This window comes from Microcebus murinus, chromosome 22 (genome assembly GCF_040939455.1).
Source record: "Microcebus murinus isolate Inina chromosome 22, M.murinus_Inina_mat1.0, whole genome shotgun sequence".
Taxonomy (NCBI): domain Eukaryota; kingdom Metazoa; phylum Chordata; class Mammalia; order Primates; family Cheirogaleidae; genus Microcebus; species Microcebus murinus.
In genome coordinates this window covers 25,186,968-25,391,419 of record NC_134125.1, presented here as the reverse complement: position 1 = coordinate 25,391,419, position 204,452 = coordinate 25,186,968, and the positions used below count along the sequence as shown (strand labels likewise).

At 51.4% G+C, this 204,452-nt stretch overlaps 8 protein-coding genes and 2 pseudogenes across 13 annotated transcripts; 5 read left to right on the top strand and 5 right to left on the bottom strand.

Moving 5' to 3' along the window:
• Positions 1 to 28,698: 28,698 nt before the first annotated feature.
• Positions 28,699 to 34,172, bottom strand: LOC105877787 (RIMS-binding protein 3C). The gene has a single exon (XM_012776691.3). The coding sequence runs from the start codon at positions 34,086 to 34,088 to the stop codon at positions 29,160 to 29,162; it is 4,929 nt and encodes a 1,642-aa protein (XP_012632145.2). The 5' UTR covers positions 34,089 to 34,172; the 3' UTR covers positions 28,699 to 29,159.
• Positions 34,173 to 42,754: 8,582 nt separating this feature from the next.
• UBE2L3 (ubiquitin conjugating enzyme E2 L3) lies at positions 42,755 to 87,677 on the top strand. The gene is made up of 4 exons (XM_012776692.3): positions 42,755 to 42,860; positions 60,141 to 60,236; positions 77,323 to 77,509; positions 85,152 to 87,677. The coding sequence occupies exons 1-4, from the start codon at positions 42,834 to 42,836 to the stop codon at positions 85,304 to 85,306; spliced, it is 465 nt and encodes a 154-aa protein (XP_012632146.1). The 5' UTR covers positions 42,755 to 42,833; the 3' UTR covers positions 85,307 to 87,677.
• A 3,210-nt stretch (positions 87,678 to 90,887) lies between these two features.
• YDJC (YdjC chitooligosaccharide deacetylase homolog) lies at positions 90,888 to 92,803 on the bottom strand. Of its 4 annotated transcripts, none has more exons than XM_012776694.2 (5): positions 92,574 to 92,801; positions 92,330 to 92,489; positions 92,033 to 92,132; positions 91,754 to 91,931; positions 90,888 to 91,581 (listed from the first exon to the last, which is right to left on the bottom strand). In XM_012776694.2, the coding sequence occupies exons 1-5, from the start codon at positions 92,735 to 92,737 to the stop codon at positions 91,212 to 91,214; spliced, it is 972 nt and encodes a 323-aa protein (XP_012632148.2). In that variant the 5' UTR covers positions 92,738 to 92,801; the 3' UTR covers positions 90,888 to 91,211. The 4 variants fall into 4 exon arrangements, with proteins under 4 accessions (XP_012632148.2, XP_075852872.1, XP_012632149.2 ...); XM_012776696.2 differs by having other exon boundaries at positions 91,266 to 91,581; positions 92,033 to 92,217; positions 92,574 to 92,802; XM_075996757.1 differs by lacking the exon at positions 91,754 to 91,931 and having other exon boundaries at positions 92,574 to 92,803.
• A 1,851-nt stretch (positions 92,804 to 94,654) lies between these two features.
• CCDC116 (coiled-coil domain containing 116) lies at positions 94,655 to 99,349 on the top strand. The gene is made up of 5 exons (XM_075996755.1): positions 94,655 to 94,737; positions 95,030 to 95,171; positions 95,889 to 96,443; positions 96,556 to 97,143; positions 98,288 to 99,349. Exons 2-5 carry the CDS (start codon positions 95,100 to 95,102, stop codon positions 99,164 to 99,166), a joined length of 2,094 nt encoding a protein of 697 aa, XP_075852870.1. The 5' UTR covers positions 94,655 to 94,737; positions 95,030 to 95,099; the 3' UTR covers positions 99,167 to 99,349.
• Positions 99,350 to 103,947: 4,598 nt separating this feature from the next.
• On the top strand, positions 103,948 to 106,006 carry SDF2L1 (stromal cell derived factor 2 like 1). Of its 2 annotated transcripts, none has more exons than XM_012776698.2 (3): positions 103,948 to 104,221; positions 104,543 to 104,739; positions 105,601 to 106,006. In XM_012776698.2, exons 1-3 carry the CDS (start codon positions 104,014 to 104,016, stop codon positions 105,880 to 105,882), a joined length of 687 nt encoding a protein of 228 aa, XP_012632152.1. In that variant the 5' UTR covers positions 103,948 to 104,013; the 3' UTR covers positions 105,883 to 106,006. The 2 variants fall into 2 exon arrangements, with proteins under 2 accessions (XP_012632152.1, XP_012632154.1); XM_012776700.2 differs by having other exon boundaries at positions 103,950 to 104,200.
• A 6,147-nt stretch (positions 106,007 to 112,153) lies between these two features.
• LOC105877793 (uncharacterized) lies at positions 112,154 to 127,094 on the top strand. The gene is made up of 9 exons (XM_075996826.1): positions 112,154 to 112,228; positions 114,514 to 114,788; positions 114,925 to 115,177; positions 115,419 to 115,542; positions 117,343 to 117,494; positions 118,312 to 118,563; positions 119,337 to 119,407; positions 119,667 to 119,771; positions 126,863 to 127,094. Exons 1-9 carry the CDS (start codon positions 112,154 to 112,156, stop codon positions 127,035 to 127,037), a joined length of 1,482 nt encoding a protein of 493 aa, XP_075852941.1. The 3' UTR covers positions 127,038 to 127,094.
• A 1,802-nt stretch (positions 127,095 to 128,896) lies between these two features.
• PPIL2 (peptidylprolyl isomerase like 2) lies at positions 128,897 to 150,515 on the top strand. The gene is made up of 20 exons (XM_012776701.3): positions 128,897 to 129,046; positions 130,745 to 130,794; positions 131,323 to 131,368; positions 132,780 to 132,842; positions 134,822 to 134,873; positions 137,889 to 137,940; positions 140,014 to 140,105; positions 141,378 to 141,467; positions 142,512 to 142,587; positions 143,649 to 143,809; positions 145,167 to 145,242; positions 145,763 to 145,869; positions 146,214 to 146,303; positions 146,625 to 146,658; positions 147,165 to 147,282; positions 148,919 to 148,975; positions 149,534 to 149,606; positions 149,704 to 149,766; positions 149,873 to 150,009; positions 150,315 to 150,515. The coding sequence occupies exons 1-20, from the start codon at positions 129,015 to 129,017 to the stop codon at positions 150,409 to 150,411; spliced, it is 1,566 nt and encodes a 521-aa protein (XP_012632155.1). The 5' UTR covers positions 128,897 to 129,014; the 3' UTR covers positions 150,412 to 150,515.
• Positions 150,516 to 155,277: 4,762 nt separating this feature from the next.
• Positions 155,278 to 172,337, bottom strand: YPEL1 (yippee like 1). Of its 2 annotated transcripts, XM_012776704.3 has the most exons (6): positions 172,113 to 172,337; positions 171,595 to 171,756; positions 160,911 to 161,193; positions 156,999 to 157,042; positions 156,499 to 156,607; positions 155,278 to 155,385 (listed from the first exon to the last, which is right to left on the bottom strand). In XM_012776704.3, exons 2-6 carry the CDS (start codon positions 171,621 to 171,623, stop codon positions 155,296 to 155,298), a joined length of 555 nt encoding a protein of 184 aa, XP_012632158.1. In that variant the 5' UTR covers positions 171,624 to 171,756; positions 172,113 to 172,337; the 3' UTR covers positions 155,278 to 155,295. The 2 variants fall into 2 exon arrangements, with proteins under 2 accessions (XP_012632158.1, XP_012632159.1); XM_012776705.3 differs by lacking the exon at positions 171,595 to 171,756.
• Positions 172,338 to 178,834: 6,497 nt separating this feature from the next.
• On the bottom strand, positions 178,835 to 178,944 carry LOC142863817 (uncharacterized; annotated as a pseudogene).
• A 5,430-nt stretch (positions 178,945 to 184,374) lies between these two features.
• On the bottom strand, positions 184,375 to 186,169 carry LOC105877795 (14-3-3 protein zeta/delta pseudogene; annotated as a pseudogene).
• Positions 186,170 to 204,452: the final 18,283 nt, after the last annotated feature.

Below are 204,452 nucleotides of genomic sequence, written 5' to 3'. Positions count from 1 at the left end.
CACGCCTGCCTGTAATCCTAGCACTCTGGGAGGCCGAGGCAGGCGGATTGCTCAAGGTCAGGAGTTTGAAACCAGCCTGAGCAAGAGCAAGACCCCGTCTCTACTATAAATAGAAATAAATTAATTGGCCAACTAATATATATAGAAAAAATTAGCCGGGCATGGTGGCGCATGCTTGTAGTCCCAGCTACTCAGGAGGCTGAAGCAGAAGGATTGCTTGAGCCCCGGAATTTGAGGTTGATGTGAGCTAGGCTGATGCCACGGCACTCTAGCTGGGGCAACAGACTGAGACTTTGTCTCAAAAAAAAAAAAAAAAAAAAAGATAGGTTTGAGAAGGGTGCTATTGTTGTTTTGTAACTAAATCTCTTTTAATGTCTGGCTTAATAAGAAGTAGCTGGATTCTCATATCTGCTTTCTGTATTCAGTCTGTTAGGATATATGGTTTGATTAAAGCCTATAAAGAACTTTGGCCTTACAAAGAAAGAAGGAAGGAATATTGTAACCACCTTTTCTGATATTATACTAAAGCTCAAGGAGTGATAGTTTCTTTCTTTTCTTTCTCTTTTTTTTTTTTTTTTGAGACAGTATCGCACTCTGTAGTCCCAACTAGAGTGCAGTGGCATCGTCACAGCTCACAGAACCTCAAACTTCTGGGCTTGAGTGATCCTCCCGCCTCAGCCTCCCGAGTAGCTGGAACTACAGGTGCGCACCACCATGATCAGCTAATTTTTCTGTTTTGTGTAGAAATGGGGTCTCGCTTTTGCTCAGGCTGGTCTCAAACTCCTGATCTCAAGTGATTCTCCTGCCTCAGCCTCCCAAAGACTGAGATTACAGGCGTGAGCCATCTCCCCCCGTCATGTAATATTAACAGTTTCCTAAAGGTTGCAATGTAGAATCTGAACTTGTATCAGTGACTATTTCATATTTGGTTACACCAAAATCCATTAGTCTACCTTACATCCATATTCACTCAGGATTCTGTAACATCAGCACTAATCATTTGGAAATTAGTGGTCCACTGAGTTAACTGATTCTTCCAAATGCTGTCACATTTCATCATAAAACACCAACAAATCCCGTTACTATCACTACTGATTTTATCAGAAAAGTCTAAGTGCAGGAAACTACGGGGCTTACAGTTTTCCAAAATTTTAATTTTCTTTTTTCTTTTTTTTTTTTTTTGAAACAGAGTCTCACTCTATTGCCCGGACTAGAGTGCCGTGGCATCAGCCTAGCTCACAGCAACCTCAAACTCCTGGGTTCAAGCGATCCTCCTGCCTCAGCCTCCCGAGTAGCTGGGACTACAGGCATGCACCACCATGCCCGGCTAATTTTTTTTTCCTATATATTTTTAGTTGGCCAATTAATTTATTTCTATTTTTAGTAGAGACAGGGTCTTGCTCTTGCTCAGGCTGGTCTCAAACTCCTGACCTTGAGTGATCCTCCCGCCTGGACCTCCCAGAGTGCTAGGATTACAGGCGTGAGCCGCCACGCCCAGCCCAAAATTATAATTTTCCCTGGAAAGCTTGATATTATTAGCAACAAAGAGTCAATTTTCCTTAAAGTGGCAGGTTCACTTTGTTCCTTTTCAAGACAATGTCTGACAAATTCTCCAAATCTGGATAAGCAAACTTTTGTCTGTCAGTAGTTCTTTCAAGTAAAAATAATGTTCTGGGAGAAAAAGCAAGTCCGGCCCCAGCTCACGCAGCACGCAGCGCCTTTCCCGGACAGTCCACCATCCCTGTGTGCAGCAGAAGGGGTCTGCGCATCTCCCCCATTTCATCACACAGAAAACTAAAAAGACATGTAATTAAGGGTCCAGATTTAACACTCGGTCATCTGTATTGCCTTGCCTGGACACATGTGACACTGGCAGGGCTCAGCCCCGAGCGCTAAGCTCAGGCATTGTGTGCCACAGCAGCGCAGTCCACCTCAGTTTTGCACCATAAGTGCCAACACATGGGAAAGGATGGTAACGAATTTTTTTAATTTTAGTTTTTGTAGAGATAGGGTCTCGCTATGTTGCCCAGGTTGGTCTCAAATGATCTGCCTCAGCCTCCCAAAGTGCTAGGATTACAGGTGTGAGCCACCTCAACCGGCTCCTACTAACTTCTAAATATTATAAAAGGGTCTTGTGGGGACTCCCCCAGGGGGTTGCAAACAACTCTAAGAATGGCTGGCAAGCACCATCTCAAATATTCCTAACAACTCATTTTACAGGCAAGGGGAACGAACCCCAGAAAGGTTAAGGACTGGCACACAGAGAAACAGGCTTGACACCAGAGTCCTCTTTCCATGAAACCACAGTTGCTCACCAAACACCAAAATCCTAGACAGACGGCCTCGTGCCAAACCTCAGAGTAACAATTTTTAATAAATAAAAGGACTGTCATTTGAAATGGCATCCACAAATGCTCTGAGAGGCAAGCAGGCAGAGACAATTAATGGACCTCCGGAGGCCTAATTCAGAGCCCCATGTGCCCTGCCTCTGCAGATGTGGGACCATGGCTGGGCCATGTGCACCTGGAGGCAGAGGTGGTCGGTGGGGGAGGGGGTGTGCATGCAGGAAGCAGGATGTGCATGCTGCCTGCTGGGGGCATGAAGTCAAAGTCCCCTCTAGCCCAAAGCAGCTAAGCCAGCCCAGCTACCCTTATCAGCATCAACATATGCATGGAATGTGGGACTTTGGCAACAAACCTCTCCCAGCAGCCTGCACTGGGGCTGGCGCCTGGTCCTTTGGGGCTCAGGTTCACCTACCACAACTAAAGGATGACCACCTTTTGGCACCTAGAAGGCCAAGACTAGGTCCCTCCGCCTCCTCACTAGGATCAGCTGGCCCCCCCAAGCCCATCTACCAAGGGACAGCCTCACGTTGCCAAGAGCAAGGCCACCCTGCCTTCGTCGTGGACACCACCACCAGCAGTGTTTGTAGAACTCTCATCTGCCCACGCTGAGGAGGAGAGGAAAGGGAACTCAGCTCTGAATTCCCCACAATGTTCAGACCACCCCACATGCCTCCTCTCCTGAGGTGTCCAGCAAAGGCACAAGCTTGCAGGGGGCAGAAAACCCAACATGCCAGAAGTGACGGAGCTGTGACTGGTGGATAAGGTTTGCACACAGAGTCCTCTCTGGTCCCTGGTTCTGTGGGGGAGGGGATTTGCAAGGGACCACCCTCGAGCTCTGGGGGCCCAACTGCCTGGCTTCAGTCCAGGGCAGGCACCCCACTACCGCACTCAAAATGAAAACCTCGGCTGTCCCCAGCCCAAGCACTGCTTAGAGCAAGGAGCCCTCGCTGGCACGCTCAAGGCCTTCGCACATGCCACTCTCAGAGCCTCTACGCACTTCCCAGCTATGTACAATGGGAACTGATAAAATGATCGGGAGGTTTTAAGGATTAAGTTCGGGTGTAAAACACCTACAAGGCCGAGCACAGGTAAGAGCGAACTCTGCTGGACCCATCCTCCTCCCAGGTTTCCAGCAAAGTTCCCACAGCACCTGCCACCAGCTGCCTTTCCCAAAAGGGAAGGGATGTGAGGTCCTGGGGAGGGCAGGGGTGAAAGGGCAAAAGAGTCAAGGCAGGAACCCATCCCAGACCACCTGCCCCCAAGACGGGTCCCTATGGGCCCCTACAAAAAAGTGCACAGGAGACAACACCAAGTGGAGAGGAGGGCCACCCTTCCTCCAGGGTCCTCCCATCTCCTCCACTGGCCTAAACGACAGGACTGCCACTGTCCAGGACCACACCATACCCAGGGTCTTCCTATGTCCTCTTTCCCTCTTTTTTCATGAGACAGAGTCTCACACTGTGCCCTGGCGTCAGCCTAGCTCACAAAAACCTTGAACTCCTAGGCTCAAGTGATTCTCCTGACTCAGCCTCCCGAGGAGCTGGGACTACAGGTGCTCGCCACCACCCCTGGCTAGTTTTTCTATTTTTAGTAGTGACAGGTCTTGCTCTTGCTCAGGCTGGTCTCGAACTCGTGAGCTCAAACCGTACTCCCACTTCGGCCTCCCAGAGTGCTAGGATTACAGGCGTGAGCCACCATGCCCAGCCTCTGTCCTCTCTCCCTAAGGATAAAATAAAACTAAACCCAAAGACAACCCATGGTCTGTCCCAGCAAAGCGGGCAGGCCAAGCCAGGTGCTACCTGAAGCCTGCCTCACAGGTCCCTTGCCAGCCCCTCGACCTCTCCTTTGTCTGCCCCAATTAGTGGCCTCCCACACCTTGCCCAGGTAAGGCAGCCCAGGAAACCAACCTTCCCTCTCCCACGGACATGGAGGTCAAAGAGAAAGAGAGGGGAGGTCCTAGGGGCCCCAGCTGTCCAGTCACACCTCAGCTGTAGCCACAGTGGACTTGTCTTGTCAGGGTGACCAAGGAACCCAAACTTGACTGTGTGGCCCTACCAGGCTACACAGAAGCCGACAGGAGCCCAAGAATGAAGCCAAGTAACCAGGCCAGGCAGACTCTAGAAGCCCAGGCTACAGGGCCAGCAGGACCTGGGTCTGAAGGCAGTAGGTGGTTTCCCAGAGGACCTCTAAGGAGAAGCCACTGAGGGAGCAAGGGCCTAGCTTGCTCCTGCTGCTCACTCTGGTGCCCAGGAACTGACGGAATCAGCCCGACTAATTCTGTCAACTAGTTCCCTGGGTAACTGGGGGTTCCACTGGGCCCTCCAAGAGGCAGTGTGTGATCACCCCAGGTAACAGCACTTACTGCTTCTTAGATTCTGTTATCCGCAGGGATGGACCACCTGCCAGAGCAGCCTTTCTCACTCTGCTGCTCACCAGTCACTGCAAAAGCTTTAGGAAACACAGGTGCCTGGGCCCACACCAGACACAGGCGAGGCGCCGGGTGAGAACCGGGGCACCGGCAGGCAGGCTTCTGCCTGGAAGGACGGCACAACACGTGCTGGGTGATGTGTCTTTACTCGTCACCCAGAAAAGCCCCACTGAGTCCACACAAGGACAGGGACGGATACTAAGGTTCCCGGCCCCCTCTCCCTTTCTCACCACCTTCCAAGGCACAGGTGAGGGAGCCACAAAGGCCATAACACAGGCCCTGCCCTTTAATAAGGCTCCAGCCCCAGTGTGGTGACCAGAAGAGCAGCCCCTTCCGCACACTTGCCAAAGAGAACACACCCACTCGCCCACCCAGAGGTGTTGCTGGGAATGAAGCTCGAGGCCCCAGCCCAAAACCTCGGGGACCAGTGGGCACAGCAGCCACACCTCTGCCAGAGTCAACAGCCCGGCCATCTCAACAGCCAGCTCCCGGCTGGATGCACCCACCTGGCCAAGCCCAATCGCTGCCTTCCCTTAGTCACCCTGGAAATTGCCACGGGATGGACAGGGAGCTCACGTGCTCCCTCCTCACCCACATCCTGTGTACAGTGTGCTCAGGTCACTCAAGAGAAAGAAAATAAGCACCTACTATGTGCTGCCCATGTTACAAGCAGCAGCAAGGCCCTCTGGCCTAGAAAAAGTAGAGGCAGAAGTCCCAGGGGCCCCCAGTTGTCCAGTCACACCTCAGATGTGGCCACAGTGGGCTTGACCTGTCACCTCTCACCAGTAGAAAGACCTCAAGTCCCCTATTCTAACCTCAGGGCCACACTCCCCCTCCCTTCCACCCACTATTATTACCATGAAAACCACAAAAATTGAACAGTCAGAAGGAGGGGCTCCCCTAAGCTGGTGGCATTCCTGCATTCCCAAAGGACCCAGGCAGTTTCTTAGGGTCACCCTCCCCACTCAGTCCTGCCCCCTGAACTGTGGCAGAGCTGGAAGGAACCAGCTCCCAGCCTTCCCACCCTTATCCAGTTCACTGGAGGCCCACACACAACCCCCACCCCACCCGCTTTTCTTGCTTTGCCACTCCCAGCTAAAACTCGGCTCAAGGCAAGCCTGCAGTCCCTCCTCAGAGCCCTCCCCCAGCCCAGGTCTCTAACCCTTAGGGCAAAGCTCCTCCCAGCAGGAAGCAAACCCTGGCGGTGCCAGGCAGAGTTAAACTGGACGGGCTTGTTCAGAAGCGCCTAACTGGGGGAGTGGGGCTCTCTGTCCCACCCTCCCCATGAGATCCCAGATCTCTCCAGACACCACACTCTATGAGCTTCACAGACTCTAGAGTCAAAGACATTTACCCTCCAGCTCCAGCAAGCTATTTAACCTCGTTTAGGTGGCTGTAAAAGGAGACTACCCTGCATGCTGAACTGGAAGGATTCAGAGAAAACCCACAAGTACCTCTATCATCTCGCCTTAAAGGCACTGGTATGAGCACCAGAAAGCAGAGGCCAGCACGATTTAGTCTAGCCACAGGGGCCAGGCACTGAGTTTGTGCACAAGAATGTGGCAGAATTAGGGTCAGGTGGTGGCTCACACCTGTAATCCTAGCACTCTGGGAGGCTGAGGTGGGAGGATCACTAAAGGTCAGGAGTTTGAACTAGCCTGAGCAAGAGCAAGACCCCGTCTCTACTAAAAATAGAAAGAAATTAATTGGCCAACTAAAAATATATAGAAAAAAAATTTAGGCAGGCATGGTGGTGCATGCCTGTAGTCCCAGCTACTCGGGAGGCTGAGGCAGGAGGATCGCTTGAGCCCAGGAGTTTGAGGTTGCTGTAAGCTAGGCTGATGCCACAGCACTCCAACCCAGGCAACAGAGTGAGACTCTGTCTCAAAAAAAAAAAAAAGAATGTGGCAGAATTAATAAAAAAAAAACTTGAAAAAGCGCCTCACATGTGGCTGGCAGGCAGTGGGAGCACCTGAGTGGGCCTGCCACACACAGCGCCTGGGGGTCCACACACAGCGCCTGGGGGTCCACACTCTCACTGCTCTCCCGCAGGCTCCACACTGCCACCCTCCACACTGCCTTTCAAAACCCCACAGCAGTCTCGCCTTTGTCAAAACCCCTCCTCTTGCAATCAGAATGACTCAAGCCTGGTCAGCAGAGAGTGAAAAAAATAAAATAAAATTTAATAAATTTAAATTGAAAAAAAAAAAAGAACCCTCCTCTCCGGGCCATCCTCAATCAGGGCATCCAGGGCTCTCCCCCACCACAAGCCACTGTGCCCTCTGCGCTCCACTAGGTGCCAGCCCTTACCACCCCATCGTACAATCACTTGTTCGTGTCTGTCTTCCCCAGGCTGAGCTCTGGAGAACAGCCATTCGTGAATGTAAAGTCTAATTCTGTTCCCATTTTGGAAACAGGGACACTAAAGTGTGGAGAGTCGATCACTGTCCAAGGTCACATCGAGAGTAAACGGCACAGCCAGCATAGCACTCCAGACTTTGTGACTGACCAACTCCAGTCCCCTCTCACTGCCCTACAGGGATCCCTCCTCAGCCAGGCTCTAAGGAGCCAGGAGGGGAGGGACCTGACTTGTATTTCTTCCCCATGGTGAAAGCTGCCTCCCAGGCCAGTGGAAGCAGCCCTGAAGAGCCCCACCTTTTAACAGATCAGTTGTTGGGGGGCTCTCAGCCCCAGTGGGCAAGACAAGGTACAGGGTAGGGCTGACTGCTCAAGGCCAACAAGCCAAGCAAAACGGGCAGAGCCACAGGTCCCCTGGATAAACTGAACTTTTATTCCTTCCTCACTCCTCTGACTCTCCAGAACTGCCCAGCCAGCCCTTCTCAGGGGCTAGCTGCTGATTAAAAGGCAATACCCCACCCTACCCCTCAGATCTGACCTCAGCAGACAATAAGGACTCAAAGGCAGCAGGCTGTCAGCTCAATAATGCAAAACCCTGTTGCTCCTAGTCCACAACAGCTGACTTCAAGTGGACGGGAGGCTGTGCTTATCAACAAAAAGAGAAATCTGATCTACGGAAAGAAACACTACGTGAGGGTTAATCCATGACTGCAGCTTGTGGAGAAGACTGGGCTGCTGGCAAGGCCAGGAAGCAAGGACGGGATCCTGCCTACCTGTCCGCAAAGCAGGTACCACACAGGACAGAACTCATCATTGCCTCTGCCCCACCTGCGCCTCTTCTCCTTCCAGCAATTGCAGCAATCATTTCGGTTTTGCTTTAATTAAAGGCCTGACTCCCTCGGGCTGCTTCTTCCTCTATGCAGAGCCAACAACCAGAAGGAGACTTCTTTTCAGGAATTGGTAGTAAAAGCTCAGTGACTAATCTACAAGTCCCAACAACTGGCAGGAAAACACTGCAGGGAGAATCTGGGCACACACCAGTCAAACGGCAAGAGAAGCTTGCACACACCAGTCAAATGACAAGAGAAGCTGGGCAACAGGCACTCTGCATCGCCCCAGAACTGGCCTGCCAAAGGCCAGAAGGCAAAGGAAAGCATACCAACCTATGAGCTGTGACCCTCCCCCCCAAGATAGGCAGGCAGAGTGCCTCTTCCTAGTCTTCCAAGTCTACTGCTGTCCTGTGGGACCTAGAGATCTTCATAATAAACTGCAAACTGAATGTTCACTCCCAGGGTGACTGACTCCTTGGAAAAAGCCTGGGCCAAAGGACTCAGTTCAATCCCAAGTGTCAGCTTCCCAGTCCCCTTCCTGGTGTTAAGAGCCCGCTAAACCAGCAATCTCACCACACAGCTTTGTCTCTAGAGGCCAGCCCATCTGCTTTTTTTCAGACCACTCCAGCAACCCTGCTCCACTGAGCATACACTCTCTCCTTACACCAGGGCTACTGACTGGCCACATGGCCTGTGCTCTTGAAAATGTCTGCCCAGGGAGTCCAGACACTGGCAGATGGGAAGAAGCATAGCCAGCAGCCAGGAAGCAATAAATGCTAGATTCTGAAAGGTCTTGGTTTGGGTGACCCAGCTACATACCTCTATCCAGGGTCCTGGGAGGACAGCCCCAACCAAGTTCAGCCTAGGAGCTCCCAAGGCCCCTCCACTAGGAGGTCCCCATTCCTCCAGCGCAAGAGGCACAGCAATCCCCGCATCAGTCAACAAGCCACTGCCAAAGGATTCCTACGGGCACCGCTCTGCCCCTCCCCCATCACATATGTCAGAGGGGTGGCCTCCCTGGGTTACACCCCTCCTGCTGTTGGGGGGTGGGGTTCGGGAACACAGCTTTCCAGATGTGCTTGGCAACTCCTACTAGAAAAGACACTGAGGGTGGAAGGGGTAGGAGAAGACATGGATAAATAACTCCGACACCGCTCCAGCCCAAGGGATCAGCACTGGGCTCCCTTCCCCAGGCAGTCCCAAGCTGTCTGGGTGGGGCCGCTGGGAGCATTATCTGGCCTCCTTCCCTCCTCTGCAAAAGTCACTGGCCTCCCCAGGGAGAGGCATCCCCCCACCACACACACACCCAGCCCTGTGTGAATACGAACCATCTTGGAAGATAAACACAGAGTGACAAGCTGGGGCCCTCAGCCCCTCCCTCAGCCGGCAGTCGCATGCCCCTGCCAACCGACCCCCTCCCCCAAGCCCATCTCTCTTCCTGCCAAGCGGCTGCCTACAGCAGAGTCTGGGGGCAGGGCAGCGAGCCCACCAGGCGCAGGGGCTGGCCCCGGGGCGCAGCCCCTCCAGGCCCGCCGCTGTCCCTGCCTGGCCGGTCATCCCGAGGGAAGCGGGCAAGGGAAGGGGACCGCAGACCGGCAAATCGCAAAATGCTCCGGCGAGGGGGCGGCCACGGGCGCAGGACCGTTTGCATAATGGGAGCCCGCCCGCCTGTCAGGCAGCGCAGCTCGCCCGACGCCGCCCGGATTAGATCGCCAATGAAAAGGCACAAAGAGCCGGCGCCCGCTCGCCCGCCCGCCGACCCCCGCTCCGCAGACCCGCGCCCGGGCCCGGCGCGGCCCCGGGGGCTTTGTGCCCAGCGTCCCCGCCGCCCGCGTCCCGCCGGGTACCCAGCCCACAAAGCCCGGGCCGGCCAGGGGGTCCCTCGCGCGCCCCCGCCCAGACCCGCGGACCCGCGCCCGCCCTCCCACGCGCGCAGCCCACGTCGCCCGGGGCGCGCGCGCCCACGCCCCTCTCCCCGGGGGCGCGCCCGGCCCGCAGCCCTACCCGCGACCCCGCGGCCGCCTCCTACCTCTGGTGCATCGGCGGCAGCGCTCCGCCCGCCGGCCGGCCGGCCCTGCCCACGGCCTCTCGTCCTCGGCGCCCGGCCCGCGCCGCCCGCGCTCGCCCCGTCCGCCCGCCGCCGGCCCGGCTTCCCGCCCAGCGCGCCCCGAGCGCCGCTCACAGCCGCCCGCCCGGCGCCATCTTGGAAGCTTGTGACGTCGGCGCCGCCCGGTCACCCCTGACCCACATCTGAATGGGCGAGCGGCGGGGCGGGGCCAGGGCCGGCGAGGGGCGGGGCGGGGCCGGGGGCGGGGCCGGCGAGCGGTCCGAGCCCGGGGCGGGGCGGGGCGGGGCGGGGCGGGGCGGGGCGGGCGGCCGCTGTCCGGCGCCGTGGGGGAGGGGCGCGCGGGCGGAGCCGGGGACCGGGACCCTCAAGGCCCCAGCGGACCCCGACCCCAGGGGCCAGGGCGGGACCATGACCTCACCCCAGAGACATCAGGACCGCACAGTGGCTCTGCACAGGGACTCTGGTCCCCCCAGGCCGACGCCGAGCCCCCAAACTCAGCTCGCCCCCTTTGAGCCTGGCCCTGACCCCGCGCAGCCCGGAATCAGGGGCCCGTGGAGGCCTGCGCCCCACCTCCCTGGGCCCCTTTGTGCCCCAGCTCCGCGCCCCCTGCAGCGGCCCAGCCTCCAGGGCGCGGCCCCTGGGACTGCAGGACTGCAGGCCTGGCGGTCCTGGTCCCGGCCGGGCTGTTGGGCCTCAAGGAGGGACCCGGCGCCCCGCGGGGCCCCGCGCCCGCACGCCGCGCCCAGCCCTACCTGCGCGGAGGTCCCACGCACGCCTCGCTCAGCCAGCCCCTTCCGGTGCCCGCAGCCCCTCGCAGGCCCCAGGGGTCGGGCGGAGCGTGCAGGCCGGCCCGAAGGCACCCAGGCTGCTGGCGGCCACTTCGGTGGCCTTCCGAGGGGCCGGGGCTGGCCGTGAGCCATGGCCACTTCCCTAGGGAGTGACTTAATGCACCTCTGTCTACTTTGAACGCCAAACAAAGGAACCGACCACTGTTGGGGTCGGACAAGGCCAAGAGGAGCCCAGACCTGCCTTGCAGGGACGGTGTGCCCAGCTCGAGTCAGGATTAAAACCCAGTAACCCCACAACTGTATCAACTCAAAAAAAAAAGAAAGAAAGAAAAGTAAAAATTATTAAAAGAAAAGAAAAGAAAAAACAACCAATAATCCTTCAGGGAAGCTGATTCTCTCCTAGTCAATGTACAGGTTTAACGTAATCTTAACAGGACATTTATTACCCTTACCAGAATTCTAAGTTCACATGGAAGAATAAATAGCCAAAACCAGCTATCGTTCTCTCCCCTTGGAAACAAAAAAAGGAATGAGGGTAGACTTGCCCTAACAGATATTATAACAAATGACAAAGCTATTGCAGTCAATGCAGTGGGGCACAGACCAAGAAATAGAATTGAAAGCCACAGAAAGCCTAGCAACCCCCTAGAAATGGCAAGAACACAATAGATGAAAAAGGAAATATCAAACATCTGTGGAAAAGGAGGTATCAAAGGCCTGTAATCCTAGCACTCTGGGAGGCCGAGGCGATTGCTCGAGTTCAGGAGTTCGAAACCAGCCTGAGCAAGAGCGAGATCCCGTCTCTACTATAAATGGAAACAAATTAATTGGCCAACTAAAAATATATACAAAAAATTAGCCGGGCATGGTGGTGCATGCCTGTAGTCCCAGCTACTCAGGAGGCTGAGGCAGGAGGATTGCTTGAGCCCAGGAATCTGAGGTTGCTGTGAGCTAGGCTGACCCCACGGCACTGGCTCTAGCCTGGGCAACAAAGCGAGACTCTGTCTCAAAAAAAAAAAAGGCTTGTGAAGAAAAGAAATATTCCACAAATAGACCTCTGTACAGGATTCACTATTTGAAGTAACCTACTGAAAAAAATCTCAACCACTCTGCTAACCAAAAGACATACAAATTAAAACTAACAAGAGGCTGGTCTTTTGCCAAATTAAAAAATCAGTGTCAAATGCTAACCTTCAAACATAGGCAGGGTCTGGTGGGTAATCACTGTTGTACACTGTTGGAAACACATAAAGTAACTCAAAATTCCTAGATATGATCTTTTATTTATTTATTTATTTATTTTGAGACACTCTCGCCTTGTTGTCCAGGCTAGAGTGAGTGCCGTGGCGTCAGCCTAGCTCACAGCAACCTCAAACTCCTGGGCTCAAGTGATCCTCCTGCCTCAGCCTCCCAAGTACCTGGGACTACAGGCATGCGCCACCATGCCCACCTAATTTTTTTCTATATGTATTAGTTGGCCAATTAATTTCTTTCTACTTATAGTAGAGATGGGGTCTCACTCTTGCTCGGGCTGGTTTGGAACTCCTGACCTTGAGCAATCCGCCTGCCTTGGCCTCCCAGAGTGCTAGGATTACAGGCGTGAGCCACCAGCACCTGGCCTGGATATGATCTTTTAAAATGATCAGACCTCCTTGGAACAGTATTCTGGAATTCTGTTGTAGGGAAAGTAACCACACCCTGATTAGCTGTTTCTCTAACCAGACTGTAAACTTGGAACCCCAGTGTCTGAGACACAATAGGCATTCAATAGTCATTTGTGAGGCACAAAAACAACTTTTCGGCTGGGCGTGGTGGCTCACACCTGTAATTCTAGCACTCTGGGAGCCCGAGGCAGGAGGTTCACTTGAGCCTGGGAGTCTGAGGTTGCAGTGAGCTATGATGACGCTACCAAATTCTACCCAGGGCAATAGAGTGAGATTTTGTCTCAAAACAACAGCAACAACAAAATTAGTCCTTTGTGTCTGAAAATTAATGTATCACAATATTTCTTAAGTGCCATTTAAAATAATGAAAGAAAGTGTATACAAAGTAAATGTCTGACAAGGTTAAATAGTCCACATGATGGAATATGGAGGATGATCATTTAGCAGACACTAAAATGGTGCTTTTTTAAGGACATTTATTATCTAGAAATGTGCAAATGATATTTAAGCAAAATACAAAATCATATTTTTCAGATGCATACAACATATTGATACATGGAGAAGCAACTGAAGAAAATACACAAAAATATTTACAGAGCTTCTCTCTGGAGGTTGGAATATTTTTTCATGCATGTGTATAGTTTAATGTGTATGTTTTCTTACAAAGTATTATATTAATGTTATTACTTATTTGAACAATTCTAGCTATATTGAGGTACATTACATTTTTTTTTTATTTTAGATGGAGTCTCCGTCTGTCACCTGGGCTATAGTGCCCAGCCATAGCTCACAGCAACCTGAAACTCCTGGAGACAAGCAATCCTCCTGCCTCAGCCTCCTGACTAGTTGGGACTATAGGCATGAGCCACCATGCCTGGCTAATTTTTTTCCTATTTTTAGTAGAAATGGGGTCTGGCTCTTGCTCAGGCTAGTCTCAAACTCCTGACCTCAAGCAATTCTCCCACCTTGGCCTCCCAGAGCTAGGATTATAGGTGTGAGCCACCGCGCCCAGCCAAAAAGTTATTTTTAAAGATATCCTTAGATATATATCTTTACATACTCCTGCCTTTTACTTATGTAGAATAGTTTGTTTTTTGTTTTTTGGGGGTTTTTTTGAGACAGAGTCTCACTTTGTTGCCCAGGCTAGAGTGAGTGCCATGGCGTCAGCCTAGCTCACAGCAACCTCAAACTCCTGGGCTAAAGCAATCCTCCTGCCTCAGCCTCCCGAGTAGCTGGGACTACAGGCATGTGCCACCATGCCCGGCTAATTTTTTCTATATATATATTAGTTGACCAATTAATTTCTTTCTATTTATAGTAAAGACGAGGTCTCCCTCTTGCTCAGGTTGGTTTCGAACTCCTGACCTCGAGCAATCCGCCCACCTCAGCCTCCCAGAGAGCTAGGATCACAGGCAATAGTTTTCCAGAAGTAGAATCCATGTTAAATGATGTGTGGGCATTTTTAATTTGAATAGGTCTTACCAGATATACTTTTCCAAAATTACAGCAGTTTATATTCTGAGGGTGAGGGGTTTTTTTTTCCTATGTTTCTTTCACTTTTTTGAACATTCCAAGTTTTCCATACTTAGGACATAGTCCTTTTAAACTCAGGGGGAGGCCGGGCGCGGGTGGCTCACGCCTGTAATCCTAGCACTCTGGGAGGCCGAGGACAGAGGATTGCTCAAGGTCAGGACTTCAAAACCAGCCAGAGGCCGGGCGCTGTGGCTCACGCCTGTAATCCTAGCTCTTGGGAGGCCGAGGCGGGCGGATTGCTCAAGGTCAGGAGTTCAAAACCAGCCTGAGCAAGAGCGAGACCCCGTCTCTACTATAAATAGAAACAAATTAATTGGCCAACTGATATATATATAAAAAATTAGCCGGGCATGGTGGCGCATGCCTGTAGTCCCAGCTACTCGGGAGGCTGAGGCAGGAGGATCGCTTGAGCTCAGGAGTTTGAGGTTGCTGTGAGCTAGGCTGACGCCACGGCACTCACTCTAGCCTGGACAACAAAGTGAGACTCTGTCTCAAAAAAAAAAAAAAAAAACAAACAAAAAAAAAAAAACCAGCCAGAGCAAGAGGGAAACCCTGTCTCTACTAAAAATAGAAAGAAATTAATCGGCCAAGTAAAAATATATAGAAAAAATTAGCCGGGCATGGTGGCGCATGCCTGTAGTCCCAGCTACTTGGGAGGCTGAGGCAGGAGGATTGCTTGAGCCCAGGAGTTTGAGGTTGCTGTGAGCTAGGCTGATGCCATGGCACTCTAGCCTGGGCAACAGAGTGAGACTCTGTCTCAAAATAAAATAAAATAAAATCAGTGGGAAACGAACCAAGGGGAAGAAAAAAAAGTCTCTAAATCACAATGAGCTAGACTCTGAATATCCCTCTCCTGGTCACTTGGGGACTTGCCGCATCTCCCCACAAGACGTCCCCACCTCCAACCCCATTTCCTGCCAAGGAAATCTATAAAACCCACCCATACTTGCTCTTTTTCTAGTGCAGTATTTTTGAGTTTAGCATTTAAACTCAAGAACTTGGGGAAAGTGTTTGATAGAATAGTAAATGAAAATAGCAGATTTCAGGCCGGGCATGGTGGCTCACGCCTGTAATCCTAGCACTCTGAGAGGTGGGTGGATTGCTCAAGGTCAGGAGTTCGAAACCAGCCTGAGCAAGAGCGAGACCCCCTCTCTACTAAAAATAGAAAGAAATTAATTGGCCAACTAATATATATAGAAAAAATTAGCGGGGCATGGTGACACATGCCTGTAGTCCCAGCTACTCAGGAGGCTGAGGCAGGAGGGTCGCTTGAGCCCAGGAGTTTGAGGTTGCTGTGAGCTAGGCTGACACCACAGCACTCTAGCCCGGGCAACTCTGTCTCAAAAAGAAAAGAAAAGAAAAGAAAAGAAAAGAAAAGAAAAGAAAAGAAAAGAAAAGAAAAGAAAAGAAAAGAAAAGAAAAGAAAAGAAAAGAAAAGAAAAGAAAAGAGAAAAGAAAAGAAAAATACACAATATCGCCAAAGGGCACATGTCAACTTCTCAACAAGCCAGCTGGATTTAGCAAATAAAGACAGCATGCCCAGTTAAATTTGAATTTCAGATAAACCAAAAAAAATTATAGTATAAGTATGTCCTATACAGAGCCAGGTGTGGTGGCGCATGCCTGTAGTCCCAGCTACTCAGGAGGCTGAGGCAGGAGGGTCACTTGAGCCCAGGAGTTCAAGGCTGCAGCGAGCTATGATCATGCCACTGCACTCCAGCCTGGCTGACAGAGCAAGACTCCATTCCTAAAACAAACAAATAAAAAACCCAGATACTGACACCACGATGAAGTGGGCACCAGGCTTGTGAACACCACCAATGTGGTCCTTGGCCCTGGAAGCCCACAGTTGAGGGGGAAGATGACAGAATGTTCACAGGGGCAAGGGCTGGGCAAGAAAAGGTGTAGGTTGCCTTGTGGGGATGTGACAGAGGAACGGACTAGCCTGGTCTGGGGAGCCAGGGATGAGGCTTTGCTCTCTCGCTGTGCCACCCACCTGGCATGCCTGCCTTCAGCTCCAGTGGCACTCCTGGCACAGTTTCTACTGGCTGCTCTTTCTGAAGCAGCTGCCCTTCACTCTGCATGCTGGCTCCACGTCCATCCCAGTCCTTACACTATTAGCCATGCCCTACCTTACTGAAGTATGTGCTTCCTTGCTCACTATAACATGAGCTCTGTGCAAATCAGCATTATTGTCTGTTCGCTCACAGCTGCAGCCTGGTGCCTGCGACAGTGCCTGGCACCCATGAAGAGGTCCATAAGGATTTGATGCATGGGTGAGACCCAAAGGACAAACCTGAGTGGAAGGCGGGAGGGTACTAGGCAGAGGAGCAGCTTGCTCAGAGTTGTGAAGGGAGAGAGGACTTCCGGAGTCACACGCAGAGGATGTTGGCCATGTAGCACTGAGCACGTGTGACACCTGGGGTTTGCTGAGAGCCCAGAGGTGAGCAGCATTGTCTGCCCAGGCCAGCCTCTGAGGTCTTTGTCCCAAGGGCCATGGAGAGCTGCTGAAGGGGTCTAAGCAGGCAGGGCATAGACAGTTTTCCCGGGAGGTTTATGGAGAAGGGAGTCCACCCGTGACCCAGCAGGGAAGGCTAGACAGCCCTAAAAGCCCAGCTGAACACGGGGTCACAATCCCAGGCAGACAGGCCAAGATGGGCAAAAAGCTTTATTGCTAAAGTTGGTCAAGACATTCTGTAAGACAGAAGCAAGATGCGCAGCAATATACATGATATAATCACATTTGTGGTTATAGAAATTATATAAGCATTTCCATTTGTAAATATGCTTCTCTCTCCTTTTTTTTTTTTTTTTTTTGGTGAGACAAGGTCTTGCTCTGTCACTCAGACTGGAATGCACCAGTGTGATCACAGCTCTCTGCAACCTCCAACTCCCGGGCTCAAGCAATCCTCCTGCCTCAGCCTCTTCAGTAGCTGGGACTACAGGTCCCGGATATTTTTTAAAAACTTTTGTAGGCCTGGTGCAGTGGTTCATACCTGTAATCCTAGCACTCTGGAAGGCCGAGGCAGGCGGATTGTTTGAGCTCAGGAGTACGAGACCAGCCTGAGCAAGAGCGAGACCCCATTTCTACTAAAAATAGAAAAATTAGCCAAGCACAGTGGCTGCACCTGTAGTCCCAGCTATTCAGGGCAACAGAGTAAGACTCTGTCTCAAAAAATAAATAAATAAAAATTTTTTATTTTTTGTAGCAATAGAATCTTGCTGTGTTTCCCAGGCTGGTCTTAAACTCCTGGCCTCAAGCCAATCTTGCCTTGGCCTCCGAAAGTGCTGGGATTACAGGTGTGAGCTACTGTGCTCAGCCCATATACTTCTATTTATGCATAAATTACTAAAGATAAAGAAAGCCAGGGCAGCAGACTCACTGGAGAAGAGAAGATGGAGCAGGTAGCGTGATGGGTGAAGAGGGGCTTTTCACATTTAACTCAATGTATTATTGAAATTGTTATGTCTGTATATTAGTTTTTGTGGGGTTTTTTTGAGACACAGTCTCACACTGTTGCCCGGGCTACGGTGCCGTGGCATCAGCCTAGCTCACAGCAACCTCAAACTCCTGGGCTCAAGCAATCCTCCTGCCTCAGCCTCCTCAGTAGCTGGGACTACAGGCATGCGCCACCATGCCCAGCTAATTTTTTTTTTTTTTTTTTTTTTTTGAGACAGAGTCTCGCTTTGTTGTCCAGGCTAGAGTGAGTGCCGTGGTGTCAGCCTAGCTCACAGCAACCTCAAACTCCTGGGCTCGAGCGATCCTTCTGCCTCAGCCTCCCGAGTAGCTGGGACTACAGGCATGTGGCACCATGCCCGGCTAATTTTTTATATATATATATCAGTTGGCCAATTAATTTGTTTCTATTTATAGTAGAGACGGGGTCTCGCTCTTGCTCAGGCTGGTTTTGAACTCCTGACCTTGAGCAATCCGCCCGCCTCGGCCTCCCAAGAGCTAGGATTACAGGCGTGAGCCACCGCGCCCGGCCTAATTTTTTCTATATATTTTTAGTTGGCCAATTAAATTTTTTCTATGTTTAGTAGAGACAGGGGTCTCGCTCTTGCTCAGGCTGGTTTTGAACTCCTGACCTGGAGCAATGCACCTGCCTCAGTCTCCCAGAGTGCTAGGATTACAAGCGTGAGCCACCGCGCCTGGCCTGTATATTATTATTTTTTTCTTTTGAGACAGAGTCTCTGTTGCCTAGGCTAGAGTGCAGTGGGGTCACCATAGCTCACTGCAACCTCAAACTCCTCGGCTCAAGGGATCCTCCTGCCTCAGCCTCCCCAGTATCTGGGACTATGAGTGTGTACCACCATGCCCAGCTAATTTTTTTCTATTTTTAGTAGAGACAGGGTCTCACTGTTGCTCAGGCTGGTCTCGAACTCCTGACCTGAAGCGATCCTCCTGCTTTGGCCTCCCAGAGTGCTACAATGACAGGCATGAGCCACTGAGCCTGGCCTTATGTATTACTTTTGTTATTTTTTAGAAAAATAATTATAAAATAGAGAAAAATTAAAATCTCAGAGAGGCCTGACTTTCTTGGGGAGCTTTGCCTGCCCCTTGCTTGGTCCAAACTCCCTGCTCTGTCTTCCCTACACCCTGAATCTCCTGCTCCTGATCAATCTCCCACTTGCCATTTGATCTCAGGGTCATCTCCACCATTAGACCGGCAGAGCCTGTTCTGGGGTCTGTCTGCAGGCCACTGTGGCCCCTGCACCTGGCCAGCACAGCCTGAGTGAATGGATAGGGACCCAGCTGTCCCTGTACAATGGGAAGGGTGAAGATCAGGGCTGACAGGCCTGAGTTTCTGGGGGAAGCCCTTAGAGATACATCCAAACCAGGAACTACCCCTGGCTGTGCCACTGACCAGCCAGCTGCCCTGGAACTGACTTCTATGGGCTTCAGTTTTCCCACTTGTAAAATGGGACTCCTAGCCACATCTGCGTCACTGGCTTGCATGAGTCTGACGTAATTACAGGATGGGGGAGGCAGAAGCTCAGCAAAGTCGCAGTAGATAGAGGAGAGGGGAAGTGGGCAGAAAGGTACCCCAGGGCAAAAGGTGGGACCACTTCCCTACTGAGGTTCCTCTCTAGAAGTTGGAGGGCAGGGCAGGAGTGGAGGAAACAGACCACTCCTCAATCCGGGCTGAACGACAAGGTTCTGGGGCACCAAGGACCTCCTGGGGACACTGTCTGGGCTCCTGTAGTCAGAGGAATGAGAGTGGACAAAACCCGCATGGGGGAGGGCATGGAATTTCTGAATTCCAGCTTTCCAGTTTTCCTTGGGGGAGCTTCTGCCATCACCAGGGCCCAGTGGGGCCTCATCTGGTGGGGGGGGGCATCTCCCTCACGGCCAGGACACCAGGAAGCCCTGGGCTGGAACAGCTGCCTCTGGTCACAGTCATGAGGTAGGAGGCTGGGTGCAGCAGCCCTTATCTTGTGTGACCTTGTGAAGGCTGACCACTCCCTCCTTCTGGAAAATGTGCCCCCTGCCCTCTCCAGGGCCTCTTCCTCCTTTCCTTCCCAAGGTCCTGGGGTGGGGCCTCAGCACCCAGTGCTACCCCTTGGCCCACCACCCTGGGGTGCTTTTGCTGGCCCCAGCGACAGCCATCTGTGGGATGCCTCCCCCACCAGTCCCTCGGGCATCTCTGACTAGACAGGTCCCTGCCTGCCGCAGCTGCAGCACCCCCCACCCCCACACCCCACCGTGTGACTCTGCAGAGCGCCCAGTTGCCCAAGCCCCAGTGCAGTCCCGCCCAGCACTCGCCCTCCCCCTCTGCCAGCACCACCAATTTGAATTCCTGACTATCTCTCCCTCTGGCCTCCTCCCTAGACCCAGGCCCTGCCCTCAGGGTGGGGGAAGGGATCCTCCAGATAAGGGCACAGGCAAAGAGCCTCGCTTGGGTCCAGACATGACCCCAGCTCTGCCACCAACTTGCTAAAACGACCTTGACAAATGACCTCCCGTCTCTGAGCCTGAGTTTCTCCATGCACAAAAGGGGAAAATGATTAAACTGTCTGGGCAGGGCTGCGCCGAGCAGTGCGTGAGCTAAAGTACACAGTGAGGGTTTGGAAAATGTCAGTTCTCAGGGGCAGGCAGGGCCACCCAGAGCCCCGGGCCACCACTTTCTTGGGACAGTCGCATCCATGAGCTGGTTGGTACCCTTCCTGAGTTGGGAATGGGTTGGTCCGCAAACCCGCTCCGTGTTACGTCCAGGTTCCTGCGCTGAGACTGCAACTAGGAGTGAGACAGACGCAGTGTGAGGGGAAAGGCTGCGGGTAATGAGTAATTTGGGAGTTATGCCCTGGGGTTCTCCAAGCGTGTGGGCGGGTGGGGAAAGCTGCCCACAGGAGGAGGGGGGCACTTTTGACAGACACCTGGGAGTGAGCTGGCTAAAGGTTCATGGCAGCTGGGGGCCACTTTTAGGGAAGAGGAAATTGAAACTGAGAGTCAAAAAGCAGAGTTGAGGCCGGGCGTGGTGGCTCACGCCTGTAATCCTAGCACTCTGGGAGGCCGAGGCGGGTGGATGGTTTGAGCTCAGGAGTTCGAGACCAGCCTGAGCAAGAAGAAGACACCGTCTCTACTAAAAATAGAAAGAAATTAATTGGCCAACTAAAAACATATAGAAAAAAAATTAGCCAGGCAGGGTGGCACGTGCCTGTAGTCCCAGCTACTCGGGAGGCTGAGGCAGGAGGATGGCTTGAGCCCAGGAGTTGGAGGTTGCTGTGAGCTAGGCTGACACCACGGCACTCTAGCCTGGGCAACAGAGTGAGACTCTGTCTCAAAAAAAAATAAATAAATAAATAAAAAATCAAAGTTGAGACCCTGAGATCTCTCAACTGAGAACTGAGCTGGGATTCAGCCCCCACCCTATTCTTGGGCTAAGCAGAAGGTGCCTACCCCCAAGAGGGCACCTTCTACCCAAGCCACCCTGACCAAGGGGGTGTGGCCAGGGGGGCGCCCTGAGACTGAGGTCCGTATCCCACCAGCCAGGTGGTCAGTTACATGAGGATCACCTGGGGTTCCAGGGACTCCTTGACAGGCAAATTGGGTCACACAAGCCTATAGCCAGATATCAGGAGCCAGGGCTTTCTGGGGAGGGTGGATGGGCTCTGTAGGCAGTGGACTTTTAGGGGGTCCTCCACCAAACATACAGCATTTCAGCCCTGGGGGGAAACAGATCCACTGTAGACCCCACCTACCACCTGGGACAGGAACAGGTGGGGCTGAGCCTGGAGGCTGGCAGGACCTGTGGGGCCAGCTGGGGTGTCAGCAGTGCCCCCACAGCCTCAGGAACCCTTTGTGCCTGGGGCCAACTCCACCTGGCAGTGTGCTTGGTTTCACAAGACCCCAGTTGGCCCAGCATGTTCTGCCTTCCACGGAACACCTGACCTTCTGCGTGCCCCACCCAGCCTCCGAATCTGGCTGCCTTGGGAGTGAGACAGGGAGAGCAGGGTGTGACCAAAAGGTGGAATGCACTTAAAATGGGCTTTTTAAATTGTGTCCTTCACGTTGTGTTTGTCTTCTTGTGAAATCTTTTCCAGATTTCATACAATGATCTTTAATTGATCAGTTAGCCTTATGCTTTGAAAATGCGCAGGGGCAGAGGGCGAGAGGGGGCAGGTCAGGGGAGGGGGAAGGGGCAGATGGGCCAGAGGTGCCTGGGCAGGGGTGGACAGGGTTGGGACAGGCTCAGTGACCCTTGCACCAGAACTCTGCCCACTCCATAGGTTCCTCTGCCCTCTGGCCAGCTGGGCTGCACACCTCCTCCTGGGCAGGTCTGGACTAGACAGGCTTTGGGTCCCCGGGTTGTACTGTCAGTCAGGGAAGGGGCCTGGAACAGGCCACAGCCAGGCACCCACCTCCTTCCCAGCCCGCTCTGGTCCCGTGGCAGCCTGCCCACCTCACTAGACCCTGGCTTTCCCCGGCTGGAAGTCTCCAGGTTCTCCGGGCTCTCGGGGCAGCAGCAGTGGGCCCAGAACCATGTTCCCCTGCCCCCACCCACGGCTTGTGCACTCCTCAGCTTTCTTGGCCTTTCTTTGGGTCCTGACCCTGAGCCAAGTGCTCTGCACACATGACCTGCTCAAAACAAACCCAATTCTGTCACAGATGAAGAAACTGAGGATCAGAGAGGCCTCTGGGGCGTAGCCCAGCACTCCGGACACAGTGACTGGGCTCTGGAGCCCGCTGCTTCCAGGCTCTGTGGCTCTGCTTCTCTCAGCCTGTACTTCTGTATTTATTTATTATTTTTTAAATTTTTGAGTCAAAGTCTCACTCTGTTGCCCAGACTAAAGTGCCATGGCATCAGCCTAGCTCACAGCAACCTCCAACTCCTGGGCTCAAGCGATCTTCCTGCCTCAGCCTCCCGAGTAGCTGGGACTACAGGCATGCGCCACCATGCCCGGCTAATTTTTTCTATATATATATTAGTTGGCCAATTAATTTCTTTCTATTTTTAGTAGAGATGGGGTCTTGCTCTTGCTCAGGCTGGTTTTGAACTCCTAACCTTGAGCAATCCACCCGCCTCGGCCTCCCAGAGTCCTAGGATTGCAGGCGTGAGCCACCGTGCCCGGCCCAGCCTGTGCTTCTTTAAAACTTCCTGTGGCCTCTGAGATTTAGAGTCTAGGGGAGTAGGGCTGTGGGGAGGGTGAGGAGGGAGCCTGGGTGTCAGACTGGCCAGCCCTGGCACTGGTCCCTGGTTCCCTGGAAGGATGGCCCCGTGGGTACCTGGGGGCTCCTCAGGGTGCTCTGGGGAGAGGGGAGGGAGAGCATGGGGCCAGGTGGGGCCTGGAGTCCAGGCCTGCAAGGTCAAAAAGAAACGGTATTTCCTGCTCACCCTGACGCTAGGCCTAGGCGGGCAGCTGTGGCCCAGGCAGCGCTGCTAGGTGTGCAGTCCCAGGGGGTCGGCGCTGCGGTGCACCTGGGCTGCCCTCTGGTGGCGTCATGAGGAAGCTCCTGGGACCGGTATCCCTTCCAGGAGAAGAGGTCCACGCCAGTTGGTGGGTGGGCACCTACCTGTCCCCAGTCCGTTCTCCTTTCCCATGACACTGCTCCCAGAGTCTCCCCAAACACGCAGTGGCTCGTGTGTCTCATGCCTCTGGGCCTTTGCTTCTGCTGTCCCTGCTAGCCTGGGATGTCCTCCCTCTCCCTGGTCTGGCTGGCCACATCCTCACCCCATGGGGAATGTCTTCCTCCTTACGGGCACCTGCCACAGACCCTGCGGTGAGAACTAGCAAACCCTTCCTCTGCTGTCCAGGGCCCATGTTTGCTCTGCACTGGGGAGAGTAGCCCTGTGCGTGTTGTGAACACCTGGGGCATGGCTGGTGTCTGAGCCCAGCACAGGGGCCACCTAGAGACAGTAAGGTGAAACAGTGTGTTCCTTCATTCAACACCATTTTATTGAGGACTTACTATGTCCTCAATAGGGCAGTGAATGAGCCAAAAAGGGCCCTTCCTTTGTGGAGCTTACTTTCTGGTGGGGAGATGATTGGGAACACAGACAGCAGACAAACCCAAGTGACATGCTGGGGGGCAGTGAGGAGGACCCTGAGGGAAAATAAAACAAGTGGGGGCGGGAGTGAGGGGCGGGGGTGCCCCTTCATATCTGGCACGACTGCTCTGCAGCTGTCAGAGAAAGGGTGAGTGATGTGGGGCGACGGTGAGGGGAAGTTGTGAAATTAATTAGAAGTGATGGAGCCACTTCAGCAGTATGACCCTTTTTTATTTTTTGAGACAGAGTCTCACTCTGTTGCCTGGGCTAGAGTGCCGTGGTGTCAGCCTCGCTCACAGCAACCTCAAACTCCTGGGCTCAAGCGATCCTCCTGCCTCAGCCTCCCGAGTAGCTGGGACTACAGGCATGTGCCACCATGCCCGGCTAATTTTTTCCCTATATTTTTAGTTGGCCAATTAATTTCTTTCTACTTTTAGTAGAGATGGGGTCTCGCTCTTCAGTATGACCCTTATTGGGCTGAATTTGTGGTTCTTATGCAATGAGAGTCCTTGTCCTTAATTCTGAAAGTGTGTGAATTAAAGTTTCAGGCCGGGCGCGGTGGCTCACGTCTGTAATCCTAGCACTCTAGGAGGCTGAGGCAGGAGGATCTTTTGAGCTCAGGAGTTCAAGACCAGCCTGAGCAGGAGTGAGACCCCATCTCTACTAAAAACATAGAAAGAAATTAGCTGGACAACTAAAAATATATAGAAAAAATTAGCCGGGCATGGTGGTGCATGCCTATAGTCCCAGCTACTTGGGAGGCTGAGGCAGGAGGATCGCTTGAGCCCAGGAGTTGGAGGTTGCTGTGAGCTAGGCTGACACCACAGCACTCTAGCCCAAGCAACAGAGTGAGACTCTGTCTCAAAAAATAATAATAATAAGTTCCTATTCTCTTACTAGCCTGTCATTGCTCTTGCAGGATGTGGGGGCCACACCTGTCCGCACTCCTTAACCAATGAGCACCCTCCCAAACCCCCAACACGGCACGCGTGAGCTGAGGGCACGGCTGTCCTCTCCTGCGGACACGGTTCTCTTGTGGCTCCATTCTAGGTTCCCCAGGGATCTACTGGCTTGAAAAAAGCATGAAGAAGAGATATTTGTGCACCCATGTTCCTAGAGGTGTCATTCACGGCAGCTAAAAGGCACCTTGAGTGTCCATTGACAGATAAGCCACCAAACAAAACGTGGTAGATCCATACAATGGAACATTACTCTCCCTTAAAAAGGAAGAGAATTCCGTCACATGCTACAACCTGGATGAACCTTGAGGACATTCTGCTCAGGGAAATAAACCAGACACTAAAAGACAAAAATTGAGCTGGGCATGGTGGCTAATGCCTATAACCCCAACAACTCAGGAAGCTGCGGCAGGAGGATTGCTTGAAGCCAAGAGTTCGAGACCAGACTGGGCAACATAGCCAGACCCCATATCTACAAAAAAAAAATTAAAAATTAGTCAGGCATGGTGGCGGGCACCTGTAGTCCTAGCTACTCATGAGGCTGAGGTGGGAAGATTGCTTGAGCCCAGGAGTTCAAGGCTGTAGTGAACCATGGCTGTGGTATTGCTCTCCAGCCTAAGGACAGAGCAAGATTCTGTCTCCAAAATAAAATAAAAAAAAGACAATTACTAGTGACAAGCCATGGTCCGGGGCCGAGGAGGGCTCTGGAGAGTGTATAAGGATGAGCAATCACCGGGTGTGGCACAGACAGCCGCAATTGCGGGGTCCAGGCTCTCCAGAGCGGCTGGAAGCCCTGGTGAAGGCCAAGGCAGTAGTCTTCCTCAGGGGGTGCCAGCGCAGCCCCAGTGCGCCTTCAGCAACACGCTCGCATTGGCACAGGGCTGCGGCTGCACAGAGTCTGTGACTGAGTCCTCCCATGTGCTGGATGACGCCAACCTCTGGGAAGGCAGTAAAGACTGTCCCAGCTGGCCCACTGACCTGCGAGTGTACTTCAAGGCAGGTTCGTGACGGGCTGTGACATTTTTCTGCAGATGCACCACAATGGGGACCAGTGGAATAATTGTAAGAGCTGGGAATCTGCCCCACCCTTTTAGATGAAAAGAAATACCAAGAGTCAAAGTGAGGGTGTCTGGGCCCTCACTGAACATAGATGCAGTCATTCATGTCAGGACTCACAGCCAGAAGAGCCTTACTGATTTCGGTTTTCACTTCTTTTTTCTTTAGGGATGGGGTCTCACTATGTTGCCTAGGCTTCTGGGCTGAAGCAATTGATCATCCTGCCCCAGGCTCCCAAAGTGCTGGGATCACAGGTGTGAGCCACCATGCCAGCTTTTTTTTTTTTTTTTTTTTTAAGACAGTGTCTTACTCTGTTGTCCAGGCTGGAGTGCAGTGGTGTGCTCATAGCTCACAGCAACCTTAAACTCCTGGACTCAAGTGATCCTCCTGCCTCAGCCTTCTGAGTAGATGGAATTATAGGCATGTGCCATTATGCCCAGCTAATTATTATTACTATCATTATATTATTATTTTGTAGCAATAGGGTCTCGATATTATTCAGGCTTCTGGCCTCAAGCCATCCTCCTGCCTCAGGCTCCCAAAGTGCTGGGATCTTACTCTGTTGTCCAGGCTGGAGTGCAGTGGTGTGCTCATAGCTCACAGCAACCTTAAACTCCTGGACTCAAGCCATCCTTCTCCCTCAGCCTTCTGAGTAGCTGGAACTATAGGCATGTGCCACTATGCCCAGCTAATTATTATTATTTTTTTATTATTATTATTATTTTGTAGCAATAAGGTCTCGATGTGTCGCTCAGGCTGGCCTCAAACTCCTGGCCTCAAGTGATCCTCCTGCCTCAGCCTCCCTAAGTGCTGGGATCACAGGCAGGAGCCTTGGTGCCCAGCTTATTTTTCACTACTAAGACAACTGCTTGCACTGATTATTCCAGTTTTTAAGCAGTCAGTGATTTTAGTTTGCCTGGTGTTCAGGCCAAGAAAGTTTTATGGTGAACATAATTACCACTGGACTGTAATAATTCATTGTTTATGATATTGCTGTATTTTTAAATATAATATATAATTTTAATATTTTTATTTTTCTTTATTTTTTTCAGCCATGTGATTAGGGTATCCTTAGAGTTTTTTTATTTTTTAAATATAATATATAATTTTTTGATATTGCAGTAAGGAAAATCTGTTCTTATATTGTCATTTATTCTTCACCTGATTCAGGAGTTAGACTAGGAGCTTTTGAATCATTATTATTCATGACTCATTCTATAATAATAATATGTCCCTCCAATTTTTTTGTAATTTCTTCTGTTAAGAAAAATATGAACAGGCCGGGCGCTGTGGCTCACGCCTGTAATCCTAGCTCTTGGGAGGCCGAGGCGGGCGGATTGCTCAAGGTCAGGAGTTCAAAACCAGCCTGAGCAAGAGCGAGACCCCGTCTCTACTATAAATAGAAAGAAATTAATTGGCCAACTGATATATATATAAAAAATTAGCCGGGCATGGTGGCGCATGCCTGTAGTCCCAGCTACTCGGGAGGCTGAGGCAGAAGGATCACTGGAGCCCAGGAGTTTGAGGTTGCTGTGAGCTAGGCTCACGCCACGGCACTCACTCTAGCCTGGACAACAAAGTGAGACTCTGTCGCAAAAAAAAAAAAAAAAAAAAAAAAAAAAAAAAAAAAAAGAAAAATATGAACAAAGAAGAAACTGATAAACTGGGGTGGTGATTTTTAAAATAAACTGTTATCTCTGTCTTCCAGGTGAAAAAAAAAAGAAAGAATAAAAAAATAAATTGCTAACACAGGGGGGAAAAAGAGAAGTACTGTACTATTCCATTTGTATGAGGCACCTAGAAGAGTCAAGTTCGCATAGACGAGATATAGCAGTGTCTGCCAAGGACTGGGGGGGGGGAGGTGGGGCTACTGATTGATTAATGGACACAGAGTTCCAGTTTTCCGGAATGAAACAAGTTCTGGGATCTGCTGCACAACGATGTGAATACACTAACACTGCCGAGCTGCACAGATAAGAAAGGTTGCCGTTACAATAGTAGATTTTATATTTTACCATAATGTCACAATTTCTTTTTGGAGATAGGGGCTCACTGTTGCCCAGTGTGGAGTGCAGTGGTGTGATCATAGTTCACCATAACCTCGAATTCCTGGGCTTGAGTGATCCTCCCACCTCAGCCTCCCGGAGTCCTGGGATGACAGGTGTGAGCCACCGTGCCCAGCCTATTTTACCAGTTTTGGGAACTGGCTGTGAAAGCTGATGCTCTCAGCTGTGGCCAACACTGGGCCTGAACATCATTGGCCCGGAAGGAATGGAGGTGGTGGCTGCCAGCAAGGGTTGAAGGTGGAGTCCAGCAGAGCCTTTCTCACTGTCATTGTGAGCCTGAGAGGGGACCATGGTGGCCCTTGATTGATGAGGAATGAGGTGGACTTCCTCCCCTTACTGCGGCCTGCAGCCTTCAGCTCGTGCGCAGCAAGTGTGCGTGTGTACCCCGCAGCCGCCCCTGCGGCTCGTGTGTTCTCTGAGGATCAGGCGGCTGTAAATGTGTCAGGTGGAGACAGCCCTCGGGCCTGCCCCTTCTTTGTCCCCACCTTCAGCCCCAGGGACAGCATGGTGGAAACCTCTGGCCCCAATTCGGCAACTTGCCATGAAACCAGCCGGTGGCTCCAATCTTTCTGCCCTGGGGTGCTTCTGGTCCTTTCTAGTTTCACCTGGGCAGGCAGCGTCCTCGCTCAGGCAGCGGTGTTGGACGTGGGGAGTTGGAGGGGCCTCAAACAGAAGCAGAGAAGGATTGAGAGTATCCCTTGTCCCCACCCTGGAGAGGGAGCCTGGGAAGGCCATGGAAGAGATGGCTCTGAGCCTCAGCTGACTCTGCAAAATGGGACCAATAAGGAAATGTCCTCCCAGGGAGAAGCCTTACAAAGTGCCTCAGGAAAGTGGGACCCCCAGCTGGGAGACACTGACCCTACCCACCCCTCACACTGGGCTCCTCGGTAACACAGCCTGGGTGCAGGGGATGCCCTCAGGAGACGTCTGGCCAGCCAAGCCCTTGGGCCCCTGTTTCTCAGTGCTGGCTCTTGGCCGTGCCCTGTGCAGCCACCCTAGCAGACCCTGAGCGTAATCTAAAGAGTAAGGGCCGCCCTCCGTCCCCGGCCAGCTCCTGCAGACCCACTGGACAGAAGAGAGAGGAAGAGGCATGCTCGTGTTTCCCTTGCTTGTGCTTTAACTTCTAAAATATTATTTTTTCTATGAACATTTTAATGAGGGGTTGAACATAGGATAGAAAAATAACATTCTGATTGCTTTTTTTTGTTTTAAATGCAGAATTTTCTTGAGACTTTCACAGAAGGCAATGGCTGAATAACATTTAACTCCTAAAGAAAACACACACTGGCCACAGAAAAAGGCACGTCTCCGATGCCTAATATAGTTATCGACAACTCTGACACAGGCTGTCAAACTCTCAGGGACTGGCTTTTGGAAACGACTCAACTCACATTTAGGCGGTGCTCCTTTCAGAGGCTAGGGAACGCTTGGGGACTGCCATTGGTTTAACACAGCACTTGCAGCAAATGCTGCTTATGGTGGGCAGGAGGGGTGCTGGTGTGAGGGTCCACACGCTTGCTTCTCTGGCGGGGTGTGGGCAGCCAGAGGCCACCACACATGCCAGGAGCCTTGTTCACTCTCCATGAAGGAACATGTGATCCAGCAAGTGGGCTGGGACCAGGCCACTGTGGCCACCTGACTCTCCATAGTAGAATCCCTTGTCATCCACAGGCCCGTAGACTGTGACCACATCCCCCGCCCTCAGCGCCAGTTTGCCCTTTGCCCGGCTGCCTGCTCGCCCGGCCCGGGGATCATAGTCCAGAGCTGCCATCATGGTCTTTGGAGTCCACAGTGGGGGTCTGCTGGAGTTCCCTTGGGGACTGGGAGAGGAGCGCTGGGGGCTGTTGAGCAGCCCCCCAGTGTTCCCAAGGTGGGCCACAGAGGGCAGGTGCCCTTGTGTCCACAAATGCCACCTCCCATCAGTCCACTCCATGCCCAGTTCTGCCTCGGCCACCAGGTGCCCAGGGATGGTGCCCACTCGCCCATTGCACTCGCCGCGGTAGAAGCCGTGGGGGTCCCGAGAGCCCCACACTTTCAGCAACTGCCCTTTCTGGAAGGCCAGCTCCTCCTCTGCAGCCTCAGAGGTGGCAGACATCGCTGGGGGATTATAATCAAAGAGGGCCACAAAGACCCTGGCTGGAGTGTTGGTCCCTGTCCCCGGCGGTGGGGGGCCACCCCTGGACATTTTACCGGCTTTGCTAGAGGGAGCTGGACACCGCACTGAGCTGGGCTCATGGAGCTGGCACTCTCGCTTGTCCCCCAGAGCCTGTCCTCGCCTGCACTGGGGCCCAAGCTCCTTTCTCTGCCCTCGCTGCTCTGTGCCCTGCGCATCCAACGACACTGCCTCCCCCTCCTCCAGAATGTCACGGAGGTCAGGTGCACGTCGCTGGCTGCCATCCAGCTGCGGAGGCGTGAACACCTGCACGTCTGGCTTTTGCCTGAGGGCCTTCTCAAGGGCAGCCTTCTTCTGACATGGCTCTTTCCTGGGCCTGCACTCATGGGACAGACGGAGAAATCCCGAAGCAAGGCTTTTGCTGGTGCCCATATGCCTGCAGCAGTTTTCTCTGACCCCAGGCTGGCCACTGAGCAAAAGTGGCCTGTGGTTTTGGGGACTCTTCTGAAAGAGCAGGTCCTTTCTCCAGCCCTCCTGGGCCTCTGTGAGCCGCTGGGCTTGGCTGCCAGCCCCTGAACTTGGACATTCTCCTTCTGAGCATAGGTTGGACATTAGAGACCGCCTCCTCAGAGGTTCTTCCGGCAATGCTTCTAGGAACTTGGCCTGGGGCTCCCCGCAGCTTCCAGGGGCATGGGGGCTGGCCTTGGCACTCAGAGGAGCCAGTGCCAGCTTCTGAGGGCAGACGGGGAAGGTGATTGTGCAGGTGGATGGGTCGCCGCAAGTATAGCGAAAGGGAGGAGTCTCTGGCAATTGGTGGCATGGGAAGCAGTCCTCAGGGACCTGAGCTGGCACTGAATCCAGAGACTCACCACAGAGTGACATGGTTCTCACTGAGACCTTCTGGCATGTTAGAGGCACTTGCAGCTGAGAAAATTCCAACAGAGTGCTCCCGGCAGTGGCATCGGTGACCTCCGAAACTTTTAACCCATCAGCATATACAGCGTAGCCAGTGACCTGGACTCCATTGGAGGACCCCGCAGAGTCAATGGTCACAGGGAGCCAGCTGACCACCAGGAGGCCTGGCAAGGTGTGGCGCTCCACCAGCACGTCCAGAGGAGGGTGGGGCGGTCCTGCCAAAGGTGTGTTGAACGTGAGAGTGGAGGACATTGTTTCCCGGTGCACCTGCAGCAGGTCCCCCGGCAGCCGCACCTCCACGCGTGTCTGGTATTTTGTGCCAGGATGTAGGCCATGGAAGGTGTAGCAGCTCACACCTGCTGGGGTCAGGGCGTGCTTTTGCTCACCGAGGTACACCACGTGGGAGTGGCTGCTGCTGTGGTAGGTCCAGGTGATCTTGGCCGATGTGGCTGTGACACTGTGCAGGTGTAGTTGCGTAGGAGCCACACAGAACACCCCATTGGGCCCTCGAAGGGGTCTGGAGAAGCTCTGCTCCCCCACGCTCTGCGGCGAGCCCGGCTGCTGGGCTTCTGTCTTCGAATGCAAGATGTCTATTGGTACTTCTGCCTTGGGGCCCACCCTTCCTAACTGGCACAGCCCCCTGTCCACTGCTCCCGGGGCTTCCCCAGGTAATAAACTGTCTTCCTTCGAAGCTTTGCCCTGCCCATCTGGGAGGTGGGTGTGGCCAAGGTCAGGGGACTTGGGGGGCAGGCAACCCGGGATGTTGCTGTCTGGAACCTGCTCCACCAAGTTGGAGGGCACCAGTCCCCGCCTGCCATCCTCAAGCTCTCCCTCATAGAAGCCATCTTCGTCCATGTCCCCAAAGACATACACATAGTCCCCAGCTGTGAGGGGTAGCTCACCCTCAGGGTGCTCGTTGGGCCCCTCAAATGGGTTGTAGCTATATTGAGCCAGGAAAACCTTGAGCTTGGGGGCGGCAGGAGCCTCTGAGCCTCCCACTTCCAGGGGTGGGGACACACTGTCAGGCTCCAGATCATCCACCTCACTGGCCGTGTCCATGTCCAGAGTAGGGCAGGAGGGCACAGTGGCCCACACGGACTCAACCTCAGAGGAGGAGCTCGACTGGGAGCTGGTTTTCTTGGCCTGAGGCCTGGAGTCTGGAGGCGGGCTGGCAAGGACTCTGTCTGGCACGTGAGGGACACTGGCTGGCTCCCCAAGGGCAACTGGGCTCACATCCAGGATGGCCTCCCTTCTCTCCTGTTTGTCTCTGCTGGGCTGTGACTGTGTGCGATCTTCAGCCCTTGGCTGGGACTTGAGCCTTCTGTTACTCCTGGTTTGGGATTCCGGGGCTTGAGTGGCCTCCCAGGGCTGTTCTGGAGGGTGGCCAGGCTGACACTGCAGCGCCTGTATCTCCTTCCGGGCAGCTTGGAGGTCGCACAGAGCCTTCTGCAGGTCGTGCTGCAGCTGCTGCTGCCTGTCCTGCCCACTGGCCGCCTGCTGCAGCAGCTGCTCGGCCAGCAGGCCTGCAGCGTCGCGCTCCTGACACGCGCGGCCCAACTGCCCGCGCACGTCGCTGTTCTCAGCCGCCACCTTCTGCACCCAGTCGGCCTGTGCCTGCAGCCGCCCGTTCTCCTCCGCCAGCCAGGCGCCCTTGCGCAGCGCCGCCTGCAGCTGCACCTCTGCTTCCTCGCCACGCCGCCGCGCCGCCGCCGCCTGGGCGCCCAGCTCCTCGCACTCGCGGCACCGCGCTCCCAGCTCGCGCTCCAGCGCCTGCACCTGGCGTCGCGCCTCCTTGCAGGGGCCGCTCTGGCCTCCCGCCTCTGCCTGGGCGCCACCCTGGCCCTGCTGCAGCGTTAGCTGCCTCTGCAGGCGCAGCACTTCCCGCTGGGACTCGCGGTGCAGCCGGTCTAAGTCGCTGGCGTTGAGCCACTGGGCACTGTCTCCAGGATGCGCGTCACTGCCGAGGCCTGAGGCGACACGCGCCTGCAGCAGGTAGCACTCCTGCCGCAGCTCTTCGATCTGCTTGTCCTTGGCTAGCAGCGCGCTCGCCTGCTCAGACAAGTCCTGGGCGCGCTGACGCGCAAAGGCCTGGCACAGCTCCAGGTTGGTGCGACTCTCGCAGGGCACAGGCGCGCTAACTGCCCGCAGGTTGGTCTCCTGCAGCAGGCGGGCCCGGTCCTCCAGGCGGCGCGCGAGACCAGCCAGCTCCGCGTGCTTCACCTTGAGCCGCTTCACCTTCTCGTCGGCCCCGTCGGAGACGCCGGCGCGCCGCAGCTGCAGGTTCTCCTCGCGCAGGTCGGAGCAGCGGCGCGCCAGCACCTGCAGCGCCTCGGCCAGCTCCGAGTTCTGCTTCGCCAGCTCGCGGCAGTCCAGGCCCGGGGCCGAGGGGGTCGAGGCGTCGCAGGGCTTGCTCTCGGAGCCGTCTTCTCCCCGCGGGTCGCTCGGTGACCTGCGTGCCGATGGTGGCGGGAGCGGGGGCGGCGGCGGGGAGGGGCTCGGGGAGCCCGGGGCGGAGGTGTCTGAAGAGGAGGCCCGCTCCTTGCGGACAGAGGCCTTGGGGCGACTCAGGGTGCTGTCGAGCGAGCGGGAACGCTCTGGTGCCAAGGAATCGAGGGAGCTGGCACGCGTGGAGAGCAGCCCGCTTGGGGAGCTGGAGCGCGCGGAGGACACCAGGTCGAGGGAGCGGGAACGGACGCGGACGCCGGCGCTCAGGCTGTCAAGAGAGTCAAGTCGACAGGCTGACTTCGCGGCGTGAAGCTCGCCGCCTGAGATCTCGAGGAGCGGCTCTTCCGAGGAGTGCGTGGCCCGAGGGCCTGGGGGTGCGGGCAAAACGGGGTGCCAGCGAAAGTGCTCCAGGATGTACTTGAGGAAGAGCTGGCGCTCCACGTCCCGAGCCGCCTGCAGGTGGCGGATGCGCGCGGCCTGCTCGCCGTCGGTTTCCCAGCGAAGCTGCGCCAGCACGTCCTGCAGGCGACAGCGACACTGCGCCGCGGAGCCCGCGGGCGCCCCCGCGCGGCAGCAGTAGCCGCGGTTCACCAGCTCCTCGGCCAGCTGGCGCTGCAGCTCCCGCGCCTGGCGCACCACGCCGTCGCGCTCGCGGTGCAGCAGCTGCTGCAGCTGCCGCATCTCGGCCTCCTTCCAGCGCAGCAGCTGCCGGATCTCGGCCTCGCGCTCCCGCTGCACCTCCTCCTGCAGCTGCCGCAGCTCCCGGCCGCGCTGCGCCTCCCACTTGGAGCGCAGATGGTCGGCCAGCTGCTGCCGCTCTCGCTCGGCCGCCTCCCGCAGCTGGCGCGCCTGGGCCGCGAAGTGTCGCCGTTCGGCCCGCCCGCGCGCCCGCTCCGCCTCCAGCTCGGCCCGCAGCTTCTCCAGCTCCCGCCTCTGCTCCTCCAGCACCGCCGCTGCCGGGCCGGGGCCGCCCGATTTCTTGGGCAACGCGCGGCCACCGCCCGACGGGCTGGGCGAATCCTTGGTCATTGTGGCCGCGGCCCGGCCAGACGCCTGACCTCGCCTGGCAGGCCGCAGTTCGCCAACGGCCGCCGCCCAGGCCGCGGCCAACCGCCCGGCGGCGCGCGCCCCTTCCGGCGCCTGGGGGGGGTGTCTCCGCGCGCCCCTTCCGCCTCTGGGCATGGTCCTTCACCTCCTGCTGCGGGTGTCTGCCCACGCGCTTCTCAGGCTGGCTAGGCCAGGGCTGGGCTTACCATACCCCTGCTCAAACTGGCCCATGACTCTCCTGGGATGCCTGGATCTCTTTCTGCTCCACACCTTTCTTGTTCCTGGCAGGGTACCATGCCCCTTGTGACCCACCCCAGGCACCGTCCCAGTCGCTGTGCAATTCCTGCAGGCCAAGGTGCCCCAGGAGAGCCAGGGCTGCTGCTCCTAATGCCGGAGAAAGGGCTAGGTGTGTGGTTTTGGCCACAGGTGGGGCGCGGGCAGACCTGGCCAGGCTTTGCCTTGGGTTCAGGTGGTGCGTTTAGCTTAGATGGCTGAGGAACACAGCAGGAGATGCCTGCACTTGGCTGGACCTGGGCTCCCCAGGATCCTACAGCCCCATAACAGCCCTAATCACCCCCACTTGTCCTCCCAGTCCTTTGGGGGAAAGGGTGTGTCTGATACGCATTTGTGTCGCTGCCTAGAGTGGGCTCAGAGAAGGTGTAAGTGAAAAGTCCCTCCCCAGCAAGGTGGCATAGGGCCCTAGAGTGGGGCAGGTAGGAAGGGTGCAAGGGGGAATGCCTAACTGGGCCACCTGGACTGCTTACCTCCCATGTCTAGGTACCACCTGGCAGCAAAGGCTGGAGCCCCAGGGTCTGGGCTCACTGGGGCCTTGGGTGGAGACCTCAGGCTGGGCCAGGAGTGAGGGTCAGGCCACAGCAGAAATGTCATCAGAGTCCCAAGCTGCAGAACACACAAACACACACACACATACACATGCCCACACACACAGCCTCTCTCTGATTGGCCACCTGTGTGGCTTCGGAGCCCAGGAACCCTGTTTTAAACTGGCTTCTCTCTTCCCTTTCTGCCCCTGGCACCAAGTGGCTTGTGGGAGATGGACGGACATGTGGCATCTGCATCCAGATGAGTTAGAGGCCACAGACATCACCCCTGTGATGTCTGCTTGGCCTGGGAAGCATCTGGACCTCTCACAGCTGCTGTGTTCACTCAGCATGTGGCTCTCTGGCTCCACCCTTTCCACTATGCTCAAGTTTTTCAAACCAGGTTCCCCTAAATGCACAGGAAATGCCTTTGGGAAGGGGTGTGTAGCAAGAACACAGGGGGTTATGGCTCCAGATGTTCTTTTTACCTATTATTATTTAGTTTAGAGACGGGAGTCTCACTACTTTGCCCAGGCTGGATTTGAACTTCTGGGCTCAAGCAGTCTTCCTGCCTCAGCCTCCTGAGTATCTGGGACAGTAGGTGCATGCCACTGTGCCTGGCTCAGATGTTCTTTTTGAGAGGTGAGGTGGATGTGCTGGGGGGATGAGATGTGGGAATGGCCGTAAGCCCTGAACCGGGGCTGGGCTCCTTGATGTACTACCGTGTTTCCCTGAAAATAAGACCTACCCATAAAATAAGCCCTCGCAGGATTTCTAAGCCTCTGCGCAATAGAAGCCCCACCCCCAAAATGAGACCCAGTGATGGGCGTGGCTACGCATCGTACCCTTATCCGCACAACCCATGCATTTCGTCACGGAGAGGGAAAGAAGACGAGCAGCCCTTCTCATCTGCCCCATCCGGACAGCTACTGTCCCAGAGGTGACCGGAAAGGTGCAGGCAGCCCCACCAACAAGGTTGGCTCCCCCTGTCAGGTCCTGGCCATCCTGTGCGTGCTGCAAGCTGAGGCTTTGAGGGGAAAATAACACATCTCCTGAAAATAAGCCCTAGGGTGTCTTCTTGAGGAAAAATAAATATAAGACCCTGTCTTATTTTCGGGTAAACATGGTAGCTACAGGGAGGGCTGTCTTCATGGAATTCTCATCACAGTCCTGTCTTCCAGAGGCGTGGCAGGAACAGGTGGCCTGCCAGAGTACTGGGGTAGCTGGGTCAGATCGGGGTTGTCACTTCCGAGTGATGGGTGGGGCTCCTCAGCCTGAATGCCTTGCTGCAGGCTCAAGTGGGCCCCAAAACTATCAGGTCAGGAGGGCAGGCTGCCACCAAGGAGGAGGACACTGGGCTGAGTCTCTAGGAACCCCACAAGTCACCATCCAGCAACTGCCTGTGCTGGTGCCCCCCATGGCATGCCCAAGGCGTTCTGGAAGATGGCTGAGTGGTTGAGCAAAGCAGGGCTTCCCCAGGCCTAGGCTTCTGCCATCTCTGCTTTCACAATGTTGTGTAGTGATTGTCCAGTGACCTGTCTGTCACCCCCAGTGACTCTGAGCTGAGGGAGATGTGTCCAAGGGGACATATCTTCCTGGGTCCCCACTGTGTCCCTGCATGTAAGCTGGCACATTGCTGGTGCCCAAGACTTATAGGAAGGAGTTGCAGACTGGGGCAAGATCCTGGCATTAGCTCACCACGTGCTACCTTCTGCAGGTCCTGCTTTCTCACCTATAAAATGAAAAGGATGGATTACATGGATGGATTTCAGACTGGAATCCTTAGGGCTCCAGGGTTCCTTGGAAATACTGTAGCACAGGGCTATGGGATATGCTGGAAGCTGAAAGGGAGACACTGCCCTTACCTGCTTCCATGGGAAGATCTACTCATTAGTGTCATTTATCAGGTTTTAAGGAGGACTTTGATTTAATAAGGAGTTCTGCTCCTGGAAACAAGTGTGAAAGCCTGTGGGTCAGTGGCCCTGCTGTCTGTTATGTGCATATACACATACACCCTCCACCAAACACTCCACCACTCCACTGACCCTGACAGATGGCAACGTGTCCCCCATCTCAGTTGGCCTCACATGGCCAGTCCTGTATTCCATGTTGCCTCTCCCGAGAGCCCCAGTCTATGACCTTTGGAGCCATGGGTTTGGGATCCCGGGTGACCTGGTTCACATCCTTACCATGCCATCTCTGTGCTGCCATTAAAGCCTCAAGCTTTGCAGAACTCGCCTGGCCATGGGGAGAGGCACGGGCTCCACCGTAAGGGCCCGCAGGAGAGGTTTAAGCATCACACCCCTGTAGCTCCAGTAGCTCCAGCTTTACATTTTGAGGCCCTTCTTTTTGTGTCAATGTGTTTTCTGTTTGTTCTCTGCTGTCTCCGTGTCTAGAACAGTACCTGGCACAGGATAGGTACCCAATAAATACATGACTGAAGAAGACAGAGGCAGACAGGCCAGATGTGGCCGCTGCCCTCACAGGGTTGGCAGACTAAGGGAGGACACAAAGGCTAAATACAAAATCCCAAAGGAACATGGTAAAATTGCAGCTTGGGCAGGGGCTGTGGGTGAGGAGTGTGGTGCCGGGGGAGAAGAGCCCATCAGAGCAGGCTTCCTGGAAGCAAGGAAATGAGCTGAGAGCTGAACGGGAGGGAGTGAGGGCCACTCAGAGGAACTGAGAGGGGATTGTGGGCAGAAGGATGGAGAGCTGTCTGCACCAGCTCTGGCCCATGCCCGCCTCTCCCAGGGCAGACCCCCATCTGCTCTGGCGTTGATACTTGACAATCCTGTCATGTCCTCATTTGGAGGCACTGGGAGGGCTGAAGCTCAGAGGGGGAGGGTAACCCAGCTGGCTCCCAACAGGGTGAGTTCCTTCCACCCCCAGCACTGACCTCTCCTGGTTGGGGCTGGATACCTGGAGAGGGACTAGGCTGCTCTCTGCCCCCACTTCATGGGCCCTGCAGCCTGGGCCCTGGCTGGTCCATGTCCTCCCAGGCAGGAAGTGGCAGCATGTATGCCAGCTTCCAGCACTCTGGCTGGCGCCCCCGGCCTGCTGGGCTGGCCTGTCACCCTGGCCTAGCTCCCTGGCACGTGTGCCTCTGCGTGTGGCCAGTCACTTCCCCAACTGCCCTTTACACACCTGGTCCCTGAATCCTCACCACAGCCAAGGGGCTGGCACTAGTCTCTCCAGATGGGAAAACTGCCCAGTGTCACACAGGGACTTGTGTCCAACCCTGTGTGATCAAAGTTTGGGCTCTGAACTGGCACTTGCAGAGCCTTCACCTGGTGGCTCTGGCAGCCTGAGTGGCACTGCAATCCTCAAGCCCTTGGGCAAGTAGCTACTGCTTTCCAAGGATCTCACTTCGGCAGCATCACTGTTCCCCACACCTCCACTGTCAGGACAGACCTGTCTTCCACCTTTGGGCATCTCTATTTTTCTCCCCTTTGGCTGTATTCCAATCACCCTCCTTCTGCAGCCTGAACACAAGGCCTCGCCCACCTGCCAAACAGCACCAGTGGTGATGGCCATTTGTTCTGTCACTTGGTCATAGCTCTAGGTCAGGGGACAGTCCTTCATCAAATGTTTCTTGGGCATCCAACCTGACCAGGACATGGTGGGGACCAGGCACTATGTTGTGTTAATTTCTTCATTCACCAAGCACAGACCACGGAGTGAGGGAGGGCAGGAGGAAGAGAGAAAGGGAGGGAGGGAGAAGGAAAGAAGAGAGGAAGGAGGATAGAAGGGTAGAAGGGAAGGATAGGAAGATAGAAGGGAAGGTGTGGTTGCATGTGCCTGTAGTCCCAGCTACTTGGGAGGCTGAGGCAGGAGGACCACTTGGGGCCAGGAGTTCAAGGCTGCAGTGAGCTATGACCATGCCACTGCACTCCAGCCTGGGCAACAAAGCAAGACCCTGTTGCTAAAAAAATTTTTTTAAATTAAAAAAAGGAAGAGGGGAGGTGAGAGGGAAGAAGGAGGGAAAGAAGGAGTCTTTTAAATCACCTGAGCACTCCCAGACCTTGATTTGGCCCTTGAAGTTCAAGAGCAGGCTTGGGCTTGAGCCTCTGACCAGCCAGATGGCTAAGAAGTTGGTTAACAGCTTGAGCCTCAGTTTTAGCATCTGTAAATAGAGCTTATAACAGTTCTGACCTCAAATGAGATGTTGTGTGCTGCCCTTGCACTCTAGGGGGCCTGGCGTGCAGCAGGCTGTCAGGTTATCCGAGTGAACGTGGTAAGTTGAGTCCTTGAGGATGAATAGCACTTGCCAGAGGGACATGGTGGGTGTTGGAGGAAGAGAATGACAAAAGCATCACAGGCAAAGGGAACAGCTTGGGCACAGGCAGGGGACACAGTGTGGCTGGAGTACTGGTGGTGGAGATGGAGGGGTATGGGAAGTGAGGCTTTGGGTGGGCACAGGGAGGTTGAGGCAGAGCTTCACCAGTATGCACTAGATGGAGGTCCAATTCCTGGTGCCCCGCTTCCTAACCAAGTAATGCAGGGCAAGCTGCTTCTCTCAGGGCCTCAGTTTCCTCTCTTGTCAAATAGAACATCTGAGCACTGCTCTCTGGTGCCAGTGAACTCAGTGGTGGGTGTACATGTTCAGCGCCCAGTTGGCCACGTCGCGTGTGAATGCCCATTGCCCATTTCCTGCCTCAGCAGAGGCACTTTCTTTTTTTTTCTTTTGAGACAGAGTCTCACTCTGTCTCCTGGGCTAGAGTGCCGTGGCGTCAGCCTAGCTCACAGCAACTTCAAACTCCTGGGCTCAAGCGATCCTCCTGCCTCAGCCTCCTGAGTAGCTGGGACTAAAGGCATGCACCACCATGTCTGGCTAATTTTTTCTATTTTTGGTAGAGACGGGGTCTTGCTCTTGCTCAGGCTGGTCTCAAACTCCTGAGCTCAAAGGATCTGCCCACCTTGGCCTCCCAGAGTGCTAGGATTGCAGGCGCTAGTTATCGGGCCGGTTTTCTTTTCCCTCTCCTCTTGCTTACTGGGGAACTCTTGCCACTCTGAGCCCCTCCCCCAGTCTCTGCCAGGCCCCACCTCAGAGCCCCCACACCTCACCGAACCCTCGCCACCCTCTGGCCTTCTCCTTGATGCCTCCCCAGGATGCTGTGAGCTCCTTGGGAGCAGGTGCCACCTGCATATCTCCCTCTCTGGACCTGGGCCAGAGGCTTAGTAGGTGAGCACCTGGGCCCCCATGCGGACTGCAGTAAGGAACAGCATGTGGTAAGTGTGAGCAGGGAGCCTGGGGCCAAGGAGGAGGATGCCACTTCTGATGAGGTGGTTGTGGAGGTGTCACAGAAAAGCCAGGTCTGTATGAATAGGGTTTGGCTAAGTGGAGGGGAGACGGTGTGACCAGAAGCCAGGCTTGGCCGGGCGTGGTGGCTCACGCCTGTAATCCTAGCACTCTGGGAGGCCGAGGCCGGATTGCTCAAGGTCAGGAGTTCGAAACCAGCCTGAGCAAGAGCAAGACCCTGTCTCTACTATAAATAGAAAGACATTAATTGGCCAACTAATATATATAGAAAAAATTAGCCGGGCATGGTGCCACATGCCTGTAGTCCCAGCTACTTGGGAGGCTGAGGCAGGAGGATTACTTAAGCCCAGGAGTCTGAGGTTGCTGTGAGCTAGGCTGACGCCATGACACTCACTCTAGCCTGGGCAACAGAGTGAGACTCTGTCTCAAAAAAAAAAAAAGAAGAAGCCAGGCTTGCTACAGGGAACATTAAAGGTTTTGGAGCAGGAGGGTGGCCCCAAGGGCCAGGCAGCTTCTCCTCCAGGCCTGGGTACACTTCCTGTGTGCTTGTATAGCAGACGCACTCTGGAGCTCAGAGCCTCAGCACCACACCTGCAAAGTGGGGACTGGGGCCATCTCGTAGGGCAGTGGTGAAGATGCAGGGGGACACCTCGGCAAAGGTGAGTCCTCAACATTCAGCCTCTCCTGATCTCACCCTTTATTCCCAGCTTAGTACATCAAGGTCAAAGGTATGAATTATACTTCCTCAACTGGCTTGGAATTTCTCCGGGCATGGGTCCCTTTCCCTCTGTGGCCCTCCACAAACAGAAGCAGTTTCCAATAAAGCCGTGTTCCTTCTTTGAGCTGGACCCACTAAGGGCAAGCCATGTGCACACAGCAGGATCACACACAGAGTCAGTCTCCAGACTTCCAAGCCTTCCACGACTTTGAAGAGCTGGTGGAGTCCCTCATACACGTGCCAAATGCTCATTGAACACCCCGTGTGCTGGCCCTGGGAGAGGCAAGAGGAAGGCAGGGTCCCTGATCGCATGGGGCTTGTCATCTAGTTTCTCCCTCCTTCCCTGTGTCAAGCCTGTACCTGCAAGATGCTGTGTGGGAGGTCAGCCTTATTCCAGGCTATATTCTCTTCACTGCCCTTTCCTTCTCTCCTTTCAAGGGAAACCAGTGTACTGAGAAATGGAGAAAAACTCCTTAACAAGGCCTAGATACATTATGAGCTATGCCCTTCTCTCTGCTCTGCCTCCTGAGGTGCAAACCACCAGCACCTCTTCACCTGGATGACTCCAACAGGCTTCCAAGTGCCCCCTTCTTGGCTTCTTGTCCCCCTACTCACCTCCGTTCCCCATTCTCTGGAAAGAGTAATCTTCAAAACATATATCTGGCTATGCAGTCGATATTCACGTCGATCAGAGGCCTCTCACAATACATGGAATAAAAGCCAACCCTTCCAGTTTCTACAGGGCCCTCCGTGGTCTGTCTCCTGCCGCCCTCCCTCCCTGTAATCTCTCTTACTCCACCTGGCCACCCAAATGGCCTCATGATCCTCGTCAGCGCTATTTCCTCTGCTTAACATGCTCTCCTCCAGCCTTCCCATTCTACAGCCCAGCATTAGCCGAGGAGCCAGCAGCCCAGCCTAGAGCAGCAGCCTGGCTGGCTGTGTGACCTTGGCCAAGTCACTGCTTCTGTTTCCTACAAAATGACGATGTCAATGGTAACCATCTTATAGGGCAGTTTCGAGGAGTAAAGAAAATTAAGCATTATACTACAGACACAGAGCTTTGTTAGGGAAAAAAAAATAAAAAAGAAATAAAAGAAAAAAAGTAAAAAAGAAAAAAAAAGAAAAAGAAAAGAAAACATGAAAGAGGGTCTTACACTTAGTAGGTGCCAGTGTGCTATTATTATTATTTTTTTTTGAGACAGAGTCTTGCTTTGTTGCCCAGGCTACAGTGAATTCTGTGGCGTCAGCCTAGCTCACAGCAACCTCAAACTCCTGGGCTCAAGCGATCCTCCTGCCTCAGCCTCCCGAGTAGCTGGGACTACAGGCATGCGCCACCATGCCCGGCTAATTTTTTCTATATATATTAGTTGGCCAATTAATTTCTTTCTATTTATAGTAGAGACGGGGTCTCGCTCTTGCTCAGGCTGGTTTTGAACTCCTGACCTTGAGCGATCCGTCCGCCTCGGCCTCCCAGAGTGCTAGGATTACAGGCGTGAGCCACCGCATCCAACCCTGCTATCATTATTTATATCATGCCTTCAATGAGGCCTCCCAGATCTACCAATGAAAAGTAGGTCCCCACAGTCATTTTCCCATCACCGTTTTCTTTTCTTCATAGCGCTTAGCAGTGCCTGAAATAATCTTGGTTATTTAACTATTTTAAGCAATCCATATTTATAGTGCACCTACTATGTGCCAGGCACTGATGGTAAGTGCCACCGGATTGGACTCTCCGTAAAGGCTGGGTCTCTGCCGGCCCGGTTCACTTTTCACCCAGGCCTCCTTAGCACTGTGACAGGCACACAGTAGGCGCTTCGCAAGGCCCGTGCCCCCGCCCCTTCGCCCCGCCCCCGCGCCAGGAAGTGCGGGGGCTCCAGCCGCCAGGCCGCCGCAATGCATTCTGGGAAGGCAGCAGCACCAGATCCAAGATGGCGGCCAGCAGGAGGCTGATGAAGGTAAAAGCCATTCTCCGGCGCCGGCCTGGCGGGGGGCGGCGTCCCTGGCCCCGGGCCACGGCGGCGGGCCGGGGCTCCTCGGGGCGACGTCGCCTGGCCTCCCGCCCTGCGTAGCCTCGCCGCCCGCACGGGCCGCGCGGGAGCTGAGGGAGCTAACGGGGCCGCCTAGGCCGCAGCCTGGGCGGGAGCGCCAGGCCGCGCTGAGAGCCGCCGCCGGCCTCCCCGCCCGGCCCGGGGCGTTCACTCCGCCCGGAGCCCGGCCGCATCCCTCCCTTGCGGCCGCCGTGCCCCGGGCCGAGGGCGCCGGTGATGTGGGGGCTCGGCCTGGAGGCCCCCAAACTGGGCGCCTGCGGGAAAGGCCCGAGCGCCGGAGCCCCGGACGGGAGCCCGCGCCGTGGAGCCGCCCCGCCCTGGGCCGCGGCGCGCCGGGCTTGGAGCTCGGCTCTGCCACTCCGCAGCTCGGAAGGCTGGGAGGCTCGGGCTAAGAAAGGAACGAGGAGGCCGGGCGACCAAAGTTAGGTTAGTTTGTTCGTGGGTCGTTTGAAATTTCTCTGGGTCCTAGCAAACTGTCGCCTGTGACTGCAGAGTCACACAGGGGGCAGGTTCCAACTCCAGGAAGACGTGGGTTCGGCCCCAATCGCGGTTCTTCTTCCCTGTCCACCACTTAGTCGTCCAGATCTCCTTTCCGTGATGAAGCAAAGAGCTATTTTTTTGAGGGGGTGGGGGTTGGCTTCAGTCGTTCGAGTCAAAACTGGCCAAAGTTTATAAAAATAACTTGGTACTTTGGATCTTGAATGCAGCACGGTGCTTTCTCGCTAATTGGCTCCTTTGGTGAGGAACAAAGATGCTAAATTGGCTTAAGTTTTTCGCCAGTGGATTTGCCAACGTCCTCCGGAGTCGACTCTGTCTCCGTTTTGAGTCGGTGGCCGGGTAGTGCTACCGGGGTGCACCGGGCCGGAAATAAAAAAGGTCCAGGAGCTGGTTTCCTCCGGGGAGATAAAGAGCGGAGGTTCGTCCCGGACAGCGCAGTGCTTGCTAGAATTAGACATTGGACTTGAAGTCACAGCCTCTGGGCCCTCCCTCTCCTGGAATGTTTCCTTTCTTTTGTTCACTAAGGGCTAGAGAGGACATTTAACTTTACGAAACTGGAATGGAGATGGGTACAAATGAACAGTCAGCAGATGCCAGAACTCTCTTCATCTCTTCTGCCAGTGATACCACCATTCATCCAGTGACTCAAATGAGAGGGCTTTTAATCACTTATTTCCTTACTCTCCAGATGCAGTTGTCTGTTAAGCCTTGCAGATTGAACTTTAGAAAGATTTCTTTAGTGCATGCCTTGCTTTCTAATCTTACTGAAATTACTTGAATCCACACCCTTATCTCTCAGGGCCCTCATGAGTGCTCTCCTTTCCTGACTTCCATTTATGGACACCAGAGTTGTTCTAAAGCAGATATTTAATTTTTTCACTCCTGTTAAAAACCTCTATGGTTTTATTGTCCTCAACAGTTCATCTTAACCTCTTATTGGCATGCAAGACCTTTTTTAGACTGGCTGAAAACAATCTGTTCAGCCTTACCCTTTACCCTTTGGTTTCCCACTATTCTTGGCACCTAATCGCAGAAGCTACCATTTTTCCAGCTTTTACTCTCTGCAACTCTGCACTTCATATTCATGATCATATTTAATCCCTGTTAATTAGGCATTATTCCCATTTTGTAGATGAGGAAAGGGAATGCAGAGAGATTTGTTGGCTTGCCCTGGGTTATCTAACTAGGGAGAGAGAGAGCTGTGATTTAACAAAGTTCTGTCTTGACTCCAGAGCAAAGCCTCCTGCTTACTTGCTATGTGGTGTCCCTTTTCATGTGCTGTTTATTCTACCTGAGAAAGGCTGCCTTTTCCTCACTTCTCCATTCCAGGGAAGTCCTGGTTCAACTCCAATGCCCACTACTCTGTGGACGCTGGCACACCCCACCACCCCAGTCGCCCTTCAGAATGAGTTGTTTCCTCCTTTGTGTGACCACAGCACTTTCCTTATATTTCTCTTTGAGCACTTGTCACAATCTGATTTGTGTTACACACTTGTTTTTCCTACACTGGTTCTGAGATCCTGAAGGGCAGGGATCTTGACCTAATTCATCCTATTATCCCCCTAGCCTCACCAAGTTGACCCAGTTTGGAATCCCCAGGCTCTCAGGGGTCTGAGAGGGAACTTACTGTGGGTTTTTTTTTTTTTTTTTTTTGAGACAGAGTCTTGCTTTGTTCCCCATGCTAGAGTGAGTGCTGTGGTGTCAGCCTAGCTCACAGCAACCTCAAACTCCTGGGGTCAAGCAATCCTCCTGCCTAAGCCTCCCAAGTAGCTGGGACTACAAGCATGCACCACCATGCCCAGCTAATTTTTTTCTATATATATTAGTTGAACAATTAATTTCTTTGTATTTATAGTAGAGACGGGGTCTTGCTCTTGCTCAGGCTGGTTTCGAACTCCTGACCTTGAGCGATCCGCCTGCCTTAGCCTCCCAGAGTGCTAGGATTACAGGCGTGAGCCACCTCGCCCGGCCTTGGTTTTTAAATTATTTTTGTGTTTTCAAAAAATTGGAGCTCAGAAAAAAATATGTAACATTAAGTACTTGTAAGATGCTAGGTTATTTGCATAAGCTCTTATCTTTTCAACACTCAAAGTTAGTGGATTATTGTCTTTATTTTTTACAAATGAGGAAATTGTGAGGTTTAGGTAGGTTAAGAGAGTTATTAAGGTGGAATAGTAGACCATGGTGGAGAAAGATAAGATGATAAACCCCCCTGGCTCCAAATCTCAAAGTCCATGCCTCTTGTCACCCTACCTTCATTTCTTACTCCAAGACTACCATCATTTCAGACTCCAAGGAGTGTGTTCAGTTTCTTAAGTTGTGGGAGGAAATTCTTTTAATTCAGTAGGGGAATGCTGATTATATGGTGTTGATCATTGGCTCTGAGAGTCAATGTTTAAGCCTCGTTAGTTTAAAAAAAAAGGAAGAAAATTATTGATGCAGGTTGATCAACAGAGTCTTTCAAAACAGGAAATAATAAGTGATTTTTGATGGTGAAAAATTGGGACTTAATGCCTGGAACAGTGTGTCTTAGGCAGAGCAAGCAAACAGAATGATCAAACAGTTGAATGATCAAATTAATTACATCTTAAAGAATTTTAGATTTCCTTTAAAAATCTTTTTCTGGGACACTTGGCAGCAAAGATTCTTGGTTAACAATAGACTGTCTGCAGATAGTGTAAAATACTATTATTAAAGTAGAGTGATTTGCATATACCAGGCAAACTGAGTATGATAAAATCATTGATTTCAAAAAATTTGCCAGAGTGATTAATCTTTTTCAGAATCCTGTTTAGGAAATACAATGTTAATAAAACATTAAATACATTTCAATTTGTAAGCAGTTAATTCAGCCTTGATGGCAACAACCAGATTGTATCCATTGCTTCAATTAGGATGGGAAATTTTGCTACAAAAGCCAAAAGTGAAACCTGTAAGTGTGGCTTCAGGGAAACTGATTGCACCCTGATTTTTTCTCTGCATCCCACACTGCACACATCTCCCTCAGGGGCCCTTCTGTTGAGTATTTTCCCAGAAGGGCTTTTCTCAGAGGGGAAATTTGTGGATTTAGAGGGTGTACATGTGGACATTTTATTAGTTATTTTGGCACAACTGTTGAGATAAGGAATTGAGATTTGTAGCTTCCTTTTAATGCTATTTAAATGATGGGCTCTCAGAACCCCATATTGGTGTACTGTATCTCAGTCCATAATCACATGTGAGCAAGCAGGAGAGGTCATGAAGTAACAGTTCATTCCTTGGAATTCATTGTACTAAGCAATGAACTAGTTTGCTGTTTAGTATATAGGTTAAGATTCTCTGGCCGGGCGCGGTGGCTCACGCCTGTAATCCTAGCACTTTGGGAGGCCGAGGCGGGCGGATTGCTCAAGGTCAGGAGTTCGAAACCAGCCTGAGCGAGACCCCGTCTCTACCAAAAATAGAAATAAATTAATTGACCAACTAAAAATATATATACAAAAAATTAGCCGGGCATGGTGGCGCATGCCTGTAGTCCCAGCTACTCGGGAGGCTGAGGCAGTAGGATCGCTGAGCCCCGGAGATTGAGGTTGCTGTGAGCCAGGCTGACGCCACGGCACTCACTCTAGCCTGGGCAACAAAGTGAGACTCTGTCTCAAAAAAAAAAAAAAAGATTCTGTGAGGTTGGGTAATTAACATGATAAAGCAGTGACTGTGTCTGGTGGTGGTGCATGTGTGAGGGAGGCGAGGGGGTTTTGTACATGATGTTACGCCAGTGTAAATGTCCTGACTCCACTGGGGTTTGCAAATTGAGAATAGCATTGCATCTTTTATCCAAAATTCATGCATTACAGTAAGTTGGGACTGTTTCAGCCTCCCTTAATGATGTTCTTTGTAAACGTTTCTCTATTACAATAAAAGAGAATTGGGACAGGCATTGGGAAAGAGAGTATACTCAATTATTCCAACATTTGGGACCTTTTAAGATATATGCTAGAACAGAAACACTTGTCTCAGGGTACTGGGGCCTTTTCTAATCTTGTTAAAACTCTATTAGGAAGTTGTTGATTTAGTGTTTTACTATACCAGGTCACTTGAAAGTATTCTCATTCTATTGGGACATTTATTACCAAATGTTCAAGAGACATTTTGCATTTTCTCTGCCACATAGTAAGTTAGGAATTAAAGCATAGAGAACCACAGGGAAATCCCTTCTGAGCCTGGACTCGACCGGTAGTCATGTAAGTCTAGGTTCATCCTATGACTCTGTCTGTCTGTGTCTCTGTCTGTCTGTCTGTCTGTCTGTCTCTCTCTCTCTCTCTCTCGCCCTCTCTCGCCCCACACTTCTCTTACTCCTGTCTTTCTTGCTTAGTTAATGGTCCACTTTTTTACTCAGACTCCCAAGGAAAAACCTGGGATGGGGGGATACCGCTCAACCCTTCCACCTGCCAGGTTCTGCTGAACCACACCTTCGATCTTTGGTTTCTTTCTTCCATCTCCACTGCCACTGCCTTAGTTGAGGCCATTGCCATCTGTGGGGGACACCTGCTTTGGATTCCTCAAGGGTTTGTTTGTGCTCCCTACAGTCAGTCTGCCTTCTGTTCCACACGATTCCTAACCAGCAGTGCATCAGAGTAGTGTGTGGTATGTGGAGCTTTAGAGAAATGCACATGGCCAGGCCCTGCTCTCAGAGATTGGAACTGTGATCAATTGGGTGAGAATGAGGCTGGGACTCCAGGTTAAATAGTCCAGATTCCTTAGCATGTTCCTTTAAGGTCTGGTCTTGCCAGCAGGGTCTCTCCTCACTTGCCTGTGGAATCCCCTAAACACAGCATGCCTTGCACACTCTTGATTTCTTGATTGGCGTCCCTGTCTCTTCTCTGTACCAGGGTAACTTCATATCCCTTGAGACTCAGCTCGCCTGGGCTCTGCCCTTGAGGAGTTCATAGAGGGGGACATCCACTGTGTGCTGGATGTATGCCAACTGAATAGTGGCATGGAGGGGAGGGAAAGACCCCTTGACATTGAGGAGGAAGTGGAACTTATCCTGGCACTTTAAGAATGAGTAGGGTTTCAGCAATTGAAGAAGAAAGGGGCCTGGTGGCCAGGGAGGTTGAATCTCTTTCCTCCTCTAGAATGGCTGTGGGCAGTGGCTATGAGAGATGCCCTGAGGAGCCCCAAAGCTAATCTACCTACTCCTTTGTACCAGCTGCCTGCTTCTGACCTTGTGTTGTCCCTGCTGTGGGTTTTAGTTAGGCCAGCCCCTGAGGTGCTTTTCAGAAGCACTGGGAAGCTGGCCTGGTTTTACCCTATTTTGGCATGTCCAGTGCACCTGGTTCCTCCAGAACTAGGAGCCCTCCCTCTGCAGGGCCGGCCTTGGCAGGGCAGGTTCTCCTGCCAGCTGCGGGAAGAGCTGCCTCTCTGTGAAGGGATGTCAGTAAGGGCAATGCTGATGGACTTAAGGACAGGTGGCAGAGAGATGCCATAGCCTTTAGGTTGAGGGTCAAATATATATACATATGTGTCCTTAACTATAGCATCCAGGAGAAATGACACTCCACTTGTGGGAGGTTTTGCCTGCACGTGTCTGTGACCAGCTTTATCCTCTGTGTGCTTGTAGGACATCCAGGGGTCCTCAAACTTTTTAAACGGGGGGCCAGTTCACTGTCCTTCAGACTGTTGGAGAGTGTGCACTGTGGGCCCGGGATGAGTCAGCTGCTAAGCAGGACAGGCAGTGGTGGCAAAAACACCCGGGGGGCTGGATAAATGTGCTAGACTGCCTGTATGTGGCCATTGGGCCGTTTGAGGACTCTTAACATAGACAAACCTAACTCGCCCCCACCAATAAAAAAGGGAGATGAGAGGGGCTTTCGCATAGAGCAGAACTACTGAGAGGGAGACTATAGCATAGTGGTGAGTGCTCAGGTTCTGGAGCTTGCATCCTGGGCCTGCCATGTCTTGGCTGGGTGATCCTGGGCAAGTTACTTAACCTCTCTGTGCCTTAGTTACTTCATCTGTTTGTGAAGGTTAAATGAATTAATATCTACAAAGTGTTTAGAAGAGTGCTTGGCATATACTGTGTGCTACTTGTAGATGTTATTGGGATTGAGCAAGACATGATCTGGGGTAGTGAGGCCACCACCAGCCTGGCAGGAGATCGTGCTGCAGAGGTGGGTTGGGGCCAGCTAGGGGTAGGCCTGCCTGGACATGGCCTTACCACTGAGGCAGAGCCCCTTGTCACCTGTGGTGCTGTCCTACCTCCAGGTAACCTGTTTTGTAGGGTTGGTGAAAGGGTTACTTAGCTGTGCGAACATTTCTTTGTTTAAAAATATTTATTCTTCCTAACAAAATTGAACAGCTCTTGAACTCAAAATTTGTCTCGGAATCTCACCCTGTGTATTTTGTCTTCCTGTCCTGTGTAGACATCCAATGCAGTGACAGTCAGTGTGTCCAAAGATGCGCACAGGTGCTTTGGAAGGCTATGACAGGTGCCAAGCAGTGGGTGGGGGTTTGAAGGCAACTCTCTAACATGTAGTTGCAGTCTCAGAAATAATACCATTGCTTCTTGTCTTCTCTTTCAGCCTTGAAGCAGAAAGCTAAGAAAATTGCTTCTGGTGGCCATTCAGTTTCTCCTGCTGGCCCTTGCCACACACAGTCTCTTTAGAATTGCAGTCTCGAGGGGCCTTGGAGGGCAGATGCCAGTGGCCTCACTTTACGGGTGAGGAGGCCGAGGCCAGTAGCAGAGCCGAGCCCACCGCCCAGGTCTTCTGCTCTCTGGCCCTGCTCCTGCTTTTTCCAGGGCTGCTTTGGGTTTTGAGGGAGGGCTGGGGTGGAAAGGACGATTCATTTCAGGTTAGGGGGTTGTTTGCATTTTGTTTGTTCTGGTTTCTGACAGTTCCAAGTCTGAGTTGATTATAGTTTTCTGTACTTCATTTTCTTGTTCAATTCTGCCTCCACCTTCATAGCATAATTCAGCAGGGGGTGAGATTCTATTTTGATAGCCCCTAGTGTAGCTGGCATGTTTGCAACCACAAGCAGTCACTGGTGTCAAAGTTGGGACTCATGGTGGTGCTCTGTGTCTTTCTGAGAGGGGCCACAGCCTGACTCTGTCGTGGGTAGGGAAGAGAGTATAACTCAGAAGTTTAACAACCTTTGAGCCCTTTTTCCTTTTTTTTTTTTTCCGTTTTAAGAGATAGTCCTGACTGGGCGTGGTGGCTCACGCCTGTAATCCTAGTTCTCTGGGAAGCCGAGGCGGGTGGATCGCTCGAGGTCAGGAGTTCAAAACCAGCCTGAGCAAGAGTGAGACCCCCCGTCTCTACTATAAATAGAAAGAAATTAATTGGCCAACTGATATATATATATATAAAAAAATTAGCCGGGCATGGTGGCACATGCCTGTAGTCCCAGCTACTCGGGAGGCTGAGGCAGTAGGATCACTTGAGCCCAGGAGTTTGCTAGGCTGACACCAAGGCACTCACTCTAGCCTGGGCAACAAAGTGAGACTCTGTCTCAAAAAAAAAAAAAAAAAAAGACAGTCTTGCCTTGTCACTCAGGCTGGAGTGCAGTGGCCTTATTGTAGCTCACTGCAGCCTCAAACTCCTGGGTTCGAGTGATCCTCCAGCCTCAGCCTTCTAAGTAGCTGGAACTACAGGTGTGTGCCACCATGCCTGGCTAATTTTTCTGTAGAGACAAGGTCTTACTTTGTTGCCCAGGCTGGTCTCGATCTCCTGGCCTTAAGCAGTCCTGCTTCAGCCTCCTGAAGCTCGGAAATTACAGATGTGGGCCACTGTGTGTGTTCTGAGGTGGTTTGCAAAATGCTTCTTACCAGTGGACCTCTTGTTAAGAAAACTCAGCACAGCTCACGCCTGTAATCCTAGCTCTCTGGGAGGCTGAGGCGGGTGGATTGCTCAAGGTCAGGAGTTAGAAACCAGCCTGAGCAAGAGCGAGACCCTGCCTCTACTATAAATAGAAAGAAATTAATTGGCCAACTAATATATATAGAAAAAATTAGCCGGGCATGGTGGCACATGCCTGTAATCCCAGCTACTCGGGAGGCCGAGGCAGGAGGATTGCTTGGGCCCAGGAGTTTGAGGTTGCTGTGAGCTAGGCTGACGCCATGGCACTCACTCTAGCCTGGGCAACAAAGCGAGACTCTGTCTCAAAAAAAAAAAAAAAAAGAAAACTCAGCACACAGAAACCTAAGCTTCCAGAAGGATCCTCCATGTGTTTTACACAGGCAGTTCCCATTGTGCCCCCTTGTCCTGTGTCAGGCTTTGTGTCATTTTGTGTGTTGTGGAAAGACTTGAAGAGGTTGGTGGCCCAGCCTTGGAGGAGCTCTGAGATTGGTGGGGGCTGCTGGACACTGGAGTGTGTAATGTAGGTCAGGAATGCCAGGCCCACCCATGTTCGGAGGGAGATGGAAACACATTCCGGGAGCGAGGCCCGATGGCCAGGCTCTGCCTATGTGAAAGCCTGCTTAGCTGAGGCCTTGACCACGCTCCACCAGCTCCCGGGGAGCTGTGGGCAGTATGTTCCTTGAAGCCTGTGTTCGAGTGCTCTCTTCAGTCATGTCCTCTTAGAATGACCTCCTGAGAAGGGACCCACCTGTGTAGAGGTGGCGTGCTGCAATGGAGTAACAGGGATCTGAGTTCAGATGTTGATTTCTGCCTTCGACTTGTTCATGTTGTCTGTTTGAGCCTCAGTATTGTACAAAGAGGAAAATGAAACGATTTCATAGAATTATGAAACAGCTGAGTGTATTAGTTGTGATAAATACTGCTGACCTGTGGAAGGGGTGGTGTGTTGGCATGGGGCACGTCCCATTTCCTGGATATTGAAATAAGAGAATGACATTCAAGGGCTCTGAAGCCTTATGTTTAGATTTGCAGTGTGTTGAATTATATTCAAAGTCAGGATTTAGTGTCATTACTGGCAGTTGCCTTGTGCAAACTTGGAAAGTTTACATTTGTGTTAGAATTAGCCATTTTGATAGAGTTACACAAAAGCAGGGGGTAGCTGTTTCAAGTTACTAATGTCCTACCAGTTGTGTAGCTGGTATTTGATAGATTTAAGGCAGGTTTGTGTAACTTTGCTCAGATATCCAGGTCCATCTGCCAGGTTTTGTTTTGCCTGGACAGGAGGAGTCTAGAAACATTCTTTTCATGGTGCAGACACTTGCTGGCTGTGAAGGGCTGGGGAAAATACCGTATATGTTCATGCTTTTGTTGTTGCAAATATTGGGAAGTGCTATTCCAGAGCAAGCTGAGCCTCCTAAGGTCCCAGCTGCTCAACCTGTTTTTGATGGAAGTGTTATCCACTCTGACCCACTGCTTTGGGTAGCTGAGATGTTTACAATAGTGTGGTTCCAGCTCTGGTTCTAGTACTGGGCCTGCGCTCTACAAGTTCTGTGACTTGGGCCTCTCTGAGCCTTGGCTTTACCATCTGTAAAATGGGTCTAATATGCCTGACTGGCCCATCTCAGGGGTGTGGTGAAGCTCTGATTATGCCCCAGGTGCTGGGAATTGTAAACAGTGCAGAATGCTGTGAATGGCTACTTCGCATGCCAGGACTGCCTCTTCCCTAGCATCTCTCTGTTTCTTTTCTTTGTTTGAATTTCAAAGGTGATGACACTCCAAACTCTGATGCCTTTGAGAAGAGTGTGGTGGTGATGTGCATGCTGCTAGCAAGACTTCAGGTCATTTGTGAAAACACTGTGCTAACGACCATGAACATAATTCATTTCTAATTTAAGACCCTGTGAGTTCTGGTCATAGGCTGTCAACACTATATCATATCCAAGTCATGTTATGTAGAATAGAGAATGTATGTTGGTGCCTTGACACTGTCTTGGATTTTAAGAAATGTGATGCAATCATGGAAGGGAATGAAATTAACACTAATTGAATACCTACTAGGTATCCGAAGTATTAAGCGCTATATACAATTTCAAGTAATTCTCAGTAGAGCCTTGTGAAGTGGGCTTCTCACCATTTTTCAGGTGAGACAGTAGACTTGGGCTTTCTGGTGTGAAGGGCAGGGCGGGTTTTGAGCCCAAGCCTGTCTGGCTCCATAAGCTCTTTTTAGTCCATTGGCGATTTGGCAACCATTGAAAGCAACCACCTGCTAAATCAAAACATCATTGTTATGTATGTCACATAAAATTAATGTTGAAGAAAATGGTTGGGAATGGGAATATTCTGATTTTATTGCCTATAGGAATCTTCAGAATAGATAACAGTAAAATAAGCAGTATAAGCTACAGTAAGCATTCACTTTTTAGGTATTTTGTTTTTTAGAGATGGAGTCTTTCTATGTTGCCCAGGCTGGACTCGAATTCCCAGGCTCAAGCAGTCCTCTTGCCTTAGCCTCCTGAACAGCTGGGACTACAGACAGGTGACACCACACCTGGCTCAAGCATTCACTTTTTTCCCCCCCCCCAAGATGCAGTTTCACTTTGTTGCCCAGGCTAGAGTGAGTGGTGGCGTCAGCCTAGCTCATAGCAACCTCAAACTCCTGGGCTCAAGCAATCCTCCTGCCTCAGCCTCCCGAGTAGCTGAGACTACAGGCATGCGCCACCATGCCCAGCTAATTTTATATATATATATATATTAGTTGGCCAATTAATTTCTTTGTATTTATAGTAGAGACGGGGTCTTGCTCTTGCTCAGGCTGGTTTTGAACTCCTGACCTCGAGCCATCCGCCCGCCTCGGCCTCCCAGAGAGCTAGGATTACAGGCATGAGCCATCTTGCCTGGCCTGCATTCACTTTTTTTTTTTTTTTTTTGAGACAGAGTCTCACTTTGTTGCCCAGGCTAGAGTGAGTGCCGTGGCGTCAGCCTAGCTCACAGCAACCTCAAACTCCTGGGCTCAAGCGATCCTCCTGCCTCAGCCTCCCGAGTAGCTGGGACTACAGGCATGCACCACCACGCCCGGCTAATTTTTTTGTATATATATTAGTTGGCCAATTAATTTGTTTCTATTTATAGTAGAGACGGGGTCTCGCTCTTGCTCAGGTTGGTTTCGAACTCCTGAACTCAAAGGATCCGCCCGCCTCGGCCTCCCAGAGAGCTAGGATTACAGGCGTGAGCCACCGCGCCCGGCCTGCATTCACTTTTTAAAAAAAGTTTCAGAACAACTTCTGGGTTTCTGCGACCTTTGACTTTTTGCGATCACAGAGATAGATTTCTTCCATTGCTTCCATGTGCCTAGCTCAGTGGGAGGTTTTAGCCCTTTCAGGAGCTTGTTTCTAGCTGTGGAAATGACATCCCGTAATCAGGGCCTCGATTTTTTTTCCTTGCTAAAAGGACTGGGTGACACGAATGTGGTGGTTCTTCTTTTTTTTTTTTTTTTTTTTTTGAGACAGAGTCTCACTTTGTTGCCCAGGCTAGAGTGAGTGCCGTGGCGTCAGCCTGGCTCACAGCAACCTCAATCTCTGGGGCTCAGTGATCTTCCTGCCTCAGCCTCCCGAGTAGCTGGGACTACAGGCATGCACCACCATGCCCGGCTAATTTTTTGTATATAAATTTTTAGTTGGTCAATTAATTTATTTCTATTTTTGGTAGAGTTGAGGTCTTGCTCAGGCTGGTTTCGAACTCCTGACCTTGAGCAATCCGCTCGCCTCGGCCTCCCAAAGTGCTAGGATTACAGGCGTGAGCCACCGCACCCGGCCTTCTCCCTAACTCTTGATCCAGCCTCTACTTAACCTATCTTGTCCAGAAATATCATAGTGGCTGTTGAGAGAAAGGAGCATCACGTTAACCAGGGCTCTGGGGGTTTCTTAGAAGAAGAGGCATTTGAGAGAGGCTTTGAAAGATGAGCAGGTTTGGAACATGGGGCTGGGGATAGGCCAGCCAATTGTGGCCATCCTTCAGGAGACATCCTGGAAAAAGATACAGAGGGAAGAAATTGCCAGGCCGACCTGGGATTGTGCATACTGTCCATTTGGGCTGCACCAAGGGATATTAGTTGGGCTCATTGAGGGGGGTTTGCTATATGTTTTTTTTTGGAGGGGGAGGAGAGTTTTCTAGTTCTTCTGGATTTCTTAAAGAGGACTGTGACCACAAATTAGTGGTTCCTGAGGGGTTCTCAAACCTAGCCTTGTGTGAGGATTACCTGGGGAGATTTTGAACAGTTTTCTAGGCCTCATCGTAGACTCCCCCCAAAAGAAAGAGAGACTCTGTTAAATACTTTGCCAAAACTCAAGTGCATACACCTGTGCTGGGTGGTGGCGTGCTGGCAGTGTGCAGCAGTCTCCTGCTCTCCGCCTCTTCTCAGGACTTGGAGCAGTGGCCTCCTGCTGGGGCCCGGGAATCATCACTCTTATGAGTGCCTGCCAAGCTCTTGGGTAGTAGTCCCTTTCTGCCACCACTCCACAGTTTGCCCTAGAGTGGGCATCAAGCTCTCTGGGCTGGAATTTGGGGAATTGGCATTTTCCTTTTTCAAGAGCTGGACAGCACCTTGGAGTTCTTTCATGTTCCCTCTATACTCTGAAATCCACTTCCGAGCTTAGCAGTGGACCTCATTCTGAGAAGTGTTGTGCTCTTTCTCCTGGGCCACCTGCCCTGGCTAGGAAGCCTGCTGTCCCTGCCAGGGGAAGGAACGTGTGGGTTGGCTGGTTCTGCTTTCTCTCGAACTCTTGTCTCTTGGTTTGTTAGTATTGCACCATCAGCCCTGAGCTGCTGACTCAGGCCACTTCTTGCTCAGAGTACAACTGAAACAAACTTTTGTGGGGGCATGTTTTGTAAGCTCCTGTCGTTCTAAGCTTTGGTCTTCCTGACTCTGTTCTTCTAGAGCTGGGCCAGTTTTTCTGTGTCAGGGTCCTTTCTTCTATCACTTGTAGTACCCTTTTGAATTCAAACTCTTTGCATTTACATTAGTTTCTTTAAATTCTTCTTTATCAGGACCATTCTCAGCTACAGGAGCACTGTTTTGCTTGAGGGTTTGCTGTCCTGAGTCATTTTGCCTTTTTGAGTCTCAGATCTTCAGATAAAACCTATCTTCGGGCTGGCATGGCTCACGCCTGTAATCCTAGCACTCTGGGAGGCCGAGGCATGAAGATCGCTCAAGGTCAGGAGTTTGAGACCAGCCTGAGCAAGAGTGAGACCGTGGCTTGACTAAAAATAGAAAGAAATTAATTGGCCAATTAAAAAAATATATAGAAAAAATTAGCCAGGCATGATGGCACATGCCTATAGACCCAGCTACTGAGGAGGCTGAGGCAGAAGGATTGCTTGAGCCCAGGAGTTTGAGTTGCTGTGAGCTAGGCTGACACCATGGCACTCTAGCCCGGGCAACAGAGACAGACTCTGTCTCAAAAAGAAAAAAACAAATCTTACCTTTTCTCTGAATGATTTGAATCCATCTTCTTGAAGTTATTTTCCTCAGTAGAGGCATGATTGGCATTTTGGGCTAAACATTTCTTGTCCACAGGGCTGTCTTGTGCAATGCGGGACATTTAGTATCCTGGCCACTGATAGTGCTAGTGGTTCTCAGCTGGGGCTCCAGGATGTTGGGAAATGGAGGTGGGACAGTGTCACAACGCCTGGCATCTATCTCGTGGGAAGGGCTCAGGATGCTCAGGTGCAGAGTCCTGCCTGGATGCTGGCAACACTCTGTTGAGAAACCCTCTGCTACAGGGTGCTCAGCATTCCCTAATGATGACATGGCGTGTTTATCTCAGTTTCTCTCACTTCTGCCTTATAATCAGTTCTTCCTTATTGGTTAGAATTACACAAAGGCGGGTGTCTCTTCTGTCTTTGGAGAGCTTAATTTAACAGTGAAGTAAGTTAAAGTTTACCTGGTAACCCTGCTTTCGGTTCTCTGAGCCTCCCAACTCTGCTGTCATTAGCGTCATCAGTGTGCCCATTCTTCCATCTGGCCAGGAGGTGTGTGGTTTACTCCAAGGGCAGGAGTGCTGTTATCTTGATATCATGAATCTCCTTGATACCACAGCACTGATAGTGCCCTCCCTGCACCCCTGCCCATAGTGCTCACTGCTTCCTTTCCTCATTCTGAGTGAGACACAGTTTTTCACTGCCATGTTGCACTTGAGTCCCATCTTGCCCTATTTTTGTAATTGAAAATTTACCTTCTTGGATTTATCACCCATACTTCATATTGTTAGTATGTAGATTTACAGATTATTTTAACATTTGCTTTTCTCCCATGACTATTGGACATTGTCTCTGACATTATTCTTTTTTTTTTTTTTTTTGAGACAGAGTCTCACTTTGTTGCCCAGGCTAGAGTGAGTGCAGTGGTGTCAGCCTAGCTCACAGCAACCTCAATCTCCTGGGTTCAAGTGATCCTACTGCCTCGGCCTCCCGAGTAGCTGGGACTACAGGCATGCGCCACCATGCCCGGCTAATTTTTTTTTTTGTATATACATTTTTAGTTGGTCAATTAATTTCTTTCTATTTTTTTTTTTTTAGTAGAGACGGGGTCTTGCTCAGGCTGGTTTTGAACTCCTGACCTTGAGCAATCCGCCTGCCTCGGCCTCCTAGAGTGCTAGGATTACAGGCATGAGCAACAAGGCCCGGCCCTTTTTTAGTTGTCTGGTTTCAGGTTCTATCTGGAATGTTTTTTCTTGGCTGTATTTGGTTTGAAGCATTTTGTTTGATAGGACTCAGGCTTTAAGGAACATGCATGATATCTTCTGTCCCTAGCCAAATATCTTACTTGAATAACTTGAGCCAAGGACCAGAAAGTCAAAATATAGCATTGGTACTATGTTTGTGGACAATCTTTCCATCACAGGTCCTTTTCTCCTTCCAAAGCCTTAGCTTCCCTTGCATTCACTGACCTGGTCATTAAGCAAATGTTGGAGCACCACTATGAGCCAGGCCTGGCAGTGCTGGGGCTCCCTGACCCCTGCCCTTGTCAAGCTTTGTTCAGTTTGGGGAGTGGATGGAGTGTAGTATGGGCATGGGACCTTTTCTGCTTCCTGAGTCTACCCAGGCTGCATAGTCCCCAGGGAGGTGTTTCTGATGAGTTCTGGGTTAGGAGGACCAGAGGACAGGTTGGAGTGGTCCCTCAGGTTCCATGCTTTCTCTCCTATAGGTCAGGAAGAGGGGCCAGGCCACCCCATTCCTCAGCAAGGGGGTCTCAACCCTGGCCGCTAGCTCCTTGTTCACAGCACTTTTGGGCCTTTTTTGGAAATGGATTCATCCCCCAGCACTGCAGTGCATCTCCTCTCGCTGCACAGCTGCTTAAAATTCCCATGTTCGAGCTCCATCCACACTTGCTGGACCAGAACTTCTGGGGCTGGGCCCAGGTCCAGGTGGCTGTGGTGGGCAGATAGGGTTGACAACCAGCTCGTGGGAAGAAACTTGTGCTTGTTGCCTGCCATGAGGCGCCATCGTGTCCCAACTGCCTCTTCTGTGTTGGTTCATTTAATGCACTCCTTCTCTGACTACTCTGGGCCAGGCACCCTATTCATCCTCCAACTCTGTGACAGTAGCTCATTTCCCTCTTCAGTGCCTGTGTAGCCCCAGTGTACCTTATAAACTGCTGCTGTGTGATGGGAGTGTAGGGTGCAGAGGCTCTTTTGGGCTTGATATGGGGGCTGATAGGAGCCTCTCTGCTTTTGTGAGCCGTGACACCCCACAAAGAGGCCTTCCCAGTTTTAGAGGGTATGTGGGCTAGGCCAGAGGAAGCAGCCTGACAGAGGAGGCAGGGCTCAGCTGGGTGCTGCTTGTGCTACTGGAGAGAGGGCGCCTGAGAGGTGTGGAGGAGGCTGTTGTGCCAGAGACCAGCCTGAGGTGGTGGGGTGGAGTGGCACTGCAGGGGTCTGAGAGCAGAAGATTGTTGGCAAGGCTGGTGTGCTGGTGAGAGGATGCACACTGGGCGGCTTGGGTTATAACACCTGCCAGACGTTCACTTGAGGTGTTGGGAGGCAACAGGAGATGTCAGGGTGGTGCACAGTTGAAAATCAAGTGACAGACAATTCTGAAGACATCTCAGGCACGTCCTGACGCCGTGAAATTGCGCTTTGTGGATGAAGTGGCATTTGCTGCATTGACTGTTTATGTAATAATCACCCCTTGTTATTTGCAAGGGGTCCTGTGGCTTGCAGCATGACTTCCCCTTCATTTTCTGCAGCTCTAGGTCTTATTACCCCTATTTTCTAGTTAAGGAAACCGAGGTTCAGTGAGGTTTCCTGTCCTCTTCCCCATCCCAGCCTGGATAGTTCTTTTTGCTGCATGCCCACGTTGAGGTGGAGTTCTGAGATCAGGCTGGGTAGAGAGCTTTGTGGGTGTGCATCTGCCTCTGGTTTGCTCCTCATCCCAGTGTTTCTCCTCTTTGTGTTCTCGGCATCTGATGCGTAGTCGGTGCTTAGTAAGTCTTGCCTGGAAGAAGTCAGGTCGGTAGCACCTCATGTAGCTCCTGCTGCGTGTCTGCGGGTGCAGGGTGCTGGGGGTATTTAAACAGGCAGGTGAGCAATCTAGAGAGTAGGTAGTGCATCTGCAGAAGCACGTTTCCCTCATCATGTCCAAGGGATACACTGAAGTGGGGGCACGGGTAGAGGCAGCGACCTTATGGAGGGGACCACCATGGCTCCATGCCTCCTTAACTATGCCAGACACGGTCTGTCCCTCACTGCCAAATTATGTCATCGGTGATGTCACTTGGTTTAATTTGAGGGAGTCAGGAGGGATCTTAATATGTGGTGCTTTTCCCTATTTGACCCCCCCTTTATGCTTTGTTAATCAACAGGAGCTTGAAGAAATCCGCAAATGTGGAATGAAAAACTTCCGTAACATCCAGGTTGATGAAGCTAATTTATTGACTTGGCAAGGGCTTATTGTTCCTGTGAGTATTGAACACTTCCACTTCTTATCAGATTGTTCTTTAAGGTGATGTGTGTGCTGTTGGACTTATCTCTTTGCTCCTAAGTAGGCTCTTAGTCTAGGCAGCCAGCAGAGGCGCAGAAGAGGGCTGTCACTCTAGGGTGATAAGGTAGGGAGTGTAGCCTTGGGTTCCTGAGGAGAATCACATCTTTGCACTGGTTTTGTAAAATTCTGGGGTCCTGAGCTTTCCAGATCTATGGTTATTGACACAGGGAAACCGAGTATGTATCTCTGCTCTCGTTCTTTTCTGGCTTCCTGGCTCCTGTGTGCCTGGCCTTACCTGTCAGGAGGAGACCTCCTTTGACCTCTTTTGGGAGAAGGCAGCATTCCCATCTAGAGCTTCTGCTTTTCGCCTTGGTTTTGCATCTGTCTCTCTACCCTCTGGACACCTGTGGGGCTTTACACCCTCCAACACGTGTCTCCCACGTGTGTCAAATCCCTTCCTAATTGCCCACATGTTCCCCTCACCCCATGTCTTTTCTGGGGCTTGTGCCCCCAGTGTCTGCCCCTGCAGCCCAGCTCCCCCTGTCTCTCAGACTCCTGCCTTCTGACAGGTTCAAGGTCGTCTTAACAGTGGCTGCCCTGGGCCTTCGTACCCATGATGTCATGTCTGCTCTTTTCTCCATCCTTTGATCTCCTCACCTCTCAGAGACTTGTCCTGCACTTAACTCTAGCTTGCAGTCCCCATTTCTCTCGCCTCCCTGAAACTGCTTCACTCCAAGCCCACAGGCTCCCTCTGTTGTCACACCTCTGGCTCGGCAGCCCTAGGTCAGAGGCTCTAGCTTGCCTCCTGAACCTTTGGAGCCCCGGCAGTATCCCAGCCCCAAGTCCTGAAGCCAGCATGACACTCACTTCTGTCCTGCTGCTGCTTCCTCCTCACTTTCAAACATGGGCCTCCCTAGTCTCCTTCCTTCCTTTCTGTCTGTTTTGTCTCTGGGGCCCCTGTGTTAGGTTACTGTACTGGGCGGGAAGAATTCCATGCCTCTGTCTCCATTCCTGCTTTTTTTCCTGGACCTGTACCGTCTGTCCACCAGGTGGCCTTACTTGGACACTGGGTAGCCTTCCAGCCACCCTGGCTCCCAACCTTGACCTCTGCGTGAGTGTACCTCATCTTTCCTGGTCTTCTACATCTACCCACCTTCTCTCTTCCTTTTCTTCCCTGCTTTGCCCACAGAGCCTCAGGCCCTTCTCTGTGTCTGATGTAGTCCTGCCTTTGTATATAATCTTTTCTTATGGGCAGATTGGCTACTTTGCCAAGGCAGAACATAGAACATGCTTGTAAAGATGCTTTCTTCTTGATGCTGATTATGAGATCATGCCTTTTTTAAAGAGTCCTTGGAACTTTATCAGTAAATACTGGATTTATAGTTTATTTTGGTAGTTATTTGGATAACAAAGGAAAGATATGCTTTGTAATGGTTTAGTACATGCTCAGAATGTTTTTGTTTTGTTTTTTTTTTTTGGAGACAGAGTCTCGCTTGTTGCCCAGGCTAGAGTGAGTGCTGTGGCATCAGCCTAGCTCACAGCAACCTCAAACTCCTGGGCTCAAGCAATCCTTCTGCCTCAGCCTCCCAAGTAGCTGGGACTACAGGCATGCGCCACCATGCCCGGCTAATTTTACATATAAATATATATTAGTTGGCCAATTAATTTCTTTCTATTTATAGTAGAGACGGGGTCTTGCTCTTGCTCAGGCTGGTTTCGAACTCCTGACCTCGAGCAATCCACCCGCCTTGGCCTCCCAGAGTGCTAGGATTACAGGCTTGAGCCACCGCGCCCGGCCCATACTCAGAATGTTTAAACCTAGGAATTTCCCATCTGCTTTTAAGATAAGTCCTTTAGATTTTAGGCTTGAAGGTTGGTGGGGCTTGGAGCACAAGGTGTGAGGTGCCAGCCTGTGACTCAAGCTCTTAAGTGTGGTAGGGACCTGAGGATGGCCAGGACCATCAGACCACTTGTCCCTTTTCTAATTGAGACTTTGTATTCTCCTGATACAAGAAACAAGCAGTTAATCTGTGGCTCTTTGGAAAATGATAAGAAGGAATGAGTGGTTTTAAGCAGTAAGGTGGTGCAGTCTCACCCTATAAACTCAGTGGCCTGAGAGCCTGCAAGCCGGCCCTGAGGGTGGCTTGCTGGCGGCCGGCTCTGCCCTAGCTCATGCCAAGGCCTCCCCAGTTTCATGTTGGCAGAGCCTGTGGAACAGTGGGCCAAAGTCTCACTAAGCCAAAGGTGGAGGCTGGCTGGTGGCATCCCAGGGTGCTTGGGCTGAGGCTCTGGGAATTGTCCAGGCCACACCCTCGCCTTCCTTTTGAGGAAGCTGGGCCTGGAGACAGTAAGCCACCGCCAGGGCTGCTCTCATCCCTGTGCACACTGCCCTCTTCTCAGTCCCATCTGTTACCTTCTTCCAGGCCCCTTGGGTTGAGATGAAAAGCATTTCAAGGAAGCATTTCTTTCTTCCCTAGTTAAGGCATTCTTGGCAACTGACCTCCCTAGGGTCCCTACTTGTACCCCATACCTGGACCTCAGATCTTCCTACATTGGAGAGATTGGGCTAGCATGGGAACCTTCAACCCAGACTCTCCTAAGGTCTACCCAGTTGGGGTGAAAGCAGAGCCAGGTTGATAAAGACATGGCAGCCTAGCTCCAGGCCTGGACAGCAGGGTGCTGGTTCTTAGGAGCTGCCCAGTACATGCCCTGGCTGCAGTACAGAGAGGGGAGGGTGGATGGGAAGTGAACACTTCCTAGAGACTGCGTTGTTACCATAGTAGCTCAGCTTTGTTCCCTTTAAACGTTTGTTTTTCTTTTCTTTTTTTTTTTGACACGGAGTCTCACTCTATTGCCCAGACTAGAGTGCCATGGCATCAGCCTAGCTCACAGCAACCTCAAACTCCTGGGCTCAGGGGATCCTCCTGCCTCAGCCTCCCGAGTAGCTGGGACTACAGGCATGCGCCACCATGCCTGGCTAATTTTTTCTATATATTTTCAGTTGGCCAATTAATTTCTTTCTATTTTTAGTAGAGATGGGGTCTCGCTCTAGCTCAGGCTGGTCTCCTACTCCTGACCTTGAGTGATCCGCCCACGTCACATCGACCTCCCAGAGTGCTAGCATTACAGGCATGAGCCACCACTCCTAGGCTGGTAATTTCTTTCTATTTATAGTAGAGACAGGATCTCACTCCTTGCTCAGGCTGGTCTTGAACTCCTGAGCTCAAGCAATCCTCCCGCCTCGGCCTCCCAGAGTGCTAGGATTACAGGCCTGAGCCACCACGCCCGGCCAAACAGTTGTTTTTCTATAAAATTTTTTTGACTGAAATTCTGGGGTGAAGTCTGAGGAAGAAAGTATTACCCATAATCCACTCATTAAGACATTCAGTTCAGGCCGGGCGCTGTGGCTCACGCCTGTAATCCTAGCTCTTGGGAGGCCAAGGCGGGCAGATTGCTCAAGGTCAGGAGTTCAAAACCAGCCTGAACAAGAGCGAGACCCCATCTCTACTATAAATCGAAAGAAATTAATTGGCCAACTGATATATATATAAAAAATTAGCCGGGCATGGTGGTGCATGCCTGTAGTCCCAGCTACTCGGGAGGCTGAGGCAGGAGGATCGCTTGAGCCCAGGAGATTGAGGTTGCTGTGAGCGAGGCTGACACCACGGCACTCACTCTAGCCTGGACAACAAAGCGAGACTCTGTCTCAAAAAAAAAAAAAAGACATTCAGTTCATCAGCGGGATGTAGTGACGTGTACCTGTTGTCCTAGCTACTCAGGAGGCCAAGGCAGGAGGATTGCTTGAGCCCCCCAGGAGTTTAAGGCTGCTGTAAGCAGTGGTGAGCCTGGGTGACAGAGTGAGACCCTGTCTCAAAAATTTTTTTTTTAATTGATTCCAAGTCAATGTCCAAGTTAAAAAAAAAAAAATTTTTTTTTTAATTGAATTCAGTAAGTTTTGGGGTGTTGCCTTTTATAAACTAGGGGTATGGCGGTGAACCTTCTAGAAGGTTAAGAGCATTCACTCTTAACCTTTAGCATAGTTCCTCCTAGCCTTTTTTCATGCAGTTTTAATAAACCATTTCATAATTATTTTGTACTTTCATAATTATTTAGTCATTGCCTTGAAACTCTTTATGAATATAATGTTTAATAATTATACTGTATCTTAATATTTGTTTGATCATTTGTTTATTTTGATCTTTGCTTATTCTTTATTTTATTTTATTTATTTTTTTGAGACAGAGTCTCGCTTTGTTGCCCAGGCTAGTGGCATCAGCCTAGCTCACAGCAACCTCCAACTCCTGGGCTCAAGCGATCCTACTGCCTCAGCCTCCCGAGTAGCTGGGACTACAGGCATGTGCCACTATGCCCGACTAATTTTTTCTCTGTATATTCGTTGGCAAATTAATTTCTATTTATAGTAGAGATGGGGTCTCGGTCTTACTCAGGTTGGTTTCGAACTCCTGACCTTGAGCAATCCGCCCACCTCGGCCTCCCAGAATGCCAGGATTACAGGCGTGAGTCACCGTGCTCAGCCTATTCTTTATTTTAGATTCTGGTTTAAAATAGAGTATTCTGACCATTAGGATTGGAGTCATACATAAGGAGTGGACCATCTGTAGGGTTCTATGTATATATTGTTTTTTTTTTCTTTTTTGTTCTTTGGTTTTTTTTTTTTTTTTTTTTGAGACAGTCTCACTTTGTTGCCCAGGCTAAAGTGAGTGCGGTGGCATCAGCCTAGCTCACAGCAACATCAATCTCTTGGGCTCAAGCGATCCTCCTGCCTCAGCCTCCCAAGTAGCTGGGACTACAGGCATGTGCCACCGTGCCCGGCTAATTTTTTTTATATATATTTTTAGTTGGTCAATTAATTTCTTTCTATTTTTAATAGAGACAGGGTCCAGCTCAGGCTGGTTTTGAACTCCTGACCTCGAGCAATCCACCCGCCTTGGTCTCCCACAGTGCTAGGATTACAGGCGTGAGCCACCACACCTGGCCAATATATTGTTAATTTTTTTTCTTTTATGAGACAGGGTCTCACTTTGTTGCCCAGGCTAGAGTGAGTGCCGTGGCGTCAGCCTAGGTCACAGCAACCTCAGATTCCTGGGCTAAAGTGATCCTACTGCTTCAGCCTCCCGAGTAGCTGGGACTACAGGCATGTGCCACTATGCCTGGCTAATTTTTTATATATATATTTTTAGTTGGTCAATTAATTTCTTTCTGTTTTTAGTAGAGACAGGGTCTCGTTCAGGCTGGTTTTGAACTTCTGACTTCGAGCAATCCGCTCGCCTCGACCTCCCAGAGTGCTAGGATTATGGGTGTGAGCCACCATGCCCGGCCAATATATTTTTAATTTTTTTTTTTTTTCTTTTTTGAGACAGAGTCTTGCTCTGTTGCCCAGGCTACAGGGCCATGATGTCAGCTCAGCTCATAGTAACCTTAAGCTCCTGGGCTCAATCAATCTTCCTATCTCAGCCTCCCACCTAGCTGGGACTACAGGTGTGTACCACCATGCCCAGCTAATTCTGTCTATTTTTATGAGAGACAGAGTCTTGCTGTTGCTCAGCCTGGTCTCAAACTCAAACCATCTTCCTGCCTCGGCCTTCAGGTGCTAGGATTCCAGGTGTGAGCCACTATGCCCAGCTTTATACTGTTAAATTATTTCCCAGCAAGGTTGTACCAATTTGTACTTCTATGAACATTGCATAAATGCCCATTCATATCCTTGCTGTTATTTATGTTGCTGGGCAATTTTTTTTTTTTTTTTTTTGATATAGAGTCTCACTTTGCTGCCCAGGGTAGAGTGAGTGCCGTGGCGTCAGCCTAGGTCATAGCAACCTCAAACTCCTGGGCTCAAGTGATCCTTCTGCCTCAGCCTCCCAAGTAGCTGGGACTACAGGCATGTGCCACCATGCCCGGCTAATTTTATATATATATATATATATATATATATATATATATATATATATATATATATATGTTGGCCAATTAATTTCTTTCTATTTATAGTAGAGATGGGGGTCTCGCTCTTGCTCAGGCTGGTTTCAAACTCCTGACCTTGAGCAATCCGCCTGTCTCGGCCTCCCAGAGTGCTAGGATTACAGGCGTGAGCCACTGCCCCTGGCCTATTGCTGGGCATTTTTAAAGGGGGCTCTATGGCAAGTTAAATAAGTGCACGTTGAACTCCTTGTTCTACTACTTTCCCCCCTCCTCACTACTGCACTTGACTAGTCTTAAAAAAAAAGTAAAAAAAAAAAAGTGCGCGTGTGTGAAGTGCTTGGCTTTGTTGGCATGATGGTCTTCTTATTAAAGGCAATAATTAAGGCTTCTGTGGGGGCTACTCAGGAAAACTATTGGTCAGTATGCGACAAAGACCCTATGAAACAAACATACAGAAATAAATCATGGCTGCCAATTTGATTTGCATATTTAATTTTGTTATTGCGGTTGACTTTTTTTTTTTTCAGGCAGAGTCTCACTTTGTTGCCCAGGCTACAGTGAGTGCCGTGGTGTCAGCCTAGCTCACAGCAACCTCCAACTCCTGGGCTCAAGCGATTATCCTGCCTCAGCCTCCTGCGTAGCTGGGACTACAGGCATGCGCCACCATGCCCGGCTAATTTTTTATATATATATTAGTTGGCCAATGAATTTCTTTCTATTTATAGTAGAGACGGGGTCTCGCTCTTGCTCAGGCTGGTTTCGAACTTCTGAACTCAAACGATCTGCCCGCCTTGGCCTCTCAGAGAGCGAGGATTACAGGCGTGAGCCACCGTGCCCGGCCACGGTTGACTTTTTTGACTGTTTATATTTCTGCAATCTGTTATTAGGGTTTTAAGTATGTTTTTTTGTTGAATTGTAGGAATTCTGTATATCTGTGGTCCCCACCACCCTGGGCCACCAACCCAGTCTGTAGCCTCTTGGGAACTGGGGCTGCACAGCAGGTGAGGGCCAGGGAGCAAAGCGTCATCTGTATTTACAGCCTCTCCCAATTGCCCCCATCACTGCCTGAGATCCCCCTCCTCAGGCGGTAATCGCAGTGCTACAGAGCGGCTACAAATACAGACTGTTATGATTAGCAGAGAGATTTGACTACACATAATTGTAACATGCTTGAATCATCCTGAAGCCATCTCCCCGTCCTTGCCCCATCCCCTGCTCAGTCTGTGGAAAAACCGTCTTCCATGAAACTGGTCATCCCTAGTGTGGGGACCACTGCTGTATATTAATCCTTTGTGTTTGGGGGAATATTTATCAGCCTACTGTTTTCTTTTTAATTTGGTTTATTTAAAGATTCCTAATTTAGGCCGGGCGCGGTGGCTCACGCCTGTAATCCTAGCTCTCTGGGAGGCCGAGGCGGGCGGATTGCTCGAGGTCAGGAGTTCGAAACCAGCCTGAGCAAGAGCGAGACCCCGTCTCTACTATAAATAGAAAGAAACTAATTGGCCAACTAATATATATAGAAAAAATTAGCCGGGCATGGTGGCGTATGCCTGTAGTCCCAGCTACTTGGGAGGCTGAGACAGAAGGATCGCTTGAGCCCAGGAATTTGAGGTTGCTGTGAGCTAGGCTGACGCCACGGCACTCACTCTAGCCTGGGCAACAAAGCCAGACTCTGTCTCAAAAAAAAAAAAAAAGATTCCTAATTTGAAAGTTTCTCCTTTTTTAAAAAAATTTATTTTTGCTTTAATTTTTTTATTTTGGTAAAATATATATAACATAAAATCTGCCATTTTAGTCATTTTTAAGTGTGCAATTCATTGACTTTAATTACATTTGTAGTGTTGTGCAACCATCACCATTATCTGTTTCCAAAATTTTTCATCACCCAAACAGAAACTTTGTACCCATTAAACAACTCTTATTCCCCATTCCCAGCCCCTGGTAACCTCTAATCTACTATCTGCCCCTGTGACTTTGCCTATTGTAGATATTTCATATAAATGACATAGAATATTTGGCCTTTTATGTCTGGTTTAGTTCACTTAGCACAATGTTTTCAACGTTCATTCATGTTGTAGCAAGTATCAGGACATTAGTCCTTTTTAGGATGACTAATTATCACGTGCATATACCATATTGTGTTTATTTATTCATCTTTGATGGCCACTGGTTGTTTCTACCTTTTAGCTATTGTGAATGATGCTCCTGTGAATGTTGGCATACAGGTATCTGCTCGAGTCTTCAAGTCCTTGTTTTTAATTCTTTGGGATGTGTATGTAGGAGTAAAATTGCTGGATCATATGGTAATTCTATGTTGAACATTCTCAGGAACTGTCAAATTGATTTTCACAGTAGCTGCAACATCCTACATTCCCACTAGCAGCATACAGGATTCCAATTTTTCCACATCCTTGCCAACACTAGTTATTTTCCTTGTTTTTTTTTTCTTTTAAGTTATAGCTATCCTAGTTGATGTGAAGTAGTAACTCATTATGGTTTTGGTTTCCATTTTCCTCATGCTAAGGATGTTGAGCTTGTTTTTGTGTGCTTAAATTATGTGCGTATCTTTGGAAAAATGTCTATTTAAAGTCTTGTGCCCATTTTTAATTGGCTGTTTGTCTCTTGATTGTTGAGTTGTAGAAGTTCTGTATATTTTCTGGATATTAAACCCTTATCAGGGCTGGACGTGGTGGTTCAGGCCTGTAATCCTGGCACTCTGGGAGGTCGAGTTGGGAGGATTGCTTGAGGTCAGGAGTTCCAGACCAGCCTGAGCAAGGGTGAGACCCTGTCTCTATTAAAAAGTAGAAAGAAATTTGGCTGAGCAACTAAAAATATTTTTTAAAAAATTAGCTGGGCGTAGTGGTACACGCCTGTAGTCTCAGCTACTTGGGAGGCTGAGGCAGGAGGATCCCTTGAACCCAGGAGTTTGAAGTTGCTATAGGCTAAGCTGACACCAAGGCACCCTACCAGGCAACAGAGCAAGACTCTGTCTCAAAAGAAAATAAATAAATAAATAAATCCTTCTCAGGTGCATGGTTTGTGGGACTATAGGTGCTCAGCTCACTACCATGCTTGGCTAAGTTTCTTGTTTTTTGCGAAGATGGGTCTCAATGGGTTGCTCATAGTGATTTTGAATTCCTGGCCTCCAGTGATCTTGTGGCCTCCCAGAGTGCTTGGATTACAGATGTGAGCCACCATGCCCAGCCCCCACTGTCTTTTTTTTTTTTTGGAGACAGAGTCTTACTCTGTTGCCCTGGCTAGAGTGCCATGGTGTCTTTTCCTTTTTTTTTTTTTTTTTAATTTCAGCATACTATAGGGGTACAAATGTTTAGTTACATATATTGCCTTAGCCCCACCCTAGTCAGAGCTTCAGGTGTGTGTATACCCATCCCCTTTTCCACTCCCCTGGCCCACCCCGTATGCCATGTTTTATTTTCATTTGTCTCAAGGTATTTTCTAATTTCCCTTGTGGTATCTTCTTTGACTCATTGGTTATTCAAGAATATGTTTAATTTCCACATAATTGTGAGTTTTTCAGTTCTGTTTTGATTTCTAGTTGCATTCTTTTATGGTCTGAAAAGATACTTAGTATGATTTTGATCTTTTTAAGTGTGTTAAGACTTGTGGACCAGGCTTGGTGGCTCACACCTATAATCCTAGCATTGTGGGAGGCTGAGGCGGGCGGATCGCTCAAGGTCAGGAGTTCGAAACTAGGCTGAGCAAGAGCGAGACCCCATGTCTACTAAAAAAAAAGTAGAAATTAATTGACCAACTGAAAATATATAGAAAATTAGTCGGGCATGGTGGCGCATGCCTGTAGTCCCAGCTACTCAGGAGGCTGAGGCAGAAGGATTGCTTGAACTCAGGAGTTGGAGGTTGCTGTGAGCTAGGCTGACGCCATGGCACTCTAGCCTGGGCAACAGAGTGAGACTCTGTCTCAAAAAAAAAAAAAGTCCAACTGCACTACTTCTATTAAAAAAAAAAAAAAAGAAGACTTGTGGTCTGTTGTGAACAGTGTTTATGTGCTTGTGAGAAGAATTTATATTTTGCTGCTTTGATAGTGAGGTATTGAAGTCTTTATTATTTTAGTACTGTTTCAGACAATACTATTTCTCCTTCAATTCTGTCAATTTTTGCTTCATCTGTTTTGGGGCTCTGTTGTTAGTTGTGTGTGTTTATAATTGTTAGATCTTCTTGATGGGTTGAACCTTTTATCCATATATAATGTACTTTATCTCTTGTAATCTTTTTGGAATTAAAATCTATTTTGTCAGATAACAATATAGCCACTGCAGCTCTCTTTTGGTTACTACTTGCATGGAGTTTACTTTACCATCCTTTTACTTCTAACTTCTTTGTGGCTTTGTATATAAAGTGAGTCTCTTGTAGACAGCATATAGGTGGCCCCTGTTTTTAAATTTATTCTTGCAACCTCTCTTTCTTTTTTTCAATACATCATGATGTTCAATGGCATCCTCTCTTAAGTGAAGACTTTATTTCATTCACATTTTAAGTAATGTTAAAAAAGACTTATTTCTGCCATTTAGCTATTTGTTTGCTGGATGTCTTATATGCTTTTTCCCCTCAGATTCCTCCATTACTGCCTTTTTAAAATATTTAGTTGATTTTTCATAATGCACCTTTTGGATTCCCTTCTTTCCTCTGTGTTTATAGAGTTATCTTAGGGATTTCAGTTGACTTCTTTAACTTATAACAGCCTAGTTTGGATAATACCAACTTAATGTCAAGGGTGTCCAAACATCTTCCTCTACATCTCTGTTCCCCCACTTTTTATGATGTGAGCCACTGTGTCCGGCCAACACGTTTCGTCTTGGAAGAGTTGCGTTTCCAGTACGCACTAGCCAGGTATTAGATGGTACAGGTTTAGACTAGGCAAGATTTACAGTCCCTGACTGGGGTCACAAGGAAGGATTAGTGCACACACAAAACTGGAGTTTTGGCCAGTGTGACACAGGGGGTTGACTTTTGGCTGGGTGGCTTGTTGGTGTCTGCTATGGTCCACCCCTTTGGTTCACCAGTGCCACTGTGCCACCTTTATTTGTGCACTCCTCAGCACTTGCCTTTTGCTTTATAACTTGTGGTGTAGGTGTCTAGCCTATTGGGTTTCCATTTAGGCAGAGGGCTCTGTTTGTCTTTTTCCCTCCTATTTCCCGTCCCCAGAACTATGTGTTATATGTAATAGGCACCCTACAGTTTGACAGTTGTAGTTGCATTTCTTAGAGGAGTGTTTCTCAGTGAGAGTGCATTGCAGACTGCCTTTTGGTTTGTGCGTGTGGATTATTTGTGTGGGATTGTCCCTGTCTCATGTCCACTAGATGCCAGCAGCCACCCTTGTCCTTACTGTGCCCGGCTGTCCTTGTTGAAGTTTAATGGAAATTATGACTTTAAATTTATTTTATTTTATTTTATTTATTTATTTTTAAGGGATGGGGTAAGGCATGGTGGGTCATGCCTATAATCTTAGCACTCCGGGAGGCCAAGGAAGGAGAATTCCTTGAAGTCAGGAGTTTTAGAGTAGCCTGAGCAAGAGAGAGACCCCATCTCTACAAAAAAAAAAAGAAAAAATTAGCACACCTATAGCCCCAGGTATTCTGAGGGCTGAGGCAGGAGGATCGCTTGAGCCCAAGTAACTGGGACTACCGGCACACACCACTATACTATGCCTGGCTAATTTTTAAAATTTTTGTAGAGGCCGGGCGCGGTGGCTCACGCCTGTAATCCTAACACTCTGGGAAGCTGAGGTGGGCGGATTGCTCAAGGTCAGGAGTTCGAAACCAGCCTGAGCAAGAGCAAGACCCCTATAGTCTCTACTATAAATAGAAAGAAATTCATTGGCCAACTAATATATATAGAAAAAATTAGCTGGGCATGGTGGCGCATGCCTGTAGTCCCACTTACTTGGGAGGCTGAGGCAACAGGATTGCTTGAGCCCATGAGTTTGAGGTTGCTGTGAGCTAGGCTGACGCCATGGCACTCACTCTTGCCTAGGCAAAAAAGCGAGACTATCTAAAAAAAAAAAAATTTTTTTTTTTTTGTAGAGGTGTCTTACTATGTTGCCCAGGGTGGTCTAGAACCCCTGGCATCAAGCAGTCCTCTTCCCTCTGCCTCCCAGAGTGAAGGGATTACAGGCATGAGCCACTGCATGTGGCCTGATTTTAAATTTAGATATAGCTCAGAAGGTAGTTTAGTTTGAAAGATTGGAAAACCAGTCTTATTTTGAAGGGAATGTGATTGAACTCTTTAATGTTGAAGTCGTCGTTGCCAAAGAACTATATACTGTGACTGCTTCTTGGCCTTTTGGCTAAGATCAAGTGAAGTATACTATGAAAAGTCCCACAGATCAAATTGTTGAAAACAGCACAGTTATTTTAAGAAACCAAAATTAGCATAAGATAAATCTGCTGATTGAGCAGATTTTGTGATTCAAATAACCAGAAAGCTTGTTTTCAAAATAGATGGGAAAGAATAAACGCTTAATGACAGTTTGCAAAGGGTAAGGACATAGTCCATGTTCCGAAGACCCATGAACTAGGCCAGGGGTACGTGTGGCTCACACCTGTAATCCTAGCTCTTTGAGAGGCCGAGGCAGGAGGATCACTTGAGGCCAGGAGTTTTAGACCAGCTTGAGCAACATAGCAAGACCCCTATCTCTACAAAAAAAAATTTTTTTTTTTAAATTAGACATGTAAAAAAAATCCATGAACTTATCTTTTGACAAAATTATAGAGCAGATGACAGAGGTTTAAGAGCATAGAAACCATCCTGGAGCACTCAGCAGGGCAGGCTGCCCTCCTTATTCCCCTGTAACAAAGTGACTGAACTGTGGAGCACAGGGGAGCCAGTGCGCCAGTCTGAGCTAGGCATCCTCAGGGCAGGAGAGCTTGGGCTTTGGTAACCTGCTGGGTGAAAAAGGCTTAGGAAAAGGTTGCTGTGGAAGGGTTGCTGCTAAACTGGGCAGAAGTTGTATCAGTGCATGAGCCTTCAGTCTCTGTGACGCCTACAGTGAAGAAAGGACAGTATGTTCATTAGAGCCAAACCAGGATCATACTGTTTGAGTCAAGTCAGTTCTGAGTCCTGCATGTGAGGTCAGGCAGTCAAGTCAGGCAGCTGGAAGATTGCCCTGACATTCTCTGTGGCTGCTAGAGAGTTATGTGGTGGTGCTTCACAGTGGTGACACGAAACTGACTTCTGTGGGTTGGTTGAAGGGTTCTTTACTCAGAGAGCACTTGGAGAGCAGAAGACATGAAGTGGAATGGGGCTTTTGGCGTCTTGAAGGGTTGCTGTGGGAAAGAGGGATTAGATTCGATGATAGGGTTAGGACTAGAACATGTGGGTGAAAGAGCCCAGCTCGTGTAGTGCCACATGACAAAGCTTCCTCTTGAATTTAGTTGCCACAGAGTGGCTTTGTGCATTAGGAGGTGTCAAGAACTGTGAAGGAGCTGACATGTCTACCTTACTTGCAAGCAGCAAGGTAGCCTGCTAGTTTATTGGATGCTGGCAGAAGAGGTGAGAGCTCGTGGACAGAGACAAAGGACAGTTCATTACTCACGGTGCGTCAGGCGGGATGAGCGTCAGCATATTTGCATCAGTTCCCCTTGTGCCCAAGTCCCGCAGTGGTGACAAGGGTGGATATGGTGGGTTGTGCTACAGGAAGCCTGATTTTAGGGATCTCAAGCCAATTGCTCAACCTCCACCTCAGTCACCACATTTCCGAATGTGGGTGACAGCAGTACATGCCTCTGAGGGTTGCTGCCAGGGGCCGATGAGCAGCGGATGGGACAGAAAAGCACCCAGCATGTAAGTGCTTGATAAACTTTGGTCAAATCTTATTTACAGGTATACATATAATGACTAGAAGCAAATGCAGGAAAATGTGGGGTTTTTTAGGGCAAAGGCGTACAGAGTGTTTTCTTTCTTTTTGGTGTTTCTTAACCATACTGTTTATAAAATAATAAAATCTACTTTAAGACCAGTCACTTTCTATATAAAGGGAAAGTGGATGAAGAGTGTCCTGGAATTTAGACAATGGATTGAATGAGATTTTAAAAATATATGTTTGGTTAATCACCTATAGCACCTTTAGGAAAGAGATAAGTGAAATTTATAGTTTGTGAACTAATTTAGAGCATGTAAAATTATCAGAAGAAACTTTTAGATCTTAAAAAGATTTGTTGGCACAGCAATATGAGCTTAAGGGAGTATAGGGCAGTCAGATAACAGAAAAGCACAGGTCAGCCCGGGCGCGTGGTGGCTCACGCCTGTAATCCTAGCACTCTGGGAGGCCGAGGCGGGCGGATCGCTCAAGGTCAGGAGTTGGAAACCAGCCTGAGCAAGAGTGAGACCCCGTCTCTACTAAAAATAGAAAGAAATTAATTGGCCAACTAAAAGTATATAGAAAAAATTATCTTGGCATGGTGGCGCATGCCTGTAGTCCCAGCTACTCGGGAGGCCAAGACAGAAGGATCGCTTGAGCCCAGGAGTTTGAGGTTGCTGTGAGCTAGGCTGACGCCACAGCACTCTAGCCTGGGCAATTGAGTGAGACTCTGTCTCAAAAAAAGAAAAGAAAAACACAGGTCAGATCATGTGAGGGCAATGCTGAAATCTTTGTCGGCTTGATACTGAAGTGTTGCAGCTTAAATTTGAGACAAATTCCTGAAAAGTTGTATAATTTTCTACAACAAAGCCATGTTTTCTCAATAGCATCCCTTATTATTTCTGAGCCACCTTCCCTCAGGAGAAGTTTAGCTCTAGAAAGTAGAAATTCACTGTAGAGCTTTAGGCCTTTACCCAACAGTTTATCCTCTGCTGTAGTTTTTGCATACCTCTTTCATCATGATGCTTACTTAGCCCCTCCTCTGCCCCCAAATTTAATTTTCCCCTTAAAAACTAAAGCAGTATTTCTTAGTTGCCCCACTAACTCGTTAGTAACAAGAGAGTGTAACCCTGCTGAGTGGAGCGGCTTATGATGAGGCCTGGAGGGTCTGCCATGTAACCTTCTGGAAAGTGGTTTAGAGAACCTTGTGTTTCCTAAAGAAGGCATTAGGGAAGGTAATGTTTTTGTGCATGTGTGTGCTTAATTGAGAGACAGTCTCGCTCTGTCACCAGGCTGTAGTGCACTTTCGATATCAGAGCTCACTATAGCCTCTAACTCCTAGGCTCAGGCAGTTCTCCTGCCTCAGCTTCCCAATAGCGGGGACTACAGATGTGCACCACCATGCCCAGCTGCTTTTTCTATTTTCTGTAGAGATGGGGTCTCGTTTGTTGCCCAGGCTGGTCTCAAACTCCTGCCCTCAAGCATTCCTTCCGTCTTGGCCTCCCAAAGTGCTAGGGTTACAGACATGAGCCACTGCTCCTGGCCAAAGAAGATTGTATTGGTATAAAAATCCTGTCTTAACCTTTCCTAGGTGTGTGGAAGTTCTCCCTGTACACGGCCTGGTCTGTCCACAGTGCCTGGATTCTTCCTGGCACCCAGTCTCCACCTTCCTGATAAGGCTCTCCACAGGTTAATCTTCCAACAATGGCTTCAGCTGCTAAAGGTGGTGGTTCAGGCCTTGAGGTTTGGCCTTAGCAGGCCTGTGGCCACACTGCCTACCCACAGCCTCCCATTGTGCCTTGTGCTATGCCTTCCAGCCCCTGCCATCGTAGGCTTTAGTCCTCTCTGCCTGAAGGCCTCGCCTACCCCTCAGCCATACCTAATCTTACCCATCCTTTAAGGCCCCTGCTCGATGCCTCCCTTCCCTGGGCAGGGCTACAACATGGGAGAGTGTACAGGCCTGGTATGTGCCAGTCCTGCTTTCCAGCAAGGGGGCTCTGCTTACTGGGAGTGCCCACGTAGGCCAGGGCTTGAGGATGTGGGGCTGTAATGTGGGAGCTGCTGAGAGTGTTCTCGGCCCTCTGCAAAGCTTGGCTTTCTTTGGGTCGGGTGTGCCATGGCAGGCCAGGGTGGGAATTCCAGGAGAGCAGGGTACAGGGGAATGCAGACCAGTGTAAAGGGAGGGCTACCTCAGCTCTGGAGATGGGCAGGGTTGGGGAGAGGCCTGAAGGCTCTTTCCTGGGTCATCTTTCAGCGCATCCTTCGTTCATCAGAACGTACAGGCCCCAAGGGCTACGTCAGCTGTTCAGTGCAGAAAAGAAATGAGCAGTCAAGTTACACGAAGACACGGAGGAACCTTGGACACATACTAAGTGAGAGAAGCCACCCTGGAAAGGCTGACTAGTCCGTGGGCCTGCATTACAGAATACCGTTAAACTATGTATCTTTTGTCTGTCCAGTTCAGACTTAGTAAAAAAATAAAATAATATAAACAAAAAAGACAAAAACTGGGTAGCCTCTGAACAACAGAAATTTATTTCTCACAGTTGTAGAGGCTGGGAAGTCCAAGATCAAGATGCCAGCAGATTTGGTGGCAGGCAGGGGCCTGCTTCCTGGATCATAGGTGGTGCCATTTTCACCATTATGAAACGGGCAGGGCAGTTTTCTGGGGCCTCTTCCTGTGGGCACTGATACTGTTGTGACTTGAGCAGTTCCCAACAGCCCCACCTCCTACCACCATCACATTAGTGATTAGGTTTCAACACAGGAATTCTGGGGAGACTTTCAGACCATAGCTACATACTTTATGATTCCAACTGTCATGTCAGATGACTACACAAAACCCTTAGAACATGCAACATCCAGTGAGAACTGTAATGCAGACAAGGGATTCTGAGTGGTAAGGGTATGTCAATGTATGTTCATCAGTTGTAGCAAACTTACCCCTCTGGCAAAGGGATGTTTGTTGGTGGTGGGGGTTGTGGGGGTACATGGGAACTTCTGTACTATCTTCTCATTGCTAGAAGCCAAAAGTTGCTCTAAAAAGTAAAGTCTTCTTATAAAAAGGTATAAAGAGACCAGGACATCAATCTCAGACCTTTCCATGGTTTAGCAGATACCATGCTCTATAAATACTAATTGATTGCTAGGTTGTCCTAAAGGTGACAAGGGTTCAATTGTTAGGTCACTTGAAATAAGTTAATTTTTCAGGTGAACAACAGAACATTTCTCTTTTGGCTATGAAGGTTTGTAAACTGTGGTGTGTTCATTTTGATCTCTTTCTTTCCAGGACAACCCTCCATATGATAAGGGGGCCTTCAGAATTGAAATCAATTTTCCAGCAGAGTACCCATTCAAACCACCGAAGATCACGTTTAAAACAAAGATCTATCACCCGAACATTGATGAAAAGGGGCAGGTCTGTCTGCCAGTAATTAGTGCTGAAAACTGGAAGCCAGCAACCAAAACCGACCAAGGTAAGGCCTGTTCCTATGTCTTCCCAGGACAGGGCTCTTGTGGGGATGCCATGAGGCAGGGGCTCAGGGTCCCTTCCAATGCCATGTCAGACAGAGTCCAGAGAACTCCTACTGGACCAGCTCATATGCACGCAAAAGTACTGCTGAGATCCCACCAGTCTTCGTGGGGATGGCTGGTCTCAGTTGAACTGTTGACCTGTACAAGAATAGAGGAGGCACTTCCTGTGCTCAGCAGTAGGTGGCCTGCAGCCCAGTGGGGACACATGGACAAGCCCAGCAGTTTGCTGCCTGTGCAGTGAGGGGATGTGGGCACAGGTCCCTGGAAGGGGAAGGTAGAGTGGGGTTTAGGTGGCTTTGTGTAGCAGTTAGCACAGAACTTACTTTAAGGAAGAAGGAGGTTGGAGAGAGCCTTCCAGGCTAAAAGAAGGGCATGAGCCCACCTGTGGCTCAGAGGGGACAGTGTTGGGGGAGGAGGCAGGGTCAGACTTGAGGATGATATTCCCAGATGGAAGCACACAGTTGGCTTTAGTGGGCCCAGGACTCCTGGAATTGGATGTCGCTCTGTGTTTTCGTGTGTCTGGGTGTGCCTATGTGAATATACACGTGCTTATTTTTCTGAGAAAATTATTTGATTCAGCATTGTGGTTATCCTCCCTCTTGTCCCCTGGAAGTAACTAGATTTTGTTATGGACTGTGTCTAGTTTTTATTTAATTTTACACTTTATTTTGAAGTCCTAATCTGATCCTTTTTGTTGGCTTTGTTAAAAGTAAATACCTAGGCCGGGCGCGGTGGCTCACGCCTGTAATCCTAGCTCTTGGGAGGCCGAGGCGGGCGGATTGCTCAAGGTCAGGAGTTCAAAACCAGCCTGAGCAAGAGCGAGACCCCGTCTCTACTATAAATAGAAAGAAATTAATTGGCCAACTGATATATATATAAAAAATAAATTAGCCGGGCATGGTGGCGCATGCCTGTAGTCCCAGCTACTCGGGAGGCTGAGGCAGAAGGATCGCTCGAGCCCAGGAGTTTGAGGTTGCTATGAGCTAGGCTGACGCCACGGCACTCACTCTAGCCTGGGCAACAAACCGAGACTCTGTCTCAAAAAAAACAAAAAACAAAAAAAAGTAAATACCTAAACCAATGTAAATTCTGCTTAAAGAGAGTGGATGCAGCTGGCCTTTGAGAGGCTGCGGGTGGAGTGCTTTTGACTGAGAGACACCTGGGAAGGTGGAGTTGAAAGCCTTTCATAAGAAAAGTGGAGCCTCATTCGTTGGAAGTAACAGCCGTGGAAAGCACCCATTGGGCTCGCACACTGAGTGTAGAAAGGAGTGGGTGCCGAACGTCCAGTCAGGGCAGAGCTCTCCACCGAGCTTGGCACTGGGCTGTGCACAAGTTGATGTTTATAAAACTAACCAGGGTGCTCCTCAGCGTACATGGCCTGATTTCTTTCCTGCTAGCTCTGTGTTGAAGCTGCATTTCTTCCAGAGTGTCTTGTCAGCCCTCACACAACTCCTGGGCTCCTTGCTGAGGTGTGTCTCTATTAAACCATCGTGACTGGGGAGGGGAGTCCTACCAGGCCAGGCTGCCTAGGAGAGCCCTGCACTTCACTCTCCATCCACAAAGAGTTCAGGGGCAGCATCTCAGGAGATGGGTATAAGTGTTTGCCACTTCTCATGGGGGCTGGGGGGAGTACTGCAGAGAGAGCTACGGCAGGATTGTTCCAATTTGTAGCTTCATATCTAGCTGCATAGTCAGAATGCTCTGCTTTTTCAGATTGTGGCTGTTGGTTTTTTGTTTGTTTTGTCAAAGAGCCAGATATCTTAGGGGTGGCTTTTCATTCTTTTGTAAAGTGTACTATATTGACTTATGATTTTTAAGGTAAAAATTTTGGTGCAGGTGGTATTCTGTGTGTAGTGACAGGCAGAATTAGAATTGTTATTTTGCGATTTGAGACAGTTAAGGTTCCTTCCTAGAAAATTATCCTGTAGATTCTCCATAGCATGGCCTTGATCCCATCCTCATGTACGTTAAGAATATTTTCCCTTTCTTGGCCGGGTGCAGTGGCTCACGCCTGTAATCTTAGCACTCTGGGAGGCCGAGGCAAGAGGATCCCTCAAGGTCAGGAGTTTGAAACCAGCCTGAGCAAGAGCGAGACCCAGTCTCTACTAAAAAATAGAAAGAAATTAATTGGCCAACTAAAAATATATAGAAAAAATTAGCTAGGCATGGTGGCACATGCCTATAGTTCCAGCTACCTGGGAGGCTGAGGCAGGAGGATTGCTTAAGCCCAGGAGTTTGAGGTTACTGTGAACTAGGCTGATGCCATGGCCTCTAGCCCGGGCAACAGAGTGAGACTCTGTCTCAAAAAAAAAGGATATTTTCCCTTTCTTTTATCTCTTGGTTAAAAAGAAGAAGAATGGTGCCTATTATCTATTACTACCTACAACCCCCCTCAGAACTTAGTGGCTTAAAGTAACAACAATTTATTATTTTTTATTTTGTAGGATGGCCAGGCTCAGCTGGGTGGTTTTATAGCTGGTTGTTTCTGAGGTCACTCATGCAGCCATAATGAGCTGGATACTCAACTGGGGCTAGGATGTGCCAGTGGGCGTCATTGGCATGTATGACAGTTAGTACTAGCTAAGGGACCTTGGTTCTCTTTGGGGCCTTTTATTCTCCACGAGGCTAGTTTGGACCTCTTCATAGCACGGTGGTCTCAAAGGTCCAGGGTGAAAGCAGAAGCTACTAGGCTACTTACGGCTTAGGTGGAGAACTGGTAGTGTCACTTTTATTGCATTCTATTGGTCAAACAAATCCAGATTTAGCGAGAGAGGAAGTAGACTTCTCTTGACCAGAGAAGTGGGAACTCAGCAGAGGAGTGTGTAGGACAAGAGAGATGTTGCAGAAGCAGAACAGATGGGCAAGGAGACTGGGCCCCCTCGCTGGCTCCTCAGGCTACTTGGGCCCGCTTGTCCCAAATGGTAGCTCTCCTGGACATGCCACTGCTTCTCTCACTCTCCAGATTCCATATATGTTGGGTGTCTGTTTTTCTGACCCTATTTCTCTTTCTTTCTTTTCTTTTTTCCTTCTTTCCTTTCTTGTTTTTTGTTTTTGTTTTTGTTTTTTGAGACAGTCTTACTCTGTTGTCTTGAGTAGAGTGTCATGGCGTCAGCCTAACTCACAACAACCTCAAACTCCTGGGCTCAAGTGATCCTATGGGCCTGCATGACAATGCCCAGCTAATTTTTCTATTTTTAGTAGAGATGGGGTTTTGCTCTTACTTGGGCTAGTCTTGAACTCCTGAGCTCAAGGGATCCTCCCACCTCGGCCTCCCAGAGTGCTAGGATTACAGACGTGAGCCACTGCACCCAGCTGTGACCCTATATCTTGACCACTGTTCAACCATCACCATCTTACAAAGCCTGCCTTTTTAAATGCTTTGCCATTCCTTTATTCAGTCCCTAAACACAGGAAGTACAGATGCCATTTGTGCCACCTTCTTGCTTTAATCTTCCTCTAGTACTCTTTCTCTGTCCTCAGAGCATCTGTTCATGATTTTTGTCTCCTGCTCTTGTCCTTAGAAACTTGAACATTCCTATTGATGACTCCTCGAAGAGCCAACCTGGACATTCTTTGACCTCCTCAACTCACAACCTCTAGCTCACTTTAGCCATCCATAACCTTTCATTGATCCTTAGACCAGCTACATTTCCAGTTCAGGGTCATCCTCTTTAGAGAGTCCCAAAATAGTGTTTTTATTAGTAGATACAGAAAATTACAGATGTTAAGATTGTTAACAATAGAGTTAAAATGTGCAAGATCCAGCCATATATGGAAGGCAGCTGTGCTCACCACTACACCACCACCGCCGCTCAGGATCCAGCCATACATGGGATGATCACGATAGGTGGGTCCCTAGAAACAAAGTAGATTAGTGTGTGGGGGTCTGAGAGAAGTGGGAGAATAGGAGATGACTGGAGTGGGAGAATAGGAGATGACTGCTAATGAGAGTGGATTTTCTTTTAAAGAGTTTATTTTTTGGTATGTGAAATATATATATATATATATATATATATATATATATATATATATATATATATTTTTTTTTTTTTTTTTTTTTTTTTTGAGACAGAATCTCACACTGTTGCCCAGGCTAGAGTGCCGTGGCGTCAGCCTAGCTCACAGCAACCTCAAACTCCTGGGCTCAGGCGATCCTCCTGCCTCAGCCTCCCGAGTAGCTGGGACTATAAGCATGCACCATCATGCCCGGCTAATTTTTTCTATATATTTTTAGTTGGCCAATTAATTTCTTTCTATTTTTTTTTTTTTTTAGTAGAGACAGGGTCTTGCTCTTGCTCAGAGCTGGTTTCGAACTCCTGACCTTGAGCTATCTTCCCACTTTGGCCTCCCAGAGTGCTAGGATTACAAGGTGTGAGCCACCTCTTCCGGCCTATATATATATATATATATATATATATATATATATTTTTTTTTTTTTTTTTTTTTTTTTTTTTTTTTTTGAGACAGAGTCTCGCTTTGTTGCCCAGGCTACAGTGAGTGCCATGGCGTCAGCCTAGCTCACAGCAACCTCAAACTCCTGGGCTCAAGCGATCCTCCTGCCTTAGCCTCCCGAGTAGCTGGGACTACAGGCATGCGCCACCATGCCCGGCTAATTTTTTCTATATATATTAGTTGGCCAATTAATTTCTTTTTATTTTTTATAGTAGAGATGGGGTCTTGCTCAGGCTGGTTTTGAACTCCTGACCTTCAGCAATCCGCCCGCCTCAGCCTCCCAGAGTGCTAGGATTACAGACATGAGCCACCGTGCCCGGCCGGCCTATATATTTTTTTAAAGACAGTAAAAGAGGCATTGAAAATTGAGCAAAAATAGCATGAGAAAAGTCAAGAAATAAAGCAAAACCATATCAAATAGAAAAGATAGTACCAGAGGAAAGAATGTAAAAACAGTTTTGTTCAGCAGTGTTTGGTTCTAATAGATTGCTTAGTAATAAAACAAGGGCTTAGTTTGGTAGTTCAATAGTTTGCCATATAAAATACAATTAATAGTAATGTCAGCATAATACTGAATCTGTAGGTAGCAAACAGTATAGCAGCAAAATTATATGAAGAGAAAAATTGAATGCTTCAATCCCCCATATACCACCTTATACCAAACCAAGAAGATATGATTTAGAAAAGACTCAAGCAATATAATTACCAGGATAAGATTAATTTATATTTTTTAGCACATTCCTTGGAAGGCTTCAATATATCTTCTGCGGCAAAAAAAGGTACCATTGACATTTTATTCTGGAAGAATGGAGTTCCCTGGATCTCCATAAAAAGGAGGGAAAAGTACAGATATTGTTTATATTCTATATTGCAGAGAAACTGTCAGAACAAAAAAGAGGAAATTTTATAGGCTTTTTTCTCTTGATAATACAACGAGAGTAGTATCTTTTAAAAAACAGGTCGTCTTAATTGCCACCCACTGCTTCACCTGAGTAGCCCTAAATATATATAATTATTAATTAATAATTAGTTAGTAATTAAAATAATTAATACAAATGATAATTAACAAATGTTTTACACTAATACATTTGGTACCACCATGATCACAGTGAGAAGTAGAGAGCCTGAGTGTCCGTGACAGAGGGTGAGCAGAAAAGTCTTGCACTCATGAGTGTCCCTTACAAAGCACTCATCCTGCCCTTAGCCCAGTGAGGTTCTGAAAATGCTAAGCAGGTGGTAATTCTCCTGTTACAGAACCATCTCCCATCACGGGGAAAGATAGGGACCACCGGTTTGTGCTCTCAGGCGAGCATGGTTGTTTCCAAGCCTGATGGTGAGAACATCAAAGGCAAAGGTTGCAGCCTCACAGCTGTGTGTGGGGTGGAGAAGCTAGCTTGCCCTGCAGCACCCCGTGGCCAGCAGGCTGAGGGCAGGGTTTTAGAGAAGCCATGGAAGTACCCTTTGGAAGAATGTGTCCCATTGTGGTCGCTCCCGTGCTTGGACGGGAGGGGAGGGAATCTTGGGTGCTTGTTTTAATGTTTATTAATAACGCCTGCCTTCTCTTTATGGCAAATGGAAGTGACTTTCCATTTTAGCAACTAACATTTCCTTTTAAAAATACTTTATTAAAAAGTGAGGTGATTTAAAGAAACAAGAAATTAATAATTTAGGCTCTGTGTGGATAAGTGGCACACAGTGGAGTGCCAGTGGTTGAAGTTGGGGAAATAGAAGCAGAATAGTTTTGCCATCATTCCCACTCAGTTAGGCAAGAATAAAATACAGAAGAGATGACTATGGAAATAAGGAGACAAACATGCCTCCAGGGCCCGCCGCCCCTAGAGGTGATAGAGCCTGCCCTTGAGCGGGTGTGGAGATGGAGCCAGAGACCTCCCTGGCCTGCAGAGCGCCTCTCTGGCCTCCCGCCCTGCTTGCTGTTCTCAGTGTACCCTCCTTGCCCAGCCGCTCCCCTCCTTGCTGAGGCTGCACCCTGTCATTCCTGCATGTGCCATCCCCTCCTCACCCCACCGTGGTCACAGGAGCCCTCGTTGCCTTCTTCTCACTGGTGGCAATAACAGGCAGAGGAGGGGCAGATGTTCTCTGGACGCCTGGCCAGGAGTACTTGTGCCGTGACCCTTGCTCAGTGTGGTGCTATTGACTGGTTGTGTCTTCGCATCAGCATTTTAGTCCATTCCTTACAATGCTGGTAAAAAGCATGGGCCTCCAGTAAAGGAATTTGTGGCATCAGCAATTCGGAGAGGAGAGGCACCTTTCTGCTGCGAACGTGGCAGTGGGACGGAAGACAGGACTCTGTGGGTGCTGGTCCTGATGGGGGTTGGGTGCATGTGAGAAAGAACGTGAAGAGGCGTGTGCGGTGGGACCCTGTTTCTGATCCCCCACCATCCTACTGCCCCAGGGCTTGCATTCTAGGATGCCTGGAATTTACTGCACCTTGGCGGAGCATTGTGGCACCTACCTGAGCCATCAGTGTGACTTATGCCTGTGAGATTGACAGTCCTGTGCTGCTAGTGGTTGTCAGCCTCCCAGTGGCTGGACAGGGTGCTCCAGTGAACCCCAAGGGTTCATTGCTCCTATAGGTCTTCCAGGGTTTGATCATTATGCATTGACGGGTGTGGCCCTGTCACATGTCCTTCTTTCTCGTGCCCCATTGGTCACTTTGACCGAAACTGCCCTGAGCCAAGTGCACTGCTAGGTGCTGGGCCAGTGTGGGGACATGGCACCCAGTCCTGCCCCTGAGAAAGTGACTGTGCATGTGAGAGTGAGGTGGTAGTACTGCTAGGCCTGCTGTCTCCAGAGCACATGAGAGGGCTGGGCATGACTTGGGGCTGGGACATCCCTGGGTGTCAGGTCCTGGAGGCAGGAGCATCACTCTGAACAATTACCTGCTGTGATACTGGCTGTTTGGTGACCATCAATTTTTCTTAATTACAGATCAAAGATGGGTTGAGTTCTGGTGGTCAGAATTTTGGATAAATAGGAGGCTGCTTTGTCTTAAAAGCACATTAGTTGTAAATCAATGGTGAAGGCAGAGTTTTATTCCTGGGACTAGCTGCCTCTTCCCGGGCCCTTTCTGAGAGTATTCTAACCCCCGATGCTTTGTCCTTCTCTTGGCAGTAATCCAGTCCCTCATAGCACTGGTGAACGACCCCCAGCCCGAGCACCCACTCCGGGCTGACCTAGCTGAAGAATACTCTAAGGACCGTAAAAAATTCTGTAAGAATGCTGAAGAGTTTACAAAGAAATATGGGGAAAAGCGACCTGTGGACTAAAATCTGCCGTGACCGATTCCAGCGAGTGTGAGCGGAGCCCCCGAGCAGTGCATCCAGACATCCCGCAAAGCAGGACTCTGTGGAAAATTGACACGTGCCACCGCCTGGCGTTCGCTTGTGGCAGTTACTAACTTTCTACAGTTTTCTTAATCAAAAGTGGTTTAGGTAACCTGTAAAGAAAGGATTAAAAATTTAAGATGTTCTAGTTCTGCTTTCTTTGTTTTAAAAATCACTGCTTCAATCTACTTCAAAAGATTGGTGTTTCTTTTCTTGTCCAAATTTATCCAAAATTTTCAAGTCACATTTAGCCCATAAGGTTAAAAAAAAAAAAAAAGGTTGTGGTTCCCCTTCTTTTTCTCTTCCCTTGTAACTCCCATGTTCTTGCATTCAGTTTATTCCTCATTTATTCACTTCCCCAGACCCAGGCCCATCTCCTCTGCACAGGAGAAGAGACAGCTCCGGGGTTTCTGGTGGCTTTTCTTCTCCATTGTTGGACTTCCCATAATGGGAGTTGGTTTAAATTCTCCTGACTCATCTATAACATCCTTTAAAAAATTTTAAAAACAAACTAACAACTACACCCCTCCTGACCACCCCCACCAAAAAAAAAAAAAGCCATTTAAAGGGAGGCTTAGCTCTTGTGGAAAAGTCAGGCTTGTATTAACCACGGTAACATCGATTAAATGGGCAAACCCCGACATCAGTGTGCGTGACTGAACTGCGACTCAGCCAGCCTGCGCAGGGAAACCCTTCAATAACAAGTCTGTGGTGACCCCGAAGGGAGGGCCTGCCAGCCAGAGGACGCTGTGCATGCTGTGTGTGGTGAAATCTCGCACCAGAAAGGCTCCTGAGGCCAAAGGGTGGCACCCCTCCCTGCAGCCATTTTAGAAGATCTGCTGGTCCCTGCACGCCATGCTAAAGCCAGAACATCCATTTGAAATTCCAAGCTCATCTGTCACCAAGCTCCATCTGAATGTGCCATGGAGCTCGTGCTCCACCTCCTCAGTGCAGCAGCCCCACCACAGCCCTCCCGAGGTACAGTTTGATCCTTCGCGGCAATGGCGGGACTCGGCTATTGAACTGGCACCAGTCTGGGGTCACTGGGACCCCCACTGGCCCCTTTGGAGCAGCCGGCGGCCCAGCCAGGAACAAGATGGCCTTCCCTCTCCCTTGGGACTCACAGCCTTTGCAGAGTCAAGCTCCACTTGAAGCGCACTCAGTAATATCCTTTAAATGTGTTTTATATTGTTTTGACTGCCTTTTTTGTAGAAATAAAAATCGACCTTAGAATTTATCATCAGATGAACTTGTAAGGATTTGAATGTTAATGTCTTTTCAAGGCAAATGGGACTGTCCCTGAATGAGTAGAGAATACATGTCACTCTGACATCCAGAGGAAGCCAGTGTCACCAACTCCATGTCTTTCACTGGTAGCTTTCCTTCTTGGCTCTTGGGGGACTAGATCCTGTGGAGAAGATGACTTAAACTTTGCTTTCTGTTTTAATTTTAGTTCTACAACTTGAGATCTTTCAGGGGCCTACAGACGTATAAGACAGCTTGGTCTCACCTGTGCAGAAGTGGGAAGTGATGGGCAGGTTAGGCAGTGTGACACTGTTTGGTTGTCCAGGCTCGTGGCCTTGTAGTGTGATAACGAACTCAGCTTCTCTAGTTCTAGGCACGCTAGGGGCAGGTTTCTGGAGACTCCCGTGCCCAGGATGGCAGGATGTGCCTGGCTAGCGCTTCCACAGCTCTCTTCATTAACAGTAAGGTGGTGGTGAATCTTATTTCACTCATACTCAGATTTGTAATAAAATGCCAAATTCTGTCAGAAACTATCCAAACAAGCTACCATTTGTTCTCGTTGCTTCTCTGAATCCAGAAATGTGGCCATTCTTGGAAACTGTCCCATTGCTTCGTATTTCTGCCAACGTAGCTCTGCCTGCCTGTCACCCTGTCACTGCACTCTGCTCACCACGGGAGGATACCTATGTGCCAGCAGCCCCTCAGGGACTCTCAGCCCTGGCACCCCACAGTTTGCCCTGGCAGCAGAGGCTGGCTCTCGAGTCAGTGGGTGTCCCTCTCTCGGGCCTGGGCAGCTTGCTCCTTCCAGCTGTGCCCTCGGGGCAGGCTTCGAGCAGTCTGGTGGGCAGCCCTCGTGCCCCCAAACCAAAAAGCTGGGTCCTCTGGAGGGAGAGCTGTGGAGCAGCCACCCAGCGCCGGCCCCAGCTCACTCAGGAATTCACACCCCCCAGGTTCCTTGAAGTGTGGGGTCCTCCCCTCTGCCCTGCTCCCCACCCCACGGCGGAGAATAGGCTTTCTAAGATGCTGCGGTCCGTTCTGCTGCCCTTAATAAAAATGCTCTCAGACACTGGTTTGGTTGTGTGGGTTTCTTCCTTACTGGGGGTGGGCAGTGCCAGGGGCCTGTGCTCTTGGAGAGTTGGGGGGTGGCCGGGGCCTCTGATCTCTCCATTCCCATCCTTTCCAAAAGGGGTGCACAGAGGTGTTCCTGACTCCCCAGAGGGAAGGGATAAGGTATAATCAACACAGGAGAAGCCAAGAGTCCAGTCGATTGGGGCCTGTGGAAACACTCGTGGGTATCTCTCGAGGGGACAGTGACTTCCATGCATGGGCATGTCACTTTCTTCATCCTGTAGCCCCAACACAGTGATGTTATGCTGTGTGTTTAGCAGAGGTGAAAACTGGAGCCTTGAGAGGTCACAAAGTTAATGAGGGAGTGCCTGAGGGGGGAACTAGGGCCTTTCCCTGAAAGGTGCCAGCCAGAAACCTGCCTCAGTTCCTGACAGCCACTGCCACATGCAGGCGCTGTGACAAGCTGACTCAGCACAGGGCCCAGCTAAGCCCTGGACATCTTTTTGTGGTTGGGCATAGCTGGGATTTGACACCAGCTGAGGCCAGGCCTGCGCTGTCAGCTGGGCCTGCAGCTCATAAGAGGGAGCTTCCTGGGGTGTCGTTTCACTAGGAAGCTGGGAGAACGGTAGGTGCTCTTTCATGTGTCTAGCGCTTCTGTGTGCGTCTCAGGACAGCTTGTGGGCACCTTCATCCGTGCCTTTACACAGGAGCCCGCGCAGGCTCTGAGTGATGGCCATGGGCACCTGGCCTGTGTTTTTACACAGTCTGACTCTAGAGCCTGTTGCTTTACCACTCGGCACAGTCTTCCACAGGGTCCCTTTCAGTTGGCGCTCCCCAGAGCTAGAGGCCTGTACGACCCTCTCTCAACTTCCTGTCCTCTGAAGCCACCATTTCCTGGCCGTCCTCACTCCACTATTAATTGTTCAGCTTCAAATAAACATCAACTTCAACACTCATGTGCCTACTGCAGCCTGGCAGCCTGGCTTCTGTCCTCTCCTGCTGCCTGCGGCTCCTCTGGCCAAGGGCCCCAGGACTTCCTCACTGCCACATCCATAGGTGGGCAACCTCTCAGCTCTGCTTCTACTTCCTTCCATTCAGCAGTGCGTACCATCCAGCCCAGTCCCAGGAGAAGCCAGAGCTGGCCTGTTCTTGCTGTCCTGGGCTGCACTGGCTCTCCCTCCCTGCTTCCCTTGTGGCCCGGAGGCAGGGCACCAGCCTTAGATGGAATGGAGCGGAGGCCAGGCCCACTCCCAGCACAGCACAGTGCCTGACAAATGGCCGCTTCCCAGGTAACAGGAACGTGTCCTTGCTCCAAGACGAGGCTTCTGGGGAAGGCTGGAGGCCTCCCTCAGAGGATCAGCATAGAAAGGACTGCCCAGCACAGTGCGGAGCCTGTAACTGAGGCCCAGGGAAGGAAGTCACTTCTGGAGAGCATTCCCCAAACTGCTGGCCAGGTTAGAAACTCTCCTTTGGCCCCACACATTCTGTGGGTTTCTTGCCCCCAGGCCCTATGGCTTGATCGCACTGACTGTCCCTGTGTCTGTACCAGACTGGGAGCTCCTTGCAGGCCAGGCTATGTCCCAGCACCAGCCCTGGCCTGGCAGAGCAGACCCTCCATACATGAGTGCTGAGTGGGTGGATAACAGTAAACCACTTGCCTAAGCCACCCAGTGTGCAGTGGGTTTGGCATAAGAAATACCCCTGCCATGTCCTGCCCCTGTGGGCCACCTGTGACCGCTCCCAGGACAGGTCCTTATCACTTTCCCTTCCTGTGAGGTGGGCCTCTGTCACCCGATTATCCTACCTCTGGCCATGCCCCCTCACTTCTCTCCGCTCTCAAATGCTCCTCGGGCCCATCTCAGTCCTCATCTCTGCTCATCCCACCTCTCTTCCCTGGGTAGCCATCCCACCTAGCATCTGTGCAGACCCCCAAGTCTCTCCTGCCCACCCACACCTGTCTCCTGAGCCTCAGAGCTGCACAACCAGCTGCCTCCTCTTCTCAGAACACTTCCACAGCAGAACCCTCCTGAAGAGGCTGCCCTCCTACCAGCCCCAGTCAGCAGCTTGCAGGAGTGGCTAGACCTCAGTGAGCTGAAGTAAGAAGGTAAGGCAGCAAGAGGGAGGCACAAGTGAAAGGAAGCAGGAAAAGTTCTCTGGATGGAAGAATCAAGGTCAAGGTAAGGTTAAGTTGGAAGATGAGCATGGAGCCAGAAAAGAGGGGGCTGAAGCCACAGATGGGGCATGGGTGGGTGAGGCAGGGAGGAGGAGTGAGATCCCATGCTTACCCCTTCAGAAAGCTGCATGTCCCTCTGGCCTTTGTAGGCCAGGTGAGAGCTCTCTTGGCACCTGACTCCATGATTGGTACAGGCCAGGGCCTCTTGCACGTCAAATGAGTGAGTAGGTTCAAAGCCTTGTCTGCCACTCCCACCTCTGTCTGTAAAATGGGGACACACAAATTGGTGCCTGCTTCATAGTCACTTACATGAAATTAAATGTGACAAGAAGGACCACATGGTGTTCCATCTGCCTTTCCATCCTCCAGAGTGAAGCAGGACTCTGTGCTCCTGAGAACTCCCCACTGCCTTCCCCATATGCTCCCTGCAGCTCAGGAGCCTTTATCCACACCACACAGGGCCAGTCCACGGGGCACCCATCCATCACTGGGCCCAATTAGGATTTCCACAGAACACTGCCCCTCCTGGAAAAGTTTACATGCACCCCCATGAGCTTGCAGGACCTCCTCAGGCCTAGCCTCTAGAATGGCTGGCTCAATTACAACAGGTGACTGACCTCCTTTTAAATCAAAATTGAGACTATAATGTGCCTCTCAAAAAGCAGCCTGGTTAGACAATCTTTTCCAACCTCTACCCTACCCCCACAAAATAAAGGGGCAGGTGTGGTGGCTCCCTCCTGGAATCGCAGCACTTTAGGAGGCTGAGATGGGAGGATTGCTTGAGGCCAGGAGTTTGAGATTACGCTGAGCTATGATTGAGCCAGTGTACTCTAGACTGGGTGACACAGTGAGACCCTGTCTCTCTAAAAAAAAAAAGAATAAAGAAAACCTAAGCATGAACAAAACTTGAATGTGGGGAATGTTTTGCTATCTTTTCTGGAATATTGAGTTGGTTTGAGCCAAGAGGGAGTTGTTCTGTGTCCATTCTTGTTTCTGTGAAGGTTCTCTGGGCACACTATAAACCACCCAAGTGTGAAAGAAAATTTATTTTTTATTATTGTAGCAATCTCTTCCCCACTCCCCCTTAAACAATGAAAGTGTTTACACTGCAACATGAAAGGGCACCAAATGCTCTGCAGGTCCTGGGCCCTGATGTCACAGGCTGGCCCCCCTCTAGTCAAGAAGGGCTGCCCAAGCTGTGGATGCCATTCTGAGCCCTGAGAACCTGGGCACAAAAGTGGCAGTGTCCCACCCAGGGTAGTTACAGACCGTGCTCAAGAGCCTAGTTCAGGGCTGTGCCCGTGCTTAATCCTGGCCCCTTCCTCAGCACCAAAAGGCATTAGTGCTTGGCTGTCTGTAGGGTCAGGATGGGGAGGGCTCCAGGAAGGGTTCCAGAGTGGCCTCACAGGGGACTCCCTCCCCAGGTCTCTTGTAGTCCAGGTCATCGAGGGCGCAGAGTTGCACGCCTTCCTGGGCAAGCCGGGTCCGCAGCGTGGGCGCGGTGAGAACACGCAGCTCATGTAGTCGCTCCCAAGAGCAGGAGAATGCGTCAGGGCCTTCACCACAACCCCCAGCAGGAGGCACACTGGGGTATCCAGGGTGTGCCATCAGCTCGGCTGTCAGGGCATGGCCCGCCGGGATACCTTCCAGGACCCGCGCCAGCGCCCCCGACACGCGATGAGCAGACATGTGCCGGCCGCAAGTGCTCATCCCCACGAAGGCGTCTGTCCACCTGTGGGTTCCGGGCATCAGTGGCGGGGGTTGGGCAGCGGGCGGGGCTAGGTTGGGGGTGGGGCGCTTCCTGGTTGAGAAGCGGGAACAAATGGCCAGGAGGATGCCCAGACAGACGCCTTGGGACCTGTGCGGGACAGGGGGTGGAGGCGGGGTGGGGCGAGGGGCCTCACCGCAGGCCGTGGCGGGAGAAAGAGCCCACGGCGGCCCGGGCGTCGCGCTCCACGGCGCAGGCGAAGGCGCGCGCTGGGGCCTCCAGCCACGCGCAGCCGCCCACGCCGCGCTCCAGCGGCAGCCGTGTGAAGCGCACCCCGTAGGCCTGCAGCGCCTCGGCGAACACCTGGCACACGCCTGCGGGCGAGCGGGCTCAGGGAGGAGCATGTCCCCTCCCCTGGGAGCATCAGCCTCCCCCAGCCTCCACCCACCCGGCCTGGGAGCCCCCGTCCGCGCACCTGGGAGCACATGCACGTGCTGGTGCCCGTCCACGTGTGTGGGGGCCCTGCCCAGCAACTCCCGGAAGCAGTTTAGTTGGGCCTCTAGCTCCTCCCGAACCTGGGGGGAGAGGACGATTGGCACCTTGAGGGTCCCGGAGCAGCTCCCGAGGAAGACCCCTCCTCGAGCCTGCGCGTGCTCCAGGCTGTGAATGAGGAGACCACTCAGCGCCAGCTCCTGCCCTAAACCTCCACGGCACCCGCCGGGCAGAATTCTGGGGTCACAGCGCGCATCCTGCTGCAGCGGCGCCTCCGCACCTGGGGCAGAGCCACGTCGCCGGCCGCCACCGCCTCCCGGAATCCCATCTTGCCGAGGAAGAAGCCTTCGGGGCTGAGCAGCGTCGAGGCGCCGTGGCGGGCAGGGCCCACTGGGAGGCCCTCGGACAGATTGGCGTGGAGGCCCGTGGGGATGCCGTGCCTGCGGGCGGAGCGGACGGGAGCACGGGCGGCCGCGGGCGGGGGCGCCCCCAGCCCGCCCGGACCCCGCAGGGCCGCCCCTCACCTGCGGGCCAGCTCCGCCGCGCTCTCCGCGGCCGCGCCGTTGACCAGCAGGGACACGCTGGTCACCGCCCCGGCCAGGAAGGCCTCCACGATGCCCTCATCGCGCCGCGGGCAGTAGCCAAAGTCGTCGGCGGTGACCACCAGGCGCACGCGAGGCCGAGCCATGGCAGCCGCGACCCGCCCGGGCGCTGCCCGAGGTCCCGCCCCGACGCACGCGCCCCGCTGCGGCTGCGCCGCGCCGCGCCTTTGTCCGCGCCACCCAGCGGCGACACGTGCTTCTACACCGCTTGCATCAACGCGGAGCTTTCCTTTGCAAGAGTGGTATTTTAGTATGAAAACCACCAAAAAAAGGAGAGAAAACAATCTCTCATACCCTCTCCCGTAGATCACCACTGTTAACTTTCTGGGTTGTGTCCTTCCAGTGTTTTCTCTAAGCAAATAAACATACCCAATTCCTCTTTTCCCCAACCCAGATGTGTTTTGTGTTGTCTTGGGAAGATAAAGATGATCACATCAATATTATCTTACTCTTTGTAGTTTCTTTTTTTTTTATAGCAGTGCCTATGAACTGTTTCATATCATTAGTTATTTTTATTCTTTTCCAAATTGCTTTTTGGCATTTTGCTGATTTTTTTAAGGGGCAGCCTTTTCTTGATTTGTTAATTTTTTCCCCCTTGAGCTCTAGACAATAAGAAAAAATGAAAGAAAACATATACACCAATGGCTTCATTTGAGAAAGCATTAGTCCCTTTTCCATTTCGAGCTGTGTGCCAGGCTACAACTTTTACATTCATAGCTTCACTTTTTTCTCTTTGGTCCACAAAAGCGTTCCTTACCCATGAGTATACATATAGTCAACATGTTGACAGCCAGAATTTTCATTCTGGCTGTCTTGATTTCATGTGGCTATGGAAAGTGTGGTGTTTTTGTCCAGCCTATGAGATTGGCAATGTCATGTCTGTTTTGCAGATAAGGAAACTGGAGCTCAGAGAGAGGAAGTGTGGCTCTCAGGAGTAGCAGAGCTGGGACTGAACCTTCAGCTCCAGGCCTGCACCCAGGCCTGCTGTGGTTTTCTGGACTTTGGCTGCCCCCTAGTTTAGGGGCAGAGAGGGCAGAGCAGAGCTTGGGAATAACAAGTACCTTATGGGGCATTGTAAGGATTGGAGGCTTCATAGAGCCCTTCAGCCATGCTCTTGGCAGGACTGTCATGTTCAATCACTGTGATTGTTGAATTGCCAGACCTCAACCATTCTCCACTGGGAAGCTGATCTTGGAAAGGCTAGAGGCCTCGAGGGTCTGCAGATTGGAAGGAGGAAACTGACATTTATTGAGCACCTACTGGATGCCAGCCATTGGCAATACTAGCGATTAAGGGCGACTGCCTCAGTGCCTGCCCCGAAGAAGCGACATCTGCTAGACAACTAAGCAACAACATGGTGTGGCAGAGTCTGGGATGGAGTCTACTACGGATTCTCTTGAGGGTGGGAGGGTTTCTGGGAAGGCTTCTCCAAGGAGGTGATCACGTGGTAGGACGTTGTGTTGCATGATGAGGTTTTTTGGGCGGAGGGGAAAGTGGGGAGAGGAGGTACCTATTGGGGTACCAACTGTGTTGTATGAAAATTTTAATCCCCATACGCCCACGTGGAAGGACACTCAAACCCATTTGCAGATGAGGAGACAAGCTCGGAGGGGTTGAGTGACACCGGCAGGAAATAGCAGAGCTAGGAACTGAAGCTAGGTCTGTGACTTGGGAGGCGCCAGCGGCAAGAGGTTTCAAGACGGACCGTGGGTACCGAGGAAGGTGCTTGTATCTCTGGTAGAGGCCGTGCCTTTGGCTTTCAGGCTCCTGCTCCCCAGGGCAGGTGCGGGGCACACACCCCGGCCGCCGCCTGCGGCTGCTCCTGGCGGGGCGGAGCCTGGCGGGCCGCGTCCCCAGCCCCGGAGCCCGGCCAATGTGGGTGCCGGGGGCGGAGCCCACCGGGGTGGGGGAGGAGCCAACGCGGGCCCCGCCCCGAGCCATTGTGTCGGAGAAGCGAGTGGGCGAGCGGTCTGGAGCGAACCAATGACGACACAGTATGCAAATGAGCAAGCTCGTCGCTCGCCCGCGGTTCCAGCCCACTGTGCCGCCGCCCTCGCGCGGGCGCACACGGCGCGGGCGGGCGCTGGTGAGCAGGGCGGAGGCCGGGGCGCCCTGGGTGTGGGAGGAGGGAGAGTTGGACACGCCCAGACCCAGACACTGTGGGAGAAGGCATGCAGGCGTCCCCAGCGACCCCACCCCGCCGTCTCTGGAATCCCGTGGTCTGCAATTGCCTGGGGGGCTCCCCGCAGAGCAAGGGCGGGGTGCATAAAGGACGCCGGGGGAGGGGCGCCAGGGACCCGTGGGCCCCGGGGGCACTGACACACATGGACCCATGGAGGCCTGGACAGACCCTCACCCCGTCTCCCCACCCTGTGCAGAGAGGAGTCTGCGGCTGTGCAGTGGAATTGAAGAGAGAGGAGGTGGGCCGCGGGCCGGGACCCCGGCACGATGGCCGGCTGCCGCCACCACTCGGGTTACTTGGCCGACGACGAGGCCGGCCACTCCACGTATGTGGCACGGGTAAGTGTGCTCAGCAGGGCTCTGACCCTGGAACCCCCAACGAGTTCCCCACCAATCCTGGCGCCCCAGACCACAGCCTCCCTTTTCATTTCCCAGTGACCTCTTCACTGGGCCTCTCAGTGAAGTCCTCATCGCCTTGGCCTTTCCTGTGACCCCCTGCTGGGCCCTGAGCACTCTCAGTTTCATTCCCTGTGTCCCCCTGACTTCCAGCGACCCTGCAGGTGCTTGGGCAGTTGGGAACCCAGAGTAGCAGCATGGAGCCGGCTAAAGGCCTATGGCTCAAGTCCTAGAAGCAGCCATGGGTAGCGCAGGGCTCCGGACCTCAGGTGCTCTCTCCAGCCCAGCAGTGGAGACAGGGCTGGCCCTGCTGCATGGACAGATGAGGAACTGGAGAGACTCAAGGAGCTTTCATGCTTGCCAACTCATGCCATGTGTGAGGGCAGAAATGGGCTTTCAGACTCCCTATCCATGGTGTCAGGGAAGCTTCAGGGTGACCCTAAATAGATCCCCACTTGTGACGGGGAAATTAGACCTCAGGAAGGGCCATTGTGCACACTGCCACACAGCCCGAAGGTGGCAAACCCAGGGATGCCTGACTCCAAAATGCAACTCCTTCTACTGTTCACTCCACATCCAGCTCCTAGTGGCATCTAGGGTACCTCAGGGCACCTCTACCTGCAGGGCATCCCTGTCCACTGAGATTGTCTGTCTGCTCAGGTGCAGCCACCCAAGAAGCCACTGTTCCCGGAAATGGGGCCAAGCGCCAAGCTGGGCCGTGAGCCACACCCACCATCCATGTATGGCAGGTCAGTGCTCCGGTGCCACCGCCAAAGCAGAAGAGGCCCTCAGCCCTTTGGCAGCTTCCTGGATTTCCTGACCGAGGGCCAGGTGCTGGAAAGCCTGCAGACGGTGGTGGAGGAGGCGACTGAGCGTATGACTGCTGTGAAGACAGAGGCTGGGGTGCCGCTGGTGGAGGTACAGGACCCAGTGGAGATGCCAAGTGACAGGCGGCGGGCACGTGCCCGGCCCAGCCTCAGAACTGTGCACCGGCACCGTGCTCAGCCCAGCCTGTGCGTGGGACGCCCCAACAACTACCCATCCTGCTCAAGTTCCATGTCCGACTCCCATAGCAGCCGCACAGCTGGCCGGCTGGGCTCCCACAGCTGGCACAGTGGCCTGGGAGCTCGCGGCTTAGGTTCACTGCCACCTGTGAGCGAGGAGCTCCTGCTAGAGAAGAACCTCAAGCGGCTGCTGCGGCTGGAGAACAAAGGGGTGAGATTTGGAGCCAAGGCTGGGGCTGGGTAGGATGGACTCCTGTCCGGGCCAGGGCCAGGCCTGGCTTGGCTGCTCCTGGACACTTCTCAGAGTGGCCCTCTCTTTGCAGAAAGGCCTGAGTCAGTCCTGCTCCCAGAAGGACTCCCTGCTGTGGGACTCACTGGGCAGCCAGACCAGCAGCCAGTGGACCCAGGAGCAGCCCCTGTCCTGGTTCTCAGGGCTGCTGGACCCAAGTTCAGGCACACCAGAAGCGGCAGAGCTGGGGCCTGGGGAGCTGTTCCTCAAGCAGGACTTCAACAAGGAGATGCAGTCGCTGCTGAGCCAGCCGGCACCCTTCAACCTGCCTGGCTACTGTTCACTCCGTGAGCCCCATCGCACCCTGGACTTCCTGGCCGAGCACCACCTCTTCCCTGCCCTGCAGGGCGTGGTCAGCCAGGCTGTGGACAAGCTCAGTGGCGCCTGCCGCCGTGACGGCTGCCCTCTCTTCCCTGCCAACTTGGAGTCCACTTCAGGGCTGCCGGTTAACTTCGACCTGCTGTTGCCAGGCTCCAAGTTCACCGCACCCGACAGGGAGGAGCCCTGTGACTCCCTCCCCACGACAGACTCCAGCTCCGGGATGTTTTGCAGAAAAATCGACAGCAGACAGGGCTCCCCCTCCACGCCTATTGCCCAGATGGCCACCAAATTAAGGCTCCAGGTGACACCCACAGAAAAGCCCAGTGTCCCCAGCGCCCCCTTTCATTCCAGGCAGGAGGCACCTGACCCAGCTCCCAAGTTAAAGACATCACCTGTGTCCCTGAGCTCCAGCCAGAGGGCCCGGCCCTGGCGGGGCCTGCACCTCACCTTGCCCACCCCTGGGGTTGTGGTGGAGGTGGCCTCCAGCCAGGGCCACCTCAGGGGCCCAGTGGCACCTCCACATGCCTCCACCCGCCACCCGCCATGCTCGTACCTCCTCCCCAAGCTCTCCCCGTTCACCTCCTTCGTAAGAAGCTTCTCCTCGTCCCCCAACTCATCGTGTCCAGAGGTGACAACCTCGAGAGTGGGGCTCGGTGTCACTGGCATGAGTTCACGGAAGTGCTTCACTCACCACTCCTAGCAGCCACTGTCCCCAGCAAATGCCCAAGGCCCAGGTCTCTTTCCCTGCACTGTGGAAACCTCTTGGTCAGGAGACAAGCCAATGAGGGACCAGGAATCCTGGCTACTACCAGGTGTTGTCAAAGATGAATAAAGGCTATTTTTTATCCTGGGTATTTTTTTTAACATTTGTATGTGAATCTCAGAGGCTCTCCCACACGGGGAGGATCCTGTCCATCATGGACAGCAGCCTTAGCCCAGCATGGGGCCCCACATCCTAGGCACAGCTCCCTGTGTCCAGCCGCCTAGGGCAGGACTCTCCAGTCCCGTTACCTGCCTAGGAAGCTGACCGGAGAGGATACATAGAAGATGCAGGTGGCCTCACCCTGGCAGGTCTCTGGCAGTCCCCATCTTTTCCCTCCCCCAGCAAGGCCCAGGCATGTGTCCCTCTGAGCACAGGCCTGGGCAGGAGCCCAGGTGGTCAAGGCTCAAGTTAGGTGACTGAGGTCCCCCACCTTATCCCTAGCCTGACAGGTGTAGCAGGTGTGAGGAGGTGAGTGTGAGGGTTGGCTGTTGAGTGTGACAGCATAGCATATGTGGCAAGACTGTGCCAGTGTGACAAGCTGGCAACCGTGTTTGTGACCCCAGGGCTGGCAGGGCCACCAAGGAAGGTGCCACGGGTGTGAGGGGCATCACAGGGCGGGAGGAGGTATAGAGCCAATTAGGTGTGTGACATGTGTCCTTTTCCCTCCCAGGCTGTCACACAGAACCCCGGCAGCAAGTTCTTGAAGAAGGAGCCTCTGCCCTCCATCCCGTCCAAGTCCAACGTGTCTCACTTCAGCAACCCCTGGTACGAGGAACTGGTCAACTTCCTGACCCAGCAGGCAGTCTCCCTGCTCATCTGCAAGTACAAGTTCGAGAACAACCTTAATAAGCAGCTGGGTTTCATCTCCTTCCCCATCACTGAGATGCTCATGGACCTTCTCCTGGGCTTCAAGAAGGTGAAGGGCTCTCACATCCACCTGTCCTCAAAGATCGACTGGGCCTGCCTGCGGCACAAGCTGGAGAAAGCTGAGAGGGCCTGGCAGGCCTCCCGGCGCAGCCCCGAGCCCCCTTCCACGCGGCCCCCGTCCACGCAGCCCCCCTCCGCGAAGCTCCTCTCCACTCGGCCCCCGTCCATGCAGCCCCTCTCCGTGAAGCTCCTCTCCATGCAGCCCCCCTCCACGTGGCCCTCCTCCACGCGGCCCCCCTCCACGCAGCCCCCCTCCACACAGCCCCCCTCCACGCAGCCCCCCGACACCGACCAGGACCAGCTCCAGGCCACGGAGTCCTGCCACATGCTCTATGCTGACTTGCCAGCCAGCCAGCTGCTCAGCTCTCAGAAGCCAGTGGCAGCCGCAGACCCGACACTCAGGAGCCTGTTGGAGCCCAAGCTCTCAGTGTCCTCTGGCACTGGTGTGGGCTCTAGTCCCCCCAAGTCCAAGGAAACACCGACCGCCGAAGACAGCGAGTGCAGTGACGGGGTTGAGGTCGAGGAGGAGCTGTCAGCCTCCAAGGCTGAAAGTGGGTCCCAGAGCCTCCCTCAGCCTAGTGCGGAGGCCTTGGTCAGCCACTCTGTGGATGTGGGCCACAGTGACCCCCCGTGAGGTCCCTGCAAGCCACACTGAGCACTTGATCCCCCACTCCTCCTCCTGCTCCATCACAGAGTTACTGCCCACTCGGCAGCCCTGCCCTGAGCAGAGCTTGGGAGTGAACACCCACAGCCAGCTTTGCTGAGACCCTCAGGGAAGCCAATGTATGAAATAGAAATAAAGCCTGTGTTGACAGAGCGCGGTTTTCATGGCCTGAGAGTTCAGCCTCCCTTTCTGTGCACCTGCACACTTGCCCTTGGGTAGCACCTTTAGTGGGGCCAGCAGGCCGCAGCCAGCCTTCCTGGTGGCTGCCAGTGCTCTGCCTCGTGGCTGCTCCTCTTGGGAGACCAGCCCCCTTGCCACGCGCCGCCACTTTGCTGTGTGGCTCTTCCCAACTGCAGTCTGCAGCTCCAGTCTGCAACTTCGAGCCTCTGAGGACTGCTCGTCACCCCTCATTCATGGCCCCTGTTCTTGCTTCTGGGGAGCTCTTTCTCTGCCTGGGGTGGCTCCCTTCTCGCTTCAACATGCCACATCTTCACCTGCTGCAGGAGCTGCACGCCCACCCTCTCCTGGTGCGCCCCCTGTCTTCCTCATTTGTGTTCCCAGCTCCAGCTGTGAGAATCTGGAGTCTCCGTGCCAGGCCATGTGGTGGCTGCTGGTGGGTTAGGCTGTGGGTTGGCTGCCCGAGCTGGCTCCGAGACTGACTTCCCAGCAGCAGCTCTGGGCAGGGCAGCTCTCTCTAGAAGGGTCTGTGGACACGGCTTGTGCTGTGATTGGCAGGTCTCTAGGGGCTTGTGGCCATCCTGTGCCAATAGCACAGTGCCCCCCTTCCCTCTGTCTTCCGAGGGCAGCCAGTCTGTTGTCACCCTGGCACCTTTGCTGAGAGAGCAGCTCAGCCTCTCCCCCTCTGCCTCTGTGGCCCGGTCTCAGTGGAGGACAAGAAAGCATGCGAAGGCGCTCCAACCTTGCCTTCCTGCTGCAGGCTGCCTTGTGGAGAGCCTGGGGGTCTCTCTCAATCCTTGGATGCTAGCCTGATGCCCAGAAGCCAGGCCTGCTCGTGCACGCTTGACTCTAAGTAACTGACAGGTGGCTGTGACCAGTGGCCCACGTGTGAGGACACAGCAACTGTAGTCTCTGGAGCCAGAGCCACACCTGCGATTCAAGGGGGAGGAGCATTTGCTCATCTGCCACTCAGAGGGACCAGAGTCCTAAGGTGGGCACACGAGGAACCTCTTTCTCCAAAGACCTCTTGTGCCGAAGATCTTTTAGGGCACACACCCAACTTGATTCCCATTCCCTGAGGCCACCTGCTACTGCCACCACCACAGTGTGAGGCCATAATAGCTCCATTTTTGTACCTTATTGTCATACCACTTGGCCACAGTTGATTGGCCACATTGGCACATCCCTATTCCAAGCTAGGCCACTCAGCTCTTTACCAGGAGCCTGCAATCGGCACGGACTGAGAGATGCTGGTGGTTTGCACTGATTGCTGGAGATCCACGTGGATGGTGCGGGGCGGCATTGTCCACCCCTGTCCAGAGAAGCAGGATATCCTGTCGGCAGAATGGAGTCAAGAGGAGATAGCACCCGCCATGATCCCACCTGTTTCCCAGGTCCTGCTGCCAAGTCATCGAGAGAAATGGGAACGTATCCCCACCCAGCCTCAGAGGAACACATCCGTGGGGTGGGAATAGCCCCTTTGGAGACCACTGGTATTATGCTAGAAACACTGTCCTTATTTGCTGTTTCAGACATCTATCGCTGTGTACAAGCCACTCCAATACCTAAGTGACTTCAAACAAAATATTTATCATGACACGGGGTTGACAGGCTCAACTGGGCATGTGACTGCTTTCAGCTGGGAGCTTGGGTGTGGCTGGAATATTCCAGATGGCCTTTTGCCCTCCAGGGTCCCTCTCCCTGTGCCCTCTCACCATGCAATGGGCTGGCCTGTGCACCATTACTGCATGGTGCCTCCACTAGCCTCCTAGGGGCTAGGAGGACCCTTCTGAGTTCCTATGGCTGGTACTCAGAAGTCCCTCAAAGCACTTACTTCTTGCACCTTGAGCAGTCCTTGCACCCAAGTTGAGCTGACCATACTCTCCCTTGAGAATCTAAACCTGAAGATTCTGGTTGGAGATGCCATAATCCGCCCACAGGGTGAGCCAGAGAAGGTGGTCTGCAGGGGGAGGCAGGAACCATTATGAGAGGCTACCAAGCCCCATGAGAGTCAAGAGAGAGCCACATTGACTACCCCCACTCTGGTTCCAGGAGCTCAGCCTACTTAGAATCTTGCCTGTCAGGGAGATTGCCTGCCTTGTCCTCACCATCTTCTGGTCCTAACTGCAACTGGCAAACTGTTGGGGCTTTTGCCATGCGACTGGCATGATCTAATTTGTGCTTTTGCCACTTCCCTGTGTGGAGAATGCCTTGGAGAAGCCAGTGGAAGCAGGAGACCCTTCAGGAGGAGGCAGTGGCAGATATCTGGATGGGAGATGGAGGGGCATGGGTCAGGGTGGTGACAAGGGACTCAGGAGGGATGCCTCGTAATCCATTTTGGACTCAGAGCCATCAAAACCTGTTGAATTAGATGTAAGAATCAAGGTAAAGCAAAATCAAAGAAGAATCCTGAGTTTTGGGCCTGAGCAACTGGTGAATGGAGGTGCCATTTACTGTGACTCGGAAGCGTGGAGAAGGAGCAATTTGAGGGTAAAGACCACGAATTCTGCTTTGGACGTGTTAAGTTTGAGACGCCTTCGGACATGTCCAAGAGACATCTCCATTGTACTCTCTGATTGTACTCTGGCCCCTCTACCCTGGACTAGAGGCCCCTCAAGGTCGGGGACTGCCAAATCCACGGCACACCGTTAACCATTTAGACACCCTAAGTGCTGAAAAGATCAAAGTGCCTTATTCCATATGTAATTCAAAACAAAAACAATATAAACATGAAAACCCAAAATAACATGTTGCTTTAATTAAGATGGCTTAACTCTGGATTTTCTGAATGCAAAATTATGGATGATTTAATTAAATATAAACTTTTCTCCCTGCTTTGCTAGTGCTTCAAGTACATGCTTAGTCAGCCTCTTGGATAATATAGCGCAGAGCTAGTTCCTCTGTAATATGCCCCCAGCCGGGGACCTGGAGTGAAGTCACTGTAAAAATGTTCCATGGGTCCGGCGTGGTGGCTCACACCTGTAATCCTAGCACTCTGGGAGGCCAAGGCAGGTGGATTGCTCAAGGTCAGGAGTTCGAAACCAGCCTGAGCAAGAGCGAGACCCTTTCTCTACTATAAATAGAAAGAAATTAATTGGCCAACTAATATATATATATATATATATATATATATATACAAAAAAAATTATCCGGGCATGGTGGAGCATGCCTGTAGCCCCAGATACTCGGGAGGCTAAGGCAGGAGGATTGCTTGAGCCCAGGAGTGTGAGGTTGCTGTGAGCTAGGCTGACGCCACGGCACTCACTCTAGCCTAGGCAACAAAGTGAGACTCTGTCTCAAAAAAAAAAAAAAAAAAAAGAACGTTCCATGAATTAGTAAGTAAACATTGGTGTAAGTTTTCCTCCCTTGAAGACTGAGATGACAAAACTCTGGGCTTCGTCAAACTGCTCATGGCCAGGAGGCCTGGGACACACAGTCACCCAGGCTTGGTTCCCACTGTCCCTTGGTCTCCTTGCTCTGTGGTTTCTAAGACAGCTTTGGGGCTTTCTGGTGAGAACCTGTGATAATCAGACACCACAGCTCCTTGTTGCCCCCTGCTGCCTGATGACCCAGTGACCATGAAATTCAGCCTTGGCATGAGTCAAATGTGTGAGTGCTTATAAGATGTCCTTATGGTTTATTTTTAAAAAAGGAAAACGAATTTTAAAAAAAAATGTCTGAGTGCCAAGGGAATTCAGAAACCCAGGGTCTTGGGACTGAGATGTCAGAGAGGGGGCTATGAACACATGACTGGGTGATTAATTAATCTTGGGGTCTGGGGACTGAAGGAACAAGAGATTCAGTAACTTTGGGATCCGTCAACTTTGTGACCACAAAATCCAGTGATCCAGCAACCTCAAGACCCTGCAGCTGCGGCCTGGGGCTCAGGGGAAAGGACCCATAATTGAGGGTCCAGGGGCCCATCCAGGATCAAGAAACCTCGTGAGGCCCGACACGGTGGCTGATGCCTGTAATCCTAGCACTCTGGGAGGCTGAGGCGGGAGGGTCACTGAAGGTCAGTAGTTCGAAACCAGCCTGAGCAAAAGCGAAACCCATCTCTACTATAAATAGAAAGAAATTAATTGGCCAACTAATATATATAGAAAAAATTAGCCGGGCATGGTGGTGCATACCTGTAGTCCCAGCTACTCGGGAGGCTGAGGCAGGAGGATCGCTTGAGCCCAGGAGTTTGAGGTTGCTGTGAGCGAGGCTGACGCCAGGGCACTCTAGGCCGGGCAACAGAGTGAGACTCTGTCTCAAAAAGAAAAAAGAAACTTCGTGAACAGGTTCCCCAGGGGCCCCTGGGCCGGCGTCCAGCAGCGCAGCGGCGGCCGAGCTCACCGGCAGGTGCTGCTTTGAGCGCGCCAGGCTCGGCGCCCCGGCCGCCCTCCCTCGACCCTCGTTGGCGAGTCCTGGAAAGCGTGGGTCAATCAGAACCCCTCTCGCGTCTCTAGTCCCCGCCCACCCGCCGCTTCCGAAAGCCAGGGGCGGGTCCCCGCTACGCCGACCCAGTGGCGGTGCAGGCGGATCGGCGCGCGGGCTGACGATTGGCTGCCACGCGCCGGCGCTGTCAGAGCCTGATTGGCTCGCCGCGGGACGGAAGCGGCCCGGGCCCGAGCGGCTGGAGCGGGTCGGGGGCGATGTGGAGCGCGGGCTGCGGCGGGGCTGCCCGGCCCGCGCTGCTGGGGCTGGTGCTGGCGCTCTTGGTGCCGGGCGGTGGCGCCGCCAAGACCGGCACCGGGCTGGTGACCTGCGGGTCCGTGCTGAAACTATTCAACACGCAGCACAGGGTGCGGCTGCACTCGCACGACATCAAATACGGATCCGGTGCGCAGGACGGGCCGGGAGGTCTGCGGGGGCCCGGCTCGGGCTGGGAATTCGGAGGCGGGTGGTCGCGGGGGCGGGGCTGGAGCCGTCTGCGAGCCGGGCGGCTGGGGAGCCGGGGTCCCTGGGGACCAAGGGACAGGACCCGGGCTCTGAGGGTGTCGTCTGGGTGTCGAGGACCGGGAGAATCTTCGGGAAACTGGGCCAGAGCACTTGGGGGTGAGCTGGGGGCCGGGGCTGCGGGCCGAGCGGCAGCCGTTGGGATCCCAGGCTTGCGGTCGTGGGGGAAATGTTATGGTGTCCGGAGAGCGTTCCGCGAGTGACTGAGGTGGTGTCACTCCGCAGGGAGTGGCCAGCAGTCGGTGACCGGCGTGGAGGCGTCGGATGACGCCAACAGCTACTGGCGGATCCGCGGCGGCTCGGAGGGCGGGTGCCCGCGCGGGCTCCCGGTGCGCTGCGGGCAGGCGGTGCGGCTCACACACGTGCTCACCGGCAAGAACCTGCACACGCACCACTTCTCGTCCCCGTTGTCCAACAACCAGGTGAGCGCCCACCCCACCCCCGAAAGGCCCTGGCAGTGTGTGTGAAGGGCCGGGGTTCCAATCTGAGCCTCAGCTGCTTCTGTGAAATGGAGATTTCCATTCAGAAATGTTCTTCTTGGTGTGTCATCTTCTGAAGAAAAGAAATTTAAAATTAAAAATTAATAAAAATATAAAGTAAAAAACTTTTAAAAAAAACAAAACAAAACAAAAAAAAAAAGAAATGTTTACCGAGCGCCCCCTCTGGAGACACAGGTTCCTCTGCCGGGGTCCTGCCCCTAGGTGCCCAGCAGGGAGGCCTATGGGAAGAGAGATCCGTGGGGATAGCTCCCCTTCTGGGGGCAAGTGGGACCCGGGAGGGGGATCTTGACAGTGGGGAGCAGGAACTCCGCGGGGGAGGAGGAACTTGGGCTGGGACTAGAAGGGTGAGTCCGAGTCCTCCAGGCCACAGAGGGGACCAGAGGGGCTTTCTAGGCCTGTGGAAGAGTTGTGCCAAGGCAAAGAGGTCATTGGAACTTGGGTTGACATGGGACAGGGAGTCGGTGGAAGAAAAAGTTTGAGATGGATAGAGATCTTGACCGTCAGCCTGAGAGGTTGAACCTCTGGCTGAAGGCAGTGTGAGGGGTTAGGACTGGGAGAACCATGAGAAGAGGGCTTGGCTCTGGGGGCCAGTGCTCACTGCACAGACAGCTGGAACAAGGAGTGTTTGCTTCTGAAGAGCCAGGGCGCTGCGTGTGGGAGGGTTGTGGCCTTGACTTTTGCAGCGGTGGGAGCTGAGGCTCAGGGAAGTGCAGGGAAGCACTAGAGGGCCAGTGCCACCACTGCCACTGTGGTGGCACTGTCCTTCTGTCCCCTGCACTGTAGGAGGTGAGCGCCTTTGGGGAAGATGGTGAAGGTGACGACCTGGACCTGTGGACAGTGCGCTGTTCCGGGAAGCACTGGGAGCGCGAGGCTGCGGTGCGCTTCCAGCACGTGGGCACCTCTGTGTTCCTGTCTGTGACGGGTGAACAGTATGGGAGCCCCATCCGTGGGCAGCATGAGGTGCACGGCATGACCAGCGCCAACACGCACAATATGTGGAAGGCCATGGAAGGCATCTTTATCAAGCCCAGTGTGGAGGCCTCTGCAGGTCACGATGAACTCTGAATACCTGGATGGATAGACAGACAGAGGGTGGCAGAGTGGGGCACCTGCAGGGCCACTCTTGTGAAGATTTGGGGTTTGTAGGGGTCCTCAAGTGCCTTTGTCATTAAAGAATGTTGGTTTGCAATTGTTTTGCTGTGAGCCTGGGGGTGACCAGTAGGTTCCAGCCATCCCAAGCCTCTACCTCTAGTCTTTAGCCCAGCCTGACTGCGGAACCTGCCCTCACCTTTCTGATACTCTTCCATGGACTTCAATACTGCCCTGGGCAAGCACAGCCCCCCCCCCCCATCCACCCAGAGGTGGTCTATGGCAAGTGACCCCAGTTCCCCAGGCAGGATGAGCCAGAGCCCCACTCCCTGCCAGCTGGGATGGGGCATAAGCTTTCCAGCCTCCTTATCCCTTGATAGGAGGATCCAACTCTCCTGTTAGCTGTATGACAGTCTTTTTTTTTTTTTTTTTTTTTTTTTTGAGACAGAGTCTCACTTTGTTGCCCAGGCTAGAGTGAGTGCCGTGGCGTCAGCCTAGCTCACAGCAACCTCAAACTCCTGGGCTCGAGTGATCCTTCTGCCTCAGCCTCCCGGGTAGCTGGGACTACAGGCATGCGCCACCATGCCCGGCTAATTTTTTATATATATATCAGTTGGCCAATTAATTTCTTTCTATTTATAGTAGAGACGGGGTCTCGCTCTTGCTCAGGCTGGTTTTGAACTCCTGACCTTGAGCAATCCGCCCGCCTCGGCCTCCCAAGAGCTAGGATTACAGGCGTGAGCCACAGCGCCCGGCCTGTATGACAGTCTTGATACCTGATTTTTTTTTTTTTTTTTTTTTTTTTTGAGACAGTCTTGTTATGTTGTCTGGCCTAGAGTGCCGTGGTGTCATCATAGCTCACGGCAACCTCAATCTCATGGGCTCAAGCAATCCTCCTGTCTCAGCCTCCCAAGTAGCTGGGTCCACAGGCCTGCACCACCATGCCCAGCTAGTTTTTCTTATTTTTAGTAGAGACAGGGTCTTGCTCTTGCTCAGGCTGGTCTCGAACTCCTAAGCTCAAGGAATCCTCCCACCTTGGCCTCCTAGAGTGCTAGGATTACAGGCGTGAGCCATTGGCCCCAGCCTTCAAACCTGTTTCAGACCAAGGGCCAGGCAAAGACTCTGCCCATTGGCTGGAAATTAGCATCATGGTTTCCTCACTCTTGGTGCAAGTGGCACCCAGCCTGCTTAGGCGTGTGGCATCTCAGACCTCCACCACGAGCTTCTAAGGTCCCAAAGAGATCACAGAATTTTAAACTATATCACAAGGGAAGGCAACCACAAAAGAAATCTGCTGGCTGGGCATGGTGGCTCACGCCTGTAATCCTAGCACTCTGGGAGGCCAAAGCGGGTGGATTGCTTGGGGTCAGGAGTTTGAAACCAGCCTGAGCAAGAGCGAGACCCCGTCTCTACTATAAATAGAAACAAATTAATTGGCCAACTAATATATATAGAAAAAATTAGCCAGGCATGGTGGCACATGCCCGTAGTCCCAGCTACTCGGGTGGCTGAGGCAGTAGGATTGCTTGAGCCCAGGAGTTTGAGGTTGCTGTGAGCTAGGCTGATGCCATGGCACTCACTCTGGCCTGGGCAACAAAGTGAGACTCTGTCTCAAAAAAAAAAAAAAAAAGGGGGCCGGGTGCGGTGGCTCACGCCTGTAATCCTAGCACTCTGAGAGGCCGAGGTGGGCAGATGGCTCGAGGTCAGGAGTTCAAAACCAGCCTGAGCAAGACCCCGTCTCTACTAAAAAAAAAAAAAAATAGAAAGAAATTAATTGGACAACTAAAAATATATATACAAAAACTTAGCCGGGCATGGTGGCACATGCCTGTAGTCCCAGCTACTTGGGAGGCTGAGACAGGAGGATCGCCTGAGCCCAGGAGTTTGAGGTTGCTGTGAGCTAGGCTGATGCCACGACACTCACTCTAGCCTGGGCAACAAAGTGAGACTCTGTCTCAAAAAAAAAAAAAAAGAAAAGAAAAAAAGAGACCTGCTACTTGCAGACTCTGAGAATGCTTCCCAGAAGAGGAGGCCCAGTGTGGGGCAGGCAGAGTGTTGCAACTTAAAGGCAGGTGCAGAATGGGATGGGCCCTTGGCGGGGCGCGCCTCCTAGCACTCTGGGAGGCCAACGTGGGTGGATCACTCAAGGTCAGGAGTTTGAGACCAGCCTGAGCAAGAGTGAGACCCTGTCTCTACTAAAAAAAATAGAAATTAATTGACCAATTAAAAATATATATACAAAAAATTAGCCGGGCATGGTGGCGCATGCCTGTAATCCCAGCTACTCAGGAAGCTGAGGCAGGAGGATCAATTGAGCCCAGGAGTTGGAGGTTGCTGTGAGCTAGAATGGGATGGGCCCTAATAAAGGAAGATAACAGTCAGCTTTGCTGGTGCGTGGGCGGCCTCTAGAGGTGATGGCAGTGATTACAGGCTTCTGGATTTGCTCAATCAGCTGAGGTAGAGCTGTCTAGGACAGAGGAGTTTAAGGGAGCTCCTAGGGGTATCAGTGCTGCTTCCCGGAAGGAGAACAAAGAGCCCCAGGAGAGGCTGGGGGTGGTAACTGGCCAGAAGGGGCTTAGAGTAGTGTGGGCATTTGAGAATTCAGTTGACATTAAAGGTCTGGGGGAGTGGGGGAGAGAAAAGCTCTAGCTAGGCCGGGCGCGGTGGCTCACGCCTGTAATCCTAGCTCTTGGGAGGCCGAGGCGGGCGGATTGCTCAAGGTCAGGAGTTCAAAACCAGCCTGAGCAAGAGCGAGACCCCGTCTCTACTATAAATAGAAAGAAACTAATTGGCCAACTGATATATATAGAAAAAATTAGCCGGGCATGGTGGCTCATGCCTGTAGTCCCAGCTACTCGGGAGGCTGAGGCAGAAGGATTGCTTGAGCCCAGGAGTTTGAGGTTGCTGTGAGCTAGGCTGATGCCATGGCACTCACTCTAGCCTGGACAACAAAGCGAGACTCTGTCTCAAAAAAAAAAAAAAAAAAAAAAAAAAAAAAAAAAAAAAAGAAAAGCTCTAGCTAATTGTGAGTTATGAGGGGAGGGGGTTCATGTGTAGGCCCTGGGCCCATTGCTCCCCTTCCCTCCTCCATGAGGCCCCTCCACTGTCAAAGGCTACACTCTTCCTATCGCTCACCTGACCTGAGAGTATTTGAATGGAAGTAGACCGTCAGGAGGTGATTCCAGAAAACACTGAGACAGAGAAGTGGGGCTGTGAGAGGGGAGAGGAAAGAAACCAGAGAAGGGTGCATTACCGAGCAAGCCATCCCTGTGCACAGCTGGAGCTCAGTCTCACTGGAGGGCTCTGGGACCCAGTACAGAACACACATCCCACCTGAGGGGCAAGGAACAAGGGGTAGGGGGGATACTTACCCAACAAAGTACCTTCCTTTTTTCTTTTTGAGACAGAGCCTTGCTCTGTTGCCCAGGCTAGAGTGCCATGGCATCACCTAGCTCACAGCAACCTCAAACTCCTGGGCTCAAGCAATCCTTCTCCAGTAGCTGGGACTACAGGCATGCGCCATCATGCCCAGCTAATTTCTCTCTATTTTTAGTAGAGATGGGGTCTTGCACTCCTGACCTCAAGTGATCCTCCACCTCTGCCTCCCAGAGTGCTAGGATTACAAGCGTGAGCCACCATGCTTGGCCAGTATCTTCCTTTATTGGCCGAAAGCTGCAGGGTGGGTGGGGAGAATGACTCTAGCACCTCCCATTTGCCCTGTACTTTGGGCAAGGGGCTCCTGGAGCCAGAATAAGACCTCCAGGCAGAGCTGCAGGTGCTGGCAATGAGCATCCGCTCTAGAGGTGAGGGTCAAGGGGATGTGTGTGAGGGGCACCAACAGTGTAGACTACACCCTGTAAATCCAAGGGGCACTCCTGGGCTTTAAGTGTTCACTCCTGCCTTTGGCTATTATCCACCTACCACCACACACAGGTAAGCAGTGGGGTGGGTGTGTTGATTAAGAGCAGAACCCAACAGTGTAGGAATTCTTGGGCAACCAAAGCCCTAGGTGTGGGAGTAGGTCAGATGACTCTAGGTAGAATGCAGGACAAGAACGAAAATAAAAAGTGCAGCAGCTGCAGAACTGAGCATTTACTAAGTGCAAGGTGTCAGGCCAATGATTTACACAGTATCTCGTTTGCTCCTGGCAACAACTCTATGAAGCTGGTTAGATTATCATCTCGGTTTTGTAAAGAAGGCAACAGAGGTTCATAAAGATTTGAACCCAGCTCTGCCTGTCTCAAAACATTTGCTTCCGTCCATAGGACTGAGAGTAAAACAGGAGTGGGAGCAGACACACAGCTGCCCCAAAGAACTGTGCTAAAGGCAGGCAACGAATACCCTTCCTGGTCGTCAGCCAGGCAGGGCAGGCGCTCTATGAATGCTCGCCCACAAGGTGGATCGCAGTCACGAAGAGACCCAAGCCGACACCTCCTTCCCAGCGTCTCCCACGGATCCGCAAGGCTCCGCGGGCCCCAGGACCGGGCCTCCGCAGCCCAGCCTGCTCAGGTCCTGCCGACGATGCGGTGGGGTTGGGTGGGGGAGGCTACCCGGAGGCGCAGGGAGCAATCTCTGCATGCAAAACAAAGCAGTCCGCAGCTGCCTTCGACCGCGAGCTCGGTTAGCGGTCCGGGCGTTTCCCGAGGGTCGCAGTCCCTCCCTGGGGGGCTCGGCCGCACGCCCGGCGCCCCCCACCGGGCTTCCTGGCGATCGGGTGGGTGCTGCTAGAAAACTTGCAGAGGCTGGAGCTGAGAAAAGGCGGGCAAAGTTCCTTTTGATAAGTTATGAATGGGGAGAAAGTGTTTGTACAACTCATTGTTAAAACCTTCGGGCTCCAGCCTCGCCCGGCGCCGGGCCAATGGGAGCCGGGAGGCTCTTTTGAAATCGCTCCAGCCTCGGCCAATCGGCGTGCGGGGACGCAGCGCCGCGCCGCGCCGGCCAATGAGCGCGGCGCTATGCTAAGGAGCCCGGGCCGGCCGCCCGACTGTCAGCGGGTTAAAGATGGAGCCGCGGGCGGGGGGCGCCACGAGGCGCGGGGCCGTCCGGACGGCGACCACGGGGCGGACGGCGGCCAGGGCTCCGTCCCCTGACCGGGCGTGTCCTGCCCGGGCCTGGGCGGAAGGGCGTCGGTCTGCGTGAGTAGCCGGGTCTGGGGAGGGGGCGTGGGCAGGACGGCCCTACCCGGCGGGACGAGCGGAGGGGCGCTGCCGGGACCCCGGAGCGCTCTCAGGGCAGGGCACTCCACAAGGGCGGGGAGCCCTCCATTCCTCTGTTTCGCTCTGGGTATCGGGACAGAGGAATCTGTTAGGCAGAACGCGACGCCCATGTAGGGGGCAAGGGGCCAGGGATGGGGCCCTGAGCTGGAAGGGGCCCATCGTCCTAGGGTGGGGCCACCCTTCTCCCCGAGCCGCTGGCTGAGTCGGGGCGCAGGATCGTCGGGCTGTACCCACCTGGCTCCGGGCGCCAGCGGGCTTTGGACTGCCGAGCGCGGGCCCTCTCCTTTGTGTCTGCGCCCTCTGCCCCATCTGGCCCGCCAGCTCCCGCTACGGGCAATCCGGAGCGTGCCAGGGAAGGCCTGGGTGCTGTGAGGTTCTGAGGACCTCGAGGACTGCAGTTCTGCTGGGATCCCCTTCCCTGCCCCGATGGACTAGACAGGAGCTCTGGCCCCACCCACGCAGCTGCGGTTGAGCTTCCCAGCTGTGTGCGTAGTGGGGACGGTGGGGTCCCCCCTGCTGGCCGCAGGTGCTCTGACGAGGTTGCACTACTGTGCTCTGAGAAGCAGTGCAATGATATTGTCAAAGCATCTGAGACCAGCCTTGGGGACCTCCCTCCCCGCAACCCTCACCTCCTCCTCCCCAGGGGGAGGCCAGGCCCCTTGGACCTAGGGACCATCCCCTCCCCCTGCCCAATTCACTCCCTTCTCCATGGAAACTTGAGATTCTAGCCAGGCCTGGGCCTCTGGGGTCAGAGGGCATCCTTCCCCCGGACAGAGGCCCCTTCCAAGCATGCCTGCATTCCAGGTCTCAGATCCCCACAGGCCACCAAGGGGGAGGCACTGGCAGGCCTGCCCGACACTCTTTCCCTGTTGCACTACTGTGGGCCACTGGGAAGCAGTGCAATGATGAAAGGGCATCGGTCAGGCCCACTGGGAGGGGGGTGAGGGGGAAGAGGGTTTGCTGCCTCACTCTACCTCCTGGCTGAGAAAGTGGAGGTGCCCAGAGGGTAAGTGTGGGACCAGTTAGGCACCATGCAGAGCTGGACTGGACCCTCCAACAGAGGATCAGGGGGTGCAGAGGTGAGGGATCATCCTGGTCATGGCTGGGTAAGGTCAGGGGCAGAGCCCCTAGATTCAGAAAAGCTCTGGTTTGAAGGTCTTTCCACATTGGCCCCCTGGGGTAAGACTGTGGACTTCAGGCCTGGTCAGGGCCTTGTGGGGAAATGGAGGCCCACAGTTTTTACACGTGTGGGGGGGGTGTCTTTCCAGGCCTGGCTTGGACTGGGCCCTCCCTGAAGGCTTAAAGAGGGCTAGGCTCTGGGAAGAATGTTCCTCTGGGTGGGGCTTGGAGACACGGGTAAGGCAGGCCTTCCAGGATGCAGCCTTCACACGAGGCCATCAGTCACCTCCGTGCTCAGCAGGAGCAGTACTCACTGGGATGGATGGGTGGGCTTGGGACATGAAGCTTGCAGGCAGTGCCCACCAAACATGCCAGCTTGTTCTTTTACAGAAAGGTATGCCTGAAACCTACAGGAGCAGTTGTGAGGTATCTGGCTTGCCTGCCCTGCCAGCTGGAACTGGGGGGAGGTGGGAGGGGCTGGTTGGAGCAAAACTTCCAAGGAGCCGGACCCCATCATACTTGCAGGGCAACCTCTACCATTAGGACTTGACACAATGCAAAAGGTGTTTATGTGCCCAGTGATAGTCATTCAAACCTGTCACCTTGACAGGTGGCCTGGATTTCCAGATGGGCTTTTAGGAGTATCCCTCACCCTGGCTGGGTACATTGGGACACTGCCTCACTCTCACCCTGGAAGTAAAGGCCCTGGCACCCATGGGGGAGCTGAGGGGCAATGACATATGCTTCTCTGTTTCCTAGTCCTGACCCCTTGGGGTTCCTTGATCCCAGGGTCACCTGGCTCAGGCCCATCCTCCCTTTCCTTGGACTCTAGGCTGGAGTCCTCCTCACTCCTGTGCAGATTCTGTGCCCACTGGCCCCAGTCCCCCATGCATCTGTCACCTGCTTTTGCTGGGGGGAGGCATGTGAACTCAGGCCTCTGCTCAACTGTGCCCTCCTGGGGGAAGCCTTCCCTGGGCTCCACTGCATGGCATGTTCCTCCAGCAGAGTTTGTTAGATCAAAACTGCTCAACATGTGGCAGAGGTCCCCCTGAGATTGAGAGCCCAAGGGCAGAGACCACTGTCATTTTTCCTTTGTCATCAGTGCCTAGAAACAGGACAGGTACAGTACACTCCCCCAAACCTGCTGAAGATGTACCAGTATACTTTATAAAAATACAAATAAAAGTATAAAGTGTGAGGCATAGTTATTAACATAACATGATTGGAGGATAATTTGGGATCTGCTTGACTCTCAAAGAGTGCTTGTCCTATTTGAAAAAAGGTACATACTCCAAATTTTAAAGTTTCATTTTGCAAGTCACATGGGGCAGGAAGCGGAATGGAGATGTGATCCCAGGTGAATCGGACTGAGTCTGCCTGCACTTCCAGGCAAGATGCACAGAACAGACCCCTTGGCGGTCCCCACCTTGCTCTGTGACCTCCACTCAGGAGGAAGTGGATGCCCCTTCCTGTGTTGGGGAGAGCTGAGTCTAGACGGCTGCTGTTTGGTTGTAGGAGGTGAAAAACCTGGTCAGACTTTTCAGGTAACCTCCATGGGTCTCCGGAGGGGACAACAGGGAAGCAGTCTAGGGTGCAACCCCTCATTAGTGGCTGGGGTGGATGGTGGGGAAAAAAGCAGCATTCAGGGGGAAGAAGCTGTGTGCGAATCTAGATGTGTTTCAGGATGAGATGTCCCCAAATCATCCCCAATAGACACTTGGACGTGAGTCTTGAGTTCAAGGGAGGTCTGAGCCTGAGACACAGGTTTGAGTTTGTTCAGTCAGTTGTGGGTTCTCATCGGGACCAAGGAGTGGGTAGGGCCGTCCCAGACTGTACGGTGACCGTGAGACCTTAAACACATCCGAGGGGCAGGAGGCAAAGGACACTGAGAAGGGGCCAGAGATGGGGGTGAAGAGGCAGTGACGAGTGGAGAGCACAGGCGTGGAGGTGTACAGAGGAGAGAGGAGCTGAGGAGAAAGAGGGTGCAGCTCCGGCTGAATGGGAAGCGTGGCTTGAGGCTGGGGAGGCTACAGACCCTGGGGAGGGGCGGTGTGGGAGGGGTGGGGGCCTTAAAAGAAGTTGGAAGCTCAGGAAAGATTTCAGAATTAAAGGGGGGAAAAAAAAGAAGTCCAGAACCTGTAGCTGCACACACAAACAAAAGATTAATAAATAAATAAATAAATAAATAAATAAATAAAAAGTTGTAAGCTATGATCGCGCCACTGCACTCCAGCCTGGGTGACAGAACAGTTCCCTGTCTCAAAAATCGAAGCACATAAACAAAAAGCAGCGTGAACAGTTCGGGCGCTGGCCTTGCCCTCCGCGTGCCGCGGCCCCACCGGGACCAAAGGCCGCGTGGCGCCGCAGGAACCGGCGCAGCCACGTCCGCCCCCTCGAAGTCCCCAGTGCGCACGCGCAGAGCGAGTGCATTGTCACGTGCGGCCGGCGCGCGGGGGTGGCCCCGCCCCCGGCCCGGGAGCGGATTGGCTGCGGCGCGCGGCGGCCGGCGAGGGAGCGCGCGTGTGCACGCGGCCGCGGGGAGCAGTGGTGCGTCCCGCCCGCCGCCGTGGTCGACCCCAGCCCTGGCTCTCGAGTGCAGCCCCGTCCCCCGGGCCCCGGGCGGGTGGGGGTCGGTGCCCGCGGGCCCTGGCGAGCCCCGCGCCCACGGCCGCTCCGCTCGCAGGCAGCCCGGGCGCGCCGGCAGCCCCGCTCGGATGGAGGTCCTGGACGAGTTCGACAGCGAGTTCCCCCAGAGCGTGACCTTCTGCCAGCTCATCTCCGAGGAGGACTTCGAGAGGCAGGCGGCGACCTACACCGAGCGCGCCCTGCGCCGCCTCTTCCGCAGCCTCGACCGCAACCCGGCGCTGGCGGAGAGGGTGGTGCGCAAGGGCAAGCAGGCCGAGCTGGAACAGCGCGGGCTCGCCTCCTTCCTCTGGGTGCGGCCGCGGGCTCGCGGACGGGAGGGCGGGAGCTGTCCCCACCGCGCTTGCTGTCCCCGGGGCGGGAGCTCTGACGTTTGGAGATTTGGGGGCTGGGTTGGGGGAGGGCGCCGGGCCTAGCAGGGACTGGCAGATGGGGTCTTCCAGAAGCCTGGGGTGCCCAGCCTGGGGAGTGGGGTGAGCGGGCGTCTTACTCCTTGGGCTTCCTCCTGCCCGGTGTCTCCCGCTGTTGTCGCAGGCAAAGTTCTTCAGTGCCGTCCAGGGGGACCTGAACCACTGCAACAGCATGGGCGCCCTAGAGATGCACCAGCGCCTCGAGCAGCTGAAGCGGAGCATCCACCGCGTGCACGTCTACTCCCGAGGTGAGGCTGACCCTGCCCTTGGTGGTCTGAGCCCAGGGTGTCCAGGCCGAAGGCCGTGTGACCGGCTCAGGTCCACTTCAGGTGTCCACACCCCCCTCTTCCTCACAGTCGGGTTTGTCTTCTCAGATTAGGTTCATCCAGAGCAAGACATAGAGTCAGGGCAGGCCAGGACCAGGGAGGAGAGGCGCTGCTCCTAGCTGGATCAGCTGGCTAGGAGATGGGCTTCTGCGCTGTTTCTTCCTGGCTGTGTGGTCCCGAGCAAGGCGGCTCACCTTTCTGAGCCACCCAGCTCTTTACAGCTAACCTTGCAGGGTGATTCGGAGTGGGGGTGAGGAGCTGCAGGCAGTGCCTGGCTCAGGGCCCGCTTGTCTCTGACCCTGTACTTGGCACTTTTTGTAAAAAAAGTTTTTTTTTTTTTTTTGAGACAGTCTCACTCTGTTGCCTGGGCTAGAGCGCTGTGGCATCAGCCTAGCTCACAGCAACCTCAAACTCCTGGGCTCAGGCCATTTCTGCCTCAACCTCCCAAGTAGCTGGGACTACAGGCATGCGCCACCATGCCTGGCTAATTTTTCTCTACATATTTCTAGTTGGCCAATTAATTTCTTTCTATTTATAGTAGAGACGGGGTCTCGCTCTTGCTTGGGATGGTTTCGAATTCCTGACTTTGAGCGACCCTCCTGCCTCAGCCTCCCAGAGTGCTAGGATTACAGGTGTGAGCCACCGCGCCCAGCCAAGAAAAGTTTTTATTATGAAGATAAGCATACACACAAAACTAGTGATGACAGTGAACACCAAAGTACCTGTCATCAGCCTCAGGAACATACCTGTGTTGCCTTGTGTGTTTCACTCTCCATTCCTCCCCCCACCTTTTTCTGGAGTATTTAAAGGGAAATCTCAGACATCATTGTACTTCTGAATAGTGTGTATCATAATTAAAAAAAAAAAAAGATTTTTTGACATAATCACAATGTTATTGTTACACTTGACATAATTAACAATTCCTTAATATTAGCTGAGCCATAGTTGGTCCATAGTCACTGCTTTCTGGTGGTCCACACAAGTCTTTACTTGGTCTGTCACATGAGGACCCAGTGAGGCCCACGTATTGTGTTTGGGTGTTAGGCCTCTTAGGTTCATTTTGCCTAGGGTGCTTGTGAAAATGGAATGCAAGAGAGCTGAGTATGTGACCACACAGGGACAGCAGGTGTGAATTGGGATGGCCCTGGGCAAAGGAGGATCCATGCCACTTCTCTTTTTTTTTTTTTTTTTTTGAGACAGAGTCTCACTTTGTTGCCCAGGCTAGAGTGAGTGCCATGGCATCAGCCTGGCTCACAGCAACCTCTAACTCCTGGGCTCAAGCCATCCTTCTGCCTCAGCCTCCCGAGTAGCTGGGACTACAGGCATGCACCTCAATGCCTGGCTAATTTTTTCTATATTAGTTGGCCAATGAATTTGTTTCTATTTATAGTAGAGACGGGGGTCTCGCTCTTGCTCAGGCTGGTTTCGAACTCCTGACCTCGAGCAATCCGCCGGCCTCGGCCTCCCAGAGTGCTAGGATTACAGGTGTGAGCCACTGTGCCCGGCCTATGCCACTTCTCTTGAAGTCCCCTTTGAGGTGGGATGAGCCCCTGCCACTGCTTTGGAGAACTGTGTCATCCTCAGGGTGCCCAGCATCATGGGGTTCTTCCTGTCATTGCAGTCTGCTGTGGTGGTTGCTTCACCCCCATGCGTGTATTTCTTGGACAGTTCTAAAGCCTTGATTGGATTCAGGCTCGGTGCCTTTGGTATGTTTGTGTTTAGTGACACCTGTGCTGGTGGGGGGCGACTTCCTTCTGCCACACATTGGGAAGCCCAGCCTGCCCGGGGACCCAACCCCTGTGGTGCAGCGTGTGAGCCCTCCACATCACCACTTCATCTGCTTGTTGCACCAACAGCACCTGTCGCCCCCTGAGGTAGCTTCAGTATTATTTATCTGTTTTGCAGAAGAGGAAATAGAGTCACTAGGAGGTTAGTCAACATGCACAAAGTCACATAGTGAGTAGCGGAGGCTGGATGTGGACTCCAGTCTGCGTTGCTCCGGAGCACAGGGTCAGCCTCCAGGCCAGTGCTGCATGGTGGTTATTATTGAGGAGCCTTTGGGATGGGCTGTACAAGTTGCTTGTTAACACCTGCTTGGCTGGCGGTCTCCACCTTAGAACAGTAGAAATAGCCAGACCTGTTGAAACAGGTGAGGGGGTGGCCCCAGGGTCTTGTTCCTCAAAGGTTCCTTGCCCGAGCCCACCTCTGTAAGACCCCCTCACCGTGGGCTTCCTTGTGGAGGAAGTGTCCTGTTGCATGCCCCCTGGGGGTAGTTGGTGGGCTCACTGTCTTGGGCCTGGACACCCCATGCTGGTGTTGGCAGACTGGGCAGCTTTTCACAGTGCTTGGGGGGATGGCAGCAGGCTGACCTGCCCAGGCTAAGCCCAGCCCTCCTTGGCTGTGACATCCCATCGCTTCCCACAAAATTCTGCTCTTAAAGTCAGACAGCCAGATATGGATCCTGCCTATGCCTTGTACAGCCAGAGCCTCTGTTTCCACCGTAAGATGGACACAGGAGTAACCTCTCTGCGTGGGGTTGGCGAGATGGTGCACGCTGGCCCCACCAGCAGTGGCCCTCGGTGTTGTTCGTGGTGCTCCTGCGGAGCCTCCTGCCCTTCCTCGTTGGAGGAACCCTGCGAAGAGCCCCGCACTGCTGTGCTTGGCCCCCACTCTACCCTCTTCTGCCTGCAGAGTAGGCAGTCACTGGCGCCTCTCATCACAGATGCCAAGAAGAGGAGAAGGAAGCTAAAACTGAAGAAACCAGAGCCCATCCTCCTACGGGACCGGTCGACCTCCCCGTGCCTGCCACCAACCCTGCTGCCACCTCCACCGCTGCTGCCACCACCACCTGCCACCACCAAGGCGTCTCTGGGGGCTCCATCACCCCCTGTCTACACCATGCCCAGGGTCTTTGGCCCCTTCCCTCCGCTGCCCAGCAAGTCGGTCAGTGGGAGCGTCCCCTGCTCCAGGCAGTCCCGGGAGCGGCAGCCTCTGTCCCCATGCTCTGAATAATCCCAGTGGCTCTCTTGGGCCCACAGCCACGGTTCTCAGACCTCCGCTTGAGCAGTGGAACACTCTTTGCAGACAGTCTTGGTGGGAAGGAAGTGGATAGAGCAGATAAGAGGGGTTTGGAGCAGGTGTAGTGGCTGTTGCCTGTAGTCCCAGCTGCTTGAGAGGCTCAGGCAGGAGGCTGCTGGGATCTGTGATTGTGTCTCTGTGCTCCAGCCTGGCTAGGGGAACAGAGTGAGACCTCATCTCTTGAAAATAATAATAATAATGAAAAGGGGGGGCTGTCTACTGTGGTTGAAGGGCTGGGTGAGAGTCAAAGGTGGAGAGCCCTACCTTCATGGCCTCAAGCGAACAAGGCAGCCCCAGGTGTGCTGGGCAGAATCCTGGGGTCCCCAGAGGACAGGTGGGAAACCAGGGGCCCCTCCCACATTCTCAACCCCACCCCTGCCCCTCCTCGTGGGTGCCGTTCCCCACTCAGCCTGTCTCCTCCAGGCAGGCCCCCATGCCCGGGCTGGGTTAGGGCTGCCACAGTCAGATCCCAGCCCCTATCCCATCTTCTGTACCCCGAACACCATGCTCAAGGTGGGCGCGGGCCAGGCCAGACGTCCCTGCTGGATGGGTGGAAGTCACATGGTTCTCATGGTTCTGAGAACCATGAGACCGTGAGGTCCCCAGACTTGTCCTGAGATTTCCTTTGTTTCTTGCAGGTGGAGAATGTGGACATTGCAAGGTCTGAAGCGAAATTAAACTGGAATGGCCTGTCGCCGAACCCCAAGAGGTGGAAGGAATTTACTCTGGGCTCGAGGGGAATGGCAAAGGAGCACTTTGGGGAGCGTCCTCTGTGCCCGGCACAGTCACCATGTCCTCCCACCGCTCGGTCGGTGCTCAGGGCAGTCCTGAGTGGTGGTTATCACTTTACAGGGAGGAGTCTGGGCTCAGGCCTGCTGTGTGTGCGAGTCCTTGCCCCGACGTCACGGAACTGCACGTGAGGCTGCGGAGGGCCCAGGCTGACGTCCCCTCTCTGCCCTGTCTTGCAGCTGCATGGTCGACCTGACCCCCTTGGTTCTCAACCCTGGAGGCTTCCATTTCTCGTACTTGGCTGGGAACAGCTCACACAAGCTCCATTGCCCCACCTTCCCCTGGTAAGAGTGCCTCTGTGGCAGCACCGTCCTGCCTCTGCCCCTCCCTGCCTCTGCGGCACCATGGTGGTGTGCACAGGGCTGGAAAAATCTTTGTTGTAAAGCCCCTTCCGCTTCCTGGAATGACCCTAAGGACGTAATGAGGGGTGCAGGGAAAGTAGCGCTCCCTCCCTAGCATTTGTAACCCTGAGAAATCAGAAACAAGCCACCCGAAGGCCCGTGAGGAACGGAATGATGCACCACCTGCGGAGCCGCCCCGTGACTGCAACACGCGTGTGTTTTGCAAAGCAGGGGTTTACTGAACGTGGGTTTTTTAATCCTTGCTTTTTCCATTTGAAATGTTAAGTGTTTCCCCTGTCATTGAATGATTTTAAAGTATGATTTAGACTGGCTGCTTCATTGCATTGTATTGGATGAATGTTTAGAGTTTTAGGTTCACGGCAAAGTTGAACAGAAAGTACAGAGAGACCCCATATATCTCCCCCCGACACACAGCCTCCCCCACTGTCAACATGCCACACCACAGGGGACACGTGTTGCATTTGATGAACCTACATTGGTACATCATAATACTCAGAGTCCATAGTTCACATTAGGGTTCACTCTTGGTCTTGCACATACCGTGGGTTTGGACAAATGTATAATAGCGTGTATCCACCACTGTAGAACCATGCAGAGTAGTGTCGCTGCCCTAAAATCCTCTGTGCTCTGCCTGTTCATCCCTCCTAAACCTTAACCCCTAACTCCTGAGAACCCCTGATCCTTTTACTGTCTCCATACTTTTGCCTTTTCCAAAATTTTATTGGAATCATATAGTATGTCACCTTTTCAGATTGGCTTCTTCCACTTAGTAATATGCATTTAAGTTTCCTCCATGTCTTTTCATGCCTTGATAGCTCATTTCTTCTTAGCCCTGAATAATCCTGAGTGCACAACAGTTTATCCATTCACCTACTGAGGGACATCTTGGTTGCTTCCAAGTTTTGGCCATCATGAATAAAAGCTACTATCAACATCCTTGTGCAGGTTTTTGTGTAGACATAAGTTTTCATCTCATTTGGGTAAACACCAAGGAGCATGTTTGCTGGATCACTGGTAAGTGTATGTTTAGTGTTGGAAGAACCTGCCAAACTGGCTTCCAAAGTGGCTGCATCATTTTGCATCTAGCAATGAATGAGAGTTCAGATGACTTTTTATGTGAGAAACTCACATGGTTCTTTAAAGATGATTCTAAATTCCCAGGTGAGAGAAAGTTTACCTAAGAGGACATCCAAAGCGTAAGGAAACCTTTAAAAAATGGTTTTGGCTCCTTTAATAAGGAGAGATGTACACACTTGAGACTGCCAGGATGAGCGTCACAGGTCCAAGGTAAAGGGAGTCCTGTTCCGCGAAGGCTTTAGGCAGAGACGCGTTTTAGCTATGAAATTATCACCAAGTTGGCTTTGTCCTTTTTTAACCCTTTTATTGAGATAACTCACACAGCATACAACTCACCTATTTAAAGTGAACAATTGCGTGGATTTTTGTATATTCATAGTTGTGCAGCCATTACCACAATTGAATTTTAGAACGTTTTCATCACCTCAAAAAGAAGAGAGTGAAAAGCAGCCTCCAGTGGGAGAAAACATTTAAAAATTGACTCAGCAACAAAAAAGCAACCCCATTCTGGGAGGCTGAGGCGGGCGGATTGCTCGAGGTCAGGAGTTCAAAACCAGCCTGAGCAAGAGCGAGACCCCGTCTCTACTATAAATAGAAAGAAATTAATTGGCCAACTAATATATATAGAAAAAATTAGCTGGGCATGGTGGCGCATGCCTGTAGTCCCAGCTACTCGGGAGGCTGAGGCAGGAGGATTGCTTGAGCCCAGGAGTTTGAGGTTGCTGTGAGCTAGGCTGACGCCACGGCACTCACTCTAGCCTGGGCAACAAAGTGAGACTCTGTCTCAAAAAAAAAAAAAAAAAAAGCAACCCCTTAAGACTTGGATAGCCATTTCTTCAAAGAAGGTATACAAATGGCCAATAAATAGCAAAAGATGCTCCATATCATTAGTTGTTAGGAAGATGCTAATGAGAATCACGATACCACTTCATGTCGGCTAGGATGGCTTTAATTTAAAAAAGAGGGACAATGAATGACAAGGGTTGATGAAAATGTGGAGAAATTGGAGCACTCGTCGGTGGCTATGGGAATATAAAATGGTGCAGCTGTTGTGAAAATCAGTTCTGTGGTTCCTCAAATGTTAAACGTAGAGTTACCCTGTGACCCAGCAATTCCACTCCTATGTGTATACCCAAAAGACTTGAAAGCAGGTACTTGTACGTGAATGTTCATACACCATTATTCACAGTAACTCCAGGATGGAAACAACCCAAGTGTATCCAAAGTGAATAAACAGGCCAAGCGTGGTGGCTCACGCCTGTAATCCTAGCACTCTAGGAGGCCAAGGCGGGAGGATTGCTCGAGGTCAGGAGTTTGAGACCAGCCTCAGCAAGAGTCAGACCCCGTCACTACTAAAAAAAAAGAAAGAAATTAATTGGCCAACTAAAAATATATAAAAAATTAGCCGGGCATGGTGGCGCATGCCTGTAGTCCCAGCTACTCGGGAGGCTGAGGCAGGAGGATCGCTTGAGCCCAGGAGTTTGAGGTTGCTGTGAGCTAGGCTGACACCACGGCACTCACTCTAGCCTGGGCAACAAAGTGAGACTCTGTCTCAAAAAATAAATAAATAAATAAATAAAATGCGATGTATTCATAGAAATAGTATTCAACCATAAAAAGGAGTGAAGTTCTGACACATGCTGTAATACACAAACCTGGAACACATGCTAAATGAGATGAGCCAGACACATAAGGACAAATACTGCATGATTCTACTTGCATGAAGTATCTAGAATAGACACATTCATAGAGACAGGAAGTAGATTAGTGGTTACCAAGGGCTAGCAGGGAGAGGCAGATGAGGAATTATTACTTAATGGGTACAGAGTTTTGGTTCTGGGTGATGAAAAAGTTTTGGAAATAGGTACATATCAACATTGTGGATGTACCTAATGCCACTGAGTTGCATACTTAAAAACGGTTAAAATGATAAATTTTATGTATATTTTGCTACAATAAAAAGAGAAACCTCGGCCAGGTGCCATGGCTCATGCCTGTAATCCTAGCACTCTGGGAGGCCGAGGCGGGAGGATTGCTCAAGGTCACGAGTTCGACACCAGCCTGAGCAAGAGCGAGACCCCATCTCTACTAAAAATAGAAAGAAATTAATTGGCCAACTAAAAATATATAGAAAAAATTAGCCGGGCATGGTGGGCGATGCCTGTAGTCCCAGCTACTTGGGAGACTGAGGCAGAAGGATCGCTTGAGCCCAGGAGTTTGAGGTTGCTGTGAGCTAGGCTGACACCATGGCACTCTACCCCAGGCAACAGAGTGAGACTCTGACTCAAAAAAATAGAAACCTCAGCACCCTTTATCTGTCACCTCCTGTTCCTCCATCTCCCAGCCCCTGGCAACTGCTAACCTACTCTCTGTCTTTCTAGCTTTGCCTATTTTGGACATTTCATGTAAATGGAATCAATCATATAATGTATAGTCTTTTGTATCTGACTTGCTTGCATTTAGCATAATGTTGTCAAGTTTCATCCGTGTTGTAGCATGTGTAAGTACTTCATTGCTTTCTATGGTTGAACAATATTCTCTTTGTGTTATTTCATTGTATTCCATGTATTGGATAACATTCCATTGTATTATTAGTTATCAATTCATTAGTTGATTGGTATTTGGGTTGTTTTCATTTTTGGCTAATATGAATACTTAGGAGCTGCCAAACTGTTTTCCAAATGGCTGCATCATTTTACATTACCACTAGCAATGTAGGAAGGTTCCAGTTTCTCCACATCCTCAACACTTGCTATTGTCGGTATTTTTTATTAGAGCCATCCTGGTGGATTTGAAGTATGTCTCATTGTGGTTTTGCATTTCTCTGATAGCTAATAATGTTGAGTATGTTTTCATGTGCCTTGTGATCATTTGTAAATCTTTGGAGAAATGTCTATTCATATCCTTTGTCCATTTCTAAAAATTTAGTTTATCATTGTTGACTCATAATAATAATTATCCTTTGTACATTTCTAAAAAATGGGGTTTTTTATGGTAGATACAGATCTGTTACCAGACATGATTTGCAAATATTTTTCCTATTCTGTGAGTTGTCTTTTCACTTTCTTGTTGGTGTCTTTGAAGCACAAAAGTTTTATTTTTTTGAGGCAAGGTCTCACTCTGTTGCCCAGGCTGGAGTACAGTGGCATGATCATAGCAATCATAGCTCACTGCAGCCTTGAACACCTGAGCTCAAGGGATTCTCATGCCTCAGCCCACACCCAAGTAGCCACTACACCTGGATAACTTTTTTAGTTTTCGTAAAAACAGAATTTGGCTGTGTCGCCCAGGCTGATCTTGAACTCCTGAGCTCAAGTTATCCCTCCCACCTCAAGCCTCTTGAGTAGCTGGAATTACAGGTACCTGCCTCTGTGCCCGGCTTAAGCACAAAAGTTTCCTTTTGAAAGGCATTCTTTTCAAAACATATCAGCCTTCAGAGGTAGCTACAGTCAGAAAAAAAACCAAAAAACCTACAGGAGCCACAGAAGTTCTCAAATTCTTCGACCCAGTGTTTTTAGTCCTGGGAAACTGGCTCCAAGGAAATGATAAGGAAAAAAAATGCCATTTGTATAAAAATGTTTATGGCAACATCGGTTAAAAAGCTTAAAAACTGGAAACAGCTCAAATGTGCATTAACATAATTATAGAATATTATATAGCCATTATAATTATAAAAATGATTAGCACATTGACTGCCATGTGAGTTGTATTTAACTCAGGCTAGTTTTGAGCCTGGGGCCTCATGAAGAAAAACTCTGCAGTTGGTTCTTGAAAATCCTACTTGTTGATGTTCCTATTGTTACAGTTAATATTGACAATTGAATTCTAAAAATGTGGATTGCATTGCATATGACTCATGCACAGAAAACAGTAAAAAATAACAAATCTGAAAGGATCATTTTGTTCTAATAAAACACCGTGGCTCCCAGGGAAAAAATTTTTTTTTCTAATGTTGCAGGCAGTGTGTTAAACACAATTATGCAGATTCATGAATTACATCCAGGTAGAAACCATAAGCTATCAAATCAGATCAGAGGAAGGGTGGACATGGGAGGGGGAGAAGGTGACTGAGTGCTGGGTCACAGAGGAGTTTTTGCAATGTTGTTACAAGGTAAAATTTAAAAGTAAAGCTTTATTGAGCGTCCCTATGTCCTTACAGAACAGTGGAGCCACAGGGTGGGGCTATGGTCATCATTAGGGTGTTTAGATATTTTCTAGCTTTTCCTAGGCATAGTTTTATCAAGTTGTGATTCAATTAGACAATGTCTTTTTTTTTCTTTTTTAAATCTTGCCGTTGTCAGTTAACATTAAGGCGCTGGGGAGTTGAATGCACCCTGGCAGGTTTGACTACAAGCTTCATTGGCTGGGTAGTAACCAACTTGCATATGTGGTACCATGAGTGCTTAACCACTTCGGCCGCGAAGCCGTGCCCACAGCCGGCACTCAGTCCACATGGTGGCTTGTGCTGCGCACTGACGACGCATCCATTTTGCTCTTGTGTCATGAGGAAAGCTTGAAAGCTTGTTTTACTTTACAGGCAGCTTTACTTGTAATGTAAATCAGAATAGGTAACATATACATATCTGTTTTTATTATGTTATTTTTAAATGTTCACAATTTTATTTTGATAAATGAAAAATCAGAAAAGTCATATCACGGCTGTCGGCTAAAGTGGATGTGTGCGTTCATCTGTGGCTATCAACTATAGTCGACACTCGGCTGTGCACATTCATCTGTGGCTGTTGACTATAGTCGATGCTGGCACCTAAGTGGTTAATTCCACTGGGAGACACCGCAGGTGCTTTCCAGTTTTCCCATAGTATAGTGAGTGCTGGGATTAACGTCATTATGTGGAAAGCTGCTCCTGAATTTCAGATGAATGCCCTGAAGTGAGATTATAAAGGAAAGGGTACAGTTAACAAGAGGACCATCTTTTTTCAGATTCTAAAAGCAATATGTTTACCATAGACAACTGAAACCTATATAGAAAAGACAGGCCAAATCACTTACATTCTCACCACCAGAAATAACCACTGCTAGCATTTATCTGTATGTCAGTGTAGGCTTTTTTCCCGTGGACATGTGTATATGTACATGTAGTTTGGTACATAAGTGGGATTGGGAGTGTCCTGTTAGGAAGTTCTGTAGCCAACTCTAGCATGTGAGTTTCTTCCCATGTCACTAAAACTATCTTCGAGTTCACCGATAATAATAGATGCCAAATACTCCATTGTATGGGTGAAACATCATTCTTGCTTGTTGAAATATTTCCCTGGTGGGGACAATTTTTAGGCTCTTAGTTAATTTTGCTTTCAGAGTGAGCTGTACTCTCATGATACTATTGCCAAAAATGGGTTATTTTAAGTTGGTTTTAACAAGTTTACAAAAGCAGAACATATTCCATGGAAAAAAGTTCACAATACAGAAGTAAATATGTAAAATATGAGTCCACTGCTAAGAGTTTCATGTGTACCTTTCCAAATGTTTTGTGTCTATATTTGTCCAATACAAATACACTGGTTAATTTTTTAACCCAAGTTAAGAGCATGTTGCATGTACTTCTCAGCAACTGGCTTTTTGCCATTAATAAACCATTGGGACATCTTTTTCTCTTCTTTTTTTGCTCTTTGCCTTGACATCATTGCTTGTTGGGATATCTCCCTCATTTCTTTAATGAGCTACAGAACAGTCCAGTGCATGGCTACACTGGTTCATTTAGCTGTAATCTCATGGACTCTTGGGTGGTTGTCAGGTTTTTGCAATCACAGATATTGCTGCGATGAACAGCCTTGAACACATATCCATCGGAGACATTTCTGGAAGTAGCAATGTATTGGGAGCCATCCTACAGCCTGGGGTTTTGTCACTTGTACCTATTGTGGCCCTGTGTGTTGGTATCCTACCTCATGGGTATGTCTTGGGTGTCTCCCATGCAGGAACTCGGCTTGTAGTAGCTCCCCCAACGCCGACGAGACTCCAGCCCCTGCTGTGAAGGCCTCCATCTTCTCCCCGCCTGTCCTACTGAAATTCCATCCTGTGCCCAGACCCAAAGACGACTCAGAGAACGACCCTGGCAGCACAGAGTCTGTGACCCACAAGAGGAGCCCATAACCTCTTCCCTACAGACTGTGGCCCAAGGAATGAATAAAGTTCCTGCAGAGGTGCCTACCCTGGGCTGGGAACCCTAGGGTTGTGCAATCCCCTGAGCTCCCTCTGGCCCAAAGAGGTGCTCAGGGTCCTGTTGGCACCATTGAGGTCCCCTCAGTTGCAGTCTACCATGACAGTTCAGTCATGTACACTTTGAAAGAGAAACAGGGTGGGGGAGTGCTCCCTTCCTTTCAGTGACTCTGGAGCCCTCAGGCTCCTCTGGACCCAAGTGAGTTCTAAGTCTAGTGTATTTTTCCTACACCTGGCCCCTAAACACATGGTGTCAACTGATGCACAGGTTTAGAAACCACTGTTTCTAAAGTGGTTTCTAAGTGATCTAGGCCAGGCACTGTGGCTGACGCCTGTAATCCTAGCACTCTGGGAGGCTGAGGTGGGAGGATCACTCAAGGTCAGGAGTTTGAAACCAGCCTGAGCAAGAGCGAGACCCTGTCTCTCCTAAAAAAATAGAAATTAATTGGCCAACTAAAAACATATAGAAAAAGTTAGCTGGGGCCGGGCGAGGTGGCTCACGCCTGTAATCCTAGCACTCTGGGAGGCTGAGGCGGGCGGATTGCTCGAGGTCAGGAGTTCAAAACCAGTCTGAGCAAGAGCGAGACCCATCTCTACTATAAATAGAAGAAAATTAATTGGCCAACTAATATATATAGAAAAAATCAGCCGGGCATGGTGGCGCATGCCTGTAGTCCCAGATACTCGGGAGGCTGAGGCAGAAGGATGGCTTGAGCCCAGGAGTTTGAGGTTGCTGTGAGCTAGGCTGACGCCACGGCACTCACTCTAGCCTGGGCAACAAAGTGAGACTCTGTCTCAAAAAAAAAAGAAAAGAAAAGAAAAAATTGGCCGGGCATGGTGGCGCATGCCTGTAGTCCCAGCTACTGGGGAGGCTGAGGCAGGATGATCGGTTGAGCCCAGGAGTTTGAGGTTACTGTGAGCTAGGCTGACGCCATGGCACTCTAGCCCGGGCAACAGAGTAAGATTCTGTCTCAAAAACACCCCCCAAAAACAGTGATCTTGCTCCTCTCCAGAGGAAAAATGAACTGGCCTGTTAGTTTCCAACTTGGCACCTCCCCAAGGAATTTTCAAAATATGTTAACTCTCATTGTTGCCCCACACTCTGACCTTCGGACCTAACCTGCGTGTGAGATGTGAGTCCTCACTAAATGCCTGATGACTACCGGATAAGTGCAGACATTCCCTGAGCCCTGGTGTATGTCCCGCACCTCGCTTGGGACTGGAGATGATGAGCCAAGCAGTGGCAATGCCCGCCCTTAAGGAGCTTACCTCCCATATCCTCCTGTGTGTGAGAAGGCAGTGGTAAATCCGTATGTGCGCCAAATTGCTACCGAATTAGAGCTGTTGCAAGCCCTCTGGGACATGTGGAGTGGGTGGGCAAGGAAGGTCTGAGGAGGCGACACTTACGTTGAAACCTGGATGATGGGAAGCACCCTGTCATGAGAAAAGGCAAGAACCACTGGCTTTGGGCGACTGGGTGGGTGTTGGTACCTTCAGGAGAGTGGGACGGAGCAGAGGCTGCTGGGACTCAGGGTTCCAGGGGGACGTTTTAGAAGACTCGAGAAGCCAGAGTGGGTCTGAGCGGGGATGGCGTCGAGCCATGACTGGGTGGGTAAACGAGGCGGTCCAGAGAGAGGCCCCTCAAGAAGATGGGGCTTCGAGGCGGAAGTAGCCAGGCCCCTGAAGGCGCGAGAGCGAGCAAGAGTGCTCAGCCCGAGACTCTGAACCCAGCGGCGGGCTGCCGAGAGCATGCGCATTCGGCGCCAGGGGCGCAGTTCTTGGCCCGCCGGGCGTTCCCTTCCGGGGCGGGGCCGCGGAACCCGGAAGTAGTCGGGGACAGGGTGAAGGCGCCTGGGTCTAAGTTGTCTGTCGTCGCTTTTCTGTGTTGCTGGTTCCCCCGCCACCGCCACCATGGGGAAGCGACAGCATCAGAAGGACAAGATGTGAGTTGAGCCGCAGCCGGGGGCGGAGCCCCGCTTTGCGTCAGTCCCCGTCTGTCCCGCGCTTCGCGCCGCTCCTCTTCCTCCTCCCCCGAGCCGGTCCTGAATGTCGCTTCCCCACGGGAGCCTTCCCCCGCTCCCCAGGCAGGGAGCTGACCCCCCAGCCGCCGCGACCTCCGGGATCCCGGCTCCAGCACGGTCAGCTGCGGTCTCCCGAGTGTGGCCTCCGCCGGCCTTGGCGCTGCGCGAGCTCCGTCTTTCCTTACCTGTATGCTGTTGCCCCGGGCTGGCCCTGTCCACGCGCGAGCTTTGTTCCCGAATGAGTAGTCTCTCCTCTGTACCTCCGGCGTCCCCGTGTGCTGGGGTACGCCTGTCAGCCTGTACACATGCTGCAGTCTTCCAATTTAAAGCAAGCCGCTGTGCCCCGTGTTCCCCTCCAGCTGCCACCGTGTTTCAGATTCTCGTCCCAACAAGTGAAAGACCTAAGACTACTTGTCGTTTTCTGCTGTCTCTTGAAACCACTCCACTTAGACTTTTGCTCCCAGAACAGCTCTTGTCGGGATCCCAGTAACATACGTGTTGCTACATCACGTGTTCAGTTCTTATTTTGTTGAGCTGTTCAACAGCATGCAGCGCGATTGCCATCTCTCTTCTGAAGCCCTTCTTTGGTCTCTGGGATCCCACGTGCTCTTTGTTTCAGTCTAGTTCAGTGGCCCGTCTTTTCCCAGTCTCCTTTGCTGGACCCTCCTCCCTTCTCCCAGACCTCCATAGGTTTCTCCTCCATAAATATTCTCTGTGGGAGATCTCTCCAGTCTTGCAATAGTCAGCTGCTTACTCACACCTCCACTTGGAGGACTGATGCCCCAGATGGAACTCTTGATTTTCAGTCCCTGCACCTGCTCTTACCCCAGCCTTCCTATTGCAGCAGTCACACCTGATGGTCCTGAGTTTGCCCAGGTCAGAAGTCAGGGAGCTGGCCTTGGTGCCTTTCACCTACCTCTTCCTGTCCATCAGGAAATCCTGCTGGCTCTTTCAGGAACTGACACTTCTCACTTTGTCCCCATTCCCCCTTAGGTGGAGTTTATGCCACCTCTTTCCTGGACCTTGGTAGTCCCGTCCTGATTGATGTTGTGCTGCCTCTCTTGCTTGTGCCCTACACACAGTGGCCAGACTGATGCTTTGAGACTTAAGTTAGATCACGTCAGAGCTCTGCTCAGAACCTTCTAACAGCTTTCCATCCCACTTAGGGCATATCTGGAGTGTTGACCATGGCCTGTGAGGCCCTTGTGATCTGGCCACTGCCCATATCTGTCTTCATCTGCCGCAAGCCCTGTGCACATTCTTCTCCTGCGACAGCCCCCTTCTGGAACACACCCAACTTTTCCTGCCTCAGGGCTTTGCTAAGTGCTGTGTATGCTGCTCCCTCTGCCTGGAAAGCTCTTCCCACAGTGACTTCTCATTGTCAGGTCTTCCGATAAATTCTGTTTCCTTCAGAGCAAAGCAGGACTGTTTGTATTTGTTGACTTATTTATGTATCCCCATGTCTATTGTGTTTATCGCTGTGTGCCTGACACACAGTAGGTGTTTCATAGCATTCATTGAATGAGCAAAGATCAAGTCGTTGGTTACTCATTTCTAAAGACGCAGTCATCTTTATGAAGGGGGTGGTAGTAGTATTCTGTCTCCCTCTCTTCTCGTCAGGTACATTACCTGTGCCGAATACACTCACTTCTATGGTGGCAAGAAGCCAGGTAAGGCATGAAATCCTTCTGTTCCCCCTTGGGGGGCGGTGGCATTAAGGAATGATGTCTTCATTACACAATGAGCTGTAAAAATGGACGATTAACAAGAACACAGAAACTATGGTAGACAGATGGGCTGAGGACATAGTTCACAAAAGAGGAAATACATTCAATAAAAGATAACATGTTTCATCTTGGTGAGTTTTTAAAATGTAGGTTAATAGAACATTTTTTTTCTATCAAGTTAATAAAGAATATGAAGAATGATCTTTTTAGCTATCAAAGCTATCAAGGCCACAGTTAAAAAGAGCATTGTCATAGTTTATTGAGAGTAAAAAAGTATGTAGTTTTTTGTCTCAGTTCTTTTTTGATGTACCTCATGTGTTTTGGTTATAACTAAAAAAAGGTTTTTAATTCACAGCAATTACTAGGTAATTCACATGAACTTTTTCATAAAATGTAATTGAATTGTTGATGATGAAACAGATGAAATATTTTGCAGAGTAAGATTTCTGGTTTTTATTTTATTTTAAACAGATCTCCCACAAACAAATTTTCGTCGTTTACCTTTTGACCACTGCAGGTAAAGGTTTTTCCAAGTTTGTCTTTCCCTTGTGGTTGTTCTCTGATACTTTCTAATAGTGAATCTGTCCCTTGGGGATGCATTTGGGGTTCTGTCTGTGTCCCCCACCTAGCTCTTCCCTAAACAGGGAGAAGGTGGACCTACCGATGATGACAGCTAGTGGTTATTTTCTGCTTATCATGTTTGTGTTGATGTGCGTTGTCTTTTAACTTCATTCTTACCTTCCAAGGGGGGTAGACCCTGGTGTTAAGCCTGTTTTACAGTTGAGAGAACTGATGCTTACAAGAGTGAAGTACCTCACCCTGGTGTTACATCTGGGAAGTGGTGCCGCAGAGTCTTGAACCCAGTGGTCGGACTCTGGGTCCATGCCTTTGACACTTTACTCTTGTTCCAGATTCAGTAGCAGCAGCAACAAAAGTAATGATGCCTGGAGGCCCTTTGCCCCTTACCTGGGAACTCAGGTCACTGTTTGGGTGGGGAGGGACCCAGATATAGAACCGCTCAAATGCTTCTTCAGCCCACATTGATACCTGTATGAACAAAACGGGGGCCTGTTGGAGAAGCAGGACCAGACCCGATGAACCCAAGCACATTGCTCCTCCCAGGGCAAGGGGGGCTGTGGGAGTGGGCACCTCTTGGGCCTGAGTTTCCCCAAGCCTAGACCATGGTCGCCTCTGCCCTGGACACGTGCATGTCTACGCAGCATCCTCCCCAACACCCCAACTTCTGATTCTGTAGATCAGGGTGGACCTTAGCTGACAGAGTTCTGCTGTGATCCTGGCACCCTAGTTGAGGCAGGTCAACTGGATACCACAGTGCAGCAGGAGAGGGGCAGAGGGTCGTGCTCAGTGCAGGGAGGCCAGGGGTGGGGGGTGGGCACAGCTGCTGCAGCCCAACAGCTGGCCTTCCCTGCCTCTGCCCAGGGGCTTCCATGTGGTTAGTGGGGGCTTTTCTGCTCACCAGCACCTGCCTGGGGAGGGTGAACAAAGGAGGCCTGGGCATCGCTGGCCAGGGTTTCTCCCACCCCACCAGGTTTTGTCATGGGCCTTATGGGAGTGTGGTCATGTTCAGATCCAGAATGAACCGATGTGATGGATGCTGCTTCCATCCTCGGTTCCAGTTCCTCCAGCAGGGCTCTGGTCTGCATTGTGACCATTTTTTAACAACCTGGGATTTATGGGTAAAAATGTGCTTTGAAAATGTGGCCATTGCGATCATGTTGGGAGAAGATGGGTATTCGTTGTTGTCATGATGTTTAGAGCTTGCCCCGGTGCTGCAATTAGGGTGGAAGGTTGCCCAGAGAGGGATCCTGAGGCAGTGTCCTGGGAGGTCACCATGCCAGGCCCAGCCAGCCCATGGCCTGACCAGCTGTGGCCGGCTGCTGACCAGGAGTGACTCTGTCCTTTTTCAGTCTCTCCCTACAGCCCTTCGTCTACCCAGTCTGCACCCCTGAAGGCATCGTCTTTGACTTGCTGTGAGTTTTTCCTTGAATTTTGATCTAACAAACATGGTGAGACTGTTGACAGCCACTAAGGATGGGGATGTTGGGTCAGTGGCTCCAGGCAGCACCAAGCCAGGCACTGACAGACAGACGCCTGGTCCCAGCAGCCTCACGAGCCCTAGGTGGCCTCTTCGGGACTGAGAAGGAAGAGCCAGGTCCTCGGGGATATGGCAGGAGTGCTGCCGTGACACCCAGGCAGGTAGCTCTAGTTGGCCAAGTGCTTTTGTCACTGCCTGGAATGGGGTTGACCACACCCCGACCCCCATGTGGGGTCCTGCTGTTCTCACCAGCATACCTGTGCCTGTTCTGGAATGTAACTGCCTCGAGTGTTTTCCACTTTATGGCAGCAGAGCCATAGTTAAGGTGCATACTTTTCTAGTGCTCTGTTTTGAAGCATTATGCCCAGTTTTGCTTCTCAACATGAGCCAGCTTCTATAATTTTTTCATGTTTCAGGCTCACTATAGAAAATTTAGAAAATATGTCAAAGAAAAAGGGAAAATTTTAGCATAATCCCACTATCCAGGTTGACTACCATAAATTTTGAGACTCATTTTTTCTGTGGGTTTATTTGTAGTAATGTGGTTGTGAAGTATTAACAGGTAACACTTGGCTGGGCACGGTGGCTCATGGCTGTAATTCCAGCACTTTTTGAGAGGCTGATGTGGAGGATTCTTTGAGGCCAGAAGTTTCGAGACCAGCCTGAGCAACATATGGAGACCCTTCTCTACCAAAAAAAAAAAAAAAATGAGCTGGGCATGGTGGTGCCTGTAATCCCAGCCACTTGGGAGGCTGAGGCAGAAGTTAGAGCCCAGAAGTTGGAGGCTGCAGTGAGCTATGAGAGTGTCACTGCACTCCAGCCTGCCTGACAGAGCAAGAAAGACCCTGTCTCTAAAACAACAACAACAAAGATAACACTGTGTGGATCTGTTTTTCACTCTGTTATGATGAGGGCTTTTCCCCCCAGGTCATTCAGAATTCTCTGAAAGTACGATTTTTTTTCTTGTCCATTTTATTTATTTATTTTTTTGAGACAGAGTCTCACTCTGTTGCGCAGACTAGAGTGCCGTGGTGTCAGCCTAGCTCACAGCAACTTCAAACTCCTGGGCTCAGGTGTGCGTGCCACCACACCCAACTAATTTCTTTCTATGCTTAGTAGAGATGGGATCTCACTCTTGCTCAGGCTGGTCTGGAACTCCTGACCTCAAGCGATCCTCCCGCCTTGGCCTCCCAGAGTGCTAGGATTACAGGCGTGAGCCACCTCGCCCAGCCTGAAAGTATAATTTTCGACACTGGCCCAGTATTTTATTGTACAGACATATCAACATCAATAAATGTTTTTTACCTTTTTTTTTTTTTTTGAGACAGAGTCTCGCTTGTTGCCCAGGTTATAGTGAGTGCCGTGGCGTCAGCCTAGCTCACAGCAACCTCAAACTCCTGGGCTCAAGTAATCCTTCTGCCTCAGCCCCCCGAGTAGCTGGGACTACAGGCATGCGCCACCATGCCGCCTAATTTTTTATATATATATATATATATATATTAGTTGGCCAATTAATTTCTTTCTATTTATAGTAGAGACGGGGTCTCGCTCTTGCTCAGGCTGGTTTCGAACTCCTGACCTCGAGCAATCCGCCTGCCTCTGCCTCCCAGAGTGCTGGGATTACAGGCGTGAGTCACCCCGCCCGGCCTGTTTTTTACCCTGTTACAGTTTTTTACCTTGTTACACCTTTTTACCTTGTTACAGTTTTTGTTGTTGATACATAACTGCAGTAAAAACCTGAACATATTTTGAAACCTGTGTATCCATAAATATCTCCCTTTCCTTTGTTGGGGCTCTTCCCCTCCTGAAGGGAAGCAAACCCTCTAACCTAGAAGCCGCCTCCAGGACCACGGTGTTGTTACCAGGTGGCGCCCGACTGCTGCGGTGATGCTTTCTGTCCTCTCTTCTCTTTAGGAACATCGTTCCATGGCTTAAGAAGTACGGGACCAACCCCAGCAATGGAGAGGTAGGTGGCCAGGCAGGAGTTGCAGTGATGCTGGTGAACGCTGTCCTCTTGCCTTTTATTCTAGAGGTTTTGTGTATCACGACTGTGTTAGAGAACCATTCATGGGGCACAGTGAGGGGGTTCAGTCCCCCACCCCATTACGTAGTCATTTCTGGAAATGTTTCCTGCTTGTGCACACACGTGTGTGTGTGTATGTCGTTCCTAGTGCGGGAACCCTTCTGTTCCATGGTTTGCGCACCCCGCAGCGCCTCTGGAGATCTGGGCGTGTCAGCGCAGAGTGCGGCCCATTCTGTGACGGCTGTTGCTGTCCTTCTCTAGATGTGCTGTGTGGCCTTTATCATTTGCCGGTACAGAGGCGCAGGGACTGTCCTTGCGTGCCTGTCTCTGGGCACACAGGAGCATCCTGTGGGACTGCTGGGTCGCAGGGTGGGTGCGTTTTCAGTCTCGGCGCTGGCAGCTGCCACTCCTTGCCCTGCAGTGGGGCTGCGTCTCTGCACTAACAGCAGCGTGTAAAAGAAGGCACCTGTTTCTCCTGGCCTCAGAAACACTGGTTATCATCTATTTTTAAAAAATTTTTGCTACTTATGGGCCAAAAAATAAATTTAATTTGTATTTTTATTGTGAGTTAGACCAAGCATTTTCTCATATGTCTTGCAAATTCTGTGCCGCTCGGAAGTGTGTGCCCAGGGTCAAGTTCTAACTCATTTTCCTTTTCCATTTTTCTACATCCCACTTCATGTCTTTGTTACAAACCCGTGGTTTTCCTACGTGTTAATCATCTTCTCTGTTCTCTTGGTTCCTTCACTGCCCAGAGATTTCTCTCCTTCCCTCATTTGGGGCCATTTCTTCATTTATTCAATGGCATCTGTCCGTCCAGCAGGAAGGTGTTGGCCCCTGCTGTGTGCAGGACCTGTGGCCGTGACCAGGCTGGAGGCAGCAGACCAGGGAGGCCGTGGCCGGTAGGCCAGCGGGATGTGCTGAGGTTCCCAGGCAGGTCTCTCTCCCTGGTGGTAGCAGAGACCTAGTAGTAACCGTAGTGTAGTCAGGTGTCAGGGGACCGGTTCAGTTCAGCAAGAGCTTCCTGAGTGGCCTCTGTGTGTCCTGTGCTAGGGGTAGGCAGGTGGCACCAGGTGATCGTCCTGTGCTTGGGATCTCAGGCTGTGCTGTAGTGAGAAGTGTGTGTTGGCTCTGGTTCCTGGTTCCTGGCCTAGAGCTGCTAAAACTCTTGGAATTCCTGGGTCATGGGGCAAGCTGAGTCTTTCATTATTCCTAAGGAACCCCTTTCAGCCCAACCTGAGTTGAGGAGGAGGAGGAGGTGGTAGCTCTGCTCCCCAGGGGAACCAGCTTGTGATTTAGAGGGTTGGACTTTCAGCTCCACCCAGACCTCAGGCAGGGGAGAAGGGGCTGGAGATTGAGTCGGTCACTAATGGCCAGTGAATTAATTAATTGTACCTGTGAAGTGGAGCCACTTTAAAAACCCTAAGCAAAGGCCAGGCCCAGTGGCTCAAGCCTGTAATCCTAGCACTCTGGGAGGCCGAGGCGGGTGGATTGCTCTAGATCAGGAGTTCAAAACCAGCCTGAGCAAGAGTGAGACCCTGTCTCTACTATAAATAGAAAGAAATTAATTGGCCAACTAACATATATATAGTAAAAGTAAGCCGGGCATGGTGGCGCATGCCTGTAGTCCCAGCTACTTGGGAGGCTGAGGCAGGAGGATCGCTTGAGCCCAGGAGTTTGAGGTTGCTGTGAGCTAGGCTGACGCCACGGCACTCACTCTAGCCTGGGCAACAAAGTGAGACTCTGTCTCAAACAAACAAACAAACAAACAAACAAGAAAACCCTAAGCAAAGGGTTCTGGGAGCTTCTGTGCTGGTGAGCACGTCCACACCGCAGGCACAGAAGCTCCTGCGCTTGGGACCTTTCTGTATCTTGCCCCTTGTACCTCCTTATCTGGCCAAGTGAAGGGTTTTCTGAGTTCTGTGAGCCAGTCTCGGAAATTGCTGGACCTGAGGAGAAGGTGAAGGAGCCCCGATGTACAGCCCATCAGGCAGAAGCTCGGGAGGCCTGGACCTGTGGCCGTGTCTGCGGCGGACACAGTCTGTGACTGCACCCGTAGCCTGTGAGGTCTGTGCTGACAACAGGGAGTCATGTCAGAATTGAGTCAAATGGTTGGATATCCAGTTGGCGTCTGGAGATTCAGTGAATTGGATGTGGTGAGGAAACCCCACGTGTTTGGTGTCAGAAGCCTTGTTAGCAGATATAGAACACAGAGGTAGGAGGGACTTCCTGACTGTGCAGGACAGGGTGACTCTTCTGGGTCATCAGGGGCAGCATCTGAAGCTGAAAGGACAGCATGATGACCGTGCAGGTCTGCCTGGAGTCTCAGCACTCTGGGAGGCCAAAGCGGGAGGATCGCTTGAGGCCAGCCTGGGCAACATAGCGAGACCCTGTTTCTACAGAAAAATTAGCTGGGCATGGTGGCATGTGCCTATTGTCCCAGCTACTCAGGAGGCTGGGGTAAGAGGATCCCTTGAGCCAACAAGTTCAAGCCTGGAGTGGGCTAGGATCGTGCCTCTGATAGCCACTGTACTCCAACTGGGGCAATATAGCAACCCGTCTCTAGAAACCCTGTCTCAGAAAAAAAAAAAAAAAGGAAAAAGAAAAATAGAGGATCCCATCTTCCCATCACAACCATATTTAGCGTTTGGGTGTATTTATTCTTTTCCTTCCACTTTTTTTTTTTTGTATCTTTTTTTCTTTCAGAATATTACAGGGTCCCTCGACTTTTAATGTCTTGTTTTTCTTAAATATTTATATGGCAAAATAAGTAGACACCTGCATAGCCCCCCAATAGCTGAAGAAATACATTCATTTTTTTAATTTCAGAAGTAATCTGTGCTCACTATAAAAGTGTCCAAACACAGCCACTCCAGTGTGTCTCTGACTCCCTCCTGGCCTGGCATATCTTTATACCAGCCAGCTGTTTGTTATTAATTATTCACTGTGCTTCTTCAGAAACTGGATGGGAGGTCCCTGATCAAGCTGAACTTCGCCAAGAACAGCGAGGGTGAGTAGAGCCATCACGGCCAGCCCAGGACTTGGCCCGTGGACCCAGGGCCCCGGCTCTCCTAGGTCTCTTGCAGAATCTGTCTTTCCCTTCTGATCAAGCTAGACACTTGCTTTTGCTTTCTGAAAGGCACCATGCGATTTCTCCTCAAAGGCCCAGCTTGCTGTGAGCCGGGGCTCATGGGGGCGCAGCCTTGGTGTCGGGCATTGGTTTCCACACAGGCGGCTGAGCTGTCTCGAGCTGCGAGTGGCTTCTGTGGGCACAGCGGGCTCTGTGGTGCCGGGCCATATCTGAGGCTTTGGTCTGAGCCTCGATGCAGGCTGAAGCTGCTCAGGTGGAGGACGCGGTGTGGGCAGGCAGCGGGGCAGTTGGTCCAGAGGGATTTGCCAGGCAGCTCTTGGGCTGGGCCGCCCTTTGCTACTGCTCATGAGGCCCCGCCCAGCGCTGGTTCCTCCCGCTTATGTCCCCTGCTCGCCCTCCGCTCTTCTCAGGGCCAGACATCTAAGGTGAGGCGACCCTCCTGCCCAGCCCCTGCCTGGGCACAGATCTAGCTGTCTGGGTTCTTTGTGGGTTGGCCCAGGCCTTGTGCCCATGCAGTTGCCATGGCGTGGGTGGTTGTCCCTGTGCCCCGGGCATGTGTGTTCCAGGGGACCCTGAACCACGTGAGGCTGGGCCTCCCTTGTTGACCCAGATCCCGGCCCGTGGTCGGTGCCAGTTTCACAGGTGAATGAGTGAGTGGTCCTTGGTGACAGCAGCGCAGCATGTCCTTGGCAGCTGGTGGAGGGCAGGGAGTGCCTCCCCTCTGCGATCGCTGGTTCAGGGCGGGCTGCAGTGTGCACCTGTCACTGGGCAAGCACCTGTTGAGTGCCTGCCGTGTGTGGAGACTATTCTGTCCTGAACGAGGGAGCCTATGTTCTAGTGGGGGGAAAGCCAGAAAACTGCCCAGAAGGGTGTGTCAGGTGCTGCCTCTGCCATGGACAGATGTATGGCAGAGAGGGCTGCAGGGGGACAAGGTTTGGGTAGAGGAGCCTGTAGGATCTGGGAGCTCTGACCAGCCGAGGGCACAGCCAGTGCAAAGGCCCTGGGGTGGGCACACGCTTGAGGGGAGCAGTGTGGGCTGGGGCAGGAGCAGGGGATGTGGTGGGAGAGGTCAGAGCTGGGGACAGCGTGCACAGCCTTCCTGTGGGGCCTGGGCAGCCATGGAAGATTTGCTCTTCTGCTCTAAGATGGGAACCGCTGAGGAGGGAACAAGATCTGGTCTAACTTTTCTCTATTTTTTGTTTTTCAATAACTTTGATCTAGAAGTTTTTTTCCTTTGTTTTGTTGTTAATTGGAATTTTAGACGAATGAAAGCGGAGAGTGCTGGTGCCGTGAGCCTGCCCTGGCTTGTCAGCCCCTCTGTGCTGGCGGAGAAAGCCAGTCCCTGGCCTGGAGACCTCACTGGGTAGCACTTAGACATAAGGATGTAAGACAGACAGCCACAATCCCACTCTCAGCCCAGAAAAATTTACAGTTCTTTAGTCTCATCGAATGTCCGGCCAGTGTCTTGTTTCCATAATTGTCTCCTAATTATTTTTTTATAATCTTCAAATTAGGATGTTTAAAAAGTCCATACAAATGTGTGTGGTTGATGTCTCTGAGTCTCTTACTTTAGAAGTTTTCCTCCCACTTTTTTCTCTGCAGTTTCTTTCTTGGGGCTTATTTGACAGGGCCCCTGGCCACGGGGTGGGGACTTTCTGGGCAGGGGGCTGGTCAGGCGTTTGCAGCAGTGATCAGGCACGGGGACAGGTGGTGAGGGTCTGGGTCCCTGGGAGTATGGGCTGTTTCTTGCCGTGGGCCGACTTCAAGAGGAGGAGGTCGGTGGTCACCCGGGGGTGGACTGGGGGCCACGGAGGATCCGAGGAAGGTGGTGCTGGGGTTGGGTCTTGCAGGATGAATAGGAGTTTTCTACCTCTGCCTCCTCCATCCTCTGACCTGGGGCTGAGTTCTTTGCTGCCCTGGTCCCCAGCAGTTCTCACTGGGATGTCACAGCCCACATGCAAGGTGACCAGCCTCACTATGCCTTCTCACTAGGGAACTACCACTGCCCAGTGCTATTCACTGTGTTCACCAACAACACCCACATTGTGGCTGTCAGGACGACCGGCAACGTCTATGCCTACGAGGTAGGTCCTCGCTCTGGGACATGGGGACATGGTGTGGGGGCCTCAGGTGTGTGGTCCTGGCTGTGCCGTCTGGGCTGAGTGTTGGGATGGGCTGGGCACAGCCTGTCCTTTTGGGTTCACAGCCACTGGCGCAGGGTGTCCTGCCAGAGCTCTTGCTGGGCAGCCTTCCCATGTTTAGACAGGGGTGGGGGCTTCCTGCCACCTCTGGACCTGGAGTCCAGGTGGTCCTGGCTGCTGGACAGAGGCCATTTTCCCCCTGAGGTCCTCCCATGTCTTCGTCAAAGACCAGGCCCTGCAGAGGACAGGCCCCCAGGGCTGTGAGGGGGGTGCTGGGCCCTGGCTCTGGGTGGAGCCAACTGTCCCCAGGAAGGAGTGGGTCCTGGTCATGGGAGGAGTTCTGCCCCGGAGTGGGTCGGGGAAAAGGAGGCAGAGACTCCCAAGCTGGCCGCCCGTGCAGAGGCAGGCCCAGTGCTGCAGGAGCAGCCTGCTCTCCTGCCGTTTCTGTTCCTACACTGAGGGTTGCAGGGTTGGTGGCTGGTGCTGCCCCAGGGGTCTAGGGCCACTTCCTGCTGGAAGGGCACAAGGACTGGGTCGGCCCTTGCTGATGGTGCACCACGAGGCCACATCTCATTTTCTACATAAAATAACGCAAAATCACAACTGATGAAAACACGACTTAGAGCAATATGTATGAAATTACTCTTCACCACGTTTTTACTGTCATGAGTAAGGACCATACTGTCTACAAATGAACCTTAATGCCATCTAGTGGTCACTGAGAAATTTTTGTCCCAGAAAATTGGTAACAACTTTAGAAATTATTAATAACAGTAACTGCTGTTGTTGAAGAGACATACTGAACACCTACTGTGTTCCCGGACTCTGCGCTCAGCAGTTTATTCGCATTATTTTATGTTCTCATGGCTGGCTGCATGGGCCCAGCGCCATGCCTGGTGCATGGGAGGTGCTCAGGGAAGGTGGGGGCCCATGGGCGGGGGCGTGTTTGCTAACCCGTGAGGCACCATGACGAGCCTCCCCGGGGAGGCCACCGAGAGGCTGAATTGGCGCCAACATCTGGGGCCCAGTGGGTTCTGCCTTCACAGCAGTGGCCGCTGTGTGGGGTGTGCACAGCTGTCTCTGGGGTTCCTCACCTCTTGATGGTGCCGGGGTGGCTCCAGGCCTCCTGCCTGGGGCTGCAGTGCCAGGGCTCTCCCAGGCCGCAGTGCCAGGGCTCAGGGCAGGCGCCGAGATGCCACGTCCTCCCGGCCTCAGGCAGTGGAGCAGCTGAACATCAAGGCCAAGAACTTCCGAGACCTGCTGAGCGATGAGCCCTTCTCCCGACAGGACATCATCACCCTGCAGGTGAGTCTGCTTCCCGCCAGGAGGGGCCCCCAACCTCTTTGTGGCTCTCTGGGCGTGGTGGTCTCCCCTCCGGCGACCCTGCCCTCAGTGTCCCAAAGGCCCCCGCCTGCAGCCACCCCAGGCCTCTGCATGGCCACTTCCTCAGTCTGGCTCTCATGATCCCCCTAGCCTGGTGTCGGGGTCCCTCCTCTCTGCCCTCAGAGCCATCTGGGGCACAGTGGCCACTCCAGTGCCTCGAGGGCAGGAACTGGCGTGCACTCTGGGCCCAGCATCGGGCACAGGCCGCCCTGCAGGCGTCAGAGAGCCCCAGTGAGTAGATGGAAAGCGCTGACTTAGGAAAGTAGGGCCAGGCCAGGCGCGGTGGCTCACGCCTGTAATCCTAGCTCTCTGGGAGGCCGAGGCGGGTGGATTGCTCGAGGTCAGGAGTTCAAAACGAACCTGAGTGAGACCCCGTCTCTACTAAAAATAAAAAGAAACGAATTGACCAACTAAAAATATATATACAAAAAATTAGCTGGGCATGGTGGCGCATGCCTGTAGTCCCAGCTACTCGGGAGGCTGAGGCAGAAGGATCGCTTGAGCCCAGGAGTCTGAGGTTGCTGTGAGCTAGGCTGATGCCACGGCACTCACTCTAGCCTGGGTAACAAAGTGAGACTCTGCCTCAAAAAAGAAAGAAAGAAAGAAAAGTAGGGCCAGGCCACGTGCAGCCACCTCCTCTGTGACTCATCCCATTCTAATCAGAGGGCGGCCCCATGGCTGTCCACGTTCCTGTTTGTGCCTTCCTAACAGGGATGGCACACAGTTTGGTGAACAGCTAGCAATTCTGTGCCCTGTCTCAACCCTGCTGCTGCTTGTCACCCTGCCCGGGCCAGAGCTCTTCCCCCTTCCCCTGTTCCCTGCTGGACACCCCAGCCTCAGGGCAACGCCGCTGCGTCCCCCTCCTGGCACCCACGCGCCTTGGCCGAGCATGGCTGCTGTTGGGCTGCAGGCGTGGCTGGCTCGAGTGCTGGGCTCACTGCGCTGGGCATTGTCGTTTTGCCACAGGACCCCACCAATTTGGACAAGTTCAATGTCTCCAACTTCTTTCATGTTAAGAATAACATGAAAATAATAGACCCAGGTATGTTCCACCAGAGGCTGGGCTGGGTTTAGGGTTTGGGGAAAGCAGGGGTAGTGCATCCTGGGCAAAGCCCCCGCCCTCTGGGGACACGGAGCTCAAGCCCAGACAGGCCTGCGTTTTCTGAACGCTGTTCAGCCCCAGAGGACCCGAGCCCACTGCAGCCTGGAAACGCAGGCGGGTCGGCCTTGCCACCCTGCCGGGATGCCTCCTCACCTTCTCCCCTTCGGCCGTGGGTGTGCGCCTCCCTGAGTTCCCGTCGACCCCTGCTCTGTCCAGCGCAGCCGTGGGGCTGCCCATGGGGTGGAGGCTCTGGTCTGTGTGCAGCCTGTGTCCCGGGGCCAGCTGGGCCCTGTGTTCTGTGCCCTGTCCTCCCCGTGGACGGCCTGTGCTATCAAAGAGTGGATCTTGGGGTGATGGGGGTCCTCATGTTTTCTGGACTCACTTGTGGCCGTACGCAGCTTTGGAGCAACCAGTGAGTCATGCTCGGGGCTCAGTTGGCCTCAGCTCTGCAGGACAGCGTCCCAGGCACTTGTCTATTGTTGCACGAACCACTTAGAATTTAGGGAAACTGAGCAATGATCTGGCTCGGGAGACCCAGAGGCTCGTGGTGTCTGGGGTCCGGCCAAGCCCGTGCTCTGTGGACTGGGGGTGCTGCCCCTCCCCTCCACAGGGTGGGCCGCGCCCCCACCCTGTAGGCAGCACACGCCCTCTGGAGTGGGCACCAATGGGCACTGCACATCCAGTGGCGTTTCACAGACCCCAAGCACTTCTATTATTTTTAAAAATAACTTTTAAAATTACAAAAGCAAAACATGCTATAAAAAGATTGGAACATGCAGATAAATACAAAGAAGAAAATACAAATTGACCTGAAGCCTTCCCCAGACGTCTGTAACTGCGAGGGCGGCCCCTGCAGGCCTGTGGCTGGGCACCGGCGCCAGATGGGGTGGCCTGAGTTCCCTGTGGTTCCCCGTTGCCGTCTGCTCTGGAGTCCTGTCCCAGCCACACACATTTTGGGCACTGCTGAGGCTCGGCGCGCAAGGCCGTGTTCTGTTTTGCAGATGAAGAGAAGGCCAAACAGGACCCATCTTATTATTTGAAAAACACGAACGCGGAGACGCGGGAGACCCTGCAGGAGCTCTACAAGGAGTTCAAAGGGGACGAGGTTCTGGCAGCCACCATGAGGGGCCCGGAGAAGAAGAAGGTGGACAGGCTGAATGCCGTGAGTGTTGAGGGCGCTCAGCGAGCTCCATACCCCCACCTGTCCCCAGCCTCTTGGAGTAGTCCTAGGGAGGGGCTTGTGGGGTGCTGGGGGACCCCCAGGGCTGTAGTGTCTCTGGGTCCCTGGGTGCCTAGTCCTCAGGGTGGCCAAGGTGGCAGGGGTGGGGCCGACATCTGTGCTGGGTGGTGAAGAACCAACTGACAGGTAAACAGAGCCTCACAGGGGAGGCAGCCCTGGCTGCGAAGATCTGCCTCGCCAGAATTGGGACGATTCGGGGACCCCTGGTGCTTGTGGGTCACTGTGCCTATGCTGCTGTGCCCAGGCCTGTGTCTGGGGTATCCTGCTCGCTTTTCACCCCACTCAGGCAGAGCCTGGGGAGTGCTGCTGGGGGGAAACTGACGTTCTCCCCTTCTTTTTTTTTTTTTTTTTTTGAGACAGAGTCTCGCTTTGTTGCCCAGGCTAGAGTGAGTGCCGTGGCATCAGCCTAGCTCGCAGCAACCTCAAACTCTGGGCTCAAGCAATCCTCCTGCCTCAGCCTCCCGAGTAGCTGGGACTACAGGCATGTGCCACCATGCCCGGCTAATTTTTTCTTTTTCTATATATAATAGTTGGCCAATTAATTTCTTTCTATTTATAGTAGAGACGGCGTCTCGCTCTTGCTCAGGCTGGTTTCGAACTCCTGAACTCGAGCAATTCGCCCGCCTCCGCCTCAGCCTCCCAGAGAGCTAGGATTACCGGCGTGAGCCACCTCGCCCTGCCTCCCTTTTAAAGAATTATCTAAATTCTAGAAAATCTGGGAAATTTAGAAAAGAAAGTTTGTTGACCGTGGCCTTCGTATTCTAACACGACCGCCCTTAGCACTTCGGTGTATTTTCTCCTGATGGGGAGAAACCCCGCTGCTTTCTCTATGATAAGAAATATTTATTGGGGCTTTCTCTCCCCTGATCAAAGAGATAATGTGTTTACTGTAGAAATGTGTAACCTTTATAAAGAAAGGAGGAGTCACACACACTCCTAAGGATGAGGTGGCTGGTCCCGTGTAGTATTTTGTTCCAGGGTTTCACGTGAGGTCATGAGAGTTGGAGCCCAGTTGAGGCCATGGCCCTGGCTCAGGCCAGCCGTGGCTTCCCTCCCACTGCTGTCACTGGGTCCCCATCCTCGGCTCTTGGCCTGGGCCCTGAGTGGAGGCCAATGCTGGCCCGGCTGTCTGCTGGGCCCAGGGTTGGGGATCAGGGAGGCCTTCCTGGAGGAGGGGCCCTGGTACAGAGACCATGTGTGGCTGGATTCGAAGCGGGCATCCATGTTCCCACTCGCTGGCCTCCCAGGGCTCTGCTGAGGCTGCCTGGTGTTCTGGCAGGCCCACTACTCCACGGGGAAGGTCAGCGCCTCCTTCACCTCCACCGCGATGGTTCCAGAGACCACGCATGAAGCAGGTAGCCACCTCTGCCTCTGCAGTCACAGTGTGTGACCCCTGCCCACCTTCCCCAGCAGTTCTCAGTGGTGCGCCCAGGAGTGGACAGGCGGGCTCTGGCCCTCTTGGGAAGTGGGTTTTATGTTGGGGTCAGGGGCTGCAGTGTGTGCCAGGCCCAGGCCAGGCGCTCCTCTCCTTGCTCTGCGGCCCTTGGCCCCGCCTCACGGTTTCACAGCCCTGAGGCTCTATGGGCACCTAGACGCCATCCCTCCATGGCCTCTGCTTGTCAGTGGCCCCCACTGTCACCTGAGCCCCAGATTCTTCCACTCCCAGGCTGCCCCGTCAGCCCATGTCCAGACGTTTCTGGCACCTTCTTTAACTGCTGCCCCCACGAGGCCCAGGTGAGCCTGTGAGGCCCCTGCTCTCTTGCTCTCCCCCGCGCTGGGCACTGTGAAGCCTGTGCATCCAGGGCCGGTGCTGCCTGGCCCGGCGGGGCTGCTGCAGGGCGAGCGCAGGCCCTGAGCTTAGGCCTCTGCTCGCAGCTGCCATCGACGAGGACGTGCTGCGCTACCAGTTTGTGAAGAAGAAGGGCTACGTGCGGCTGCACACCAACAGGGGCGACCTCAACCTGGAGCTGCACTGTGACCTGGTGGGTGTGGCAGCCCCCCCACCCCACCCCGGGGCTTTTTCTGGGTCATTTGGCAGCCATGTCTTCAGCATGGAGCTGCCACTAGTAGCCTGTCCCCAAGAGGGAGCCATGGTGCCTGTGTCTGCTCCAGGGGGCCTATTGGACACAACTGGGCTAGCTCTGTCTGCTGCCCTGCCCGTGTCTGTCCCTGCCCCTGCTCTGGGCCCCACGGCCACTCGAGTCCTTCTTTGCCCCATGTGCAGGGCAGCTGACCATGTCTGCCATGTGTTAAATGCCCCGAGTGGCTTTTTTGGCCTGCCCTTGGGTGCTGCGTACCTCACAGAAGTATCGGGGCTGTTTTGCAGACGCCAAAAACCTGTGAAAATTTCATCAGGCTTTGCAAGAAGCGTTACTATGACGGCACCATCTTTCACAGATCCATCAGGAACTTTGTGGTGAGTGGCGTGAGTCACTGGCTGCACAAATGTGCTTGGTGGGATGTTAGGGGGCTGGAGGGGCCTGTCCCAGACACCTGGGCCAGGCCATGGTGACCAGGGCAAGTCCAATAGGTAAATCTGTCCAGGAACCCGTGGCTGCCCCTTGAGTCCCCAGCCCAGGCAGAATAGGTTCCCTCAGAGAGGGGTGGGAGGGCCCCTGGTCTTCACCGAGAGCCCAGAGCCCCCGTGGAGCTAGTCTGCCAGGTGGGGACTTGGGTGGTGGTGTGGACTGTGGGCCTCAGGGCACGACAGGCTCACTGGCTTCTGTTCTTCTCACAGATCCAAGGTGGAGACCCCACAGGCACAGGCACAGGTAGGTGTCGCCCCTCCCTGGGACCCTTGGCTGTTCCGTGGGGCAAAAGGGTTTGGCGGTGGGACCCTGTGGGAATTCAAGGGATCGCACAGATCACCTGCAGCCCCGGCGCTGTGCCCCTCAGGCCATCGGTTCTCCCGTTTCCAGGTGGTCATGCGGCCCACGGACAGATGGGACGGAGTGTGTCACCTCCTCCCTGGACTCCCAGGGATGGTCGCTTTAGTCCCTGGCCAGCTCCCCCTGCCAAGGCCTCTCTAAGCCCAGCCTGGCAGCTGCTTGGCCCCTGCCCCGCCCTGCAGCTTAAGTGATGCTGACTGGCCTTGACCCTCTAATCCTGTCCTGGGCAGGGCCCCCGAGGGGCGAGGGTGAGTGGGCAGCAGCCTGCGTGTGGGCAGAGGGGCTCCAGGCGGCCCAGCAAGGTCTGATGCCCCTCAGGACCCAGAGTTTTCGGGCTGGCCCGGCAGGGCCCTGGGTTCTTGCTGCCAGCTGTACGCCTTCTTCTCCAGGTGGGGAGTCATACTGGGGGAAGCCCTTCAAGGACGAGTTCCGGCCCAACCTCTCGCACACGGGCCGGGGCATCCTCAGCATGGCCAACTCGGGGCCCAACAGCAACAAGTCTCAGTTGTGAGTCTGCGGGCCGGGCGGGGCCTGGGGAGTGACCCGAGCTCCCTGCAGGCTGATCCTCTTAGGCACTCCCTAAAGGTTGTGCTGGTCCTGAATCCGATCCAGGCAGTGTGTGGCACCCCCACGTGGAGCATGTGCAACTGCGTCAAAAGGGGACCCAGAGCCAGTGGGCAGGGAGGGCCGTACACGGCAGCGTGTGCCCTCGAGGGAACAGAAACCGCCACTCACAGGAGCCAGGGGTGCTCGTGGCGGGGCAGCGCCAGGAGATCAGCCTCTGACACCGGTGCCTTGGGACGGAGCGTACAGGGTGCGGGCTGGACAGTGAGGGGTGCCCGGACAGACACGGTGCTCCGCAGAGCGTGTGACCCAACGCGCGGGCAGAGCAGCGGGCAGGCAGCGTGGCCGCAGCGCCGGAAGGCAGCCGCGATATGGAAGGCAGAGCAGACGTGCGCGTCCCGCCGTCCCTGTCCGACAGCATGGCTTGACTCACCCTTGGGACGTATTGCTGACTTTAATGCCATTTCGTAGTTGTCACAACTATGTCCCTTGCCTTAAGCTGCCCCTTAAGAATTTATACTTTTTGATACTTTTATGACTGGAATTGTTTTTCAGCTGTTGATTATTGCTCATGTATAGAAAAAACTAGTTTATTTTATATCTAGCCAATTTATTAAATTCTCTTATAATTTAAGTAGTTTTCATTAAGAGTTCCTTGGGGGCTGGGCATGGTAGCTCACGCCTGTACTCTTAGCACACTGGAAGGCCGAGGCAGGAGGGATCGCTCAAGGTCAGGAGTTCGAGACCACCCTGAGCAAGAGCGAGACCCTGTCTCTACTATGAATAGAAAGAAATTTGTTGGATAACTGAAAATATATAGAAAAAATTAGCTGGGCATGGTGGCACATACCTGTAGTCCCAGCTACTCGGGAGGCTGAGGCAGGAGGATCGCTTGAGCCCAGGAGTTTGAGGTTGCTGTGAACTAGGCTGATGCCACGGCACTCACTCCAGCCGGGCAACAAAGCGAGACAACAACAAAGAAGTTTCTTGGGTTTTCTAGATAGTCAAGCTTTTCAGCAAAAGGTGGCGTCCTCTCCAATGCCCTGGTGTGCGCGTTAGTCGCTGGGGCTGCTGGGACCAGGCCGTGGTGTCCTTTGGGCGCCCAGTACAGTGCTGTCGTGCCGTCTGATTTGTCATAAAAATGGGGTGGAATTGAGACGGCTGACGGACCTGGGTGGGATCATCCTTGGTGTTTCCTCTATTGCCCAGGCTCCCCAGCCCCGCACGCCCGCTCTGCTCCATCGCCTCCTTTCTCCTGGTTTGGAGTCCTTGGTCCTTCAGTAGGGCCCTGGCGGGGCGGGGCTGAGCTGGCTCTGGCTGTCCCTCTGCCCCCATCCCAGCCACCTCCCATGCAACTGCTACCTACTGCTCTAGGCACAGGATCCACCCGGCAGGTGGTTGTGCTCTGGGCTCCCTCCTGGGGAGCCTGAGGTCGGGGGTGACCTGGGTGGCCTTGGCCACAGCCTGCCCCAGCAGGCGGCAGTGGGGGCTCCTGGTATGTGCCTAGCAGTGGCTGGGACCGAGGTAGGACAGGTGGGGACCCCACCATGCTCCCCCTAACCCCCACCCTCCTTCCCAGCTTCATCACGTTTCGCTCCTGTGCTTACCTGGACAAGAAGCATACCATCTTTGGACGGTAGGAGAAGCACCTGCGGGCAGGCAGGTCCCTTCCTTACCTGGGCCCGCCCACTGCCTTGTGCCTGGGGTGCCCTTGCTGTCACTGCTGGGGTTGATGCTCCAGAGTAGAGACTCAGGAACTTCTGTTGGGTGGGAACGTCTGGCTCTCCAGGCCTGTTGGGCTCAGGAGAGGAGGGGATGTGTCCCCACCCAGCCTGGCCGGCTGCCCTGTCCCAGACCCAGTGACACCCGAGCCTGAAGTCTGGCCATGTCAGTCTCTCTCCTCATCTAGTCCAGGGGTTGGCAGATGTTTCCCGTAGGGGTCCCGGCGGTTTCCAGCTTTGTGGGCCACATGGTCTCTGTGACAACTACCCTGCTCTACAGTGGCAGCTCAACACAGGCAATATGGAAGGAAACATGTGTGGTCCTATCCAAATGCAACTTTATTTACAAAACCAGCTAGATTTGCCCAGGGCTCTCCTTCCTGGCTGCTCCCTTCGCGGTGTGCCCTGGGGACTCGGCCAGGGGGCGCCCTGCTCTGGGAACATGGAGACCCACCTCTGTCCTGCTGCTGCAGGGTTGTTGGCGGCTTTGACACACTGACAGCCATGGAGAACGTGGAGAGTGACCCCAAAACTGACCGCCCCAAGGTATGTGCCCAGGGTGACGTTGGGACGCCGCTGCACCTTTGGGCGCCAGCAGGCGGGAGCGACGGGCTTGCCGCACTGAGCGCCTCTCTGCCGCCAGGAGGAGATCCGCATTGACGCTACCACCGTGTTCGTGGACCCCTATGAGGAGGCCGATGCTCAGGTGAGGCGGGCATGATGCCGCACGGGGGAGGGGCCCAGGCAGATCCTCCTTCCTCACAGCCCTAGCCCAGGCGCCACAGGTCAGCCCCAGCCCTGTCCCGCTGCAGATCGCTGAGGAGCGGAAGAAGACTCAGCTGGAGGTGGCCCCGGAGACCAAAGTGAAGACCAGCCAGCCCCAGGCGGGGAGCCAGGGCCCCCAGGCGTTCCGCCAAGGGGTGGGCAAGTACATCAACCTGGCAGCCACGTGAGTGGGCAGGGCTGGGCCCCGTTTCCTGTGGTGCTCCCCGAGGCTGGCTGGGACCCAGGCCGTGGGGCAGACCTGGCCGTGGTGAGAAAGCAGCAAGCCCGGGCTCGGGCAGGCTGAACCCTGCCTTGGGGCTGCTGCAGCAGGGGGCCTGTGAGCAGGCGGCAGCGACTCCGGGGGGCCATGGGAGCAGCAGCGGTGCGAGGGGACCGGGCCTCTGCACGGCGGGCTGCGTGGAGAGCGGGCGTGCCAGGATGGCCCGGCCGGCCCTGCACAATGCTGGAGTCTGGTTCTTCGCTTCCCAGGAAACGAGCGGCGGAGGAAGAACCGTCCACCAGCACAGCTGTCCCCACGGCCAAGAAGAAGCCCAGCCGAGGTTTTGGGGACTTCAGCTCCTGGTAGCAGCAGGCTGGCCGCTGTGGGTCCCAGTGGGGATGTGGGGCTATGTCGCTATCCCTGAGTTTTCTGCCTTCCTAGGCTGCCATCCAATAAAGCTCTTGCCTGTTGCCTGGGTCCCCTTTCCTGGCCCCGGGAGCCTCCCCATTCCCCACCTGGTGCCAGGTGGCCTGGCCGTTTCCAAGGCCTCAGCCCCTCTCGAGCCTACTTCCCAGACATCCAGGCACGGAGCCTGTGCTAGACCCAGGCCCAGGCCCGGACCTCCGGTGGGCAGGCCTGGGGGAGGGAGGACCGTGTCCCTCACTCTGGTTTTCCTTTTTGTTAAAAATTATTATTATTATTTTTTTTGAGACAGAGTCTCACTTTGTTGCCCAGGCTAGTGTGAGTGCCGTGGCGTCAGCCTCGCTCACAGCAACCTCAAACTCCTGGGCTCAAGGGATCCTCCTGCCTCAGCCTCCCGAGTAGCTGGGACTACAGGCATGCGCCACCATGCCCAGCTAGTTTTTTCTATATATATTAGTTGGCCAATTAATTAATAGTTCTTTCTATTTATAGTAGAGACGGGGTCTCGCTCTTGCTCAGGCTGGTCTCGAACTCCTGACCTCGAGCAATCCGCCCGCCTCGGCCTCCCAGAGTGCTAGGATTACAGGCGTGAGCCACCGCGCCCAGCCAAAAATTATTTTTTATAGAGACAGAGTCTGTGTTGCCCAAGCTGGACTCCTGGGCCCAAGTGATCCTCCTCCCTCAGCCTCCCGAGTAGGTGGACCACAGGTGTGAGCCGCCACAGCTGGCTCCCACTGGCTTGCTTTCTCTGTCATCTTCTCAGAGATGGCCTGTTTACACACTTGGCACCATCACCTGGGACCTTGCTAGAGCCAGAAGTTCTCAGGCCCCAGGCCTTCTCACCCGGAGCCTCTGGGGGTAGCCTCCTCCATCTGCTTTGACAAACCCTCAGGGGCTTCTGAAGGCTGGTGAAGTATGAGGACTCTGGACTAGAGCACTGGTGTTACTTCAAAAACCTCTCCTGCCACCCCTTGCCTGGGCTCTGCGGGACTGGACATGTTCCCATGGGCCTGCTCTGCCAGCCTGGCTCCCATCCCAGGGCTGCCTGTCTTTATGCTTGAGGACTCTGCTCCTAGTCCCAGCCTCTCCTGGCTTCCGGGCAGCGGCAGCAGCATGTCCTACCTTAGAGACCTCTCCCTTGCCCCCCATTTTTCTGCTGAATGTTTCCAAAAACTTTCTGCTTACCAGCCCTCGCTGGCCTTTCATCACATCTTCAGAGCCTGTGCTGGTCTGGCCTCCATTCTCTGGTTCTCAGGCCCCGCCACCCAGGCTTTCTGGATGCCAGGGAGACACAGGCCCTGCCCCTGGCTCTGCTCTCCTTGGGCCGCCACCTCCTTCCCATTCCTGACACTAAATCCTGACTTAGGTGTGGTTTTGGGTTTTCTCCTTTCCCTCTCCCAAAACCTTGACTCTGTCAGCAACTCTCATCAGCTCTGACTTCCAGAATGTACCGTGGCTCTTCCGTCTCCCATTTCTGATGCTGAAGCTGCAGGCACAGCCCTATATCTCCCTGACGGGCTCCCACACTGCCTCTGTCCTGGTGCTGGGAACAAGTGCTTCTGCAGTGACCTCCCAGGCCCCCTGACACCCTCCGTGCCAGGCCGGCGCAGGCAGGAGGGAACTCAGGCTTGCAAATGGCTTACTCGACAAACTGCGCCTGCCCAGGACGGCCATAGCAGCCGGCTGTGGTGAGGACCTGCACCACCTTGTGTGCCCTGTGGAGACAGCCTGGACCACCTTACTCTGTCCTCATGCACAAGCCCGATGGCCATGCACCGAGCAGAGAAGCATGGGGAGGCGCCTGGGAACCCTAAGGCCACCTTCTCCCAGTGCCCTGCCGGAAGCCAGGGCTGGTCCATGCGCATCAGGGCATAGCTCAACTGTGGGCATGAGTTAAAACGAGACATTTGACATCGTAAGCTTTATTTGTAAACCTCACACAGACACGAGACCAGGGCTGAAGGTGCACTGAGGGTGGCCTGCGCACAAGCTCCGTGGACCCCCAGGCCACCTCGTCTGGCCGGCCTCACCTGTAGCCTGAGAGGAGGCCTCAGGGCCATGTGCTCACCTCAGGGCAGAGGTTGTAGCCCCCCAAGCTGAGGGCCTTTTGACTGATGAGGGCTTACGTTTCTGTAGGTCATTTTAGAGCTTAAATTGTAGTTTTCTAGATATTAAAATCACTTGGCTTTTATAATTACCCAATGAGGTAATTACATGTTAATTAAAGGACTTTGGGGGAAATCCTCATTTCTGATCTTTTCTAATATCTGACAGATGCCATCAAGAGTAATCCTTAAAGTATAAAAATACTATGTGTGTACATTTTATATATATATATATATATGTATATATATATATATATATATATATATAATGACAACTATGTTTCTAAAGCAAATGCACTGCCAGAGACACTAGTGTAAGTTAAATGCATTTATAATCCTGACATCACCTCCCACTGTTTTCAAGGAAAAATTATTTTAAATAATTTAAATATTTAAGTCATGGGTGATATTGTTTAGGAATTTAAGAGGGTGGAACATTCCAGCACATCTGGTTATTGTCTTGTGAATATCACTTCCCCTGAAGCCAGCTCACGGTCAGTTCATTTGGTTTAAAAAGGAGCTTGTATTTTGCAGAAGACCAACAAAAAAGTGATAAAAGTTTTGTTGGTATCAATTACAAAAAAGAAATACAAAATAAGTCATAAGAGAACTAGTAAAAAATCTGCAATCAATGCCATCACCAAAGACAATACAAAGACCAAAGTGCTCAAATTGAAGGAGCAGTAAACTTGCCCAGAACATATAAAAGCTTTAAATATAGTTTAGTATATACAAAAATTGGTCAGAAGGATTTTAAAAGATTCCGATTTAAGTGAAGTCTTATGGACCTGTCCCCTGCATGGCCCGGCAGGTTGGGGATAGCACGAGCTCCCCAGCCATTTCACCCCATCCCGAGGCCTCTGAGGCCAGGGTCCCCCAAGAGGAATGGAGACTAGCAGGGAGCCTGTGCTGCAGGTTGCCACCGTGGGGCCGTCCCTCCAGCAGGAAGGGCTCAGCGGCCCGCAGGCACACTTACAGGCTGAAGCCACAGGTGTCGCTACTTCATGTGCCAGCACGTGAGCGAAGCCTCTTCAGGTTTCAGAGCATGGCAGCAGGAGCCCTGCTGTGCCGGCAACGGCTACGCTGTGCTTAGCCCAGGAGCGTGGGATGCGCTGGCCCGGCCCACTCCGCGAGGTAGCAGCTTGCTGGGCCTCCGCCAAGGGCAGATTCTTGCAGAGCTGTACGCAGGTTTCCCTCCTTCGCCAGCTAAGTTGGAGACGTGCTTAAGGGAGCTGCTGCTGGGTGGCCACAGTGCCCAGGGCGCCAGCATTTCCCACATCCCAAGGCCTGGAGTCTTGGCGAGGTGGTGCCCAGAGGGACGCTCAGGGCAAGTGGTGGGTCAGCCGGGCAGCATCGCAGCGCTGCACTGGCCACAGGTCCAGGTGGAGGCGGGGCCTGGAGTGGGGGGGCCTGCAGCTGGCTGGAGGTCATTTCCTCACTTTCCTCGCCTGCTTGCACTTGCTGTCCCCAGACACCTGGTCAGAGGCGGTTTCGGAGCCATCTGCCAGGCTGAGAGCCAAGCAGCTGGTGGCTCTCCCATCTCCTGCCCCGGGCCTCCCCCGCCCTCTGCCCACCCCTCAGCCCCAAGTCAGGTTACCCGATGTTGAAACCCAAACCTCGTCTGGGAGTTTTGGGCCTCCATTCTCTGCAAATGGGCCACAAGTCCCTCGTGGAGCACACCCCGTGGAGGGGGGGACGGGTGGCAAAACACAGGAGATGGCACATGTGCCCTGTCAGCTCGCAGGACAGCACCAGGCAGGGAGGGGCGACTCTTCCAGCACACCAAACATCTTCATTTACTAAGTTAAAACCTGTCTTGCAACTTTAGGAAAAAATTTTAAATAATCGGGCAAATCTCAAATTTTAAAGTTTTTCCTGTTGCTTCTGCCTCTTTCATATGCAAAAATCGTTCTTTTCTTCAAGTACGGCAGGGTAGAAAATGGAATCCAACTTCTCTGTCCAGTGTGAGACTCTGGAACTACATGGCCCAGCTGCTGCCACGGAGACCCTGCAAGGCTGTTGCCGCCACGGGCCCTGGGACAGTCTTCTCTAAGCATTAGCTCTTTTCTTTCTAGGTAAGGAATCTATCAGCTGAAATAAACAAGATGTTCCACTAGACACTTCTCCACAGCTTAATCTAAAATGTTATCAGTGCTGTCCTCTGTTTTTGAACAGGCTAAAAAATAAAACACTCTTGGTATGTAAATTTGTTGACTGCACCTGAAATAATCTTAAATGAACACTATTCCCTAACAGTTCATCTGCAAGAAGAATAACCGATGTGTACTTTTGTGAATTAGAAGAAAAGGGAGTTGGCTACAATACCTTTACCCTAAAAAGCGAGAGGTGAGGCTTGCTCTCTAAAGAGAGCCTGTCCCTGTGGTCTTTAGAGACTCGGTTTGGTTTTCTATGGAACATAAAAGAACATGGCCACACTGCGCTGAAGGCGCAGACTAAAAGAGGATATTGACTAGGCGGGGCAGTCATCAGTTGGTTAAATCTTTCTCTAGAGCTTTGAGAAGCTAGAAAAATGTCAAGGCGACAGAGACTAGGGCCCCACCCAAGGAAGCGGCTGAGAGGCCTGGGCAAGTCTAGCCCTGTGCACAGCTGGCCTGTAGGGTTAAAGTTCAAGAGACGCTGCCATCCAGAATGTTCCTGTTTCTGTCGCACTCACAGTTTCTCTCACAAAATAGGATTCAAAAGAGAATGGAAAGTTCTCACTTTACTCCCAACCATTGTCCTTGATCATATGAGCAAGCTCAATGATAAACTTCCCTTCCTTATACTTCTGACTGCTCTCGAAGGCGTGCTCCTTAAAAAAGAGTAGAGAGAAAGGAGATTTCAGGACAGAATCTGTCTCATTTTCCAATTTCATTATAATCTTGGCAAAAACCCCAAAGTCACTAGTATCATCTACACCCAGATGTTCCCTAGCCACGTGCTGACCCAGCCAGAGGGTCTGTCCCGTGCCAAGCCCATCGGGGCAGGGCAGGTTTACTTTGCGTTCATCATTAAAGTCGTAGGGCAATGTCAAGGCAAGTCTGTCCACTGAACGTCAGCCAAGTGTGGCGACCGGGGCGGCATGGAGAGGTGCGAAACGCGCTTCCAGGAATTCTGTGCAAGTCATGAGTGAAGACAGGAACAGCGAGAACCCTGGACCCAGACCACAGACGTTCAGGAAAGAGGAAGCCCTTTGTGGGTTGAGGAGGAGGGAAAGAGTGTGTGGCCTGGTGCTCAGGGCTGGGGACACAGATGACTGAGATGAGTCCTGCCCACCGGAGCCACAGCCCCAGGTAGGGTGGACACAGGAAAGCTCGTCCCAGCAGGAAGCCGCAGGTGCGGCCGTGGAGAGGGACAGGTAGCATGATGGCCAGAGTGGGCTTTCTGAAAGAAGGGCCTAGGGAGGGGGTGGAGGAGGAGGAGAGTCCAGCACCAAGGCTGGCCCCTGCCTGCCAGGACAGAGACCAGAGCCAGGGTGGGAGGGACAGGCTGGTGGCTTAGGGCAGTGGATCCACCGTATGCTGGGGAGACAGAACCAGAGGCGAAGACTGCACAGCGGCCGGGATGGCGACTTTCAATTCAAAGTCCTCAGAGAAAGGGGCTGGGGCAAGAGCCCATGGGCAGGTAGCCAGGTGTCCCTCCGTCTCCGAGCCCAGCAGGCCCCTGAGAGATGGGGCAGGCTGGGAGGGGGCTGCCGGGCCCACCCTGACGGTTCCACCTGGGGCAGCGTGGGTGACCAGGGTACAGCAAGCGCGGGCAGCCCTGTGCCTATACCTGCTTCGAACCGGCTCCCAAAGCAGCTCGCCTGGACACACGTGTTCTTTGACTGACACCACCCATCACGCTTGGGGCAGGTTTTACTTGGTGGCAGACTGTGTGCCTTGGTGGCGCGTTGCAGCTGCCCCGCGAACGGGCTGGTACTCACGTATTTCCACCCGAGCGTGGTCTTGCAGTTCTCGCAGTGGATGTCCGCGACCGCATGCAGCCCGGTGAGAAGGACCCTCTCCTCGGCGGGGCCGCAGCCCACGTTCACCCTGTGGGGACAGGGGCCACCCTGCTGAAGACCAGCCTGGCCAGTGGGCCCCACCCCCCACCTCACTGGAAAAACTTCACCAGAATCGGGGAACTTTCCAGAGCAGCGCTGTGTCTTCACAGCACCCCTGCCCTTTAATGGGAAGGAGACTTTTTACGTCCCCAGAAGGATCCCGAGATAGGACGGCTGCAGGGAGCTAGACTCTCAGGGAGTGCAGACACTCCCTGACCAGGGAGAGCAGGTTCCTCAGGTCACTGAAGACCTGGTGACTCCAGGCTGCTGGCGGAACTCCTGTGTGTTCCAGCTTCGAATTACTGGCCATGGCCGCGCGGACGCAGCGATGCCACCCCGCCAGGCGCCCGCGCCCACAGACTGAAGAGGCGGCTACTCACACGGAGTTGAAGAGGTAGGCTCGTCCCTGACTGCCCTGAAAGGACTGCAGAGAAGAGAAGGTGTTAGAAGTTTGGCTCTTGTCAGACGGCAAGGAACAGCGAGTTTGCGTTCTGGAAGGAGTGTGGAACCAGAGGCGCCGCAGCGTGCGGGCCCGGCACCAGGACAGGCTGCAGAGGAGCAGACAGAGTGCCACCCTCACGGTAATGGTCGTTAATCAGAGCAACAGACTGTTTCTGAGTCTAGACTGAGGTCAGCAAGTGGCCGACTCTGTCCACTTCAACATCCTGCAAGTGACTATCATTGCAAAGTCATTTTCTTAAAAACGGGAGCTGCATGATGCTCCATCCAATTGGAAGATCCTGAGATGGAATCATGAAAGATTCCATCCCATTTTCTCCACCCCATACCCACAGCTCCCCACAAAGCTCTCGGCTGCCTCTTCCAGCAGTGTGGATGCATCACTGCCAGACAGCAGGGCAAGGCGAAGTTTCCACGCTTTTCCATTAAAATAAAAATCAAGTCGCAGCCCAAGATGGCCCCTTACGTAGGAGAAAAGGACCTTCCAGTGACATCTCACCCCAGGAAAATGTCACCAGCTGAGGAGGAGCCAGAACAGGGTGTTTGTGCCAGCCGGACACACTCGGCCAGTGCTGACAGCCTTCACCCCACATGACAGGGGAAACCGGAGGGAGGCCCTGGGGCGCATCTGGAACCACCAACATGACGTGCTCGGCCGTAACAATAATCAAAGAAATGCAAACCAAATCAAGATGACTTTTTTGGGGTTTTTTTGGCCTATCACCTTTGCACAAATCCGTGCGCTGCGAGGAAATGTTACCTGGAACACAAGCTGCTGACATCTAAGCGTGAAAGGCACACACGGGCCGGGCGGTGGCTCACGCCTGTCATCCCAGCACTCTGGGAGGCCGAGGCGGGCGGATCGCTCAAGGTCAGGAGTTCAAAAGCAGCCTGAACAAGAGCAAGACCCCATTTCTACTAAAAATAGAAAGAAATTAATTGGCCAACTAAAAATATACAGAAAAAATTAGCGGGGCATAGTGGCGCATGCCTGTAGTCCCAGCTACTTGGGAGGCTGAGGCAGGAGGATTGCTTGAGCCCAGGAATCTGAGGTTGCTGTGAGCGAGGCTGACGCCACGGCACTCACTCTAGCCTGGGCGACAGAGTGAGACTCTGTCTCAAAAAAAAAAGGCGCACACGCAGACCTCGGAGCCCTACTTCTAAGAGTATGAAGAACAAAGCAGCTTGGGCAGGTGAGGAATGTGCCGGGAACGTCACCCTCACGGTGTTCACAACCCAAACAAACACGAGTCAGATCCGCCAACAAGCGGGTCCGCCGCACCCAATGTGGGGCTCGCGCAGGGGAGGGGATGGTCCCCAGCAGTGGAGCCAGAACAGGGTGTTTGTGCCAGGGGTGGGAAGACAGGCGTCAGAAACCAAGGGAAGAAGCGAACTCGTTATTTAAGGTGAAGAATGTTTCTATAAATCAAAACAGACAGACAGACGGACAGACACCAAAATGCCCCCAGTGATAATGCCAGGGAGTAGAGGGGACAAGAGCCGGGAAGCAGCAATTCGTATATTTTACTTTACACACATGCACTATTGGGTGATTATGAGCAATGATTGTTTTTGAGACAGAGTCTCGCTATATTAAGTTTAATAATCATCTAATAGACTTCGACTTCTCACACATCCTTATCAGCCTTCAATTTTCTGGATTAAATCTCCTAATTCTTTCACCTATTCTGAAAGTCCTTATTTATTTATTTTTGAGACAGTGTCTTGCTCTGTCGCCCTGGCTAGCATGTAGTGGCAATCTCAGATTCCTGGGCTGAAGTGATCCTCCTGCCTCGGCCTCACGGAGTGCTGGGATTACAGGCATGAGCCACCGGGCCCGGCCTGAAAACCCTTATGTTTTAAACAGGGTTTGGAGCAGGCATAGGAGCAGGTCTGTGATTCCAATTCAGAGTTCAGTCTGACCAGTGTGTAAGTTAGAGCCAGGAGATAAATAGTTCAAGGTTTTCAGGCCATATGGTCTCTGTTCCAATTGTGTTGTAAACAGATGAACACAGCTGTGAGCCTATAAATCTTTACAAAAACAGGTGGACTAGCAGATTCCGCCTGCAGGTCCCAGCCTGCTCGCTATTGAGAGAGCCCCCCAGCAGTTAGAGCTGTCTACAAGGACAAGCTCCCTTGGACCAGGGGGTTACCTGTTAGTGACAAAGATGGGCCTAGAGCCTGTCGGTACCTCTAGCCTTGTACGTGCTAGAACCTGTTCCACGTGGCAAGTGTTCTTTGCAGCTGCAATGAACTCCTTTATCTGAAGCCACGTGAGAGTGGGAGAGTTTACTCTAAGCATCTTCGCCACCAGCTGAGACGAGAGGTAGGGCACCTCTCGGCAGCTGTGTGCTTGGAGAGCTTAGTTCTCAGCATTTTTTCATCCTGAAATGCTCATTTAATGTCCTGACTGGTAACAGTTTCCACTGATGCAGAGCAGGATCCTGCTCCCAATGTAATTCTTGTAACAGCTTAGTGGCTTTGGGGTCCTTCAAAAGAAGCATCTTGTCAAATTCATTTTGGTGCACCTAAGACAAATAATACATCAGCAAGCTTCACCAAAAGACTGGCTGGGCACGAAGGCTCACACCTGTAATGCCAGCACTCTGAGAGGCTGAGGCAGGAATATTGCTTGAGCCCCGGGGTTTCAGACCAGCCTGGGCAACACAGTGAGACTCTGTCTTAACACAAAATTTAAAAATTAGCTGGGGGTGGTGGCACATGCCTGTAGTCCCAGCTACTTGGGAGGCTGAGGCAGGAGTTCAAGGCTGCAGTAAGCTATGATCATCCCACTGCACTTCAGCCTGGGTGACAGAGAGAGACCTTGTCTTGTAAAAAGCAAATGTGGCACCTGACTCTGACTACCTGCTCAGGTGAGTCACAGGCCAGTGATGTCGCCAAGCCACACCTCCCCACCTGGAGGCCCAGAGCAGTTCTGCCTTTCACTAACTCAGTGTCGCCTCACGCTGAGCCTGCCTCAGAAACACACCAGGAAAGCAAGGTGCCAGCGGAGCTTCCACTTCCTACTGGGACCTTCTGACCGGGCAGAGGAGACACTGGAGAAGCCCTGCTTTGCTTAACAGTGTTCATTTCAGAGGAGGAACAGAAGCGAGACAGCGCTCACTACCGCCCAGTGAAAATACAAACTGATAAATGTTCTGGCGGAGTTAGACCAGAGGCCTACAAAGAGGGCCCCAAAAGGCCCGAGTGCCTGTGGGGCTGAGGTTCAGGCCGCTCAGCAGGAGCATGGGGGCCTGGGCCTGCCGGGAGGGGTCAGAGCTGAGCGCAGGGGGTGGGGGGTGCGTCCTTGCCACACACCCCCAGCTGCGCGTGGGTCCTGCACAGGGAACCTCCCAGAGCTTTCCCCGGCGCCCAAAGGTCCTGGCAAAGGCACCTGCACCCTCCGGGCCTTTGCCTGAGCTGCCCCTCCCCTTTTTAATCATTCTGAGCTTTAAAAATTTCCTAATTCCCTTATTATTAAACTATTATTTAGTTTATTATTTAGTTTCCCTTATTATTAAACTATTCACAGACTTTCTAGACCTCCTTTGCTCACCCAGTACTCTCTGGCTTTCCCTGAGTCGTGCCGCTCTGAGAAGTGACCGACGCACCCTGCGCTGGGCCCTTGGGCGACCCCAACGCTGGCCTCCGAATCTACCCACCGGCCCGGCTCACGCCAGGTCCGTGGCGTCGCCACGTGTGGCCATGCACAGCTGCCCACGAGGTTCAAGACCTTCAGGGCACAGCAAATTCAGGAGGCCATGTGATGGTTACCATTGTCTGCTAAAGCCTCATGGATTTTTCTAATCAAGTTTTCTACGTAAGCCACTTGCCTTGGAGATGAGCTCGTCGTGGTTGGCTAGGTGGGCCCTGCAGTGGATACAGCTGTACGTCCGGTGACAGTGCGGCAGATAGGCTTGGAAAGTTTTGGACTTTGTCATCTTCACCATCTCTGCTGGGCACCCCTCCCTCCGCTCAGGGCTGGCTCTGGAAGCCCCGTGGCCCTGCTGGGCTCTCTGACACAGGCAGCACTGGAAAATGCACGCAAGAGCCGTTGTTGTTCGGGGGGCGTGTGGCACTGTCCACACCGCTGGGATGAGAGAAGAGTGTCGCAACCTGTTGACCAACGAGACACGCGGGTGAGAGGCCGGAGCGCTGCGCGGCGGGGCGGGGCGTCTGCTTGCGGCCGCCGCTCCGCTCTCGGCCCGGCTGTGCCGGGCGCCGCCCAGGCGCTGGTCAGCCACCCACATCAGCTGGCGGTGGCGAGTGAACTGGTCTTACGACACAGGTAATTTGAGAAAAATATTTAATCAAAGTATCTTAGCCATGTTTGGCTTCGGGAAACATGAGAGAAAAAGTGGCCAACACGACTCCCATCTGAGCGAGCCAGCAGCAGGCTGCGTCCGCCCAGAGCGTGGACTCGAAGCACTGCACAGGAACGAGTATCAGTGATGGGTCCAGTACTAATTAATCTTTAAGAAATTACGTGGGGCCGGGCGCGGTGGCTCACGCCTGTAATCCTAGCACTCTGGGAGGCCGAGGCGGGCGGATTGCTCAAGGTCAGGAGTTCGAAACCAGCTGAGCGAGACCCCCATCTCTACTATAAAAATAGAAAGAAATTAATTGGCCAACTAATATATATATATAAATTAGCCGGGCATGGTGGCGTGGGCCACCATGTCCCAGCTAGTCCAGCCTAGTCCCAGCAAGTGAGGCTGACGCCACGGCACTCACTCTAGCCTGGGCAACAAAGCAAGACTCTGTCTCAAAAAAAAAAAGAAATTACGTGGCAGTACAGAAGAAACCCTCATATAGGTCAAGCGAGCAGTGACAAGGGGCCAAGACCATTTAGTGGGGTGAAGGATGGTATTCTCCACAAATGCTGCTGGGACGACTGGATGTCCACCTCCAAAAAGCTGGACCCTTACCTAACACCATATACAAAATCTAACACCACATGGATTAAAGGCTGGGCGCAGTGGCTCACACTTGTAATCCTAGCACTGTGGGAGGCCAAGGTAAGAAGACTGCTTGAAGCCAGAAGTGTGAGACCAGCCTGGACAACATAGTGAGATCCTGCTCTATAAAAAATAATTTAAAAATTAGCTGGCCATGGTGGTTCCTGTAGTCTCAGCTTCTCAGGAGACTAAGGAGACTCAATTAGGCAGTATGAGAATGAAATTTGCTATAATTTTCTTCTCATGAATAAAGATGGAAAAAGTCCTAAATAATATCACCAAATAGAATCTAATCCAATTTTTTTTTTTTTTGAGACAGAGTCTCGCTTTGATGTCCAGGCTAGAGTGAGTGCCATGACGTCAGCCTAGCTCACAGTAACCTCAAACTCCTGGGCTCAAGCAATCCTCCTGCCTCAGCCTCCCGAGTAGCTAGGACTACAGGCATGTGCCACCATGCCCGGCTAATTTTTTCTATATATATATTAGTTGGCCAATTAATTTCTTTCTATTTATGGTAGAGATGAGGTCTCACTCTTGTGCTCAGGCTGGTTTTGAACTCCTGACCTCGAGCAATCCACCCGCCTCGGCCTCCCAGAGAGCTAGGATTACAGGCGTGAGCCACCGCGCCCAGCCTAGAATCTAATACTATTTTTAAAGGATAATACACCTTAATCAAGTTGGCTTTATCATAGGAATATAAGATTATTTAACATTAGAAAATTTAGTTAATTAAATTCGCCACATATTTTTCTCTCTTAATCTGTTTATCTCAATAAATGCAGAAAAAGGATATAACAAAATTCAACATCCATTTGGGATTTTAGAAACATCCCATGCAGGCTAACAATATAAGGGAACTTCCTTATCTGTTAAGAGATATGTACCAAAAAACCATAGCACATATCTTAATGGTAAAACTTAGAAAACATTCTTTTTGAGATCAGGAGTGACACTGGGAAACCTTCCTCACCATCACCTCTATGTGACATTGCACTGAGTCCCCAGCCAGTGCTGTAAGATGAGAAAATTACTCATAAAGATTATACAGGAAAATATGCTCTTATACTATAGTGTAAGAATACAGAGTATCTAAGAATAAATCCAAAGACCTTTGCGGAGTATGTTGTAAAACTCTGAGGGACATTAAGGAGACCTAAATAAATGGAAAGAAATACCACCATCAAGACCAGAAGATACGCTAGGCTCAGTGGCTCACGCCTGTAATCCTAGCATTCTGGGAGGCTATGGCGGGCAGATGGCTCAAGGTCAGGAGTTCGAAACTAGCCTGAGCAAGAATGAGACCCCGTCTCTACTAAAAAAAAAAAAAAAAATAGAAAGATATTAATTGGCCAACTAATATATAGAGAAAAAATTAGCCAGGCACGGTGGCGCATGCCTGTAGTCCCAGCTACTCGGGAGGCTGAGGCAGGAGGATCGCTTGAGCCCAGGAGATTGAGGTTGCTGTGAGCGAGGCTGACGCCACAGCACTCACTCTAGCCTGGGCAAGAAAGCGAGACTCTGTCATAAATAAATAAATAATAAATAAATAAATTAATTAATTAATTAAAATAAAGACCAGAAGATATTGTAAAGACGTGAATTCCCCCAGAGAGCACACCTTGTTCTTTCACGTGACAGCCATGAGGACCGTGTGGTTCCGGCACGAGACAGAACAGGTCGATGCAATACGAAACAGAGCCCAGAACCAGACCTCCACGCAGACAGCCAGCAGACAGCGTGTCGGTGGCACTGCAGTGCCCCGAGAAAGAACACATTTTTCCAAAAGAAGATGGTGCTAGCAGTTGGGTATCTCCAGGAAAAGACAAACAACGCTGGCTCCTATTGCATCCCAGAAGCAAAAATCAACAGTTGATCACATTTCTCAACAAGAGATGACCATCTAACGGGAATTTCGTGGAAGAAATTTCTATACACGGTAACATATACAAATTCGCACACACCTCTATCTTAAATGAAGCCAAATTCTTTCATCAATATAAGTTAAAGAATTTCTGAAGAAATCTGATCATGTTGGATATTCCTGATTGGTGATTCCCTGAAAATCTTAAACTCTTTCCCTAGCTGCTACTAAGTCACTTTGTGCCAATCCTGAATTGTTCCCTTGGGTTTCCTTAGAATCAAAGACCAAACCTCACATTTAACCTTTTTTTGTTTGCTTTGTTTTTGAGATAGGATCTTGCTCTGTCACCCAGAGTGCTGTGGCATCAGCCTAGCTCACAGCAACCTCAAACTCCTGGGCTCAAGCGATCCTCCTGCCTCAGCCTCCAGAGCAGCTGGGACTACTGGCGTGTGCCACTAAGTCTGGCTAATTTTTCTATATTTTTGCGTGGGATCTCACTCTTGCTCAGGTTGATCTTGAACTTCTTGGCCTCAAGCAATCCCCCTGCCTTTGCTTCCCAAAGAGCTAGGATTACAGCATGAGCCATCGTGCTTGGCCGCATTTAGCTTTAATACATTAATTACATTTTGTTAGATTTTTATCTGCTGTCCAGACCTATAGGACTTTTTATGAATTTGAACGCTGGCATCCCTCCCACCTCTGGTAAACTGACTGACATGCCCTGGGGAGGTCATGGGGCCGAGTGTCGACCTGGTCACCACCTGGCATAAGCCCAGCACTCCCCACCCGTGTGTCCCGCATGATCCACAAGCACATCGTCAGGGAGTTTGTTAGTAGCTCATTCAAATCCACTCACACCCCACAAATTAGTATTGGCCAATAGGATGGAATGGACAGGTTCTGACACCACTTATTGTGGCTTCACTCGTGTGAATCTTTGCTTTAATATCTTCACCCGTTTCTTTTTGTTAAAATGAGACTAATCAATAAACTTCTGTCTTCTCTCTTCTCTCCTTTCTCTGGGCTTCCCTTTAACAAAGATACTAAGAGTATTAAGGGAGGGGGCTAAGAGAGACAGGAATCTTACCCAAAAACTGGTTATTCAGGCCAGGCAAGGTGGCTCACGCCTGTAATCCTAGCACTCTTGGAGGCCAAAGCCGGCGGATTGCTTGAGGTCGGGAGTTTGAAACCAGCCTGAGCAAGAGCGAGACCCCGTCTCTACTATAAATGGAAAGAAATTAATTGGCCAACTAAAAATATATATACAAAAAATTAGCTGGGCATGGTGGCGCATGCCTGTAGTCCCAGCTACTCGGGAGGCTGAGGCAGGAGGATTGCTTGAGCCCAGGAGTTTGAGGTTGCTGTGAGCAAGGTTGACGCCACGGCACTCACTCTAGCCTGGGCAACAAAGACTCTGTTCAAAAAAAAAAACAACTTGTTATTCTGGTTTTTAGTGTTCACAGAATCCTGCTCCGAGTGACCTGAATAGAGAACTCCAGAATCTGCCCTTGGCTTTAATCATTTTTTTTAAGCAACGGTATCACTTTTATTCACCATTAGAAAGGGCAATACCCCTCATTTTTAACTCGGTCCCCTTGTAATAAGACAGCATCTTTTTTTTCCATTGTTGTAAGGACACTTAACAGGAGACCTAGCCTGTTAACGAGTGCCAAGCACACAGTGCCTTGCTGACTCAGTACTGCGCAGGACAGCAGGTGTCTAGAGCCAGTCGCCCTCACTCACCTGAGCGGGCGCGCCCCACCCTGACCCACAGGCCCCCCACATGAGGACCACGGTTCCCGAAGAGCAGTGCGCAAGCCGGGCCTGCACCAGTGCTGTCCCGGAAGGGCCAGGGCCAGGCTTGCCATGGCCCCAAGCCGGCCCCAGAAAGTTCCAGGAAGGATTCTCATCGACTCGGGTAAGAGGTCCTCTGCCCTGGCGTCATCGCTGGCCAGTCTGAGTCCTGGACCTGAGTCTGAAGCCCCTGGAGTGACCATCTCGACCAGATAGGGACTCGCCCTCTACACCCCGCTGGCACCTGAGGGCCGGCGGATCCGCAGGCCAGTGGCCCAAGCCAACCACGCCCCGAGGACGGGCACCACTGCGCCGCCCACAGGCAGGCAGCCACGAGGCCCAAGTGCTTTCCGCTACTCGGTCGTGCCTGGCCTGAGAGAGACAAGCGTCAGAAGAGGACAGCCAGGTTCCCAGGAGGAGACCCTCTAACCGCTAGTGTCTGAGGAGGAAGAAGCTGTGTGTCCCCATCATTAAGCAGCCAGAGGGGACCAAGCAACCAGCCACTGGGCCCTGTTGCCCAGAGGCCTCCGAGCTGGAACTGCTCACCAGCTGCACAAAGCCAGCGGCTCCCAGCACAGCCGCGACGCCCGGCCCTGCCTGCCTCGTGTCCTTCCCACTGTGGGCTGCCCACAGCAAGGCTGAGCCTCCCAGATGTGGGGCAGATGGGGTGACACCTCAAACCCCAGCTCCACCCCTCTGCCCAGCCAGAGTTTCTCTGGGTCCCAGATCTCTCACCTGGAACCGCCATGACCAACTGCTTCCTGCACTAAGTGGGGAGCGACGGCCAAGGCCGCACACGGAAAGTCACAGGACCAGCAAGACAGCTCTGACTCCCAACCAGAAGGGCCTGGCGGTTTCCCAGGCACCTCGCACGCCTGCCTTATTTGGAGACCTGCATGGTGTACCCCCCCCAGGTGTCCTTTCCAGAGGAAGAGCCTGCCCCAGGTCTCAGTGGCCCCCAAGCCCCCCTACTGGGCCTGGCCCACTCTCAGCGCTCGCTGTCCGCCCTTCAAAGGCAGGGGTGTGTCTCGCCACGGGAGCCTCACAAGCGTCTCAAGTGGGCCCAGTCCTGTCACCAGCCCTCAAAGGGCGTCCAGGCAGCAGTGGCCAGGCCCAGATGTGTGGCCACTGAGAAGCATGTCGTGCTGTGTCCCGTTGCGCTTTAACTTGGCTTTTAAACTCAATCTCCACTGCTGCACTGGGGAAATCAAGTTGGCCAAGTCTCACACAACCACTATGCAAATGGGCTTTCACAAGATCTAGTAGCGAATTAGGAACCGCCTTGAAGTCACTGAAAGGAAAATGCCAGGGAGTTCACCAAGTGAATCATGTCCACTATAGGACACTGTGTCCCCGAGTTTGGAGGGCAGCTGCCATGCCCCCAATAGATATTAATGTGGGGTATGTTTTCAGAACAAAAACAATTTTCTGGATTCCAGAAATGTCTCTCCTAAAATAAGCATGTAGAATTATCTTAAGAGAATGTGAATCATGCCCATGTCCATATGGTACAGTTAACACACTTCTAAAGACAAAACACTGAGGAATAAAACCAACAGCAAGCAGCTCTGACACTTGCTGGGATGGAGTGTGGACTGCCGGCCCCAGGCGCCCCTTCCTCTGCACCCGCCCCAGGTCCTCACCCACCTCGGGACCGTCGCTCTCTACTCCCAGGGGTTTCATGTTCCCTCCCGCTCAGCCACCTGGCACGGCCGCCCCGCGCTCCCCTCACCCCCTGCCCTCCAGGGTGCCACAAGGCACACAGGGTTGAGAGCTGGGGCGTTTGCCGGGCGTGGTGATGAAGTGGCCTGGGGACAGAGTCCCAGGAGAGCGGGGAAGAAACATTGCTCATGTGGCCTTGCCATGTTCAGCCAGAGCTCACAGAGTAGGGCCCAGGCAGGCAGCATGCACTGGGACATCCAGGTCCATCTCTCCAGGGAGGAAAGAGATGAGGGGTAGGAGGTGGCAGTGTCACCTGGCCGGTGACTTTGCTCCCCCCTCCACAGCCACCTGGGCCCTGGAGTTTCCCGCCTCCACCCTCAGGCAGTGGCCTTCCCTCCTCTGCACAGAGGAGCCCCCAGCCGCCAGCTTGGCCTCCCCCCACTGACTGGCAAGGCACTGTCCTCAGGATTAAAGAGACGAAAAGCCCACCGCATCAGAGAGGACAGATAAAACTGCCAGTTTATGGAAAGGGACGCTGTGGCCCCAGGACCTTACAGCAGACTCAGCCCCAGTCTAAGCCATTAACTGTATGAGAATCACATGAGTTGACAGCAATCACAGATGTATGTTCTTATTGGTTCCACCGTGCAGAAACTGAGGCCCAGAGAGGTTAACCAACCTGCACAAGGTTGCACAGCTAGTAAGCTATGGACCTGCATTCAAAGCCAAAGAGTCTACACCTTGGAACCACTGTTGTCAGTCGACATGTGAGTAGATGCTCAGCTTCACTCAGTGCAAACTGAAGGCATGCTGACGTCTGTCTTAGATCTTGCAGGCTGGCAACAATTTAAAAAAGTTCATAGCACTGCTGGCAAGGGCACCCTGCGACCCAGCCATTCGGCAGCACCCATCAGCATTCCTGGGCGCGTGGGAGTCCTTCCTAGGGGTTTATCTGAAGGCTGGCACACGTGCAAGACAACTGGGTAAAAGCTGGTAAGATGCCTGGAAGAACAAAAGATTTGAAACCATCTCAAGTCTAGCCAAAGAGTCTGGCCACATGCACTGACAAATAAGTGCCAGAAATACTTCCAGTGTGGGGCTTCAGGCTGGGGACTGGAAGGGCAGTGAAGGTGATTTCCTTTTCACTGACCACTTTTTTGCACCCTTTGATTTTGATGCCAAGCGTATGTCCTGACTTTGAACTCACACGCAGAGCACATGCAGTCACAGGTGTGGAAAGGCCTGGAAGGATTCACATCAAGGGCAACAGCACAGGTGTGATTTGCCTTTGGCAGGACCAGCTTCCCTCTCCACACATACCCACTTCCTCCCTACTTGAATGTGTCTCCTGCACCTTTCAGGAACTGCAGCCTTGGTGGGTCACTGGGACAGTCGCTACCGACACGGCCCTGAGACAAAGCTCCCGGCCTTCTGCAGACCCCGCGCAGCTCCAGCTCTCTGGGGAACCCCAGGGGTCCTGCTCCTACATCGCCCAGTGGCCCGGGCGCCTCAGCCTTCCAGGCCCCTGTGTCCTCCCTGCTGTGCTGAGTCCTGCCTCCGCGCTTCCCAGCAGGTATGATGCTGGGAGACTGTGCACTGAGCCTTTCTTTTGGAAGAACCTGCAATACATTTGTTTATTTCTACCGCTAGTAACAAAGTTTCCCAGCCACAGCCTCAGACACATCCTAGCAGAGGAGCCTTACTTCCTTGCTAAAAGGAAAGGGGAAGATGTAGGAACTACAGGCTGAAAGGACGGGCACTAGATCTAGAAGGCGGGGTGAAGCAGAAGAAAACAGGTGGGGAATCCAAACTACTTCGTTTAATTCCACGCTAAATAAAACCTAACCAGACACTAAGCCCTGTCTTGGGGCAAGGGGAAAATCAGAGACATGACGAGGAATCAGAAGGGGGCCCTGGGGAGACAGGTGGCACCAGGAGGGAGCGAGCAGGTAGCAGGTGGCAGGAGAAATGCCGTCACTGGGACAAAGCTGGGAGTCTGACTTGTTTGACTTGCTCTGAGAGGCTTCCTAAGGTTGGATTCAAAATGGGCCATAGATTTTTTGGCTCTGGGAACTCAAGCCAAGCTCTGCTACCTTCTCTGTAAAATGGAGTGACCTATGATTTACAGGGCAGTCCAGAGAGTCACGTGAGATGTTAAGGAAGGTGGATTGCAGTTTAAATGTCTGACAAGTGCCTCACGACAGTAGCATCCTGTCATTGTCACAGTAAGGCAGAGGGTCAAGCACGCTCGGCACCTCACTAAGCCCACTGGGAACCCTGGCCCCAAAGCCCTGCAGGCGCAGAAGTCCTGCTGAATAAAGGGTTGGTGCCAGCGGGCTCTTAACCCCTTCCTGGGGTGTGGCCAACAGTGAGTTAGCCCCAGGATTTCCATTTTAATATCACAGCTGACAGGTTTTTCAGTCCTTAGAGTCTCTAATATAAGAGGAATGTCACTTGGCTGGTGGAATTGATTTCCTCCTCTTAACCTCTTTCCTGAACCCACTCACACTGCCCTCTCCAGAACCCTTTGGCCTCTATGTCCTGGCTCTTCAGAACTTTCTCCAATCTCCACTCGACCTCCTGCCTTGTCAAAATTCCCATTCCGCAGAGCAGCGGCCCCCAACCTTGTTGGCACCAAGGACTGGTTTCACGGAAGACGACTGTTCTACAGACTGGGGTGGGGTGGCGCGGCATGGTTTAGGGACGATCCAAGCACATTACATTATTGTGCAGACCTCTCTGCTAGCGACAATCTATTTGCAGCCGCTCTGCAGCGCTGGCAGCACCGCCTCAGACCACCAAGGCATCAGGCTCTTACAAGGAGCCATCACACGCGCAGTTTGCAACAGGATTCTGGCTGCTATGAAAACCTAATGCCACTGCCGGTCTGACAGGAGGCGGAGCTTATGTGCTGACGTGAGCAACGAGGAGCGGCTGTAAACACAGATGAAGTTCTGCTTGCTCTCCCGCCGCTCACCTCCTCTGTGCGCCCGCTTCCTAACAGGCCACGGACCAGTATTGGTCTGAGGGTTGGGGACCACAGCCCTAGAGGTTTCACTGAGTATGAGACCTAACTACTTAAAAGTTGATTTTTTTTTTACAACCTTGTCCCCTCAAAAATTGATTCTAAATCAAATGAGTCTCTAATGAAGAGTGTCAGAACAGTTTGAAAGCAGAACTTCATTGCCTCTTCATATTGCAAACGGTCTTCTGTTTATGGGTCCCCAGGGAGAAACACACATCAACACTGCAGAAGTGGCCCCTTGGCACAGGTGCTTGTGCAACTTCGTGAAGACAGGCAGGGACCAAAGCACAGATGTTATGAGAGCACTGTGTCACATAAAGAAACAGCTTTACCGATCGCAGCACTTTGAAATGGAAAGGCTTAACGCCTGGAGTTCAGAGAATGGACCCAAGTCAAGCACACCACAGCAATGCAGGATGGGAGCAGGGAAACTGGGTCTGGGGTATACTGGGACTGTCTGTGCCACCTCTGCAACTTTTATGTAAAGCTGAAGTCATTCCAAAATAAGTTTACTTTAAAAACAGAAAGACTATTGTTCAGCTTGGTCATTAAGATCATTTCTTTTCAAGTGGCCCATATGGGCCAGACCCTGTGCCATGGCACCTGTGGGAAGACAGGATTTTGCCCTGGTCCTGGCCCTAGTCCTAGTTTCCACAAGTAGAAGACATTCTACACCATGGGGTGCAAAGGGAAGGGGCACAAAGGTCTAGGAGCTCCTCAGCAACAGCATTCCTCAAACATGCCACCACTGTCCCCCAAGAGCCCACCATGGGGGCGGGGAAACTGGTGCATGACTGTGAGACTCAAAGATGCCAGATGAAGCCCAGCTGCCGGCACAGGGCAGAGGCTCAACAAACATCTGTGACAGGGGAAGCACCTGGGGAGGTTCTCCGGGGTGCTAAGCCTAGCCTTGAGACCTGGGTAAGTCAGGGCTGGTGGGTGGAAAGAGTAACACTCTTAGCAAAGGAAGGAGCACGTTAAGGTGGATACATTTTATTTGGTTTTCTTTACTATTGTTCACTTGAGATGGGTCTCTGGCTGTGTTGCCCAGGCTGGTCTTGAACTCCTGGGCTCAAGTGATCCTCCTGGCTTAGCCTCTGGAGTAGCTGGGACTACACTGCCGCTGGCTAGGTGGATGTGTGTTAGACAGAGGAAGAAGAAAGGCAACTGAACAGGAAAAGGTTGGGTGGGTATAATGATGTCTTCCGTTCCATTACCTAAAACAGAATCTCAGCCTTCTTTGCATCCTAGAACTCAGCACATGATTTGGACACTGAAGATGTCAACCGGAGGTAAGCACGGGGAGGGAGGACCCCACTTCGTAGGTCCCAGGCTCAGACTTTTGCAATCTCCGTTAATAAAGCCACAAGTGGCAAAATCTGAGGACGATGCATTTTGGCCGTCTTTATGTGAGCAACTCAAAACGTCCCTCCTTTTTAATAAACCTCCCTAGCAGACCTCCTTTGTCCGCATCCGCTCCCCGCTGCGAGCCTGTCTGCTGGGGGAGCCAGCGACGGGCCGTGGGCTCCTCTGCCACCTCCCGGCGGGGCGGGCGGGCGGCGAGGGGACCGGTGCGCTCCGCGACGGAGCGAGCCCCACACCCACGACTCCAGGGTCAGCACGGCCGCCCGCCCCGCCGCCCGGAGCCCGGCAGGTGCCCGCGGGCCCGCCCGGCGCGGCCCGGCCGCCACAAAGTAGCCGCCCGCGCAACTGTGTCGCGCCCGCCCGTACTCACGGCCGCCCGGCGGTCCGCGCCCCGGCCCGCAGCGCCCATCCGGCCGGGCCCCGGTCGCGCGGGCTCGGCTCTCAGGCGGCCCCGGCGCGGCCCGCGACGCGCTGCGGCCGTTGGCGCCTCGGCAGGGCGCGGGGCATCCTCCCGCCGCCGCCCCGCGGGCCGCCTGCCCTTTGTTTTGGAGCCGCAGCCCGGCCCCGCCGCCGTTAACGGCCTCGGAACGCGGCGCCAGCCAATCACCGCGCCGCGCGCTCCGCCCCTCGCCCCGCCCCGCCCCGCCCCCCCGCGCGCCCCCGCCCCGCGCGCTCCGGCAACGGAGCTCAGCAGGCACGCACCCAGCCGGGCGGGGCGGGGCCGCACGTGCCGCGGAGCGCGCCGCGCCCCTATTGGCTGGCCCGCCGGGGCGGCCTCGGAGTCAGCCTGTAAGGGCCGAGATGCGCGGGGGCGGGGCCGCGCGGGGCGGGGCCGGGCGCCGGGCGGGCTTGCCCAGGAGCGCAGTGCGCAGGCGCCGGCTGGTCCGGCGAGGGTGCTCGGCCCGCGGGGTCTGCGGCGGCGGGGGACGCGCAGCTCGGGAAGCCCGCGGGTCGCACGCCGGGCCCGGCACGCGTGCACGGGCTGAGGGCGCGCCGGGGCGCGCGTGTCCGGCCGAGGCGGCGCTGGAGGGCGGCGCGGGTGCGGACCTGGTGCCCGGCGCGGGCTCGGCCCCAGTGCGGGTCCTCCGCGCTCTCGCCCGACCCCCGTCTCCGGACCCCGACCCGCCGCCGCTCTGCGCCGGGGCCTCCGGGTCGCCCAGCGGCCTGCGGGTCCGAGACAGCCCGGCCTCCGGCGTGCGCTCCTCGTCCCCGCCCCTGCGGCGTCCCCAGTGTCGTCACGTGCTGGGTCCCACGTCCGTTCTCCATAGACGGGCATTAATCGCACAGGTTTCAAAGAGCACAGTGTGGCCTTGACGTTCGCAACGTCGCTGCTCGCGATGCGGCCTCCTGGCCGTGTGGTCCCTTCCGCACCCGCGCTCTGCTGCGGCCTGGACGCCGCTGGGGCGCCTGCCTCGGCGCTGGCTCGCGCTGGGTCGCCTCGCACGTGTTCTCAGCCGCCCTTCCTAGACGCCTCCCACTCCCTGCCTCCACAGACAGCTGGCTGCAAAGTGGGATGTCACGATCTTTTTCTTTTCTTTCTTTCATTTATTTATACTTTTTATTTGTTTTTTAGAGACAGCGTCTCGCTCTGTTGCCCAGGTTAGAGTGCAGTGGGGTTCCAGCACACTGCAACCTCCAACTCCTGGGCTCAAGCAATCCTCAGCCTCCTGAGTAGCTGGCGCTACAGGCACGTGCCACCATGCCTGGCTAATTTTTCTATTTTGTGTAGAGACAAGGTCTCACTATGTTGCTCAGGCTGGTCTTGAACTCCTGGGCTCAAGGATCCTCCCACCAGGGCCTCTCAGAGTGATAGGATTATAGGTGTAACCACCCACTCATTCCAGAATTCTTTCTCATCTGCAAAACTGAAACTCTGTATCCATTAGACAGCAACTCCTGGTTCCTCTCACCCTTACCCCCTGGCAACCAGCATTCTACATCTTGTCTCTATGAAGTCGAGTACTCTAGGAACCTTACGTGGAATCATACAATATTTGCGTTTTTGTGACTTACTGTGACTTTTGTGGCTTATTTCACTGAGCACAATGTCCTAGAGGTTCTTCCATGTTGCAGCATGTGTCAGAATTTCCTTTCTTTTGAAGGCTGAAAAATACTTCATTGTATGTAGACATCACATTTTGTTTCTCTATCCATCCCACAATGGACACCTGAGTTGCTACTTGTATGTTTTAGCTGTTGTGAATAATGCTACTGTGACAATGGGTGTACAAATACCCTTGTCTTTGAGACTTTGCTTTCAATTCTTTTGGGTCTATACCCAGAAGTCAACTTGCTGGGAGCATATGGTAATTCTAGGTTTAATTTTAAAAGCAAACTGCATATTGCTTTCCAAAGTGGTCTTACATTCTCACCAACAGTGCATAAGGGGTCCAATTTCTTCACATCCTCGCCAACACTTGTTATTTTCTGTTTTTAACAGTGGCAATCCTGATGAATGTGAGGCTGTGACTCATGGTGGTTTTGATTTGCCATTTCCTGCCTAGTTATTAGTGATGCTGAGCATCTGTTCGTGTGCTTATTGGCTCCAAGTGTTTTTAACGATGACCTATGTTTCTCATTACATCATATGTGTACCACATTTCTGTTTGTGGTGATACAAAATTTTGGAAATTGGTAGTGGGGATGGTTGCATAACAATGTAAATGTACTTAAATCCCACTAAATGACACACTTCAAGTTGTTAAAATAACCCTTATGTTTTGTATATTTTACCATAATTAAAAACAGTTTAAAAAGTTTACACTGTGATCCACTATATATAATATATATATATATATGAAAGATGATTTCATGATTTAACACAAACTCTGATTCTGTGCAATGCCCTAAATTTTCTATCCTTTTCTGTTTTATTTTTATTAATAAAATCCTGGGCATTGCCTGAAAAGTTATCTCACACACTGCTGTGGGCCAGACCTGCAGTCTGCCACCCATTGCACACTGCCCATGGCCCTGGTTTCTGGCAGCCCACTGTGGGACACCACCTCCGAGCTCCAGGCTCACTCCCGGTAGCATCCCGACTCCACCCAGCAGCGTGCCCAGCCCTGGGGCTGCACTCCTGTGCTCCCTTCCTCTCTTGCCCACACCACACACTTGCCCTGCAGAAGCCCTCCTGGAGAAAAGCTCTCCCACCACTAGGAGCGGCACCAGTGCAGCTGCTGCTTAACTTGGGGATGCCAATTTCCAGGAGAGTTTTGTTCTCCAGGCAACCCTCCACCCGCTCCACCTCCCAAGCGCATTCTGGTTTCCACCATCCTGGAAGATGATTTTCCACCTCTTCCCCCTCTGCTAACATGGTGTCCAACTTTACCAAGAACACAGACCCCCGGAGGGAATCCCCCCATACCACCACCAAACCTATCACCAGCTGCCTCCCTGTCCTGCCTGGTACCAGCAACAAGGGGGGCTTGATACCCTTCGTCCTGCGCTCCCTTCCTGGCTGTCCCATCAGGACAGTAGGCGCTGCGTGCTCCTTTGGCAATGTCCTGGTAACTCTTTAGGGCAAGATTACTCAGGGGGCCCCGCCTGGGCTCCTGCCATCCTTACCTGCCATTCTTCGGTTTCTGTGACAACCACCTAACTCTACCATGCCAAACTCTCACATCTGGGCTCAGCCCACATCTTACTGATGGTTCAACCAGCATTTCATACAGCTGGTCGCTCCCTTTAAACTCTTTCTTCACTTTGATTCTGGGGCTCCACTCTCTCCTCCTTACTGGCCATGCCTTCTCCATCTCTCCCCATCCTCCTGATGTTGGAGGCCCCAAGGGCTCAGTTCTTAGGTCTCCTCCCTTCCCCTCCCCCTCCTGATAGGTGATCTGTCTCTGCCAAGCTCATGGGTTGCAGAAGACCACGTGGAGCCTGGCACCCACCAAGTGTGTAACTCAGCACAACCCTCCCCCCACACCCCTGCCAAACTCCAGGCATATTCATCCAATTGCCCACTCCAAATGTCATCTGAGAGCCATGAGACACTTCAAACTCAGCACATTCCACACCAAGCCTTGGTCTCCACCATCTCGGTAAGGGGCACCGCCATCCTTATGGCACAGGCTAGAGCCCCAGAGTCTTCCTCCACCCCCTCGCCCCTCACACCCCACCCTGAGCCCTCGCCAAGCCTGCCACCAGCACCCAGGCCTAAGCCACTCCCACCTCTTGTCTGTCGGAGATGCAAACTTTGCCTCCTTAACTCTGTTCCTCACAGATTGATGCTTTTAGAAGATAAGCCAGAGCTATACCTCCTCAAAAGCCTCCAGGCACAAACCTCTGGAGTAAAAGCCAGACTTCTTCCAATGGGCTCGGATGATTTGGTCCCCACCCGCCATCTCCTCTTACTGTCCTGGCAAGAGTTTGGCCAGCTATGAAGTTTAGCAAGAACAGTGCACGCAAGGTCGCCCTCACTTCTGACCCCAACTGCAAGCTTGGGGGCCCCCAAGACCACCCTTAGATGTGGAAGTTTCCTCGAAGAACTTGACGAAAGCTGTTAGAGATTATTCCAGGGAGAAGAGCACCCAGTCTGCTCCCTGGGCGTCCCGTACAGCGCTGCCCCAGTGGGGCCTCGACGCTCAGAGCTCTTATCGTGCTCGTCACACGGGCAGGACTGAAGGGCTCCTGGGGGCACCCCGTCTCCAGGACGCCCGCTCTGAGTCCCGCCGTTGACCCTCCGGTGAGGCCAGCCCCACCCTAAATTTACATACTATCTGCTGTGGCTGTCCCCACCTTAAATCATGTGGCTTGCCTACCCTCAATGAATGACCTGAGGCCACCAGGTAGGCACAGACTCTTGCCGGGCCTTCTCCCAGTGCGAGGTGGGCCCTTCCTGCGGCAGGGCCCCGCCGCTCTCCTGACGCCGCGTCCGCCCGCCCCGCCCTCGCCCTCGGTGGGGCTCCGCCCTGGGCGCTGCCGGCGCGTCCTTGCCAGAGGCGCCCTCTCCCCGCACCGGGCCGGCGCCCCAGCCTCCACACTCTTTCCTCACCCTGTTTTGTTGTCCTCAGCACTCGGCCCTGCCCACTGGTCGGTCTCCGCGCCAGGACGCGCGCCCTGAGCGCGGGGACGCGGCGGTGCCCGGCTGAGCCCAGCGCAGAAGACTCCTGCGGGACACCGAGGGCTGGGTGAGACCCGAGGCCGGCCCCTTGGGGCTCGAGGACCGCTCGTGTCTGTCCCGATGCGCAGCTCTTTCCTCACAGGAAGCGCCATGCAGGCTTTTCTAAGGAAAAGGCACGGAAGAGACAAAGACAGACTTGGCCTCAGAGCTGCGCCGCGTGTTCCGCGGTCACGAGACAGCCCAGCGCGGCGGCCCCGCCGCGGCCCGGCTCCAGGCGCACGTGGCGAGTGGGCCCGGCCGTGTACTTCAGAAGTGGAGAATCTGGGATCTATGAAATTGCGACAGGCTCGGTGCCCACCGGAGGTTTTCCAGCTGCACAGGACAGCAGCGGGCGTTGACGGGGTGCTGCAAACATGGCAATGGCCACGGCACAGCCAGCCTTCCCAGGGGACCCAGTGTGGCCGGGTGTCGTGGGCTGTGTACCCCCAAATGTCTCTGCATTAGGAAACAGAGTCTTTAAAGAGGTCATTAAGTAAAAATGAGGGCATTAGGGTGGGGGTTAATCAATATGACTGTTGTCCTTAAAAGAAGAGGAGATAGGACACACACGCACACCCACACACACAAAGGGATGGCCACGTGAGCACACAGACAGAAGATGGCCATCTATAAGCCAAGGAGAGAGGCCTTGGGAGAAACCACCACTGCTGACATTTTGACCTTGGACTTGGGGCTGGGGGCGTAGAAAGACACCTAAAGCAATTCTCCTAAAGGCTTTTTCTGCCTGCCTTCCACCTCCAAATCCTGCCCCAAACCCGCGGGTGCGCCAAGACCGAGCAGCCTGCTTTGGCGTGAGCTGCATGCAGGCTGCCAGGCTTGCTGCGCAGCGGAAGGGGAACTCAACCTCCCGGGCGCCAGGGGTCTCCTCGCCCGAGCGAGGGGCTGTGCTGACTGCTGTCCAGAGCCGCTTGAGTTCTAAGAGTCTATGACTTCCTAACAGTTTCTTTTATGATATTAAAGCCCGCTAGGAAGTATGCAGGAGCTGTTGCATAGCAACCACAAGCCACTTATGTTCTTTCCAAATTAAAAAATTTCCAGCTTTAGAACTGGGGAGAGAAAGATATATGAGCAGAGATGAAATTAAGTTATTGATGGAAGCGGTTGCCATGGCATCATGCTGTCCTTGGAGTGCGCCAGCTGCCACTTGATTTCTCCATTTCTCGTGCAAATACGGGAGTCCAAGAGAAGATAAGGATGAGCCTCCCACAGTGAGGGAGAAAAATAAAGTGCATGTCCTAATTAGAAATACTTAACTAATGATGGGAACTTATATATTTTTAAAACTTTTAGTGACTTTTCATTTAAAACAGCGTCGATTCTCTTGCTTTGTTTTCCAGAGTCATGACAGGTATTAAGTAAATAGCAAGCTTACTTGATATCTCCAGGATTTCAAACTATTAAATGCTGCCATGCCCAACCTGCTATTCACTGCCAACACCCAGCCACTAAAACTACAAACATCCTCCCTCTAGGCCCAGGGACTGTTGCAAAAGAGCAGGACACAGGTGAGATTGTATGTGTCGATTTGGAGGGATAAGATTAGTTCAGACCCTCCACATCAAGAATGGACACAGAGAAGCCTAAACAAATACCAAATGAGAGACTTTGCTTTTCTGGCCACATGACACAAATATCCATCCCAACCATAAAAAATGCCTGCTTCCCATAGACTTAGAGCTTCCTGAGCATAATTGTTCTCAGTTATGGGGTTTATTAAAGGGAGATACAATAAAAAATTTATCAGCTACCTTAAGACAAATAACTTAAAGAAAGAGACTAAAATATTGTGACACCACAAAAGTCTCTAAATCCTTAGCTGAAATGCTTAACAATGCTTATGTTTACTACAAGTCTACAACTAAACCCCAAAATACAGTAGCTCAACACTTATAGATAAATTAGTTTTGTAACCTTGCCTTTTTTTTTTCTTTTTTTTCTTTTTTTTTCTTTTTTATTTTTTTTTATCTTTATGTAGGAGAAATATACTACCACTCAACCTCAACTGTAAGGTTGGCAGCCCTGAGAACTCCTTTTTTAATGTAGCATGTTATGAAGTAACCTTGCCTTTGACATTTTAGTTTTTACTCTTATGTTGCCTAAAAGGTTTTCAAGAGTTAATGAGTACCTGTCCACCTCCAGTCCCATCTAGCCTAAAACATTTAATTGACTGTTAACCCTTTTGGCTCTTCAGTCCTCCTGGCCACAAGGGTCCCACCAAGGGCCTAGATAGAGCTGAGACAGACAGCCACACCACATTGACAACAGATGGAACAAAAGAAGAGTTTGGCCATAGATGCTGTCTCTGGGAGATCTCGGCCATAAGGAGGAATTGTGAACTAAAATAAAAATCTTAAAATTTCCCATCCACCGGCTCTCAGTCCATTCTCCCCACTGAATGGACCTCCTCTTGGCCAAAGGGGTACCCTACAGCTGAGTTACTGGCCATAAGAAGGAGGTCAGACACACCCCATCACATAGTCTCCCTTCTTGTAGATTTCCTTTGTAACTCGTTGACAGGTCTAAGACTATGCAAGACAAACCTGTAGGTCCCAATTTGCATAACAAATCACTGAGTCTGGGACTATGTCCCCGGGCTTGTTCCTGATTAACAGACTTCCTTATCTTAAAACATTCCAAGCCTTTAGACAAAGCTTCTCTTTCTTTTTTTCTTTCTGGTCCTTTAGTTCCAATTTAATAGTAAGTACCTGCGGTGTTTGTTTCTCCAGTCATGTGATACTTCACTTCGGAGGGTGTCTCCAGATCCATCAAGGTCATTATAAAAGGTATTAATTCACCACTTTTTTAATGGCTGAATAATACTTCATGGTGTATATATACCACATTTTATTAAACCACTGATGTATTGGTGGGCACTTGGGTTGTTTGCACATCTTTGCAATTATGAATTGTGCTGCTATAAACATTCAAGTGCAAGTGGCTTTTTGAATAAAATGTCTCTCTTTTTTTTTTTCCTTTGGGTAAATGCCCAGTAGGAGGATTGCTGGATTGAAGGGTAGGTCTACTTTTAGTTCTCTGAGGTATCTCCATATTGCTTTCCATAGAGGCTGAACTAGTTTGCAGTCCCACCAACAGCGTATAAATGTTCCTTTCTCTTTGCATCCACACCAGCATCTGTTGTTTTGGGACATTTTGATAAAAGCCATTCTGATTGGAGTTAAGTGATACATCTTTGTGGTTTTGATTTGCATTTCCCTGATGATTAGAGAAATTGAGCATTTTTTCATGTTCCTTGGCCATTATATTATCTTCTTTTGAAAAGTTTCTGTTCATATCTTTTGTTGACTTTTTAATGGGGTTGTTTGATGTTTTCTTCCTGATTTGCTTGAGTTCTTTGTAGATTCTGGTTATTAGCCCTTTATCAGATGTATAGCATGCAAATATTTTCTCCCATTTCATAGGTTGTCTATTTGCTCTATTGATTGTTTCCTTGGCTGTGCAGAAGCTTTTAAATTTAATCAGGCCCCATTTATTTATTTTTGTTGTTGCTGTGATTACCTTTGGGGTCTTCTTCATAAATTCTTTGCCTAGGCTGATATCTATGTGTTTTTCCAACCTCTTCTTTTAGAGTTCTTGTAGTTTCATGCCTGAAATTTAAGTCTGTTATCCATTGTGAATTAACTTTTGTCAGTGAAAAGAGGTGCAGATCCTGTTTAAGTCTTCTACCTGTGGCTACCGAATTTCCCCGGGACCATTTATTGAATAGGGATTCCTTTCCCCATTGTATGCTTTTGTGTGCTTTGTCAAAGGTCAGATGGCAGTAAGAGAATAGTTTTATATCTGGGTTCTCTGTTCTATTCCTTTGGTCTATGTCTCTGTTCTTGTGCCAGTCCCATGCTGTTTTGGTTACTGTATCCTTGTAGTACAGGTTGAAGTCTGGTAAATTGATGCCTCCCAATTTGTTCTTTTTCCTTAAGGTCATTTTGGCTATTCAGGATCTTTTCTGGTTCCATACAAAACATAGAGTTATTTTCTCAGATCTATGAAAAATGATGTTGGTATTTTAATGGGAATTGCATTGAATCTGTAAATTACTTTGGTAGTTCAGACATTTTAACAATGTTGACTCTGCCAATCCATGAGCATGACATGTTTTCCCATCTGTTTACATACTCTGCAATTTCCTTCCTCAGCGTTTCATAGTTAGCCCTGTAGAAGTCTTTCACCTCTTTAAATATTATATATTCCTATATATTTTCTTTTCTTTTTTGCTACTGTGAAAGGTATTGAGTCTTTCATTTCTCAGATTGACTATTTTTGGTGTAAATGAATGCTATTGATTTGTGTACATTGATTTGGTAACCTGAGACTTTGCTGAATTTATCAATTACAGGAGTTTCTTGGCAGAATCTTTGGGGTTTTCTAGATATAAGATCATATTATCAGCAAAGAGCAATAGTTTGACTTCTTCTTTTTCTTCATTTGGATACTCTTGATTTCCTTCTCTTGTCTGATTGCACTGGCTAGGACTTCCAGCACTATGTTAAACAGAAGTGGTGACAGTGGGCAACCTTGTCTGGTTCCAGTTCTAAGTGGGAATGCTTTCAATTATTCCCCATTCAGTATGATGCTGGCTGTGCGTTTGTTGTATATGGCTTTTATAATATTGAGGTATGTTCCATATATGCTTATTTTGTTAAGAGTTCTAATAAAATAGTGCTGAACTTTGTCAAATGCTTTTTCTGCATCTATTGAGAGCATCATATGGCCTTTGTTTTGGCTTCTATTTATGTGGTGAATCACATTTACAGATTTGCACACAGTGAACCATCCTAGCATCTCTGGAATGATCATTGTAATGTTTTTTTGATATGTAGCTGAGTTTGGTTTAGTAGGATTTTACTAAGAATTTTTGCATCTATGTTCATAAGGGATATTGGTCTGTAGTTTTTTCTTTTATTGTTGTGTCCTTTCCTGGTTTTGGTATCAAGGTGATATTCATTTCATAGGATGAGTGGGGAGAATTCTTTTCTTCTCTATGTTATGGAATAATTTCTGCAGTATAGAGATACCAGTTCTTCTTTGTAGGTCTGGTAAAATTCAGCTGTGAAGTCATCTGTTCTGGGACTTTGTTGAGAGATTTTTTTTTTTTTTTTTGAGACAGAGTCTCGCTTTGTTGTCCAGGCTAGAGTGAGTGCCGTGGCATCAGCCTAGCTCACAGCAACCTCAAACTCCTGGGCTCAAGTGATCCTTCTGCCTCAGCCTCCCGAGTAGCTGGGACTACAGGCATGCGCCACTATGCCCGGCTAATTTTTTTATATATATATCAGTTGGCCAATTAATTTCTTTCTATTTATAGTAGAGACAGGGTCTTGCTCTTGCTCAGGCTGGTTTTGAACTCCTGACCTTGAGCAATCCGCCCGCCTCGGCCTCCCAAGAGCTAGGATTACAGGCGTGAGCCACAGCGCCTGGCCTTGTTGAGAGATTTTTTATTGCTGCTTCAATTTCATTACTTGATATTGGTCTGTTCAGGAGTTCTAGTTCTTCCTGATGGAGCCTGGGGAGGTTGTGTGTTTCCAAGAATTTGTTCATTTCCTCAATGTTTTCAAATTTATGTGCATAGAGACTTTTATAGTATTCAGGGATGATGTTTTGTATTTCCATGGTATCAGTTGTAATATCTCCTTTTTCTTTTCCTCTCCTCTCCTCTCCTCTCCTCTCCTCTCCTCTCCTCTCCTCTCCTCTCCTCTCCTCTCCTCTCCTCTCCTCTCCTCCCCTCCCCTCCCCTCCCCTCCCCTCCCCTCCCCTCCCCTCCCCTCTCCTCTCCTCTCCTCTCCTCTCCTCTCCTCTCCTCTCCTCTCCTCTCCTCTCCTCTCCTCTGCTTTTCTTTTCTTGAGACAGAGTCTTGCTTTGTTGCCCGGGCTAGAGTGAATGCCATGGCATCAGTCTAGCTCACAGCAACCTCAATCTCCTGGGCTCAAGCAATCCTACTGCCTCAGCCTCCTGAATAACTGGGACTACAGGCATGTACCACCATGCCCAGCTAATTTTTTCTATATATATTAGTTGGCCAATTAATTTCTTTCTATTTATAGTAGAGATGGGGTCTCGCTCTTTCTCAGGCTGGTTTCGAACTCCTGACCTTGAGCAATCCACCTGGCTCGGCCTTGCAGAGAGCTAGGATTACAGGCGTGAGCCACCGCACCTGGCCAATATCTCCTATTTCATATCTGATTGAGCTTATTGGGGTCCTTTTTTCTGTTTCTGGTTAATCTAATGAAAGACCTGTTGATTTTGTTCATCTTTTCAAAGAACCAACTTTTTGTTTCATTAATCTTCTGTATAATTCATTTAGTTCTGCTTTGACCCTAACTATTTCTTTTCTTTTGCTGGGTTTTGGATTGGTAAATTCTTCTTTGTCCAATTCCCTGAGATGATTCATTAGATTGTTGATGTATGATCTTTCTGTCTTTTGGATGTAGGTATTTATGGCTATGAATTTTCCTCTTCTGACTGCTTTGGGTGAATTGCACAGATTTTTTTTTTTTAAATATATAACTTTGTGCCTCCTTTGTCATTTAGTTCAAAGAATCTTTTGATTTCCATCTTGATTTCCTTCTTGACCCAATAACTATTCAGCAGTAGGTTAACTTCCATGACTTTGTGTAGAGTTGAGTGTTTCTGTCGGAATTGATTTCTAATTTTATTTCACCTTGATCTGAGAAGATGCATGGTATAATTTCTATTTTTAGAATTTGTTGAGACATGTTTTGTGGCCTAGGATGTGGTCAATCTTAGAGAATGTTACATGAACTGATGAGGAGAATGTATATTCAGTGGTTTGGGGGTAGAATATTATGTCAGTGTCTGTTAGGCCCATTGGTTTTAGAGTTCCATTTAAGTCCATCATTTCTTTGCTTATTTTCTGCTTGGAGGATCTGCCCCATTCTGCCAGTGGGGTGCTAAAGTCCCTGGCTATTACAATGTTGCTGCTTGTCATTTTGTTTAGATCAAGTAGGGTTTGCTTTATAAATCTGGGTACACCAGTTTTAGGTGTATAAATATTTAGGATTATTATGTCTTCTTATTGAATTGTTCCCTTCACCAATATAAAATGACCATCTTTGTCTTTCTTTACATTTGCTGATTTGAAGTCTATGGTATATGATATGAGAATGGGTACACCAGCTTTCTTTTGGTTTCCATTTGCATGGAATATTGGTTTTATTTTTTTTTGGCTAGAGTGAGTGCCATGGTGTCAGCCTAGATCACAGTAACCTCAAACTTCTGGGCTCAAGCAATCCTTCTGCCTCAGCCTCCTGAGTATCTGGGACTACAGGCATACGCCACCATGCCCGGCTAATTTTTTCTATATATATTAGTTGGCCAATTAATTTCTTTCTATTTATAATAGAGACGGGATCTTGCTCAGGCTGGTTTTGAACTCCTGACCTTGAGCAATCCACCCGCCTTGGCCTCCCAGAATGCTAGGATTATAGGCGTGAGCCACTGCACCCGGCCATGGAATATTGTTTTATATCCCTTCATCTTTTTTTTTTCCATTCATAAAACTTTTATTCCACTTACATGAACTTAATACACGTGTTCTTAACAATTATCCTTGGATTGTTCATGAAAATCTCATAAGACATTTAAACAAAGCTAGCCATCATCTCAAATCATTTCCCTGTTAACTATTTTTACAGCACATGCATGTTAGGCAAATATCAAAAAAAAAAAATCACAAAAGTAAAAAACCTAAAAAAAGTTAAATACATGGGTTTTTTGTTTTACTGCTGTGCTTGATATACACGAAGTAATGGATATCAAGCAATTCATTTTACTGCATCTTTATTTTTACATTTGTTCTTAGGTTGCCTAAAACATTTAAATACAAATAAAAAGAGTGTAGCAAAATAATGAAAGCAAACAGCAGGTAACTTTACAAAAAATGGAATGTGAACTGTTTCTGCCCTTATCCAGAGTAAATTGGGTCACAGTTTTGTCTAGAGGAACACTTTTGCAGCTGTAGTCAAAGGTTGCACATTGAGATTGAGTATTCTATAGATACACATGGTTTAACATGTAATATCCATGACATATCTGTTTCTGCCCACAGCCTTATAAGTGCTCCAAAACTTAAAAGTACCCACAATAACTACATCTGTGACCGGAACCAATTGTCCCTTTTATCCCCCACCAGGACAAACCAATATGTAGGCAGTTTTCTTTGCTTAGACATGGAAGCAGTTTTAACACTGGCCCTTGTGAAGCCACAATGTACCAAAAGTACTATGCCGAACATTTATAACTTGTATAAAAATTCCACATCCCCATATTGGCCACCTCAAGATGAAAACAGATAACTCCCTAAATGTTAACTGGATCTACTCCCCTTATAGTAAACATAAAAACCACATGGGAAATGTAGAAATTCAAACAGAAGTAACATAAACCTGTCATAAATCGTAAACAAAAAACTATTTGTGGGACAGCATGGATGACAAAATGGTCTACTGTGTAAATTTTAGAATGAGGCAGACAAAAGTTGGAAGGCCAGTTAATTTTCTACTCCTTCTCCTGCTTCAGCTTCATCTCCTTGGGTATCCGATGTCCACAATGTCAAGTTGTCTCTCAGCAACTGCATTATTAGTGTGCTGTCTTTGTATGACTCTTCACTTAATGTATCAAGTTCAGCAACGGCTTGATCAAAAGCTGTTTTTGCAAGAGAGCAGGCTTTCTCTGGGGAGTTCAGAATCTCATAATAGAACACAGAGAAGTTAAGGGCCAAACCCAATCTGATAGGATGTGTTGGTTGCATTTCCTTTTTGCTGATTTCAAAAGCTTCTTGGTATGCTTGTCGTGACTGATCCACAATCCCTTTCTTGTCATCACCAGCAGCAACCTCAGCCAAGTAACGGAAATCGTCTCCTTTCATTTTCAAATAGAAGACTTTGCCCCCTGCTTGTGAAGCATTGGGGATCAAGAACTTTTCCAAAAGAGACAGTACATCATTGCAGATATCTCTTAGCTCGGTCTCAATTTTCTCTCTGTATTCTCGAGCCATCTGTTGTTTTTTCTCAGCACCTTCTATCTTTTGCTCAACACTTGAGATGACCCTCCAAGATGACCTATGGGCTCCTACAACATTCTTATAAGCAACTGAGAGAAGATTCCTCTCCTCATTGGATAATTCAGCTCCTTGCTCAGCTACAGACTTCATGCAGACTGCCATGTCATTGTATCGTTCAGCCTGCTCGGCCAGTTTGGCCTTCTGAACCAGCTCATTTTTATCCATGACTAGATGTTCTGTGTCCGGAGTGGGTGGCGGCGGGCGGGCAGACGGGCGGGGGCTCAGCAGTCTCTGGGCGGCGGCAGCGGCGACGCTGAGACTCTCTATCCCTTCATCTTGAGTCTGACTACATCCTTGTGGGTTAGATGTGTTTCCAAGATAGCAGATACATGGCTTTTTTTTTTTTAATCTATTCAACCAGCCTATGTCTCTCTCTCTCTCTTTTTTTTTTTTTAATTTTTTTTTGAGACAGAGTCTCGCTTGGTTGCCTAGGCTAGAGTGCCGTAGCGTCAGCCTAGCTCACAGCAACCTCAAACTCCTGGGCTCAAGCGATCCTCCTGCCTCAGCCTCCTGAGTATCTGGAGCTACAGGCATGCGTCACCATGCCCAGGTAATTTTTTCTATATATATTAGGTGGCCAATTAATTTGTTTCTATTTATAGTGGAGACGGGGTCTCGCTCTTGCTTAGGCTGGTTTCGAACTCCTGACCTCGAGCAATCCGTCCTCCTTGGCCTCCCAGAGTGTTAGGATTACAGGTGTGAGCCACTGTGCCTGGCCAGCCTATGTCTCTTGAGTGGAGAGTTCAAGCCATTTACATTTATCGAAAAGATTGATAAATGGGGTGGATTTCTGTTCATCCTGATGAGTAGAACTTTATTCCTTTGTTTTACCTCTTGAGCCATTGTGGCATCTAGGCTCTGACCTTTAGCTTTTGGGTGATTTTACACTGGTGGGTGGTGGGTGTCTATCATGCTGATCTGTACATAATGCAGTTCTGAGTGCCTTCTGCAGAGTAGGTCTGATCTAGACAAATTCCCTCAGTGTTTGCTTGTCTGAGAAAGTCTTTATTTTTCCCTCATATAAGAAACTTAATTTTGCAGGATACAAAATTCTAGGCTGGCCATTATTCTGTTTGAGAAGACTGAGAATGGGGCCCCAATACCTTCTGGCTTATAAGGTCTCAGCTGAGGAGTCTGCAATTAGCCTGATGGGTTTTCCTTTGTAAGTTACCTGCTGCTTTCACCTTATGGCTTGTAGGAATGCCTCTTTTGTGTTTACTTTGGTCAGTCTTATGTGTAGTGGTGATTGCCTCTTTGCAATGAATCTCCAAGGGGTCCTTTAAGCTTTCCTCCTCCTCCTCCCCCTTCCCCACCCTTCTCCTTCTTCTTTAGCCCTTACAAGAAGGGGACCTTTGAGATTCTTGTACCTGGATATCTAGATTTCTGGCAAGGCTGGGGAAATTTTTCTCAATTATTTCTTCAAATAGGTTTTCAACCTTAGTGTATGTCCTTCTTCTCAGGAATGTCTATGATTGTTATGTTAGGCCGCTTTACATAATCCCATATTTCTTGTAGGTTTTGTTCATTTCTCTTATTTCTCAGACCTTTCTCTTTGACTGACTTAACTCAAAGATGTTGTCTTCAAGCTCTGAGATTCTTTCTTCTGCCTGATCTAGCCTATTTTTAAGGCTTTCCAATGTGTTTTGTATTTCCTTGAGTGAATTTTTCATTTCCGGTTGTTTTTTTCTAATAATTCAGTTTCCTTAGTTAATCTTTCATTCATTTCCAGCAGTATTTTTGTGGTTTCTATGTGTTGGTTTCCATTTTTTCTTGTATTTCATTGAGCTTCCTTACATTCCATATTTGGAATTCTTCATGTGTCATTTCAAAGAACACATTTCATGTGTTCTTTTCATTTTGGTTGGTATCCATTGGTAGGGAGTTATTGTTTTCTTTTTGGTGTTCCTTTTGTTCTGATTTTTCCAGGGTTATTTTGCTGATTCTTTCTCATCTGGCCTCTTGACACCTAGGGGTGGTAAGCCTGGTTATGGGCCTGTCTTCCAGTCCCTGAAGATTGATCATTGAGCATGTTAGACAGAGGAGTGCTGGCCCTGAGTTGCCTATGGGGTGTTCTAGAAAGTTTGGTGTACCTCTTGGGTTACCTCTGACTTGCTGTCTTCACCTCTTCCCAACAGTGTGTAGTGAGTTAGGTCCCCCAGCTTACTCTTGGTGATGATGGGTGGTACTTGTGTGAATCAGCCACACCCTGTTTGTCTGAGTTGGAAGGTGCTATGATGAGCTATATCATTGTTCTCCCTCTCATTGGTTGATGTTTGTGTGACAGAGACAGCTGCTGAGATGTTATTTTGTGTCTGTAGTAGACTGTGGGCCCCCAGGTAGAGTACATGAGTGCTCCAAGGTTTAGGAGGGACCCTGTAGCTCCCAGGGGTTTTCTTGATCTCCATCACCACTGAGGTGGGGGGAGGAGCAAGGCAGTTCATGGCTAAGTTTGTGAGCCTGAAAGGCTTTGCAAAGCATATGCGGGGCTCAGAAGTTGCTTTTATAGACACTAGGGGGAGCTGTTGGCAGGAGGGTTGGGACAAGCTCTCCTGGGAGAGCTTGGGAGAGCTGTTCACAGGGGAGAGGGCTAAACACGTATATGCTAAGGCTCTGGGCTGGGTCCTTTCTACCCTTGTCCAGTAGTGCAGTTTTTCTATGGAGAGGGGCAGGCACTTCCCCCAGTGGCCACTCTTAGGACCCCTACACACCCTGTAAAACTGAGTCAGTAAATACTGTAAAGGGTGTACAAATTGACCTCCCTGTTGGTAGGAGGCACTTGCTGGAAGGAACAAGGTGCAATGTTGTTTCTGGGTCCTGAGACTGACTCTAGTCCCTCAGGAGAAGCACTCAAATGCCCCAGGTGGTGGGTGGGGCCCTGGAACTTCCAGGTGAGTCTTTATTCTTTGCCACAGCAGAGGAAGGTGGGGGTGTGGCTGGAATGGGTGAGCTTGCCCTTAGGCTCCACAAAAGCTAGCAAGGTAGCTGTTTTGGCAGGGGTCAAAGGTCTGCTCTTAGCTTCTGGGCAGAGAAGCCAGGGAGAGGCTGAATTGGCCCCACCCAACCAGAAAGTCTGCTTGTGGAGGCAGTTTCATCTCAGATTCACAAACTGGCAGTCTACGGTGGGCCTCACTCCTCTCCCATCCGTCTGCTCCACAGTTTAACGCTGGTGTCTGCCCAGGAGACACCAGGAGGAGGAGCTCAAGCCAGCTGAGCTCCCCTACTAATGCGCTACGGACTGAGAGGTTTCCCACCCAGGATCCCGGCCTGCGCTGAGAGTGCAGTCCTCTTGTGGGGGAAGGGGTGCTCCACAAGCATGCCACAGCTAGGACCCATACTGCATTCTCCCGCCAGATCAGCCCATGTGGGCTCCCTCACCTCTTGAGACCAAGAAAATCCCTGACCATGCCAGGGAGAAGCGCACTGGTCCCAAGTCGCCCACGGGGTGCCAAAGGAGGATCGACGTCCCTCCACCTCCCTCCAGCCTGCTCTGCTCTGATGGAGTCGCCAGGCAGGCAGCACCAGGGAGGGCCAGCAAGCAGAGAGCTCACGGTCTGAGCACCCCTCGGTCTGCTGCAGGACTCCAAGAGGAAAGGCCTGAGCCCCGCTCTCCGGAAGCCTCAGTGTGGTGGCTCAATCGTCTCTCTCAGCAGTCGCAGGTGGGGCAGGGGGAAGGGAAAGAAAAGAGTCTGGATGTAGTATGCTAGCACTCTGGTCACCTCCAGCTGTCTCTCCAGGAGGCAGTCAGCCCAGAAAGCCCAGGCCCCAGGGTCACACAGATCACGTGGGACCACTGGACCCCTGTGGCTCCTGCGGTCTGGGCCAGAGTTGGGACATGTCTGTGTGGGAACGAGCAGGACAAAACCTGAGGAGTGGAAGGCCCCTGAGGAAGACAAAGGTGCACGGTGGGTGGAGAAGCAGTATGGCGCCTGCCGTCCCAGCCCGGGCCTGTGGGAGGGCAGCAGGTGCCCCGGGGGGCTGGTGCCCTGTCCACAAGAAGCTCCCGGCGCACTGGCGGCAGCAGCCCCTGCGCTCCTGTGGGCAGAAAGCCTCCAGCAGCAGCTTGGGAGCCGCCGCCTGCCAGAGACACGAGGTGGGGAGAAGCAAACTGCTCCACCTGCCCTTTTCGCTGGACTCCAAGCCTCTCGGGGCTGATCTTTGCTGGTGCCTTGTTCCTTCCTGTTCTGCACCACAGCTTCTTCCCACAAAGTCTCCCAAAGGCTCTGGCACCCTCCTTCAGACCCGCATCTGACTATGTTTGTCTGTCTTTGTTTTTTCTCTTTCATCTAAAACTCCTTCTCACTGAGACACTCTGGCAGCTGGTGTCTCAGGTCAACCATCTTGCCTGGAAATCAAGGAACTTATATTTTAAGAGTAGCTATATACTCAGCATACAGGGCTTCTTAAAACTTAAGTGAATTCCCTAGGGATCTTGTTAAAATGTGGACACTGAAATGAGAACTCTAGGGTAGGGCCTGAGCTTCTGCATTTTTATTTTAAATTGTGGTCAAATACACATAGCATAAAATTTACTATTTTGAACCTTTTTTTTTTTTTTTTTGAGAGAGAGAGTCTCACTCTGTCACCTGGGCTAGAGTGCTCTGGCATCAGCCTGGCTCACAGTAACCTCAAACTCTTAGGCTCGAGCAATCCCCTGCCTCAGCCTCCTGAGTAGCTGGGACTACAGGCACGCGCCACCATGCCCGGCTAATTATTCTATTTTTAGTAGAGATGGGGATCTTGCACTTGCTCAGGCTGGTCTTGAACTCCTGACCTCAAGCAATTCGCCTGCCTTGGCCTCCAAGATTGCTAGGATTACAGGCGTGAGCCACCGCACCCAGCCCTTGAACCATGTTTAAGTGCACAGGTCAGTAGTGTTAAGTGTGTTCACATGTCATGCATTCAATCTGCAAACCACTTTTCCTCTGGCAAGATGGAAACCCTGTACCCATTAAATAAATCCCCATGTCTCCTATCCCCAGAGAATCTGCATTTGTCACCAGGTAATGGTGACAGTGCAGGTCCATGGCCCACAATTTGAGTGTCAGGATCTCATTTGGAGCCTCTCTCTATATACCATAGCCTGAGGGAGGTGGCAGGCAGACCAGAGTGAGCAGGCCACATAGAGCACTTTCCAGGGACTTGCTGGCGAGTGGGACAAGAGACAGGGTAAGGAAACTTCAGAGGAGTGGACAGGTTACCTAATTCACAAGTGTGACTTGGAATTGCATGGTGCAGGGAGGATCAAAGCATGGGGGAGGTAATATGAAGATGCTTTGCAACTGCTGTATTTACCTGCTAAGTTTGCTAGCCATTCCCCAATGTTGGGCATTTTAGGCTACTTACCTTCACTTTGCTATTTTATAAGTAATCCTGGTATAAACAGCTTTGTGCATGTGGCTCTTTTTTTTCTTGAATTATTGTCAAGGGTAGAAATCCCAGTAATAAAATTACTCAGTCAAAATGCATCTTCTCATTGGCTCCAATCACATCTGCCAGACCCCACTGTATTCCTTTATTAGCAACAGCAAAGGGTGCATATGTCCTTGCCACTTATAACATCAGGTTTTTATAATTTCCGTTTTGTTAAAAACACAAACCAAAACCGAAGTAGGGCACACACAAAATGGCACTTCATCTTTATTTTCGTCAATTTTTTTAGATAGGGTCTCGCTATGTTGCCTAGGCTGGTCTTTAACTCCTAGGATCAAGCAATTCTCCTGCCTCAGGCTCCCAAGTGGCTGGGGCTACAGGTGCACAGCATGATGCTTGGATTTGTTTTTATATTTTGTAGAGACAGGGTCTCACTATGTCGCCCAGGTTGGTCTCAAACTCCTGATCTCAAGTAATCCTCCTGACTTGCCTCCCAAAGGGCTGGGATTATGGGCATCGGCCACTGTGCCCAGCTCATCTTTATTTTAATTTGCATTTCCCTATTTATGAACAGCAGTGGATGCTTTTGTCATGTAAACAAAACAATATTCTTTGACTATCAGTTGAGGAAGAGGCAAGGTATTTTTATTTTTGTGATTCTTTATGTGTTTTGGAGTAGACTTGTATCATTGGTCAACCAGGGCAGATGTGTCTCCAGCCCCAGTGGCTTCTGCACTTTGTCAGCATTGGCCTGTGTGAAACACATGCAAAATATTTGTCCCCATTCCTCCAGTTTGTCCAAGACACTGCAGCTAATGGTTTTGTCCAACCATACCTGGTGAGTGAGCACGCTGACCTTCTAGATGCATGTTAGAAAAGGCATTGGTAATGGGTACAAAAATAGGGATGACTTCCCCTTTCAGCTCCAACATGTAAAGTCATCACTCCTGCTCTTACAACATGAAAGTAGCAAAATAAACTGAAGATCAATGACTTTTCTTAGATCAATCAGAGTTGAGGTCACAGGACAAGCTACCACCCCAAAAACTGGAGAGATGTGAAGATAGAAAACCACAGCTGCAAACTAAAAATAAAATCCTAAGCCCTTAACTGAATGGACCTGTGCTTGGCTAAGGGGACCCCAGAGAAAACTTAAAAACTGAGTTCCGGCCATGACAGGATGAGAGGTCATTATACCCCGTCCCTTTCGCAGTTTAGACAGAACTGATCAGCATTAACGTTAAAATAGACATCATAGGACTGACAGAACAGACTCTTTGTGGCAGGACCTAAAGCAATGCCAGCCAAGGGTTAAGTCATGCACCCCTACACTTAAAGAAGGAAGTATGTTCTAACTGCCACAGGATTTTTCTTTTTCTCTAGCAGTTAAACAAGTGCTGGCCTTGAGATGAGCAATATGAAAACAAGTTGCAGCTCATTGCCAGGCACTCATCCCTACCCGTTCCACAGGCCACAACTACAGCTTTGACTGGACAAGAGACTGATCTCAGTAACTTTCTCCTGATAAGACTGCAGATCACGGACTGGTTCTGGCTGGTTTTACAGAGGCTGTGCACTTGACCGCCTTTGTATCCTGAAAAGACCTTTTGATGTATAAGGCCTAGTCCATTTAAATGTTAAGTCTCTGCCCCAAGGTGAACATGAGTCATATGTAACATGTATGTTTACCCAGTACATGCGCCAGGACCACCTTCATGAATGTTCATAGCTCCTTCTGTAACCAGCTGAATATATGTACTTGGCCAAGCTGTTCAGCTTAAACCCTTGCCCCAACCCTCCTCCTTGTAAGTGTCTCTGGTCTTTGGCTGGAGGCTACACTTCCCAGCCTGTTAGAATGCCAACCCTACGGGCTGTGAACCTTTAGAAGAGATAAAGGCATTCTTCCTAAATTTCTATAAAATTTTCTTGTGATTTTTTTAAAGTGAACACAGCTTACCTGATGCAGAAGCTACTGGAGCCAAGAACTGGTGGGAAATATGTAAATGGCAACTTCAATGAATTTGCTGGAGGCTGAGTTTGGATGAGCTTGAGAGTTGAAAACTCATGGTGACGCAGACTAAAGTGGGCTTCCACACTTCTATTGGTTTTTACTTCCAAGGGGCCTTCTCATGGTGAAGACTGGAGAGAAATCCCCTTATGTTTGATCAGGGAGAGGAGAAAAGTAACCATTTTGAAGTACCCCCAGAGTGTTCTCAACAACAAAGGCCAGCAAGAGAAAAGACTTCATTAAAGTCTTATCCAACATAAGGGAAGGGACATACCCAACTCAAGCCCTCTCTAGCCTTCTGACTTATCTAAGGGGACCAAAGAAAAAAAAAAAAAAGAAAAAGCTGACACAGGCTAACTAAAAGACTAACCATATGATTACAAAACACTTCCCCTCTCTCCACATGGTTTTGTCCAACCATACCTGGTGAGTGAGCACGCTGACCTTCTAGATGCATGTTAGAAAAGGCATTGGTAATGGGTACAAAAATAGGGATGACTTCCCCTTTCAGCTCCAACATGTAAAGTCATCACATGTAAAGTCTTACCACCCCATCTATGGAGCTCTTGCATAATACAGAGGACTGCCGCTGAAAGAACTGGAAGGCTCAGATTCCATTTAAAAAGTCTCTAGGGAAACCCAAAGACAACAGGAGAAAACATAAACAGGGATACTGGAGACCATTTGGCCTCTGACACTTACAGCTATAGCAAACAGTAAACACATCCTAACTCCTAGCCAGAAAAACATAAAAACCTCACACTAAAGGCCTACCCACTTCAGTTCTATCACCCAATATATCACATCTGGCTTTCAACAAAGAATAGTAAGGCATGCTAAAAGAAAAATGTCTTTAGAGATAAAGCAAGCATCAGAAACAGACTCAGATATGGCAGCGATCTTGGAATTATCAGATTGGGAATGTAAAATACCTGTGATTAGCAGACTATGGGCTCTAATGGAAAAAGTGGGACGAACATTGGAGACTCCCCTTCTGAGTCTCCAATGTCCATGATGTCATCTGTATGACCATGCATGCCCATAGCTTAGCTCCCACTTATAAGTGAGAACATGTGCTATTTGGTTTTCTAGTTCTGTTACTTCACTTAGGATAATGGCCTCCAGTTCCATCCAGGTTGCTGCAAAATACATCATTTCATTCTTCTCTTATGGCCGGGTAGTACTCCATGGTATACATATGCCACATTTTTTTAATCCATTCATCAGTTGATGGACACTTAGGTTGATTCCATATCTTCGCAACTGTGAATTGTGCTGCAGTAAACATAGGAGTCCAGGTGTCTTTTTGATATATTGACTTCTTTTCCTTTGGGGAGATACTCAGTAGTGGGATTGCTGGATCAAAATGGCAGATCTACTTTTAGTTCTTTGAGAAATCTCCACGCTGTTTTCTACAGAGGTTGCATTAATTTACATTCCCATCAACAGTGTGTAAGTGCTCCCTTTTCACTGCACCTACCATTTGTACCAACATCTACTGTTTTTTGACATTTTAATAATGCCTATTCTGACGGTAAGGTAGTCTCTCATTGTCGTTTTAATTTGCATTTCCTTGACGATTAGTGATGTTGAGCATTTTTCACGTTTGTTAGCCCTTTGTATCTCTTTAAAAATGTTTGTGTCTTTTGCCCACTTTTTTTTTTTTTTGAGACAGAGTCTCACTCTGTTTCCTGGGCTAGAGTGCTGTGGCATCAGCCTAGCTCACAGCAACCTCAAACTCCTGGGCTGAAGCAATCCTTCTGCCTCAGCCTCCTGAGAAGCTGGGACTATAGGCATGTGCTACCATGCCCAGCCAATTTTTTTCTATATATTTTTAGTTGGCCAATTAATTTCTTTCTATTTTTAGTAGAGACGGGGTCTCACTCTTGCTCAGGCTGGTTTTGAACTCCTGACCTTGAGTGATCCGCCCATCTTGGTCTCCCAGAGTGCTAGGATTACAGGCATGAGCCACCATGCCCGGCCCCTTTTGCCCACTTCTTATTGGGGTTGTTTTTTTCTTGCTGATTTGAGTTCCTATAGATTCTGGATATTAGTCCTTTGTTGGATGTATAGTTTGGGAATATTTTCTCCCATTCTGTAGGTTATCTATTGACTCTGTTGATTATTTTTTTTTGCTGTGCAGAAGCTTTTTAGTTTAATTAGGTGCTATTTATTTTTGCTTTTCTTGCATTTGCTCTTGGGGTCTTAGTCATAAATTCTTTGCCTAGGCCAATGCCAAGTATAGTTTTTCCTAGGTTTTCTTCTAGAATTTTTATAGTTTTAGGTCTTCCATTGAAGTCTTTAGTTCATCTTGAGTTGATTTTTGTAAATGGTGAGAGATAGGGATCCAGTTTTATTCTTCTGCATGTGGCTATCTAATTTTCCTGGCACCATTTATTTAATAGTATGTCCTTTCCCCATTGCATGTTTTTGTCTGCTTTGTCTAAGATCAGTTCTTTGTAGGCATGTGGTTTTATTTCTGGGTTCTCTATTCTATTCCATTGATCTATGTGTCTACTTTTATACCAGTACCACACTGGTTTGGTTACTATAGCCTTGTAGCACAATTTGAAGTTGGGTAAAGTGACAACCTCCAAATTTGTTCATTTTGCTTAGAATTGCTTTGGCTATATGGGCGCTTTTTTGATTCCATATGAAATTTAGGATTGTTTTTTCTATGAGAATTGATAATTCTTCCTTAAAACATCTAGGCCTGGTAGAATTGTGCTCCTAGGTGAACTCCAGAATGACTTGAAACTTATGTCCACACAAAAACTTGCACACAGATTTTTTTTTTTTTTTTGAGATAAGAGTCTCACTCTGTTGCCAGGCTAGAGTGCTGTGGCATCAGCCTAGCTCACAGCAACCTCAAACTCCTGGGCTCAAGCGATCCTTCTGCCTCAGCCTCCCAAGTAGCTGGGACTACAGGCATGTGCCATCATGTCCGGCTAATTTTTCTATATATTTTTAGTTGGCCAATTAATTTCTATTTTTAGTAGAGACGGGGTCTCACTCTTGCTCAGCCTGGTCTCGAACTCCTGACCTTGAGCAATCATCCCACCTTGGCCTCCCAGAGTGCTAGAATTACAGGTGTGGGCCACTGCACCCGCCCTGCACACAAATGTTTATAGCAGCTTTATTCATAATTGCCCAAAACTAGAAGTAACCAAGATGTCCTTCAACAGCAGAATGGATAAACTGTGGTGCATCCACACAATGGAATATTACTCAGTGATATGAGATAAACTGGCAAGCTGACAGACACGCAGGAATCTTGAATGCACGTGGCAGAGTGAAAGAAGTCAGTCTGAAAAAGATGCATTCTATATCATTTCTAACCACGTGACATTTTGGAAAAGGCAAAACTACAGTGACAGGAAAAAGCCCTGTGGTTGTTAGGGGTTAGGGTGGGGACAGGTATGCTGGGGTGGAAGGGGTGGTAGAGGAGGAGTGTGGGTGTGTGAAACTCTATGTACAATCTGCTCAATTATTTTGTAAATCTAAAACTGTACTAAAAAGGCAAAATCTATATAAAAAACAGGGATGTGAACAAGAGGAGAGAAATGAGCAGATTTGGTGAAGAGATGGGCTTGGGCCCCTCCCTCACCCCCAGGGATTAGGACTTGGCTAAGGAGAGATCTGATAACCTCCCCCAAGGAGGAGCTGGGCCTCCCCATGGTTCCAGGGGATCTTGACAAAGGAAGGTTAACTACTTGCAAGATACAATGGTAGAGTCCTGGAGGGCAGAAAGCAGTCCTGTGTGTAGCCCAAGGCCTAATCTTTGCACAAAGCCAACAGGAGCAAGCACCTATGGCAGGGGGTAAAATGAGAGATTTCTGTGGACAAGGGAGTCCTGGAGTTCTCAGCACCTGCATGCAGTCCCCCCACTTGCTACATGGTATGGTACATTCCATGAAATGTTTTCTAGTCTTTTTTTTTTTTACAGAAAAAACACAATCTTTAATGATTGGAAACCAATTCGCTGTGGAAGATTGATTGCAAAAAGGTAACCCAATTTCCAGATTCCTTCTATTTGTGACTTTGCAGCTACTCATTTCAAGAAGGGGAAGTCTACTTCCTCATCCCTTGATTCTGGGCTGCTCTTGCGACTTATTTTGGCCAAAAAGGGTCAGTGAAGCTGACACTGTTCCAGTTGTGAGCCCAAGCCTCAGTTGCCCTTGCATGCCTCCTCACTCTCTCTCTCAGAACCTGCCACCGCCATGACCATGAACCCGGGCTGCATGGAGTAGGACTGACTCAGCTCAGTTGTCCAAGCCAAGGCCCCAGACATGGGAGAAAGCCCAGCAAAATCAATAAACCTGCCTTGCAGATGACTTGGCCTCCAAAAGCACGACCATGCTCTCTACCGACAGACTCAGGAGCTGAGTAAATGCTTATTGTTTCATACCACTGGGCTGTGTGGTGTGGTTGGCTGTTACCCTCCATATTGTGGCAGTAGATAACAGGCACACTCATTTGCTGAGAGAATGTGGCCTGGAACTATCTGTAGAAGCACCTTTTCACAGACATAAACCCCCTAGATTGTCTGTGAGTGCAACAGTAGAACCCCAGTGGCAATAGTCTTACATAGATCAGTGATAAGCCCAAGAACCCACAACTAGGTCCTGGGACAGAGACCAGTAAGACAGTAGGTGTGCCCAGATATCAGAGTGTAAGGCCAAGAGTTGAAGGCAGGCGCCATAAGCAGAAGACCAGGCAGAGTAAACTAATTAACTAATACAGCCAAGAATTCTATAACAGCTTGAATCAATAGAGAAGGAGTCAGCATTAAAACCTGTAGTATAAGTCAGAAAAAAAGGATCAGTCTAGAGCTAGATAAGGCAATTAGCATAGGAAACAACCCCATGGGTTCTTTAGTCTCAACAGCTAGTCTACACATACTAAATGCTCAACAAATGTGTTGGCTGACTGACTGAATGATGAATGAATGAGTACCTGCAATAAACTTCTGAGCTAGGTCACCCAAGCTCTGGCATTGAGAAATACTAATAAAAGGCAGATCCACAAGGACAATTGGTAGTAGCACAGAGATCTTGGATAGTGAACTCCTGGATCTTTCACGTAACAGGCATTTTATAATATTTAATAGTTATTGAATTATATTATAAGGCATAATGAAGTAAGAAATGTTCACTTTGTTTATTTTAGATATCATGACCTACCAGGAATTATTGTAAACTGTCTCCAACCCCATCACCTTCCTTAAGAAGTGCTGTTTCTTGATGCGTAATGCACTTATCGTAACTGCACTGGGATCTGGGCGTAAAGTGAGAGCAGGGAAGCTGCTATTCCCGAGGAAGCTACTCACAGGCTCCTTTCAGGTTTGCCTTCATCGAAGCCCTCTACACAAAAGTTAGCAAAGGCCCTAGCTCCAGCTGTGAAGGCCAATAGAACCTGAACTTGTTGCTTGTTCTTAAATGGACATTTACCAGGTGGCACAGAGTGACTTGCCCGGATGCTGGATAGACATTATTTCATGCATCTTGTACATTCAAAAGGATAAAATACGATGTCATCAACATAATTGAGATGTAGAGTTGAATCTCTGCATTAATTGGGACTTCATGGACTATCACTAAGGGACACTCCTGCTGAAGCTTCTTTTAAACAAAGGCCAGTGAGAAGGCCATCCTGTGGTGTTAGTAATAATCCATCTTTGATGAGTAATAATATCAACAGGAAGGCCGATTGTAGTCATGGTGTCATCAGTTGTAGAACTTATTATCCTTTGTGATGGGCTTCCTCACAAAGCTCTGGCTGGGTCTGAGGTCGGATCATCCACATGTACATATTCAGAGCATTTCATGAACTATATGATGTCGGCAGGTCATTAATAAAAACTTGGAAGCCCAGTTGGATCTTCACATGGGTATGGTTTTTAGGGGATTCATACCCCTAACCAATCCCTTGTCTCCAGCACGTCACATAACAGGATCCTCCTAAGCTTATGGCCAGATGCTCAAGTCTGCACCCAGCCTCCTCAGACCGCGATGCCAGCAGCTACATGCTCAGCTACAAGATGAGCAGTGTGGGTCTCTAGTCTTAATATACAGTACTAAGGCTTCTGGTGCACTTGTCAAGAGGATGCTGATAATTCCCTGGCATACCAGGAGCGCTACCTGAGCCCGGGTGACACTGGGACAGTCCTCATCAGGTCAACCCCAGCGGCAGGGCTGCCTCAGGTGGAGTAGGCAGGAGGGCTGTGCTCCATTCCAGGAGGAACCTGGCTCTCTGCTCTAGCCTGAGGGATTGATGATGGCCTCAGGCCTTTCCTCCATCTTCCAGTTTGTTCCAGCAATCTGCTGGGCACAGGCTGTGAATTCACCCTTAGGGCAGGCAGAGGAGGCCCAGTAAGGTCCCCAGGCTGGGATAGGAAGGGCTGAGCCCAGAAGGGCTTTTGGTCAGCAGGCTGCAGCAGCATAACAAGGCCACAGGGCCTTCCATGGGAGGGGCTTCCCATGGGACAGCAGGTGACCTCATTCCTACTGCATGTGGCTGCTGCTCTCGGTGGCATGGCGGTAGGAATGTCCTGTGGAGGCTGGCACTGATGCTGCCCACTGGTGCTCAGGACCAGAGGAGTGGGGGCTCTTTCGGGAAACTGACACAGCCTCCAAAACTAGAAATGTGCACCTGCCATCTCCTAGGAAAAAGAAAATGCAAAGCAAATAAAAAACAAATGAAAGGGAAAGGGAGGGGGTGTGCCAGCTGGCTGCTGAGAGGCAGGTGCTGTCACCAGCAGAGACCCAGGGCTGGGACGGCCTTGCCTGATGCCATCTCTGACTTTTTTTTTTTTTCCATCTCTGACTTTAACCCCAGGCCGTGCATCTCACTGGAGCATCCGATCAAGTGAGTCCCTGGTAACTGTACTGAGATGGCGTCTGGTCAAGAGCTCGGTGGCAAAGAGTCCCCGCAGAGATGCTGCCCAGGCCCTCGCTGCAAGGACGCTCCCTCCAGCACCCAGACAGTGGCTACTCAGGGCCGCTGGGGTGTGTCCATCTTCCTCTCTGAGCTCCTTGTGCAGAGGAGACCCTGATCTCAGGTGGGGCCTCCTACCTTGATGACAGCATGTTCTTAACTGGGACAGGGGGGGCGTGTGGAGATATGCAACCCTGAGTCAGCCCCATGTGTCAGATGTGTGAGCAACAGACGGCTGCCTGAGGGGGCGTCTATGCCAGCGGGGTGCAGCTTCAATGCTCTGGGCACTCCCATACCCAGGCCAGCGCAGGCACACGCCATCCTTGGGCAGGGGCTGTCAGCTACCACGAAGCCACTACCGTCCACCAATCGAATACAGTGTCTCCAGGTCTACTTGGCCGGTGTCTAACCCTATGTGAAAAGAGAAATGCCTTCAGTCTGACTTGTTCTTGCACAATCCTCCCCACTTCACAGTCTATTCTGGGACCTGCTCCCTCCAGAGAAGATCCAGTCAACTGTGGATCGCCCTTAGAGCGTACCCCAGAGGTCGAGCTGGGGCCCCAAGGGACCCCAGGGCTGAGGCCAGCACTGGCAGCTTGCTCAGCCCCCAGCCCTCACCACCTGTCGGAGACAGAGCAAGACGGGCTGAGGCATTGTCTTCTCTTCTGTCATGATGTCATCTGCTTTCCCCTTCCTATTTCACTGAAATGTTCTTTGTGCCGTCTGCACGTTGCACACAGAGCCTGGCATCTTCTCAGGGAGCTCACTTCGAGCTCCAACTGCTGCCCTGAGCGTCCCCCTCAGCACACACCCTTTAAACGCTGCGCTCCCGTCCCCACTTCCAGTGGCTGAGCACGCCACCAAGTCCCGGTGTCAGTCCCCTGGCGCCTTCCTGCTGTGGCGTCCTTCCCTGACAGTGTGACTTTCTCCTGTCTGAAATCCGCGTCGCCCAGCATTTCCTTCCTAGCTGAAACACATTTAAAAATGAGGCAGCTGCCGTTGCCATTTGTGGAGTTTTGTTTTCAAGCTAGCAGTGACAGTGCCTTTTCCAATACTGCGGGGGTCAGTGTCTCTCTCCCTCCTGCATCTGTTCTCTTTCAAGCACTTCCATTTATAGTTTTAACTTCTTCATATTAATTACATTAACTGATGCCTGACTTCCCTGCACATTATCAGTGCCAGGAGGGCAGCCTGTTTGTTTCACCTACTGCAATACTCACTGCCTTACAAGTTCATCTTTTTTTCTTTTGACTGAATAATCCTTAATTAAGCATCTTTTTAGATTCTCAAATGTATCTTTCTTATCATCTATTGCCTGCCTCTCCATCATCTGTAAGACTTCTCCAGTGGTCTTAATAATTCTTCCAATCCTTTTTTTTTTTTTTGAGACAGAGTCTCACTTTGTTGCCCAGGCTAGAGTGAGTGCCGTAGCGTCAGCCTAGCTCACAGCAACCTCAATCTCCGGGGCTCAGCGATCCTACTGCCTCAGCCTCCCTAGTAGCTGGGACTACAGGCATGCGCCACCATGCCTGGCTAACTTTTTGTATATATATTTTTAGTTGGTCAATTAATTTATTTCTATTTTGGTAGAGACGGGGTCTCGCTCAGGCTGGTTTCGAACTCCTGACCTTGAGCAATCCGCCCGCCTCGGCCTCCCAGAGTGCTAGGATTACAGGCGTGAGCCACCACGCCCGGCCCCCAATCCTTTTTTTTTGAGAGACAGGGTCTTGCTGTCACCCAGGCTTGAGTGCAGTGGTGCAATCACAGCTCACAGCAACCTCTAACTACTGCGCTCAAGTGATCCTCCTGCCTCAGCCTCCCGAGTAGCTGGGACTGTATGAGATGTGCTACCACGCCCAGCCAATTACAATTTTTTTTTTGTAGAAACAGGGTCTTATTAAGTTGCTCAGGCTGGTCTCGCACTCCTGGCCTTAAGTGATCCTCCTCCTGCCTCAACCTCCCAGAGTGCTGGGATTACAGGTGTTAGCCACTGCACACAGCTTCTTTCTATACTTTTAAATGGCAGGATGACCTTACCCAAGCCACTGACCTAACAGTGACTCCCATGCTGCTGGCTCTCCCCATCCCCTGTGGAGGTGTTAACGGTCATCTGTGGCCTTGTCTGTTTATTCACTCAGTCTTCTATGACATCTACTCCTCTCTTCAGTCCCCACCATCCCTTGTTTCCTCTAATGGCTGACACACTGTGCTGTTCAGTGGCAGACAGCCCCCTGCCCCCTTATTCAGAGAAGGTAAACTCCTGCCAATTTCACATCATGAAAGGGCACCAGTGATAAAAGCATTTGAAAATTGCTGCTTTACGGGATGTGTATGTGCAGCAAAATGACTTTCCAAAGTAATTTAAAAAACAAAACAATCCCAGAAAAGCAATCAGCATTGGCTCTTGGTGCTTGGCTGCCTGTGGCCCCACTGTGGGTCCCGCCCTGTGGTCTCTTCAGTGTCCCCTCCTCCTGGGAGTGGTTGGTTTCATCTCAGAAAATCCACGTTTTCTAGTCCATAAAGTCTAGCAGGTTCCCCATGCCCATGGGAACACTTTAGTATTTTAAAGGTAGTAGTGGCGGCTTTGGAAAGGAAGTAAGAGCCTCTCTGGGATTAAAGAAAAAAAGTGGGCACAAATTGAAGGCAACAGTGACATGGCCACTGGGTCCCTGCCTAACTCTTCATGAAGGCCTCAGAGCCGGCCAGGGGCCCCTGGGTGCACGGAAAGCTGTGCAAGTCTTTCTCCCGCGCCTCACCCAGGGCCCTCCTCCTTCACACACTGGGCACCCCAGCTCCTACCCATTCCCTCAGCTGTCAAGCGCCTGGTCTTACCAAACCAAAGGGGTTTTGGCGCCCTTGCTCCTCCTGGCTAAGAAATCTGGAGGGATCCTCGCCAGCTCACAACCAATCAGGTGCTTCCTGCACCCAGTGCTAGGATTCCCACATTTCTCCCCCAAGCCTGTGTGTCCACAGCACGGCTGCTCGGCACCATTGTGCAGAAACAGCCGGGCTTCCCATGCCTGGGACGCAGCCCAGTGTACCACAGCTCAAAGTCCAGACCTGGGACAGTGTCATGCTTCCGGTTAGCCACAGGGAGAGCATTTCTAGGCCCAACTTGTGGATGCAGGACATTATTATACAAAGAACTCCCCCAAAATCTCAACTTTGGAAAGAAGAAATTGGAATGGAGCATGCAGGGCAAAAGGAAACAGGAAAGAGTCTCCTGGGCACCGGTGACTGAGATGCCTTTCACTTCCAAATGGGCTCCTGCCTATTTTCTGTGCACTTAACAGCACTCGGTGGCTGTCAGTGGAGGGAAGTGACAATGACCAACATGGTCTTTCTGATCCTCTTGGGAGGAAACAAAGCTTAGCTTCCTAATGGAGGATCACTACTTTTCACATTCCTGTTGTAATCATTCAGCTTTTATTTTTAATTTTTTTTTTGAGATAGTGTCTCACTCTGTTGCCCTAGCTTGAGTGCTGTGGTGTCAGTCTAGCTCACAGCAACCTCAAACTCCTGGGCTCAAGCAATCCTCCTGCCTCAGCCTCCCGAGTAACTGGCACTACAGGCATGCGCCACCATGCCCGGCTAATTTTTTCTACATATATTTTTAGTTGTCCAGCTAATTTCTTTTTATTTTTTAGTAGAGACAGGGTCTCGCTCTTGCCCAGGCTGGTTTTGAACTCCTGACCTTGAGCAATCCTCCTGCCTCAGCCTCCCAAAGTGCTAGGATTACAGGCGTGAGCCATCGCACCTGGCTACCCTCTTTCAGCTTTTAAATGCACACAGTGCGGACCCTCCCACCCCCGAAATACCACCATGAAGGTACTGGACATTGGTCTTCCTGGCATTCACATGGCTGGCAGGTGCTTTCCCTCCCCTCAGAGACCTGAAACTTTAGGGATTTCTTGAAGATGGAGACTGTCCCTTTGTAGTCCCAGCTTCTGGCTTTGCCGGGCGTATGGCAGGAACTCTGTGTTTGGCTGGACTGGTTTGAGAACAGATCAGTCAGTATGAAGTCCAGCAAAAGGAAACCCATAGGATTGGTGTCTTCCACTGGGTGATCTGCAGCTGGAACTGGACAGGGTCTCTTCCCTCCCTCCTGGCTCCTGCCCCAGCTTACCCAGTCACTACCCACCAGGGCTTCACAGCTCTTCGGACAGCCCTACCCTGAAGG

Excerpts from the sequence above, each read along its gene's own strand:
- YPEL1 (XM_012776704.3), bottom strand. The coding sequence starts at position 171,623 with ATGCAAAGAAGGCTGAGATTCTGTTTTAG. Across the intron at positions 157,043-160,910 it reads ACGACGAGCTCATCTCCAAG|TCCTTTCAGGGCAGTCAGGG; the intron begins GCAAGTGGCTTA and ends TCTTCTCTGCAG. Across the intron at positions 155,386-156,498 it reads CCACGCTCGGGTGGAAATAC|GAGCACGCCTTCGAGAGCAG; the intron begins GTGAGTACCAGC and ends CTCTTTTTTAAG.
- CCDC116 (XM_075996755.1), top strand. The coding sequence starts at position 95,100 with ATGGCCGGCTGCCGCCACCACTCGGGTTACTTGGCCGACGACGAGGCC. Across the intron at positions 96,444-96,555 it reads TGCGGCTGGAGAACAAAGGG|AAAGGCCTGAGTCAGTCCTG; the intron begins GTGAGATTTGGA and ends CTCTCTTTGCAG. Across the intron at positions 97,144-98,287 it reads CCACCAAATTAAGGCTCCAG|AACCCCGGCAGCAAGTTCTT; the intron begins GTGACACCCACA and ends GCTGTCACACAG.
- PPIL2 (XM_012776701.3), top strand. The coding sequence starts at position 129,015 with ATGGGGAAGCGACAGCATCAGAAGGACAAGAT. Across the intron at positions 141,468-142,511 it reads AGGACATCATCACCCTGCAG|GACCCCACCAATTTGGACAA; the intron begins GTGAGTCTGCTT and ends GTTTTGCCACAG. Across the intron at positions 149,607-149,703 it reads CCAAAACTGACCGCCCCAAG|GAGGAGATCCGCATTGACGC; the intron begins GTATGTGCCCAG and ends CTCTGCCGCCAG.
- UBE2L3 (XM_012776692.3), top strand. The coding sequence starts at position 42,834 with ATGGCGGCCAGCAGGAGGCTGATGAAG. Across the intron at positions 42,861-60,140 it reads CCAGCAGGAGGCTGATGAAG|GAGCTTGAAGAAATCCGCAA; the intron begins GTAAAAGCCATT and ends GTTAATCAACAG. Across the intron at positions 60,237-77,322 it reads GGCAAGGGCTTATTGTTCCT|GACAACCCTCCATATGATAA; the intron begins GTGAGTATTGAA and ends CTTTCTTTCCAG.
- LOC105877793 (XM_075996826.1), top strand. The coding sequence starts at position 112,154 with ATGCAGAGCTGGACTGGACCCTCCAACAGAGGATCAGGGGGTGCAGAG. Across the intron at positions 115,543-117,342 it reads CGTGCACGTCTACTCCCGAG|TGACACCTGTGCTGGTGGGG; the intron begins GTGAGGCTGACC and ends GTTTGTGTTTAG. Across the intron at positions 118,564-119,336 it reads CTCCGCTGCCCAGCAAGTCG|GTGGAGAATGTGGACATTGC; the intron begins GTCAGTGGGAGC and ends TGTTTCTTGCAG.
- LOC105877787 (XM_012776691.3), bottom strand. The coding sequence starts at position 34,088 with ATGACCAAGGATTCGCCCAGCCCGTCGGGCGGTGGCCGCGCGTTGCCC.
- YDJC (XM_012776694.2), bottom strand. The coding sequence starts at position 92,737 with ATGGCTCGGCCTCGCGTGCGCCTGGTGGTCACCGCCGACGACTTTGGC. Across the intron at positions 91,932-92,032 it reads GCACGTGCATGTGCTCCCAG|GCGTGTGCCAGGTGTTCGCC; the intron begins GTGCGCGGACGG and ends GCTCGCCCGCAG. Across the intron at positions 91,582-91,753 it reads TTCTCCCGCCACGGCCTGCG|GTGGACAGACGCCTTCGTGG; the intron begins GTGAGGCCCCTC and ends CGGAACCCACAG.
- SDF2L1 (XM_012776698.2), top strand. The coding sequence starts at position 104,014 with ATGTGGAGCGCGGGCTGCGGCGGGGCTGCCCGGCCCGCGCTGCTGGGG. Across the intron at positions 104,222-104,542 it reads TGCGCAGGACGGGCCGGGAG|GGAGTGGCCAGCAGTCGGTG; the intron begins GTCTGCGGGGGC and ends GTCACTCCGCAG. Across the intron at positions 104,740-105,600 it reads CCCCGTTGTCCAACAACCAG|GAGGTGAGCGCCTTTGGGGA; the intron begins GTGAGCGCCCAC and ends CCTGCACTGTAG.